At 40.2% G+C, this 288,358-nt stretch overlaps 3 protein-coding genes across 5 annotated transcripts; all 3 read left to right on the top strand.

Moving 5' to 3' along the window:
• The first annotated feature begins 387 nt into the window (after positions 1 to 387).
• cfap251 (cilia and flagella associated protein 251) lies at positions 388 to 84,161 on the top strand. Its single transcript, XM_060844143.1, has 22 exons — positions 388 to 549; positions 10,095 to 10,652; positions 16,348 to 16,572; positions 17,171 to 17,311; positions 20,457 to 20,566; positions 22,294 to 22,402; positions 26,331 to 26,411; positions 29,880 to 29,961; positions 34,101 to 34,141; positions 35,013 to 35,227; positions 38,791 to 38,985; positions 45,241 to 45,491; positions 46,074 to 46,225; positions 54,360 to 54,521; positions 55,034 to 55,218; positions 59,547 to 59,661; positions 60,450 to 60,613; positions 66,611 to 66,701; positions 76,570 to 76,713; positions 77,444 to 77,672; positions 81,000 to 81,101; positions 84,028 to 84,161. Exons 1-22 carry the CDS (start codon positions 388 to 390, stop codon positions 84,159 to 84,161), a joined length of 3,648 nt encoding a protein of 1,215 aa, XP_060700126.1.
• Positions 84,162 to 91,966: 7,805 nt separating this feature from the next.
• Positions 91,967 to 138,567, top strand: bcl7a (BAF chromatin remodeling complex subunit BCL7A). Of its 2 annotated transcripts, none has more exons than XM_060843639.1 (6): positions 91,967 to 92,124; positions 118,237 to 118,318; positions 119,795 to 119,891; positions 130,359 to 130,526; positions 137,160 to 137,284; positions 138,040 to 138,567. In XM_060843639.1, exons 1-6 carry the CDS (start codon positions 92,033 to 92,035, stop codon positions 138,112 to 138,114), a joined length of 639 nt encoding a protein of 212 aa, XP_060699622.1. In that variant the 5' UTR covers positions 91,967 to 92,032; the 3' UTR covers positions 138,115 to 138,567. The 2 variants fall into 2 exon arrangements, with proteins under 2 accessions (XP_060699622.1, XP_060699623.1); XM_060843640.1 differs by having other exon boundaries at positions 91,983 to 92,113.
• Positions 138,568 to 153,448: 14,881 nt separating this feature from the next.
• Positions 153,449 to 272,307, top strand: mlxip (MLX interacting protein). 2 transcript variants are annotated; one of them, XM_060843641.1, is made up of 17 exons: positions 153,449 to 153,847; positions 197,902 to 198,008; positions 199,528 to 199,613; positions 199,948 to 200,037; positions 200,242 to 200,283; positions 203,201 to 203,423; positions 210,205 to 210,294; positions 213,501 to 213,610; positions 224,493 to 225,150; positions 232,202 to 232,308; positions 250,652 to 250,865; positions 253,477 to 253,589; positions 256,412 to 256,528; positions 258,057 to 258,184; positions 260,643 to 260,766; positions 262,334 to 262,463; positions 270,695 to 272,307. In XM_060843641.1, the coding sequence occupies exons 1-17, from the start codon at positions 153,543 to 153,545 to the stop codon at positions 270,814 to 270,816; spliced, it is 2,766 nt and encodes a 921-aa protein (XP_060699624.1). In that variant the 5' UTR covers positions 153,449 to 153,542; the 3' UTR covers positions 270,817 to 272,307. The 2 variants fall into 2 exon arrangements, with proteins under 2 accessions (XP_060699624.1, XP_060699625.1); XM_060843642.1 differs by having other exon boundaries at positions 200,248 to 200,283.
• Positions 272,308 to 288,358: the final 16,051 nt, after the last annotated feature.

The raw sequence follows: 288,358 nt of genomic DNA on the forward strand, positions 1-288,358 counted from the left end.
GAGCAGACTTTTAAAACTCCAAGCCCCAGAGGAAAGGCATCTAACCGATTAACCAAATAATCAATTATCCAAACGAAATAATGCTAGCCCATGCATTAGTCAGGGGAAATGGGTCTGGGTGGGTTACTCTAAGAAGGGTCAGTGTGGACTAATTGGGTCGAAGGGCCTGTTTCCACACTGTAGGGAATCTAATCTAATCTAATCTCGATCGGATAATTGTGGTCCCCCTGTAATGTGGTGAAGGACAGTGGGAAACCAGGAGGTTGGAAAGCGTACAAAGATCAACAGAGGACAATTTAAAAAGAAATAAGGGAGAAGATTTAAGTATGAGGGTAAGCTAGCCAGTAATATAAAAGAAATTCTTGCAATATATATGCAGATATATAAATGTCAAAAGTGGATATTGGACAGCTGAAAAATGATGCTGGGGAAATAGTAATGGGGAACAGAGAAATGGAGGAGGAATTGGACAGGTACTTTGAGTCAGTCTTCACAGTAAAAGACACAAGTAACATCCCAAAAATTCAAAAGCATTGGGATGGGGCAGAGGTGAGTATGGTGGCCATCACCTAGGAGAAGGTGCTGGAAAAACGGAAAGGTCTGAAGATTAATAAATCACCTGCATCAGATGGACTACACCCCAAAGTGCTGAAGGAGATGGCTGAAGGAGATGACGGAGGTATTAGTGATGATGTTTCAGGAATCACTGGAGTCAGGGGGGGTCCCAGAGGACTGGAAAATCGCTAATGTAACTCGCCTGTTTCAGAAAGGAGTAAGGCAAAAGATGGGAAATTGCAGGCCGATTAACCTGACCTCGGCCGTTGGTAAGTTTTTGGAATCCATTGCGAAAGATGAGATTTCTGAATCTATGCAAGTGCACAGGAAAATAGAGCATGGTTTCATCAAGGGGAGGTCATGCCTGACAAATCTGTTCAAATTCTTTTAAGAGGTAACTAGCAGGTCAGCCCAGGGAGAGCCAATGGCTGTTACCTACCTGGACTTTAGAAGGTGCCGCATAGGAGGCTGCTGAATAAGATGAGGGCCCATGGTGTTCGAGGCAAGGTGCAAGCATGGATAGAAGATTGGCTGTCTGGCAGAAAGCAGTGAGTGGGGATAAAAAGAAGGGTCTTTCTCAGGGTGGCAGTCAGTGACTAGTAGTGTTCCACACGGGTCATTGTTGGGACCACAACTTTTCACTTTTTATGCATTAATGATCTGGATGAAAGAACTGAGAACTTCTGGCAAAGTTTGCAGATGATACAAAGATAGGTGGAGGGACAGCTAGCACTGAGGCAGCAGGAGGCTGCAAAAAAGATTTGGACAGGTAAGAGAGTAGGCAAAGAAGTGACAGATTGGGAAAGTGTGAAGTTCATGCACTTCGGTAAGAAGAATACAGACATGGAATATTTTCTAAATGGGGAGAAAATTCAGAAATCTGGAGTACAAAGGGATTTGGGAGTCCTAGTCCAGGTTTCTCTGCAGGTTAAATTGCAGGTTGAATTGGTGGTTAGGAAGGCAAATACGATGTTGTCATTCATCTTGAGAGGACTAGAATGTAAAAGCAGGGATGTACTTCTGAGACTTTAATCTCTGGAGAGGCAGACTGCAAATTGAATATAAAAATAAGTATATTCCAATGATATTTTAATTGATATTCAAATTTAACAGCTAGTTTCTTATGGTTAGGATTTGTTGAGTGCAGTTGTCGGAGAGGTTGTTGCGAATATGGAAAATGTTAGAAACACTTAATCCAAGCAGCTGGAAACCCAACTTGTGGTTGTCGATCTTTTCTCATCAACCTGTTCAGAGATGTTATTACACGCCGCTGGAGTGGGGTGAGGGCTGGGGGGGGAGCTTAAAACTGGTCCTCCAGTGCCAGAATTAGGGACACTACCATGGCCCCACAAAAGGGCCCTGTGACTGCCGTTAATGAGGATGAGGGCATTAAGTGGGCATTAATAGGCTCACTTCAGGCCTCAATTGGCAACAGGGTGAGATGGCTGTCCTCGAGAAGACATTATAGATGGGGTGAAGAGTGACAAATGGAATTTAATCCTGAAAATAATGAGATGATGCGTTTCAGGATTAACAAGGACCTGAGAAGTAAATTGGTTCACAGAGACCCATGTGCCTGTGCATGTTCAAGGCAGCAGGGTAGGTAGATAAGGTGCTTAAGAAGTATATATCTTTATTTGTCAAGGCATTCAATACAAGAGTAAGGAGGTTGTGTTGAAATTATATTGAATGTTAGATCACTGCTGGAGTACAGTATGCAGTTCTGGTTGCCAAACTATAGGAAGGAATGTGATTGCAGGAGAGAAGGAAGAGATTCACCAGGATGTTGCCTGGGCTGGAGCAATTCAGCTATGCAGAGAGAATTGCTAACGGTTATTTTCCTTAGAGCAGAGAAGACTGAGGGGGAACTAATTAAGGAAGAGGCCGTAGGCAGAGGAGATAGGGATAAACCTTTACCCTTAGTAGAGGGGTCACTAACCGGGGACACAGTTTTAGTGTAAGGCACAGAAGTTTTTGAGGGAATTTAAGAAGCATAATTTTCACCCAGAAGGTTGTGCGTGTCTGAAAATTACTGCCTAAAAGATTCAGGAGGTCTCAGGACATTTAAGATGTATTTAAACTAGCACTTGAAACACCACAGCGTACAGGTCAAGTGCTGGAAATGGCATTATCATAGATCCTGGATGACCAGGGTTTTAAAGTATCCTTGCCATTATTCAGAGTGGAATGGACTACAAACTGAAGACAAAAAACCAAACGAACTGCGGATGCTGGAAATCTGAAACAAAAACAAAAATTACTGAAAAATCTCAGCATGTCTGACAGCATCTGGGGAGGGAGATCAGAGTTAACATTTCAGCTGCAGTGACCCTTCTTTAGAACTAACTGAAGACATTACGTTAAACCATTAGTTTGTAAAAGCATAGAAAGTAGGAGCAGAAGTGTGTTATTCAGCCCATTGCATCAGTTCTACGATTCAATGAGATCATAGCAGATCTGATAATCCTCAAATGCACTTTCCTGCCTTGACCTTTGCTTAAAATTAATTAAAAATCTGTCCGTCTCAGTCTCTATTATACCTAACAACCCAGCTTCTATAGCCCTTTGTGGTAAAGACTTCCAGAGATTCACTGCCCTTTGAGAGAGGAAATTCCTCCCCATCTTTGTTTTGACTGAGTGACCCCATATTTTGAGATTATGATTTGTGGTTCTGTACCCTCCCACAAGGGGAAACAACCTCTCAGGGTCAACGCTGTCAAACCTCTTAAGAATCATATTGGTGAAATCTTACCAGGCTCCGAATGAACTGGATTGTGCTGAGATGAATGGTGGAATTGGGCAAGATGTTTGATGAGCCTCATCTTGATGTTGAGATCATTTCACTGCATCTTGAATGTTTTTCTCAAGTGGTTTTGGATGTTTCTTGCCAGGCAGCAGTGAGTTACAACTGACATTCATTATTGTTAGTCAAATGCCTTGTTAACGGTCCAACATACCCCAGGTTGCGATATTACCAAAGTTGCTATAAAAACTAGCCGTAGGGAAAATTCAACACAGAATCCAGAGTAAGTTCTTGGCATATTCATCTCACCACTTGCTTCAAAGAACCTTGATTTTGGATACTTCACACCAGCATCAGGCATTCTCACAGGCAGGAGTTATATGTACCTCATACCCACCCCGGACCTAGGCATTCGACATGTGCCAGCCTTTAAACCCACATGGCACATGTCTGATCCATTTACAGGATATTTCTGCATTACCATGATGCACCTCAGGCTGCACTAGTAACTATCCCTGGAATGCTGCAGTAAGACACTGTCTGCTCAGGGACATGGACTCAGCTCATGAACGGGATTAGGCTGTCAAGGCTTTCCACTTGCTCTCATTGTGCTCACTCTCTCTGAACCTCCCTGAACATTATCAACCCCAGGTAAAAACAATGACTACAGATGCTAGAAATCAGATTCTGGATTAGTGATGCTGGAAGAGCACAGCAGTTCAGGCAGCATCCGAGGAGCAGTAAAATCGACGTTTCGGGCAAAAGCCCTTCATGAGGAATATCAACCCTAGCCTTGCCTTGCCTTTTTGCGCATTTCCCCCTTATTCAGAGATACCAGGGTCATATTACAACTCTCTTGTATAATTTAGTGCAGACACAAAGCCAAGAAGCTGTCTGAGGTTGTCAGCGGGCCTCAGTCCAGACAAGGGGGAATAGTCCTCATTTTTCCACTTTATATTCAGTTTGCCAAGTTCTTGACCATTCATTTGACCTGCCTATATCCCTCTGTAAACTCTTTTAAATATCCTCTTGCCTTCCCACCTTTTTTTGTGTTATTCACAAACTTGACTACAGTACATTCACTTCCATCATCCAAGTTATTAATACATATAACTAATTGTGGCCCCAGCTCTGATTCCTCTACTTACAGGTTGCCATCCCATTTGTTAGCCAGTATTCTATCCATGCTAATATACTGCACACAACATCCTGGGCTCTTAACTTATTAAGTTGCCAAAAGTGCAGTACATTATCGAACACCTAGAAATTCAAATATATTCCAATGGCTGGTTCCCCTTTATCTATCCTACCTGGTGCCTCCTCAAAGAATTTTAATAGATTTGTCAGACATGATATCCCTTTCATGAAACCATGCTGAATCTACTTGAGTATTTTATCTATTTCTAAATGCTCTGCTATGACATCCTTTCTAGCCAACTCTTAAGATTTTCCCAGGTGGCTGTGTAGCCAATTGGTGTTCAGTAATGTCTCTTTCCCTACTTGACATTGACAATTTTGTAATCTTCTGGAACTTTTCCAGAATCTAATGATTCTTGGGAAACTACTACCAGTGCCCCCACTATCTTTATAGCAACTTCTTTTATTATCCTAACATGCAACCCCTCAGACCCAAAACTTAATTATACCATTATGAATGATCAGCTGAAACCCCAACTGACTTAGTGTGGCCATTTCTGGACACCATACTTTCAAAAAGCTGTCAAAATCTTAGAGAGGGTTCAGAGGAGATGCACAAATAGTAGCACAGATGGAAAGCCTTAACTATGGATCAAAACTGAAGAAACTAGTGTTTTAGAGCAATGGAGCCGAAGAGGAGATTTGGCAGAGTTGATCTGTAATAACTCAGGAAGCCTGACTGAAAAGGAAAGTTATTTATTGTTGAACACCAAAGTAGAGCCTTTACTTGTGGCCGACATAAGCTAGTCGTAGTGCAGGACAAGCTGTTCTGTAGACTTATCCCTGAGTCTGCTTTATTTTTAAATTTGACCTATTTTCCTTAATCACGCTGTTCAGAGATTTTATTGCACACCTTTGGAGCAGGTGGGGCTTGAACCCAGCTCTTGTAGTCTAGGGGTAGGGACTCTACCACTTCACCACAAGGCAGCCTGTTGGTCCACTTTATTTTTTAAAAGGTTTCTTTATTTCATCAATTTTTCTAATCAAGCTGTTCATAGAGTCAGAAATTGAAAACAAAAGTTGAGACAACATCAGAACAAAATAATTTATGGAGCAACACATTATGATCCAGACTGTACTCTTTACAAAAGATGTTTGAAGCAGATACAATGAACATCTTTAAAAGGGAATTGGATAAATAGTTAAAGAGGAAAAATTTGTAGGGCAGTGAGGAAAAGGTCGCGAAAAGATACAAATTCTAAAAGACCTCATCTCTGCTTTGTCATTTCAGAATTCATAAAACCTGTTCAGGTTCATTGGTTCCTTGAAAGTGGAGTTGTAGGTAGACAGGGTGGTGAAGAAGGCATTTGGTAAGCTTGCCTTTATTGGTCAGTGCATTGAGTGTAGGAGTTGGGAGGTCATGCTGCGGTTGTACACAACATTGGTTAGGCTACTTTTGGAATAAGGCGTGCAATTCTGGTTTCCCTTCTATTGGAAGAATGTTGTGGAACTTAAAAGGGAGAAAAGATTTCCAAGGATGTTGCCAGGGTTGGAGGGTTTTAGCTACTGGGAGAAACTGAATCGGCTGGGGCTATTTTCCCCAGAAGTCAAAGGCTGAGGAATGATGTTATAGAGGTTTATAAGATCATGAGGTGCATGGATAGGGTGAATAGTTAAGGTCTTTTCCCTGGGGGGGGGTGAGGTGGGTGTCCAAAACTAGAGGGCATAGGTTTAAGACGAGAAGGGAAAGATTTAAAAGGGACCTAAGAAGCAACTTTTTCACCCAGAGGGTGATGAGTGCATGGAATGAGCTGCCAGAGGAAGTGATGGAGATTGGTACAATTACAACATTTAAAAGGCATGTGAAGGGTTTGGAGGGATATGGGCTGGGTGCTAGCAAATGGGACTAGATCAATTTAGGATATCTGGTCGGCCTGGACAAGTCAGACTAAAGTATCTGTTTCCATGCTGTACAGTTCTATGACTTTATGACTCTATGTTCTTAGATGCCTTGATCTCCTAATGGTGCTGGCCTGTAGCACCCCCTTCCCAATAACCCTATGTCTCTCTCCCTCTATAATTCTTCTTAATTGACTATTTCAGACTTATAGTAAAAAGTGAGGTCTGCAGATGCTGGAGATCAGAGCTGAAAATGTGTTGCTGGTTAAAGCACAGCAGGTTAGGCAGCATCCAAGGAACAGGAAATTCAACGTTTCGGGCCAGAGCCCTTCATCAGGAATGAGGTGCTGTGTTGAGGGAACCAACTGAGACAAGGTGGGGTGAGGGGAAATGAGAAAACTGGAGAAATCTGAGTTCATTCCTTGTGGTTGGAGGGTTCCCAGGCATAAGATGAGGCGCTCGTCCTCCAGCCGTCGTGTTGTTATGTTCTGCCGATGGACGAGTCCAAGGACCTGCATGTCCTCGGTGGAGTGGGAGGGAGAGTTAAAGTGTTGAGCCACGGGGTGGTTGGGTTGGTTGGTCCGGGCGTCCCAGAGGTGTTCTCTGAAGCGTTCCGCAAGTAGGCGGCCCGTCTCCCCAATGTAGAGGAGGCCACATCGGGTGCAGCGGATGCAATAGATGATGTGTGTGGAGGTGCAGGTGAACTTGTGGCAGAAAAGGAAGGATCCCTTGGGGCCTTGGAGGGAAGTGAGGGAGGAGGTGTGGGCGCAAGTTTTGCATTTCCTGCGGTTGCAGGGGAAGGTGCCGGGAGTGGATGTTGGGTTGGTGGGGGGTGTGGACCTGACGAGGGAGTCACGAAGGGAGTGGTCTTTGCGGAACGCTGATAGGGGAGGGGAGGGAAATATATCCCTGGTGTACATTTCCTGCGGTTGCAGGGGAAGGTGCCGGGTACATTTCTTGCGGTTGCAGGGGAAGGTGCCCCCACCCCCACCCCCAGCTCCAGTCCCACACCAGGTCCTAGCTCCCAACCTTGCCGGATCTTCACCATCCCTCCAGATCTCCCCCTCTCTGAGGATGAAAGATCAGTCCTCAGCAGAGGCCTCACCTTCATTCCCCTACGCCCTCGGATTAATGAGTTCAACACACGGCGAGATATTGAACAATTCTTCTGCCGCCTTCGCCTCCGTGCCTACTTTTACATCCAAGACTCCCGCCCACCCTCTGATGACCCCTTCCCCCGCCTCCAACACACCCCATCCACCTGGACACCCCGTGCTGGCCTCTTACCCGCCCTCGATCTATTTATAGCCAACTGCCGCCGCGACATCAACCGACTCAACCTGTCCACCCCTCTCACCCACTCCAACCTCTCACCCTCCGAACGTGCAGCCCTCCACTCCCTCCGCTCCAACCCCAACCTCACCATCAAACCGGCAGACAAGGGAGGCGCGGTAGTAGTTTGGCGCACCGACCTTTATACCGCTGAGGCCAAACGCCAGCTCGCGGACGCCTCCTCCTATTGCCCCCTTGACCATGACCCCACCTCCCACCACCAAACTATCATCTCCCAGACCATCCATAACCTCATCACCTCAGGGGATCTCCCATCCACCGCCTCCAACCTCATAGTCCCACAACCCCGCACCGCCCGTTTCTACCTCCTGCCCAAAATCCACAAACCTGAATGCCCCGGCCGATCCATTGTCTCAGCCTGCTCCTGCCCCACCGAACTTATCTCCGCGTACCTCGACACGGTTCTGTCCCCTTTAGTCCAAGAACTCCCCACCTACGTTTGGGACACCACCCACGCCCTCCACCTCCTCCATGATTTTCGCTTCCCCGGTCCCCAATGCCTCATCTTCACGATGGACATCCAGTCCCTGTACACCTCCATCCCCCATCACGAAGGACTCAAAGCCCTCCGCTTCTTCCTTTCCTGCCGCACCAACCAGTACCCTTCCACTGACACCCTCCTTCGACTGACTGAACTGGTCCTCACGCTGAATAACTTCTCTTTTCAATCCTCCCACTTCCTCCAAACTAAAGGAGTTGCCATGGGCACCCGCATGGGCCCCAGCTATGCCTGTCTCTTCGTAGGATATGTGGAACAGTCCATCTTCCGCAACTACACTGGCACCACCCCCACCTTTTCCTCAGCTACATCGATGACTGTATCGGCGCTGCCTCGTTCTCCCACGAGGAGGTTGAACAGTTCATCAACTTTACCAACACCTTCCATCCCGACCTCAAATTCACCTGGACTGTCTCAGACTCCTCTCTCCCCTTCCTAGACCTTTCCATTTCTATCTCGGGCAACTGACTCAACACAGACATCTACTATAAACCGACTGACTCCCACAGCTACCTGGACTACACCTCCTCCCACCCTGCCCCCTGTAAAAACTCCATCCCATATTCCCAATTCCTTCGTCTCCGCCGCATCTGCTCCCAGGAGGACCAGTTCCAACACCACACAGCCCAGATGGCCTCCTTCTTCAAGGACCGCAGATTCCCCCCAGACGTGATCGACGATGCCCTCCACCGCATCTCCTCCACTTCCCGCCTCCTCTGCCCTTGAGCCCCGCTCCTCCAACCGCCACCAAGACAGAACCCCACTGGTTCTCACCTACCACCCCACCAACCTCTGCATACAGTGTATCATCCGCCGTCATTTCCGCCACCTCCAAACGGACCCCACCACCAGGGATATATTTCCCTCCCCTCCCCTATCAGCGTTCCGCAAAGACCACTCCCTTCGTGACTCCCTCGTCAGGTCCACACCCCCCACCAACCCAACCTCCACTCCCGGCAACTTCCCCTGCAACCGCAGGAAATGTAAAACTTGTGCCCACACCTCCTCCCTCACTTCCCTCCAAGGTTCCAAGGTATCCTTCCATATCCGCCACAAGTTCACCTGCACCTCCACACACATCATCTATTGCATCCGCTGCCCACCCTCTGATGACCCCTTCCCCCGCCTCCAACACACCCCATCCACCTGGACACCCCGTGCTGGCCTCTTACCATTGGGGAGACGGGCCGCTTACTTGCGGAACGCTTCAGAGAACACCTCTGGGACGCCCGGACCAACCAACCCAACCACCCCGTGGCTCAACACTTTAACTCTCCCTCCCACTCCACCGAGGACATGCAGGTCCTTGGACTCGTCCATCGGCAGAACATAACAACACGACGGCTGGAGGACGAGCGCCTCATCTTCCGCCTGGGAACCCTCCAACCACAAGGAATGAACTCAGATTTCTCCAGTTTCCTCATTTCCCCTCCCCCCACCTTGTCTGAGTCGGTTCCCTCAACACAGGACCGCCCTCCTAACCTGCAATCTTCATCCTGACCACTCTGCCCCACCCCACTCCAGCCTATCACCCTCACCTTGACCTCCTTCCACCTATCACATCTCCATCGCCCCTCCCCCAAGTCCCTCCTCCCTATCTTTTATCTTAGCCTGCCTGGCACCCTCTCCTCATTCCTGATGAAGGGCTCTGGCCCGAAACGTCGAATTTCCTGTTCCTTGGATGCTGCCTAACCTGCTGTGCTTTAACCAGCAACACATTTTCAGCTATTTCAGACTTATTTCTCATTCATGATATTTTCACTGATGCATCTCCACACCTGGGCTGCAGTTTTGGTCTTTTTCTCATCCTCTTGAATTTCATTGTCTTTGATGACAGAGTTAAGATAGAAGGCTTATTATTTAGGAACTGTGGACTATTTAATGAAGCTTTTTTTTTTGCAAATTTAGTGCTTGAACATGACTGAAAGTGAGCAAGATCTGACTGAAGATGTGTCAGGTAGAGATGCAGAGAAACATTCTGAAGCTCCACAAGAATTACTGGAGAATGTTGGAGACCAGTTTGATCAGAATGAAGGAAATAGATCATTGAGTTCAAGTTCACGTAAAATTAATTTTTTTTCTGAAACTGAAAATGCTGAAGAGAAAGACAGTACTTCAATTCCTGAAGACACAGGACAACCAGCTACAAATGAGGTGACCATAAGTGAAAGTCCGGTAAACCAAGCCAGTCAGAGTACTGACCTGCAGGGTGAAGTGGTTCCTGAAGGTCGAGAAACAGTCAGTGCAGCAGATCAGTCATTATTTCCATCAGCTGACAGTGAAACCCATCCAGCTGAAGAGAAGAAACATGACAGTGATATCGAAGAACAAATGAAAGTCGAAAAACAAATGGTTCCGGTGGATGTAAAACCTTCAGTTGCAAGCTCAACCAGCGCTCAGAGACCATCTGCTCCTGGAAGCCGTTCAAAAATGGATAGCACCTCAACTTCTCAAGATATTGAACAGGTAGATACTCTTAATTTATTTCAAGTTTGCATAGTTTTCTTTAAGTTTTAAAACTGTTTAGAGCTTCTACCCCACCAACAGAAAGATATGCATGTCAATAATTCATGTTATGTTTGACTGTGCATTTCTGGAGCTGTGATTTTGCTGATTTGTGTAACTTCAAAGTGTATAATCATTTAGATGGTTTTCTGAAATTTGGAATTAATACTGTTAGCCTGTTTATTGGAGGTTTCAGATTCAAAGTCACCCTAAATTATTTATATTTACAGCATTGAAGTACTTCCATTCTTTGCATTAATGCCATCTCTTTGCCAAAGCAAACCAAAGCTGTTTCCATTGTTCTATACTCTCCCTATACTGTTATTTGCTGATTTGTTTGAAATCATAATTAAGCATTTTTCAGCAGAAAGAAGTTGCATTAGTATGCATGAATTTGTAACAATCAGGAAAATATTGCAGTATAGTTACAGTAACTAGACAAAGCACTGCTATACTCTATGTACTTCTGTTCCCATGGATGCAGATAAATGTATTGCCATAACCACTCGTTTATGTTCAGATCTATTGTTGTATTAATGCAAAAACAAAGATAGCTATTTAAAGACTGACGTAAGTTGCAATGAAAACACAAGATGTTTTTCTGCAATGTAGCTGTTGGATGTTCTGTTTTATATTTTTCATTAGATGCATGAAATGTGGAAAATCAAGCAAGCATCTCATTCTGTATCAGTATAGTATTTAACCTAACTTGTGATAACCTATTTGTGCAATAGAATAGAAATTTCCAGGTTAATCGTAAATTAAATGTGTTTAATTTGATGGACTAAGTAAATTTATATTGAAATCACTAGAAGTATTATATATTTCTCATTTTCAATCAGTTTAACAACTCATCATAGCATGCTGACTTCTCAGCACAGGACTGGGGCTAGTACAAGGTAACAGGTTCTGCAGATTAGAGCTTGAACAACAAGGCAAATGTATGTTCCAGATGGATTTCTGGACAGGATGGAAGGTGTAGTTTGCACATGGTAGTGACACATACACACTACAATGCAAACCAAGCATGTATATAATTAACATCAATGTGATGGTACAATTTTAAAGTGATTCATGCATCATTTATAAATAACACTATTCAGAAATGTCTGTTTTTACCGACTGTCACATGAGGATACTCTCCATGAATGAAGAGTGCAGGAGAGCATGTGAAATGCAGCACCACACAGCTCTTAAAAAGAGATGTCAGCTTAGTCAAGTTGTCATTCAGACTGTTCGCACACTAAAGATTGTAAGCAGCATGCAATAGACAGAGCTAAGCAATTCCACAGCCACTGGATCAGGTCCTGCTACATCCAGTTGTGACAGGTGATGGACAATTGGTTATCTCACTGGAGGGGGAGGCTTCTTTTTTGGTAGTAGGGGATCCCAGGACACCAGTGCTTAACATGAATCAGAGGCAGTTGTTCAGCCAGAGTGTTGAGTGGATAATTTATCTCGGCCTCCTCCAGAGGTCCATGCCATCACTGATGCCAGTCTTCAGCCATTTCGATACACTCCACAAGATGTCAAGAAGTGGCTGAAGGCACAGGATACTGCAAAGGCTCTGGGCCCTGACAACATTCTGGTAAAGCAACAGAAAATTTGTTCTGCAGACTAGACTAGACATGCCTAGCCAACCTGTTCCAGAGCACTTACAACAATTAGATCTATCTGGCAATATGAAAATTACGCAGGTTTGTCCTGTCCACAAAAACCAACAAATCTAACTGAGTTGGGCCTGACTTCCTGAATTCCTGATGAAGGGCTTTTGCCCAAATAGTCGATTTTCCTGCTCCTCGGATACTGCCTGACCTGCTATGCTTTTCTAGCACCACTCTAATCTAGACCCTGACTTATAAATACTGTGGCTTTAACATTATCTCCTCCATCCCCATTGGTAATAGTGCGTACCACTGACTATTCAAGTTGCACTACAGCAACGCACCACAGTTCCTTAGACAGCACCTTCCAAATCTGTGACCTCTACCACCAGAAGGACAAAGCATCAGATACATGGGAATGCCACAATCTGCATGTTCCCCTCCACAAACCTGACTTGGAATTATTCTGCCATACTTTCACTTTTAGAACATAGAACATGGAACAATACAGCACAGAACAGGCCCTTCGGCCCTCAATGTTGCGCCGACCAGTGAACTATTCTCAGCTCGTTCCCCCTACACTATCCCATCATCATCCATGTGCTTATCCAAGGATTGTTTGATTCTCCCTAATGTGCCTCAGTTGACTACATTAGCAGGTAGGGCATTCCACGCCCTTACCACTCTCTGAGTAAAAAAACCTGCCTCTGACATCTGTATAAATCTATCACCCCTCAATTTGTAGTTATGCCCCCTCGTACAAGCTAACATCATCATCCTAGAAAAAAGACTTCCACTGTCTACCCTATCTAATCCTCTGATCATCTTGCATGTCTCTGTCAAATCCCCTCTTAGCCTTCTTCTTTCCAATGAGAACAGACCTAAGATCTCAGCCTTTCCTCTTAAGACCTTCCCTCCAGATCAGGCAACGTCCTGGTAAATCTCCTCTGCACCTTTTCCAATGCTTCCACATCCTTCCTGAAATATGGCAACCAGAACTGTTCACAAAATTTCCAAGTGTGGCTGCACTAGCATTTTGTATAATTGCAGCATGATATTGTGGCTCCAGAACTCAATCCCTCTACCAATGAAACCTAAGACACCGTATGCCTTCTTGAAAGCACTATCAATGTGGGTGACAACTTTCAGGGATCTATGTACATGGACCCCAAGATTCCTCTGTACATCCACATTACCAGGAATCTTTCCATTGACCCAGTACTCTGCTTTCCTGTTATTCTTCCCAAAGTGCATCTCCTCACATTTAGCTGCATTAAACTCCATTTGCCACCTCTCAGCCCAATTCTACAGTCTACAGCCCAAGTCCTCCTGTAACATTCTTGCAAATTGTCCACTACTCCACTGACTTTAATGTCATCTGCAAATTTACTAATCTATCCACGTATGCCTTCGTCTAAGTCATTTATAAAAATGGCAAACAGCAGTTGTCCCAAAACAGATCCTTGTGGCACACCATTAGTAACCGGACTCCAGGCTGAATATTTTCCATCAACCACCACTCGATACCTTCTTTCCGAAAGCCAGTTTCTAATCCAAACTGCTAAATCACCCTCAATCCCATGCCTCTGCATTTTCTCCAACAGCCTACCATGTGGAACCTTATCAAAAGCTTTACTGAAGTCCATGTATACCATGTCAACGGTCCTACCCTCATCCACATGCTTGGTCACCTTCTCAAAAAACTCAGTGAGGTTTGTGAGACACAACCTGCCCTTGACGAAACCATGTTGACTACCTGAAATCAAATTGTTGCTTGCTAGATGATTATAAATCTCGTCTCTTATAATCCTTTCCAAAACCTTTCCTACAACAGAAGTAAGGCTCACTGGTATATAATTCCCTGGGTCATCTCTACTGTCCTTCTTGAACAAGGGCACAACATTTGCAATCCTGATACTAAACCTGTAAACAATGATGACTCAAATGTCAAAGCCAAAGGCTCTGCTATCTCCTCCCTAGCTTCCCAGAGAATCCTCAGATAAATCCCATCCAGCCCAGGGGACTTGTCTACTTTCACTCCTCCTAGAATTGATAACACCTGTTTGTAACTAACCTCGATCCTTTCTAGTCTAATATCTCATACCTCATTCTTCTCCTCTACAATATTTTCCTTTTCCTGAGTGAAAACCAATGAGAAATGTTCGTTTAGCATCTCTCTGATCTCTACAAGGTCCACACTCAACTACCCACTTCTGTCTTTGACTGCCCCTATTCCTACCCTAGTTATCCTTTTATTCCTCACATACCTATAGAAAGCTTTAGGGTTCTCCTTTATTCTATTTGCTAAAGACTGCTCGTGTCCTCTCTTTGCTCTTATTAATCCTCTCTTTAAATCCTTCCTAGCTGATCTGTAACTCTCCATCGCCTCATCTGAACCATCTTGCCTCATCAAAACATAAGCATCATTCTTCTGCTTAACAAGAGATGCAATTTCTGTCGTAAACCATGGTTCCCTTACCGTATCATTTCCTCCCTGCCTGACAGGGACATACCTATCAAGGATATGCAATATCTGTTCCTTAAACCAGCTCTACATTTCCATTGTCTGCATCCCCTGCATTTTGCTATCCCATTCTGTGCATCCTAATGCTTGTTTAATCGCATTATAATTGCCCTTGCCCCATCGATAACTCTTGACCTGTGGCACGTACCTATCCCTTTCCATTGCTAAACTAAACGTAACTGAATTATGGTCACTCTGTCCAAAGTGCTCCCCTACAACTAAATCAAACACCTGGCCTAGTTGATTACCAAGCACCAGATCCAATGTGGCCTCCCCTCTTGTTGGCCCTTCGACATACTGTGTCAGGAAACCCTCTTGTACACATTGGACAAAAACTGATCCAACTGTTGCTGGATCAAAATCCTTATACAGTCTTTTGAATAGCATCAGCACACAGACCAAAAAAAGCAGCTCACTATCACCTTTTCAAAAGTAACTATGGATGGGCAATGAGTGAAGGCTTAGCCAACAATGCCTATGCCCCTCAATCATTTTAAGCAAGAAGCAAACTTGATCCAAGAGTGGGTCTGAATATTAAATTTCTGTGAAAAGTGGAGTGAGAGTGGCGAAAACCGAAACTATAAGTGGAAGTGGCAGCAAGTTTAAATTAGGAGAAAAGGTGAGTTGCATGTCAACAGGGATAAAATAAGTGTGTGTAAGGTCGGGGAGATTGGTATTGTAAAAGAAAAGGTTGAATTAGATTAGTGAGAACAGTATGAACAGAGGCAGATTGGGATGTATAAGAGAAGATTTACTCCCAAGGCCAGTCAGAGGAGCAGTGCAACGTGACAGGTGACACTGGGGGAGAACGGAAACTGTGAAAAAAGGAGACAATTTGGAATGTGTGAAATTAGAAGTATAATGTGACTTACTAGAGGAAAGGTGGATTGATACCTGTAAGGTTTGGACAGTGGAACGAACCAGCAAGTGGAGAACAATATTTCCTCTAAGGGCCATGCAGCCACCTGGAAAATAGTATTAAAATAAAATGAACAGAACTTGCAGAACTTCGTGTCGCTTCAGTGACATTAAAATATAAGCTACCTGTGGCAAATTGTAATGTTCAGAGGAGTTTTAACAGGCCCAAAACAATGAAAATGCAGAGGAAACATTGTTCAGGGATGGATTTTGTGTAGTTGCATTGTTCTGGGAACAGTATCTCATCCAGGTACTCTCGAAAATAGACAACTTTGATCACTCTGTTGAACAGGCATTTGGATTAATTCAGAGCAACAATTAATGTTGTCAGTAGGCAACATTGAATATTTAATCTAATCATAATATGGAATGTTTTATTCGATGGTTTGTTTGCAATGATAAATTAATTTGAGTTATGATTTACTATTGTGATCTGGTCAATAATAATCTCCGATTTTGTTTTGACTAATATTGATGATATCAGGAGGTAGAGTCTGGCTTGTAATTATTTTCAAACATTTATTACCAGCTATATAAAGGTGTTTAACAGCTGGTCACCTGTTTAGAATACCAGAACTTGGATGTTTAATTTTGTCTTGTCCTAATGAAGGATGGCCAAGGAACTGTTAGTCATGAAGCAGCAGAGGAAACCCGAACTTTCTCAGCTCCACCGAGGTTACGCCCTGATCTGGCATTTTGTGTACCTAATGTATTGGCAAGTGATTTATGCAGCTGTGTGGCGGATGATTCCAGAGAAACAGATGCATCGTTGGTTGAGACTGCTGTCTGTGACACTGTGTTTGAAGAAAAATCCTACATTAAACAAAATTCTTTGGTAAGAAATGATTTTGTTATTGCCATGCTCTGAAATTAATACATTCTAATAGCAAGAAATATTGCCGATTTTCTCTTTCACAAATTGAATGCCTTTCTCTCCTCTTTTACGTTTTCCCTTCATGCCGTGCACTAAGACAAGTGACAATTCTTTCCAAAACGTTGTCAGTACTGTTCTTTAAGAAGCTATTGGGAGGCATGTGAACTCGTTTTTGGATATTGCCCATCAGAGTTGGTGACCTTGTCAGATGAGAGATGCTGGTTGTAATCTCACGCTAGCATTCCGGTGCACTGTGCTAACCACAATCTCAGTTTCCTAACATCTGTACCTCGTTACTTAAGCATTGATAAACAAATAAATTAGATTGAAAAATAGTTCAAATTCACTTACTTTGGTACGCATTTTTACTTGAGGTAATTTTGAAAATGTGCAACTGAGAATATATGTTTGCGTTGAATATTTAGATATCTGAATTTCTAATAGATATTTACATATTGTGATTTCAGCATTATTTTAACTGCCGTGACTACACAATTGTTTAATTCTTAACAGTATACATCATTCACATACATAGAAGAGATTTGTATTCTTTTCCCAGAACTTAGTGTGGTCTTTTGGAATAAATCGAGACACTCCAGTGCATGCTCTACATATTGATAACCGGAGGTTGATCCTTTATGCTTCTTCACACACTGCAGTCATAAATAACTTCTCAATTACTCGTCAGCACCTCTTACAGGTATGTAATATTTGATGTAGGTTTTGTTTTTGGTCAAGTGTTTTGATGGGGTTGGACGAAGGTGGGAAGAGGTTCATGGAGAATATAAAACCAGTATAGCTCTCTCAGGTCTACTGGATTATTATTGAGCTGTAAATGTGTGTTTCACTGTAATTCTCCAAAAGCTTTTGAAACTTGGCAAAAGTGAGTCAGCTGTAACAAATTCTGCTAACTGGCCTTGATTAATGTTCCAATACTATGACTTTAAAAGGTATTTTTTTTAATGAATAAAGGTTAAGACCAAACAGCAGTTAACAGCTTGTGAGACATTGGGTGTTTTTTTAAAAGTTGGGACAATAGAAGCATCCTGAATGGGTGGCGACAAGTTCCCACAGAACCAGGATTTTTAGTTTTAGTTTTCTGCAGTAGCGGGAGTTTTGAAGTTGGATGAGGAAGCTCTTATCCCTCTCTCCATTACAGCTAAAAGCTGTGTATTTCTTCCTGCTTCTAGAATTGTATGTGAGACAATCTATTTTACTGGCTTTGCCTTTGCCAAGGGTGTGTTTATGGAATGTTTCTATATTTGACCAGTTGCTTAGCAGTAGTTACCATACATATTATTTTGTTAAGCATTTTGATTGAGTTACAGTTAAGCCAATTCTTTTATTTTTATTTTCTCTATATTTTAACTGTAGTGTAAAAAATAGTGTGTTTTGCTTGAAGTTAACTAGCTTGATCAGTCGAATTGCATCTGGAATGCAACACTTTACACTTACCTTTAAAATGCGAAAGAATGAGGGTCGAGGTTATCTGCTTCATATATTTTGAGGGGGTTTGCTCTGGTCCATAACACCAAGCTATACTTGTCCAAATGTTCATTCTTCATTCTACCAGTTTGTTTCCAACTGCTTCTGGGTTTAGTACGACCATTGTGGTGCTTACTGGGATGGGCCCAAGGTGGCAAACTAATAAAGGTGCATGAATGAATGGGAAAAAAAAGATCATTGGAAGCAGTGCAGTGAAGGTCCCATAGGCTGGGTGTGGAGGGACTGTCTTATGAGGAGAGGTTGAGTAGCTTGAGGCTGTAATCATTTGAGTTTAGAAGAATGAGAGACAACCTTATTGAAATATACTAGATTCTAATGGCATTTAACAGGTTTGATGTGGAAAGGTCATTTCTCCTGGTGGGAAAGTCCAGGACCAGAGGGCATTATTTCAGAATCAGGGTTGCCCGTTTAAAATAGAAATTTCTTCTCTTGGAGCTGCAGAGGCTGGGCTGTTAAATATATTCAAGGCTGAGATAGGGACTTCAGTCAATGAAGTCATTCTAAGTATGGCCCCTCTGGACCTCAGTTTTCCAGAGAAAATATCCTATCTGGATGCATCACAGCTCACTATGGCAACTGCACTGCCCAAGAAATTGCAAGAAAATTGTGATCACATCACAGTCCATCACAGAAACCAGCTTCCCATCCGTTGACTCCATCTACATTTTCCACTGCCTTAGGAAAGCAGCCACCATTATCAAAGACCCCTCCCACCCCAGTCAAGCACAAGATACAGAAGTTTGACAACATGTATCAACAGATTTACAAACAGCTTCTTCCCCACTGTTATCAGACTTATGATTGGACCTCTTAGAATAGAATTGATCTTTCTCTGCAACTTCTCTTTAGCTGTAGCACTATATTCTACATTCTGTTCTATTACCCTGATGTGCTTATGTAAGGTATAACTTATCTGGTCAACATCCAAAACAACACTTTCATTGTATCTTGGTACCTGTGACAATAATAAATCAAACCAAGTCAAATCATTGGAAGTTTGAACTTTGAACCCACTCCTGCTGGGTTCTGAATTTCCTGCTGGAGGCTTCATCCCATTAGAGGGTCAGCTGAACAAGATATTACGCTCAGAAGTTTCCAAAATCAATCAAGGGCCCACAGTAAACCACATATAAGACACCAGCTTTCACTGGACAGGTTACAAAGGCATGGAACAAACTGGGAAAGTCAAGCTAAATTGTTTTGAATTAAATGTAAAATGATGTGCAAGTGGGCAATAAAGCATACCAATTATCTCCTTGCAGTTTACAGTCAAGTTTTCCATTTTGTTACCTTCTTGTCACTGAGAGAATTGCTTACAGTCTTCAGGAGTCTAACCCACGGGCTCTGTTCAAATTTTTGTGTTCCCCCCTCCCCCGTGCGAGCTCTGTAATGTCTGGCATTGTTTAGACCTGTTGGTCTGTAGTAACCCAGTTTGTCCTTCTTTTCCTTCTGCTACAAATTTATAATCTAGAATATTTGCCAACATTGCAGGATTATTTACATGTTTAAAGGATTTAAATAAAATGCAGCCTGAAGCTCTGCTGTGTCTTCTTTACCTTCTTTCAATAGCCTGGGCTAATTTCTAATTTCATACACTGACTTAACCAACATCAATCTTGCGAAAATATTCAAACGATCCTTTGCTGTAGCTAGTTGTTTCTTCTCCAGTACACTCAATTTTCATTAAGCTGTAATGTTTTTAAAAATCCACAGTAATATTTGTTTATTATCTCTCCCTTGACTTTGTGCCTCACAACTAAACATTTTTAATTTACCCTCTCAACTTCATATCATAAAAGTATCTTAAAAATAATTGATGTGGCAATAGTTTAGATAAATAGTTTAATGCTTAGATACGTATTGATAATGGGTGCCACATTTTGATATGTATTACTAAACATTAATAATAATTGATACAGTAGTTATCTTAATGGGCTATGAATCCAGATAACTGGATTAATGATCTGGAGACAAGTTCAAACACACTATGACAGCCAAGGGATTTCAATTTCAATTATTAAGTAATTCTGGAATGAAAATGATTGTTATAAGACCCCTTTGTTTGCTAATGTCCTGTAATGGGTAGAAAATCTGCCATCTTTACTCACTGTATGCAATTCCTGGCCGATGGAAATGTGATTGACTCCTAACTGCCCACTGAAATTGGTTCTCAGATGGTTAGGGATGGATTATCGAATCTGGCCCTGCTGGAGACACCCGCATCTCATAAAGGAACGAAAAAGATCAGATGTCCGAGTAGCTTAGAAACGCTAAAACTTTTATTTTATATGCATGTTCTTTTTTATTTCTTGTATAACAAAATGAAATTTGCTCTTTAGGGTCACTGTAGTCCACTATCATGTATAGCTGTGAGTGGGAATAGGAGATGGGTGGCAACAGCAGACCAAGGTCCAGAGAGTCTAGTTATTGTTTGGGACACTTTCTCAGGGTAAGTTCGAATGAATGATGGTCAGTATTCTTGAATTGATTCTATCTGTCCCTGTGATATGGAAACTTCTTTGTTGTTTAAAATTACTCATTTAAAATATTTTATTTTGTTCCCTTTTCATTACTTTAAGTGTACAGGAAACATATGCTCAAGCCTCTGATAATTCTGTACTTAATCAGATTGTTAAAAGATGTCTGAGAATATTTCAGGACGATTCTCTTTCCACATTTCCTTCCTGCATTTGGGAAGTTGATGGTCCTCAACAGGTAGTGCAGTGGGATTGCTGGCATTACATTAAAGTGTATTTAACCTCTTTGTAGTACCATGGATGACTCTGGGAATACAGAAGTTTGTATTCAAGACAATATTTTAAAAAAAATTGTGCTGCAAACATTAGGTTTTTGTTAGGTACAGAAATGATCATGAGTAGTTAAGTGAACTGCTAATATTAGATAGCAGTACCACGCAACTTCTGTCCATATGTATCATTTTGTGATCCATTGTAACTTCCAAAAGCTGCTTGTCAGTTTAGCAGAAAATTTATCACTGTCATTGATAGCATGATGAATGACTTGACTGTTTTGTACTACACATATCCAAAGCCTGATTTTCCTCAATCCACATAAAAAATATGGTAGTTTATCAGTCAAAATGCTTAATTAGTGTTGAAAATAAATTTTGTGTTGGGGCAGGCATTACAAAGTCGTGATCAGAATTAAAGTCTGTCACAGACAACTATTCTCTTTCTCCTGGGTTATCATAAGGACCAATGAGAAATTAATTTAGATAATGGCAGTTTAGTTCCTTGTCAGCACGTTTCTATAGCCCAGGACTAATTAGATTGAAAATAGTACTCCTCATACCTTAGCAGTTTCAGTCAGGCCACAAATAGCTGATGTAACAAGTGGAAAAATATCTCATGGAGGCATGTCTCTTTTGCGTTTGTGCAAGTGTGATTGGAAGAATGTTGTCAAACTTGAAAGGGTTCAGAAAAGATTTATAAGGATGTTGCCAGGGTTGGGGGGTTTGAAATATAGGGAGAAGCTGAATAGGCTGGGGCTATCTTCCCTGGAGCTTTGGAGACTGAAGGGTCACCTTATAAAAGCTTAAAATCTTGAGGGGCAGGATAAGGTAAATAGACAAGATATTTCTTTTCCCTAGGATTGGGGAATCCAGAACTAGATGACATAGGTTTAGGGTGAGAAGGGAAAGATTTAAAAGGGGCATAAGGGGCAATTCTTTCACACAGAGGGTGGTGTGCTAATGGAATGAGCTGCCAGAGAAAGTGGTGGAGGCTGATACAATTACAGCATTTAAAAGTCAGGTGAATGGGTATATGAATAGGAAGGGCTGAGAGGGATATGGAGCAAGAGCTGGCAAAGGGGACTAGATTAGGAAAGGATATCTAGTCAGCATGGACGAGTTAGACTGAAGGGTTTGTTTCCATGCTGTACGTCTCTATGATTCGAAGTGCCTTTGAAAGCTGCAAAGCAAAAGCCTTGTATCTAATTATGGGACGGAGGGCTGCCTGATAATAATGCTGGGTACACCAAAGGTTCCATTTCTAGTATTAATGTACTTCATGTTACTGAGCTAATATTTGTTTCTAAAAATGTGTTTTTTGCATAATCATAAAGGGAGATGATCTGTTGTACATAATTATGTAAATTGTAATGTTGAACATATCTATTTTGTAATCACTATCTATTTGCTCTTTTGCGTTCCAGTATACCTGTGCAAACACTATTTGATTGTCACCCAGAGGGTGGAGTTGGTGCCATGGCTATGACTCAGGATGCGAAGTACCTAGCAACAGTTGGCAGGGGAACAGTACAGGTGCACAAAGGGTTATGGTTTTCCATCTACCTCTTTGAATATCTTTTTATTAATTAGCTCTATGATAACATATGCATAAATAGTTTGTCCCAGAAAATAAGAATATTGTTTATTGGCAAATAATTGTGCATTACATGAGAACACAAGCCATTGGCCCATCAAGTCCACATTGACCCTGTAAAGAATATCCTACCCAATTTATAGATTTCCAATGGTTAATCCATCTAACCTGCACATCTATGGACTGTGGGAGAAAACCCACGCAGACACAAGTAAAATGTACTAACTCCACACCACATAGATAAACATCTATTGGTGGAATTGAACCCAGGTCCCTGCTGCTGTGAGGCAGCAGTGCTATCCACTGAGCCACTGTCTGAAAGCAGATGAATAGTTGATATTGCAGTTTTGAGGCAGGTGATGGAGAATGGAGAGATCTGCAAATTGAAATGAGTGGATAGCAGCAGTCTCCTATTGTTTTACAAAGAAAGCGACAAGTTCTAAGAAACTGATGGATATTCTAGTAAAAGAAATCTCTGAGCTGCAATCTGCAAAGAAAGATTTGGGAACATAATCTGTCGTTGTTTTGTTTGCTTTATTTTAACTATAGATTGATTTATCTGAAAAGAAAAAGGGGAATCTGTTATCATCTAATATGACCTGAAGGAATGCTGAGACCGAAAGAAATGTGAAAATTATGGATATATTAATTAAGAGTAAATTAGATTTAAATTGATTGTATAAGTATATGGGGAGTCAGTGAACAGTGGAATTTAATAGATTAAAAATATTAAGTTATATGTAAGATCAGTTCTGAGAAAAAAAAGGTGAATAGTGGGGTATGGGTTTTATGGAGTTTGACTGAATGAAATAAAACTCTCCCACAAAAGTGTGGACTCCAACTGAATGTTTCTTAATGAGGAACTTTACCAAATATCTCTGGAAAGCCATACAAATAACAATAATTGACATTCTTTTTGTTGCCTCTTCAAAACAACTGATCAAGTTTTTAGGCATGTCTTCCCTTCAGAGATCCGAGCTTTCCCTGATCAGCTGACTGTTTTCAAGATATTCAATCATTCTGTCCTTTGTTAAACATTTGCAACAGCCATTAGTCTAACTGATCTATAATCCCTTGGCTTCCCTATTTCACTTTCTTTGAACTGTAAAACAATGTATGCAATTAATTTGAAAGATTGGTTCCTGAAACAAGAGAATTTTACAAGGACATAGTTTAGCCATCTGCAGTGATCTCACCGCCTTTCTTCCTGGAGTTTGTCACTCTTCACTGCCCGTAGGTGAATCCTGTTCTTGTGAATATGGAGGTGGGAAGGACATTTAATTAGGTGGGCTAGTATTATACCTGAACCCTGCCGCTCACCCAACTCCAACACAATTAAGTCACAGGGAAGATGGGAGCGGTCCATTGTCAAATGCAACCCATTGTTCCTCCAGACCACCGTAGTAGAGACAACAGGTCTTCTGAAGATGAGATTCCGATGCTTGAGTTGGTCTGGAAGTGCCTTGGGTTATAGTCCAGACAAAGTGTGCGGTAAATTCTAGCAGGCTGAGCTTTGCACAATTGGAGCAGACAGAAAGGGGATGTAATGGACTCTGGGGAGCTGGGAGAGTGGCAGCAGTCTTTGAGGAGGCAGAGGAGGATATTGAGCAGGAGACTCATTACCTTCAGCATGGTCAAGCAGTGCAGCCAGACGCAACAAGCCAGACAGGACTCAATTGACTCCCAGTGCCTGTAGATGTGAGCTGGGCATAATCTTTCATTGTCTTTTTGCAAAGCAAATGCAGCTTTTTCTTTGTATGTTTCCTCTTTGCTTTTGCTGTTGAATGAAAGTGAACATTTTCAACCATTTCCACTTGATGATGCTTTCACATTGAACAATGTTATGCTGGGCATTAGGAAAATAGTAGTACTCCCTTAAGCACAGTTCTAAGAGAGCATTGCTAAGGATGAGTAATCTGTGTAGCTTTGACTCCTGTAAATGACATTCAGTTAGACAGGTGATAATGAAAATATGAGGCTGCATTTGTAATGGAGCATTACCTGTGCTACCCATGTGCCCTCAGAAACTTCTCTTTATTTCATAGCCCTTCAACTCCGGGTGCTCCGGTTTCCTCCCACAGTTCAAAAATGTGCAGGTTAGGTGAATTGGCCATGCTAAATTGCCTGTAGTGTTAGGTAAAGGGGTAAATGTAGGGGAATGGGTCTGGGTGGGTTGCGCTTCGGCGGGTTGGTGTGGACTTGTTGGGCCGAAAGGCCTGTTTCCACACTGTAAGTAATCTAAAACTGCGAAGGGCAGCTCCAGACTGGTAGCTCATAATCTGGTGTACAGCTGGGTTTTAAATATGGTACTGGCGCTGGGAGACCATGCAGAGGCAGATTCTTCTGCCATTGCTAAATACACCATAACACAAGTGGGGCATCATAGAGTCGTGCGATATAACTAATGAGGAGAGGCATGGAATATTGCATGAGAGGACTCACTGGAACAAATGGAGGGAAACCCTCGATGATAATCCTAAAATTGACACTTATCCAGTTTTTGGTCAAATATTTAGTAGGATAGAACATCGGCAGGAGAGGTTTCTCTGATGACAATTTGATGGAAGATGAAATATTACAGTTTTAGCAGAATTGCATCGGAATCATTGCATCCACCAGTGTCTGAGGCATGGATTAAATTTTCAGTGGCAAGTGGGCTGACGTAAGCATGGAGGTGGGTGATGTTACATGGGGCAAAGTGACCAATATTTGTGATTGATGAGTAATGAGTTGGAAAGTCAGCTCAAGGTTAAGAAGGATGTCAGAACCTGAATCACTGGTTGGTGAAGAGGATGGGAGCTGTTCCTGGGATATTGAATTAATAACAGTGGGTTTGGTCTCTCAATGATTCATTGAAGGAAATTATAACTCATCTAAGGTGCTGGTGAGCATTCTCATAATCCAGTTATTGCGGGAAGAGAAGTAATGGCTTATTTTGGAAATTAACTCCAGCGGCTTGATTTTTAATTTGGTCAACCAGTTAAATTCTGTGTCCCAACCATTCAACTCTTCTGAATTCCTCAGGTAATTTCCTCCTCAAAGCCTAAATTGGGCTGGAGGCATGTTCAGCAACCAATTAGAGCACAAAGGGCAAAGACAGATGGCAGCCATGATGGGCCTGCTGCTGCCATGTGGAAGAAGTGTCCAAGATGACCAAATGGTCAATGAAACAACTGGAACTTGATTTCCCAGTTTTCAAAGTTTCTCTGTGTAGAAACATTTTTTTCCCCGAAGTAAACCCAACAGCTATTCACCAATGTGCACCACAGTCAGGTTTGATTGTTTAGAAATTGAAAATTACATCCTTTCCCCCCTGAGTTTGTTAGCAAGATCCTCAAAGTAGGATGTTAATTTAGGTGAGAAGGTTCTTGACTCTCCCTCTTCACTCTCAATTTGAATATTCTAGCATGTTCTGGACGGGTTGGGGGATCCATAATCTTTCTGGGTCAATTCGTTTAAAGGTACCTCTGCTCCTGTTCCAGTCCCAATCCCAGCCCATGATTCAAAATGAAGTTGAAAGAGCATGAGTATAATAAAGAGGAGGAGGCAGAAATAAATTCTTGTGAGACAATAGAGTGCAGGGTGGGAGTAGTGGCGATGATAGGATAGTTATGAACGCAAACGAGGGAGGACTATCCCTCTGAGCTGGATAATGAGGGTGAGGTGAAATGATCCACCACAAACACATTGAATTCAATCTGAGATCTTGGTTAGATTCATTTCAATGCTTTGGGAGAATGCATGTTTGAGTGGAGAGATTCAAACAAAGATATAAAATTTTATTGCAGCAAAGGAAATTGAATTTTGTCTTCATTAATTATCCACTGTCATTGTGCCTGAAATTGTACATTTTGAACTTTTTTTTAGTGCGTGTCCATCTGGGACTGGACTTCAGAAACAAAAGGACCACTTTGTTCTGTGGACCTCAGTCCAGCCTTTAGCTTTCAGGTACGTTTTGAAAACATTATCATAAATTACAATTTTTGTGTCAGTTAAGGTACATAAAAATTAAGTCGAAGACCATACTCATTGTAGATGAAATTCTCATGTTGTGTATGGCTGCCATTTCAAAGTCTTACATTGTTTCTCAAATAATGGAGCAGAATAAAGGGGCCAAATGGCTCAACTCTGTTCCTTATCTTACAGTATTATGGAACATTTCTTGGAGGCTTGTTTTCCTACACAGAGAATCTCTGGTTCTGAGGTGACAGAGCAGAAGTTCAGCCATATGCTGTCAATATTCTTGCCTCCATTTACATACAGTGAAACAAGGAACATATATTAGTAGTTGTTTTGTGTGATGTTGGCCAAATCTGGTGGGAACTCCCTGTAGTTCCTCAAAATACTGCCATAGATCTTTCACATCCTACACGACAGAAAGGACCTTGGTTTAACATCTGATCGGAAAGATGGCACCTCTGATATTACATACAGCTCCACTGAAGTATCGCACGGAGGTGTTGGTCTGGATTTTTTTAAGTAGAAGAATCTGAAGTGGTGCCTTGAAATTTTCTGACAAGGTGAGCGTGTTACCAACTCAAACAGCCGATAACTTAAACATGTTTGCTTTCTCTCACTGAACTATTTCAAAGCAATTCATATTGCAATGAGTAGCTTTGAGGTGCTGTGACCTTTTTTCTGATGTTGATAAACGTGGCTGCCATTCTGCATACAGTGAGACCTAACAACAATGAAAATGAATGATCACTTAATGTTTAGCAGTATTGTTTTAGAAGGAGAAATGTTAACTATGGCAGCAGGAGAACTTCCTATCTTTCTACAGTTTGTGACATGAAATTGTTACTTGCACTTAAGCAGGTGGAAGATGGTTTGAGTATTCATCTGAAAGGCACCGAAGCTGATAATACACCATTTCCTCAGTAGTGTACTGTCATCTTAGATTACATGCTTACATCCTGGAGTGAGATACAAACCCATAACCTTCAGACACAACTATGAAGAAACAACTGATTCCAGGTCTGGAATTTAGTGACTTCAGGGGTAATTAGCTCCCCCACCCCCAGCCAGGCAAACATTTACTGGATCAAACACCAATGTGTGCTTCAACAACTGACCCAGTCAGCTTCTCATCCAGTCAGAAGCCTCACTACCGAAACTGCTGCTGCCCACTGCTAGAAGCTGTTCTCTAATGAGAAGCCAGCAGCTTCATGGTCCTATACATCATCAGTTTTGAGCGATAAGTGGTTGAAATGGTGCAAATGTCAATCTTCTTCTCAAACAGAGGGGCTCAGGGAGGTTGGAGGCAAGGGTAGTAGATGGTTTTCAATGGCTATCCCCTTTACCCCAAACTTTGCTCCTTATTTTCCTCACATCAGGCAAATGGAGGCCCCTCACCAAACTCAGATGGCAGCTTGACCTGGTTCCCTATTAAGACAGAAGTTACTTTTATCACATGCTAGGAAGGCAGGTAATCATACCAGTGGTGAGTTGGGCCTCTTAACTTGACCACTTAAGGGCCTTAATTGGTGCAAATTGAGCAGATTACTCATGGATCTTCCTGCTTAGCACTTCATGGGTGCGAAAGGAGCAAGTATCTCTCCAGGTAGTGCAGAGGAAACCTGGAACTGAATTTGGCATCCCACAGTTGGGCGTATTTTCAGCAGCAGGGGCATTTTGAATGCAAGGCCACAATCCTTTCAGCCAGCCCCCGAATTGTCATTCATAACGCATAAGATGAATTGGCACTGAAATCATCAGGGCTCCCACTACATTTAAATAAATAATTGAAGGTCAGCTTCTGAGGCCAATTTGAAAAAGGAATGAGGTGGAAGGAAACACAAGTTTCATTGTGTGCCTCAGAGCCACCTGTCACCAAGATACCATCCTCTCTTGATTCCTGTCTTTCAAAATACAATCTCCCCTACATTTCTCTTCCCTCTCCATGGGTTCACACATTCCTCCCCATCCTAAAGCTCTATCGCATTCCAGTGGCCATTGATCTTCTTCCTGCTCCTGCTTGCAATCCCAACAGCACTCACTACTGAGCCGCATCCCCGCTGCTGAGCTGCAATGTTGCAGGGCTGCCCCCCCCCCACACACACACACACACACACTTCTGGGCTGCACTGCTGCTGGGCTACTCTGCTGCTGGCTATATTACTGTTGAATGCACCACTGCTGGGCAGCACCCCCTGCTGCTGGGATGCACCAGTAATGGGTTGCACCCTCTGATGCTGAGCTGCACCACTGTTGGGCTGCACCGCTTTCCCTCCAAAATTCAGCCCTGAATGTCTGGATTTTCCATATATTCTGTGACATCGACAGCATCCATCATTGGTTTTGCTTGGAAATCGGCCTTATTAACAGAATGCCTTCTAGTCGGGCCAGAGCAACCCTGAAGGTCAGCTAGGGTGAAAGATACAATGTATTGTCCTCCATCCTGGGAAGAGGCTTTTTTTTAAAGAGGGTGATCTGATGAGAGATCAATTTGAAACAGGCTTAGGAGAATTGACTGGTTAAACCTGTGAAATGGATTGTCGTTGAGATTTGTAACTGTTTTATTAATGCAACCAAAATATCTCCCACAACCACACCCAACTGCACCCATGTACTCTTGTTAAAACTCTTGTATTTGGTGAACAGCAAATGTTGCTGGCACACAAAGTGAATTAAGGTGATTTGGAATAATTGGGACAGTTGTGCAAATATAGCTCCGTTCTGACTTTGGTCCATATATTCTACATTGCCTTTATAATGTTCTGTGCCCACATTTATAGCAGAACAGTGTACTGAAGATATATTTGTCACGATTTAATTAGGTTTCCCCTGCTGTGCTTTATTTTGGAGCAGTTGTAATTACTGTATTGCATGTTTACATAAGCTGTTTCCATTATAAATGTGGAATTTTATAATGGAAAAGTGCTAACCGGAAGCTAATGCAGAAATAATATTTTTAACATATGATAAATATGTTTTGATCATAATTTTATATCTGGTTTCATTTGACTCTTACAAAGGCAAATTAATAGGTTTCTCTACATAAGCATATTTGTCTTATAATCAAATATTTGAAAGGTTTAGTTCAATTCAGTTGTTTTCATATTTATCTAACATCAAAACTCATTTTAATATGTTGCTATTATGCACTTAATTTGTTTTGAGAATGTGACCAGTTCATCATAAATTTACCAAATTTACCTTCTAATGTCAATACTTTATGGTTTCTAAAGCTAATTATTGTGCTCCAGTATTAGCATTGGATCTGCCATTTGTGTAATTTAGTTTTGCTTCACTATAATTTGCAGTAATCAGAAATTAATCTAATTGATTGGGTTGGAAATGGTTTTTGATTTTTATTTATTTTGATCTAAGGTAATTTTTCACACAATTATTTGGAGTTGACTTATAAGCAACTTGATTGTTTTTCATAAGTTTCCCTGTTGCATTTTTTTCCAGACATTTGTACTTTTTAATCCTGAAGATAATACTGAACTGCTCAGCAACAGTAAAACTGAAGTCGTGTTCTATACTTGGGTGAGTTTAATTGCATATTAACAGAATGTGACCCAGTTATTTACTTTAAGCAACCTGTTTTTATTTTGTTTGGCATACATTAGAAGATGGGTACAAATAAGAGCTGACATTTACAGAAAAGCTTCTGATCAAGGTTTGTAGTTTACAGTTCTGTCTAAACGTCAAAACTTGGATAACTGTATAATTTATTAACATATAATGTTAAATAATTAACATACATCACTGTCACTTAATTTTTATTTTTAAAAGGGACTTTCATTTATAAAGGATTTATCGAGGTTTTAAAATATATATAACTAACTTGGTGATCATCCCTGGGCTATTTCCTTATTATTTTATACATCCAAATTGATCTTATGCTGTTTGCAGGAAATCTGATGTATCAAGCAACTGGGATGTTTAGCTGCAAGTATTGCCAGTCTCTTCAAGACCATTACTCAAGCGCCTCTTGTGGATGGCACTAGCTAGAAAATTCAAATAATTGTAGCTACTTATTAATTCCTAAGATCAGTTAAGGACATTCATTACGTTTTGTCTGTTCCAACTCAACTGCAGAAAATGTTGCATAAAATTAATGATTTTTTTTTGTTTTAGTGCACTATTTGATGTCCATTACATATGAAGAGTTAACATCAATTGTGATCTTCAGTTGAAACACAATGAGACAACAGCAAATAATTGGGATAGACCCTGCAGGGTGCTTTAGCACTCTTTGAATGTCATATATTTGTTTCTGAATATTAAGGCTCCAGCATATAAATTCCTCTGCAATCATTTAAAATGGAAGCTACCTATGCCAGCTTATCACATTATAGTAATAACTCATCATTAGGAATGGAAAATATATAAGGAGAAGTTGTTACTGAATGATCTGTCTTGCTTGCTGACCAATGTTTCTGACTGTACAGTTCTCCACTGATATTCCTTATAACTAGCAATCAGAAACATAATTGGCATTTAATTTTAAGAAAAATTGAGAAATTACATGTAAAAGGAACATAAAAACAGGAATGTACCATTCAGCCCTCCAGCCATGAGATTGTGGCTGATTTATAACCTAACTCCATTTACCTGCTGGCTGGTCGGGCCATGTTGGAGAAGTTAGCCCAATAAAGCTGAGATCACAAAACATAGATCGAAGTGAAATTAACAAACAGTTTATTAACACAGCGATATCGCGGAAGAGAAATTGACCAAGCTGAAACAGCACAGACAACCTGTCCAGGCAGCCGGAACTCTCTTTCCTGAAGAAGGGCTCATGCCCAAAACGTCGATTCTCCTGCTCCTTGGATGCTGCCTGACCTGCTGCGCTTTTCCAGCAACACATTTTCAGCTCTGATCTCCAGCATCTGCAGTCCTCACTTTTTCCCTGAGCTGAAAGTCAAGCCAGGTTTTATAGGAATCTTGTACAAAGATGTTCATTAAAAATAGGGAAAATACAATGTATTTGATAATTAAGTAAAAGTAATCCAGTTACAATGGTGATAATCGCAAAGCAGTTGTCAGAAGAATGTCCTGATTGATGCTGCCAGGATGCAATATTATATCTACAATCAGTTTTTAATGGGATCAGGAGATTTCAGCTCTTTTCGAGGGTAGGTGAGAATGTCCCTTTTAAAGCAGTAAGGTATTTCCATTGTTGCTGTCCTGTGAATGAGGTATTCTGGTGTCTCTCCGTCTGACCTGTCCTTTGTGCATCTTTGGTATCACTGGGGTACGAGACTGCCCTAACGGCTTTGGGACAGCTGTGTTGATCGGGTCCCGGAAGCTTATTGTTAGTTTGTCTTGGGAAGTGTATTCCCTGGTCTGCGAGTGACTATGGTCATGTCTGGTTTCCCTTGTCAGCTTGTCTGGTCAATGCTGAGGCATTCTGGGTGTTTCTTGTATGGTTTAGACAGGCTTGATTTTCTGTGGCCTTGCTGTGGGTAGGCAGGGTGGCAAATCTTTGCCCACGAAGCATGTTCAAACAATCCGCAGGTACCTAGGACGAGTATACCAGCACCATTTATCAGCATACCGAGGAAGTCAATCTGGTGTTCCCCAACAGGAAATCCTGGATGAATCAGGACATACACAACCTGCTAAAAACAGGCGTGAGGCCTTCAGATCAGGAGACCCACTCAAATATAAGGAATCCAAGTATGACCTTTGCAGAGCCATTAAGACAGCCAAGGACCAATACTGATCCAAACTAGAGACCCAGACAGACACCCGGCCGGCGAATATGACAAGAAATGAATGACATCACAGATTCTATAAAGAGATAGTGCAAGATAGCAGATGATGACACATCCCTTCTAGGTCATCTCAATGCCTTCTATGCTCGCTTTGAGCAGAATTTCGGTGGAGAGGTAACACCTATTCCGACAAGTCCTGACGAACCTACCCCAACAGTCACTGCATCAGAGGGCAGATCAGTTTTCCTTCATGTGAATCCAAGGAAAGTGATGGGACCAGATGGAGTACCAGGCCGTACACTCAGGGCATGCACAAATCAACTGGCAGAGGTCTTCTCGAATATCTCCAACCTCTCCCTACAGCAGGCCACTCTCCCTGCCTGTTTCAAGAAGCCAACATCATCCCTGTGCCTAAGAAAGCTCATGCAGCAAGTCTCAATGACTACAGCCCAGTGGTCATGAAATACTTTGAAAGGCTGAACATGGCATTAATCAACTCCAGCTTCCCCACTATTCTTGACCCGTCCAATTTGCCTATTGAATCAACATCAGATGCCATATCAATTGCCCTTCACTCCTCCCGAGAACATCTTGACACTAAGAACAGCTAATTAAGAATCCTACTCATTGACTACAGTTCAGCTTTTAACACTATTATCCCTTTGAGTCTGATTACTAAATTTAGTAATGAGATTAGATTAGATTAGATTCCCTACAGTGTGGAAACAAGCCCTTTAGCCCAACAAGTCTGCACCGACCCTCCAAAGAGTAACCCGCCCAGACCCATTCCCTTACTAATGCGATCTCAGACTAAGCCCCACTCTCTACAATTTGATACTTAGTTTCCCTATCCACAGGCCACAATCAGTGAAGATTGGGGACAATATTTCATCCTCATTAATATTCAACACTGGAGCCCCCCCAGGTTGCGTACTCAGCCCCCTACTGTACTCATTGTATACCCAGGACTGTGTCTCCAAATACCAGACTAATGCCATTTACAAGTTCACTGATGACACCACCATAGTTGATCAAATCTCAGATGGCGATGAAAACAGACGACAGATGAAAGGTGGAAGACCTGGAAAAATGATGCACTGAGAACAACCTAGTTCTCAATGCTGGCAAAACCAAGGAACTCATCATTGACTTTCAGCAGGATATTACTCATGTCCCCCCTACACATTAACAGCAGAGTGGTGGAACAAGTGGAGTTGTCATCCCCAACAAGCTTTCTTGGACTCTTCATGTAGATGCACTGATTACAAAAGCCCAGCAACATCTCGCCTTCCTCAGGCAGCTGAGGAAATTTGTCATGACAGTGAATATCCTTGCCAAGGTTTATAGGTGCACCATCAAGAGCATTCTATCTGGATGTATCACTACCTGGTATGGCAACTGTACATTCAAGGTTGGAGACGGTTACAGAGAGTGGTGAACTCGGCCCGAACAATCACAAAGGCCAACCTCCCAGCGATAGAATCCATCTACCAGGCTCGCTGTCAAGGAAAGGCTGCCAGTATTCTCAAAGATCCATCCCACCCTGGCAATGTTTTTCCACAACCTCTACCATCAGGGAGAAGGTACAGAAGCCTGAACACACACACCAGCCAGTTTCAAAACAGTTTCTACCCTACTGTTGTTAGAATACTGAATGGACTCACAAACTCCTCACATTCGCCTGTACCTGTGTTTTTGTTTTTGCTACTGTTTACCTATTATTTACTTATCTATACTACTTAACTTTGTGATCTGCCTGTATTGCTCGCAAGACAAAGCTTTTCACTGTGCCTCGATACACGTGACAATAAATTCAATTCAATTCAATTTCTTAATACTTTTGCTGAACAAAAACAGTCCATTTCAGTTTCAAAATGCAATGCAAATTCAAATAAATATGAAATTATGTACACTACTGTTGATAGAAACCTCTGCATTAATAAAATCTGTTTTGCATTATAGAAAGACAATCAGTTGGAATTTGCATCACCAATCCTTACAGATGAAGTAAGTATTAATATTTAATTATTCAATTTCTATATGATAACTGATTCAAGCTATATGCATATTATAAGTGAAAGGCAAAATTAATTTGAGTTTCTAAAGACAAGCTATTCCGTATTTTTCACAATCCATGCAGTGTTTTGAAAATTATTCACAATTTTAAATTAACAAGCCTGCATTGAAACTAGAGATTAGGCATTTTCTTTTTCCTATAGAGTAGCCAGTATGTGGAACAGAATCAAAACAAAATGATTCAATTAATTGCCACGTAATAACTTTTTCCACAATAGAGCTATAAACACCTTAAAAGTACTGTTCATGTCTATCGTTGTGTGGTTTCTGATTTCAGGTGTACCACAAAAAGCTCTGCGCTTTTCTGGCAGTGGGAAGAAAACTCAGGGAAGAGCTACTGGTGGGCAATCTCTAATAACAACTTAGAAAATAGGAGTTGGAGTTGGCCACTCAAGTCTGCTCTGCCGTTCATTTTGATCATGTCTGATCATTCAACTTAGTAACCTGTTCATTTTTCCCCCAAGAATCAGAATTATTTTCCAATCTGCTCAGAAATGTTATTATACACTTGTGAAGCATGTGAAACTTAAACCCAGCTCACTAAGAAAGCTCTCTGCATGCTGCTAAGAGCTGAGAGGCTAATACTTTAGAACAGGTATTCAGCTTAAAGATTGAAGAGGTTTAAAGACTAAGAAATAAATCACATAGATCATGTACAGTAAATAACTTTTCAGCAGTGGTTCTCAATATTTTTAACTAGCTACTCATTGATAATGAATGTTGTAGGAAGATTGGCATTTATCTATTTATGGTCAGCTGGTTTACTGCTTAAATTTTACCACCAATATCTTTTCTTCCACAGACATTTAACAAGATTGTCGGACTCTACAGTCAATCAGTTTTTCATCTGACTCCTTCACAAGTACTTACTGCTACCTCCGCAGGGAATTTGGTTATCTGGGACACAGTGAGCGCACCACAAATTCAACTTGATGCAGTAAAATCATACAAAAAAAAAGCTCTAAAGCTGATGAATCTACAAAGTGATAGCATTACAGTGGTCACTGTGTCTGACAGGTGAGGGAAAGGCAGACTATCAGCAGTGAATTCTTTGCAGAATTCAGATGTGTAATCATTCAAAATTGTTCTTCAGCATGAGAAAATGCATATTTTTATTTAATTTCTGGTCCCTTAACAAAACTGGTTTCTTGTATAGTACATATTTCAAAGATGCACATTCCAAAAATAAAAATGTGTGTATTGTTAATGCTGAAAAAAGTTCCCATTATTTGCTGGAGGAATTTATTTCCTACTGGACTCCAAAAATACTCCTGTTTCAGGGGGACCTTGTGATTCAATTAATAATTTTCAAAGATTAATTCTTAATATAAGAATGCTTATACATCATTTCATTATTGGAATTATAAGCACAGGGAAGGAGTATGTTTATAAACTTTGTTCCAAGTAGTGATAAAGAACTGGGAGAGGATGGCCACCCACTCCTTCATGTGGTGGATACAACACTGGCAGTTGGCGTAGTTCAGTTACAGAGCCCCAGAGCATACTCAGTCTGTGGTGACATTGTGCCTCACTCATCTGGAGGAAACGGCATTGAGGATGATAGACTCTGGCCTCCTGTACTTCCTGTGAATCCTGAGAGGATGTTCAACTGAGACTGTTTGGTGCCTCCTGGAGGTTGGTGCTGGTTCTCGGCTTCTTGGTGCATCTGATACTCCTCAAACTCCCTGTTCCTCTACACCACAATAACAGTGACAATAATCCTGTCTGTGGCTAGATCCATTGGTCATGCTTCCAGTGAACCTGTATGGGAATATAAGAAACAAGACAGGTCCTTCGTAATGTGGGCAGTCATTCGTATCACATGCAGATGACAGTTTGATAATCTTTGATTTGCCAAGGAGGTTCATAAAAGGTATTCATGTGGACCTTTTACTTAGTGGATTTTATTCCAATGAATGCAGTAGAATAGAATCCTGAGAGTGTGGAAATAGGCCATTCAGCCCATTGAATCCACATTGACCCACTGAAGAGCATCCCACCCAGACCCACCTCTCCCTGTAAGCCTGCATTCCCCATGGCTATTCTACCTAGCCACTCAACCACCGTGACATCCGGAGTACAAGCCATATCACACAAATACAGCCGGAGATTGTAAGTGCTGTTTGATCATTGCTACTTTTCCTGCCACCTCACTGGACCCAAGAAAGGGCAAATAGTACACAAGAGCATAATAACAATAGGGGAGAGGAAGTCAGTTCTGTGCCATTGTGCAGCCTATGAGACCTTAGAATGTCTTTATGAATTGTTGCCCACAGGTTCCACTCTTCAGGTCACCTGTGATTACTTTGGCTTCACAGAGGTGATAGAGATGTCTTCCCACCCGCCCCATATGTTCAGCTCTGGTTTTCAACTCAGACTCACTTCCCCAAATTCCCTGTCATTTCAGTGCCACCTGATAACCCACTTGATTTTCACTGAGATGACTCCAGGACTGACGTGGCCCACACCTCTGACACCCAACTGGATGGACAGCCCCAACTGATACTGACCAATCTCTGACAGACCTCACTCACTTTAGTGTGACTGTCCAAATAATTGCCTGGATCTGCATCAGTGACCATAGCCACTCCCTGGACTGTAGTGATGCAGCTCCCTTAGTAATGACTATTCCAAGCAGCTGACTGACCATGTCCAATCCCCTAGACTGATAACTGATGCTGCTCTTTAGTTACTGTGGTGGGACCCTCTGACTGAAGGCCTTTCCCTTTGCTTGACTGAAGAGTATACCCCTTAGACTTTGAGACATGGCCAATTGGTTGAAATATATTCTGTGTGTTTGCCATGTAAGTTGCTGGCATGTGGCGTAGGTGTGAGATTGATATAGCCCAATGCTGTACAGCAACATATCCACTAACATGACTCATCACTCTGACAACCATGACAAACTACTTTTATCATGGCTTGCCTTTTAGCACAGACACAGAGTACTATGAGCCTTTAAACTTTGTTGGAGTTTGCAAAATGGAAAAAGGTCAAGTAAGGCAGAGATACAAATAGATGCAGAGTGAGTGTGCATTAAGAAGTAAACAAGGAGCTCTGAGATGCATCCTTGTTAAATCCATGAAATGGCAGTAATGTAGCATTAGTGCGCTCCAAAGCTCAGCATTATTGTGCAGAACCACATTGTGAGTGCTTTGGAGATATACCAAGGTGTAGAGAGGTTGATATGGGTCCAAAGCCAATCTCTGTGAAGGGGACAATGGGTGGTTACGTGGAGAGTGCCACAAGATGTTGGGGATTGCTGTCCAAGATGGAGGCCTGGAAAAGCAAGTGGATTTGCTGGCTAAGTTTCCCCTAATTTTTCTTTTGTGGCTGTGACTTCCAGAATTGGATATCACTACATCAGCATGGCACTCAGAGTGCGTGCTGTGTGCTTGGAACTTCAGAGCAGTTGCACAGCCATGCAGCTTACAGGGGATACTTGTCACCAGTCGAGAGTGTGGTGCTGGAAAAGCACAGCAGGTCAGGCAGCATCCCAGAAGCAGGAGAATCAACTTTTTGGGCAAAAGCCCTTCATCAGGAATACTTGTCACTAGGTCTGAGTTTTATATTGGGAATTGTCACCATCTAGTTTCCCTCTGACTCAGAACACAAACTGCATATCAATGAGATGAGGTTAGGTAGTAATGGCAAGCTAATGTGTGCAAATAGTGCAGTCAACTGCTCACTGCTCCCTAGGGAGACTTCTGTCTTATTATTCAAAGTCTGTTTGAAGAATCAGACCTTCTTCTCTGGACATCAAGAATCTAATTTCTCTGGTCTCACCCTATTTTCCTAACTGGTTCATGAATTCCCACGTCACTCAGAGTGAGTGCTGTGCGCTTGGAACTTCAAAACAATTGCACAGCCATGCAGCTTACAGGGCTGTGAAGATTCTGCCTGATGTTCTTCTGTGGTGTTAAAAAAACACACTTCTCTATATTTCTATAAGTTGGTCATTTATGGTGATCTCTGCTCTGATCTCAAGTGCTAGGAGTCCCTCTACATCTTGACTCTGATAAGGGAGTAGTGTCATTGGCATCTTCCACCAATGTCTTTTTAAAAGTGCTGCAGCTTTTGGAAGGAGCTGAGTGGTGGCTTTAATAACTAGGAAGGTATTTGTAATTTTCATTTTAGAATGGGAAATTAAAGACATGAAGTTTGCATCTACATGTCCATCTTATTATTTTTGTGATAGCAATGATGCTTAAATGAGGCTCAGTGGCAGCATCTTTGTCTCTGAGACAAAGAAACTCAGGATTCAAGCCACATTTCATGAAGACCATTTATGATTTGGCCTCATAGAACCTGCAAATGGGTGTTGAGAACAGCTGGAAAGATTCCTCGTCAGTTAAACACTTGCACCTCAAGCTGTAGGACATGCTTCAGGCTAACAACCTGTTCTAGGTTAAGGTAATTAATTGTGTACAGATGTAAGCATGTGTTTTTTCTGTCTGTTTTTGGGGAAATTATTTTAATCCAATAGTGTTAAAATATTATTTAAGTCAAATCTATCAGCAAAAACATTAAATTGTTTATATTTGTATGATGCTGACTGCATTTTTTGCTGTTCATTACAGGTATATAGTGACTTGTGATGTCAAAGGTTGCATCAAGTTCTATGATGAACAGCTTTGCTTACTTAACTGGTATAGTAACTTCAACCTGGGAGCCATCAGTTCCATTTCCTTCTCCAGCCAATCAGCTACCAAAGCCAATGAGAAAACCTCTTACCCATCACAGTCGACCATCAGTGCTGAGCAATTTATTGTCAGGTTAATGATGTTCTTATTTTATCTAAATATTGCTATTCATTTCATATGGTCAAGCAGTAATACTTGAAATATCCTGGTTGTGTTAAAAATGTAGCAAATCCTTAAGTATATGCACTATCTCTTTTGTACAAAACATATTAATTCAACGTGAGGCTTTATAGGTATTTGGGATGAACCTTTCACATTTTCTTGCCTTTGGAGAGCTCAATTTTTTTTTGCTTCTTTTTCCAGCAATATCACCCCTAACCTCCTCTCTTGAAGGTGGTTTCACTTTTATCAGAAGTAGTCACTTTCTGGAATCTTATCCAAATGGCAATTCTTATTTTTCATCTCTGAGCTCAGACAGTTGCTCCTCTATCACTGTTTCTGTCAGTGGTGGTCTTAAACAAGAACTGGTAAGGCATACTGACAATAAATCATATGTTACAAATGTACATAGATTTTAAATCAACCTGTTCAGATATGTTGCACATCTCTAGAGCAGGTGGGATCTGAACCCAGGTCTCCTGGCTCAGAAGGAGGGACAGTACCACTGTACCCCAGGAGCCTTAATGGGCCTGAATCTGCCCGTGCTTCCACGATTAGATGTGATTGTATGTTTTCAGATAGTATTGATATGGACATGCCCGGAGTGGACAAGGTCAGAACTTACACAACACCAAGTTATAGTCCAACACCAGGTTTATTTGAAATCACAAGCTTTCAGACTGTTGCCCCCTCACCTGTTGTATACAGGTGACCATGTTGTGTCATGGGACTTCTGACCCTCTTTGGGTAGTACAGCCATAGGCACAAGATGGAGAAAGTGAGAACTGCAGATGCTGGAGATCAGAGTCGAAGAGAGTGGTGCTGGAAAAGCACAGCAGGTCAGGCAGCATCCGAGGAGCAGGAGAGTTGATGTTTCGAACATAAGCTCTTCAATCAGGCCAGTGAACCCAATAGGTCATACCTGTGTTAATGCTGCTCAGGCATCTGCCACCCTACTTCAGCTAGCGTCATCTTTCATATTCATGCCGCTACCTGGCGGCACGGTGGCACAGTGGTTAGCACTGCTGCCTCACAGCGCCAGAGACCCGGGTTCATTTCCCGCCTCAGGCAACTGACTGTGTGGAGTTTGCACGTTCTCCCCGTGTCTGCGTGGGTTTCCTCCGGGTGCTCCGGTTTCCTCCCACAGTCCAAAGATGTGCGGGTCAGGTGAACTGGCCACGCTAAATTGCCCGTAGTGTTAGGTAAGGGGTAAATATAGGGGTATGGGTGGGTTGCGCTTCGGCGGGTCGGTGTGGACTTGTTGGGCCTGTTTCCACACTGTATGTAATCTAATCTAATCTAATCTAATCTACCTCTTAAATGTAGCAATGCTATTTGCCTCGACTAATCTTAATCATAGAATCACAGCATGATTACAGCACAAAAGGAGGCCATTTGATTTGTCATCTCTGTGATGATTCTCTGCAAGAGCTTATAGAGGCATAGTCATAGAGATGTACAGCATGGAAACAGACCTTTCGGTCCAATCCGTCCATGCCGACCAGATATCCCAACCCAATCTAGTCCCACCTGCCAGCACCCAGCCCACATTCCTCCAAACCCTTCTTATTCATATACCCATCCAAATGCCTCCTTAAATGTTGCAATTGTACCAGCCTCCACCACTTCCTCTGGCAGCTCATTCCATACCCATACCACCCTCTGTGTGAAAAAAATTGCCCCTTAGGTCTCTTTTATATCTTTCACCTCTCACCCTAAACCCCTCTTGTTCTGGACTCCCCGACCCTCGGGAAAAGACTTTGTGTCTTTATCCTATCCATGCCCTCATAATTTTGTAAACCTCTATAAGGTTATCCCTCAGCCTCAGACACTCCAGGGAAAACAGCCTGTTCAGGCTATAGCTATAGCTCCCGATAACTCAAATCCTCCAACACTGGCCACATCCTTGTAAATCTTTTCTGAACCCTTTCAAGTTTCACAAAATTTTTCCAATAGGAAGGAGATCAGAATTGCACGCAATATTCCAACAGTGGCCTAACCAATGTCCTGTACAGCCGCAACATGACCTCCCAACTCCTGTACTCAATACTCTGACCAATAAAGGAAAGCATGCCAAATGCCTTCTTCACTATTCTATCTATCTGCGACTCCACTTTCAAGGAGCTATGAACCTGCATTCCAAGGTCTCTTTGTTCAGCAACACTCCTAGGACCTTACCATTAAGTGTATAAATCCTGCTAAAATTTGCTTTCCCAAAATGCAGCACCTCTCATTTATCTGAATTATACTCCATCTGCCACTTCTCAGCCTATTGGCCCATCTGATCAAGATCCTGTTGTAATCTGAGGTAACCTTCTTCACTGTTCACTACACCTCCAATTTTGGTGTAATCTGCAAACTTACTAACTATACCTCTTATGCTCGCATCCAAATCATTTATATTTCTGCATTCTAATCAATTACTGGCTAGGGAAGTTTCTTCTGAATTTCCTACTGGATTTATGAGGCCTATTTATTGTTTATCAATAGCTTGAGTTCCACTATTACTTGAAAATAGAAATATCAGGCCAGATTTTAATCGAGGAGCTCACAGCTGCACAGAAGTAACAATGGCATACTGATTTTTCTGAGACTTTCCTTGACTCAGGAATTACATAGGACTATCCAACTACTCTAATCATTTTACTGAGCCTCAGTTACACTATCATTTATGCATCTGCTGACTCCTCGAACTTCTTCCTGCTCTCTGACTGCATTCGACAATTAACTGAGCCATCTCGGCTTAGCCATTTTCCTTCTGCATAGAGTGTGCCTCTATATCTATCTATCTTCAAACTCCACTGACTGACTCTGGAACAATTTTTCAATGACTCTGGAACTGTTTTGAGTGACATATTGAAACCTTGCAACAAGCCCTGCCCTATTGGTTAGCTCATTTGGCTGGATGGCTAGTTTGTGATGCACCAACAATCACTGAGGTTAAATTACTGAGGTTGTCATTGAAGGACTGTCCTTCTCAATCTCTCCCCTAACCTGAGGTCTGGTGATCCTCAGGCTAAACCACTGCTGGTCTACCTAATGAGAGAGACCAACTATATGGTCCAGTCGGACTATGACAACTTTACTAATGTCATGCCTGTCTTATCAGTCTCCCTAACAAATACTAATAATTGTGGAAATAATTCAAACCAAAGGCCTTACACATACTTGGTCTATCTTGCATTTGTTCCTTTGACTTATTTCATAAATCATTTTTATAAAACAAAATAATTGTTTCATTAAGGAAATGAAATTGTGTGGGCAGAGTACGGGAAACCAGGATTAGATTAGTTAGGATTAGATACAAAGGTAAACTTTTGCAGCACCTTTGATAGAGGGACTGTCTTTCAGATAAGATATTAAACCAATGCCTTATCTACCCTCTTAGGTGGACATCAGAAATGCTTTGGCACACTTTAAAAAAATGCCTGGCATCCCAACCAAAAAGCTATTCCTCAAAGAAAATCACAAAAATAGTGATGATTATTTCACTGCTATTTGTGGGCACTTGCACTATACAAATTGACTGCTGCTTTTTAAACTTTGAGTAAAAAATGAGGTCTGCAGATGCTGGAGATCACAGCTGCAAATGTGTTGCTGGTTAAAGCACAGCAGGCCAGGCAGCATCTCAGGAATAGAGAATTCGACGTTTCGAGCATAAGCCCTTCATCAGGAATAAGAGAGAGAGAGCCAAGGAGGCTAAGATAAAAGGTAGGGAGGAGGGACTAGGGGGAGGGGCGATGGAGGTGGGATAGGTGGAAGGAGGTCAAGGTGAGGGTGATAGGCCGGAGTGGGGTGGGGGCGGAGAGGTCAGGAAGAGGATTGCAGATTAGGAGGGCGGTGCTGAGTTAGAGGAAACCGACTGAGACAAGGTGGGGGGAGGGGAGATGAGGAAACTGGAGAAATCTGAATTCATACCTTGTGGTTGGAGGGTTCCCAGGCGGAAGATGAGGCGCTCCTCCTCCAGCCGTCGTGTAGTTGTGTTCTGCCGGTGGAGGAATCCAAGGACCTGCATGTCCTCGGTGGAGTGGGAGGGAGAGTTAAAGTGTTGAGCCACGGGGTGATTGGGTTGGTTGGTTCGGGCGGCCCGGAGGTGTTCTCTGAAGCGTTCCGCAAGTAAGCGGCCCGTCTCCCCAATATAGAGGAGGCCACATCGGGTGCAGCGGATGCAATAGATAATGTGTGTGGAGGTACAGATGAACTTGTGGCGGATATGGAAGGATCCCTTGGGGCCTTGGAGGGAAGTGAGTGTGGAGGTGTGGGCGCAAGTTTTACATTTCCTGCGGTTGCAGGGGAAGGTGCCGGGGGTGGAGGTTGGGTTGGTGGGGGGTGTGGATCTGACGAGGGAGTCACGAAGGGAGTGGTCCTTGCGGAACGCTGATAGGGGAGGGGAGGGAAATATATCCTTGGTGGTGGGGTCCGTTTGGAGGTGGCGGAAATGACGGCGGATGATACGTTGTATGCGGAGGTTGGTGGGGTGGTAGGTGAGAACCAGTGGGGTTCTGTCTTGGTGGTGGTTGGAGGAGCGGGGCTCAAGGGCGGAGGAGTGGGAAGTGGAGGAGATGCGGTGGAGGGCATCGTCGATCACGTCTGGGGGGAATCTGCGGTCCTTGAAGAAGGAGGCCATCTGGGCTGTGCGGTGTTGGAATTGGTCCTCCTGGGAGCAGATGCGGCGGAGACGAAGGAATTGGGAATATGGGATGGCGTTTTTACAGGGGGCAGGGTGGGAGGAGGTGTAGTCCAGGTAGCTGTGGGAGTCAGTCGGTTTATAATAGATGTCTGTGTTGAGTCGGTCGCCCGAGATAGAAATGGAAAGGTCTAGGAAGGGGAGGGAGGACCCCACTGGTTCTCACCTACCACCCCACCAACCTCCGCATACAACGTATCATCCGCCGCCCTCCCCCCACCTTGTCTCAGTCGGTTTCCTCTAACTCAGCACCGCCCTCCTAATCTGCAATCCTCTTCCTGACCTCTCCGCCCCCACCCCACTCCGGCCTATCACCCTCACCTTGACCTCCTTCCACCTATCCCACCTCCATCGCCCCTCCCCCTAGTCCCTCCTCCCTACCTTTTATCTTAGCCTCCTTGGCTCTCTCTCTCTTATTCCTGATGAAGGGCTTATGCTCAAAACGTCGAATTCTCTATTCCTGAGATGCTGCCTGGCCTGCTGTGCTTTAACCAGCGACACATTTGCAGCTGCTGCTTTTTAAACGTTCACTAGATTTCAAAAGTGCCTAATTGGCTGTTAACTCCTTTGGAATGTTTGTGAAAAGCATTGTAAATGTGGGTCTTTTCTTCTGTAAATCAGTGATAGTTTCAAGATGTTCTCAAGCTGTAATAGTTTATTATAAATTATTTTTCCTTATTTTCATACAGAAATAAACATCATTTTAATACAAGTTAGTATCAATTAAAAATATTTGCATCATGTGCTGAGGATAGATGAATAATTATTTTTAAATGTATAAGAAACCTAATAAAAAAACATAATATGAAACTTACAAGGGTAGGGAAACTGCTTTAAGATGTAATAATGTATTGTTTAAATATAATAAAATGACTTAATTTAATCAAGTTAACACAAATAGTTGAATTACACATCTTTTAAAGTAGGACTTTTACTGTTTTACTTATAACATTAAACCACGATGTATGAATTAATATTAAAAATGAGCAGAAAGGAAGCTGTTCAATTTTTAATGCCTTACCTCATTCTGTCTAGCTCTTGCTGAAAATAAAAGATAGCTAATAAGCAAAAGAAAAGGACTTTGAATGTTGCAACATTTTGGGAATAGATATGTAGAAAGAGGAATGAGATCCTGCAGGCAGATTCTGGGAAGCTAGGCAGGAGACTATTTCATGTGCTAGGTGGGTATAGGAACAGAATAGAGAAGATGATTGTGTGGCTGAAGAAAATATATATTGCTCCATCTTTAACCCAACAACTTAATTTGAAATGATATATTTGGCAGCTCCACTGTTGCTGCTACTTTATCCTCATGATGTAGGATTAGTCACATAAAATATGTGATAGATATATTGTTTCTGACTATTACAAATAATTCTAAACATGTCCTTATTAAAATTTACTGATGTTTCTAACCTATTTGTCTCTTTTCAAGGTATCACAACTAATTAGTATTTGAAAAGCAGAATAGAACTGATTGCCAAAGTTATAAAAATGTTTTCTTAATCTTATCTGCTTTTTGTGTGTTGATTTCAATGTAGAAACTTTGTTGTAGCGACAGTTGATGCAACAGTGGCTCACGTAACTGGAGATGGGTGCAAGCTTGAAATGTTATTGCAGGAGCATGGTGCAGCATTACACGCTATAGCATGTAGTCCTGCTCAACCTTTCATCTGCATGGGAAGCTATTGTGGACTCCTAAAGGTGTGGAACTATGAGAAGAAGGAACCCATCTGCAGCAGGCTTTTTGAAACAGGAAATTATATTCAATGTGTGACTTATAACAAAGCAGGTATTGCATTAACAATTTTAAAATATGTAAATATTATTTTATGCATATTAAAACATGTAATGTTTTTGATGATGATTTATGTACTGTCCATTTCAGACACCCATAGGCATCAGTGCTGTGAGCTTAGGTATCAAGTGGAAGGGTAAAGCTGCCTCCACTGTGCTCCATCAACAAGCCTCAGAACTGTAACTCTGAATGCAGCAGTGTGATATTTTTCTATTTTACACACTAACTATCTGCTTGCCTCTCTTTGAGGCTTCTAATTAGTGATGACTTGACTGCAGTTTGATGTTGAGTTTCATGTTCATTCAGAACTGCCATTTTTTTCAGATTGCCATCTTTTTAATGGGGTTATCATTAGTATTAATAAGATATCACTTAGAGAATCTTGATTTGAAATTCATCCACATTAGGAATGTGACAAGGACTTGTAGTGAATTAACATCCTGTTTTAAACTGCACCCCATTTGTTTTTATGTATGCCTTGGAACTACATCAAGATTTGATGGAAAAAATAATTTTGTTCATTATTTTCATTATTGTCTTTTTCATTGGCAAAGTCCCACTTTCTTATTCCTGTAGGTTCACTGTTGGGAGTTGGATTTACTGATGGATGTGTACACATCCTTGATGCACTTTCTCTGACTGATGAGTTGCCAGAACCATTCCAATATGCCAGAGATGCTATTACTGAGATTACATTCTCACATGATTCCAGATTCTTAGCAACAGTAGTAAGTTTTTCAAATATTTATTAATTGTTTAGACTAATCGATAGAAGAACTTGATGCAAACAAATGTATACTTGTATTTTGCTATCAGCAGCCAACATCTTTTGGCGTTCATTTTTTAGGAACTTGAAGGTATAGATCTCCAGTCTTCCATTGGTAGTTTGAATTTGACACTCTCTGCAGGGCATCTGAGAGCAGGGAACATGTAAGCAACCTTCTCAGCCAATTAGATTACAGAATCTTCACAGATGACAAAGAAGGAAGTAAAGGATAAGAAATATAATTTATATTTAAAGAATTGTACTGGAAAATGAGGTGAAGACACAAAAGACAAAAACGAACAAAGATGTTAATTTTTAAAAACAAATCGGCAAGACCTTTCTTTTTTCTAAACACATTCCTCTTCAAACTTATTAAAATTACTTTTCATGGATGGAGAAGGTGTTCAAAAGAAATTATGACTTACTAGACCATTAGAGTATTACAAAAGTTGTCAGAGCTGAGCATTTAGAAATACATTATCAGAGTCAGCATTGCTTCATGTCAGACAGACACATTTAATAGGCCTTTTTGAGGATGTAACAAGCAAGATAGATAAAAAGGAAGGAACAGATATATTTGAATTTCCGATAGGTGTTCATTAAGGTACCGCACAAGAGGCAGTTTAGTAAGATAAGAGCCCAGCATTTTTTTAGAACTAGAATAACTACAGTGTGGAAACAGGCCCTTTGGCCCAACAAGTTGACACCAAACCTCCAAACAGTAATCCACCCAAACCCATTACCCTTCATTTTCCTTTTACCTAAACTACATATCCCTGAACACTATTAAGCATGGCCAATTCACCTAAGCTGCATAACTTTAGTCTGTGGGAGGAAACCCACATAGACACTGGGAGAATGTGCAAATTCCACACAGACAGTCACCTGAGGCTGGAACTAAATCCAAGTCCCTGGCGCGGTGAGGCAGTAGTGCTAACCAACAAGCCACTGTGCCACTGGGTTCTGGAAGTAGTATTTAACATGAATAAATTGTCTAATTGATAGAAGACAGAATGTTGAGATAAAGAGGGCATTTTCAGGATGGAAAACTGTATCTAGTGGAATGCCACAGGGATCAGTCATAGGCCACAATTGCTTACAATGTAAATTAATGATAGAAGTGAACATGCTGTTGGCAAATTCACATATGACACAGAAATAGGTACGAAGGCAGGTAGTGTGAAGTGACACAGGGAGTCTATAGAGGGATAGAGACAGATTAAGGGAGTGGGCAAAAACTTGAAGTTGGAATGTAGTATGGAGAAATGTGAGGTTATGCATTTTGGAAGGAAGAATAGAAAAGCTGAGAGACAGACTACAGAAAACTACAGGGATTTATCCTTGTCCACAAATTATAAAAAAAGTTAACATCCAAGTTCAACAGGTAATTGGGAAGGCGAATGGAATGCTGGCCTTTCTTTCAGAGGGAATGGATTATAAAAATAGAGAAGTTTTGCTAAAACTAGATAAGGAATTAGTCAGACCACAGCTGGAATATGCTGAATAGTTTTGGTTTGCTTATCTATGGAACGATACCCTGCATTGCAGACAGTGCAAAGAAGGTTCACCCAGCTATTTGCAGGTATGGAGGGACTGTCTTATGAGGAAAGGTTAAGTAGATTGGGCCTGTAATAATTGGAATATAGAAGAATGAGAAGTGACCTTATTGAAATATACAAGAATTTTAGAGAAACTTCACAGGGTAGAGGTGAAAATGTTGTTTCCCCTAGTGGGAGAGTTCTAGGAACAGAAAGCATAAACTCAGAGTAAGGGGGTTCCTTATTTAAGACAGAGATGAGAATGAATTTCTTCTCTCAGATAGTTGTGAATGTGTGGAATTCTTTCCCATGTAGAGCTGTTGGGGTGGGGTCATTATATATAATCATGACTGGGTAGACAGATTTTTAATCACTAAGGGAATCAAGGGTTATGGGGGAAAAGGCATAAAAATGGAGTTGAGGATTATCAGCTGCAAATGTGTTGCTGGTCAAAGCACAGCAGGCCAGGCAGCATCTCAGGAATAGAGAATTCGACGTTTCGAGCATAAGCCCTTCATCAGGAATTATCAGGTCAGCCATGACTTCATTAAATGGCAGAGCAGACTCAATGAGCCCACTTCTGCTTCTGTGAATTATGGCCATTAACAGGTATGTGCCCATTGGTACATTAGAGTTTTTTGAAGGGTAGAGGATCCTAATTGGGAGAGGTGAATTGGGAAGGCGAAGTTAATTCTGGTGAGTAAAGTAATTAATAAGATGCATTTTGGAAAGACAAATCAGGGCAGGACTTGTACACTTAGTGGTAAGGTCCTGTAGAGTGCTGCTGAACAAGGAGACTTTGGAGTACAGGTTCATAGTTCCTTGAAAGTGGAGTCGCAGGTAGATAGGATAGTGAAGAAGGCGTTTGGTGTGTGTAGGAGCGTTTTCCCCTGACAGGGAATGAAAACTCAGGAAGCAGGCAGAACTCAGGCAAGTAGAAGTTTATTTGTGCTGAAACTGGTAAAAGCAGGGGGAGGGCTAAAGGATCTTCCCTGAATCTGACCTCGATGTACAAGCTCACTTCATCTTTGGCTCAGATCAGAAAATGGATCAATGACACACTCTAACTTGTACAGTAAAAAGCAGTATTTTTATACATTTCTGTGTTATAATGATCACACACAACGTGCTTACAGCCCATCCCTCCTCATCCATCCCGCCAATCCAGTCAAACACCTAAACAATTATGAGCATTCCTATGTCCAGCCTCATATTCTCATGGTGTTTAATAGAAGCTATAATCTTTATGCCTTGGGATCTTTCTATGCATCCTGTTCATTCACATTTCAAAGTTTATTGCTATACTCCTTTGGGCCTCTCAGGCTGCTTTTATCTGTAGAGATAGTTTGAATTCTATTATTTATTGTATCTCATGCGGTGTCTTTATCAAATTCAGTTATTAGTCTTATATTACCCACTGTGGAGAGTGTGGTGATGGAAAAGCACAACAGGTCAGGCAGCATCTGAGGAGCAAGAGAATTGATGCTTCCTGATGAAGGGCTTATGCCCGAAACGTCGATTCCCCTGCTGCTTGGATATTGCCTGACCTGCTGTGCTTTTCCAGCACCACACTCTCGACTCTGATCTCCAGCATCTGCAGTCCTCACTTTCTCCTTATAGTCCTAATTATGCATGCAAAAATATAAAGGACAGTTAGTTTTAACTAGTTGCTATAAGATTTGTAATATTGATTTTTGTTAGGAAGTTAGTTATAAAGTGTAAGGTTAAAATACAGCTTTTCCTATTCTTAGTAGTTTGTGATTAAAGGGCTGTATGTAACCTTTTTTTGTAATCGTTGGTTTTATATATACTTTTTTTTATATATGCTAAAAACTATCCTTACGATTCCCTCGAGAATTTCTAAATAAAACCTATTGCAGAGTATTTCAGTTCAAATAAATACAAAATAACTTTATCTGTTGTTCTGGTAGCGACTTAAGGAGGTGACGGGGCTTATCCTGTGTCTGGTGTTCATTCATTCACTGGGGCAATTATTTTTCTATCAGTGAGGGCTAAGGTTAGTTGCTTGTCCACTTTAGAGACATGCCCTTATCAGTACTAGGAGGAAGTGAGGACTGCAGATGCTGGAGATCAGAGTCGAGAGTGTAGTGCTGGAAAAGCGCAGCAGTTCAGGCAGCATCCGAGGAGCAGGAGAATCGACGTTTCGGGTTCCTGATGAAGGGCTTATGCCCAAAACATAGCCTCTGCTCCTCGGATGCTGCCTGAATTGCTGCGCTTTTCCAGCGCTACACTGTCTTCCCTTATCAGTATTGTTTGGAATGGGTTCTTATAACCTTGGTGTGACTTTGTTCAAAGTTGTTGTCATTTTCTTTAATTAAAGGCTGGAACAGACTGTTAGTCTTATTTATCTCCTGTCAGCCATCTTGTGTTTTAATTCTAAGGCAGACTGCCTCATTCTGTACGTTGGCCATTTTGTGTGAGCAGACATGGACATTTTGTTATAAACATGTACAGTACTCCCCTACAGTATGCTTTCCTTTATTGGTCAATGTTGAGTTGGGATATCATATTGTGGCTGTACAGGATGCTTATTAGGCCACTTTTGGAATATTGTGTGCAATTCTGATCTCCCTCCTATAAGAAGGATGTTGTGAAACTTGAAAAGATTCAGAAAAGATTTACAAGGATGTTGCCAAGGTTGGACAAAGTTAAAAGTCACACAACACCAGGTTAACACGTTTAATTGGAAGCACACTAGCTTCATCAGGTGGTAGTGGAGGGCTCAATCCTAACATAGAATTTATAGCAAAAATTTACAGTGTGATGTAATTATACATTGAAAAATTGATTGTCTGTTAAGTCTTTCATCTGTTAGAATACCACAAAAGTTTCACTTCTTTCATGTGTAAATCACAAAATCTTTTTTTAAAAAGTTGCATTCTCAGGTTAGTTGTTAACAATGGTGATAGCTAGGTTGGGGATCGTGAGTGTGAGAAAATCTATGTATGTGTGTAGTGAGTGTACAGTGTCTTAAGTCTGTGAGGGAGTGCATGTGTGAGTGTGGGAGTGTGTGTGTCTGTAATGGTGTGTGTGGGTGTCTGTGTGCGTGTCTGTGTGTATGTATGTCCATGTGTATGTGTGTAGGAGTATCTGTGTGTGTGTGTGTGTGTGTGTGTGTATAGTGCAATGGTGGTCACCTGTAGTGTGACATGAACCTAAGGTCCCGGTTGAGGCCCTCCCTATGGGTACCGAACTTAGCTATCAGCCTCTGCTCGGCCACTTTCCTCTGCTGCCTGTCCCGAAGTCCTCCTTGGAGGATGGTCACCCGTAGGTCCGAGGCTGAATGTCCTGGACCACTGAAGTGATTGTTGATTGTTGTGCGGTGCCCATTCATCCATTGTTGTAGCCTTTGTCGGTTTCCCCAATGTACCATGCCTCAGGGCCTGCAACATATAAGATAGACAATGTTGGCTGAGTCACATGAGTACCTGTCATGTACAAGGTGGGAGGTGTCCCCAAGCGTAATGGTGGTATCTGTGTCCACACTCTGACACGTCTTGCAGCACCTACCCTGACAGGGTTGTATGGAGTTGTCCTGACAGCCGGGCATCTTCCTACAAGCAACGAACTGTTTGAGGTTTGGCGGTTGTTTAAAGGCAAATAGTGGAGGTGTGGGGAAGGTCTTGGTGAGGTGCTCATCCTCATTGATAATGTGTTGCAGGTCACGAAGAACATGTGTAGTTTTTCAGCACCTGGAAAATACTGAACAACGAAGAGTTGCAGCATGTGTCTGTCTCCTGAGGAGGTCATTATGGTTCCTTGCTGTGGCACATCGGAACTGGCGGTCGATGAGTTGGGTATTGTACCCCGTTCTTGTGAGGGCATCCCTGAGTACTTCCAGGTGTCCGTCACATTCCTCCTCATCTGAGCAGATCCGGTGTATGCTTAGGGCTGGTCCATAGGGGATGGCTGTTTTAATATGTTTTGGGTGGAAGCTGGAGAAGTGTAGCATTGTGAGGTTGCCTGTGGGTTTGTGGTAGAGTGTGGTGCTGAGGTGTCCATCCTTGATGGAGATGCTTGTGTCCAAGAATGAGACAGATAGTCGAGAATAGCCCATGGTGTGTTTGATGGTGGGATGAAACTTGTTGATGTCACTGTGTAGTTTTATCAGTGACTCCTCACCATGGGTCCAGAGGAAGAAAATGTCGTCAATGTACCTGGTATATAGTGTTGGTTGGAGGTCCTGCATAGAAAAGAAGTCTTGTTCGAACATGTGCATAAAAATGTTGGCATATTGGGGTGCAAATTTGGTCCCCATGGCTGTTCCTTGTGTCTGGATGAAGAACTAGTTGTCAAAGGTGAAGACATTGTAATCAAGGATAACGTGGATGAGTTGTAGGATGGTGTTTGGAAATTGGCAGTTGTTGGTGTTGAGTACTGAGGCTGTTGCCTCGATGCCATCATTGTGGGGGATGCTGGTGTAGAGTGCGGAAACGTCCATTGTGACGAGGAATGTTCCCGGTTCGACTGGTTCTTGGGTGCTGAGTTTCTGTAAGAAATCCGTAGTGTCGCGACAGAAGCTGGGGATCCTCTGTACAGTAAGTTTCAAGATGCCTTCAACATAGCCGGAGAGATTCTCATATAGGGTCCCATTAACAGACACATGCACGCGTGCACACACACACACACACACACACACAAAGACCTACATGCACACATATATTTTGTGGGGTGAATTTGTACTTGCAGGGTTACATTATACTTTGCTCAAAAACTGCATGAATTAATGTAAAACTCTGATGTATAACTTTTTCGATTAGAATCTATCTAAACATTATGGCATAGACAGAGAACACAGGGGGCCAACACCTTCAACATATTCTCGAGCTATCAGCATTGTTAACAGCTAACCTGAGAATGCAACCTTTCAAAAAAAAGTTTTGAGATTTAGACATGAAAGAAGTGAAACTATCATGATGAAAGACTTAACAATCAATTTTTCAATGTATAATTTCAGTTTCATCACACTGTAAATTTTTGCTATAAATTCTGTGTGTTAGGATTGAGCCCCCCACTATCACCTGATGAAGGAGCAATGCTCCGAAAACTAGTGCTTCCAATTAAACCTGTTGGACTATAACCTGGTGTTGTGTGATTTTTAAGGAGAAAGTGAGGTCTGCAGATGCTGGAGATCAGAGCTGAAAATGTTAGCTCAGTAACATGAAGTACATTAATACTAGAAATGGAACCTTTGGTGTACCCAGCATTATTATCAGGCAGCCCTCTGTCCCATAATTAGATACAAGGCTTTTGCTTTGTAGCTATCAAAGACACTTTGAATCATAGAGACGAACAGCATGGAAACAAACCCTTCGGTCTGACTCGTCCACGCTGACTAGATATCCTTTCCTAATCTAGTCCCATTTGCCAGCTCTTGCTCCATATCCCTCTCAACCCTTCCTATTCATATACCCATCCACCTGACTTTTAAATGTCATAATTGTATCAGCCTCCACCACTTTCTCTGGCAGCTCATTCCATTAACACACCACCCTCTGTGTGAAAAAATTGCCCCTTATGCCCCTTTTAAAGCTTTCCCTTCTCACCCTAAACCTATGTCATCTAGTTCTGGATTCCCCAATCCTAGGGAAAAGAAACATCTTCGAGGAGAAAGTGAGGTCTGCAGATGCTGGAGATCAGAGCTGAAAATGCGTTGCTGGAAAAGCTCAGCAGGTCAGGCAGCATCCAAGGAGCAGGGGATTCGACGTTTTGGGCATAAGCCTCATGCCCGAAACATCGAATCTCCTGTTCCTTGAATTTTCCTGAAGAAGGGCTTATGCCCGAAATGTCGAATCTCCTGTTCCTTGGATGCTGCCTGACCTGCTGCGCTTTTCCAGCAACACATTTTCAGCTTGTGTGATTTTTAACTTTGTACACCCCAGTCCAACACCAGCATCTCCAAATCATGGCCAAGGTTGGAGGGTTTGAGCTATAAAGAGAGACTGAATAGGCTGGGGCTGTTTTCCCTGGAGCGTCTGAGGCTGAGGAGTGACCTTATAGAGATTTATAAAATCTTAAAGAGCATGGATGGGGTAAATAGATAAGGTCTTCTCCCTGGGATGGGCAAGTTCAGAATTAGAGTGCATAGGTTTAAGGTGAAAGGAGAAAGGTTTAAAAGGGACTAAGGAGCAATGTTTTCACGCAGACGGTGGTGCATGTATAGAATGAGCTGCCAGAGGAAGTGGTGGAAGGTTTAAAGAGATATGGGCTAAGTGCTGGCAAATGGGACTAGATTAATTTAGGATATCTGGTTGGCATGAACAAGTTGGACAGAAGGGTCTGTTTCGATGCTGTACATCTGTATGACTCTATGACTTGTATAGAGGCTTCTCACAAACAAATGGTGAGAAATTAATCTTGCCACCTAAAGAGGAATTATTTAATTGTGACAGTTGAACTCAACGGTGAGAATCTTATTTTTGTTTCATGCCTGTATACTCAACATCTCCGGGAAAGTTAACCTTTGCCCTGTGTCCCATCTGGAATCTATATGTCTTGCTTTGTATAGTAGTTCTTGTAATGATTCTTTTGTTGCAGGACAGTAAAACCACAGTAACGGTGTTCATGTTAAAGGATAAATCTTGGCAATATTTAGGAAGGCAAAATGCACACTTTAAGCAGATTCGAAGTCTCACATTTGGGACATATTTGGATAGTAATCAACCAAGGTTATTGTCTTTTGGAGAGGACAGAGTTCTGGTAAGTTACTGTGTTTATTTTTAGCTTGGACAGACTCAATTAATGCATTAAAAATCCATTCATTTGATGTAATTCATAATTCAAAATAATCCAAACCTAAAATTCATTTAAATGCCTGAGTTAGCTGAAAATAATCACCTATTAATTAGCAAGGGGTAAAGCAAACAAGCAATATTGCAATTGCACTACCAGGTCCAAAGCATGAAGGACAACATCATTCATGACAAAAGGAAGCAATGTACATTAAAACTCTGTAGCTCTTACTTCAAGTGATTAGTTATTTTCTTCTGATACTAATAGCTTTGCATAATTTATTGATTATTCTTCACTGTACAATTTAGTCTTTCCATGATTTTTTGCTGGGCTCTTGTAATTGTGCTTTACTTATTTAATTTTCTTGGCTTTATGTTTGTTACCACGGACCTTACAAAATATTTTCTCATTCAAAAAAATTAAAAAGTGGTCACCATTATCTAAATTGAATTTAATAAAATCCCACTTTTATTCCTCAGGTGGAGTACAACCTGGCTTCCAGTACTGTGGATGATCTGCGGATATTAAGTAGCGAAAGAATAGAACAAAGTGCTATCCCCACGTGCATGACCTGGTACCCACCAATCAGTAAAGAGAGCTTCATTGTCACCGCCAACAACCAGTATAAGTTAAAACTTTACAATGCCACTACCAAAATGTGCAGGTATGTGCAATCCATTTATTCACAAAAGGTATACATTTTCCTTCAAAACACTAATCTTTTAAATGCATTTAATAAAAGAATAACTACATCATTGTGTTCAGGTTTGTTTTGAACATTTTGAATTATTCTAGATCCTTTCAGCTATTTTTCAATGCACTTTCAGCTGTCCTATTCTGAATCTTTTTGATAACCATAAACTATAACATTATAAAAAAATTGCAGCTTAAAATTTTGTTGAACACCAACGTATAACAATTAAAAGAACACATGGACACAGTATCATAAATGTTTACAAAATTTTATTAATCTGTAAATTGACTTGTTTGGCAGAATTGAATTCTAGCTATTCCAAACAAAAATGTTGTAACAGAAATGTGGTTCCTTGCTGCCTCCCTCGGAAATTTGAAACATTTATAATTGATTGGGAGAAGTGCAAGTCAGCATCGATGTGAACTGGACTGACAGGAGTGTGTAGCACATCAGCATTGCTGTGAAGCAGGCTGAGAGGAGTGTGCAGCGAGTCAACATCACCATGAGGCAAGCTGAAAAGGAGAAAGGAGACGCCTGTGTTTCTGAAATAGTGCAAGAGAGGGGAGGTGATGCTGCCTGACCTGCTGTACTTTAACCAGCAACACATTTTCAGCTCTGATCTCCAGCATCTGCAGACCTCACTTTTTACTCAAGAGAGGGGAGGGCCAGAGCTTTCTAAAGACTGTATGACAGTGGATTTCATAAAGAGCAGCAAAGAGAACAGAATCAATCATTTCTCAGACAACATGAGACAGCGGGTCAGCAACTTCATAAAGAGAACAGCAGACCTGCATGAGAAGTGCGGTGATGGCAGGAGATTAAAAAGCTGGAGATTGAGCTACAAACACTGACACATCAGCAAAGGGAAGAGGTACCCGGACATGGTGCTTCAGGGCTATCACACCCTTTTGATTAATTATGTCAAATTTGGTCCATGATAAGGAGTAGGGGTTTGTAACTGAGTGAGGTAGGTACGGAAATGCCGAATTTAACTTTGGAGGAGCCTCAGCCATTGCTCTTGTCTAACAGGGTATGAACTTCTTCCTCCAGGTGCAGACGAAGGCAGGGAGGATGAGTGAACAGACAATATAGTGGAGAAAAGAGAAATATGATCATATTACAAGAAAGCATAATTAAGGGAATAGACCTTGTAATCTGCAACAAATGCAGAGAGTCCTGAAGGTTGTATTACCTACCTGGTGCCAAAGTTTCTGGGTTGGAGAGCAACTTGGGGTAGGAGGGGAAGAATCCAACTGTTGCGGTCGCATAGGTAGGGCACATATAGGATTAGGAATGATGTTCTCCTGAGGGATTACAAGCAGCTCAGACCTAAATTATAAAGCAGAACCACAATAGGGATAAACTCTGGATTACAACTTGTACCACGTACTAATTGGCATAGGGTAAATAAAACTAAAGAGGTCATTGCAAGTGGGAGAAATAGGTTCTAATCCTTGAGGCTCTGCACTAGTACTGGGAAAAGAGAGTTTTATTTGAATTATTCTAGGATCAGTGACCTGGTAAATTGTTTAAATAGAGTTGTAGGTAAGGCTTTAAATGACTTAGTGGGGTCAGGGTTCAATTGAAGACAAGTTTTTAAAAAATCAAAGAAATGAGAGAGCAAAGGTACAAGGTAGTGAAGAGGTGAAGCAATCATCAAAGTGTGACCAAAAGGGTAGAAAATGTACAAAGAGAAGTTCAATAGAAATTAGAAGCAGAGAGAGTAATAATAATAAAAGGCCAAAGCTTAAGGGTCTCTATCTGAGTGCATGCAGCTTTTTTAACAGGACTGATGAGTTGACAGCATAAATAGAAATAAATTAATGTGACATAATAACTGCTGTGGAGATGTGGTTACAGGATGACCAACACTAGGAACTCAATATTCAAGGATACTTAAAATTGTAGAAGCATAGACAAAAAAGGAGATGGGCTAGCTTTGCTAATAAAGGATAAACAGTGTAGTGATGAGTAGTGATATAGGTGCAGAAGATCAATGATGTGGAATTAGTTTGTGTGAAAATAAAGAATGGCAAAAGAAAGACGTTACAAGTGACAGTGGTCTATTGGTCTCATCAAGTTGTCTTACTGTAGGACAAGGTATAAATCATCAAATGATGGAGGTGTGTAAGAAGGGTTCTACAAATATAATGGTGATTTAAATCTGCCAATTGAATGAGCAAGGTTGACATAAAGACTAATTTCTAGAATGCATCAGGGATTGCCTCTTCGTACAGTATGTTCCACAACCTGGAAACTGTTTATTCAGTAATGTGTAATGAGGTGGGATTATTAGATTTCATAGTTAAGGATCCTCTGTGCATAGTGATCACAATGTAAGAAAATTTCAAATTCAGTCTGAAGGACAGCAATTAAAATGGCATAGCACAATGATGCTAGACTGGGTTATCAATCATGAAATGTCTTTTCTGTATTTCAATGACATCCAAAGCAATTGCAACATTTTTAGTGACTCAATGGATGACAATGCCTTTCAACCCATCTTTATTCAATCCATAAAGACCCTAAATCCTCTCATGTGGAGCCAATTGTTTCTTAAATAAGGTCAGAAGTAGGGACATTGGCTGACTTTAAGTAGTGTTCAGTATCATTATGATTTCTCAGGTACTGAAGCAGTCCATGCCTGCATGTGGACTTAGACAACATTGAGACATTGTCTGATGACATTCGTGGCACTCAAGTAGCTGGTGATGATCATATGCAACATGGGGAATAACAAAATCTCCCCATGACTGTTAACACTTCCAACATTTTTAGGAGTTATTATTGATCAGAAACTGAATTGGACCAATTACATAAATACTGTCACTACATGAACAGGCCAGAGGCTTGAAAAATCTTTCTCGGCACTAATTAGATTCCTTACAGTGTGGAAACAGGCCCTTCGGCCCAACAAGTCCACACTGACCCACCAAAGCGCAACCCACCCAGACCCGTTCCCCTACACGGACAATTTAGCATGGCCAATTCACCTAACCTGCACATTTTTGGACTGTGGGAGAAACCCACGCAGACACAAGGAGAATGTGCAAATTCCACACAGTCAGTCGCCTGAGGCAGGAATTGAACTCAGGTCTCTGGCGCTGTGAGGCAGCAATGCTAACCACTGTGCCACCGTGCCATGTCTTGTCAAAGCCTGTCCATCATCTACAATGCACAAGTCAGGAACATGGTGGAATGCTGTCCATCGTTTGTATGAATGTAGCTTCAACAATACTCAAGAATGTTGACAGCATCCAGGAGAGAGCCAGTCAGCACACCATTCACAATTATTAATTTCCACCATCACCATAATCACACAAAGTGGAAACTGTGTGGTATCTGCAAAATGCTCTACATTAACTTGCCAGTATCATTCAAAAGCAACTTTCAAACCCACAACCATTACCACCCAGAGACACAAGGGCCTCAAATGCATGGGAACCACCATCCTAACTTGGAACTATATTCATCGTTCCTTCACTGTCACTAGATCAAACTCCCTTCCCAACATCACTGTGAATGTATTTACACTTCATGGCATGCAGTGACTTGAGAAGGCAGCTCACTAAATCCTCCTCAAAAGCAACAAGCAATGGAAACAAATATTAGATAAAAGCTTTGACAAAGGGTCAGTTAGACTCGAAACGTCAGCTCTTTTCTCTCCTTACAGATGCTGCCAGACTTGCTGAGATTTTCCAGCATTTTCTCTTTTTTGGAAACAAATACTGTATTGACTTGCCACACATGCTCATACACCACCAAAGAATTAATAAAATAGGTTTGGATGTCTTTGCAGATATTGGTCCTAAATTTTCCTTAATTATTTTTAACCTGCAGCTCCTTTATTCTTCCTCAAATTTTCTAAATTGATTTTCTGACTTTCCTTTTCCAATATGATTTAACATCTTATATGATAAATTTTAAATAGCTTCTTTCTACATTACACAATCCTAGTATCTGTCAAACAAGGCATTAGCTTTTTGACTTTTCTTTGCTTGAGTTATTTTTTTTAATGCTTTCTTTTAACTCTGTGTCTGTGTTTTTATTTTTAGCTCTCTCTTCTTTGATAACCGTTTGGAAAAATGTTTATGCATATTCTTATATAAATCCTATTCAGCTAATTGCTTTGCCCTTTCAGGATCTGAAGAGGTCAACTTTTCTCTTCATTTCAAATCATTCTTGTTTAGTATGAGCTTGATTACAACACTTTAAAAAAACTTTGAGCACATTTGAACTCCTGTTTTGATTACATCCTGCAATTCCTTCTATTGTCACATTATTACCTTTCTTTCTAGGAAGACAGTATTAAGTCCAATGTATGGATCTCCTGTTAGAAAGATGGAAGTTCTCCCTTTCTCAAATGGGAAGGAAAATAAAATTGGTTATTTAGCCTACATCACGGATGATAAGGTACACACTCATCAACAAAACGTCTGTGCCAAAAAGTAATACAATGTGGTGATGTGCTTCACAGTTTTCACTAATTTGTGAGAGAAACTATTTGTAATGTTTCTTTGCTTTTAATTATCTGCTTCCAAATTAATTCTGCAAAGACTTTATAATGTGGAAGTGTGCTCTTTGGAAATGTGGTCTGTGTAATGTGGAATGTATAAGGAATTCCTTGCATGTGAGGAAGGTCCCATTCAGAGGTTTACATTTTTCTTTGTGCCGAGTCAGCCAGACTATTGAACTTAGTGTCTCTGCAGTTCACAAATAATTTCCTAAGATTCAACTCCTGGCTGTTGTACAGTTACTCCAATTGAAATTATGTGTATGTGAATGTGAAGTGGTAGTAGAGTTGTGTGTATTGGTGAAGGCTGTTTTGGTTGATTCATTTGCTAATCTCGTATGAAGAATTATCTTTCTGCGAGGTGTTCTTGTCCACTGAGATCTACATTGCCAACATTCCCAGAGAAGGAGTCTTGGGGTGGGGCATGAAGAAGGAGTGGCTAAAATGCCCATTTACATGATTTTGCAGGGATTTCCACTGATTTGCAACTAAAGTTAAGACATGAGAATTTTTGGACACCATGAATGTTCACAGGCCAATATTACTAAGTGAATAAATTACACTGTATTTATATTTGAAATGTGGGTTGGGCTCTATAGAGGATTGTTGCACAAGTGTAATGCTCTGCTGATTGTGTAATGACCATATGTAATTATAAATTCTAAAAATCTTTCTTACTATTACCTAGGTGGGTTTACAAACTCTGCCACTGGATGGAAACCCCCACAAGGCCTGCGCAGTCATCTGCCATGGAACAATGGTGTCCAATATTGCCTGTTCAAATGATGGTTCTTATATATTCACTGCAGGAGGAGATGATTGTACTGTGCATATGTGGAAAGTTGATCTTGCGTAAGTACACGACTGATTTTCTTTCAAGGAGCATTATTCTCAAGTAGTACTAAAGTGACTTGCACTTGTAATGCATGTTGTTGCAGAGAAATAATCTGGAACTTTTAAAAAAAAATTCCTCTGCAGAATGTGGACTTTGCTGACAAGGACAGAATTTGTTGCCCTTAAGGTGATTGGTTCTGTAGGCCAGTTCAGAGGGCAGTTAAATTCAGTCAGGCTGTGGGCCATGAATCACATGTGGGCCAGACCAGATAGGGATAGCAGATTTCCTTCCCTAAAGGACATTTGCGAATGACAATCGACAATGGTTGCATGGACACCATTAAACTAGCTTTTAATTCCAGATTCATTGAATTCAGATTTCATCACTTGCCAGTGTAGGATTTGAGCCTAGGTCCCCAGAACATTAACCTGGGTCTCTGGATTGCTAGTCCAGTGACATTGCTACCACCACCTCCCTGATTTTGCTACTTGAACATCTTTGTGAAGCATATACATCCAGGAAAACTATTAAAACGTTATCAATAGCTCTCAAAATTATATAGCTATTTACATAACTGCCAGACTCCTCAAAATATTTTATAGCCAATGAAGCACTTTCTTCTTTGAAGTGTAGCTACTGTAGTAATGTAGGAAACAATGCAGCCAATATTAGAAAATTCTCATGATCACAATTGTGATAATGGCCAGATGATTTTCTAAAAATCTTTTTTGAGTGATAACTATTGGCCAAGCCAATGGATAATACCTCCCCTGTTCTTTGAAATAGTGCCATGTGATCTTTTACACTCACTTAAGCAAGCGCTTGGGGCCTTTTATAAATCCCTCATTTGAAAGACAGCACCTTTGACAGAGCAGCTGTCCCTCGGTACTGCAATGGTGGGACAGCTTGATATTATATTCAAACCCTGAGCTATGGCTTGAACCTTGTGACTCAGAGGTAAAAGTAGTATTATCTGAACAACTCTAAATTCAATCCCAAATCTATGCTCTGAATTCTGCCCAACAACAAGCCTGGTGGCTTTGCTGCTGTGGGGCCAATCCAAAGGAGACCTATTGGAAAGGTACAAGATGCTCACATATCTAGAGAATTGCAAGACTTTACAAATAGTTACACTTTAACTGTTTATTTAATAGTATGATGGAATCAAGTTGGGAATTATAGAATCTAATTAGCATTACTTTCTGAACTCAAAGCCCATGTAATACATATTGTCTTGCAGTTAGTTGCGTTTGGGGGGTAGCCAACAGTAGAAAGCAAGAGCAGAAGCAGGCAGCTTGGGGCAGCTGTGGGAACAGGAACAGGCTGCAAGGCAGTGAGAACAGGCAGCGCGGGGGATGGCAGTGGGAGCAGGAACAGGCTGCAAGGCAGTGAGATCAGGCAGCACGGGAGATGGCAGTGGGAGTGGGAACAGGCTGCAAGGCAGTGAGAACAGGCAGCACGGGGGAATGGCAGTGGGAGCAGGAACAGACTGCAAGACAGTGAGAACAGGCAGCATGGGGGTGGCAGTGGGAGTGGGAACAGGCAGCCCGGGGTGTGGAAGTGGGAGCAGGTACAGACTGCAAGGCAGTGAGAACAGGCAGCGCGGGGGATGGGCAGTGGGAGCAGGAACAGGCTGCAAGGCAGTGAGAACAGGCAGCACGGGGGAGTGGCAGTGGGAGCAGGAACAGGCTGCAAGGCAGTGAGAACAGGCAGCACAGGGGGTGGCAGTGGGAGCAGGAACAGACTACAAGACAGTGAGAACAGGCAGCATGGGGTGTGGAAGTGGGAGCAGGTACAGACTGCAAGGCAGTGAGAACAGGCAGCACGGGGGTGGCAGTGGGAGTGGGAACAGACTACAAGACAGTGAGAACAGGCAGCATGGGGTGTGGAAGTGGGAGCAGGTACAGACTGCAAGGCAGTGAGAACAGGCAGCATGGGGGTGGCAGTGGGAGTGAGAACAGGCAGCATGGGGTGTGGAAGTGGGAGCAGGTACAGACTGCAAGGCAGTGAGAACAGGCAGCACGGGGGTGGCAGTGGGAGTGGGAACAGACTACAAGACAGTGAGAACAGGCAGCATGGGGTGTGGAAGTAGGAGCAGGTACAGACTGCAAGGCAGTGAGAACAGGCAGCATGGGGGTGGCAGTGGGAGTGGGAACAGGCAGCCCGGGGTGTGGAAGTGGGAGCAGGTACAGACTGCAAGGCAGTGAGAACAGGCAGCGCGGGGGATGGGCAGTGGGAGCAGGAACAGGCTGCAAGGCAGTGAGAACAGGCAGCACGGGGGAGTGGCAGTGGGAGCAGGAACAGGCTGCAAGGCAGTGAGAACAGGCAGCACAGGGGGTGGCAGTGGGAGCAGGAACAGACTACAAGACAGTGAGAACAGGCAGCATGGGGTGTGGAAGTGGGAGCAGGTACAGACTGCAAGGCAGTGAGAACAGGCAGCACGGGGGTGGCAGTGGGAGTGGGAACAGGCAGCCCCAGGTGTGGAAGTGGGAGCAGGTACAGACTGCAAGGCAGTGAGAACACGCAGCATGGGGTGTGGAAGTGGGAGCAGGTACAGACTGCAAGGCAGTGAGAACACGCAGCACAGGGGGGTGGCAGTGGGAGCAGGAACAGGTTGCAAGGCAGTGAGAACAGACAGCAAGAGATGGTGACGGAAGTAGGAATAGGCTGCAAGGTGACGAGAGCAAGCAGTTTAGGGCAGTGATGGGGCTGAGGTTGAGGCTGGAGCAGGGGAGGTTGAACCCTTGTGAGGAGTGTCACCCAAGGAGCAGGAAAATTGACGTTTCGGGCAGGAGCTCTTCATCAGGAATGAGGCCAGGAGCCTCCGAGGTGGAGAAATAAATGGGACGTGGGGGGGTTGGGCTGAGGTGAAGGTAGCTAAGAGTGCAGTAGGTGAATGGAGGTGTGGTGAAGGTGCTAGGTCGGAGAGGAGGGTGGAGCAGATAGGTGGGAAGGAAGATTAGCAGGTAGGTCAGGTCATGAGGATGGTGCTGAACTGGCAGATTGGAACTGGGTAAGGTGGGGGGGAGTGGAAATGAGGAAACTGGTGAAGTCTATGTTGATGCCCTGGGGTTGAAGTGTGCTAAGGTGGAAGATGAGGTGTTCTTCCTCCAGGCGTTGGGTAGTGAGGGAGCGGCATTGGAGGAGACCCAGTACCTGCATGCCCTTGGCAGAATGGGAGGGGGAGGTGAAATGTTTGGCCATGGGTGGTGCAGTTGCTTGGCACGGGTGTCACGGAGGTGTTCCCTGAAGCGCTCTGCGAGAAGGCGTCAAGTCTCCCCAATGAAAGGAGACCGCATCGGGAGCAATGGATGCAATAAATGATATTTGTGGAAGTGCAGGTGAAACTTTGATGGATGTGGAAGGCTCCTTTAGGGCCTTGGATGGAGGTGAGGGAGGAGGTGTGGGCGCAGGTTTTGCAATTCCTGTGGTGGCAGGAGAAGGTGCCGGGAGGGGAGGGTGAGGTGTTGGGGGACGCGGACCTGGCCAGCTAGTCACGGAGGGAATGGTATTTGTGGAAAGTGGTAGGGGTGGGGAGGGAAATATATCCTGGTGGTGGGGTCCATTTGCAGGTGGTGGAAATGTTGGCGGATGATGCGGTTTATGTGAAGGTTGGTGGGATGGAAAGTGAGGACCCGGGGTGGTTCTGTCCTTGTTGTGTTTGAGGGCGGAGGTACGGGAAGTGGATGAGATGCGTTGGAGGGCATCTTTAACCACGTGGGAGGGGAAATTACGGTCTCTAAAGAAGGAAGCCATCTGGTATGTTCTGTGGTGGAACTGGTCCTCCTGGGAGCAGATACGGTGGAGGCAGAGGAATTGGGAATATGGGATAGCATTTTTGCAAGAGGTAGGGTGGGATGAGGTGTAATCCAGGTAGCTGTGGGAGTCGGTGGGTTTGTACAAAATGTCAGTGTTGAGTCAGTCACTGTTGATCGACATGGAAAGGTCCAGGAAGGGGAGGGAGGTGTCAGAGATGGTCCAGGTGAATTTAAGGTCGGGGTGGAATGTGTTGGTGAAGTTGATGAACTGTTCAACTTCCTTGTGGGAGCACGAGGTGGGACCGATTCAGTCATTCTCTCCTGGCATCTTCCCCTGCCACCGCAGGAATTGTAAAACCTGCGCCCACACCTCCTCCCTCACCTCCATCCAAGGACCCAATGGAGCCTTCCACATCCATCACCTGCACTTCCACCAATGTCTTTATTGTATCCGTTGCTCCCAATGCGGTCTCCTTTACACTGGGGAGACTGACGCCTTCTTTAGAGAACATCACCAGGACACCCTCACCAATCAACCTCACCGCTCCGTGGCTGAACATTTCAACTCCCCCTCCTACTCTGCTGAAGATATGCAGGTCCTAGGCCTCCTCTGACGCCTCTCCCTCACCACCCTATACCTGGAGAAAGAATGCCTCATCTTCCGCCTCGGAACAATTCAACCCCAGGGCAGCAATGTGGACTCCCCCAGTTTCCTCATTTCCTCTCCCCTCACCTTACCCCGGTTCCAAACTGAAAGTTCAGCATCATCCTCATGACATGTCCTACCTGCTAATCTTCCTTCCCACCTATCCTCTCCACCCTCACCTTTATCCCCACCTCCATCCACCTATTGCATTCTGAGCTACCTTCTCCCCAGCCCCACCCCCCTCCCATTTATCTCTCCACCCATGAGGCTCCCAGCTTCATTCCTGATGAAGGGCTCCTGCCTGAAACGTTGATTTTCCTGCTTCTCGGATGCTGCCTGACCTACTGTGCTTCTTCAGCACCATTCTAATCTTGACTCTCATCTCCAGCATCTGCAGTAGCCACTTTTCCCTCGGAGTCACCCAGCATGGCCAGGCACCTACAGACTGTTCTGTTGAATTGTTAACTGTATTTGCTTTGCTTTTAGTTTTTAGTAAGTTTTTAGTAAGAAGGACTGTAATGTTTCACATTTTACATTGTTTTCTTTATTTTTTTGCTTTATACCAAGACCCTGTATCTAGGTGTCTTTGTACCTAAGATTGTGCCTTAATTGGTGACTTGTAAACTTTTCACTGTACTCATGGGTATACATACAACAATAAATTAATCCAATTCAATTCAATTCAGTTGTGGTATCAAGTTGCCGGGTAAGATATCCTTGAGGTTCATAGATACAAATCAGTCAGCAGTCATCTATCTGAGAGACAGAAAGCAGGAGATAGAGCTAGCCAGAAGTAGAGAAAATACTGACCTTATTGTTAACCACTCAGAATGAGGATGAGAACTTGTGCTCAGATTGAAGAGACAAGTTTGTTCCCTCATTTTGGTGGAGAAAGTGAGGACTGCAGATGCTGGAGATCAGAGCTGAAAATGTGTTGCTGGAAAAGCGCAGCAGGTCAGGCAGCATCCAAGGAACAGGAGAATCGACATTTCGGGCATGAGTCCTTCTTCAGGAATTCCTGAAGAAGGGCTCATGCCTGAAACTTCGATTCTCCTGCTCCTTGGATGCTGCCTGACCTGCTGCGTTTTTCCAGCAACACATTTTCGGCTCCCTCATTTTGGTGTTTAGGTGCTTTTAGTTTGTGTATTACAATAAATGTCTTAAAGCGTGAAATCATACTGTACTTTCCTTTCAGTCAGTTTCTGAAGCTCAGATTGTTTTTGAAGTCACCAGCCTAGGTGGAGACCATTGGTAACATTATTTAGTGTAATAATGAGAGCACTACCACTGACCTTAATGTTCACTCACAATTTCCATTCTATATTATTTGAAAGTGCACAAAAATTGGGGAACAATTGTAAGTTTATTAATCTTCTTTGATGAAATTGCTAACCTCCACAAAACTTGGAATCCTTCCTGGTCTACATGACTGAGCAAGATAGCATAAAGTTCTTTAATAGAGCAAGAACTAACAAAAATTTTGATTTTGGGGCCATTAACTATCTTTGCAATAATTGAACATTCAATGCTCTTGTTTCATTATACACTGTGTCATTAGAATGTTAAATGTAGAGGTAAGGAAATAAATGATCTATTTTCTGATATTGAAGAGCCCATGAAGCAGTAACTGCACTAGGAGGAGAGGAATTGATTCCATTCTATGGCTTATTGGAAGGTGGAAGAGATGGAGAATTATTTATGGTAATGATATTTCTGGATTTCTCTTGATTTGCAAAAAAAATCAGATTCTAAAAAAACCAAATATATTTTTGTTAGGGCATGGCATTTGAAGCATGTATAGCTTTATAGTGTCTGGGCAATTATTAGGAGTAAGAATAGCAACCCCAGAGGTAGTGATGAGGTTGCCACGTGTGGAGATGAGGTAAAAACAATGACTGCAGATGCTGGAAACCTGATTCTGGATTAGTGGTGCTGGAAAAACACAGCAGTTCAGGCAGCGTCCGAGGAGCAGTAAAATCGACGTTTCGGGCAAAAGCCTTTCATCAGGAATACAGGCAGAGTGCCTGAAGGGTGGAGAGATAAATGAGAGGAGGGTGGGAGTGGGGAGAAAGTAGCATAGAGTACAATAGGTGAGTGGGGGTGAGGATCAAGGTGATAGGTCAGAGGAGGGTGGGGGAAGGTAACAAAGAGTACAATGGGTGGATGGGGGTGGGATGAAGGTGAGGACATGAGGTACAATGGATGAGTTGGGGGAGTTCCAAACGTCCAGCTCAGCACTGTCCCAATGACTTGTCTTACCTGCCTATCTTCTTTTCCTCCTATCCACTCCACCCTCCTCCCTGACCTATCACCTTCATCCCCACCCCAACTCACCTATTGTACTCTATGCTATTTTCTCCCCACCCCCACCCTCCTCTCATTTATCTCTCCACCCTTCAGGCTCTCTGCCTGTATACCTGATGAAAGGCTTTTGCCCGAAACGTCGATTTTACTGCTCCTCGGACGCTGCCTGAACTGCTGTGCTTTTCCAGCACCACTAATCCAGAATGTGTGGAGATGAGCAGGGTGGAAGCATGCCTTGAGACCTGGTTACTGTTCAAAGTTTCTTTCTCTAAAGAATTAAACAGAAAACATCCCTCCAGCCCTCATCCTCCACATACTCCCCCAACTCATTGTACCTCATGTCCTGTAACCAATACCGTAACCTCTCATTCCCTGTCAAAGTATGACCCTGCATCCATCCCATAACTCCTAATGGTCTCCATGCCAGTCTATACCCTTGTACCCATCCACATAATTGTTCATATCCTTCATGTGAGTCTATGCTCCCTGTCCATGACTCTTTATAGTCCCTATGACAACGTGGTTGCAAGTCATGCCAGCCCATGTTCTTATCATCCTTCGGCCTAAACCTGCCATATTGTCTCAATAGAAGTCCTCAAGCTGCATACATCAAAGAAATAGAAAATAGAAGTTCTATAAATTCAAATTGTATCTATTGAAGACTTCACTGTATTAAAAAAAAGTGTTCCCTTTCATAAAAACCCATTTGCTCCATATATATTCCTTCAACTTCATCAGCCTACAATGACTACTATTGGTCTATCACCATCCTGAGATGTCAATCATATTATGCACTTTACTATGCTAATGGATGGTTGCAATATCATTCATGCAGCAGTAATACAGTAACAGAATTCATAGAATCCCTATAAGTGTGGAAGCAGGCCATTCAGCCCATCGAGTTCACCCCGACCCTTTGAACAGCATCCTACCTGCATCTACTTCCCAACTCTATCCTTGTAACCCTGCATTCCCCATCACTAATCCACCTAACCTGCACATTTCTGGACTATGGGAGGAAACTGGAGCATCCAAAGGAAACCCATGCAGATATGGGAAGAAAGTGCAAACTCAACAGTCGCCCAAGGGTGGAATTGAACCCGGGTCCCTCTTGCTGTGAAGCAACAGTGCTAACCATTGAGGCACCATGTCGCCCCTCAGGCTTACCATCAGCAGACAGGATGAAAGAGCAAGTACTGATTTCTTCAGACATTTTGTTTTCAAAGATTTAAAGGGTAGGACATTTAAATGCCCTTGAGAGTAGCCTTTGACTGTCCCCATTCACACAATTGAAGGTCATCTTGATAGGTTTGACAGGTTTGTTGAACAGTTCCCAGAAGCTTGACAGTGAATGGGGTTGGTCACAATTTAAAAACAGTCATACCTACTTTTAGCAATTCCAAAGAGCATGTCAACTCCCATAAAGGGTATGTGACTAATCCCAAAGGTGCCCCAGGCTGATATCTAAAGGGACACATCTTCAAAGGGGTACTCTGTCTATCCAAAGAAATGTACAAAGCTCAGACCTGGTCTTACCAGGTCAATTCTGCATAATTAAGGTTGGGTTTTACACTGTGGTGGAGGCAGATGGTGATTTAAATGACCAACGTCCTTTGTGAACTGCATCTGCACAAAATGCAAACTGCTCAATTCTCAAAAATGGGAAGTACTATCTTTTGGGATGGGATTTGAGATTTCTGGGTTTGTCTGCAGTTTCTGTTACGCAATGGAATAGAACCTGGAATGCACTGCCTGAAAATGTGGTGGAGGTGAGTTCAATTGAGGTTTCAAGAGGACACTGGATGATTATGTAGATAGAAATGTTGTGCAGGAATGTGGGGCCAAAGCAGGAGATTTGCACTAGGTAATGATATTTGCTTGAAGCGGTGGTGTAGGCATGATGAGATTAATGACTTCCTTTGCGCTGTAGCAATTCTGAGACTGTGTCTTCTGAAATTGGACCCCTTTCGTAGTTCTTTTTATTATACTGATATTTAAAATAGGAACTTTAGTTTCCCTTCATATTCTAATCATTTGTAAGTGTTGTATTCTGTAAACATAAATTTGTGGTTCTCATCTTTTTTAAAATCTCCATACATAATGGGTCAAATATAAAAAAAAGTATCTCAAGCCCGAGTGTAAGTAGCAATCACAGAATTGCCAGCAGAAGCTGCTGCTGTCACAATGGGGGAGCCTAATATCTGATAAAAGATAGGAAAGGTATGAGATATAAGGACACTCTATAGTCAATTGACATAAGAATCAATGAAAGGACATTGATTTTCTTTATCTATATTGATGGTTTAAAGTTGGGCATTAAAGTTTTAAAATTTACATCCTTTGTTTTTCAATTTCCATTTTTGCCCCACTTATCATTTAATCATTCCTGCCTTCCATCTTATCACAGATTTGCTGGCTGATTCTATCGGCCTATGCCACCCCTCCCTCTGGTGCTGAGAAATGTTACATTACAAAGCATTCCACATTTTTATGAAAGTTCCTTGAATTTAAAGCAATACTCTTCTCACCCCCATCTCTCAGCTGACAGTGGGCTGGAATCTGATGGGAAAATGAAGACCTTCAAGATACCCACCGATTAAATCTAGAGCAGGAAAGGTGGAAGACAGTCCATAGAGCAGAGATTAATGGCCAATTAAAGACCTCAGCCAGTCAGCTAACATTGGGTTTTGATTTCTGGGCTGCTAATTTCTTTCACCACTGCTTACATTGCCATGTGTTCAGAATTGAGAACTATAGTCACAGTGGGTTTGAAATGCCTTATGTAGGCTTGATAAACTACATTGCTTTTGGACTGTATGTATATGTTGATAAAGCTCATTAGAAGCTCAGGTTTCAGTATGATATATTTTACAATCATTGCTTTGTCAGTCCATTACGCAAAACTTTGTCATTCATACTGTGTACCATTTCTTTGAACATATCTGAACATATATGCAATATCTGAACAGGAACATCAAAAGACTTTTTGATAGAAAAATAACACTTTATATTGAATTAGAAGTATTTTCTCAGTGTAAATTGAAACTTACAAGTGACAAGCTGGAAAATACTACAGTACAACAAAGTACTGGAGGTATAGAAGTATACAGCAGGCCATTCAACATCCATGAAGAGAGAAACAGAATCAACACTTCAACCCCATGGTCGGTGCTAGTTCCAATGGCTTCTGCCTCTCTCTGCACAGAAGCTACCAGATTTTTTGAACATTTCTGACACTTATTTTTCTGTTGGAGAAAAATAACCCCTTTCACCAACCCTCCTAAAAACCAAACAGATTTCTTTTGACCCTCTCATACCTCTCCACCAAATAACTGAGAAGCAACTACCTGAGATTTGGTTTAACACAACATTAAACATGAATTTTAAAACAAGTTAAGGTATGAAGAAAATATAACAACTTGCTGAACAAATGAAAATTAATGGTAAAACAATAATTTAATCATTTTAAACACAAGGAATTCATAAAAAATATCATTTAAAAATGCCAAATGGCGTAGCTAATATAATAATATTTTTGCCTTTTCACTTAAGAAGCTAAACTAGAGAGAGAGAGACAAACTACAGGTAGTCCACCAGGAAGGGAGACCGAGACCATGCAAAGGAGTTGGGTTAAAATTGTGTTCACCTATGATAGCACACATTCCGAGGTGGCCTATGAAATACATAAAAAAGTGAGGTGTTCCCTCTTTTCTGACCCAAAGTGTGTCCAGATTTTGGGGAGAAGGAAGGGAGGAGGATTTGTCTTCGATCAGCATATGTGCATGTCTGTGTGTTTATTTGTCTGGACTGAACCAAGCAGTTTCTGATCAATCTGGTATGACCTCCTTGACCAATGATTGCCGTTTTTCTGAACAACAGCAATTCTTGACCAATTTGCTTGTCATGTGGATTGATATATACCTGGGATAGAGTACCTTGCAGACTCACAATCCTGACTGACGGTCTAAACAGCCAATCAGCTTGAGCCTCCTTAGCCTCCTAGAAGTAATGATTCACTCCATCTGTGGTTTTATGATGGACTAACTTTTAAAAAACAGTTTTCATTCAAGATCCCAAGAAACGATTTAAGCCTGGGGGGTTGATGTGGAAGATCCATTGTCGACTGTCAAGTAAGGTCTTTAATAGGAAATTGAGAACTACTTAGGAACATTATCCTATTACTGCTGGGATTAATTCTGCAGACAACTTTCCCCCTCAGTGTACTGGGTAGCAGGGATCCTTCAATCAGTGCCTGATTGAGAGACTGGACATAGGGTAGGTTGTTCTTACAGGGGCCTATCTTTATAAATAGGAACAGGGATGGCACATTCAAGCCCTCTATCCTGCTCCTCATTCAACTAAATCATGGTTGATTTTCCTACTGCAATGCTATTTTCTTATGTTTTCTGATATCCTTGATTTCATCAATATCTAGAAGTCTATTGATCACCATCTTGATGAGGTTCAGTGACAGCACAATGACTTATTAAGAGCTTATTTGTCTCTGTTATTCTTTATAGGCTTCCATGGCTGGATATATGTTCCTCTACTTTTCTGGGCAAGAAATTGGGAGACTAAGCTCTGAGTCCCTGCCTACCTCAGGGTTGACCACTGGTATTGCCAGTAAAATCAACTCATGTCAATTTAGGATTGAATTTCTCCAAGAGAAGATCTGCTGTGCTTGCACATAATTAGCTTAACATATCAGTTATCCCAGCATGCTGAAATCATCTGTTTGTGTTTGCCTCAATCTTATCAGCATAATGGTTTTGATGACTGAACTATTTGAATCAAGGGAACCTATTGAGATAGTTAGTTCCCCATTGTCTAAATGACAGCAGTCTTTCCCTCTGTACAAAAAAAAGTGCTAATACTTTGTGAGTTAATCCTCACACACCACAATCTGACTGCATATCATAAACGTAGTTTAAATCAAAAATCTCTCTTGCCTAAAAAGAAAGATCTTGCGTTTATATCGCAAATTCACTTCTTCAGTAGATCACAAAATACTTCATAGCCATTGAACTATTATTAAACTATAAAGTTGAATTTTATAGGGAGCTGAGCAACATGGCTATGGTGAGATATGTGGCAAAATCAGATAAAGAGTTTGCCAGGGCCATCGAAACATTAGAAGGATCTTGTTCTGTCTTTTATGTTTTTCACAAGCAGCATGGTAACTTTCCCACAAGGAAGTTGCCAGTTAAAGGAGATGATTGTTTGGTAAATGTCTTGCTGACAGCCCAACTCAGCTCTTTAATACCAAGTTCTCTATCTTTCTCAAATTCACTGAGTGAATCAGAGTTTGCCAGGTACCATGGAAACGTGAAATGTGGCAAATTCAACTCAATGCTTGCTCCAAACAATCTCCAAATTGGACACTGGGACACATTGTATGGGCACCAGACACATCCGTGGACATTGACACCTGACATGTGCCACTTTCTAAGAATCTTCAAGGCACATTACTGATCCTACTTGTGGTAGGCTTCTTCAATTCAGCGCTGCACCAGAAATGACCATCTTATGCTGCAGCAAGGAAACTGCACTTAGGGATACTCAGCTGAAAATGTGTTGCTGGTTAAAGCACAGCAGGTTAGGCAGCATCCAAGGAACAGGAAATTCGACGTTTCGGGCCAGAGCCCTTCATCAGGAATGAGGAGAGTGTGCCAGGCAGGCTAAGATAAAAGGTAGGGAGGAGGGACTTGGGGCAGGGGCGATGGAGATGTGATAGGTGGAAGGAGGTCAAGGTGAGGGTGATAGGCCAGAGTGGGGTGGGGGCGGAGAGGTCAGGAAGAAGATTGCAGGTTAGGAGGGCGGTGCTGAGTTGAGGGAACCGACTGAGACAAGGTGGGGGGAGGGGAAATGAGGAAACTGGAGAAATCAGAATTCATTCCTTGTGGTTGGAGGGTTCCCAGGCGGAAGATGAGGCGCTCTTCCTCCAACCGTCGTTTGTTATGTTCTGCCGATGGAGGAGTCCAAGGACCTGCATGTCCTCGGTGGAGTGGGAGGGAGAGTTAAAGTGTTGAGCCACGGTGTGGTTGGGTTGGTTGGTCCGGGCGTCCCAGAGGTGTTCTCTGAAGCGTTCCGCAAGTAGGCGGCCCGTCTCCCCAATATAGAGGAGGTCACATCGGGTGCAGCGGATGCAATAGATGATGTGTGTGGAGGTGCAGGTGAATTTGTGACGGATATGGAAGGATCCCTTGGGGCCTTGGAGGGAAGTGAGGGAGGAGGTGTGGGCGCAAATTTTACATTTCCTGCGGTTGCAGGGGAAGGTGCCGGGGGTGGAGGTTGGGTTGGTGGGGGGTGTGGACCTGACGAGGGATCTACTTGCGGAACGCTTCAGAGAACACCCCTGGGATGCCCGGATCAACCAACCCAACCACCCCGTGGCTCAACACTTTAACTCTCCCTCCCACTCCACCGAGGACATGCAGGTCCTTGGACTCCTCCATCGGCAGAACATAACAACACGATGGTTGGAGGAAGAGCGCCTCATCTTCCGCCTGGGAACCCTTCAACCACAAGGAATGCACTCTGATTTCTCCAGTTTCCTCATTTCCCCTCCCCCCACCTTGTCTCAGTCGGTTCCCTCAACTCAGCACCGCCCTCCTAACCTGCAATCTTCTTCCTGACCTCTCCACCCCCACCCCACTCCGGCCTATCACCCTCACCTTGACCTCCTTCCACCTATCACATCTCCATCGCCCCTCCCCCAAGTCCCTCCTTCCTACCTTTTATCTTAGCCTGCCTGGCACATTCTCCTCATTCCTGATGAAGGGCTCTGGCCCGAAACGTCGAATTTCCTGTTCCTTGGATGCTGCCTAACCTGCTGTGCTTTAACCAGCAACACATTTTCAGCTCTGATCTCCAGCATCTGCAGACCTCACTTTTTACTTAGGGATACTCACCCAACTCATAGACTGGAGCAGGCTGCATCTCTGGGCCGCATCACTGTCATAGCACTCACTCACTTTGAATTTATCTCTGGATGCTTACAACAGTCCTATCTTGCATTGCATTGCAATACCTTGCCTTTTTTGACGTTTACCCCTCAGCTGGAGGTGATGAGGCTTATAATTCTTCTGGGTTGCTTTGTCCTTTAGTACAGACACAGGGAAGGAAGCTTGTTATGGTTGTCAGCAGTTTTCAATCAAACCTTTGCTCAGGGGTCTCAGTATAGTAAATCAACGGCAGCCTACGATACCAGTGCAGGGACTTGAAAATGGTCAGTCAACCACTCAGGATGGTCAGACGAAGGATACTTTCCACATAAGGAGTGAGGAGCTGAGTGTTGGGTGTCTTGAGATGCTTTGATCCATTGAAGCCTGCTTTCCTCAAAATGAGAATGAAGCAGGTATTATGGGAAATGTAAGTGGGTGGCACAACTGTTACTTTTGGTGCAAGTGAGGAGGTGTTTCAAATGAGTAATGAGACAGCACAGAGGACTGGCTAGTGGTGTCGGAGGTTTGGTGGGTGACTGCTGTTATGAACCAGGCCAAACCCCCTCAAAACATTTCAAGAAAGTAGCCCCCAGACCCTAACTTTTTAAGCAGGTTTCACAGTGTCTAGGTTTGAAGGGTTTTAGGGCCAATTTGATTGTAGCTAACAGATATTGCCTCAGACAAAAGGCTTTCAAGTTTCAAAAATAAACTTCCAGGATATTCCAGGAGTGATGCAGCTGGCCAACCACTTAGTTTTAAACAAAACAGAATTTATTTGCAAAATTACTGAATGAACATAAACAAAAAGAGAACATAATATAGAATAATTAGCCTATCCAAAAACCCAACAGATTATCCCAATTTAATGATGCTGTTCCAAATACTTGTAACAATCCCCAAAAACACCCCTTGGCAAAAAAAGGAAAAATCCAACACAGGTTCTTCCAGGAGAGACAGCAGAGAAATTCAGCTTGGAATACCTTCTTCCATGTAGCAGTTTCTTTGACCAGCAGCCTCAAAACTGACTGCTTGCTAAAACCAAACCAAACCAGAGAAAAGCTGATCTGGGAGAACTAGCCACTTCCCTTTCATTGTACAAGTTCTTTTTGAAACCTGAAAGACTTTTTCCCGAGGCAGTATCTGTTAGGTATAATCAAATTGGTCCTAAAACCCTTCAAACCTAGACACCGTGAAATCTGAGTCTTTACAACAGTGCTATAAGAAATTAAGGACAACATAACCTTGTTAAGGAAGCAGCATCTTCACAGAGCTTGTGATGGAGGACATTGCAGTCATTAGTGAGTGCAGTAGAAAAGCTTAATAAAAGAATTGTGTATGCTGTAAATCAGAGACAAAAACTAAAATTCCTGGAAAAAGCTCAGCCTGTCTGCCAGCATCTGTGGAGAGAAAGCAGAGTTAATGTTTTGGGTTGAGTAATCCTACCTCAGAAAATGAGCTTTGGTGATAAATACAGTAGCTGAGGAGTGAGCATGAGCCATTGTAGAGAAGATGATGGCATTTACACTGGTAGAGTGGAGAAGGAAAACATAGGAACAATTACAATTATTGATTCCATCGTTAGTGTTGCAAAAGACTGTCTTTCACTGGTGAAGTTAATTCCATTTTCTCAACCATAGTATTGTATTTCCATCATTTTAAGGATAATGCTTCTATCATCAGGATAAAAAATGAAACGTGGAGTATTGGTAAAAGGCTTAGGTTTCCCCTGGTTGAAATTATAGAAGTTGCTTAAATGTAAAAGTTGCTTAAAATCTAACATGAGTTCTAGAATAGCCCCATATTCCATATCAGTCCCTCAACTCTTCAATAAGCCTATGCCCATCCAGAGTAAAAGGGATATAATTAGTTAACTGCTTATCTTTAAGTTAACAGGGTTTGGTGTTAGAGACAACCTCAGCTTACTGACCATGAAGCAAAACAAATGGTCCTGGAGAGTGGGGAACAATGATCAATTTCCTTGGTTACTAGACTAATAAAGCAAATAGCACAGCAGAATTATGACACCTTCTGTTGACAAACGAATAGAAAGTGCCATAGATTAATGCATATCTATCTATTTTTATCATGATATTGCCATTATAATTTCCATCACTGCCACGTCATCATGGTATTCTTCATAATCTCATTTAAGCAAGAAATATAGAAAATTCTTATTCCACATTAGTGCCATCTGGAATTAGTGGACATGCAGAACAAAAAAAAAATGAAGAAAATGTATTTGCATATATATGTTTTATAATTCAGTCAGTTTTTCATTTGGTTCCAATAATTAATATTTTGTTTTTTGATGTGCTCTGAAGGAGATGGAGAACTATTTCTACTATTCACAGCTGCGTTACCAGCATGTCAGTACAATGCAGCCCAGAGAAATATCAACTCATATTCCACTGCAGGAAGTACCATTTATGATGAGAGCGCTGGGATTCTACCCTACAGAGAAAGAGGTACATTGTATATGTTTACATCCACAAAAATAACTTGCATGCCTTCTACCATGTGCTGTTGTACAATTTCTTAATAAACATGTCAATGAAAGTGCTCATATGGCAACCTTTCATTGCATGAAATGATAGTTTGCACCATGGTGGTAAACCGCATGATAAGCAATGTTACTATGGCTAAGCAGACCCACTAAAGCATAAACACTATATACAGTCGTCTACCTTTCATAATGCTGTAAAACTAAATGAAATCCTCCATTCAATCAGGGTCTGAAAGGGTAGAATATAAGTGATTGTGGCTTCAAGCTAAGGAAAGGAAGCAGATTGTTACAAAGCCGGAAGTTAGAATGTGATTTAAAAAAGCAAAAAAATTGTTAAGATGTAAAGGGAAAGGCAGAGAATAATTAGAAGTTCAGAATGCAGGAACAGTTAAAGCAAGATAAGAGTGTTGGGGGGTCTAGAAGTTGGGGCAGACAGAGATCAGGATGAAGAAGTGATAAAGAACCTCAACCTATCTTGATGATATAAAATACTGATAAGCTTATGCCTCACCTTGGGTGCTTAAGTAATGCAACATAGTATTTTTGAAACCAAAGATCTAACTTCACTAATGACTGGAACAGATCCTGCCCACCGCAACGGCACCTGCAGGTAAAATCAGGAAAAGAAACAAGAGAGCTGTAAGTTTCTGTTAGATTGTATAATTTGCTAATTTTGATGGCTTTCATTACAGATTGAGGACATGTTGAATGAGGTGAAGTTCAGTAAATATGTGGACACAGGAACGTATGTGACAGACATTGATTTAGGCGAATTCATTAAACTATATATAAACCATCGACCTGTTTTTGGCATAACTGCTTCTGAGTTGCATCATGCATTTGATGCTCTTGGCTACAACAATGAGAATGGAGAAAAAATAATTAAGTTAGGAGAATTATTGCAAATATTGCAAAGTGGAGGTGAGTCAAATGGCAACAATTACATTGTAAAGCAGATTATCTAATTATTACAACAGTACTATTTGTGGGAGGCTCACTACACTCAGATTGTCTGTTTACTACATTACAATATTGATTCCATTTAAAAAGTACTTAATAGTAACTATAAAGTCCATCAGATGTCCTATGGTACTGAAAGACTACATATAAATGCAACTTTTCCTTAAAAATGAACATGTTAATATTAATACAGACAATCATTGAGAGAGTAACATAGCAATAAATCTGTTTACCATGTATACTCAATACTTAGTACCATGTAAAACTGTACAGTACTGACATTTTCTTCAGTGTTTCTCCTTCAAATCTATTCCTTGATTCTCTTAAAGATGACTTCTTAAGGTGAAATGCAGTTCCATAGTTGTGCGATCCATATGACAACTCACTCAAATAGACATTGTTTACAAATAAATCTAATACATGACTATAGTTTGGTTCTCAAGGTTTTATGATTCACTCCTTCTTGGGATGTGAGCATCCCTGCCAAGACTTGCATTTATGGTCTATCCCTAATTTGCTTAATTGTCCTTCAGAAAATGATGGTGAGCTGCCTTTTTGAACCACAGCAGTCCAAATGAAGTAGATACAACCACAGTGTTGTTCAGGATAGGATCTTCAGGATTTTGAACCAGTGACACTGAAGGAACAGTGATCTATTTCCAAGTTAAAATGGTGTGTGAAATTTCCTGTAGATGTTGTGAAGTAATTATGAACACCAGCTTTGAATCTTGTCCTGTCCACAAAGCATGTCAGAAGTGAAAGGGCAAACCTAGTTATTTTCTTACCTGATGTATCTTGGGAAATCGCAAAAGCATTGCTAGATAATGAACAGGAGCAGGCCTTAACGATGTTCCCATTTCCCCTCATCCAAATACTGGGCCATTTGTGGCAATATATCTGCATGAACCTCAGTGTGCACTTCAAATAAATGAATTGCATGTGAAGCAGTTTGAGATTTTTCTGAGTGAATTGAAAAGGTGCTTTCTAAATATCAATCTACCTTTCTCCCTTAATTGTATAACTGATTATTAAACTGGACTGAGCACTTGCCAACACAACTATCAGAGGAACTTTCATCTCTGTTTTAATTCTACATTGTATTTTTGTGCATAATCAGTGAAAACAACTGAGCACAATACGACTTTATTTTCAAATAATTTCAAGAGATGTGGGTGCTTCTGGCAAGACCAACATTTATTGCCTATTGCTAATTGCCTTTGAGTTGAAAAATTGAATAACTTTAGAGGGCAGTTAATAGTCAATGACATTGATGTGGACCTGGAGTCAAATATAACTAGACCAGGTAAGGATGGCAGATTTCCTTCACTAAAGAGCACCAGCGAATCAAGTGCAGTTTTTAAAACAATCAATGATAGTTGTATGGTCACCATTCCTGTGACTAGCTTTATTGTCCATATTTATTAAGTGAATCTAAGTTCCACCTGATGCCAGGGTGGGATTTGAATTAATGTCCCCTGAGAATAAACCTGGGTCTCATTAACTTGTGATGTCACTAGTGCCATGCCTCTCTCATCAGGCCACAAAAGAGGCTTTAAGTGACTTGTTCAACAATTTTTGTTCACTGTGGAGAAGTATCTAGATTTGTCTGCTCACAATCTACCCAGACCTCTCTGCATAATATGACAAAGATATGAATCAAGGATATGAATTTGCATATAATTCTGTTTTGGACTTCTGTAAACACTTTGAAGCGAACATTGTTTATATGTAGGAGCATCCACATGGTAGTACAAAAATGGAGTAGTAGAAGAAGCCTATATTTCCTGAAGATATTCCTGGTATTGCAGATGGTTTGATATTGAAGTATTAAATGATTCCAGTATGTTTTTTTTTCATGTTTTTGCACACGGTGACTCAGTGGTTAGCACTGCTGCCTCACAGCTCCGGAGACCTGGGTTCAATTCCAACCTCGGGCGTCTGTCTATGTGGAGTTTGCACCTTCTCCCTATGTCTACATGGGTTTCCTCCAGGTGCTCCAGTTTCTTCCCACAATCCAAAGATGTGCAGGTCAGGTGAATTTGCCTTGCTAAATTGCCCGTAGTGTCAGGCGCATTACGCAGGGGTAAATGTAAGGGGATGGGTCTGGGTGGGCTACTCTGCAGAGGGTCGATGTGGACTTGTTGGGCCTAAGGGCATGTTTCCACATTGTAAGGAATCTAATCTAAATTTAGTTTGATATGTTAATGATAATCCATATGAAATTTATATAGTAAGCCATTAGATGGAGCTGTGAGTACACAGACCCTTTAGGTTGAAAATGTAGCCAAGTATCTGCTTCTGTTTTTGTTGTGGAAGAAGGATGAGTTTAGACACAGCTGAAACTTTTGGTTTTATGCAAGAGAATTAAAAGCTAAAAATAGACACACAAAACAGAAAACAAAGAAAAAAACTTTCCATTAATTGGGCTCCATTAAGGTCATCCAGAAACAGCAAAAGTGTAAACTCATAATGTGCCCATTGTATAAACTAAGACTATAGATACAAACATTTACATAAACATATATGTTTGAACGACACATGTATCATGTAAAGGATAGCTCTTGCTTAAAGCTAACAATATAAGTAAAGCTCAGCACAGCTCCAAAAACAGACATATGGCAGATTTAGGTAGATTACCAGATTCAGCATGAAATGGTGTAAGAATTCATGACATGTTTCTCTTTCTCAACCTTACAATTTCTTTTTTTCCCACTCTAATGTCTTCCTTGATTTACAAATTGCTGCAGAGCTGTTGTAAGGTGTCTAGAACAAAGAGTAAGGACATCATGTAGCAATTCAGTCCAAAATTAGTGAAACTCAATTGTTATTCATTGTAATAATTCCTCACTTTTTCCAGGTAGCAAAGTCAGCCAGTCATGGTCAAAGAAATATAAATATCATACTGAACATCGAATGGTTATTACTTTTATCTTAGGGATATAATGTATCCATTTTCAAATAAGTTATGCTAGTGCATCCAACTCAGTTATTACTGCTTACCTCTTATTATGAAAGCAATTGGTAGGAGTAGTTTTAGCCATATAACATTGGTCAATTATTTTGATTTTTAAAAACATAGACCTAATTATATAATTATTAAATGTGTTGAAAATACAGAGATGAAAGTTCCATTCTGAAAACTCCCAGAATAATTACATGGAATTATGGTTGAAGAATTAATATGTTCAGTATATGTTGCTCTTACCATGCTTGTGACACAAAATATATGCATTTTGAAATGTAGATGCTGTATAAAATCCTTCTCTTGCTTTTTGTTTTGCTTTCTAGGTGAATGTATGGCTGAGGAAGAGGTAGCAGAATGCCTTTCCACACTACTGGGCTTGAATCCAGAGGGAGGAAGTTCTGAATTGATCTCTTTTGATGCAAAAAGTAAATATGCATTGAAATAATTTACATTACTATTTGTTCTTAAATTAATTTGAGTTATTCCATTCAAAGTTTTTATTTACTTTCAGTAGTCTCATACTATTTTATAGATATTCTGTTCCGACGTAATGTTGACAATGATCTTTTGAAACTATACTGTGGAATCTAATGCTGCTCTTGAGAGCATGAAATGAGGCAGTTGGAGGCAACAAATTTTGTGGAAATGAAATGTCAGCTTCCTAACAGTGGGATGAAAGTTGGGAATTAAGTTCACAATGAATTAAAGGCAGATCAGCAAGTGGCAGGAGCCTATTAATAATCCAGTCCCATCAATACCTGGAATTTATTTAACTGTGTTCCAGATCAGTTTTGTGATGCCCAAAGCAAATCTGAAGTGTTATTTTAGTTTATTCTAATCTCATCACTAAATGCAAAATACACAAGAATGCCCATTCTTTCAGATGTTATGTTTAGTTCTGCAGAAAGTTCAGGTTCTTGGGTAAGAGCTGCACTTAAATGACAAAGCCTTTCAGAACAGGTAGGCTATTAAGCTTATTGATCTGCCAAGTGCTGAGGATGACACAGTCTCAAGAGATTAAAAATCACACAACACCAGGTTATAGTCCAATAGGTTTATTTGATAGTACTAGCTTTCAGAGAGCTGCTCCTTTGTTAGGTAGCTTGTGAACCAGGATCATAAGACAGAATTTATAGCACAAGATCATAGTGTCATGCAACTAATACAATATATTGAACAAAGCTAGATTGCTGTTAAGTCTACCATCTTTTAGAATGGGGTGCATGTTTAGATTCATTAGTATGTGAGTTCCAGAACTACTTTCAAATCACATTCCCGAGAATGTGACCGTGCCCACATTCCGTGGGCGGCTCGGTGGCACAGTGGTTAGCACTGCTGCCTCACAGCGCCAGAGACCCGGGTTCAATTCCCCCCTCAGGCGACTCTCTGTGTGGAGTTTGCACATTCTCCCCGTGTCTGCGTGGGTTTCCTCCGGGTGCTCTGGTTTCCTCCCACAATCCAAAAATGTGCAGGTTAGATGAACTGGCCATGCTAAATTGCCCATAGTGTTGGGTGAAGGGGTAAATGTAGGGGAATGGGTCTGGGTAGGTTGCGCTTCGGCGGGTCAATATGGACTTGTTGGGCCGAAGGGTAAGTAATCTAATCTAATCATAACTTAAGGTTTTATTAAAGAAAAAGTGACATCTCAGCTCAGACAATGCATTAAAGGTGTGAGGTGAGTCTGTATTCCAGTCTTGAGTCAGACTGGTTCTATTTCCAAAGTAGGAATCTATAAAATGTCACATGGATTGACTGCCTTTATTGACTGCCCACAGATTGTGTGTTTTTTAAGCAAAATAGAATGTTTCTGCAATTACAATTCTGCAAATGCAAATTCACCCCATAGATTTATATTTGTATTTAGCAAACTGTCTCTTCAATTTCTACAAAGGGTATACTATTCATCTTTCATCCTTACTTACAACAATTTCAACCTTTATTAGAATTTCTGACAATGTTATTGACTTTCAACACTGACTACATTTTTTTTATATTGAGTATTCATTGAATTTTTTTATTCCTGGTTGGGATGTTGGGCAGTGGTGGAAAGGGCAATATTTATTGCCTTTCCCTAATTGCACTTGTGAAACACTTTAATACATCCTAAGAACATGGAAGATCCCATCATCATGGAAGCTAACTTCTTTTCCTTGTTATTATGTCCATTGTCAAAAATATGACTACGTCACATTTAATGTAAATTTAGCACCTAGTGTGATAGTACCATTTATCTCATTCATAGAACATAGAACATAGAAAGGTACAGCACAGAACAGGTCCTGCGGTCCACAATGTTGTGCTGAGGATTAATCCTAATGTAAGATAAAATAACTTAACCTATGCACCCCTCAATTCACTGCTATTCATGTGCATTTACAGCAGTCACTTAAATGTCACCCAATTAATGGGCAAACCTAAATTTAATCTACAATGCTCATCATCTTCATATTTTTGGTAATGCTATCCTGAATATTATAATCATAATTGGCATATTTGAATCTTTTGAATGGTGTACAATTTACAAACTCATAATTTATGAAAAGAGTCATCATTAAATTTATGTATTTCAATTGGTCCAAAGCAACAACAATCTGAATTTACAAAGTATCTTCATGTAGTAAAATGTTCCCAAGGTGCTTTGTCAAACAAAACTACTTTGCGCCAAATTGGGACATATTAGGGCATGTGATCATGAAGATAGATTTTAAGGAACATCAAAAAGGAAGGGAGATAGAGAGTTATTAAAGTTTAGGAAGGAAATTCCAAAGTTAAGGGTCATTGGAATTGAAGACATGGCTGCCAATGGTGTAGGAAAGTAAAACTGGGATCTCAGAAGGCCAGAATTCGATGAATGTATCAGAGAGTTGTAGGACTGGAGGAAATTTTAAGATTAGAGAGGAATAAAGTCAAGGCAGGTTTTGCAACCTCTCTAAAGCTTCCACATAGTTCCTATAATGAGGTGACCAGAACTGAACACAATATTCCAGAAGTGATCTAACCAAAGCTTTATACAACTGTTTATGTTTGAAACCATCCTGGGAATAGAAATCTGGGCAGCTTTACTGGGGATATAGTGAATGTTCATTGTTAGCTTAGCATTTTTTTTATTGATTCTGTTACTTGGAAGGAGAGATGCAAGGATTTTAGACGTTTTTGGCTTATTTATGTTTTATGATGTTACATATTTATATGATATTGTATGCTTATTACTGCCATTTGTAAATGAATCTTTTTAATCAGAAAATCCACAAAGTAAAACTAAAAGCTTAAAGAAAGAGAAGGTATTTTGAAAAAAAAGTACCTGTTTAATTGTAAAATTCATCTTATTTTTGTCTTATTTTGATTTGACAGATGCATCAGCATTACTTGAAGAGCAACTTCCCCAAGAGATTACAAGTGAACTGTTCATAAATGAAATATTAGGATTTCCTCAGATTTCAACTTGTGGTGAAGAGGCAGCTGTTCCCACAGCTGGACCAACATAAATGCAAGCTAAAATGTACTTTGCCGAACAAATAATTTGTATTCCCTGAATCATTTTAGTTTTCATAATCTCATTGTTAAACGACCAATGTTTACTGTTTGATACTTACTTTTAAATTAAACATATGAATAATTATTCTATTTGTGACAGCTATTCTTAAAAATAGGGGGATGTTTGCTGATAATTGTACAATATTCACCACAATTTGCGACTCCTCGGGTACTCAAGCATTCCATATCCAAATGTAGCAAGACCTAGATGATATCGAAATTTGGGGTTGACAAGTGACAAATAATGTTCATGTCACACACCAGCTCCAGGAAGAGAGAATCTAACCACATTGGCATTCAATGCATTACTATTACTGTGTCTCCCCTGAACAATATCCCAGATGATATTACCGTTGACTAGAAACTGAACTGAACTAGCCATATAAATACTATGGCTACAAGAGCAGGTCAGAGTTTTGGAATTCTGGAAAGAATAACTAACCATGTGATTCCCAAAGCCACCCATTAACAAGGCACAAGACAGGCGTGTGATGAAATACTCCCACTTGTCTGGATGATTGCAGCATCAACACCACTCAAGAAGCTTGACACCATCTAAAACAGAGCAGATCATTTGATTTGGCACCATATTCACAAGTATTCAGTCCCTCCACCACAAGCATTCCATAGTAATATTTACCATTTGCAAGATACACTGCAGAAACACATCAAAGCTTCCTTATGTTGCAACTTTCTAACCCATGATCACTACCATATAGAAGAACAAGATACATGGCAACAATCACTCCTATCGATTTGAAGTCCACAATAACTGAACTGTTGTGATGTAGATAATATTACGGCTGTACTTAGGGAGGATATTCCTGGGAATACATCCAAGGGAAGTTATTTGGGTGTAATGGAGAAATAAGAAAGGGATGATTACCTTATTGGGATTGTGCTATAGACTGAGTTGAAAAGTATGGCACTGGAAAAGCACAGCAGGTCAGGTAGTATCTGAGGGACAGGAGAGTCAACTGTTCGGGCGTAAGCCCTTCATCAGGAAGGGTTGATGACGAGTTTATGCCTGAAACGTTGACTCTCCTGCTCTTCGGATGCTGCTTGACCTGCTGTGCTTTTCCAGTGCCACATTTTTTGACACTGATCTCCAGCATCTGCAAGTCTTCATTTTTCCTTGCACTATAGACCCTCCATTAGTCAGCAGGAAATTGAGAAACAAATTTGTAAGGAGATCTCTGTTATCTGCAAGAATAATCAGGTGATTATGGCAGGGGATTTTAACTTTCCAAACAGAGATTAGGACTGCCATAGTGTTCGGTGTTTAGGTGGTGAAGAATTTGTTAGGTCTGTACAAGAAGATTTTCTGATTCAGTAAGTTGATGTACCTACCAGAAAAGGTGCTAAACTTGACCTACTCTTGAGAAATAAGGTAGCGCATGTTATAGAATGTGGGGAAATAGATGGTGACATCTTGAAAAATGTCCATATTACAGAGGAGGAGGTGTGGGAAGCTGTAAAACTCATGAAGTTGGATAATACCCCAGGACCTGATCAGGTGCACCCTGTAACTCTTTGGGAAGCTAGACAGGTGATTGCTGGGCCCCTTGCTGAGATATTTGTATCATCGATAGTCACAGGTGAGATGCCAGAAGACTGGAGGTTGGCTAATGTGGCACCACTATTTAAGAAAGGTAGTTAAAAAAAAAGCCAGGGAACTATAGACCGGTGAGCTTGACAATGGTGGAGGCCAAGTTGTGGAGGAAATCCTGAGGGACAGGCTGTTCATGTATTTGGAAAGGCAGGGACGGATTAGAGATAGTCAACATGGCTTTGTGCCTGGGAAATCATGTCTCACAAACTTGATTCAGGTTTTTTTTAAGAAATAACAAAGAGGATTCATTAATTCAGAGAGGACCTGATCTGTATGAACTTCAGTAAGGCATTCGACAAGGTTCCTCATGTTAGATTGGTTAGCAAGGTTAGATCTCATGGAATACAGGGAGAACTAGCCATAGAGTCTAGAGTCATAGAGATGTACAGCACGGAAACAGACCCTCCAGTCCAACCTGTCCATGCCAACCAGATATCCCAACTCAATCTAGTCCCACCTGCCAGCACCGGCCCATATCCCTCCAAACCCTTCCTATTCATATCCAAATGCCTCTTAAATGTTGCAGTTGTATGAGCCTTTACCACTTCTTCTGGCAGCTCATTCCATACATGTACCACCCTCAGCGTGAAAAAAGTTGCCCCTTATGTCTCTTTTATATCTTTCCCCTCTCACCCTAAACCTATGCCCTCTAGTTCTGGACTCCCCCACCTCAGGGAAAATTTGTCTATTTACCCTTTCCATGCCTCTCATAATTTTGTAAACCTCTATAAGATGACCCCTCAGCCTCCGATGCTTCAGGGAAAACAGCCCCAGTCTGTTCAGCCTCTCCCTATAACTCCAGTCCTCCACCCTGGCAACATCCTTGTAAATCTTTTCTGAACCCTTTCAAGTTTCACAACATTTTTTCGATAGGAAGGAGACCAGAATTGCATGCAATATTCCAACAGCGGCCTAACCAATGTCCTGTACATCCACAACATGATCTCCCAACTCCTGTACTCAATACTCTGACCAATAAAAGAAAGCATACCAAATGCATTCTTCACTCTCCTATTTACCTGCAACTCCACTTTCAAGGAACAATGAACCTGCACTCCAAAGTCTCTTCATTTAGCAACACTCCCTAGGATCTTACCATTAAGTGTATAAGTCCTGCTAAGATTTGTTTTCCCAAAATGCAGCACCTCGTATTTACCTGAATTAAACTCCATCTGCCACTTCTCAGCCCATTGGCCCATCTGGTCCAGATCCTGTTGTAATCTGAGGTAATCTGCTGTCCACTAAACCTCCAACTTGGGTGTCATCTGCAAACTTATTAAATATACCTCTTATGCTCGCATCCAAATCATTTATGTAAATGATGAAAAGTAGAGGAGCCAGCACCGATCCTTGTGGCACTCCACTGGTCACAGGCCTCCAGTCTGAAAAACAACCCTCCACCACCACCCTCTGTCTTCTACCTTTGAGCCAGTTCTGTATCCAAATAGCTAATTCTCCCTGTATTCCGTGAGATCTAACCTTGCTAATCAGTTTCCCATGGGGAACCTTGTCGAACGCCTTACTGATGTCCATATAGATCACAATTACCATTCTGCCCTCATCAATCCACTTTGTTACTTCTTCAAAAAACTCAATCAAGTTTGTGAGACATGATTTCCCATGCACAAAACCATGTTGACTATCCCGAATCAGTCCTTGCCTTTCCAAATACATGCACATCCTGTCCCTCAGGATTCACTCCAACAACTTGCTCACCACTGACATCAGGCTCACTGGTCTAGAGTTCCCTGGCTTGTCCTTACCACCCTTCTTAAATAGTGGCACCACATTAGCCAACCTCCAGTCTTCCGCCACCTCACCTGTGATTATCGATGATACAAATATTTCAGCAAGGGGCCCAGCAGTCACTTCCCTAGCTTCCCACAGCCATTTGGATACAGAACTGGCTCAAAGGTAGAAGACAGAGGGTGGTGGTGGTGGGTTGCCTTTCAGACTGGAGACCTGTGATCAGTGGTGTGCCACAAGGATCAGTGCTGAGTCCATTGTTTTTTGTCATTTATATAAATGATTTGGCTGTGAACATAGGAGATATACTTAGTAAGTTTGCAGATGGCACCAAAATTGGAGGCGTAATGGACAGCAAAAAAGTTTACCTCAGATTATAACGAGATCTTGATCTGATGGGCCAACAGGCTGAGGACTGGCAGATGGTGTCTAATTTAGATAAATGTGAGGTGCTGAATTTTGGAAAGGCAAATCGGGCAGGACTTATCCACTTAATGGTAAGGTCCTAGGGAGTGTTCCTGAACAAAGAAACCTTGGAGTGCAGGTTTATAGTTCCTTGAAAATGGAGTTGCAGGTAGCTAGGATAGTGAAGAAGGTGTTTGGTATGGTTTCCTTTATTGGTCAGAGTATTGAGTCCAGGAGTTGGGAGGTCATGTTGCAGCTGTACCGGACATTGTTTACGCCACTTTTAGTTTATTATGTGGAATTCTGGTCTCAGTCCTACAGGAAGGATGCTGTGAAACTTGAAAGGGTTCAGAAAAGATTTATAAGGATGTTGCCAGGGTTTGAGGGCTGAGCTATAGGGAAAGGCTGAATAGGCTAGGGCTGTTTTCCCTCAGTGTCTGAGGCTGAGGGGTGACCTTATAGAAGTTTATAAAATCATAGGAGGCATGGAAAGGGTAAATAGACAAGGTGTTTTTCCTGCGATGGGGTTTAGGGTGAGAGGGGAAAAATTTACAGGCAGCCTAAGGGGCAACATTTTCATGCAGAGGGTGGTATGTAATGAGCTGCCAGAGGAAGTGCTGGAGACTGGTACAATTACGACATTTAAAAGACATCTGGATGGGTATATGAAAGGAAAGGATATACACCAAGCACTGGTAACTGGAACTAGATTAGTTTAGGAAATCTGGTCGGCATGGACGAGTTGGACTGAAGAGTATGTTTCGGTACTGTACGTCTCTATGACTGTTGAATTTTTACCTTTATCAGCAACAGCACAAACTTATACTTTTATGTCTCACATGTTCCACCCAATGACAGTGGAGATGATGAGTGCACCAGCTTGAGACTACAGTGTTACATGACTCCTGTGTTCCCTCCACCAGTCCAGAAAGACACACCTTAGTGGTGCTAAATTAGAGATAGTTAGGATATTCTGAGATGTGGAGCACATCAAGTGTGAGCAGAAACTTATGCTGAAGCTAGGTCAGCACTGGCAAGTCACAAAGGATGATAAAGGACACTCCAAGCACGGCCTGGCTTGGTCTAAATGCTGAACTTCAAGGCCATTCTCAAAAAAGGGAATTTTTGAACTGAAATAGAAATGTTTCTGCCTCTATCAGCAGTTCCCTTTTGAGATGACTGTACTTTACTTCTGGCCTCAAGCTTGTGGGGCTGGATTTTCCCATTTGTAGTTAGAGTGGAGTGGCAATTGAATCCAGTCCATCATGACGATGGACAAATTTTCACATGTGATCTTCTGCTTTTCACCTAATTATGCAAATTAGAACATTGGTATGTTTCTTGGGAATTTTTGACAGTATTAAAGTTTCCTAGCTTCCATGCCTCTCATGCCATTTTTAAGGCTCAGCCGCTCAGAGGCTGCAAACCAGGATTGACTTGACCATGTTGCTCAATCCTAATCACACAGAAGTAGCCCAACAGAAAGGCAAGTTTGCATTGCACTTCATGAACAGAGGCCCAGAGGTGTTGATGTCTGGGTTGGTGGAGAGGTGAGCTGGTCTTTTCTTTGCTGTTTACCCCGGTAGGCAACATGACGAAGACAGTGTGGACCCAAACAGCAGCAGCAGAGATTAATGCAGGATCCTGAGTGAGTGGGATGCCCAGCAGTGCTGTAAGAAGGTCAATGATTTTCTCCACTCCCTAAGCATAGGTGTCATCATAGTACTTCACACTCAAAGGGCAAGTACTAGTTCTAACTCTGCCACTGCACATATATCTCACCAAGGCTGATGGAGTATAGCTCTCAGTATCACATGCATCATATTCCCTTATTGAGCTCTCATCCACTTCATTTTCCTAAACTACCATCCTGTCCTGCTCTCTGCTTTTCTTACTCACTGGGGACAGCTCATCATCTTTCATGCTCATACATCACCACTAACTAATCTTGCACCAACTTACATCAAATTAAATTCTTCTCTTTGACTCATTGCAGGAAAAACTAAAAACACCCCTGGACTTGATGTCTCAATAGCATCCCTAATGACATACTTGCCATCCCTAAACTACTTGAATGTCAGAACTCACTTTGGCCAACCCTCGAATTGGAATCGGATCACTGTGGCAGTAAACCCCAAACAACCGTAATCTCTCTTTGTCCTACTAAGCACGCTTCCCCATTGAATTTCACACTGCCATTTGTTCAAAGCACATGCAATATATTTGTCCCATAAGCTGCTGATGTGTGTTGGTCTGACATTGGATGGTACCATCATTATATGTCCACTTCTTATTTACTGTCCATTGACTGTTTAGTGATCCTCAAGATGAAAAGCTGCTGGCAGCCTATAACTCAGGAGTCAAGACCTTACACTGTAAGAAAGCAATTCAGTCTGAAGCAGCAGGATGCCACTAGGTAAGTGCAAAAAACAATAAACACTAGTAATGCAAGCTAAGAGTCATAAGTTGCATGTGTCCATGTCAGCATAAAAGCATCCATGTAAATACATGCAAAGCAACCTATCAGAAGCATATAAGTCCTCATAATCCAAAGTAGAATGTTGAAAGCATGAACTGGCTACTGAATTGATCTGAGATGGGCCAAATAATGTGCTAAGGCTAGTGGTTTTCCAATATTAATTTGCATGGAAATAGCATCAAAAAGGAAATTGGCTGTGGAGCATATAGGGACATCACGCAGAAGAAGCAATGGCAAGGTGTCCAGGCCAGACATTGGACAAGGCGCAGCCTCCAGAGTGGGAGAAAGTGAAGACTGCAGATGAAGAGTGTAGTATTGGAGAAGCACAGCAGGTCAGGCACCACTCCAGGAGAATCAACATTTTGGGTATCAACCCTTCATCAGGAATTTCATTCAGGACGCTGCCTGACCTGCTATGCTTTTTCAACACTGTGAGAGTTGGAGTAATGATTCAAGATGTGCATAAGCATAAGGGGCAAGAAGGTGACCAAAAGAAAATGGCCGACATATGAATTTGACTAACTTAGCTATAGCAGCAGAAGTGGTAAACAAGTTGCAGCTGGACCACAAGGTCAGACAGATAACAAACCAGACAATGGGCGACCTTACACATAGCAAAAACAAGTCCAGACAGCAAAACCACAAGGCCGAAAACGAACCTCGTGACTGATAACGAGGGAGAAACAACTTGAGGTGGACAATGGGTGGTTGTCAGCTGCCTGGGAAGATTGTAAACACTTGAGGGGGAAATGTGTCCAGCTGCACTTGCAAGATTGGGGTAAACAAGTAATGGAAAAGTACCGGTTGCTCGAGATTGAGAATCACCTGACTCAACAGTGGGTGGAGTTTAAGGGTATATCAGGGGATGCTTTGTAACGATCAGGGTCCCTTTCTTTGAGGGGTACCCAACTCTGCAGACTTGCTAATTGCTAATAAACTTTGTTTTCCTGAATTTGTCTTGAGCTGACTTTTTTACGTCTAACAAACACCACACTCCCTATACAGTCTCCAGACACCTGCTTTGTTTAGTCAAGATTTTGCACCAACTGGTTTCTCATCAGAGACCAACAGAATTGGGAGTGTGATGTAAAGTGCGGGTACTATTCACTTGTTACAGATGCGAACACGCAAGGGAATAAGCTGGCTGCTATTCAAGGCTGAGGATCTGAAATCGCCATTTAAGACTTGAGTGGAAAAAAAACCGCCAATTTTTCTCGGTGTAAAAGATCTGATCTTTGTTTTCATTCTTGCCTCATTTACTCAACGTGCTGGCAATGACATTTGCCAACATGCTGGCAGAAACAAGTGCTGGGCGCAGTCATGTGGCAGGGAGCACATGGTGGATGGGAGGGGGCGGGAAAAGTGGGAATGAGATCTCGCGATGGGTGCTGCCTTTGTTCACGCGGCTCTCCTTCCAATGCGCGCGCGGGGGTCGTTTGCGCAGGCGCAGTTAGCGCGGCTCGAGCAGTCGCGGTAGCGGCGGCTCTGCCTGGGTTTTTGAGGGGAGGGGGGCGGGGAGACAGAGAGAGGTTGTTTCGCTCGCTTTGTGCTGGCGGCGCTCGGCCTTTCCACAATTCACCATGTCCGGCAGGTCGGTGCGGGCCGAGACCAGGAGCAGGGCCAAGGATGACATCAAACGGGTTATGGCAGCTATCGAAAAAGTACGGAAATGGTAAGGGGTTATTTTTGAAAAGCAAGACCAACAAGATAGCTGGATAAATTTTAAAAGGTCGTTGTTTCTTTCTCGGTCGCTGAAGAGGGAGAAGAGGAGGTGGTGGATGTGGGGGGGAAAAGGAGATGACTTGGGTCGGAGCGGCATCCAGGTTTGGTAGGAGGTGAGTTGTGCCGCCGTGAGCGGGCAGCCGGTTCGGGGTTGCCTTTTCAGGTTTATTTGAAATATTTTCTAAAAACAAAATCACTTCAAAGCCGACCCACATCGATAGGAATGAGGGCTGAACCCAGAATCCATTTCGCTGCAGTCACATGAAGCCTGTGCCATTGCTTTGTGTCGGTGCCGGCTGCAGGCTGTGGGAAGAGCGCGTCCTTTGTCGGGGCTGACACGGATCTGTTCGACGCGGCGCTTTCTTGTGCGCTCCGCAGCCCTCCTTTCATTTTTATTGTTGATGTGGGTTTTTAAATTTAGCGCTTTGGATCGCACTTTAGTACAGGGCGAGGTCAGGAAGGGAAGAGGAAGCAGTCAACCTCAACGGGGTCACTATCAAACGAATGTAAAATTAAATATCTTAAAGTGCGCGTATTTTCTCAATACTACACTTATCAAGTATTTTCTGACGGCATATTTTCTATTGCATGATCGGGGCAATGCGTATGTTTGCGCTAATTGGAAAATATATTTTTAGCCACAAATAAAATGTTTTTCGTGAATGACTTTTTTTCGTCTTGCTATTCTTTTTCTACTTCACTTTGAGTGAAGTTAAATTTTGGCAGAGGTAACCAGTTTGTTATATCCACTTCACAATCAGCTGTTGATTACACACAATAACACCGTGTCCTGTTGTTTTCAGTTACTTGTAAACATTGTAGCCAGAATCCACGTGTTCTATTCATATTGCTGCTATCTTGGTGTCCTAACGTGACCTCTTACCCAGATTTAATTTGCGCTGCTGCTTAGAATCACAATTTGTAAATCCGCCTTTTGACGTCTTGATATTACGTAGAATGCGTTGTGGAATATTAGGATTATATTAACTTTTTTTTATTGCAAGTGTGTTTGGCATTCCTTGAGAAAATGAACAGTAAAGGAAAACCTTGTAATTTATATTACAACTTTAACAAACTTGGGCTGTTTCAACATAATTTGAGGCAAAGATGTGGTTTTAAGTATAGTCATTGTTGTGCACCAAAACCCCTCTCTGAGAGGATAGGAGAAAGTGAGGACTGCAGATGCTGGAGATCAGAGCTGAAAATGTGTTGCTGGAAAAGTGCAGCAGGTCAGGCAGCATCCAAGGAACAGGAGAGTCGACGTTTCGGGCATGAGCTCTCCTGCTCCTTGGATGCTGCCTGAACTCTGAGAGGATAGGTGGTCTTCTCATGGGTAACAATGTAGATTCTGCTATGTAACTCATCAATATAAGGTGAAAGATTGTGATCAGACGAGTCAAAAAAATGCTCCTAGGCCAACCTTGCAAGTATGTGGATCTGTGGGTAGAGAATCAATGGTTAATGAAGTCTGGTTAATGAAAGCTGGTAGCAAATTGGATAGAAAGCCTCTATAATATAATGTTTTAAGAACATTTGAGGCATAAACTTTACCCATTACTCCCTGAATAATTCTGTTTTTCAGAATGCAGGCTGGGTTGTTGAGTTTAAGGTGAGTTGGATAGATTTATTTTTGTTTTGGTAGGAGCCACGGAAAAGTATAGTTGAGATCATAATTGTCTTACTGAATGCCGGAGCAGGCTTTCTTTAAAAAAAGCCAAAGTCCTATGCTCTGGTGAAAGTGTTCTGAAAATAGATGTGTCAATTTGGTATAATTTTGAAAGAACACTTCTAAAATGGGGTACACTTTCAGTGCTGCACAAGAAATTAATGTCTAATTTCTACACCTAAGTCTTTGGGAGTGGATTTTTAGCCTTCTGACAGACAGGAGTACTATCACTTGAACCAAGTTCTATGATGGCTTTAAAGAAACAAAACTTCTTTTTAAATAAAGGATCTTAGTTATAATAAAAACATCCACAGTTGCTTCAGAAGGATATTATAGAATACAATTTTACTGAAACCATTGAAGGACATTGATGTAATTGGAGAGTGATTTGGGAGATTGCCATAATGTAGTTTATTAATTTGTCATTAATTTAAACTGAATTCTGTTTCCTTCCAGATTTCTTCCCCTCAAGATTTTACTTGAGCTACTCAGCATTAATTTGTAATTATTCTTGTGAAACAGAAGTGTGTTAATAGGCTGATCATAGATGAAAGGAGTCATTGCCAAGCTTGATCCTATCCCGCGTAACATCTTTACATCCTGCTTTCAACATTGCTGATTGTTATTTAGCAATCCAATGGGAACATTTTTCGTCCTGTCTGGGTTGGGGCAGGGGAACCAGGAATGTGCTTTCTGCTGCTGTCGTGATTTGTGGAATCGATGTTGGTCAGTGTTTTAAACGTTACATTGATTCACTAAGTGAGGATCAATGCAAGGTTAAGGAATGCAAAAATATTGTACTTTAGGTTTGGTGATTACATTTAACGTCACAGAAGAGTCATGCTCTTGTGTAGAAAGAATGACTGACTGAAGTAAGCCTTTTCGTAAATTGTGATGTGTCTAGTTCAATAGTTAGTTGTTTAGTAAACCTTAAGGCACTGATGAAATTTGACTTGGAGAATAACGAGGCAAATATTTTTAGAAAGTCAGTTGAACTGCTATTTTTCTCTTAACTGCTGTTTCTTATGTTAGGCACTATTAATGGTATCATGATTGTGTAGACACTTTTCTGTTCCTACTTAAATTTCAAAAACAAAATGCTGGAGAAGGAGTTAACGTTTTGAGTCCAGTGACATTTTCTTCTGACAAAGTCACTGGACTTGGTGTTAATGAGCTTGCAGTAAACAGATATGCAATCACGGAGAAATGAATGGGAATCACTTAGTGCTGCAGTGACATTTCTGCCTGATAAAGGAACTTGTAAATGTTAAGTTCATGTTCGAAAACATGAATATCATGGTTATGATTTCCTAATTGAAAATCCTTTCAAGAATTGTCTCTGAAAAGAAACTAGAGTAACTTATAAAATGTAGGCTTATCAAACAAAAAAGTTGGCAACTGCCTTGGTATGTATCCTGATGAAGGGCTCTGGCCCGAAACGTCGAATTTCCTGTTCCTTGGATGCTGCTTAACCTGCTGTGCTTTAACCAGCAACACATTTTCAGCAACTGCCTTGATATGGACAATTCATGTCAAGGTGCACTCTGAGCAGTTAGGGGCTATAGTTGCTATCATTAGTCAGGTTGAAGTTCTAAATTGCTTCCTGTACTATGATATTCTGCTTTTGAAGACAAGCTTTTTTGTGTACTTGAATGCTTTAAAGTCAACGAGAGGAAAGTGAGAACTACAGATGCTGAAGAGTCAGTTAAAGGGTGGCACTGGAAAAGGACAGTAGGTCAGGCAGCATCCATGGAGCAGGAGAGTCAACATTTCAAGCACAAGCCCTACAGTCTTGATGAAGGGCTTATGCCAGAACTGGATGCTGCCTGACCTGTGCTTTTCCAGCACTGTACTTTTCAAATCTGTTTTAGTGGCATATGGTTTTTAAAGCTGTGGTGTCAAAAGTTGGGGACAAAATGAGCTCATCCAAGAAAATTAGGAGATTTGGTGTATCATAGACAGTAGAGAATGGAATGATATTAATGTGGTCTGGTATTAAATGTAGCCAACAGTTAAAATTCATTCCTTATTAGTTGGGACTAATTATAAAGTATTAAAATGCTTGTGTTCTGTGGCTAAGATCCTGAGGAACAGAATATGGTAGGAATTGGCTGTTAATCAAATGTGAATGATGATGGCACACAGCTATCGCATTCCACAGAGCATTTGCTGAGTGTGGGTGAATAGTTGACACAGGTTCTAGTAAATAAAGGGTAAGTTCAAATATTAATTGAAGGTTCAGCACAGTTATCAAGAACCATGGTTATCCATGGACTGGCAGAATGGGATGCAAAAATGGATAGCAAATGCAGTTGCTGGTGTCTAGAAGTGAGCTGTGTCAGCAAACACATACTGTATCGATGAAAGAACCTTCATATCTGATCTTGCATTAGTTTTTTGAAAGGACATATTATAATTGAAGACTGTTGTTTAAATAAATTTCAGTGAAATAAAGCTATGGATCAATGTTGGAGTGAGATAGGATACTCACCACTTATTTGGATAAGTACAACTGCAACAATACTCAAGACTATCAACACCATTCAGGATAAACCAGTCTACTTGATCAGCATTCCATCTGCCTTAAACATTCATTCCCTTTGCTATTGAGACCTAGTGCATACTATAGTCACTATCTACAAAATGCAGTGCAGTAAATCCATTTTGCCAACATTCCACGTATGGATGGAAAACAAGAATCTTTATTCAAAGTTTCAATTTTAATCTTAAATTTCAATATGAGACAAATCAATGTGTGAGCTTTTAATGCTGATGCAATTAAATTTAACTCTGTCCTGAAATTGATTGTGGAATAGAAAACAGTGTGGATTTAAATTGGTCTACTAACTGACACATGTTAGTAGTATGTTAACTGTGAGCTGAGCTGGCTTATGTAATCATAAATTTGAATTCTCAAATGTAGGTTATTTGAAATTGTATTGAAATTAATGCTGATTAAGTAGGTGATTATAGCATATCTTTTGACCTTAAGACTTGCAGGGAAAAATGTCATTGAATGCAGCGAATGGTAGGACCCTTTTTGAAAACCGATTGGAATTGAATCAAACAAAGATAAAAGTTGCTGGAAAAGCTCAACAGGTCTGGCAGTATCTGAAGAGAAATCAAGGTTGATGTTCTGGTTCCAGTGACCCTTTACTTTAACTTTGATTTCTCTTCGCAGATACTGAGACCTGAGCTTTTCAGGCAACTTTTGTTTTTGTTTCTGATTTACAGCATTTGCAGTTCTTAAAATTCAATTCCAAATAAAAATCAAATCTATTTGAAGATCAAATCAATCTTGGCTGTTGGAAATAGTGGAAAAAGTCTGACACAAGTGGACTTCCAGTGGCGACACTGGCTTAATTGAGATGAGTGCAGAATCATTGAAAGTAAACTAGAGGGACTAGAATATTTTCACCATGGAAGGGGAAAATGGCATTTCAAAAGTTGTGTTGGAAATTAGAGCAAATACAAAAGATGGCAAAGCAGAGCAAACTGGAAACTTGAGAGGCAGTAGTGTCTGCAGCATTATCCTTAGATAATATGACTGTGAATCTGCTTATTCAAATATGATGTAGAAAAGTCTGATAAAGGAATGTGTTATGTGCAATGTATTGAAAACTGCATTATACACACTTCCACCTACTATACTTTTATTCCTGTAGAGGGGAAATAAAGTTATCAATGTTTTCACAGCATGTGGAGCTATAATTTTGAATGCTGTTTCCAGTATTATACTGTGATGGCGGGGACAAGGCTGTGGAAATTCTGGAAATTTGTGTACTTCCTCCAAACAGCATAATATCTCAAGTTAGGAACGTACGAACCAAGTTAGGCCATTCAACCTGTCAAGGCTGCTCTGCCATTTAATAAGATTGGGCAGTTGAACATTCAATAACTTTTATCCACATTATCCCTTGCGCTAATGGTAATTTAAAAATGTTAACAACCCCTAAACATATTCCAAGACTGAACTTCTCAGCCACTTTGGGATCCTTCGGAATTGGAATCTTTTCACAAATTTCTGAGTAAACAAAATTCTCATCTTTTTTCTAAAAGACGCACACTCATTTTTAAATTGTGTCCCCAGTTCTGAACACTCCAAACAGGAGCAGCATTTTGCTTGTACCTACCCTGTTTATCCCTTTTTAGGTGTTTGTAGACTTCAATGAAATCATCTCTCATTCTTTGAAACTTGATTATTGAATAGAATCACTATAGTGTGAAAACAAGTCATTTGGCCCATCAAGTTCGCACCAACACTCTAAAGAGCATCCCACCCAGATCCACCACATCCCTGTAACTCTACTTGCATCAGGAAATGAAAAGATCTTGTAAATTACAATGTAAGAGAAAAGTTGAATGACATTTTTGAGACTTGTGGCACCTGTATGATTTATTTTGTAACCCCCAAAAAAAGCTGCCACCTTTTGACACACGGAGAAGAAAATGACATAACTGGTCAATATTGTACATGAATGAAGCAACTAACAATTAGATTAGATTCCCTACAGTGTGGAAACAGGCCCTTCGGCCAAACCAGTCCACATCGACCCTCCAAAGAGTAACCCGCCCAGACCCATTTCCCTCTGACTGATGCACCTAACATTACGGGCAATTTAGCATGGCCAATTCACCTGACATCACATCTTTGGACTGTGGGAGGAAATCGGAGCACCCGGAGGAAACCCACGCAGACACAGAATGTGCAAACTCCACGCAGACAGTTGCCCAAGGCTGGAATCGAACCTGGGACCCTGGTGCTGAGGCACTGAACCATCATGCTGCCCACTGTGACTTTAATCAAATGGAATATGTTGAATGAGGAATCAAAACACAATTGAACATGTTCTAAAGTGGGATACATAACACATTTGAGAAAGACAAAGCTGTAAAAGCTTGTGAAGGTAACAAGATCACCATTATGGAGTTAGGAGTTATTAAAGTTGGCACTGTCCACAATAACCAGCTTAAATTCAACACCTGTGGATACTTTGACACCCTCCATTAGGAGAGTCTATGAAATGTTCTCAGACAGGTGTTACTTAGAGATTTCTGTTGCTCTCTACTCTTGGATTTGTCTTTCAGTGAAGATTGTCTACTATCTATTTTAATAGATTGTGTTGTGATCTCTCAAGGAGTTCTTTGGCTGCTGGGAGAAGAACTGAGGAGGATTTTGTAATGACCTTATTCCTATGCAAACAGCAGAGATGTTGCTGAGGTCACCAAGGATTAATGGAGAAGTCGAGCTTTATGCATTATCTAGAAAAAGGTGCAATGTATCCGACAGCTAAGAGCAAATCTTGGAAGCAAGAGTTGTATTTCTTTCACTGCGATTATCATAGAATCCTACAGTATGGAAACAGGCCATTTGGCCCAACAAAACCACTCTGATCCTCTAAGGACTCATCCATCCAGACCCATTCCTCTATGTTTACGCCTGATTAATGCACCTAACTTGCACATCCCTGAACACTATAGGCAATTTAGCATAGCCAATTCACCTAACAGTAATTCAGTAATTTGCTTTTCTAAATGATTGCATATAACTGAAATTTAAAATACTAGGCAATGACTCATTTGGTTTTCTTGCCAGGCTCTATCTCATTGTTCCTTTTTCAAATTACTGACTTCAACTCAATTAACCTGATGTTTGCATTGTTGAGTTGTATTGATTTATGTGGAGAATGCTTTGATCATAATAGTAAAATAGAAAATACTGGAAGTGCTATGTTTCTTCATAGATGCTACCTACTCGATCAGCATGTGTTATTCAGGCAGAACTGGGAAATGTAAGGGACCTACCAGGTTTTAAGAGTACAGCGACAGAGGAAAGGAAGAAAGAACAAACAAAATTAAGATGAGGGCGAAGTTGGGAAAGATTTTGATAGAAAGCAGTCATTACGACAGAAATTCATGAAAATGATGTGTTAAGTGTGAAGACTAGTGGGATAAAATCTTACAACAAAGAGAACTCTTGTTAGTGGGGGGGAAGGAAAGAACTGTGAAAAATTCAACGGACACTGACAAGCCCTCCCAGCCATGATAGGCGGCTGTTCATGGATAAGGAAGTGTACAGACCTTTCTAAACAAAGATGGCACTGTCATAACAAATGACTAAGAAACTAGGAAAATCCTTTTTACATGCGATGGTGTGGGGACGAGCAGTCAGTTTAGAATTGATGAGCTTGAGTTGATTGCTTGAATCAGTGACTACTCATTTTTGATCCATTGGTGAAAGATCTTTTCATTAGTGCAATGTCCCAGCAGAAAGTTGATGAAAATGATCTCTAAAGCAGGTACATCTATTTATTTTTAGTTGGTATTGATGTGATGTCACATCTACAGAGTGAGCCCAAATCTAAAGAAAGGGCAAGTTTCATACTTGCCAGTGCTAACTTGTTTTGAAATCAGGTTGGTTTGTGTAGTTACATGATGACCAATGAGGGTGACAATGACCTAGTGGTATTATCTCTGGGCTGTTAACCCAGAGATGCAGATAATGTTCTGGGAATCGGGTTTCAAATCCTGCTATGGAAAATGGTGGAATTTCAACTCAATAAAAGTCTGGAATTAAGAGACTAATGATTACCATGAATCCATAGTCGATTGAGGAGGAAAAACCCATCTGATTCACTAATATCTTTTAGGGAAGGAAACTGCCGTCCTTACCTGGTCTGGTCTACATGTGACTCCAGGCCCATAGCAATGTGGTTGACTCTTTACTGTCCCCTCAGCATTTAGGGATGTGCGATAAATGCTGCCTGTCCAGCAATGCCTTCATTACGTGAATGAATAAGAAAACTTGATGTGCAGCAATCATTTTTGCGCTAATCCTAAAGAAGTAACTGAAGTACCTTTGCTCTGGTAATAATGAACAAGTTCAATGTTGCCAATTCCTAGTTTAACTTGAATTTCTTAATTTGAAAAGAGAATGTTTGTTTATTGTAAAGCAAGAAAGAAATTTTGTTTGGAAGCATGAGCTCTAAAGTAGAGGTAAATGTGTTTCTTGGCTTTTGACTGTGGAGTCAATTTGAGGTCTTTTCAAATCGATTAATGTGAACTTTTGCAGAAATGAGAGCCTGGATTTTCTCTGTTCTAATAACCTGCAGATTCCTAATTTCAAACTTTCTGGATTTGGAAGCTTTAAAATGTAGACTTTTCTGCTGGAATAACTAGTTCCTGAACTGCCCTAAACTTTTTAAGGACAAAATCGAAAGTTTGTTCTAAACCCAACATTGGTATATTCTGAATACAACTGAAAAACTTGCTCCTGAAGTTAATTTAAAAAAAACCTTGCTCAGTGTGGACGCTTCTGAACTGGAAATAAAGCTAATGCCCTTGTTTACCCATCTGTCATAAGGCCATGGAATATAAGGCGTAGGAGCAAAAGTTGGTGATGTTGCTCATTAGTTGCTCTGTCATTCAGTGAGATCATAGTTGATCTGGTAATCTCCATTCCACTTACCTGCCATTATCCCCCATAACCTTTTTTGTGTAAATATATTTATTAGCAAATTTTTTTTAACTGTACAAACATATAAAATTATTGAAAAATACAGTCATTAACAAATATCTCTATAATAAAAAGAAAAAACACATTACAATACTGTCTCCTAACTATTAACCCACTCTCTAATACAAAAACACTCGAACACTGTGCAAAGCAATACACAAAAAAGAAAGAAAAGCAAAAAAAAACCCCACAAAATACAGAATAGCTATGCTTGGCACAAAGCTCCCAAATAAAGGAATGTCAGCATTGTGTATATATATCTGCATTAACTCAGGAGACCCTCTCCAGGGCCCAGGGCTTGACAAATTTAACCATCCTGGTTAAATAAATCTTCTAGTTAAGACAACTGACAAATCTGTTTCCAAATAACGTAAGGCTGCCATGTCTTATAAAAATGGTCTGTTGTGTGGTGCACCATGTTTGTAAACAAAAAAGTCAAAGGGAATGTGCTCCAAAATTAATTTCTATCATCCCAGCAAGCCTGGTGGGTTCTCAGACACCCAATTCATCACACAGATGCAAGAATATTAAATAGTTTCTTCCCATGCCTGTCTAAATATCCCCCATAAATATAGTTAATGACTCAACATCTAAAGCTCTTTGCTGTAAGGAATTCAGATTTATTCCCCTCAGAAGAACTTCCTCATCCTTTTTACCCTAAATGCGTGAGACCTTACTATGAAATTATAGCTTGGCCCAGGGCATACACCAAGAGAACCTCTTAGCATCCATCCAAAATCCTTCTCTGCTACAGGTTTCTGCACTTTCTTGAATTTAAATAATATTCAACTCTTCTTCCTGTCAAAGTGCATATCCTCCCATTTTCCCACATTACATTCCATCTGCTACATTGTTGCTGTATCACTTAGACATTATTTTTACCACCTGTTTTGCTTGTGGTGCTATTACTTCCATCTTTTAAGTCATTAATATATATTGTAAATGATCGATTGTAGCCCTGGTACTGATTCCTGTGGCACTCACTTTTTACAGGTTTCCATCCTGAAAAAGAATCCCTTTATAACTGTTTTCTATTAATAAGCCATTTCCCTAACCATGCAAATATAATACTCCCTACACTGTGGGCAGTTATCTTAAGTAGCCTTCAATTATTATTGTCTTCTGGAAATCTAAATTTATTACATTTGCTCGATCCCCTTTATCCTGCTTGATATCTCTTCAACAACTTCTGGTAAACTTATCAGGCATGATTTCCCTTCATGAGGCCAAACTGAATCTGCTTAAATACATTAGGGATTGCTAAATGCGCTGCTATTGCATTCTTCACGATAGACTACTAACATTTGTTTTTGGAAAAATGTTAATCAGCTGGTCTGTTGTAACTCTTTTTTTTGTCTTTTCCTCTTTTTGAATAAATGTGTTTTCCAATCCTTTTCTAGAATCTAAGGAATCTTGGAAGATTACTACCAGTGCATCCGCTATCTCTGCAGCTCTATCCTCTAATATCCTAGGGTGTAGTGCTTAAGGTCCAAGGGACCTATCAGCCATTAGCCCATTTTCTTCTCCTGATTGTATTTATTTCCTCTCTCCTTTCTCGGCACTTGATTAATTCATATTTTTGGAATGCTATAAAAGAATGCTCCTATGAAGATTGGTGAAAAGTATTTAATCAACATCCCTGCCATTTTCTGGTTTCCCATCATTGCTTTCCTGGCCTCATTGTTTAAGGGGCCTATCTATACTTTGGCCTTTTTCCCCTTTTATACATTTAAACAAGTTAAAGAAGTGCTTAATGTCTGCTTTGATACTATTTCTTAGTTTAGCCCAAAAGATTTTTTTGCCCCTTCAGTTACTTTTTGGTAGTTTAGTTTTCAGAACTTTCGATAATATCATAAACCACTGTCTGAACATCCCTCCAATAACACCACAAGTGTCTGCGTTCACCTGCTCACTGACAAACGGCTATATTTTAATCTCCATTCTGGAAGGTGTATTCTCGAATATAGCTTTACATTTTTTTTTGTCGTAAACTTACATTCTTCCTTTAAAAGTACATTGGCAGTCTTGAGTGAATATGTTCAGTGACTGTTTGTCAGTCTCCAGTCTTTTCCCATAGTCTTATAATTATGCAGAAAGGTAAAAATTATACAATTAAATTTTGAAGGCCTCACTTGAATATACAGTTAGTTCTTTTATAACGTGATGGTTGTGTTCTTGTGCAACCCCATATTATAGAAAAATCGTGCTTTAGAAACAGTGCTTAATGTGTTGGTGTTGTAATCACATTACAACCGACACAGTTTTAAGTTTGTGCTTTAGAAACAGTGTCCCCAATTTGTCAATTGTGTTACAGTAAATTAATGTTAATAAAACACTGACTATAGCAGAACAAGTTTCTCCTTGTTTACTTTGTCCAGATCCATTGTCCTTTTGATTAATTATGTCAAATCTCCCCTTTAATTTTTTATTTTCCAAATAACATCTTATCCCAACTATGCATTCCATCTATTCATTACTGTGAATCCTTTCTGCACTTTATCTTAAGACATTAAAGTCTCCAAATGCCCATTAGAACAGATGAGTTTTGGTCTGCCAACAAATTAGTTGTTTGAATCTGACCAACCAGTGGTAGGTGGTGGTTGACCAGTTGAACATAATGGCCCCTTCTTTGAAAAAGTCAGTCGGGCAGCATCCGAGGAGCAGGAGAGTCAACGCTTCAAATGTAAGGCCTTTGTCAGGAATGAAGGTGTGGCTCAAGGGACTGAGATAAATGGGAGGGGTGTGGGACTGGGGGAAAGGTAGCTGGGAATATGCTATGTAGATGAAGGTGGGGGTGAAGATGATAGGCTGGAGCAGATAGGTGGGAAGGAAGGAAGACGGACAAGTAGAACAGTTCAAGAGGACAGTGCTGAGTTGGAAGGTTGGATCTGGAATAAGGTGTGGGGAGGGGAAATGAGAAAATTAGTGAAATCGACGTTGATCCTGTGTGATTGGAGGGTCCCAAGGTGGAAGATGAGGTGTTCTTCCTGAAGGTACCTGGTGGCTAGAGTTTGGTGGTGATCGTGGAGGTCCAGAACTTGCAAGTCCTTGGAGTAGCGGGGGGAGTTGAAGTGGTTGGCTACAGGGCAGTGGGGTTGCTTAGTGCATGTGTCCTGACAATTTTCTCTGAAACATTCCACAAGTTGGCATCCTATCTCCCCAATGTAGGGGAGACCACATCAAGAGCAATTGACACAGCAGATAATGCATGTAGGAGTACAGGTAAATCTCTGTGGTAGGATCCTTTTGAGGCTTTGGCGGTGAGGGGGTGGGGAGTTGTGGGTGCAGGTTCTGTGCTTTTTGCGGTGGTAGAGGAAGATGCTGGGAGTGGAAGGTGCTGGTGTAGCTGCAGAAGCTGGACTGTTTCATGTACCCAAAGAAGAGGTAGGCATAGCTGGTGCTCATGCTCAGTGCCCGCACTGAGGTTGCAGGCTGTTGGTGGGCGATCCCCTGAGTTGATAGGCTGTGGATGGTCTGAGAGATAATGGCTTGGTGTTGGGAGGAGAGGTCATGTTTGAGGGGGCAGTACTATTCTTAATGCTATAGTGATAGTATTTTTGAGTGTAGTTGTGAGAGAACAGTGATGCTATTCTTGATCCAGTCCTCCCATGTCCTAATTGGTTCTCAATTTATCTGGAGGGATTATTTTCACATGTCTCATTTGTTGAAAGGACTCAGCATACATGTATTGCATTTGCTATGTTAATACATACAGTATCAGTCCAGAATGTCCTTCAGCAACTGAAATATATTTGGGGTTCAGTACCAGGAAGGGTATTTGTGAGCATCCTATCTTGATTCTGAAAATGCTGTATTGCTCGTGTTAAACTCAACTCTCAACTTCAGTTTTACTGCAGCTCCTTTGCAGCCACAGTTTGGCAAATAGTGTTGCTAGTAATGGCAACCCAACCCTCAAACCTTTTAAGCATTTAAGCTCTAGTCTGCAGCTTACTGAAACCCATACTGAGCATCTGTGAGTGGGTTATTGCTGAGTAAATGCAGCTTGATAATGCTATTGGTTCCATGTTTTTTGGTTTGAGAATGGGCTGGAGCTATAGTCAATTAGATTGAATTTGCCTTGCTTTTGGTGAATGGGCACTTTTTCTTTTCTCTGTCAGGTGGATGTCAGGTTATAGCTAGATTTAGCTAGGAGCACAGCTGTTTCTGGGACTCCAGTCTTGATCATTACAGATGGGATGTAATCAGGGCTCATAACCTTTCCTTTGTCCACTGTCTACTATTTCTTTTCCTGGATTGAATCGATTGTGCTGCAGACTTGCCCCTCTCGAGTTGGGGACTTTGGGAGGAGGCCTAGAAGAGTCTCCATTTCATGCTTCTGGCTGAAAATAGCTTAGAATACAGTGTCGTTTGCATTGACATTTTGGACTTGATGATCCAGGTCCTGAATAATTGGGAGTCTGAGCTTTTTCCTTGTTCTGCTACTTGCTTTAGTTATCCTTTATCATGACTGGATGTGGCAGAACTACAGAACTCTTATCTGATCATTGGTGTATGGGTAGCTTGTGAACAGGTTTTTAGTTCTGTTATAGTTTCACTAGGTTTGCACCTCGTCTTTGTGGAGGTGCCAGTATTAGACTGGGGTGGACAAAGTTAACAATCTCACAACACCAGGTTATAGTCCAACAGGTTTATAAAGTTGTAGAAATGTACAGCACAGAAGCCGACCCTTTGGTCTAACTCGCCCAGACTGACCAGATCTCCCAACCCAATCTAGTCCCACCTGCCGGCACCTGGTCCATATCCCTGCAAACCCTCCCTATTCATATACCCGTTCAAATGCCTTTTAAATGTTGCAATTATACTAGCCTCCACCACTTCCTCTGGCAGCACATTCCACACCTGTACCACCCTCTGTGAAAAAGTTGCCCTTTGAGTGTCTCTTATATTTTCCCCCCTCACCCTAAACCTATGCCCATTAGTTATGGACTCTCCCACCTTGCTTGAAATGCATAAAAGTGGATAAATCCCCAGGACCTGATCAGGGGTACCCTAGAACTCTGCGGGAAGCTAGAGAAGTGATTGCAGGGCCTCTTGCTGAGATATTTGTATCATTGATAGTCACAGGTGAGGTGCTGGAAGACTGGAGGTTAGCTAATGTGCTGCCACTATTTAAGAAGGGTGGTAAAGACAAGCCATGGAACTATAGACGTCGGTGGTGGGCAAGTTGTTGGAGGGAATCCTGAGGGTCAGGATGTACATGTATTTGGAAAGGCAAGGACTGATTAGGGATAGTCAACATGGCTTTGTGCGTGGGAAATCATGTCTCTCAAACTTGATTGAGTTTTTTGAAAAAGTAACAGAGGAATGATGAGGACAGAGCAGTAGATGTGATCTATATGAACTTCAGTAAGGTGTTCGACTGGGTTCCCCATGGGAGACTGGTGAGCAAGGTTAGATCTCATGGAATACAGGGAGAACCAGCCATTTGGATACAGAACTGGCTGAAAAGTAGAAGACAGAGGGTGGTGTTGGAGGGTTGTTTTTTCAGACTAGAGGCCTGTGACCAGTGGTGTGCCACAAGGATTGGTGCTGGATCCTCTACTTTTTGTCATTTACATAAATGATTCTTATGCAAGCATAAGAAGCACAGTTAGTAAGTTTGCAGGTGACCCCAAAATTGGAGGTGTAGTGGACAGCAAAGAGGGTTACTTCAGGTTACAATGGGATCTTGACCAGGTGGGCCAATGGGCTGAGAATTGGCAGGTGGAGTTTAATTCAGATAAATGCAAGGTCTGCATTTTGGGAAAGCAAATCTTAGCAGGACTTGTACACTTAATGGTAAGGTCCTAGGGAGTGGTGTTGAACAAAGAGACCTTGGAGTGCAGGTTCATAGCTCCTTGAAAGTGGAGTCGCAGGTAGATAGGATAGTGACGAAGGTGTTTGGTATGCTTTCCTTTTATTGGTCAGAGTATTGAGTACAGGTCATGTTGCAACTGTACAGGACATTGGTTAGGCCACTGTTGGAATATTGCATGCAATTCTGGTCTCCTTCCTATCGGAAAGATGTTGTGAAACTTGAAAGGGTTCAGAAAAGATTTACAAGGATATTGCCAGGGTTGGAGGATTTGAGCTATAGGGAGAGGCTGAACAGGCTGGGGTTGTTTTCCCTAGAGTGTCAGAGACTGAGGGGTGACCTTATAGAGCTTTACAAAATTGAGGGGCATGGAGAGGGTAAATAGGCAAAGTATTTTCCCTGGGGTCGGGGAGTCCAGAACTAGACTGCTGAGGGGGAAAGATATAAAAGAGACCTACGGAGCAACTTTTTCATACAGAGGGTGGTATGTGTATGAAATGAGCTGCTAGAGGAAGTGGTGGGGGCTAGTACAATTGTAACATTTTAAGAGGCATTTTGGATGAGTATTTGAATAGGAAGGGTTTGAAGGGATATGGGCTGGGTGCTGGCAGGTGGGACTAGATTGGGTTGGCATGTCTGGCCGGCATGGACGGGTTGGAACGAAGGGTCTGTTTCCATGCTGTACGTTTCTAGACTCTGACTGCCATCCATCGATTTAGATTAGATTACTTCGGCCCAACAAGTCCACACCGACCCGCCGAAGCGCAACCCACCCACACCCCTACATTACCCCTTACCTAACACTACGGGCAATTTAGCACGGCCAATTCACCTGGCCCACACATCTTTGGACTGTGGGAGGAAACCAGAGCACCCGGAGGAAACCCACGCAGACACGGGGAGAACGTGCAAACTCCGCACAGTCAGTCGCCTGAGTTGGGAATTGAACCCGGGTCTCAGGCGCTGTGAGGCAGCAGTGCTAACCACTCTGCCACCATGCCGCCCACTTGGAAGTACAAGCTTTCAGAGCACTACTCCATCAGGTAATTAGTGGGGCAGGATCATAAGCCAGGAATATATAGCAAAACGTCAGTGCCATGAAATTAAAACTATATATATTGAACAACTATAAATTATTGTTAAGTGTTTCATCTTTTAGAATGGGTTGCAGGTTTTGGTACACTAATATGCAAATCCCAGAACTACTTTTAAGTCACAAATTAGTTCTGGGGTTTATGTATTAATGAACAGAAACCTACAACCTATTCTAAAGATGAAAGACTTAACCTCTATCTCGGTTTGTTCAATACATTGTTTTAATTGCATGACACTGAACATTTGCTATAAATTCTGTCTTCTGATCCTACCCCACTAGTTACCTGATGAAGGAGTAGTGCTCTCAAAGCTAGTACTTCCAAATAAACCTGTTGGACTATCACCTTATGTTGTGATTTTTAATTTTTTTTGGGGTTGGCCTAATGGTGTTCTAAGCATGCTATTCGACGTTTTTTGAATCATGATTGTAGCCTTAGGTTAATGGTAAAGTGAAAGATATGCTTGACATTAGGTTACCGGTTGTTGTTGCCTGTGGTACTACATGTGACTTAGTGCCATGATGCTTAGTTTTAAGATGTTTTGAATCTGCTCCATTAACTTGAGCGAACACAATGTGTCTTCATTGGCAAGACACAAATTAGGCTTGGCCAGGACTGATTAGTGGCCACTGCAGCCTCTGACAAGGAGAATAGTTAGATAAGTAGCTATTTTCCTTGTGTTGGTTCTGTTACCACCAACCATAAGCCAACTCTGGCAGAAATGTCCTTCAGAGCTTGGTCAGCAGTGGTGCTACTGAATCCTCATCACACTGAGTAATGAAGTACATTCATGACCTTGGTAACGTCAGTGAGTGCCTCTTCCAAGTGGTGTCCAATATGCAGACAAATGCATCAGGCTTGGGAATGATAGATCCTAATCAGGGCATTTACTTGCATAAAGTTTGAGGTGACAAAATTGAATATAAAAATGGACTGAGAATTTGCCTTGGCAAGGTCAAAGTTTCTTTAGTTGTGAGGGCAGGCTATAAAAGTGTTTTGAAAAATTGTCCTGAATCTGACACTGTGACAAATAGCTAATTTTCTTTTAAAAATGTATAATTTTGGTGTTTATATTGCTGGGAGCGTAGAAATGGCATTATTAGGAGGTGGACTTGTTGTGGTGCAAGAAGTTTGATATTCTGATCTCTTGGGTTATCCAGGGACATATGTACATGATGTGTAAAGAAATTGTGTTGTTTGTGCAGAGTTCTGACTTTGAGGGTGAGCTTGCCATACTCTTTATCAGGTGCACAGAAGAATTATTTCTAACCACAGGAGATAAAAACAATTTAAGGCCAGATCTTTGTAATGGAGATGGTTTTATAACTGATGGTATGAGCAAGTGAAGAAATAGACTCTTGATGTATAAAAAGTTGGTTGTAGAAAATTTGTAAATTTTGAGATGAACATATTTTAAACCATCATAGATGTCCTGACTTGTATTGCCTTCCTACTATCAGGATAAAGAACTTGACAGAATGGCCGTGATGTAGGATGGATGTACTGCAGAAGGAATGAGTGAGACTTGGCACCAAGACAGGCAGACCGCATTACCTGGAAGAACAGGCAAGAAAAGGACCACGAAAGACAACTTGATTTATTGGAGCTGATTTAAATAATTACTTTTTGCTTTCTCAACTCTAGTTTAAAGTAAACTTTTTAAAAGTAGGCTTAAAGAGTAGGTCAGCTTGGCTGCATGGGGTGGGGATGTTGTGGCTAAGACAATTGTGTTTAGGAAATGTCTCTAACCGAAAAATATTAATTTCTGCGTTTTGGAAATTGAGTTGTAAAGTGGTTGTGTCCCTACCTCTGGACCCAGAGACTTGTGAAAGGCATAGTAGTGTTCTTGTTTTTGGACCAGAAGACTTGGGTTCAAGTCCCACCTGTTTCCACGTAGGTCATAATATCTGAACGGGTTGATCAGAAAATATCTGGAATTAGAGTTACAGCTAGTATCTTGGTGTATTCACGAAGTTAAGAACTATGGATAGCACATTTAATGAAGTGTTCACAATGTAGATCAAGTCCAGGCAGGTGGAGAAGGCATGGGTGATTTGCAGTGCAGTCTAGAAAGGCGGGGAGCTTGTGCAGAGTGCCTTGAGTGTCTCATACACTAATTGGTTTTGCATTTTGGATTCTGTTGAGGGCAGTGGTTTTTCAGAAGAAAGCGATAGATAACCTTTATGGCAACGGAAGTGACTCAGCTGAAGTTTTTTTTGGGGCAAGGTGGAATAGGGTTGTGATGATGGGGAAAGGATGTTAGAAGGGCAGTAGTGGTAGATTATTTGTAATGGAAACGGGCATTTCTGACATAGACGTTAATCCAGGATGGTACATTGCCTTTCCAGTACCATCTCAAGGATGTTACAGTAAAGTTGTAGGACCATATTTTGGGAAGGACTGAAGAGCCAGAGATTATGATCCACGTTGGCACCAATGACATTGGTAGAATGAAATCCTGAAAGTAGAGTTTAGGGTGCTTGGCAAGTGACTGAAAAGCAGGACCTGTAAAGCAGTAATTTGAGTTACAAATCAGTATGGAAAAGAGATTGATGTAATTAATGTGTCTGAAAATAATGGTGTCAAAGGGAGGGCTTTGGATTAACATTGATTATGTAAGAATCTCAAGAAAAATAATTCAATGTAACTGCAATACGCCAACTTCTGTAAACAGACAAAATTTATTAAGCTGCGGAGGATCCATTAACACTCTTCATGATGCTTGCGAAGCCATTGTTAAGGGATCTCTGAACAAAGGGACATCCTTCCTTTTGTATGAGTTTCACATTACAGTCAGTCACACCCACAGGACAATCCCCTGCCATTTCCCCACAGTCACATGTCACTCAAGACACAATGTAGTGATCACATCATTTCCAGAAACAGTGTATTGTAAATCATCACTTAACGGCCAGATCTGTTGTGAATCGTTTTATTAACTGCAGGGAGTAGTCAGAATTTTAATTGTAATGTTCTTATTGATTTCTGAATACAGGATGATAGTTCTTTTACTTGAAATAACTAGGAAATGACCATGCAAATGGCTCTGAATGGCAAGGGATGGGAATGTAAATTCCTTAAATTCTACCTGTAAGATCGAGACATATCACCTTAAGACAGGGGCATACCACTCTAGCCTTGGGACATCCAGTTTCCTGCAGGTCAACAGAGCAAAGTAATCCTTTAATATCTCAATTAATAGGGCACTGGGGTTGGTTCAGGGACAAGTGTGGCCTGTACGAGGAAAAGTGGGTTATACTTTGGCATGACTCAAACTAATGTTTTTATAGTATGATTTGTGTATACTGTTGGGAATGGTTTAAACTGGCTTGTCAGGACATTGTAAATAAGAAGAAATTTGAAATAAACCCAAACTGGTTATAGGAAGCAGAAAAGATGTAAATAAGTGGAAAGCAGCAGAAACACATTTTAGAATCAACAAGGGTCAAATTACAGAATAGTATTAAAAAGGGAAACTTGTAAGAATTCTGAGTGCTTTTGCCATTTGCAATAAGACAGGTGAAATTGATGACACTACTAAGAAGTAACTTGATATAATTTAGTTGCCATTATGGAGGCATGGGTGAATATTAAAGGATGTTTTGGCATTTTGGAGGGACAAACAGAAAGGGAAAGTTTGTTGTATAGCGCTGACAGTTAGGGACAAGAAACATCAGTGTATTTGAGATAGAGAGGGGCTATTCATTCATAGAATGTAAGAGTGGCTAGCTGGACCAGTCTTTGTTGCTATCTGTCTAGTTGCTTATGAGAATATGAGCTCCCTTCTGGAACCATTGCCGTCCATTTGGTGTAGGTGACCCACAACGTTGTTGGGGAGTTTCAGGATTCTCCAGCGACACTGATGAAACTAATTTATTAGCGAATGAGGATTTTGAGTGGCTTGGAGGGGAGCCTAGTGCTCCAGGGTATCTATTGCCCTTGTTCTTCTAGATGGTAGTGGTCATAGGTTTGGGAAATGTTGTGGTGGTGGTTTAGACAAAGACATTAAAATGTTTGGTTGATAGACAGTTGATAATATTTTTAAGTTTAAAAACCACACAGCAACAGGTTACACTCCACAACCACCTGAAGGAGCGGTGCTCCGAAAGCTAGTGCTTCCAATTAAACCTGTTGGACTATAACCTGGTGATGTGATGTTTTAACTTTGCAGACCCCAGTCCAACTCCAGCATCTTCAAATCATGGCTAATATTTAAAGAATTGATGTTTGGTTTTCAAAACAAAAAATCATTTAAGAGAAAAAGATCCAAAAGGAAAGCACGACAGCCGTGGCTAACATAGAAAGTTAAAGATATGTTCCATTACATAAGGAGGCTTATCAAGATGCCAAAAATATTTGTAGCCTGAAAATGAGCAAAGGAGGACTAAGCAATTGAGAGAATGTAATGTTAATGTAAAGTGACAAGAAATAGAAAAACAGCTTCCATAGCTTTAAAGCTTCTATTGGTATTCCAAAGAGACTAGCAAAGAGCAAATAAGAGTCCATTGTAGGCAGGGCAATGTTTTGTTTTCATAGAAAATGGAGAAATGGCAATGAAGCAAAAAAGCTGTTTCCCTAGAGAAAGACACAAATCTTCTGAAATAATTAAGATTCAAAAGTTTAATGAGTATGTGGAATTGAAAGCAAGTAATACTTGTAAAATTGTTTTTGGTCCCTTTTAATTTCTCCAATAAAATTTAGGGAAATTTTGGACCTGATGACCTTAACCTTTAGTGCTGAAAGAGATGGCCACAAACATATAGTGGATATATTGATGAAAATCTAAAGAAATTCTATCAATTTTGCAATGGTGCCTGCAGATTGGAAGTCTGAAAATCTTAACTCCATTGTTTGAGAGGGGAGAGGAGAATATGGGAAAACTACAGACCTGTTAGCTCGACATCAATAATATTTACTTATGTTTCAAGAAAGACCTGGAGGCCAAAATGTTTAACAGCAGAAGCTTTGTAAAGAATTGTTCTGCAGGCAAGTCCTCCTTTTCAGTTTCTCACCTCGCACCCTAAACTCTGCTTTCAGGACCTCATTCTGCCAAAGACATTGATGCCAATATCGACAACAGCCTCTGACTCTGCAACCTTTTGTCTCCAGAATGACTGGTGACAATGATTGGAGTTTTAAAGTGACAGTATGCCATATTTAGCAAATACGCAACGTCCCTCTCTCTACTCGAGGTTCCTGCAATTAAACCATTTACAATATTTGCAATCGTATATGCAATAGTCAGTAAGAAAGATGTTCTGGGGTATGTGGCTGTCATTGCAGCTTGGGTGTCAGTTTATTTTTCTTATTTGCTTTAACCTCTTGTGTTTTAGGTGCAATAGTGCTAATGGAGGTAGGTTGTGAAACTTGTGCAAGTACGTCTTCTCAATTTCAGAGTTGAGCCCTGGCCACAAAAAATAGCATATGGCTATCTTGTTCATTCTGGCAATGCCACAGTGCCTGTCATGTAGTTGATTAACGAAGGGTTCCTTTGATGTGGTGTTATGAAGACCCTCATTCTCCATAGAAGACATCCTGCTTGTACAGTTATTGCTAGCTTCCATGTGACACACTACTTCAGTTCTGGTGTTCTTTCTGTGATCTTGACACAAAAGTACAACATCCATCACTTTTGATAGTAGCGGATCATTTCTAGTGTGCTGCTTGATGTGCTGTAACTGAGTGTTGTCTGCTGCTTCAAAGTGGAAAATGTCTACATAAGTTGACCAGAAACAATCCTTATTTGGCAAAAGTTATCTAGAGAGTCCGTCAGCATTCCCATGTAAGTTGGATTGCTGATACTTAATTGCATAAGTATGAGTTGATAGTAACAACGTCCATTTCTGCATATGGTTTACTAAAAGAGAAGGTATCCCTGCAGGAGACTTAAAAATTGAGATTGGTGCTCTGTTAGTATCGTAAATTCCTGCCATGTACATGTATTGGTTAAATAGTGTAATGCCAAAAAATGATTGAGTGTTTCTTTCTCTATCTGTGCAGGGTTCATTTCTACTTTAATGATTTTGATGCCAAGACTATTGGTTACTCTTCAGTACTGGGTAAAATGTGAGAAATGATACCTCCTACTTCATGTGGTGATGCTTGATGTTTGCTTCAACAGTAGCTAGGTCAAAATGGGTCAGGACCTCTGACCCAATCCTCCTTTGACTTGTGTAAATTTTCTTTCATGTTGATCTTCTCACTTTTTAAAAATTCTTTTCAGAATAAAAAATTGTGCAACGGCTTGATAATTCTTTTAGGTGCTGATGCCTCAGGTATGGCTTTTACTTTTGAAGGTGATTATTGTAGCCCTTGGTATCAGTGGCATGACCTAAATATTCGAAGAGTTTTAAAAATCATTTATCTCTCTTCCCTCTCTGGCCATAATCTTCACGCCTCTGCAGAGTAACTCTAAATTGTGGAAATGCTCCTCATTTCTCCATGACCTCCAATATCTTTTAGCTAATACTAGACTCCTTTGAATCCGCTTAAAAGTTGGTCAGTGGCAAGTTGGAAAGACAGGTGCAGACATGATTCCAAATGGAGGTGTCTTGTATATGAATAGTCCTTTTGTGTTACAATTAGCAAGTATTTTGTGACACATTCAAGCCTATTTCCAGATGAGTGTAGATCCTAACGTCAATTTTACTGAAAAGCTGACCTCCACCTTATCCAGCAAAAACGTCAAAGAGCATTGCTCATCACATAGATTAATAGTCACCTGAAAATTCAGCAGATGCATACTGATCCATTTTTTTTCATCACTGATTAGTGCGGCCTAGACCCTCACTCAAAGATTCCTATCTTGACAAACCTCACTAATTCTGTCTCTTGACTTTTAGTCTGATTTGAATAAAGCGCTGATTAGCTTTGTAGTATTTAAATTTAATATCTCCTGCTTAATAATCAGTGTGACTGAGAGATTTTCCATGCATCCCAGATCCCCATTGAAAACAGTGGCATGTTTCTTTAGAATTTGAGAGAGATCAATCTCAGAATCTGACAAGCAATTTACTTCAGCTCAATTGTTTGTTTTTCTCCATGTTCTTCTGAATAAAGTTGGAACATTTCATTTTGGTTAAGTGTAAGAGCAAATCTTCAGACTGACCATATAACTCAACTCAGCATTCATATTAATACAATGCTTGTGTATGTCCTGTTAGTACAGTTTTAAATGTTCCAGTGCTGTGTGTCTGCAGCTTCTGATACCAGCTTTCAGGTAACAATAAACTGTTGCCTGGTGTCTGTCTCCATTCTCACCCAGGATAACCTAGTATCAGTTGGTGTTGCCAGCATTAGCCAATGTGTTTAATAACAGTTCCTCTTCAAACTGAAAGTCTGGCTTTCCTTCTATTTCTGCACCATGTAGATTTTTTTCCAATTCTTTGATTTTCTGCACTTTTACTGTATTTTCATGTTTCTTCCTCAACGCACCCATTCAGTATGTTCTTTTGCCCCACTGTTTCTGTGTGCAGTTTTTTAATACCAACAGTTTGCAACTGTGCCATCTGTTGATCTACACCGGCCAGTTTTGGATGTTTGTCGTCCCTGTGTCTCAGCTGCCATTTTGGAATTGGACAAATATAGGTTACTAAGGCTAAGATTGGTATGGGTGACTTGGGTCTAGCTTATTTGTAGTTTGACCTTAAATTTATGCATGGTGATGACTGGGTCATTAGTAAAGAGAGCATTAGTATCATGTAGCATGGAAACCAGCCCTTCGGTCCAACTAATCCATTCCGACCATGTTCCCAAACTATACTAGTCCCACCTGCCTGCATTTGGCTCATATCCCTCCAAACATTTCCTATACATGTACATATCCAATTGTGTTTTAACATTGTAATTGTACCTCCATCCACCACTTGTGGCAGTTCATTCCACATATTAGGGCAGCAGGGTGGCTCAGTGATTAGCACTATGCCTCACAGCACCAGGGTCCCATGTATGATTCCAGCTTTGGGTGACTGTCTGTCTGTGTGGAGTTTGCGCATTCTCCTTGTGTCTGCGTGGGTTTCCTCCCACAGCCCAAAGTAATGCAGGTCAGATGAATTGGCCATGCTAAATTGCCCAGAGTGTTAGCTGCACTAGTCAGAGGGCCATGGGCCTGGGTGGGTTACTCTTCAGAGGGTCGGTGTGGACTTGTTGGGCTGAAGGGCCTGTTTCCACACTGTAGGTAATCTAATCCAATCTCATACTAACACTTTTTTTTTAATAAACAAGTTGCCTTCATCTCCCTTTTTAAATGTTTGACCTCTCACCTTAAAAAAAAAATGCCCCTAGTTTTGAGCACTCTCTCCTTTTAGGAAAAGACCTTGGCTATTCTTGGGAGATCTTTGGAATGAGGACAATCCCTGAGACCTCTGTTTATATCTGTCAGCCAGGATTCCCTTATTAGCCCAGGCCAACAGCCCCAATCCGGCAGCTCTTACTCAAGATCTACTAGGTTAACCTCATTCCAATCTCTACATGCCCTTGTTTAGTTTACCAAAATGTAATACTCCACATTTGTCCAAATTAAGCTCCATCTGCATTCCTTAGCTCATTGACCAAATTGATCAAGATCTCTTTGTATTTCACTGCTCAGTATACCACCAATTTTGGTGTAATCTGCAAATTTACTAACAGTGCCTTCTCTATTCTTATCCAAATTCATTATATGAATGACAGACAAAAGTGGACCCAGTACTAATCCCTGTGGAGCACTGCTGGTCACAGGCCTCCAGTCCACAAAAAAAAACAGGTCTCCATCACTGTCCTGTAAAGCCAGTTTTGCATCCCAATTGGCACCCTGAATCCCATATGATTTAACTTTGGAATCTCACAATCTGGTTGTGATAAAGGCACACAATTTCAGTAAAAGATGATTGCTGCTATGGAGGATGAAGACAATGTGGAGTCAGTGCTCTGCTCAGGTTTGAATCGATGCAAAGATTGCATACTTTCAACCTGAGAGGTGTTCTGAAAGTAACGGGTAATAAAAACATTTTTTGATAGAATCTGGAGAAAATGTGGTTTATTTAAAACTGGATGACAAACAGTGACTGTTGAGCAGTTGATAGAGAGTTGGAGCTAAGTGCTATTAGTGGAGATGTGGAAGTTGAACACATGATCATGTGATATTTATGAATACTATAGGTACATAAGTGTCTGGGTCCTCTTTTATTTTTAGTTTTCCCCCCTCCAATCCTTCTGTCCATAAGTAACTTGCCTCTGAAACATCTTTTTTTTGGTAAGGTTCCTTATATTTCATCATTCAATTTAGGTAAATATACTTGTGTGTCTATATGTTTTCAATAATCTAGTAAAAAGCGCTAATGGGCATTTTATCAATGAATCTGCATAGCGATCTAAATATGCTGTTAAATGCATTCCTCTGAGTGAGCCAAGTTTGATTTTTCCCAATTGCAGGCAAGGCAGTGATTGCAAATCAATAAGTGAGAAGCGTATGATATTTTAATGCATATCCTTAATAGGAGCAAAGGAACAAAAACTATTTTTATAAAGGACCTTGCACATCTCTGAGCACTTCAGAGTTAATACACTTTGTTGCTGGAGAGATGTGAAAGCCACATTGTAGACAGCATAGTTCCACATACAGCACTTAGATAACTGACATTACTAGAAACAGATTTGATCATGTTGAAAATTGTTGAACTGGGCATTAGAAGCTCCCTGATGCTGTTTTCGTAGAGTTATTTTTAACTTTTACTTCCACCTGACAGGAAATTGGGATCTTGGTTTATTAACTTCTCCAAAGGACTTTGTATGTTTGTCATCTTCTGAATTTCCTTGAACTCCATTTCATGTTCTTTGTCAGCACTTGTATACGATATCTCCACAATGCCATCTTAGATTTTAATTAATAGCAAAAATGGTAAATTGTAATCACTTTTACATGAGCATGAAAATATAAAAACACTGAAGTACTCTTATTTGAGTTTTAAATCTGTTCCTTTCCTGAAACACAGGGAGAAGAAATGGGTAACTGTTGGTGATACATCACTAAGAATCTACAAGTGGGTGCCTGTAACAGAACCTAAAGTTGATGATGTAAGTTGTTCTGCAGTCAAGTGCATTGAAATGTAAGGGGAGCATAAATTAGCTACTACTGAAGTGAATTGCCCAGGGAGTATTGGATGTTTGTTTTCAAATTTGCAGCCTATGTATGGATCTAATAGTAGAATAGTTTTGGTAATGATAAGTTGCTCATTCAGGTTTGGAGAAATGATGGATGACTAAGAGCCAGCCATTCTGTATTGATCTTGTTCCTGCTCTCCACTCACTTGGAAGAAGCTGATGCTTCTAAGTATAAACTTTCAACCAAGACATTAAAAAATAATAGTTCAAGGTAATTGCGTTACTGTCAAATATATTTTTAATTTTGTTTAGACTTGAGATTTCAAGTATTGAAGGAGAAGAGACCTGAGGGGCAACTTTTCATGCTGAGGGTGGTATGTGTATGGAATGAGCTGCCAGAGGAAGTGGTGGAGGCTGGTACAATTGCAACATTTAAAAGGCGTTTGGGTATATGAATAGGAAAGGTTTGGAGGGATATGGGCTGGATGAAACTAGATTGGGTTGGGGAGATATCTGGTCGGGTTGGACCGAAGGGTCTGTTTCCATGCTATACATATCAATGACTGTCATAAGTGAGGTAAGAATAATTCAGCATATGTTTTGAGCAATTTGTGGGAATGCAACAAGCGTAGTATGCCATTAGCCACGATGAAAGGTTATGTGGAGGAAAAGCTACCAAAGAGTAGGAGAAATAGAAGTAACTTTTTTTAGTTAGGGTGGTGGCTGTTTGGGTTAGTGGTTACTCTGAGGAATTTGAGACCAGCCACTGGATTAGTGTCAACAGACAGGAAAGGCAGTGTATAAATTTTGGTCTCAAGTGGGTAGATGTGGAAAACATGATTTGTCTTCTGGAACTGGGATCACTGTTCATTTAAGCTGGAGATAAGATCAGTTTTTTTTGAGAGTTGTCTCTTTTTGGAACTACTTTCCTTCAATATATTGATACATTTTTGTTGAGCAAGGAGGTGAAAGTTATTGGGCATAAGTGCAAATGTGCAGTAGTTTGATCAGCCCTGATACTATTGACTGGCAGAGCAAGCTTAATTGGTGGTGGTCTCCTTCCTATTCTCTTTATTCATGTGTTTGGTTGCTTGTAGGTGAGACCTGCAAATGCCAGATCCTCTTTTGAATAAATGTAACAATGTTTTCATCCATAAAAGTTTTAAAACTGAATTATCTGGATAATGTGCTCCATGATATCTTCAGTGAAGTGAGGCCTCCAGTTGTAGCATGTCAAACAAGTAAAGTTTGTGTATTAAATTAATGCCATATCTTTCTTAGCTTTTTAACATTATAAATATTTATGGATGGAATTGTAATCATAAATGTTGATGTATTACACAAAAATCTTGATAGTATTAAGATCAGAAGTGTACACCCTAAAACCAGATTTAACTTACGGAAGTTATATGAATTGTAGATCAAATCTCAACATTTTGTTTTGTACAGAAGAACAAGAATAAAAAAAAGGGGAAAGATGATAAATGTGGCTCTGAAGTGACAACTCCAGAAAACAGTTCCTCGCCAGGCATGATGGATATTCAAGGTATATATATTGTGTTTCTGGTGGATTGTGGATCTTTTAATCATGGCTTAATAGCTGAATTTTACAAGAATTTTAATCAGCTGGTCTTATTGCTAATGTGTACTATCTAGCTATTGTGACCCATTGGGGTGTTAAATATAGAACTGAATTACTCAAGTAAAGTTTGGTAATCATATAGTTAAAGTAATCTCTTCCCTTTTTAAATTTCAAGCTAAATAATATAGTGCTCACTACTCTTTTTAAAAATAAAACTTAAAAAAAATTTCTAGCTTTATATTTAAGAAAATGTTTGCTTCCCGGTTTGACATTGGCTAAAACTTTTTTTATTATAAATAGTGCAGTATAAGTGGTTTGCTATGAAAACGTTGAGCTTTTTAAAGATCCAAAGGAAAAGCTTCATGTAAAAACAGAAAACCTGGTGCAGGATTAATGAGTATTTTTGTGCATCTGCCTTCGTAAAATAAATAATGTGAAGGTTAAATTGAAAAAGGAAAGTTTTATGTACAGGATAAAAAGTAGTAATATAAGACTTTCTGGTAAATCCATCAATAACTTGAGGTCATGCATTCAAAATTATTGGCCAAAGATTTAGAGGGGAGTTGAAGCTAATTTTTATTGAAGTTGTTGGCATTTGGAACACTTTTTATTTGAAATGGTAGCAGTGTATCAAAAATTTTAATATGATTATAGCATTGGTACTGGAGAATGAGAATGCACGTTGTTTTGTTATGATGCATTGTTCGTCAATGTGAATTCGCTGCAGCATGATTGATGAATTGGGGGCGTGTGAATTTTGAAACTTGTTAGCTGTAACACGGTTATAACACCTTTTTAAGTGTTGTTTCTAAAGTGATTTTTTTTTACTGTAACACAGTTGCTTAAAAATGTAACCATTGCATTATAGAAGAACTGACTGTATGACAAAAATGTGAATGTGTTCTGTTCCTTCAGAGAGCCAGCATAAACTTGAGTGATTTAAACATCCTCTTTTTAATGTTGTATGTTTCTGTAACTTCATGGGTGGCATCTAGTGCAGCTTGTCCCTGCTGATAAAGATTCTACCTTACTGGGCAAAAAAGTGCGATAAATAAATTTGAAATCCCCAAAATTTACAATTATATTTAGTGAGAGAACTCATCATCTATAAGAATTTAAGCATGTCACAAAAATCTTTTTCATTTAGAATCATAGAATCCCCTACAGTGTGGAAACAGGCCATTTTGCCCCAACAAGTCCACACTGAGACTGTGAGGAGTAACCCACCCAGACCCATTCCCCTACCCTATTACTCTACATTTACCCCTGACTAACACACTTAACCTACATGTCCCTGAATGCTATGGACAATTTAGCATGGCCAATTCACCTAACTTGAACATATTTGGATTATGGGAGGAAACTGGACCACCTAGAGGAATCCCACGCAGACACAGGGAGAATGTGCAAACTCTACACAGACAATTACCCGAGGCTGGAAGCAAACCCATATACCTGGTGCTGTGAGGCAGCAGTGCTAACCAGTGTGATTGCTTGGCAGAGATGGATATGTTTTATTTCTCTTGCATGTGTTCCTGAACTTTTTCACTCGTAATTATTCTCTTGCTTATTGTTTCTTGTCACTCTTACAGCGCTCATGCTATGTATTAGTCTGTCCGCTACTCTCACTTGGCCATGTTTTCCTCTGTTCTGTTGCATTAGTCCAAAAGTAGCAAGATACAGTTATTTAAATGGAGAATTTTGAGTGTAGGCCATAGATGACTGAGTGTGGTGCTGGAAAAGCACAGCAGGTCAGGCAGCATCCGAGGTGCAGGAAAATTCATGTTTTGGGCATAGTCTTCATCAGACAAGTGTTCTCTGATATCCAGCATCTGCAGTCTTCATTTTCTCGTAGATGGCTGAGACTCTGGTATAGAAGATGGTGCAGGGAAGGACGTAATTTTAACATGGGTGATGTTCAGAGTTTTTAAAACAAAGTTTGAGAATTTTTAAATTCAGTGGTTTGGGGAAAGGGAAGCAGTTGACAAGAAAAATGATGCTGGGGAAGCATAACTTGATACTGAACACTGTTTAAGGTTGAGAGATTTATGGAAGGTTAATCTCTGGAGAAGTGAATTTACTAATTGTGGTATTTTGGGCTTTGAGACTGCAGAGTGAGGCATTATTGTAAAAGGTAATGTTATGGACCGGATCAGACCCCTTCAAAATACATTAAGAGGATAGCTATTATGCTGCCTTATTTTAAAGGCAAGTGCCCAGCATTTCACTCCGGATACAATTAGATTGTTCAAACTATTGCACTTAAAGCAAAACACGCTTTATTCATACACAATAGTTAGAAGGCAACAACCGAAAGAAGTTGTTGGAGTAACTTTATTATTCTATTAGGTTTTTCAGTAGATTATTTAACTACTGAACATCAACTGTTCCAATTTAGTAGCATCCCATAAACACGCCCTTGGCAAAATCAATAAAATAGATTGTCTCATGTGCAATTCTAGGAGCCTGGGAGGAAAAACATTGAGAAAACTCAGAGGATGTAGCAGGGAGAGATGCACGGTGGCTTCTAAACCTGCTGAGACTCCAGCAACTGCTAGTAAAAAAAAACCTAAAAATTTTGGTTCTGTGGGAGCTGGCCCTATCTATTAAGGCTGCTTCTATTGTTCCAACTTTTTAAAACAAAACCCCAAGGCCTCACTCTGTTTACTTTGAGTTTTTAGTAGACAGCTGATGCTGCCTGGCCTGCTGTGCTTTGACCAGCAACACATTTGCAGCTCAATGCCTCTCTTTATCTAAAAAACAAGCAGGACTAAATACACGTCTTAAAGCCATAGTTTCATTACAGTACAAATATCTGACCTGAGTTATAGGTGCAGCATTGTGCAGGATCAAATAAGTTATGCGAGATTGGCTCAGCTGAAGAAATTTCTCAGAAGTTGACCTTGCATGTGGATATACCCATTTAGATAACTTGGCTCATAAGGAGTATCTGAACTTGAGAGTTCAGATTAAAATTCAAATTATCAAGTACGTGCTGGGTTCTAGCTTGGCAATTAAATGTTGCAACTGTTTCAGATCCCTGAATGACTGTCAGCAATGTTGATGGAGATTGTCTGTTAAAGTTTATTAAGTCTTGCATATAGAGCTTTTTGTCATTATATTAAGCATGAGAAGAAAAATGTTTTTTCCATTGGTTAAAGTTTTTCAAGAACCACTCAATTTATGTTTTATCCAAACTTCTACCATATTCTCTAGCTTCGTACTGAGGAAAGGTATAGTAAATGTACATGACAGAAATATTTAAATGTAACAGCTTCTTATATTTCCCTTCTGATTTTGCCCATTTTGTTGCCACAATCAAAAGCTTCCTGTTTTTGATCCAAGTACAGGTAGTTCTGGGGTAATGTGCATTTTGGCAGCCTGATTTGGCTATAATGTCACTGAAAAATTAGGGAATGGTATTTTTAAAAATGCTTACCTCTGTTTGGAGTAGTGCGATTCCAGCAGGGATCGGTTCGTGCATTTTGTTCTGTGCGTGCGCTGATGTTTGTCAAAACATTTGTCAGTCTGCACACACAAGCTAGTGAGGACAGGAATAGGAGGATAGAGCAGATGAATACATGGCTGAGGAGCTGGTGTATGGGAGAAGTATTCACATTTTTGGATCATTGGAATCTCTCTTGGGGTAGAAGTGAGCTGAAAAAGAAGGATGGATTGCACCTAAATTGGAAGGGGACTAATGTACTGGCAGGGAAATTTGCTAGAACTGCTTGGGAGAATTTAAACTAGTAATGTGGGGGGGAGGGGGGGGGGGAGGGGGGTTGGACCCAGGGAGATAGTGAGGAAAGAGATCGATCTGAGACAGGTACAGCTGAGAACAGAAGTGAGTCGAACAGTCAGGGACAAGGTAAGACTAATAAATTAAACAGCATTTATTTCAATGCAAGGGTTTTAACAGGGAAGGCAGATGAACTCAGGGCATGGTAAGGAATATGGGACTGGGATATTATAGCAATTACTGAAACATGGCTCAGAGATGGGTAGGATTGGCAGCTTAATGTTCCAGGATATAAATGCTACAGGAAGGATAGAAAGGGAGGCAAGAGAGGAGGGGGAGTGGCCTTTTTGATGAGGGATAGCATTACAGCTGTGCTGAGGGAGGATATTCCCGGAAATACATCCAGGGAAGTTATTTGGGTGGAATGGAGAAATAAGAAAGGGATTAGATTAGATTACTTAGTGTGGAAATAGGCCCTTCAGCCCAACAAGTCCACACCAACCCGTATACCACCCAGACCCATACTCCTACATTTACCGCTTCACCAAACACTACAGGCAATTTAGCATGGCCAATTCACCTAGCCTGCACATTTTTGGATTGTGGGAGGAAACCGGAGCACCCGGAGGAAACCCACGCGGACATGGGGAGAATGTGCAAACTCCACACAGAGTTGATTCGGGCAGGAATTGAACCTGATCACCTTATTGGGATTGTATAACAAGACCCCCCAATAGTCAGAGGGAAATTGAGAAACAAACTTATAAGGAGGTCTCTGCTAACTGTAAGAATAATAGGGTAGTTATGGTAGGGGATTTTAACTCTCCAAACATTTGACTGGGACTGCCATAGTGTTAAAGGTTTAGATAGTGTGGAATTTAAGTGTGTACAAGACAATTTTCTGATTCCGTATGCGGATGTACCTGCTAGAGAAGGTGCAAAACTTGACCTACTCTTGGGAAATAAGGCAGGGCAAGTGACTGAGGTGTCAGTGGGGGAGCACTTTGGGGCCAGCAACCATAATTCTATTAGTTTTAAAATAGTGATGGAAAAGGATAGACCAGATCTAAAAGTTGGAGTTCTAAATTGGAGAAAGGCCAATTTTGGCGGTATTAGGTAAGGACTTTCAAAAGCTGATTGGGGGCAGATGTTTGCAGGTAAATGAATGACTAACTGGTAAAGGAACAGCTGGAAAATGGGAAACCTTCAGAAATGAGATAACAAGAATCCAGAGAGAGTATGTTCTTGTCAGGGTGAAAGGGAAGGCGGGTAGGTTTGGGAATGCTGGATGACTAAAGAAATTGAGGTTTGGTTAAGAAAAAGAAGGAAGCATATGTCAAGTATACACAGGATAGATCGAGTGAATTCTTAGAGTATAAAGGAAGTAGGAGTATACTTGAGGGAAATCAGAAGGACAAAACAGGGACATGAGATAGCTTTGGCAAATAGAATTAAGGAGAATCCAAAGGGTTTTTACAAATATATTAAGGACAGAAGGGTAACTAGGGAGAGAATAGGGCCCCCTCAAAGACCAGCAAGGTGGCCTTTGTGGAGCCGCAGAAAATGGGGGAGAATGAATATTTTGCATTAGAATTTATTGTGGAAAAGGATATGGAAGATATAGCCTGTAGGGAAATAGATGGTGACATCTTGCAAAATGTCCAGATTACAGAGGAGGAAGTGCTGGATGTCTTGAAACGGTTAAAAGTGGATAACCCCAGGACCTGATCAGGTGTACCCGAGAACCCTGTGGGAAGCTAGAGAAGTGATTGCTGGGCCTCTTGCTGAGATATTTGTATCATCGATAGTCGCAGGTGAGGTGCTGGAAGACTTGAGGTTGGCAAACATGGTGCCACTGTTGAAGAAGGGACTGTGGACCGGTGAGCCTGACCTTAGACAAGTTGTTGGAGGGAATCCTGAGGGACAAGACGTAAATGTATTTGGAAAGGCAAGGACGGATTAGGGATAGTCAACATGGCTTTGTGCGTGGGAAAGCATGTCTCGCAAACTTGATTGAGTTTTTTAAGAAGTAACAAAGAAGATTGATGAGGGCAGAGCAGTAGATGTGATCTGTATGGACTTCAGAGGAGAAAGTGAGGACTGCAGATGCTGGAGATCAGAGCTTAAAAATGTGTTGCTGGAAAGGCGCAGCAGGTCAGGCAGCATCAAAGGAACAGGAGAATCGACGTTTCGGGCATAAGCCCTTCAGGAATGAGGAGGGTGTGCCAAGCAGGCTAAGATAAAAGGTCGCCTTTTATCTTAGCCTGCTTGGCACACCCTCCTCATTCCTGAAGAAGGGCTTATGCCCAAAATGTCGATTTTCCTGTTCCTTTGATGCTGCCTGACCTGCGCTTTTCCAGCACCACATTTTTGAGCTCTATATAGACTTCAGTAAGGCGTTTGACAAGGTTCCCCATGGGAGATTGATTAGCAAGGTTAGATCTCATGGAATACAGGGTGAACTAGCCATTTGGATACAGAACTGGCTCAATGGTAGAAGACAGAGGGTGGTGGTGGAGTGTTGTTTTTCAGACTGGAGGCCTGTGACCAGTGAAGTGCCACAAGGATCAGTGCTGGGTCCTCTATTTTTTTGTCATTTACATAAATGATTTGGATGCAAGCATAAGAGATACAGTTAGTAAGTTTGCAGATGACCCCAGAATTGGAGGTGTAGTGGACAGTGAAGAAGGTTACCTCCGATTGATCTTGACCAGATGGGCCAATGGGCTGAGAAGTGGCAGAAGGAGTTTAATTCCGATAAATGCGAGGTGCTGCGTTTTGGGAAAGCAAATCTTAGCAGGACTTGTACACTTAATGGTAAGGTCCTAGGGAGTGTTGCTGAACAAAGAGACCTTGGAGTGCAGGTTCATAGCTCCTTGAAAGTGGAGTCACAGGTAGATAGGATAGTGAAGGCAGCATTTGGTATACTTTCCCTTATTGGTCAGAATACGGAGTACAAGAGTTGGGAAGTCATGTTGTGGCTGTACAAGACATTGGTTAGGCCACTGTTGGAATATTGCGTGCAATTCTGGTCTCCTTTCTGTCGGAAAGGTGTTGTGAAACTTGAAAGGGTTCAGAAAAGATTTACAAGGATGTTGCCAGGGTTGGAGGATCTGAGCTACAGGGAGAGCTGAACAGGCTGGGGCTGTTTTCCCTGGAGCGTCGGAGGCTGAGGGGTGACCTTGTAGAGGTTTACAAAATTGAGGGACATGGATAGGATAAATAGGCAAAGTACTTTCCCTGGGGTTGGGGAGTCCAGAACTAGAGGGCATAGGTTTAGGGTGAGAGGGGAAAGATATAAAGGAGACCCAAGGGGCAGTTTTTTCACGCAGAGGGTGGTACGTGTAAGGAAAGAGCTGCCAGAGGAAGTGGTGGCGGCTGGTACAATTGCAACATTTAAGAGGCATTTGGATGGGTATATGAATAGGAAGGGTTTGGTGGGATGTGGGCCGAGTGCTGGTAGGTGGGACTAGATTGGGTTGGGATATCTGGTCAACATGGACAGATTGGACCGAAGGGTCTGTTTCCATGCTGTACATCTGTGATTCTATGCACCAATGTCTGTACTGTTCTGCATATGTGCTGGTGTCTGTGCCATGTAAGGCATCAGTTCTGATCTTTGTGTCATTCTGCGCACTCACTGATGTCTGCGCCTGAAGTCTCCCTACAGTTCTGTACATGCACGATATCAGCGCTGGTCTTCGTGGTGTTCTATGCATGTATGGATCTCAGCTGCTGACAGCAGCTTTCTTTGAGAGATACGTTCTGAAACTTTGGACCAAATAGAAGCTTCATGTGCTAACTATTTTGAAATTCTGTGCAGCTAAGATTCTGGAATGAGTTTCATATCTTACCAGGATATGTACGGAGAGCAGCTTTCTTACATTTTTAAATGTATTGTTAAATGTACTTTTTTAATTTCATTAATAAATATGATTTCAACCTTCATTCCAGCTGTGCTGTACCTTTGGGTGATTTTTGAGTGATTGTGAGCAATTTCTTTTTTGCTGGTCTGCCCTGAACCCCACTTTTCCTGTAATCCCCTTATTTATATCAAGCAATTTTCTATTGAGCGAGGTTTTGCTGGAACACAATAGTGTTATAGGAGAACTACCTATAAGTATTTTATTCAACTTTTTTCATCCTGTCTGTATTTTTAAATTTATGTTGGGAATCATATTCCTTTGCACATTCTTTTCTTGCTCAAATATAACTGTCTTTTTATTTAATTTTTTTTTAAAGCAATTCTTTTTTGGTTAGTGAGCGTGGTTCTTCATGCCCTTCAGTTTTTTTTTGAGAAGCAGTTGTTGGAAGAGGATGCTAATCAGCAAAAATATGGTAGATTCCATGAATGGAATTCCTATGCTTGAACTGTAATGGTGAAAGGATAATTTTAAACTAGAGGAAGATTTGTAGTGGACTACCCCAGAACCTTTGTTTTATTACACCCCTGTTTCTCTTGATTTACAATTATGATTCAGATTTTGATGTGCAGGGGCTAATTTAAAAGTTTAGGTACGATACAAAACTTGATAGCTTTGTAAACCATAATGATGACTGTAGAACTTCAAAAGAACACTACAAGTTGGTCAAGTGGGCAGATTGGTAACAGATGAAGTTCAATATGGAAAAGTGAAGTGATGCATTTTAGAACATGGAGAGATGTTATAAAATAAAGGGTACAATTGAAGGATGTGAGGTGCGGAGACCAGGGTTTAAGTGTGGATAAAGCATTAAAGATGGAAGGACAGGTAGATAAAGCATATAGTATTCCAGGTATTAGGAGCATAAATTATAAGTGGGAGGTTACAGTTCTCCTGTATAAGACACTAGGTTAGACCTCCGCTGGGGTGTTCTGAGTGCCATACAACAGGAAGGATATGAACACATTGAAGAAATTGGAGATGATGTTTTCAATAATGATTCTATTGATGAGAAGCCTCAATTATAGAGGTAAATTGGAGAAGCTGGGACTGTTTATTTTGGATAAGAGAAGGCTAAGAGGAGATTTGATAGAGGTTTGCAAACTTCTAGACATATGAAAAAAGTAGACGGTTAGATGTTCTCATTCATGAAAGATTGAGAATGAAAGGGCACAGCTTTGAAGTGATTTGCAGAAGCAGTAAATGTGATGAGAAAAAGACACACTTGGAAAGTATTTTATGTATAGAAAACACTTCAGAATTGTGGTCAAGCCATTAAAGAGGGCATTGTTTATTTAAATAATCATAATATACAGGGTTCTGACGAAATGACAGAAGAATGCCACAGTGATGATGCTCATTCAGAGATTTTGGACCAAATAGATGTTTCATGTGCTAATGATTCTGAAATGAGTTTCGTACCTTATCAGGATATGTTTCATATATCTTTTTTAAACCAACTATTGGAAATGCATTCTGAATATGATATTGCACGGTTCCTTATTTGCTCCTCAACTTGCTGCTACCGTGTATAATTTCTTTTAATGGCATTGGGGAAAATAGCTATTGTATCACAATAATATAGTGCTAATAATATTTAGTTAACAATATGCTCACAGATAAAGATTGGTAAAGGATTATTGAACTTTGAAACAGACAATATAATTGAAGAGTGTTTAATGACAAAGGACCCCTAGGTGTGGTGGAAGAAAATAATTGACACAATCATCTTATTCATTTCGTTACAACCTACATCATTGCTACAAATATACTAACTTGGAGCCTTATACCAGGTTGCCAATTGTGGGAGAGCTTTTAATGAATGAATTTATAGTGGGATGAATTTGTTTGCACTATTCGCTTAAATGCTTGGCTTGGCCAAAGAAACTGTAAATTGGAATACCAAGCAATGTTTACTACTGTCACAGAAATAGGCTAAAATTTTAAGTCCATTATGACACCACCCTAGTTTTCCTGAGGGAGGCCCCCGTGCAAATTATGGTACTGAAAAATGTGAAGTTCCTAATTCTTGCATTTTTTTAAAAAAAAAAGCAATATCAGCATTACATTCATTTCATTGATCATTTGACCTCCGTTCAGCCTGTTGATGAGCCTGGTTTATGACACAAAATTGGACATGTAGCTTGGAGTTCTTACAAGAACCTATTCACTTCATCAATTCTATACCAGCTCTTTGGAAAATAGATATCTATCTCCCACTTTTTTCCTCCTCCTCATTCATTTTTAGATGATTTAATAATTTCCTTTTGAGTGCTTTGAATGAACTTGCCTCACTGTGACAGTTCAGCATCTTATTGTTGTGCAGTATTCAAAACTAACTTAAGAGGAGAGATGCTATGTCCTTGGAAGACTGACTTTAAAGCTGACTTTCTGCAAAGTGGGAAATATGAAACTATAAATGTCGGAGCACATCAAAATTTTTCATGTTGACCTTGCACTACAAAACTCAATGTAAAACTTCCTATGCGTTCAAATGTAGCTGTATTAATATAAGATGATATTGGGAATAAATCCTGTCTGTGTATTCAAAAATTGTATATTTGATGAACTTGAAGAATTCACATTCCAACGGCGTTCTGAAAAACTATGTTCCTTTGTGAAGGCGAAGAAGAGCAAAATCCAAAGTTGTGCTTGTCTGCAAGTGTTCCTTTCTCTGTGCTTTCACCTTTCACTTTCCATTTTATTGCTGCAGCATTTTGTCAAATGTGTAAAATTTTATCTAATTCAATTTTTTTGATTGTAAATTAGATGAGAACAGTAATCAGAGTTCCATAGCAGATGCTTCTCCAATGAAGCAGGAGAACAGCAGCAATCCAAGTCCTGCGCCAGAGCAGAATTTAATAATCCAACCAGAGGGTGCTGAAACTGGGACTGAGGAGGTTCAGCCCCCTATCAAAGAACGGCCCAGCTCTGACGGTAAGGCTTAAAACAGATTGAGGAATAGAAATCAGGACTTTGGTCAGGAGTCCTCGGGTCAAAATCCAATTCATGGTAGTATTTTCTGAGTGGAGAAACTCTCACCTAACTTTGCTGAATACATTTATTGATCCTTGAATGAAAATCAAAACCTTATTCATGAAAATGTAAACATTGGGTGTGATTGTTTCTTAAATTGTAAATAAAGAATGAATTGCATTATAATTGAGATTTTGAAGATTTTATCATCATGGAAGGATCACAGTACATTTAACAGAAAGTTGGTCTATTTGCGAGGTTATGCCAAATTAAGATAAGGGAGTACTCTTGGGTAAATAAAACAATTTGGATAATCCTCAGAGCAAATACTCATAAACAATGTCTGTGTATGAATACAGGAGGTAAATAAGAAATTGTGAAACAAATGCTCAGTGGAGTACCTATTAGAATTTTAGGTGCTTTTTACCAGAATTGGGGGCATCTCTGATAGTTACTTTGGTTTTACTTTAAGTTTTGTTGTTTTGGGATCCATGTTAGATGGTTAACAGTATTCAATCTTCCAAATGCAGAATTTTAGTAAAAAATGTCCATGCTGAACAATTTTAAGATCATATTTCAAAAATCATACATCCAGAGTATTCCAGTCATTAATTGTTTGACTCAGTGTGATGCTATTATTGATACCTATAACATACAATGCTCATACATAAATACAGTATTTTAAAGTTTGATTTGAAAAAAAAATTAGAATTATAATTTTTTAAACTTGTGCTCTTGCAGTTCTGACTGTTTCCTTTCTTCACTGAAAACGCTGACAGTTATTTCTGTAGTTCATGATTATACTGGAATCAGGAACTCTTCAGTACCTGTTTAAGTGATTATTGGGGAAATCTGGGTAGTGAACAGAATATAGATGTTACCACCAGGTAAACCTTTAGATGCCTGCATTCGCAAGCAGGAGTTACCACATAGGAAGAGGAGATAACCTGCCTGATATTTCTTTTTACATTTTCTTGCTCCCTATGACATGGAGTCTGTAGCCAGTGGTTCGTTGTTACCCAGGCTGAGATGAGTTAACTTAGAATGAATGGGGCATTGAATTCTTATAGTCTGACTTATTAGAAAATATACAATATGTGACACCCATGACCAAGTGAATAAAAAATGATTTGAAAGAACTTCTGCCTTGATTTCAAATTGTCAAAAGTATATAGAGAATATTGGATTTCTGAGAAATTGCCAGTTAATTGTTTCATCTGCGATACAGATCTGAGATCTGTAAGATTGCTGGATATTGATTATTTTCTGTTATGTTCTAATAGAATTCACAGATGTATTTTTTTTAAGCACAGGTAGTGTTAGGGCATGTGCTTGTTGCTGATGTGTGGTTTCCATATTGGAAGATTGATGATTTTGAAGCAAGTTCTTCAAGTCACAATTCAGCATCTTACAGGGAACTTAACTAGCAATAAGTAAAATGCAGAAACTGTTGAGATCAAAGGCCTTGGTAAAGAAAACCTTTCCTCTGTTTATCCTCTTCAGAAGCTTTTATTATTGTTGCTGCTGGAGATCTTTTTATGTCCCTTATGTACAGTTCATTTCCTGTCTTGTCAGTGGAGTGATCTCTAGGAGACGATCAGGATGGATTTTGAATTGATAATGCACAAAGGAATCCATGTGTCCTGTTCTCTGGGGAGGTCAACAGTCTACTCTCTAATTGGCAGTACATGGAGTTTGCAAAGTGACCTCTCTGGAAAGGTCCAAACCTCACTCTCAGAATATCACGTGGCCTTGCAGGTGATCATTCTTCTTTTCAACTATTCAACCTTGCATTAGACTTTTATGCTGCTCTCTGATATAGTAGTTGGAGTCCCACTGTTTAATTGTAAAAATAAGTAAAATGGGGCCCTTTATGCCCTTTCATGACTGCTCATTGGCTACCACGGAATTTGGCATTTTGATATCTAACACTTGAGCTACACTGCTACCTGGTCACGTGGAAGGGAATAAAAGGGCAATGATTCCATTTATACCTTTTTATGCAATCGTGAGCTTATGTACTACATAAATACTTTGGGCTTAAATTTGGCAATTTCTGTCTAATCCAGAATATGCTACGCTTAATTTTCTGTCTTGATGAATTGAGAATACCTCTTGGAAGTATGGAAATGAGACCAGAAGATAAAAATTTTGCTTGCCAAATGAAATTTGTGCTATCTGAGCTTGTTTACTTAAAATCAGTAGAAACACTGAAGTAGACTTGGCCAGTTACTGCAATTTTTTTTTTGAAAAGCAGTTGGAAAGCCCCTCTGGTCATGGGTCATGAACAGTTTGACTGCTTTTGCCTCTTCATTGGCATAATATTTGTGACGTGAGGGAGGAGGTGGTGAAAGCTGCATAGCTTTTTAAAAGACTTCTGTTTTCATTTTTCTAAATGAGATTTTGAATTGAATTTTTCAAGCCAAGTAACCGAAAAACACGTATTAATTTAAACTAGATAGCTAGACAAATAACTTTTCCTGTAATTGTTTTAATTTGAAATCTCCTTTTCTATGCCTTCCTGCCTCCAAGCTGTCCTTCATCTGGGAGGACGGGACCGTCTGGGTAGCAGACTTCTTCAGAGGCACCATGGAAGCTCCTCCATGTCTACCAATAAGAGGTGTGCTTTGTGGGACGGGATAGGTTTCTGTGTATGTGTATACATGTATGTGTACTTGTGTTTTTTTTTTCTTTACCACAAGGCTATTAAACTGCTCAGCTGAGAATTGGAAAAACTCAATTTTAGCAGTGACAAATAATTAATTTGAATTTGATTTTAAACTTGCTCCCTTTCAACGTGAGTCCCACATTAAAGCTACAAGCCTCCTTATTATAAGGTTAGCATAAAAAGCTTAAAGATTGATAGTGTTTCAAGAGTTATTTATGGGAATAATCACTATATTTTGTTTGTCTTTCCAACAATTTTGTGATGTGTTCAATTTCAATCTACCCGTAAATGATTATTTCTTAATAAATGTCAAAATTCACTCCTCTAAGATCAGGTGATAGTAATTTGATTTCTTTTTCACGTTCTTTTGAATGTTCCAACATTTAAGGTTTATTTTTCCATGGCAGTTTTATTCCTTTCATGCCTTGAGGCATTGTCTTTCATGTGTTACAGTTAGTGATAAAATTCACTTTGCTATTTCATGCAAGTGTTCATTATTCATATGAATATGGTCAATAAGTGTATGTAGGCTATGTGTCTTTGCAGCTTCAGTCCATCCTGTTCTTATCTGTTGTTGGCATGATTATTTTTAACCATGGCTAAGCGGTAATGATCAAAAGTGGAAAATAAGAGTGAATGTACCTCTTTACCTCTGGATGAGGCAGTGATTGTGTGGTTTGGGTGGGTGGGGGGAGTTTGGTGGAACTCAACTGCAGCTCTTTTGAAGCTTGCTAATACAGTATTGTTCAGTGATCAGACCATGCCCATCCATCCATCTGGTTCAACTATTTGCTCAGTAAATTAATTGACTTTCAAGGGAACAGCTTAGGTTTAAATAACTTTTCCCAACAAGTGCCTTGTTAACCCATCTGATTTTCCTAAATTGATGTATTAACTATTTGGCCCATTAATGTTGTAATTCACATTTTATACTTGGATCAATACTCATTTTTGGGTTTGACTTTTACATAAGTTTGGTTTTTCTTTGTGTTTAGTGTCTGGGATATTATAAGCAGATCCATGAATCAAGTTCAAATAGTGCACCATTTTATAAGTATTTTAAAGCATCTCCCCATTTTGTCTAAGACTATTTTCACTTCACCCTGTATATTACGTGTTGCGCTTTTATAACTGTGTCATGTTGGCTAAATTTATTCATGCAGTATTCCCCTCCCAACAAATGCTCTATGGTGGCAACTGTGGCAAGAATTCTATTTCTGATTAAACATTTATATAAAAGTCCCATTCAATTGCTGCAAAAATGAGACTGACCAACTCCGTAGCCTTCTAAAATCTAATAAATTCAAGTAGTACCAACTTTTATTATGCAATAAAATTTATTTTCCAATATTAAGTATTAATTGCATTAGGAACCAAGTAGGGAAATAGCATTTTGAGCAAACCCTTATACATCTTTAAACATTGTATACTTGAAGCATATCCACATGATCCTTCATAATGCTGGTCATTCAGAATACAGTAATCCTACAAGTGGTACTTATTTCTAAAGTATTAAATGCATTGTTGACTGACTTAGAATGTAGAAAAGCAGCCATGTGTACTTAACAGCAATACAATAACACATTCTCAATTAATTGGACTTTAAAATTTGAAATGGCACTTTGAAGCTATATTTAATTTTGATTCATAGTTAATAATGGATCTTAAAATTTAATTTTCTCTGAATTTAAAAGGGCATGGCTAGATCTCGAGATTTCACATTTCCATTTCTCTAGCAGTGCTTATGTTGTGGGTTTGAGAGAAATGTTCAGTGAATTTGTGTATAGATGAATTTTTGGTTTAAAACACTTTTTGGTTGTTTTTGGGGTGGTATGGCCAATTCTCTACTTACTCCTCCCCAGTTGCATATTTTTGTCAAATGCTTAGCTAATTATTAAAGAAGCATCTGAAAAATGCTTCACCTTTTGAAGTGTTTTAACTTCGGTGGACAAACTCTCATCTGAGATATTTGGCTGACTAACGCATTTGTTTTGCAGCCTTTTAATCAATAATGACATTACCTATAAAAACTGCTTGAAGCTTTCTAGTTTATGCAGAAAGTCTTGACCATGCATTAAATGCTTCCTCTAAAGAATTACATTTCTATTCATGATTTTTAATTTAAACTATGGTGCCTAAGGTGGTTATTTAATATTTATCTAAAAATAATAGTGCACACAGGCCATTTGACCCACACCCCTGCGCCAACACTTTTAGTATGATCCAACTTGTCATAATTGATATTTGAAATGCTGTTTCATTAATGATTAATACTATACCTGTGATGAAGATATATTTCGAAGGTACTGAACTACAAGGTGCTCAGTGTCAGAAGATGTTTGTTTATAAAGTGATTTTAAAATATTTCCCTCATGCTAACTGTTGTGGATTTATGTTTTAGCATAGTCAATCTGGAATATTAATTTGTGACTGGCTTAATTTTAGAATTATCACAAACTTGGACTGAGGTTCCTTTCAGCAGCATATGGGTTTGGGGTCATTTTTTTTTGAGGGGAAAAAAAATACTGGCTTAACTCTAAAACTTTAAAAGTTGTGCAGTCACAATATTTCTTGATGTATTAAACTTAATTTTCAATACTATCAAAATGATATCAGTATTATATCTATTTGATATTGTCCCTCTAATTGTCAGGCCATTGAAATGGTTATGCTGCAAAAGCAAAATGTAAATTTTTGTGCATTCGTTCATATATTCCACTTTTCTATTGGATGTGATGGTGGAGAAAGAAAGAGCATACTTAGATATTGAAAGTACAATTATTGAATTTCTATACTGAATTTTAAAAAATATGCTTTAAAGGTATTCACTTTGTTCTCACAGTTATGCCTCAGATTTTCTTTCTCTGCCTTCCATAGGGGAAAAGTGACTTTCTTTATCAAATCTGATTCTGAATTATATTGAAAATTACCATGATAGAAACCATTATTGTATTCAGAAATACTGTCTCTTTGGAAATAAGTAGGAATGGTTTGATCGTTTTTGATGAGGTGTTCCTGTTACAACTTCTATTATATACGAATGGATACATGTTGAATTGGAAGGCTTTTTAAATTAAATGGTGTTAGCTTTTATTGATTGATGGGAGAGAATGTGCATCCATTTCTCAGTTTTATTCAGTATGAAAATTTAGGAATTTTGATTTTTACACTGCGTTTAAGAATGAATCTGCAATAGTTTTCCATGCTGAAACAGCTTTGCAAAAATATTCCACACGTGTAGAGAATTTTTTCAGGTTTTATAAATCTCATTTTCCTTTTTAGGTCATCTATTTACCACTTAACTTCTGAGGGACAGTCAGTCAACTTGTTAGCTCCCATCTTTCTTGCTCGTATTGCTTTGTAACTCCTTGCTAAACAGTGCACGAATGAGGCCTTCATAATATGCATTGATGTGCTTTAAATGGCTAGGAATGAAAACTTCAGTGAAATCCTGGATATGACCATGTAACTTTCAAACTCAGTCAGTGCACTGATTTTGGAGGTCTTGTGTGGCAATAATCTGTTTGCAGAATGATAGAATTAAAATTTGGAATGTATTTTGAAAAGCTTTTAAACTGTTTCTATATAAAATTATCAACCTGAAAATCTCCAACATTTGTGCCCATTATTGTAATCCATGCTGCATAATCCACGATCGTTTTGGTATTGTTGAAAGTTTGGCTGAAAGACAAAGATTCCTTGGTCATATTGAGGTTTTTTCAATGGAGCATTCTTTTCTATTATATTTCTCGCAAACTTAAGACCTAGCAGCTTGCCTTTTGTCAGATTGGTTACCACTTTTTTCAGAATATCTGTCTATAACTAGTTTGTCGTAATGAGGGACACCAATCTTTGTGAAACTGTGATAAGTTTAAAAAGGTGAAAAATGAAATCTAATATATATACACTTGCTGTTTTTGTTATAGACACATCACCACCAGCAGAGCCAAATTCCCAAACTCCCCCAGAATTATCTCCAACTGATTTAGAGAAATCAGATATGCAGCCATTGGGAGTGAAAGAGAACACAGAGACTACCAAAGATACTCAGGTATAAGTGATAGAGTTTTTACAATACTGCAAATGCTAGTCCTATTTGGAGCAATAAATTATCTGAAACATTGAATGATAAGAGCGTACTTTTTAAAAATATACATTTGATCTATTATTTGGATATGAGTTTAAGAATACTCTTCTAATATAACGAATCCAAAAAATCAACAGCATTTCCGAACAATTGACTAATTCAAATGCACATTAATTCTCATGTTCTTTGAAGTAAACTGATTTTGATACATAAAATAAAGCACCTTTGTGTTCATGGGCAAGCAATCTTATTAAAATGTCAAGTATATGTCCAATGAAGTCTGTTCTGGTTAGAATCATTAAATAATGCTTGCCCAGAATCATTTCATACTTAGGCTAAAGTTTATTATCAGTGACAATGTTGTAAATATAGTTTAATGTTCTTTGTAATCTCTCTCTCTGGTCAAATTAAACACAGAATAGCATTGACTGGAATATGTGCTGCTTTGCCTGAACTTCACTGCACATTTGCATTTTCTCTTACAGTTGAAGCATTGGATAGATAAATCATTCCATTTAAACTCACATGCACAAAAACAGTGTTGTATTAGTACTACTTTAGAATTAAAATGTGTCCTTGTCTATTGTGCAAAATTGTTTGGTTTGTTTGTGATTGAACTTTGTACAATTTTTGCTAAAACTTTTATTGTGATCTTTTAAAAGTAACATCTGAGGGAGATTAATGCTGGTTTGGTAGTCAAACTTGATCTTTTTTCCTAGGAATCTGAAGATGGGGAACCACTTCCAAAAAAGATCAGAACAGAAACCTCTCAGCAGAGTGCTGAGGAGAGTTAGGCTGTCCAGAAACTCTGGGGTCACTTTCCATGAAAAGGTACATCAACAGGCCTCAATTCAGACCGACCTTCTAGAAACTTTCACACATTATTGAACATGGAGGAACCACTGACCACAAACGATTGTTGGGTCATAATCCAAGAAAATTTGGGAAGACTGGACAGACATGATGCTGACTAATTTCTCCTGTGAATACACATTCTAGTGATTTATATATTTAAATTACTTTCACTGTTAAAGTTGGGTGGGGTGGGTAGAAGAAATGGACTCAGGAGGGTTTACGCACTGGTAGTTTATAAAACTTGTCAAGATCACATGTTTTTTGCTGCTGTATTTCATTTCTTTTATTTATGTTGTAAAATATTTAATGATGGTACAGGTCAGAATTAGTATACATGTGAAATCCATTATTCATGCCATTTTAATTCCATTTTTTGTGCCTGTTTTTTTAAAAAAAAACAATGACCACTATCTTACAGAAAGTGCCCTTTGTTTGTCTAGAAAGTAGTAAGATTCTGTTGTGATCATGTTTAATCAGTGTAACGAAGTCTGAGCTATTGGTCCTTTTCGTGTTTGGCTTTGTAACTAAAACACTCTACAAGTATCTGAAATAGAAATCTGTTTCCTTGAATACAGCCATGTACAATAGGTTATTCCATTCATTTACTAATGGGAGAAAATATGGATTTCTGGATATGTTAGACTTGTTTAGTTGAAAATAAGTTTCTACACAAATGGTATCTATAGTGGATGTGTGATTGTATTCAACTTATAGGCTAACCAGGAATCTGGATGTAAAATGAAACTTTCAAATAGTGAATAGGATACATCCAGGATACTGTTCAGAATTTTAAAATAATTGATGAGCTGTCCTAATGCTTTGGTGAACTAATCTGATGAGTTGTTTCCTGGAGGTCCAAGATTGTATGTCTCTTCCAAAAGTGTCTAACTGAATCTGTGCTGCTGTGAAGGACAATTGAGATTGTTCTTAGTCTACAGCAGATTTTAATGGTGCTTATGCAAGCCTGAGAGTAAAAGTGTCTTTGGATGATGCATGTTGTGGGATGTAAAGAAAGTATTAGTACTCTACCTTAGTTTGCATCTTCTGGAAAAAAAAAGTATTGAAATTCTTCTGTAGGCCATGCTTTGTTTGATCAGCTAATGCAAACAAACCTACTGAGTTTCTTCAGTAGTGAAAAAACTTGAATGAAGGTGATGAGGGTATTAAATTTATTTTGTCGATTGTTACATTTTGAAGTAAAAAATAATTTGCAAGTGGGTCAGTTTCTCATATCACTTTGTGTAGTAAAGTGCAAATGAAACCCCAAAGTTTAATTTGATTAAATCCTTGAAACATCTAAAAGCTGAGGCACTAAAGATGTGGAGGCAGATATGAACTTTGGGAACTCTATCTGAGATTGCTTACAAAATTCAACAAGCTCAATGTTTTAAATTTCCAATCTGAAAAGTTGATAGACTTCATACTGCATTCATTCTCATTTGAATGATAAGAGTAGTATTAGTAATTTAAAATGTTGATGATTGCATTTCCCTGTGGCAAGATATGTGTTACATCTTTGCATTAAATACTGTAACTGTTAAAACTACTTAAAGCCATTAGTGTTTATATTTATTTGAGGCTTTATTGATTTATTTTTGAAACGCAGGGTTCCAACATTAATATATGGAACTGAGCTCAAAGTTATGGTTGTATTCAAGGAAATAAAATTAATGTGTAAACCTCCACTTCATTGCAGTTACCTTTTGCATAGTTGTTAGGTGCTTATGTGCTGAGAATGAGAACACATATATGGTTTTAACAAATTGATTTGCTCAAGATTATCACTCACTCGCACTGACATGCCTGAGTTTTTCCATCTAAAATATTTCAAATAAAATTTTTGTTTAAAGTGATTTGAATACTTGGTAATAAAATCAAACTCCGACAATATATATTCCCATTATAAGTGTTTGAAATTCTGTAACCTAGGCCACTTAGAAAATTCAAATTCTGGATCTGAAGTAATTTAGTTGGATAGGTTCAATTCATAGTAAATTGTTTATAATGTCAATTTGAAAATCTCAATTTTGCATCATTTTCTCCGGTGCCAGAGCAGCCCTGAGTGTCAACATTTGGTTCAGGCAGTGCAGCTACCCATATGGGCTTTGGGTTTAAATTTGCAAATCCAAGTTCAGTGCTGGTTGAGGCCCCAAGTGTAGAATTAAAGTATAAATGAGTAGAGACTGTAAACTGCATGATCTGTCCAGTTGTATTAGTTTTGAGCAGCCTATCTTTAAGGGGACAGCTAAGATTGCACTGAACAATGACCCAAGAAGTAGAGTTTTTTTCCATTGGAAAAGCAAGAATGGACCTCATTGCTCTGAAAACTACAGCTTGCTGGTACGTTTCAGGATCTATTTTCCTTCCCCACTCTTCCAGGCTCAGTCTATGAGCAGGGGAGCTCTAATTTCCTAAACTTCCCAAAGAGATAAACCACAGAGTACCCATTTGCTGCTTTGAGCTCATGGCAGCATTTAAACAAAGCCTGAAGCTGAATTTAGTTTAGGTTTTGGATCAGGACAGTGTAGCATTGCTTGACTGACTTTGCTGCAATTTTGGGTGCACATTTAATTGCTTCATTTTTGTTCTTTACCAGTTGGTTAGCAGATGTCTGGTGTTCTGATTTGTATTTTTAATTTCTGTATTTTGGGTGGGGAATGAGTGAAAGTTGGTGTTGAATTTATTACTTGGTTGTTTTCATGTTACAGAAACTGTGGAGGTGAAATGTCAGCATTGTTGCACATGAAGAGTATTTCTCATGGTTGTGGGACTACTTTGTGCATTACACTAGATTGGAGTAACTCAGGAACTGATTAGTACGTCTGGTTGTTTCATTTATGATCTCGTGCTCCAATTCAAATGAATAAAAGTTGAAAATGGTGCTTGCAAAATGTACCTAGTGAGTCTAGAGACCCAATTCACTGTATAAAGTGGCCCCAAAACCTGCCCAAATGTATAATTTGCATTTTTCATCAAAGTTTTAGTAAAATGCACAATGTGCCAATACTCGGCCATATTTTTAACTTGCATAGTTTTTCTTAAGATTATAATACTTTATGATGGGGACCTACTGCAGCTGAGTTGTCTCCTCAATTGAACCTGTTCTACTTTTGCATATAGAAATAAAGCTGTAATTTGGAAACAAGCTGAGTAGAATTGGATCAATTTGCTGTTGTCCAACTGAACCAAATATCAAATGATATACAAATTCCTAAACAGAATTATATTGAATAATGACAGGAGAAATAGAATGGGTTTTTAGTATTGAAGGTGTATACTGTTTGAAAATTTCTATATAATACTTTGTCACGTGTGCATTAATTCAGTGCTTTTTGGACCTTTTGACAGTACTACTTTATATGGTAGGTCCATGGGGAAGATTTATTGGAAAATGCAAAGAAACATTTTTTAATTTACTCTTGCAGGACTTTCAAAAGTAATCCAAAAAAGAATGTTAACATCCCATTTTCCTTCAGGTAACTAGTTTAAAGAATTCTGGTTTAGTTATGATTTACTTTGGAACCTTGTTATAAACTACTGGGGACCGGCAACACACTTTTAACTAGGTTTCAAAGTACTGGTCCTGTTTAACTTTACATGTTTTAGTTCTGTTTGCTATGAATGCATAAACCAAAAGCAGCTCAAGTTTTAGTGGCAAATTTACTAAAAGTGGTGAGGTGTGTAGCAATCCCCAATGTTGAGTGTGATCTTTATGTAGGTATTTCTTAGTTTCAAGCCGGCTGCAGTGAAAGTTAGTTGTATACCTCGCGTCATGAAGGGGCTCAACGGTGTAATTTTTTTAAGCTATGAGCAACACTAATGAACTTTGTACATGTGGTATGAATTTTTATACAATTGGGTGTAGTCTTGCCTTCCATAACTAAGTTTGGGTTTTGCTATTAGAATTTCTGTACAGTGTAGATTGGGTATTGTCTTATTCCGTTTGAAACTAGTGCAGTTTAATGTTCAAGAAAGCTTCTGGCTGTGTTTAAAAAAAAGATAAAATAGTTTTCATTCATTTAAAAATGAAATGCAGTGCCACAGTTAAAGCAGGAGAAGTTTACCTTTATTGAAAACAAAAACTTGGGGGTCGTGCGAGTTTTTCTCTTACGCTTAAAAAAGTTGGAGCTTCTGTTACATTTTAGTTACCCCCGCAGCTTCTTCTATCTGAGGAATACTTTAAAACAAATCCCATCTTGTATCTGTGAAGTTGTTGTTTTGCAAGACTGAGATATTGCCAGGGCCAGAATGAGTGTTTTAACTTTATCTAGAATTTTGATTTTCAATTTTCGCCTTTCAAGCTTGTACGTTAATAGAAATTGAAGCACCACATTCCAAATGTTTGTAGAAGTGCAGGCACTTACTAATATATCAAAATAGCAGCAAACACTCTTGTTGTGATTTTAGGTCTTGAAATCCATGCCACTACTACATTCTAACTACAGCAAACTATATGAATACTGTCCGATTGTCAAAATAAAATAAATTTGTGATCAGATTGCCCATCTTTTAACAACAAGATTTTTAGAGACCGAAGCTATCATGAAAATACTTAACAATTTCCAACTGAAATGCAATGTGTTGTACAGCAGTATGTTTTCTTTATTTATTCTTGAGTATGGTTTGTACCATGTACAATGGCTTTGTTTTCATGAATAAAAAAAATTGTATAACACATTGTGTTTTTATTCAGTTATGTATTGTATTTTTATTTCCTATAAAATGACAAAAGGTTACAGATGATATGGAACCTGACCAAAATTAAACTCTTTACAGGAACATATTGTGCTCATGTTGAAATTTTTTAATGATTACTAATGGGTTTTGAAGTAATAAAATCCTATGTATTTTTATCTGCCAACATTTTTCTTCCAGTGCATCTGAAGTTAGTTCAGAAGTAGTTGCAAATTTTCAGTCAGATCCTTCTGTCAGAAGTGACACTTGATTGTCAAAAAACATCTTAAAATTTGGAGAGAACTTAATAATATTGTGAAGCAAGTTAGATTACTAGAGTCTTAGTTAAGGCAAAGTGCACTTTAATGTTGCTACATCTCTTGACTTTGCTTCCAGGTTTTCTTTTTCATGGTTTTGATGAGGGAGGAGGGTGGTGGTGGTGTTGGATATTGCTGGGGTAAGCATTGTGTTAGGAACTTATTACCAATTCATTTTTTTATTCTTGAATATTCATGATAGTTTTCAGCATTCATATGCAGAGTAATAAAAATTGGAAGAAAATGAAGGCTGGTTTAGTTTTTGCCTTTTGGATGTACTAGCCCTCATCAAGTAGGTGTTTTCGTTTACATAGTATTTTTTGCTATTATCTTGTATTTTTTTCCTCCAACCCATTATAGTTTGATTTTTAACTTTTTTTATATTTAATATATTTTAATTGTATACTTTTCTGTTTTTAAGTGAAACTTGCCATTTAAGTATCAGTCAACTGTAGATGTTTTCATATAACTCTTTTTGGAAATATTTCATGTACTTATGATGTGTCAACCTATTTCAGTCCCAATGTATATATTTTCATTTGAGAAGCTTGAATCTTATTTTTTTCTGAATGATTAATTGCTTTGTTGGATTTTCCTTTGATTTCCTTAAAATATACTAGACCCAGTTAGGACATCAGGTAGGATTTCTATTCACCTTGTATCAATGTACTTTAATTGCATGTTTTGTTGGGATAATCTCAATGTAACAGTATTCAATCTATTTCTAAAATTTCAGTGCAAGCTGAAGAGGCTGGTATGATTTCCCACTTCTGTTCCAACTTTGTTCTATTGTTCAATGAAGTAGGTGTATACTTCTAATTATTTAATTCATGGAGAGCATACTTGATGCCAGGAGTACATAAACCCATTTCCAGCAAGGTTTACTTAATGCAAAACAGCAAACTCTGGATAATCGGCTTGCTCACATTGATATCAATTAACTTTGCATAGTCCAGTAATCGAGCCTAGAACCTAAATTTGTATAGCTTGGATCTGTTCTTGGTACTGTGTATTTACAAATTGAGCTAAGAGGGGCGAGGCAGGAAATGCAAAACCTAATGGCCTCTGCTTGATGAAGAACATAGCATTGGATTAAGCCGTTTAGCTCTTTGTGTCTATTCTGCCACGAGTTAAAGGTTTATGGCCTATCTGGACCCTAATTATATTTAACTCATTTTTCCCATTTCTCTTGCCTCCTTTGGGTAATGAGCAATTTCAGATTTAAATTTAACAATTGATCTAGAATCAATTGCTCTTCACAGAAGACCATTTTAATTTTGTTGAATTTATTGTAGAAATACTTCTGTATTTCACTTCTGAAGCGCTTCGCTGTAACTGTTAAACATGCCCCTTGTCATAGTTCCTCACATGCACACACAGCAGAAAGTTTCACTCACTGTAGCTAGTTTGTTCCCTGATCTTAAACTATCAAATATTTCGTTAATTTCCAATTCCAACAGATGCAAATTTAGAGTATTTGTTCTTTAACCGTTGAACTCCAGTTATAATTCTGGTACATCTGCATTGCGATCCTTCAAGGGCAATACATCCATCCTAAGGTGAGTTCTGCAAAATGGTACCTAGGTGTGTTGAACCAGAGCTTTCTTTAATTGAATATTCTAGTCTTTTAAAGCACAGCAGCCCATTTGCTGTTCTGATTATTTTCCAATTACCATAATCTGAACCTGGACCAATATTCTGTCTTAAGCTACATGGCCTTGAAACCTATCGGAAGGACCATGCAGTGGCTGGAGAAATGAGAGAGAACACAGACCTGGACCCATATCTTGCACATCTTTGCCCCCTCCTGTTTCACAATTTAGCACGTACTCCAGGCTCAAATTGGATCATCCCCCAATTGCCTGTTTTGCAATCTAGGATGAATATGTACAATGCAATATAAAAATGTGCTAACCAGTTTGTGGATGAAGCAGGATGAAATTGGGCAGACTGTTTTGATCAATTTTACATTTACAATATAATTCGATCATATCCCACATTCTCATCTCTATCTCAGAGTCACAGATGTACAGCACGGAGATAGACCCTTCGGTCCAACCAGATATCCCAACCCAATCTAGTCCCACCTGCCAGCACCCGGCCCATATCCCTGCAACCCTTCCTATTCATATACCCATCCAGACGTCTTTTATATGTTGCAATTGTACTAGCCTCCACCACTTCCTCTGGCAGCTCATTCCATACACGTACCACCCTCTGTGTGAAAAAGTTGCCCCTTAGGTCCCTTGATATCTTGTCCCTCTCACCCTAAACCTATGCCCTCTAGTTCTGGACTCCCCGACCCTAGGGAAAGGACTTTGTCTATTTATCCTATTCATGCCCCTCATGATTTTATAAACTTCTAAGATCATCCCTCAGCCTCTGATGCTCCAGGGAAAACAGCCCCAGCCTATTCAACCTCTCCCTATAGGTCAAACCCTCCAATCCCGGCAACATCCTTGTAAATTGTTTTTGAACCCTTTCAAGTCTCTCAGCATCCTTCTGATTGGAAGGAGACCAGAATTGCACACAATATTCCAAAAGTAGCCTAACCAATGTGCTGTACGGCTGCAACATGACTTCCCAACTCCTGACCAATAAAGGAAAGCATACCAAACGCCGCCTTCACTATTCTATCTATCTGCGACTCTACTTTCAAGGACCTGTGAACCTGCACTTCCAGGTCTCTGTTCAGCAACACTCCCTAGGATCTTACCATTAAGTGTATAAGTCCTGCTAAGATTTGCTTTCCCAAAATGTAGCACCTCACATTTATCTAAATTAAACTCCATCTGCCACTCCTCAGCCCATTGGCCCATCTGATCGAGATCCCATTTTAATTTGAGATAACCACCTTTGTTGTCTGCTAGACCTCCAACTTTAGTGTCATCTGCAACCTTAACGATACCATTTGCGCTCACGTCCAAATCATTAATGTAAATGATAAAGTAGTGAACCCTGCACTGATCCTTGTGGCACTCCACTGATCACAGGCCTCCAGTCTGAAAAGCAACACCACCCTCTGTCTTCTACCTTCGAGCTAGTTCTGTATCCAAATGGCTAGTTCTCCCTGTTTTCCATGAGATCTCACCTTGCTAACCAGCCTCCCATGGGGAATCTTGTTTGAATGCCTTATAGAAGTCCATATAGATCACCCTGGGAGGCTCCCTGCCTCCAATCCTGATGAAGGACTTTTGCCTGAAACATTGATTTTCCTGCTCCTCGAATGCTGCCTGACCTGTTGTGCTTTTCCAGCACCACTCTAATCTAAACTCAATATAGATGATGTCTACTGCTCTGCCCTCATCAATCCTCTTTGTTACTTCAAAAAAACTCAAGTTTGTGAGACATGATTTCCTACGCACAAAGCCATGTTGACTATCCCTAATCAGTCCTTGCCTTTCCATATACATCCTGTCCCTCAGGATTCCCTCCAACAACTTGCCCATCACTGACGGCAGGATCACCGGTCCATAGTTCCCTGGCCTGTCCTTAACACCTTTCTTAAATAGTGTTACCACGTTTGCCAACCTCCAGTCTTCTGGCACCTCACCTGTGACTATTAATGATACAAATATCTCAGTAAGAGGCCCTAGCTTCCCACAGAATTCTTATTAAAACTCACCAGGAGAGTGCTGCTCCTCATGTATATTGCATATTCATTATGATACTGGGGCTGAAGGAGTTAAATTGGGGACCAATGTATAATTCTTCTTAGGATTAAAAAGATTAAGGAGTGATACAGTTGAGGTGTTTATGAAGATTAAAGGATTTGATAGGATAAGTGGGAGTTTTCTTTAGGTGGAAGTACCAGAAACAGTACTTGTCATTTAAAATTGGATATTCGTCACAAAAAAAATGGATGTTTGCTTAGAAATCTGTTGTGGTTAGGTCAGTGATGAAATTCAAAACTAGTTCATTTTCTTTTTTGTTAACAAAGAATGTTGAGGATTCTGAATTAAGGCAGGTAGACAGAGAGCCAAGCTATAGCTTAAACATGATCTAATTGGACAGCAGAATTGACCTGTTTCTGTAGTTTGATACTCAAGGTAGACAGTAGTGAAGAACTAGGAGAAAGTGAGAACTGCAGATGCTGGAGATCAGATCAAAAAGTGTGATGCTCAAAAAGCACAGCTGGTCAGGCAGCATCCGAGGACCAGGAGAGTCGACATTTCCACTTTTCCCCCCTCCCCATATTAGCCCAGATCCAACCTTCCAACTCAGCACCGCCCCCTTGAGCGGTCCTACCTGTTCATCTTCCTTTGTACCTATCTGCTCCACCCTCTTATCACCTTCACCCCCTACCTTCATCTACCTATTGTATTCCCAACTATCTTCCCCCAACTCCACCCCCATTTAGCTCTCAGGTGCCTTGGGCCCCACCCCCTGCTCATTCCTGATGAAGAGCTCATGCTTGAAACATGACTTTCCTGCTTGGGTGCTGCCTGCCTGGCTGGCTGTACTTTTCCAGCACCACTTTTTGACCCTGAATAGTGAAGAATTGCATCTGTTCATAAGCACTTTGTGCACTTTTTGAATATACATATTGCATAATTTCTGTTCTTACAGAATCCAATCTAAGCTGTGCAGTCCTGCCACATTCAGTCGAGTGGCGATGGGCAATTGCCCAATCATATTTAGAGGAGGAAGCTGCACAAATCTTCCCATCCTCAGTGATGGGGGAACCTAGCATTTTGGTGGAAGAGAGATTTCTGAAGCGTTTGCAATAATCTTCAGCCTGAAGTGTCAAGAGGATGATCACCTTGGTCAACTCCTGAGATCCCCAGCATACCAGATGCTAGTCTTCAGCCACTTAATTCATTTCAACTGATATCAAGATACCACTGAAGATGCAGAATACCTCAGAAGACATGGCCTTTACCTATATGTTGGCAATTGTGTGAAGACATACTGTAGATCTTTTGAACCCTGAGCCAAATAGTGTAACTGTAAAATTGCTCCCTACCTAGCAGTGTGGAAAATTGCTCCAGTATATCCACTCAAAAAGCTGTTCAAATCTAACACAGCCAATTACCACTCCATCAGTCTACTCTTAATCAAGGAAAGTGCTTGAAGATGTCATCAACAGTGATATCAGGCAGCACTTATCATTAACATTTGGGTCTCTTGGCTTGGTTTTTACTGCCTCGGTTCAAGCATGGTCAACTTGTTCAGCCATTTTATGAAACACTTCAGGTATAAGTGAGATTTGATCACATGGTTTCTAGACCAGAGGTGAGGATTTTCCCACTGACCCATAAGAGCACTTTTTTTTATTTTTAATCAACTTGTTGGACATGTTATGACCCATCTAGGGCAGTTGTGACTTGAACCATGTCTTCTGGTTTAGATGTATGGACACTAGCATTGCAACAGAAGAATTCCCAAAATGTTTTCAGCGAATTCCTCAGGAGATACTTTCTAATCAACTTGTTCAGAGATGTTGTTATATACCCCTGGAGAAGGCGTGACTTGAACCAAGACCTTGTTCAGAAGTAGGGAGACTATACTGTGTTCTCAAAACCATACCAAAAGAATCTCACATTACAGAAGAGACCCTTTGGTTTATCCAAGTCTCCACAAATAGCTACTTTAAATCCAACAAGTCCCATTTTCCAGCTATCTCCAGCTGCTTTATCAATTGACCTTCATTGTAAAGTCGAAAGTGGGGATGTTCACTGTACCATGCTCAATGCTGTTTGCAACTCAGACACTGATACAATCTATGTCTGAATACAGTGATCTATGGATAATATCCTAGCTTGGGCTAACGAATAGCAAGTAACATTTGTGCCACACAAATGCCAGGCAGTAACCATCTCCAATAAGAGTTCATCTAACCACTGCTCCTTGATATTCAATAGTGTTATCAGTAAATCCCCCACTAACAATATCCTAAAAGTTACTATTGACCAGAACCTCAATTGGACTCAGCATGCAACTGCAGTGGGTATAAGAGCAGGTCAGAGTTTAGGGATACTATGTCGAGTAACTTGCCCCAGACTCTCCAAAGCCTGTCCACCATCTATAAGGTATAATTTTCGAGTGTGGTAGAATACACTCCACTTGCCTGCTCTGTGCAGTTCCAACAACATTCAAGAAGCTTGATGCCATCCAGAACAAATCAGCCCACTTGAATGGTGTTCAAACACCCTGCAAACATTCAATCCCTCCATGACCAGCATCACCAACGAACTGCACTGTGGCAATTCATCAATCCTTGCCACAGCTACCAACTAGAAGGATAGCAGCTCCATAGGCACGCCATGATATGCAGACAGTACACAAAGCTAGTCTCTATTCTGACTTGAAAATAGCTGTATTCTTCAGTATTGCTGGAACCCTGAACAGTGTGTTTTGGATGTCTATACACCAGATGGATTGCAATGGTGCAAGAAAGCAACTCACTTCCATTTGCTCAAGAGCAATATATGATGGCCTAACTAGTAAGCCCACATCCATGAATAAATGGAATAAAAATGATAGTTAATGACCTAACTTATCGCAATAAAAGCGGACTGTCACCTGGTGAGCCATTACAGTGATACCCTGTGCAATTTGTGATGTGCTTATAATGTTAATCACTATCTGTTTCAACACTACCGCCATAAAACAGTTAACATTTAAATGTAACAGCTTTTAAGACAATTTTACAATCTAGCTAGTTACTTGCTTGATGTGTTATAATTGCTGGGACATTCGTCTTGTAATCTAAAGGTATAAAGGGATTTATGGATTTTAGAAAAAAAAGCAAAGTATTGCAGCTTGCAGAAATATGAAATAAAACTAGTGCGGGAAATAAAGGTCCGTCAGCATCTATGGAAAGAGAAATCCTGTTAAAGTTTCCGGTTATAGTTTTTAAATAGTGGTATCCGGTATTCATACTCTCATTAGTCATCACATCATCAATGAATTAAAGGATTAAATGTCATCCTTTCACTCCATTTGTACATTTTAAATAAATTTATAGTATGAATACTTTTATACTAAATAGCTTTATCAACTATTTGGGTTAGTAACTTGTGGAGAAGGCATACATTTATGCATATATTGTATTGATGTCCTTGATGTGAAGTTCAAACAAGTGAATTATTATTAGCTAAGTACTTTGAGTAGTAATGACTGGTACAGATGTACAGTTTGACGTGTTTTTTTTGCATGCTGTTGAAAAATAAATCTGGACGTCCTGCTACATAAACTAAAGGTCAAGCTTCAAACCAACAAAGCCTAGTTGATTAATAGACTGTTTAAGTAAGTGCTACTGTTAATTCCTTATGATCTGTTAAGTCTACACAAATATTTTTAATTCCCAGTTTTTAAAAAAACTATTCCTTTCAATCCTGTTCATTGAGGATTATCTAAAGATGTTGCATTTACAATATCTTTGCTCTCTGGTTTTATTTGCTGTCTTCTCAAGGATGTTGGGAAAGATAGTATGATTTACCATCAGAATCACTGGAGAAACTCAGCAGGTCTGGCAGCATCCACAGAGAGAAAGCAGAATTAACCTTTCAAGTCCAGTGACTCCGGTTTAATACTGATAATAGTAGCTAGGAAAAGATTATTTAGCTTGATGATTGGGAAGGTGTGGTGAAGAAGTGAGTGGATAGGTGGAGATGCAGCCAAGAGAGGAGGAAAGAAAGCCAGGTAGACAAATGTAAGCTGGTGACAAGCTAATAATGGATAAAGTGCACAGGTGAAATAGGTTGGGCTGATTTCAGCACAGCCATGTCATGATACAACTGGGGTGTAGGGTTGTGTAAAGGACACGGAAAGAGGGGATCGGGCTCTTTACCTCCTCCCACACCCACACCCTGAGATGACATGGGCTGCTTTCAACATAGCAACTGAAAATGGGTTGGCTACTAATCCTTGTTACCAGTTTTTGTTTTTCCATGATTTTGAGATGCTGGTGTTGGTTTGGGGTGTACAGAGTTAAAATTCACAACACCAGGTTATAGTCAAGCTGGTTTAATTGGAAGCACTAACTTTTGGAGCGCTGTTCCTTCATCAGGTGGTTGTCCTTCATCAAAACATTTATTTTGCAAGATAGTTATGGGAGCATAGAAATGGCGGAGGAGCTGAACAGGCATTTTGTATCAGTCTTTATGGTGGAAGATTAGTTTGAACATTAATAGTAAAGAATAAGAGTGGTGGAATTAAGTACCATCATAGCTGTATTAGAAAAACTAATGAGGCTGAAGGAAGATTGGTCCGTTGGCCCTGATTCCTTGCATCCTAGGATCCTAAAAGAGGTGGTTACAGAGAGTGGATGCAATGTTTGTAATTTTCCAAAAATTTTTGGATAAAATAGAAAATGGGAAAAGTGAGCTATGTCACCAATGCTTCATCCAGAGGCACCCTGATGTTAGGTTAAAACAAGGACTGCAGATGCTGGAAACCAGAGTCTAGATTAGAGTGGTGCCGGAAAAACACAGCAGGTCAGGCAGAATAGCTCTATTCCTGATGAAGGGCTTTTGCCCAAAGCGTCGATTTTTTTCCTGCTCCTTGGACGCTGCCTGACCTGCTGTGCTTTTCCAGCGCCACTCTAATCTAATCACTGATGATGTTACCTTGTATGGTGACGAAATGTCTGAAAATGAACCTTCTAGCTCAGTGAGCAAAGGTTCATCTTGGATTCTGGAGTAGTACTGAAAGATTGGAAAACTGCCAATATGATGTCCCTGTTCAAAAAAGAGGCAGGCAAAAAGTAGGTAACTGTAGGCCAATTAACCTAATCTATTATTGGAAAATTGTTGGAATCAAGTATTAAGTAAAAATAGCAGCACATTTGGAAAACTGTAATCTAATCATGGAGTCAGCATGGCTTCATGAAAGAGAAATTGTGTCTAACTAAGTAAGAGATTTTCAAGAAAGTCTTAACCAGAGTGGAGAGAAGGTGTTATATTTAGACTTAGAAGGCGTTCAAGATACTTCAGAGAAGGTTAAGTTACAAGATAAGACCCTGTGGTGTTGGAGGTAGTGTTAGCATGGCTGGAGAATTGACTAATGGGCAGGAAACCCATTTTTTTTAAGCTGGCAACCTGTAACTGGATGAGGTTTGACAGTGATCTGTGCTAGGACCGTAACTATACAATATACATTAATGATTTGGAGGAAGGAAACAAATTTATTGTAGCCAAGTTTGCAGATGACTCAAAAATAGGTGGAAAGGCAAGTTTGTAAAAGGGATATACACTTCAGAGATACAGAAAGGATTAAATCAGTGGCAAACTGTCAGTAAATAGTATATAATGTGGGAAAATGTGAAGGTGAGTGTGGAAGGGAGAACAAAACGTTTTTAAATGGACAATAAAATGCAGAAAGCTGCAACACAAAATAATTTGGGATACTTGCGCACAAAACAGGAGGCTAGCACACAGATGCAGCAGGTAATCAGGAATGCTAATTAAATGTTGGCCCCTATACCCCAAATCCCTTGAAATAAGAATAGTAAAGCCTCACTGCAGCTTTACAAACTGCTGGTGAGACCACATCTAGAGTTTAGAAGGTTTGCTAAGATGATATGGATGACTCTTAAGGGGCTTGACTGGGTCAATGCTGAGAGGACGTTTCCTCTAATACCAAAGGGTGCCACTTTAACAGAGCTGTCGGTTCTTGTGTATATTTAAGAATCTCTCTATGTCAGCCTTAATCAGGGACATTGAGCGTTACACGGAAAATGCAGGTTGGGAGGAATATCAAAGCAGATCTTATTAACGGTGGAACGGGCCCCAGGGCCTGTATGACTTAGTCTTGTTTCTACTTCTGATTCTTTGCCTGATTTCCTATCTATCTTTTCTCTGCCTATCCAGTCACTCCTTTCCCTCCTTGATTCCTATTATCAGCACAAATATCACTTTTTCCGAGCTACTCCTAGTTCTAAAGACGGGTCGTGGATACGAAAGGTTAACTGTGCTGTCTCTGCACAGATACTGCCAGACCTGCTGAGTTTCTATAGCAATTTCTGTTTTTAGTTTGAGAAGGCTCAGGGCCAAATTGGATTATAGCAATTGCGTGATTGTTGTTGACCTGCGCAGCCTAGATGGGGTGAAGGGCCCTTTGTAGACCTTTCTGACTATCTGTAGCAACTGCAGTTCTTTGTTTTATGATCAATTTGCTTGTTGTGCTTCTCGCTGCTGTGGCCGCCGCGAGTGGGCGTTGTCACTGAACCGACCAATTGGAAGCGGCCGCTCGCCAGTTGCCATGCGCCTTTAAGAGACGGCAAGCTGTGATTGGCGAGTTGTTCCCACACCCTCCTCCCCCCCTCGTCAGGGGCGAAGCTGCCGAATGAAGGGAAGGCAGGGGAATGAGGCTCTGGAGAGAAAGTGGCTGATGTTTGCTTGCTTCACCTTACAGCTGCTCGATCGTTTAAGATGGCCAAGGACGTGTTCTTGCTGCGCTCGTCCCGGACCCCGGTGATCATCAAGCAGGAGCCCGACGACGACTCGGACGCCGACGAGCCCAATTTGAAGAAGTCGGACGACCCGCAGATCATCCACAGCGGGCATTTCATGGTGTCGTCCCCGCACCGCGAGCACCCTCCCAAGAAAGGCTACGATTTCGACACCGTCAATAAACAGACATGTCAGACCTACTGCTTCGGAAAGTACAGCACGTCCCATCTCTCCATCGACGCCTCCCTGACCAAGCTGTTCGAGTGCATGACTCTGGCGTACAGGTGAGAGAGCCAGGAGGAGGCCGCAAGGTGCAAGTGCCGCCTGTAATCTTAGAGCCTGGCTTTGTTTTTCTCAGCGGCTTGTTCGGGGCAGAGTGGGGGAAGGGGCAGCCAGAAACTCGACACTCATCTTTGTTTTTCCTTTTCAGCACCCACAGAGATTTGGGCGTCATAAGCTATTTTTAGACGCTTTGGCAAGATCCTGTTCCTTGCTGCCCTAGGCCCCAAACAAGTTGAATTTAAAAGAAACAAAATCGGCGGCGTGGCCTTTCGCTGCCCAGCCTCCCTCCCCTCGACGCTTGAAATCGCATTTATTTCAAATTTGATGAGTGGGTACGAGAGAGAAAGCATATTTTGAAACGATCGTTATAGTAATGTGGTTGAACTTGTAGTTGTGTAGCTGTTGTCACATGAACTCTACCTCTATGTTCACGCAGGGGCCACAGAAGCTGCTGGACTTGCCCATGAGTTCATTTCCCCTAAATTTAGAACATTAGACGGAAGTTGTAATCTGTCACTTGAAGTTGCAGTGCAAACTTCTCCCTGCGATATAATTTTTTTTATATATAGACTTATAAAAATGTTTGAATGGAGTTTATTTGTTTTATCCGTTATGCCCCAGTCCCCTCCCCATACTCCGACATTTTTTTCTGCTCCACAACCACTTGGTGAAGAAGCAGCGCTTCGAAAGCTAGTGCCTCCAAATAAACCTGTTTGTCTATAGCCTGGCTTTGTGATTTTTTTAAACTTTGTCCACCCAAGTCGAACACCAGCGTCTCCTAATCATGCATACATTTTTTTTCTATTTCTCACTTTATAGAATTCTTTATGAATAATTATAATTACATCTTAACCCAATTTATTCAGGCAATGCATGCCAGGTCATCATAACTGCTCTGTTTTTGAAAAACGTATGTTTTTGTTCTTTTACACAAAACATTTTAATTTTGAATCGGCTAGTGAATCTGCAGGACTTCTATTTTTAAAAAAAACGAAGACTGATATCTTATGCTAGAAAGTTATCACAATTTTTGGACTACAAAATATTTAAATTTGTAAGTACCCCATTTTCAAAGATTGAAGGAGTGAAGCTATTTTGATTAATATATAAGGAGCAGATTGATGCAAAGTATATATAGGGAAAAGTTAAGGAAATAATTGAAAATGATCATGTTAACATGCAGTAGTGAGGATGTTAAGTTTCTTTGAGTTTGTCTGATTTAAGACATTTTTTTGTACTCTGCCTTGAACTAAAAACCTGAGCAAAAGGAGTTTGTTGACCTTGAATACCTAAATTACGTGGTTTTGAAACTGACCATTGCTATATTGGTCTGTAGAAAATATTCTAGCAATGAACATAAATAAATGCTACTTTTTAAAATTAACTGCTTTACATTTTAAAGGGATTTACAAACGTTGGACACATTAAGGGTGAATGTTTGCTGGGAGTAGTTAGAATCAATTTGGGCAAGTGTTAGATCAGCTAACTTGCATTGGTGGGAAGGAAAGAACTAGGAGAGTAAAGAGACATAAAAGTTCATGTTTGCAAATCAAATAGAAAAAAATAAGCAAATTGTAGTGGAATCTCAAAGTTGACTGAACAAAAAAAAATGAGAAAGTTATGTTTTTGTTGCACGGAATTCCTTCAGTTGTATCCACCTATGGCTTCAAGAAAGACACAATTAGTTTTGGAGTGGTACAATGCAGGTTCGCTAGTATATCGCCAGGTCTGAAAAGGTCAAATTTGAGGGTAAGTGCTGAAAGGTAGTGGAAGAACAGAGAACAGCATAAAGTTAGAGCAAGATTAGAAGTGAAAATTAGGGAGCATTATTTTAAAACAGGTTGGTGGAAATCTGGAATTCTGTCCTCCAAAAGGCTACCAATCCTGGATGAACTGGAAATTTTCAAAAGATAGTATAAATTGTGGCATACAAGTCAGTCTTTTTAACTTGAAAATCTACCCAAGAACAGAGTTCTTTTAGGATGTTTTTAATAAACCCATTCAGACACATTATGACACCGCTGTACATGTTGCCTGTTTGATCCCACACACCGATTTCTAAGATAGGCAAAACATGTGTTTTTGCGAGAGAAAATTGATGTTGACTCCTAACGAGTATAGCATCTCTTGGCAGAAAATAGTTTGTTTGATACTACCAAGTATGAGCCAAAGCATGATTTGTTTTATTTTTGAAGCCAAAAAAAGGGCAATCTTAAACACCAAGTTGATTTACTTGCCTAGTAATATGATATCTGTAAAGTTGGGTAGATGGAGATGAGGTGTAGATCAATCATGATGTGTGGAGTTAAACAGGCTTTAGGAGTAGAATGCCTTTATTCTGTTTCAGCTATTTCTATATAATCTGGGTTTTGCATCATATTGTTAACGTTTAAGATTTTTTTCTGGCTTATGACTTTGTATGAAAGTATGCTGCAAATGTTTGTGCATTGCTGTGTGGAAGAACAGTCCTGACTGTATCTCCCTTTTGCACTGTTCCTACAGTTCTCACTTTAGTTTGTGGTATTTTCAATTTCCTGTTTGTTTTGTTTGCTACTATGTAACTTGAATGAACGAACCTGCATTTATGAAGCTCCTAATCATGAAAGTATTTCCAGCAATTTCTGTTTTTGTTTCTAATTTCCAGCATCCACAGTTCTTTGGGCTTTTTGTTTAACATTGAGAGTGTGCTGTACTATTTCTCAGGCAGCTGCTATGTGATCTATAAGATTTATCCTTCTACAAGAGCAAAGTATTGTTGTTGCTGGAAACATGAAATAAAGTCAAGAAATGCCGAAGATGTTCAGCAAGTTGTGCGGCGCTCATGGAGTCCGAAAACCTGTTCCCAGTCCACGTCTACAAATTTCTCCAGGCAAGAGTATGGGTCTAGAACTGATCATGAACTCATGAATGCTCCTTCCCAATATTTTCAAATGACTTTAGGAAGCTTTTATTCGGTTGCCTTTCATCCATACTTTGAGAATTTTACTGTATATGTTTGCAACTTGAATTTAAATTTTATTTCAGATATGTTGTTGAAGCATTATACTAAATAATCTCTGAATTTCTATTTTCTACTTTTCATTTGAGAAGCCAAAGATTCAAAATGCCTGACACTTTTCTAAAATCTAAGAATTAAAAAATTGGGCAAATTGGACAAAGTGATAACTAAGCAGTCCTAACCTTTGCTTTAAAAGCCTGAGGAGATTTTAGGAGGAGTAAAATGGGGATGATAAGGAATGCCATAGATTTTTCAACTGTACAAATATCAGTAAGTTAGATATAAAGGTTGTATCTGAGGAAGATATCTGTATTGGCACATCTCCAACTGATCTTTGGAATATTGCAAGGACGTTTGAAGGAGCATTTTCAACTCTCTCAGGAAATAAAAGTTACCCATTTTAATGTAGTGATAGCAATTGAAAACTGAGTTTCTTTTTATTGAGCCCAATTCAGATTTCAGTTCAAGCTGTCATCCAACTTTAAATAAATTTCACCTGAGATACCCTTATTCTTCAAAGGCTCTGCGAGACTGTGAACAGACTAATGTCGTAACTTCACTTACTCATGAATGTTGTATTGAATGCCAATCTAACACTTCTTAAAAATTCTAAGTACAGATTATGATAAAATGAAAAAAAGAAAGAAACCAGAATAGATCATTCCAGCCTTTGAGTTTGCTCCATTATTCAATAAGATCATAGCTAATCTGCATATACCACCTTCCCACACTATCTCTTGCTCACTTGATTTCTTTGGTATCTTCCACGGTCTTGAGGTTGATTCAGCAGTCTCAGCCTTTTGGAGTAGTGAATTGCAAAGATTAACTATCTTTTGAATGTAATCTTTTTGTGTTAGCTTGATCCCTTATTCTGACACTGACAGCAGGCTACAGACTCACTTGTTAAAGAGCATATTCTCTTAGAGGGTTTAGTAATGCAGATACTCGAACTTCGTTTAAATGCAATCACGTATTGCAGAGAATATAGATCCAGTCTACTCAAACTCTCCTTGTTTGGCAGTCCCCATTTCTCAGGAATCATTTCAGTGAACCTCATCAATATTTTCTTCAAGCCAAGTTGATTTTTCCTTGGGTGATAGAACTAAAACTGTATGCAGTATTCTATTCTGTAACAAAAAGTTTGTTATCAATAGTGAGTGGGATATATTTAGTATTCTTGGAATAAAAATAACTTCTCATCTCTGCATGTTAAGTAATTCACTCCTGGATGATTTAAAAATGCACTTTTTATGCAAAGAAAAATTCAAAAGACCTTTAGTCAAATAGTTCACTGAACTAAATTATTACTGTACTGGGTATAAGCTATAAAAACTGACATTTTGACAGTAAATCACTGCAGTTGCTTAGGCCAAATATATTTCATGTGTAGATAGAATACATTTTTTGTTTAATGGGTGTATCAGATGGGAGTATTGTTTTCAAAGATTTGATGTTTGTGCTGTGTGAATAAAATGCATCATGCTAAAATGTTAAAAATGTCCATAGTAATAGATTTGTGTTAGTAGTTTTATATCATTTGGAAAATAAAACCTCACCTTCCTGGTTCTGTTTTGTGTTCAGTATTTTTTTTCCTCTGCTCAGCCTTTAGGATTGTGAAGGTTAAAACTGACATCACTTCAGTGCTTCATGCTTTTATACTTAATGGTGTCATATAGTATAGCACCTGAGCTTTCACTTGGATGAATCAATAAACAAAGGCAACCTTGAGAAAATAATATAGATCACAGTGGTGCTGACTTCTAGAAAGCAACTGATTGCAGGTGATCCCATATTCTTTCTCATCCGGTAACCAATAGTTACCGCCGTAGTAATTCAAGCTGACCTTGTAGATTGCGTTATCTTTTAACTGCACAGTCATAGATATCCATAATTCTGTATAATAACCAATCTATAAAACTCTGCCCTTTTGAACCATTGCATGAAGACATTTGTAATGTGACCTGTGTGTAAACATCAACCCACATAGCTAAAAAGAAAAGTGTAAACATTTAACAAGAATAACATGATAGTTCAGGGAATATTAGAAATAAAATCAGTAGGTTTACATTGTGTATTATTAACTCAGAAATTAGACCAGTGTGTACACAAAGTATCAAATAGTTGTTCATGTTACTATAAATGACAGGTATAGTATCTTCACAGAATCCATACCCTGTGGAAACAGACCATTTGCCCCAACATGTCCACACAGACCCTCGAAAGATTATGCCAGCCACACCCACTCCCCTACCCCTCTACATTTCCCCTGACGAATGCATCTAACCTACATGTCCCTGAACACTACGGGCAATTTAGCATAGCCAATTCACCTAATCTGCACATCCATGGACTGTGGGAGGAAACCAGTGCACCCAGAGGAAACCAATACAGACATGTGGAGAATGTGCAAACTCCACGCAGACAGTCGCCCAAGACTGGAATCAAACTTGGGTCTCTGGCACTGTGAGGCAGCAGTGTTAACCACTGAGCCATCGTGCTGCCCAAATGGCTATTCTTGGTAGCCATTAAAATGAATATTCCAAGATGAGCTGGATCCTGCTCTCACCCAACATGCAAGCATTACTGAAGTGAGATCAGAAGTAGAGAAGATAATTTGAATTTTCCTAACCCAGGGACTGAGGCCAATTTTAATACCCCATTTTTTCTCACTAACATCAACTAGATCAAAGTCCTCCAAACTCTATCTGGATTTTCTTGTTGAGAGATATTTTAATTTAAAAAGTTGAGCTATTAAACTTTCTCAAATTAAACTAGATTTTTACCCATGATTGAGTTGGTTCCACTGTCATCTGCTTCTAAGTTTCTGGATTCAAATTCTACCGCAGAATTTGAGTGTCGAAGTCAAACATGACATTCAAGTGTAGTATTGTGGGCGTATTACGTTGTCAGAGCTGATTTGGGATGAGACATTGAACCAAAGTGTTATCTGCCTGTTCACATAACTATCCTATGACAGTATTTCAAAGAAGAATTTTTTTTAGTATACTCATGGGGTGTGGACATCGCTGATGAAGGCAGCATTAAATATCTGCCCCTAATCACCCTTGTGAAGTCGGTGAATTCCTGTCTTGAACCACTCCAGTCCATGTGCTCTAGAAATATCCACAGTGCTGTTAAGGAGGAAGTTTGGGAATTGCACCTAGTGAAAGACTACTTGTATGATTCTAAGTCAGGCTGGTGTGGCTTTGCGAGGAACCTGCAGGAAGAGGTGTTCCCATGTATCTAGTGCACTTGTCCTTCTGCTTGGAGTTGTAGTTTCAAATGGCACTATTTAAGAAGACATGTTGAGTTGCTGCAGCATATCCTGTAAATGGCATCTACCAGTATTATCAGGTATCGGTTGTAGATGATAAATGGTGTATCAGTTATGTGGACTGCTTATCGTCCCTGGTGTTAAATTCCTTGAGCTGCACTCATCCGCATATTCTGTCACGCACCTGATTTATGCCTTGCAGATGATGAACAGGCTTTGGGCAGGGAAGAGATGATTTATTACTGTGGGTTTCTCAGCCTCTGATCTGCTCTTGTAGCCACAGTCTTCACATGGCTAATCCAGTTCAGTTTCTGATCAACAGTAACTCTCCAAAAGGTTTACAATACAGCATTCAGTGGCTTAGCATCTCAAGTCTGAATGTTGTCAAGATTTGGAGATGCCGGTGTTGGACTGGGGTGTACAACGTTAAAAATCACAACATCAGGTTATAGTCCAACCGGTTTATTTGGAAGCACACTAGCTTTTGGAGCGATGCTCCTTCATCAGGTGATAGTGGAGGGCTCAATCCTAACACAGAATTTATAGCAAAATTTTACAGTGTGATGTAACTGAAATTATACATTGAAAAATTGATAAGCCTTTCATCCGTTAGAATACAGTAATAGTTTCACTTTCATGTGTAAATCACAAAACCTTTTTTAAAAAAAGTTGCATTCTCTGGTTAGCTATTAACAATGGTGAAAGCTATACAATATGTTGAAGGTGTTGGCCCCCTGTATTCTCCGTCTATGCCATGATGTTTAGATTGATTCTAATCTAAAAAGTGAGATAACAGAGTTTTACATAAACTCATGCAGTTTTTGAGCTCAGTTCTACATGAATGCATGCAGTTTTTGAGCAAAGTACAATGTACAAACCGAATGTTGTCAAGGTCTTGTTGCACTTGGTTACAGGCTGTTTAACTAGCTGAGGAGTTATGAATGTGCAATATTTAGCACCAATCATCAGCAAAAATCCCCATTTCTGATCTTATGCAGGGAAGCTTATTCATGAGGCAGTTGAAGATGCTTGGACCTAGGACATCAAGGAAATTATTCTGATGTCCTAGCCTCCCTCACTCAACATCATAAAAACAGATTATTTAGTCATGATCACATTGTTTTGGGGATTTTACAGTGCACAAATTGGCTGCTGTGTTTCATGCATTGTTATAGTGAATCCACTTTTAAAAATACTTAATTGGCTGTACAGCATTTTGCAACAGTGGATGGTCATCAAAAGTGCAAGATAAATGAAATTTGCTTTATTTGACACTGAAGGGTTTGTTTGCTCACCGTTTACACCAAAGTTTTATTTACCCCTTTCCATTCATCTCTTTCTTTTTAATAAGCATGCCTACACTCAGTTCAGTTGAAATAGAGACAGAACAAAGCTCCTTTTGGAATAAATTTGTTAAAAATGATTCAGCTTCGATGTTTGGTAATGGAAGTAAACTTCAAAATAAAATTGCTTCCTTATCTGGCAGATTAGTAAGTGTATTTTTGTCAGTTCTATTTCAGTTAGCAAGAGATGATTTTGAATGTTTTGATTTGTAGTTTATGATTTTAGCTCAGGATGCATAGTTTCAAAGCATGTAAATATAGGACATTTGGATTCTGTTATATCATAAATACAAACAGGAATTTTGTTACATAAACTAGTGGAATTAAGAAAAGTAAAGTGTAGATAACATATGAAAAAACAGAAATGGCGAATCAAAGTAGTTGAAAAATATAAATTAAAGCCAGCTGAAGTACCATAAAGAAACTTTGATGGCATTAAATCCTTTCCCCTATGAAGGGTATGTTTTTTGTCTCAACTCGTAGTGCTCAAAAGAAAATTAAAGGGCGAGTCACTGAAAATCCTTCTTGCATATTGTCTGTTGGCTAACCCAGGGTTGTATTGGGGGAGGGGAGTTGCAAGCAAGCCTCTTTGTTAGTTAAGAAATTAACATGAAAGGAGTCTTCAATGGTGAGGGAAAATTTACAAAGCAAGAAATAAACATTTGAACCAAGTATTGGAAACTTCTTTTACAAGTAGTAGACAAATCTTCCTTGGTTGTGTTCTGATGTTTGATGTGAATAGCTTCAATTTACTTATTGTTTTATAATAAACATTCTTACATGTTGGCTGACCTGCTTTTTTAAATCTAATGATAGGCTTCTTCTGCCTTAGTTATCTTTGAGATCACTGTGTACATTGGCATAAACATTTTGTTTTCAAAAACTTGGCTTTAAAAGTATTTGGTGTAAAGTGCTGTTTTGCAAAACTACTAGCTTTGAAGACTGATGTTAGAAATTCATATGCTTTGTGTTTTCACCAGAAAGTTGAAAACAAATTGGCCACTCATAACTTTTTTTTTCCGTGTTTAATTATACTTTTCTGTTCAGACTACATTTAATTGGAAATAACTATGGCATTTAACTGTCATGAGATTTCAAACTATACATGATCCTTTTTTATTAAAAGGCAAGAATGTTAATTTTATGACTTTCACTAGGTGAATTGAGATACAAGAATATGAAAAAAGTAATCCCTAATAGTGGATTAGCCTGAATTGTGAGGAGTAAAACAGAATTGGAAAATGTTCCATGTTTTACTGGAGTATAAAGACATTACTGCATGTTTGTTAACTTGTGCCACCGTATTCTTAGCAGACCATAGGTAAGAGAGGCTGCTCACTTCTTAGAGAGAAGCGACTGGTGGTGATTTTAACCTGAGGGCTAGCATATATGTCAGATGAGGGAGGGAGAGTCCTTCATGGTAACCTCAAGCCGGTGATGGGAATTGAACCCACACTGTTGGCATCACACTGCTCTGTAAACCAACAATCCAGCCAACTGAGCTAAACCATTTGTTATTAGGCAGCTTATTTATAAAAAAAATGTACTTGCAGAGGATCTTTCATGTGTTGCCCAAAAAAGTAACCTTTTTAATGTTTATTTCATGTTATCCAGCCTAACATAACAGCTAACTTCCATTAAAGTACTAAATGACTTTTACACAAATACCAACAAGAAAAATGAACGTGGTTTCGTGGTGGTTTTGGTTTGACTAGAACAAGGTGCAAATACTTCTACTTTTCATCTTTGTAGAATCACAAGATGTTTTTTGTTCACTTACACAAGTCGGTGAAGCACTAAGTTGGGTGCTAGTGTTGTGGGTGGACTTAAGTGTGTGTGTTTTTTTGGGTTTTGTATCAGCCGGAATGATCAGCAATCTTGTTTTCCCGTAACAGTGATTTTAGTTTTGACCCAGGGCACAATTTGATGCTAAAGTGGCATTCTTGCATGGAAACGTTTGGAATAGGATTTGGAATTTGTGATGACATTAAAAGAGTAAAGCCAAGCTAATGCACAATAGCAATTAAGGTTCTATGCTTTCACAGCTGTTTTCATTGTTGGTGTTATGTCTAGTATTTTGTTCAGATGATTTCTCATAAATATCAGTAAGCTCAAATAAGCTATGTAGAATTGTTCCAAACTTATTGCTCAAGAGCTGAAGCTTGAAAAACTTTAGTACTAGCTGCTTTTAAATTGTGTTAACAATGGATTAGAAGTGGTGTTGTAATTCTTAAGTTATGTAAGTTACTCCAACAAGAAACAGAAATCAAGTCTTTAAGGTTGTAGTTCTGAAAAATAAATGTGGCCATGACCTTTACCTCACATCTCCATATCCTAAGTGGTTGAAGTTCTGTTCGCTTTTATAATTGTACTGGTTGGTAAAACTTTTACTGATCAGAATTTGTTTAGTCTGGGAATTTCTTTGTGATTTTCATAAAGGTGAAGTTATCCTGGACTAAAAATACATGTGGGTTTTATAATTGTCTGTTTTAAATGTAACTCATATCTGCCTTAAATATCTTGTTAATTGTGTATGTATGTGCATATAAATATGAATAAGGAACAGACATAGATAATTCAGTCCTATATGCCTGCTCTATCATTCAGTAATAAAATTACCCTTGATTTATTTGTTTCAAGTTCTACAATCCCACCTACTCCCGTTACCCTTAGATGTTGTCAAGGAAGGGAATCAATCTACTCAAAGTTGCATGTTTGTGTGAGAGAAAAATCTCCTGTTCGTTCTAAATGATGACCTGTCAGCTTTAAACCATATCCCTATTCTGGACTTGCCCTCGATGGGAAATATTCAATGTTTTCTAAACTCTGGTGAAAACCAGATCAGCTAGACAATCCACTCGTTTCAGATACCAATTTAGTAAAACTACTGGCCTTTACATCCTTCCTTAAATGAAGAGATCAAAACCACACACTAACTGTAATGCTCATCACTGCTCTGAAAACTGAAGCATAAATCGTTTTATTTTCAATTCCTGTTTTAAAAAATGATCGCATTCCATGAGCCATCTTAATTACTTGCTGTACCGACATATTAATCTTTTGTGAACACATTAGCACACACCAGTCTCTCTGCATCTCTGAATCATGCAGCCATTCTCAATTTTGAATCATGCATTAGCACACACAGATTTCTCTGCATCTCTGAATTGTGAAGCCATTCTCAATTAAGTTATACTCTTTTTTTTAGTATTCTTGCCAAAGTAAACAGCTTCATATTTTCTCACATTATAGTCATCTGCCAAATCTTTGCCTACTCACTTAGCCCACTCACACATCTGAAATCTCTCCTCATATTTCTTAGCTAACTTTCTGTCATCTGCAAATTTAGCTGCTATGCCATTGCTCCCCTCTTGCAAGCTATTGATATAGAACATAGAATAATACAGTGCAGGAATAGGCCCTTTGGCCCAGATTTTGTGGCCAATGTGATGCCAAATTAAACTAATCCCTTCTGTCTGCCCTTGGTCCATATCCTTTCCTTTCCTTGCATGTTCATGTGCTTATCTGAAGGTCCCTTAAACACCCCATTGTACCTGCTTCCACCAGCACAGCTGGCAGCAGGTTTGAGACACCTACCACTCTGTGTTTGTAGAAAACTTGCTCCTCTCATCTCCTTTGAATTATCCCCTCTCACCCTAAATTAATGCCCCCTATTGTTAGACGTTTCAACTCTGGGGGAAAAAGATTGACTGTCATCCCTATATGCATCTCATAATTTTATAGACTCTATCAAATCTTCCCTCAGCCTCTGTCGCTCCAGAGAAAACAATCCCCAGATTTTCTAGCCTCTCATACTGATACCCTCTAATCCAGGCAGCATCCTGATAAATGTCTTCTGCACCCTCTCCAAAGCATCCATATCCTTCCTGTAATGTGGCGACCAGAATTGAACTCAATACTCAAGTGCAGCCTAACCAAAGTCTTATGAAGCTGCAAGTGACATCCTGACTCTTGTACCTAATGTCCCAATCGATAAAGGCAAGCATGTTGTATGTCTTCTTTACCACCTTTTGTGTGTATGTATTTTCAGGGAGCATGAATTGTAAAAAGCTAGGGCTGAGTATAGAACCCTGCAGTGCTCCATTTATCATGTCTTGCCAATATGAAAAAGACCCATTTTATGTGTACTGTTTTCTGCCAGCTAGAGAATCTTCTATCCTCATTAAAATAAAACGAGTAAATGCTGGAGAACCTAAGTTCTGACAGCATTGTAGAGAGAGAAAAACGGAGTCTATTATATCTTTGGTCAAATTACACTCCTCCTGTTTGGTTCCGAACAAGAGTCATTGAGCTTGAAATGTTAACTCTGTTTTTCTCTCACCACAGATGCTGCTAGACCTGCTGAGTTTCTCCAGCACTTTGTTTTGATTTGAAGTCCCCAGCATTCACAGTATTTTGTTTCTATTTTCACTTCTACTCTTTTCTAATAACCATCACCCTCACCAAATGCTCCTGCGTTGCACAACATTGCTCAAGTGGCATATTGTCAATAACTTAGGAAATCCAAGTGCAGAATGTCTACAGGCTCTCCTTAATCCATAGCACATGTTGGTATTTCAAAGGACTCTAGTAAGTTGGTTAAGGATAATTTCTCTTCTGTTAAATCATATTGACTCTTCCCATTATCTTGAGGTTTTCTTGGATGTCCCTCCCCAGCAATAACCTCCTCAGGAGAATTCTAACACTTTCTCCATGATAGAGGCCAAGTTAACTGGTCTGTAGGTTCCTATTTTCTGCTCTCTCCCTTCAATAGAGGAAAAATATTTACTACTTCCAGTCTGATGTGACTTTGATCAAAGTTAATGAATTTTAGAAAGTTGGCCCTAAGGTGAGACCCTAGGATCAAGCCCATTAGAACTGGGGCCTTTTCACCCTGCAACTCGGTCAGTTTCCTTAATGACTGTAACATCACCAAATTTCTCTCCAAGCCACATGTTTTCCTGACTTGGAATCGTATTGATGTTCCTTCAGAGTAACTTAAGTCAAAAGCCTGGAATTCCAATCCTAGCAGCACTGTGGGTGTTCCACCACACCAACGATTGCAGCAGTTCAGGAAAGCAGCTTACCACAACCTCTTCAGAGCACTTCAGGCACGACAGTAAATGCTAACCTAGACAGAAGCACCCTACATATCATGATTTTTATTTTAAACAGAGGGAGAGGACTAACTCTTCCTGATTTACAAATATTCATCAGTTGGTTTATATGGCCTAGAAGTTCAGAGGGTTTAGAAAAGGAATTCCAGAATACGAGCGTGTGATGGCTGACGGCTGAAAGCCTCTGGGGACAATGAATGCAGTTGATCAGAGTATGAAAGTTACCAGCTGAAATTATGTAACAGTAGAGGTTGCTGGGTGCTGTGCTATTGAATGCATGTTTTTATTAAAAAGTACAAGATTTTGATACCATACAGTAGGGGAAAGGGTAATGGTTGGGATTTAAAAGTTACTGGGCAAGACCTAGCCCAGAAAATGATGTGAGTGGTAGAATTTAGTTTGTGCAGATTCTAACTGGGGACTATAACACAATTTTTGTTAGGGAAGTCAACCTGGCTTATCATTGAGGATTCTAATGTTAGCTGTCTGACTAAGGAGCAGCACTCTGAAAGCTTGTATTTTCAAGTAAACCTATTGGACTATAATCTGGTCCTGTGTGATTTTTAACTTATTTCACAGTAGTAATAGGCTGTCATCACAATGTGTTGTTCTGTTTGAAACTTAAGAAGTAAATAATGCAGAGGCTGTGGACCATTGGCTTCTGTGTGAACAAATTGCCAAAACATAGAATGGAATCCTGAGTAAAGGTGCAGTTACTGTCAAGAGCTGAATTGTGTGGTTTGGTCTTGGCAGCATTGTGCTGGAGAAACATTTGGCTTTTGTACAAATCCATGTTAGATTGGCATCTTGGAAATACTAGCAGTCAAGCAAAACATGATGACCTTGGCATGACTGAGGAAGGTGGTCTCATTTGCTGAGAGCAGCAGGTATGTGGAAGAATAGGATTATTTGTTTCAGATTGGCCTTTTTCCTCTTTGTCCTGTGGGACACCGCATTCTCTAAATTAAAATGTTGTCAGCTGCTTATGTCCAGTCCTTTATCAATGATGTTTGAGCTGGCTACTTGGACGATCTAGCAATATTTGATTTGAATATACTTGCAGAGTATTAAATGCATGTTTTATTGTGGTTGGTATGTGTTCACTGATAATTGGTGGAGTATTATTTTCACAAGAAATTGTCTTGACGATTGCTTTCCCATATAGATTTTATTATACTCTAAGATTGGTACAGATTTTACACCTCTTTACATATGATCTTGTCTAGCTGATGGCCCTATAGTTTAAAAATGAGGTGAAAATGACAAAAGTTGCTGTTTGATAGCTCAAAACAATTGAATTGTTAAATGTTCATTAATAGTCAAATTTCCTTTTGCTAAATGCTGCCACACTGTTTGGGTTTCTCCACTTTTTAGAAGTTTTGTTTTTGGTTTTCTGACTGTGTGAAAATTCTTCTGGCTGCCAACTCTGCTTGATTTTATCATTGTTCCTGGACCTGTGGTGATATTGGCTTGATGCCAAATTCAGACTTCTATTGAAAAGAGGAAATTAACATGATAAAGATGAGCAGAGCTTTGTGGTTTGCTTTCTTCAAGGTTGGTGGCACGTGTCATCGCTTTGCTACTACCTGCAAATCCTAGTCTAAATCTTTGCTCCACTTTGATATCAGTTTGATTATATTGTGAAAAATGCAGTTGACCATAAAACATGTGGTTATACTTTTGAGTGAGAGAAATGCATGTGTTTGAAAAAAAATCAATGCTAAGCTACTGAGTATGGAAAAATAATTACTCACTGATCTTTGCACTTGTATATGAGTAGGTTTTTATTTTAAAAGGCTCACAAGGTATTGATGGGCATTTAGGACTACTGTTGACACCTGCCAATTTATACTTTGAATCCTGTACAGTTAAACCTGGCTTGTTAGACGCTCCCGATCCTTTGCCAGCCTTTATAATATTTCATACCTCTCTAAACTTCACACTGAACATCTGCTGGGGGAAGCTTCTTTTCTTCTACCTTTAGCGCTTATTCTTTTGATTGTAATCTCTATCTCAGCTTTTAATGGTGACTTTTCTATCCTCTTTTAATTTCTCCTTCCATATAAAGTATTTGTGTTAATGACCCTTTTCATTCTTACTGTTTTGATGATTGAGGCATTTGTGACCACTTCTTTGCATTCTTCCCAACCTACATCTCCTTACCTACCTTACTTGCAACTTTCCTTACTACCATGTAACTCAAAGCTACACTGTTGAATTCCTACCTGTATAGTCTTTGACCCTATATTTAAAATTTACATTGCTGAACAAAAGCTTTACTCAATCAATCCTTCACTACCTTCTGATGGCTGTGTCAAGTGTATGTAGGAAAATGCACATTTTCAGCTCTGATCTCCAGCATCTGCAGTCCTCACTTTCTCCTATGTAGGAAAATAGCCATGTAAGACTTATTTTTGCATAGCATTGATTTGAGGAATCACTGAAAAATGTGTTTAGGTGCAGAGATTAGCTTAAATGTTTTCTTAAACACTGAATGTTGAGGTACGTATTGCAGTTAATAAAGTTGACCAAATGGTTTACATAAAGTCAATTAAAGTTTTTAATTCCCTGATCCTGAAAAGATTCAGTTTGCATTATACATTCTGATTTGTAAAAAGGCAGTCAAAGGCAAGTGATGTGAAGATTAACACTGTGTTTGTGATGAAAGGAACATTCTTCTGATTATTTGATATTGACTCAACATATTTTCTTTAATGCCGTAAACAGTATTTAAAGCAACAATGCTAACACATCTATATGGTTCAGTTAGTCACAAGGTAAACTGGAGTGAGCTATTGGAAAAATCCTGTGAAATTGTCATGAAAATTGTAGCTGATTTTCGGAAATATAAATTCTACAGTGGCAATTAAAATGAGGTGAAAAATCTTCAAAAGAGAAAAATGATGTGAAAACTCATAAATATTGTGCTAATAGTTCTTAACATATAACAGTACATTGGAGTACATTTGGTTTATTTCGAATCATACAGTGTAGAAAAAGATCATTTGGCTTATTGAGTCCACACGGACCTTCCAAAGAGTATCCCATCCAGACCCCACCGTATCCCCATAGTCCCATATTTACTATGACTAATTCACCTAGACTGCACATCCCTGGCTGCTATGGGGCAATTTAGCATAGCTAATCCACCTAACCTGTGCATCCTTTGGACTGTGGGAGAAAGCACCCAGCAGAAGCGCAGCACAGCACAGACACTGGGAGAATGTGCAAATGCCACACTGTCACTCGAGACTGGAATCAAACCCGGTCCCTGATGCTGTGAAGCAGCTGCATTAACCACTGAGTCATATTGCTGCCCTATTTATTTGCTGAATAAATTTAAAAACAAAACTTGTTTCTAAAAAATGCATACAAAACATTTTTTAAATAATTAAACCCTAATTAGTATTTTATCTGTTCCTGCTTGAAGCTTAAAATTTGCTGAAGAAAGTAAATGTGCATTCTTTTTAGAAGCAAAATTAGTAGGATTTACATTTCATCTTATTAAAATTCCTTACGTATTCCTCTGCTTTCATAGCCGAATGGTATGCACATTTTAAACCAGTAAACCAGTGGGCGGCACGGTGGCACAGTGGTTAGCACTGCTGCCTCACAGCGCCTGAGACCCGGGTTCAATTCCCGACTCAGGCGACTGACTGTGTGGAGTTTGCACGTTCTCCCCATGTCTGCGTGGGTTTCCTCCGGGTGCTCCGGTTTCCTCCCACAGTCCAAAGATGTGCGGGTTAGGTGAATTGGTCATGCTAAATTGCCCTTAGGTAAGGGGTAAATGTAGGGTTATGGGTGGGTTGCGCTTCGGTGGGTTGGTGTGGACTTGTTGGGCCGAAGGGCCTGTTTCCACACTGTAAGTAATCTAATCTAATCTAAAAAATCAGTGGCAGGGACATGCAACTAACTAAAGCACAAAACGTGACTACTAAGAGCATCATACAGAACAGTACAATACAGGATCACGTTCCTCAGTCAACCATATCTGTGACAGCAATGATGCCATTCTAAACTAATCACATTTGCCTGCCTCTGGTTCATATCCCTGTATTCCCTGTAACATCACATCACCTTTAAATGTTCCCTCTCTCACCTTAAACCTATGCCCCAAGTATTTGACATTTCTACTCTGGCATAATGACTCTTGAATATCCACTCTATTCCTATTCCTTTATAATTTTATATATAGTACTTCCATCAGTTTGCCCCTCCTTCTCTGTATTATGATCTCCATAGAGATTGATGATTTTTGAGAGCTTAGTTTCTTAGTGACTGAATTATGTTATTAATGGACTAGATCACATTTTAGGTGTGTTACTATAACTAAGATAAATGTCGTTTAAACAGTGCATCAAGCTAAAGAAATGAAAACATACACATTAATTATTTAACTCAATCAAGCTTTTTTTTTAACCCCATTCCATTCTCTGTGCCCAACTTTGGTCAGACATTTTAGTCTTGCAATATTAAGTTATAAATATTCACATTCACATTCCCTGCCTGCATGCCAGATTGAATGTTGCAATTTCTTTCAAAAATTGTTTGTCTCAGTCTGATATTCTGGTCCTAAATTCTGTCAGCATGGCCCAGTTATAAACTGCAAAGTTGGATCTGCTCCTTTTGTTTCCCAACAGAAAAGCAACTTTTACAAGCATTTGGCTTCATTGTTAACATGCAAACAGTTCATCCTTTCTTCACAGCAGTAGCTGCCCTTGCCTTGTGTGCCCTGTCTTTCCATTACCACCAACCCCCACCCTGCATGCCCCAAACCATCTTCTCGGTTTCTCTGCCTGTCACGTTGTGAAAATTATTAGTTGATTTTCAATATGTCTCAGTTTCTTTCTGCACAACACTCACCCATTGGTTTTTCATTGAGAACATTCTGTTTTCTTCTCAAAGGTGAGATCTTAAAATGTAATCATCTTATAAGTTAAACATATAGAGTCATAGAGATGTACAGCACGGAAACGGACCCTTCGGTCCAACTTGTCCCAACCCAATCTAGTCCCACCTGCCATCAACCAGCCCATACCCTTCAAACCCTTCCTATTCATATACCCATCAGATGCCTTTTAAATGTTGCAACTGCACTAGCCTTCACCACTTCCTCTGGCAGCTCATTCCATACACGTACCACCCTCTGCGTGAAAAAGTTGCCCCTTGGGTCTCTTTTGTATCTTTTTCCCTCTCACCCTAAACCTATGCCCTCTAGTTATGGACTCCCCCACCACAGGGAAAAAACCTTGTCTATTTATTCTATCCATGCCTCTCGTGATTTTATAAACCTCTATAAGGTTTATAAGGTCACCCCTCAGCCTCCGACACTCCAAGGAAAACGGCCCTAACCTATTCAACCTCTCTCTATAGCTCAAATCCTTCAACCTTGGCAATATCCTTGTAAATCTTTTCTGAACCCTTTCACGTTTCACACCATCCTTCCGATAGGAAGGAGACCAGAACTGCAAGCAATATTCCAACAGTGACACAACCAATGTCCTGTACAGCCGCAACATCCCAACTGCTGTATTCAATACTCTGACCAAGGAAAGCATGCTAAACGCCTTCCTCACTATCCTATCTACCTGCGACTCCACTTTCAAGGAGCTGTGAACCTGCACTCCAAGGTCTTTTTGTTGAGCAGCGTTCCCTAGGACCTTGCCATTAAGTGTTTAAGTCCTGCGAAGATTGCTTTCCCAAAATGTAGCACCTCGCATTTATCCAGATTAAACTCCATGTGCTACTGCTCAGCTCATTGGCACTTCTGATCAAGATCCTGTTGTAACCTGAGGTAGCCTTCTTTGCTGTCCACTACACCTCCAATTTTGGTGTCATCTGCAAACTTGCTAGCTATACCTCTTATGCTCACATTTATATAAATGATGAAAAGTAGTGGACCCAGCACTGATCCTTGTGGCACTCCACTGGTCACAGGCTTCCAGTCTGAAAAACACCCCTCCACCACCACCCTCTGTCTTCTACCTTTGAACCAGTTCTGTATCCAAATGACAAGTTCTCCCTGTATTCCATGAGATCTAACCTTGCTAACCAGTCTGCCATGGGGAACCTTGTCGAACGCTTACTGAAGTCCCTATAGATCACACCTACTGGTCTGCCCTCATCAATTCTCTTTGTTACTTCTTCAAAAAACTCAATCAAGTTTGTGAGACATGATTTTCCACATACAAAGCCATGTTTACTATCCCTAATCAGTCCTTGCCCACCACCGATGTCAGGCTCACTGGTCTGTAGTTCTCTGACTTGTCCTTACCACCCTTCTTAAATGGTCGCACCTCCAGTCTTCTGGCACCTCACCTGTGACTATCGATGATACAAATATCTCAGCAAGAGGCCCAGCAATCACTTCCCTAGCTTCCCACAGAGTTCTAGGCAACACCTGATAAGATCCTGGGGATTTATCCACTTTTATGTGTTTCACTTCCTTCTCTGTAATATGAACATTTTTTAAGATATCACCATCTATTTCCCGACATTCTATATCTTCTGTGTCCTTTTCCACTGTAAATACTGATGCAAAATACTCGTTTAGTATCTGCCCCATCTTCTGCGGCTCCACACAATCTAACAAGTGACTTAGTTTATTGTGGGAGAAAACCAAAATCATGAACTTGGACCCCCCTCCCCCCATTTAATTTTGTATCCTTTGCTGTGAAAGCTATTGAATAACTTATTAGTAACATGAGCAGGTTTCTTTTGTAAGTCAGTTAATGTGTTATACAAAACATGTACAGTAGAATAGTGGTTATCTTGCCTGCTCAATTTTTCAGCTGTTTATTAATGGCAAAAGTGGAACTCTGAATTTCTAAATTTTGTTTCCACTATTGTATTCAATGCTAATTCATCTCAGGAGACTAATGTCTAGTTGGATGCACTGATAATGGTAAGCGTTATGTCGCATAGAGTCATAGAGATGTACAGCACAGAAACAGACCCTTCGGTCCAACTCCTCCATGGCGACCAGGTATCCTAACCTAATCTAGTCCCATTTACCAGAGCTTAGCCCATATCCCTCTAAACCCTTCTTATTCATTTGCCCATCCAGATGTCTTTTAAATGCTGTAATTGTACCAGCCTCTACTACTTATCTGGCAGCTCATTCCATATATGCACCACCTCTGCATGCAAAAGTTGCCCCTTAGGTCTCTTTTAAATTTTTCCCTTCTCACTCTAAACCTATGCCCTCTAGTGCTTGACTCTCCCACCTCAGCGTAAACTTTTTTCGTATGTTTTTCAATATAAATTAGGGTTTCTAGTTTTTAATCACCAGTAACTGATGGGTGATTAATAACCATTATGATTAATAACGAACTCGGAAGTATTTCTGCAGCATTGGTCATTTCTTGTAAAATGATTTTGAGGCCTGGCTTTAAAGTAAATGGCTTTTGTGAACCGCAAATGAATTACTGTTTGTTTTAGATTGCTCGTGAGTTGCCTTCTTGACCCACAGCTGTCCTTAGTTTGACTGTTGAAAATGATGTTGCCTGACTTGCTATGTTTTTCTAGCCTCCAGCTTATCTACTCTCTATTCCAACATCTGCAGTTTTTTGTCTCTTACTAATTTAGTACAGTGAAGGACTAGTGATGTGTTCCAAGTCAATGATATGTGACCTGAAGTCACTTGTAGTTGGTGTTCCCATGCACCTGCAACCCTTATCCTTCTAGGTGGTAGAGGTTAGGGGTTGATTTGCCCTTGATGGTGTTCAGCTTAGTGAGTGTTGTCATACAGCTCTGTTTGAAATGCTATCTCTTGAATGAGCTATTAACCTAAGGTCCCATAACTCCAAATGTACTGGCACTTTGAACAGCTCAGTTTCTAACTTCACCAAAGCTGCTAAATGTCTACTTCTCTCCAGTACAGTCAGCGGCTGTTAGTGCAGCCAGCCAAGCTCCAGCACGCATGCATAATCATGTAATTTACACTGTCAGTTCTGAGAGGATAAACTGTCACTTCAAAGGATGCAGAGTAATCAAGGACCCTCAGTTTGGGACATCATGTCTGGTTAACTTGATTTAAATATTTTCTTGAGGCAGTAAAAAGGATGATTGATAAGGGTAAGGTAGTTGATGTGGTCTGTGTTATTTTAGCAAAGCTTTTGAAAAGGTTCCAAAAGGCAGACTTTTTTTTATTTGAAAAAAAGGCTATAAGTCCAGAGATATATAGTAAGCTGGTTACAAAATGGGCACATTGGTAGAAAAGAACGGGCAACAGTTGACAGGTATTTTTGCAACTGGAAGACCTTTCTTGTAGTGAGCCCTGTGAAACTCCATCAGGTCTTCTACATTTTAAAACTGCATGAATTTATGTAAAACACTGTTATCTCACTTTTTAGATGAGAATCAATCTAAACATCACGTCATAGACAGAGAACACAGGGGGCTAACACCTTCAACATATTGTCTAGCTATCACCATTGTTAACAGCTAACCTGAGAATGCAACTTTTTAAAAAAAAGTTAAAAATCACACAACACCAGGTTATATTCCAACAGGTTTAATTGGAAGCACACTAGCTTTCGGAGCGACGCTCCTTCATCAGGTGATTGTCGCTCCGAAAGCTAGTGTGCTTCCAATTAAACCTGTTGGACTATAACCTGGTGTTGTGTGATTTTTAATTTTGTCCACCCCAGTCCAACACCGGCATCTCCAAATTATGTTTTTTAAAAAAGGGTTTTGTGATTTACACATGAAAGAAGTGAAACTATCACTGTATTCTAACAGATGAAAGGCTTAACAGGCAATCAATTTTTCAATTATAGTTTCAGTTACATCACACTGTAAATTTTTGCTGTAAATTCTGTGTTACGATCGAACCCTCCACAATCACCTGATGAAGGAGCGTCGCTCCGAAAGCTAGTGTGCTTCCAATTAAACCTGTTGGACTTACCTGGTGTTGTGTGATTTTTTAACTTTGTACACCCCAGTCCAACACCGGCATCTCCAAATCATGACTACATTTTGTGGTGTATGGTAGTGGTTGACTTTGAATGTAACAGGCATAACTGTGAATTTTTCAGACAGCACAAAAATTGGCCATGTATTTGCCAGTGAGGAGGGAAGGTGTGAACTGCAGAGGAAGTGATAGACTTACACACATCCCTGAAAAGAAGCAAAAAAGGTTGATAAGATAGCTAGGGAGATATATGGAGTGCATTGCTTTCTTAGCTGGGACATAGAATTTAAGAGCAAAGAGGCTGTGGTGGAGCAACATAAAGCAGTAGTCCCCTTTCCATATCCCTGTATCAGTTGAAGCAAATACTCAGACACGGTATGGCTCTACCTTCTTTACCTTTATTCCAGGCCCCGGAGAGAGAAATCGACCGCCCATGTACACACAGACCTGAGTTCTCAGTCTTCTCTTGAACAGCAGATTGTTAAGGAATTATATAGTCACTTACAGGGAGCAGCATCCAAATAAAGCAACATCTATATTGATTGGATGATGTTACAATCAGCCAGCGTCAACAGTAAAGATTAAGTCATCTGGCATTACAGGATGGATGTTCCTCAACTCATTAAACCACTACCCTTGCCTCCAGCATCTCATTGTTTACTGCACATTCTTATCTGGTCAAAATCACGCTAGCTGAGCCTTTGTTAAGCAACCCTAAGCTTATCTCTTTCTCTGTATTGGCTCATACCTTATACACTTTCTCAGATCCACAGCTTGAGTACAGCATGCAGTTCTGGTCCTACATTACAGAGGGGATGGGGTTGCACTAATAATTGAGGAGACTGAAAAGGATTTTGCTAGAACTAGAGAACTACAGCTATGATGAAAGATTGGATAGGCTTGAGTTGGTTTCCTTGGCACAGAAGAGAGTCTGTGGGGAGATTTGATTGTGATGGGCCTGTATATAGTAGGTGGGAATGACCACATTTTTTGAGAGGGGCTAATGGCTAGAAGGTATAGATTTAAAGTGGTTGGTAGAAGGGTTTAAAAGTGGAAAAAGAAGTTAATGGTATTGAGCAGGAGATCAAGAGCTGTTCTCAATCAGAAAGCAACATAAACAACGCATACAAGCTTTTATTTTAAAAAAAGTTGTTCTTATGATGTGAATATCACTGGCAAGGTCAGCATTTGTAATCTACCTTGATTTTAGATTAGATTAGATTACTTACAGTGTGGATTGGAATGAGCCACTTCTTCAGCCACAGCATGTTCTGATGTCTAGGTGTATGCACAATGTTGTTTAGCAGAAATTTCCAGAATTTGAACCTAGTCACAGTGAAGGAGGGAAGCAATTATACTTCCAAGTCAGAACATTTTGTGTTTTGGAGGGGATCTTGTCTTTCTAGGTAGTAAAGATTGCAGGTTTGGTAGGCGCTCTCAAAGTAGTGTATCTGAGTTGAAGATAAAATTCCAGTGTTGACAATGGAAGTGAAAATGAGAAACTTTGAACTTGTTTTGCTGTTATTACAGCCATGTCTGTATCTCAAAATAAAACCACATTAAGTCCCTCAGCCATATTTCCTGTACAAAATTAGTGTGAAACTGACTAGATTTTCCAGTAAGTGTATTCCAATGTTAAGTGAAATTCATTAGTGTTAAAGTGGAATCTGACAATACATTTAATTACTAGCCATTTATAGTTGTAGGAGAGACCACAGCACCTCTGGGAAGAAATTGACATAATTGTAAGGTAGTTAAATTGGGCACAGTTAATTACAGTAAGTATCTGAAAATGTACCTAGTGTTGTAGAAGTGCTAAGAGAAGGCAAAGTGGCCTTTGAGCAAGGAAGACCAATGTTAGAACTAAACTTCACAACAATGGGTAAAGGAAAATGTACAGCTGATATTTTTGTGGGATTAAACCAGTGTCTTTTGTGCAGTTAATAATGATTAAAGAGCTGGATAGATAAAAAAGATAGAGGCAATTTAGAAAGCTAAACCATTGTAAAATGTGTCTCGAGATAAGAAATAATCCATTCCAGGTTCCTTTCATACAATGGTCAAGTATAAGAAAACAGTTCAGAATGTCATTTATGTTTATAGTGAAAGGGAATGAATGCTTTGTTTTGGGAGATGGCTAAAGCAAGAAGTTAAATAATGAATGCATGTTTCTACACCACTAGTGGTAAAAGAATTGCTTTGTGAAGTTAGTTTGCAGTTTATGGGCTGCCAGAGGTATTGGTGTCAGATAATAGTTTACGCTAAATGTTGGAAGTTTGAAATATTTGAATGAAAATGGAATCAAACACACACTGAGAAACCATGCATCACTCGGCATTGAATGATGCTGCAGGAAGAAGCCCTAATGTTGTGATGAGCTCTTTGTAAGTAGCAAGCTAAGTAATGATTTCCATGCTGCTTTTTGACACAGATTAGATGTATTTTCTGTTCCTTTTAGACCAATCCAACAGTCTACAAGATTGTCCACAAGTAAGGTTGCTCACCTTCAATTTAGTATTTAAAAACATTGCTGGAATGCTGTTTAGTTTACTTAAGCTTTGCTTCAATAGCTAAATGAGAGCAAAGCAAGATGAATTGTGATTCACCAAGCACGAAGCTTTAGAAAGTTTAGTGCTGACCAGAAGGCCGCAATGTAAAATAATTGAGGTGATGAGGAGATGAATGTGATTGGAGTTGTTGAGATACTGAGTCCATTCATACGTATAATGAAGATAGGGGAAAGATTCCTTCAGTGTCATGTAATTTGTTTGTTTAAAAGTGGAAATCTGACAAAAGGGCAAACATGATCAGTCACTATCACCCAAACACAGAGAGCTAAAAACAAGAGAGGTTAATTGAAGGTGTGTAGCAAGGAAGAAGTGAAAAGTTATTTTCAGTCTTGTTAAATGATAATTTTGTTTGGTGATGCTGAAAGAAAAACTGTTTTTACATTTTGATCGTATTGGGAACAAATATTTTGGTTATGATTATAGAAGAAGCTATTGAGTAACCCAGTCTGCAAATTTCATGTATCTGTGTGCATATACCAGTTTGCAATTTAATGTACAATTTGCTTCTTTAATTGAGGCAGGAGATGCAAAATGTTGTCATAATCGAGCTGCTCTCTATTAGGGGCATGTAAACAAATCATGGTTGCCAGCAGTTGAACATGTTAGACTTACTGACTGCCATATACAACAATGGTAAATTTCTTTCACTCAGAAGCTGGGCATGAGCCTGTTGCCATATCCAAGCTGTTCCAGAAAATGTCAAAAGGAGGTGTCTATTTTTACCAAGGGTGGTGTGAGAAGTAATTTGATATGCAACTGGGTGTAACTCTCACAGAGAAAGTATGAAACTTAATACAAGAAAATACTATAAATTTTGCAGACTAGACATTTTATGTCGTAAATGTACTTTAGCATATGTGAAGTGATGCACTTTGACAGGAGACACAGAAATATTTCCTAAGCTTCAGAAAATAAGAAGTTAAATGGGATAGATGCACAAGTTGGTAAAAACAGCATTGCAAGTCAGCAAAGCAATGAACGATGCTAGCTAAGCATTGGAATTATTTCTTGACATAGCAGCAGAATTAGGCCCATTACATCTGCTCCACTATTTGATCATGGCTGATGTGTTTCTCAAACCAGTTCTCCTGCCTTCTCTCCTTAACCCGTGATTCTTTTTACTACTCAAGAACGTAACTATATCTCTCTCTTAAAATACCCTCAATAACTTAGCCTCCACAGCATTCTGGCACTTGCTTTTTAAATTAAAAAAAAGTTAGGGTCTAGGCTATCTTTTACTATATTTTGACGGGTTTGGTCTGGTCCATGACAATTTTATTTAAGATCCTACCTTATCCTTCTCAATTCCATTGCGTACAGACCCATTTCACATCACCAAATCTGTCAGCTGCACCTCATACGACAAAGCCTTCATTCCTAGGATGATCTTGTAAATGTCCCTGGATCTGCTCCAACAACAGTATATCCTTCTTTGGATAACAAACCCAAAACTCTGTCAGTATTCCAAATGAGGTCTGACCAGAGCCTTATACAGCCTCAGCAGTACATGCTAGCATTGCATTTGCCTTCCTAATCACCATATGAACTTGCATATTACCTGAAAGTGAATCTTGAATTAGGACTCCCAAGTCTCTCTGTACTTCATATTCCTGAGGTTTTTCTCTGTTTTGAAAGTATACTACTCTATTCTTCCAACTTAAGTGCATAACATCACACTTTCCTACATCTGCCACTCTCTTAGCCTGTCCGTGTCCTTTTGCAACCTCCCTACTTCCTCAACACTACCTATCCCTCCATCTGTCTTTTTGTCATCTGCAAATGTAGCAACAATGCTCTCACATCCTTCATCCAGATTGTCAGTGTTCAATGTGAATAGTTGTCCCAACACTGATCTCTGTGAAACTCCACTTGTCACTGTCTGCCATCTTGAAAAAGGTCCTTTTATCCTGACTGCTTTCTGCCAGTCTGCCAATTCTCAATCAATTGACAGTACACTTCCTTAACACCATGGGCTCTTATTTACCAGCCTCCTGTGCAGCACACTGTCAAATGTCTACTGGAAATCCAAATAGATTATGTCCACTGACTCTGTCTAACTTGCTCATTACCACCCAAAGAATTCAAACAGATTTGTCAGGCATGACCTTCCCTTGATGAAGCCATGCTGACTCAGCGCTATTTTACAATGCAGTTCCAGTACTCTGCAACCTATCCTAAATAATACTCTATAATCTTACCAATGAGCAAGGTCAGGCAAACCAGCCTATAGTTTCCTGTCTTCTGTCTCCCTCCTTTCTTAAAAAGGGGTATTACATTAGCCATTTTCCAGATCTCTGGGACTCTTCCTGACTCCAATGATTCCTGAAAGATCACCACCAATGCCTCTACAATCTCCTTCAGGACTCTGGGGTATAGTCCATTTGGTCCAGTTGATTTATCCACCTTTGGGCCTTTCAGCTTCCTCAGCAGCTGCTCCTTTGTGATGGTTTCTACACTCACCCCTCAAGTTCTGGTATGCTGTTGTGTCTTCTACTGTGAAAACTGGTGCAAAGTACCTATCCAGTTTCTCCATTATATTTTTGTTCCCCATTACCTCTACTCCAGCCTAATTTCCAGCAGTCCTATGTCATTGGGTGACATGCTGGCTCAGTGATTAGCACTGCTGCCTCACACCATCAGGGATCTGTGTTCAATTCCCGCCTCAGGCGATTGACTGTGTGGAGTTTGCACGTTCTCCCCGTGACTGCGTGGGTTTCCTCCGGGTGTTCCGGTTTCCTCCCACAATCCAAAGGTGTGCAGGTCAGGTGAATTGGCCATGCTAAATTGCCCGTAGGTAAGGGATAAATGTAAGGTTATGGGTGGGTTGCGCTTCGGCGGGTTGGTGTGGACTTGTTGGGCCGAAGGGCCTGTTTCCACACTGTAAGTAATCTAAAGTGGTTCAGGTATTTGCACTATTGAATAGGAAAGCCACACATATCAGCAATATTTCAACTTTGGCCTAAGCAGGAGGTAATGAATTTAACCTCATTCTTTCAACTGAAATTATCTCCTGGTTGGCACAGTGGCTAGCACTGCTCCCTCTCAACGTTAGGGACCCAGGCTCAATCCCACCCTCAGGTGACTGTGTGGAGTTTGCACATTCACCCCCGTTTCTGCGTGAATTTCCTCCCACAGTCCAAGGATGTGCAGATTAGGTGGATTGGCCATGTTAAATTGCCCATATTATCCAAGGGTGTATAAGATATGGGATTATCCACGGGAAATGCAGGGTTACAGAAATAGGGCACAGGGAGCATCTGGTTGGGATGCTGTTCAGAGAGTTGGTGTGGACTTTTTGGGCTGAATGTTTCCATACTGTAAGGATTCTATCAATGTCCACTCTTGTCCCTCTGTTACCTTTCAGATATCTAAAATAACTCTTGCAGTCGTCTTTTGTATTGCTACCTAGTTTACCCTCCGTTTCATCTTCTCTCCAACCCCCACTGCTCTCTTTTTAAGTTATTCTTTTTTTTTAAGACTTCTGATCCTCTGGTTCTCAGTAATTTTCACCACATCGCATGCTGCTTCTTTTGCTTTGAAGTTGTCCTTGACGTTCCTTGTCAGCCCTGGTTGCCTCATCCTGCCCTTACTATGTTTCTTCTTCCTTGTGATAAGTTTCTACTATGCCTCCTGAATTACTCCCAGAAACCTCTGCTTTCCTGCTCGGCTTCCAATCAACTCTGGCCAGTTCCTCTTTCATGTCTATACTCAGTTGTAATACTCTTACATCTGATTCCAGCTTCTCCCTCTCAAACTGCAGGGTGAATTCTATCATAGTTACTACTCCCAAGGGGTTTCTTCACCTGAAGCACCTTAATTAAGTCTGCCTCACCTCACATCACCAAATTCAAAATTGTTTGACCCCTAGTGGGCCCTAACTTCACCTTTCCAAAAAAAATCTCGTAGATATTCCTTGAACTCCGTTTTTCTTGAGATCCACAATCCAGTCCACCTGCATATTCAAATAGTGCCTTTCTTACATGTCTTCTCTCTCCTGATTTCATTTCTTCTCTACATCCTGACGACAGTTAGGAGGCCTGTACACAATTCCAATCAGGGTTTTTTTTCCCTTTGTGGTTTCTCATCTCTACCCATACAGATTCTATACCTTCCAACCGGACATCACTCCTTGCTATTGATTTTGATTTCATTTCTTCCTAAAAGGCAAACTCAACCTCTCTGCCCATCTCCCTTTCCTTTGGAAATTTTTGTCTTTGGATATTTAGTTCCCATCCTTGATCCCTTCGCAACCATGTCTCTGTGATACCCATAACATTATATCCACCCATTTCAATCTTGCTACAAGCTTATTTATCTTGTTTAATATATTGCATGCATTTAAGTACAGCACCCTCAGTCCGTACTTGTTTTGGAAAACTTAATAACGACTAATGTTAAGCTCTGCTTTGACCTCACTTGTAATTTTTTTCCGTAATGTTCCATGGAACTGAACACTCCCCCTTCTCACTATTTAGATTTAAGTTCTGGCCACAGCTCTAGTTAGGCAATCTGCCGAGACTCTGGTCCCAGCATGATTCCTTCTCCATTACTACAGACGAGCTGGACTGAAGGGTCTGTTTCCGTGCGGTACATCTCTATAACTGTGACTCTATACTAGTGCAAGTGTCCCATAAATTCTCCCACACCCCAAACTTAGAGCCAAATAATCTTGTTGACCCTGTGTCAAATAACTCATAGTTCAGGTGGTAATCCAGAAATTATCTTAATGCTTTCTAATTGAGCCCCGGCTCCTCATGTTCCCTGAGCAGAATCTCTTTCTGCCTATATCATTGGTGCCTAAATGGACCACGGTAATTGAATCTTTTTCCTCCCACTCCAGGTTTCTCTGCAGCCCAGATGAAATATCCTGAACCTGGGCACCATACAGGCAAAGCAGCTTTCAGGGCTCTTGATCTTGGCCACAGTGCCCATTCTCTCAACTATGTTATCACCAATTACACCTATATTTCTCTTTTCTCCCCCTGTTGAATGGCTCCCTGTACCATGATGTTATATCGGTTTGCTCATCCTCGCTGTCATCCACATTGGGGCAAGAATCTTGAGCCTGTTAGATGAGCTCTAGAGCTGAGGCTCCTTCAGCACTATGCCCTGGATTCCACTACTTGCCTTGCTTGTTGTTGTTGTACCCTCCTGTCCCTGATCACTGGCAGAATTTGTGGAAGCCACTGTGTGGGCTGTGACTGCCTCCTGAAACACAGCATCCAGGTAACGCTCTTCCTCCTTCCTGATGTGTTGCAATAATCAAAGCTTTGATTCCAGCTCATCAAATCCGAGCTGGCGTTCCTCAAGCAACCAATACTTGCTATGGATGTGGTCACTACAAACCGTAATGGGGTCTACCAGTTCCCCATCATGCAGTTGCAGTACATTGCCTGGTCCTGCATGACTATTTTGTTTACTTAGTTCTTAATTTGATTTTTACAAACTAGACTAGAAAGAATTTTTAAATTTGTAAATATTTACCTTCAATCTGAGTAACATGTGATTGTCAAATTAATAGCTGTCACCAGCTGATGAACTGATGGGCTTTCTTGTGAATGTCACTTGTACTGGGTCCCTGATCCTGGGCTTCAATTTATCCTGCTTAAAAAAAACCTACAAACTATGAGCTAAAAAAAAGGAAGCATAAAGCGCCTCTTTCCCTATACACCAAATTTCCGTGCTGCCTCCAAATTCCCTGAACCATATCCTCGCTCAGGCTGTCTCTCATTCTGGATGTGATCTCTTCTTCATGACTCTGTGCAGATATAGCTGCTCTGCTATGGAAAAGGTATTAAAGCACCTTAGAATTTCTTTCAAAAAGAGGTTTACAGTGAAGGTACTGGAACTGAGATTACAATTTCTGTGAAAAATTGAACAGTTTTGCACTTTTTCTTAGAAAATTAGAAGACGTGGATGATGGTTTTAAAGTTATAAATAGGTTGGACAGTGTAAATGTGGCGAGAGTAATTTGAGTTGTGAGAAAATCCAAACCTAAGTGTCTTAAGTAAAGATAGTGTACTTATGATACTTAGTTAAATTATCTCTTTAGCACAGAATGCTTGGAACCAAGTGATTTCTGGATTTCGGAGTGTTATTAGAACACCTAATTATAAAGTATGAACCCAAAAACTTAGATATAAATATTTACCTGAATCACAAAATGGTGATAAAATATAAAGCAGTAATAAAAATTGTTTTACTTTTCAATAACTAATGTATCTAACCCTGCCAAAGTGGTGTACTGAAATAACACCCGTGGATTCACGTGTTGCTTGTTCCGTCTGCTCAATAAAATTCTGTTGATGTTTCTAAACAATAGATTTCCGGACTAGAGAAGTTACAGTGTACGTTAAGTTCAATAGGGAATTAAAGAGCAATTTATTTACTCAATGTGGAACATATTGCCACAGGAAATAGTTGAGTTAACTAGCTTGGATGCTTTCTTAAGCAATCTAAATGAGTGTATGAGATAAATGGGAATAGAAAGATGCATTTAAAGGGTTGAGTTGAAATAGATGAATGGAATTGGAGGATACCATTGAGGACAAGCCAGGCCTAATGGACTGCTGGCTTCTGTTTGATTTATGAACATGAAATTGTAATGACCAAAATCTGGATAACCTAAAACTCTGCTTGTGGCAAATTGTTAACCGTTCCTGCTAGCTAGATTTGGAACTCCATTAGAAGGATGTCAGTGACAGTCGAAGTTCCAGATTGGTACTCTAAGTTGGTTAAATGCATGCCAGCATTTTGTGTGGTAATGCCAACCAATTGGAATGGAATTAGGCTACCCTGCAGTGAAAAATTGCAGACTTGCATCATTTGACAATGGGATCTCTCTGTCAAATCTGTGTGAGTATCGCTCATAAAGCTGATGAGCCTGAAGGGTCTGATTAATGTCCTCCCACCTGTTTTGCTTGCTGAAGCTGTAAAGGCTGTACAGAAGCTTTGGAGTTTTGCAATATAGCATGAAAATATGGAAAAGACGTTTAACTGCAATGTCAACAAGACAGATTGTTTTGCACCCACCCAAAGCACACGAAGCAGGAAAATATTACTTTTGCCAAAGGTAGCTCCCAACGTTTTTGAATGCCTCTTTACTATAGAAGGTAAAGTTTGAACAATTGTGAAAAATTAAAAAAATACACTTCTTGTGACTGTGTCACTATTTTCGTACTTTTCACTTGGACTTGTAGTTTAGAGTAACAGCATATATTTCTGTTGTGTACTGTCTATTGTTTATTGTTATTTTTTCAGGTTTTCTTCTAATGGAACAATTTTTGCTAGTTTTAAACTAGACAAGGTTAGAGATTATTTAAGGGTTGGAAGAATTTGATGAATTGAAAAAAAACCAATCACTATATTATTTTATCCCTGCACAATGGTCTTTCTCAGATTTTCAATATGGGATCTTCAAGGCCAAAGAAGTCGAAATGACAACACTAGAAAGTCTGCAAAAGTGTAATATTTATTGTTGGAAGAGTCATACTGTTGAAGCTTTTGTTTTGCATTGTACAGAATTGCAAGATTATCACGTTTCAAAGAAAGTGCAGATCTATACTCTGAGAAGAGGTGGCTAATTTTTAGTTTAGATTACAATGGGGCACATTATATTTGCTAAGAGTTTAATAAATTCATTTTAGGGTCATGTCCTTTCCAAGGAAAGAGAAAAAAGTTGCGTTGTGATGAAATACTTAGCATTTGCTAGAAAGAGTGCAGTTCCAATAATAATCAAGAAGCTTGATGTCATCCAAGAGGAAGTAACCTACTAAATCTAATCTAGTGCCTTAAACATTCATTGATGCAAAATGAAAACAGTGTGTACCATTTACAAGATGCACTGCAGCAGTTCATCAAGGTGCTATTGAAAGCTCTATTAACCTGCAAGCTCTCCTCAGCAGCATATCATTCTGATGAATTTAAACCTCTGTTCTTTCACTATTGCGAGGCCACTGTTAGTGGGTCACAATCCAAGAAATCCTTTTCTTAGTACTGTGGGTAAAGACAGTGGACTGCAACAGTCCGTTAAGGTGGCTCACCATTGTCTAGTTGATGAGAAATAGGGATTAGCAATAAGTGTTTCCCTAGACAGCAATGCCAATATCTCTTAAGAAAAGAATAATAAAGGACAGCTCACTACTTGGCATTGTACCCTGGCACATTCCCTATAGCAGTATCTCAACCAATCAAGAGTCCATTTGCCAACCATTATCTCATGCAGTATAAATTTGGTATTCTTGTGATTCTTTCATAATATGTGCAGAACATGACGTTTTGACAACATTTTTTTCAGCAATACTCAAGTTATGTAGTGCCTAGCAACTCATTAAATTTCTCTGTTTATTGGGTAACTAGTTTCTGTTGTTGAATACTACTAGTAGAATAATTTGAATTGGAACAGCAACTGAAGTATGAAAGTATTCCCAAAAAACAAAATGTGAGTCAAACACTGATAGATTCCTGGCATTAATTGTGAATAGATTTTCAGGAAGAAACACTTTCGGAATAGATATCAGAATTTTTAAAAGTATTACTGGGAAGCATTCATTCCTAGTGGCTTTCTCGATTAAGTGAGACATTCAACAGTAACACAAAGAATGGAGTGCTCAGTAGTAACATGAGACAAATTGAGACTGATCAGATATTGGCTACAAATATTTATATGAAAGGACAGATATAATTAAAGACATGAGGATAGAGATACATTTGATAATTGTAACAACCGATGATGTGAACTGGGGATTTTAAACAGAAGAATGAATCCCAGAACTGCCCAGGAAATATTCATGATATTTTCTGCATGAGTTAAAATACTATTATATAATGAATTAATGGAATGATCTGGTTTGAAATTTAGAGTATTGGACAAGACATGGAAGATTCAGAAGGCAGAAATAGTGACACTAATTAAGCAGACAAATTTGGATGAGTAATAAGGAGTTTCTAACCAGTAACGAGTCTTTTAGTCATGGATTTATTCAGTTGTGAAGTTTTGGACAGTGGATGCATATCCTGGATTACTTGGATTTCTTAAATAATAAAGACCAAAGTAAGGTTAAAGAATTTGAGAGTTCTTCCTGCTTCAGGTTGGGGAATGGCAACAACCTGAAATCATTCAGAATAGTGGTTATTCTTTGTAATACCGCTGGGGTAAATCATTTCATCAGCGCGGAGTTAACATGAGGTGAAATACTCTTATTTCTGAACAAATGAATAAAAAGGGGTTGAATTAGAAAATTGACGTGTAACGTGATGAGGTAATTATTTTTGGGAAGTCAATGGATTTACGTTTTACATAATCCTAAATATTGTTGTATTCTGTTAACAAGGCCTAACGTGCTTAATCAAAATATTAATCAGATGCTGCTGCCATCAGGGGATAGGAATTAAGGGAAAAAGGCTACTTATAAACAATTATTTCATGTCAATTTTTACCATGGAGAAAGAAATGGAAGCTAGACAACTCGGTAAAATAAATATTGGTGTCTTAATAACAGTCCACATTATAGAAGAGGAAGTTCTAGAGGTCTTAAAAGAAACATAAAGGTGGATAAATCTCCTGGACATGATCAAGTGTATCCCAGGATATTGTGGAAAGTTAGGGAAGAAATTTCGGGGCCCTTAGCAGAGATATTTGCATAAACTATGACTATGGATGAGGTGCCGGAGAACTGGAGAGTGGCTAATGTTGTGCCTTTATTTAAGAAAGCTGTAAGGAGAAGCCTAGGAACTATTGACTGGTGAATCTGACATCAGTGTTGGGTACGTTGTTGGTGGGGGTTTCTAAGAGAATTTGGAGAGGCATGGACATTAGTGAAACTTTTGACAATGGTCAGCATGCTGGTCTGATTAATAAAGTTAGATCATATGGGATCCAGGGAGAGTTTGTCAATTGGATACAAAATTGGCTTGATATTAGGAGACAAGTATTGCAGGGTTGTTTTTTGGATTTGAGGACTCTGATCGGTGGTGTTCCGCAGGGATTGGTGCTGGATCCAGGGTTGTTTGTCATGTGATATAAACAATTTGGATTAGAATTTAGGAGGCATAGTTAGTAAGTAAGTTTGCAGATGACACCAAATTTGGTGTCCCGGGGAGTGTTGCCAAATAAAGAAACCTCGGGGGTCAGGTACATAATTCATTGAAAGTTGCATCACGGATAGGTGGGTTGGTTAAGAAGGTGTTTCGTATGCCTGCCTTCATTGCTCAGACCATTGAGTGTAGGAGTTGGGATGCCCTGTTGAGATTGTGCAGTTCTGGTTGCTCTGCTATAGTAAGGGTATTATTAAATTGGAGAGGGTTCAGAAAAGATTTAACAGGATGTTGCCAGGACTGGAGGGTTTGAACTATAAGGAGAGGCTATATGGCTGGGACTTTTTCCGTGGAGTCTGGGAGCTTGAAGGGTGACACTATAGAGGCTCATAAAATCATGAGGGGTATAGATAAGGTGAATAGCAAAGATCTTTTCCCAGGATGGGGATGTTCAAAACTCGGGGGCATAATTTTAGGATGAGATGAGGAAGATTAAAAAGGGACCTGAGGGGCAGGCAACATTTTCACACGTAGGGTGGTTCATATGTGGAATGATGAACTGCCTGAGGAAGTGGTAGATGCAGGTACAGTTACGGCATTTAAAAGACATTTGATCAGTACATGAATAGGAAGGGTTGAGAGGAAAATAGGACAAATGCAGCAAGTGGGAATAATTTAGTTTGGGAAACTTGGTCAGCATGTATGAGTTAACTGAAGGGTCTATTTCTGTGCTGAATAATTCTATAACTCTGAATGAATGGGAACCATTACCAGAAGTTTATGTACACTTTGAACTCAGATCCTTTAACTAAATACATCAACAGACAGGTGTAGAAAGGTGATGCCAGCATGTTAGGCCAGTATAAATTTACCATGTTTATTATTAGTTGGGTCATGTTATATATGGCTGGAGCAATTTGAGCACAAGGATAACAATTATACATTTACATAAAGCAGTGGGAAGCTAAAACCAATAAATATCGGGAAGGAAAATGGATGAACCATTCTTGGAGCAGGATAGGATATTTTAGTGTTAACTAAGCTGAAGTATTGGAGGGTGAAGAATAGACAGCAGACTAGGACAGCTGATTGCACACATGAAAATTCACCACCAAACCGTCACCACTTGACAGCTGAAGGAAGGACGCCTCATATTCTGCCTTGGGACCCTACAACCACTGCTTCCTCATTTGCCCTCCCCCTACACTATCCCAGTCCCAAGCCTCCAACTTGGACCGCCCTCCTGATCTGTCCATCAGTCCCCCCCGACCAACACCTTCTCCCTCACTTTCATCCGCCTATTGCTTTCTCAGCTACCCACCCCAACCCCCTCCCATTTATCTCCCAGCCCCCTGCCCACAAGCCTCATTCCTGATGAAGGGCTTATGCCTGAAATGTTGATTCTCCTGCTCCTGCTCTTCAGATGCTGCCTGACCTGCTGTGCTTTCCCAGCAACACACTCTCGACTCTGGTTTTCGACACCTACAGTCCTCACTTTCTCCTAGCTGATTTCAACCTGACTGTGAAGCCTCTTCCAAGGATGCCTACCTTGAAGAAGTTCTCCTCTCTCTACAAAGATCTCAGTGAGTCCCTCTCTCATTGTACCACCTCCCCCCCCCCCCCCCGCCCTGAAGTTCTTCAGCCACATCCTCAAGCAGACTCGCTGCCACAGCCACATCTTCTTCCTCAGTGCCTGCCGACACAGTCACCTACAGTCTGATTCCACATGGACTGCGAACCTCATTCAGACCAACATGGTTTGGACCTGAACAGGATACCCAGTACACACTACAAATCTGAAACCTTCAGCAACAATTCTCTTCCTGGATTTTCTGCTCCATGCGCTGCCATCTACTCTACCTGCAGTCAGTCCTGCCCCAGCTCAGAGCCACACTCTCGCAGTCCTGCAATGGACCTCTACATTCCTACATCCTCAGAAGGATTCATGCACTCAACAAGCTGTTTTTCTCCGCCACATTAGGTATAAAAGAACGCAAGTTAAACATACTTTCATGTACTTCCCTCAATGCACGGGTTTCCTCAAACTTTCCAGAACCTGCTCTTGGCCTCTGTAACCACCCAGACACCATTAGTCATGCAGCCACTCCTTCTACAATCGCTGGGGTAGCCATGGGCACCCGCATGGGACCCAGCTATGCCTGCCTGTTTGTTGGGTACGTGGAACGGTCCATCTTCCGTAGTTACACCAGCACCATCCCTCGCCTGTTCCTCCACTACGTAGATGACTGTATCGACGCCACCTCGTGCTCCCACAAGAAGGTAGAACAGTTCATCAACTTTACCAACACTTTCCACCTCGACCTTAAAGTCACCTGGACCATCTCGGCAACCTCCCTTCCCTTCCTGGACCTCTCCATCATCGTCTCTCGCGACCGACTAACCACAGGCATCTACTACAAGCCCACTGACTCCCACATCTACCTAGACTACATGTCCTCCCACCCTACCTCCTGTAAAACTGTCACCTCTTATTCCCAATTCCTCCGCCTCCGCCGCATCTATTCCCAGGATGACCAATTCCACCTCAAAGTCCCAGGTGGCCTCCTTCCAAGATCGCATCTTCCCTTCCCATGCGGTTGACACTGCCCTCCAGCGCATCTCCTCCACTTCACGCACCACCGCCCTTGAACCTCACTTCTCCCAAAGCAACAAGGACAGAACCCCCCCCCCAGTCCTCACCTTCCATCTCACCAACCTCTGCATACAATGCATCATTTTCCACCACCATCTATATTTCCCTCCCCACCCCTATCAGTGTTCCGGAGAGATCATTCCCTCAGTGACTGCCTTATTAGGTCCACACCCCACTCCTGGCACCTTTTCCCTGCCACCACAAGAAATGCAAAACCTGCGCTCAGACCACTCCCCTCACCTCTGTCCAAGGCCTCAAGAGATCCTTCCACATCCGTCAGAAATTTACTTGTACCTCTACCAATGTCATTTATTGCATCCGTTGCATCCATTGAAGTGGTCTCTACATTGGGGAGACAGGACGTCTGTTTGCAGATCGTTTCAGAGAACATCTCTGACTCACTCATACCCACCAACCCCACCGCCCCATGGCTGAACACTTCAACTCCCCCTCCCACTCCATCAAGGACATGCAAGCCCTGGATGACTTCCACCGCCAAGCCATTACCATCTGACACCTGGAGGAAGAATGCCTCATATTCTGCCATGGGACCCTACAGACGGGGTAAATGTGGACTTCAACATCTTCCTCATTTCCCTTCCCCCCACGTTATCCCAGTCCCAAGCCTCCTGACCTGTCCACCGTTCCCCCCTGTGACCTTCTTCCTCACCTTCATCCACCTATCGCTTTCTCAGCTACCTTCCCCAGCCCCCCACCCCCAAACCCCTCCCCCTCCCATTTAACTCTCAGCTCCCGACCCACAAGCCTTATTCCTGATGAAGGGCTTATGCCCAAAACATCGATTCTCCTGCTCCTCAGATGCTGTCTGACCTGCTGTGCTTTCCCAGCAACACACACTCGACTATGATCTCCAGCATCTGCTGTCCTGATTTTCTCCACATGAAAATTCAGGCAGACAGACACCAGAATGTTAAGGCTTCTGTTATTAGCTATGTAAAATATTCTGCAGTTAGTTTAAGCACACCTTTGATTGCTTGAAAATATATCTTCAATACACTTGCTGTAGATTATAGTAAACCCTAGTTTACAGAATCAGAGTTGTTCCGGCACTGAAGAAGGCAATTTGCACCATCATGTCTGCACTGGCTCTCCAGAAAGCATCATGATGTGTTGCCATTCACCTAATTTACCCAGTATCCTTGCACATTATTTGTGTTCGAATGTTCATCTAATGTCTGAGGTGAATGTTTGAAATGACTCTGCTTCCAGCATGCTTCCAAGCTGTGCAATTCAGGCCCAAACAACTCATTGTTTGAAACTTCTTTTCCATGTCAAATTTGCTACATTTGCAAATTGTTTAAACCTGTTCCGTTTCATTCTTGATTCTTTACACTTTCTCACGATCTGTTGTATCCATAATGAACTTGAAAATTTATATCAGATCTTCTCTTAACCTTCTTTCCAAGGAGAACAGACCCAAACGCTTGAATCTGTTCTCCTAAATGATTGGTTCTTAATCTTCAAATTCAATGAACAGTAAGAACTAACTAACTGATGAAAAAGTTTACATTTTCTGAACACATCAGTGTATTAGGCATAGGAGAAGATGCAATGTTTGTCATAGTGGCTGTAGCATAAACTCTTTATTTGTTTTCCAGTGTGGCTTAGTGGCAAGTTTTGGGGAAAAACTTGTTTCACTGGTGAATTCAATTCTCATTTGATGCAACAATAAAATGTCCTCTTTAACCTTCGCCTGCACTAAAAAGATATGGGAGGCATGTTTAGAGATAAATGTTTTGCAGGATATCAATGAGATTCATGTAGCTTGTTTTGAATTAAGTTTGGCAAGGTAGGTTTGGCATGGATTTTAAATATATTTATTGTCAATCTCTAGTTCACATGATGTTATCTGACTAAGTATCCAGTTTAACCATTAACTTATGCCTGCATTTAGTACTGCTATTCCTGCTTCTCTGAAGGAGAAGTGATGTACTTTGGAAGAAGGAACAAGACGAGGGAATAGTCAATGAATGGCTACAGAGCAACAGAGGGATTTTGGGGAGCTTTAAGGTGGTAGGTCATAAGGTGTTAAGATTAGTGTGGTGCTGGAAAAGCACAACAAGTCAGGCATCATCCGAGAAGCAGGAAAAATCAAGGGCTTTTGCCTGAAACATCGATTTTTCCTGCTGCCTGACTTGCTGTGCTTTTCCAGCACCACTCTAATCTTGACTCTGATCTCCAGCGTCTGTAGTATCCATTTCTGCCTACAGTAATAGGGTGGTTAAGGCAAACGGGATGCATATCTTTATTGCTTATGGGATAGATTATAAGAGCTAGAAAGTCAACTGTGGCTGTGTAGAACTTTGGTTAGGTCACAGTTAGAGTATTGTGTGAGGTTCTGGTCACCACAGTATAGGAAGGATGTGATTGCATTGAAGGAGGTGTAAAAGAGATTTACTAGGATGTTGCCTGGGATGAAGCATTTCAGCTATGAAGAGAGGCTGGGTAAGCTCTGGTTGCTTTCTTTGGAGCCGGGAAGTTTGAGGGTGACCTAGAAGAGGTGTACAAGATTGAGGGGCACGAACCAGGTGAATAGAAAACAGCTGATCCCCCTCAGTTGAAGGGTATAGTGTGGGAAAGTGTGACTAGTAGGTAGAATATTTTTGGCATTATAGGATTGATGGGCGAAGGCCTCTCCAAGAAGAACTTGGAGAGGGAAGGGAGGGATCCAATGGTCATCATTCACATTGGTACCAGTGACATTGGGAGGGGTAGAAAGGAGATTTTGCTGTAAGAGCTAAATTTTAAATGCAAGACTTCCAAGGTAATAATCTCTAGTAATCTCTAGATTACTACCTAATCTATGGGCAAGCTAGCAGTGAGAGTTTCAACTACATTACCCAACGTTTCACATGATAAACAGGAAGTAAAATCCATGCACCAATACAGGCTCTGCTTCTTAACTTGCCAACAAGTTTGCAAAAGGTTGAAGTAAATATGTGGATCCTGTATAAATTAGTTTTGAGATCATAGGCCCAACAACTCTGTGTATCAGTCAATTTTAATGTACTTATCAAAAATCCAGATTCCTAGTTACCCACACTTCGTTTGTGGCACTGAATTTTGTGGGGGAAAGGTCGTTGATAAAGCATAATTTTGTATTCCCAATTAATATTCCATACAATTTGTCTAAATTGTCATTTTCACTTTATGTACTCTTACATTTGACACCGTGTCTGTCAGCTTGGTGTCATCAAGTTTATTGGTAATATAAGTAAATACTGCCTTGCAAATTGTTTGAGTTCTGTGAATAACAGTATTTGCAACAGAATTGGAGTTGTCATTGCCCAAAGGCACACCCTTTCCTATTTGTTAGTGCCATCCGCTTCTCAGCCTTAAGCTAATTTATAATCCCATTAGCCAATTTCCATTAATTTGATTAAAGCAATTTCTCGTATTGCAATCACTTAATCATCCCTAAGCTTCCACTCACAAGGGTAGAGATAAAGAATTATGTGAGCAAAATGTATATGCATGTGTAGGTGAGGGGCCAATGCATGCAAACAGCCCCATTGCTGGAACCCATTGGTATTGAGGTAATGAAGTAGCAGCAAGATTAATCCCTGGATATGCATGTTATATAATGTAGTTTTGTCATTGGAACTTTTGGTAAGATTGTAGTAGATATGCAGAATTATTAGACTGAGTTGCAAAATGTGAACTAGCTGGCAGTACAGGTTAAAATATAAATTTCATACTTCCCAAGGCAGATGAACTTAGGGCTTGGATTGGTGCCTGGGAGTATGACATTTTTGTCATCACAGAGACTTGGTTGAAGGAAGGGCATGATGATTGGCAACTGAATATTCCAGGATATAGATGTTTCAGACAGGACAGGGAGGGAAGTAAAAGAGGGGGTGGAGTTGCATTGCTGGTCAGGGACGATATCACGGCTGTGCTAAAGGAGGACTCTATGGAGGTCTTGGATAGTGAGGCATTATGGGTGGAGCTGAGAAATCAGAAGGGTGCAGTTACATTGTTGGGGCTGTATTACAGACCTCCCAACAGTGAATGTGAGATAGAAGAACAAATAGGTAAACAGATTATGAATAGGCAATAGGGTAGTGGTGATGGGAGATTTTAATTTTCCTAACATTGACTGGGATACACTTAGCGTCAGAGATCTGGATGGGGTAGAATTTGTATGAAGCGTCCAGGAGCGTTTTCTCGAGCAGTATGTCAATAGTCCGACAAGGGAAGGATCCATATTGGACCTGGTACTGGGGAACGAGCCAGAGCAAGTAGTAGAAGTTGCAGTGGGGAATTTCTTTGGGAACAGTGACTACAATTCTGTAAGTTTTACAATACTCGAAGAGAGTAGTCCTAAGGGAAGATTGCCAAACTGGGCCAAAGCCAATTGTATCAAAATTAGGCAGGAGCTCAGAAATGTGGATTGGACACAGCTATTTGAAGGGAAGTCCACATTTGAGATGTGGGAGGCTTTCAAAGATAGTGCAGGATTGGCATGTTCTGTGAAGGCAAAGGATAGGAAGGGCAAGATTCGTGGATGACAGGAGAAATTGTACGACTAGCCAAGAGGAAAAGGGAAGTGTACATAAGGTCTAGGCAGCTGAGGACAGAACGGGCCCTGGAGGAATATCTGAAGAGTAGGACAAGTCTTAAACAAGGAATCAAGCGGGCTAAAAGGGGTCATGAAATAGCGAGCAGAATTAAGGAAAATCCCAAAGCATTTTATTCTTCTATAAGAAGCAAGCGGGTAACTAGAGAACGGATTGGTCCACTAAAAGATAATGAAGGAAAGCTGTGTGCCGAACCTGAAAGAATGGGTGAGATTCTGAATGATTACTTTGCATCAGTGTTTTCTGAGGAGAGGAACATGATGAATGTTGAGATTAGAGAGAGAAGTTTGATTAGTCTGGATCACGTTGGCATAAGTAGGAAAGATGTGTTGGGTGTGCTAGAGGCTATTAAGGTGGACAAATCCCCAGAACCGGATGGGATCTATCCCAGGTTGCTGAGGGAGGGAAGAGAGGAAATAGCTGGGGCCCTCACAGATATCTTTGTGGCATCCTTAAATACAGATGAGGTGCCGGAGGACTAGAGGGTTGCTCATGTTGTCTCCCTGAACAAGAAGGATAGTAGGGATATTCCAGGTAACTACAGACCAGTCAGCCTGACGTCAGTGATGGGGAAGTTGCTGGAGCAGGTACTGAGAGATAGGATCTATTTATATTTGGAAAGGAATGAGCTTATCGGTGATGGGCAACATGGTTTTGTGCAGGGGAGATCGTGCCTTACCAACTTAATACAGTTCTTCGAGGAAGTGACCAAGTTGTTAGATGAAGGAAGGGCTATTGATGTCATATACATGGACTTTAGTAAGGTGTTTGATAAGGTTCCCCATGGTAGACGAATGGAGAAAGTGAAGTCACATGGTGTGCAGCATGTTCTAGCTCGATGAATAAAGAACTGGTTGAGTAACAGGAGACAGAGACTAGTAGTTGAAGGGAGTTTCTTGAAACAGAGAAAGATGACCAGTGGTTTTCTACAGGGGTCAGTGTTGGGGCCACTGTTGTTTGTAATACACATAAATGATCTAGAAATGGGCACTGTTGGTATGATCAGCAGGTTTGCAGATGACACAAAGATTGGTGGAGTGGTAGAAAGCATAAGGGCGGAAAACTGGCAGATGGCTTTCAATCCAGACAAATGAGAGGTGATGCATTTAGGCAAGTCTAATTCTAGAGCGAATTATACAGTGAATGGAAGAGCCTTGGAAAAAGTTGATGGGCAGAGAGATCTGGGAGTGCAGGTCCATTGTACCCTGAAGGTTGCTGCACAGGTGGATAGTGTGGTCAAGAAGGCATATAGTATGCTTGCCTTCATTGGACAGGGTATTGAGTATAAGAACTGGCAAGTCATTGATTCAGCTGCATTTAGAATACTGTGTACAGTTCTGGTCACCACATTACCAAAAGGATGTGGAAGCTTTGGAGAGGGTGCAGAGAAGGTTTACGAGGATGTTGCCTGATATGGAAGGTGCTAGCTATGAAGAGAGGTTGAGTTGGTTAGGTTTATTTTCACTAGAAAAAAGGAGATTGAGAGGGGAACCTGATTAAGGTTTACAAAATCATGAAGGGTATAGACAGGGTGGATAGAAGCAAGCTTTTTCCCAGGGTGAAGGATTCAATAATGAGCAGTCATGCTTTCAAAGTGAGGTGTGGAAAGTTTAAGGGGGATACACGCGGTAAGTACTTCACACAGAGGGTGGTGGGCATTCAACATTCTGTATGAGGGTGAGGAAAGAGTTGTGGGCTTCCTCATTATGGTAGAAGGTGCCTGCTGAGAAGTCTGGCAGTGTTGAGGGGGCAGGGGGTATTTCTGATAGTGGTTTGGGAACATTTGGGTACTTACCTCATGGATTCAGCCTTTTTTTTCCATTTTAGCTGCCAAATTTCTCTGATCATTTCTGATTAAAAATAGAATGATTGTTAAAATGGAGGCATTAGGCATTACTACAGCATTTAAATGATAAACCCACTTCTTGTGACTGGGTTAAACACCAGCCTCTTGACTCCCCTCTTAAAATTTAAAGTGGACCGTTTGATTCCTGTTTTTCTTTTGCATTTTCAACCCTGACAAAATTGTACCTCTTTTTTGATAGTTGAGATTCATCTTATGTGTTCATTGTAAGAATACACCACTTCCCAATAGTCAACCTTTAAATGTTGTTGTGAATATGACTTTGAGGTATGTCTTCAATGTTGCACTTTACTCCACATGTACCACCTTTCTGATTACATCCTTCATACTTGCTTCTTGTTGCTCCAACATACCCAAACAGATGTGTCCTCCACACTTCGGCCAGCAGACCTTGCATAATAATGTGCCATCGTACCATCTGCACTTCACAGTTTTGGTTAGCTGTTGCTTTTGAATAGATCCTTTCATTTGTGTGTTCCGTAATGGAATCAGCATTTTGTGAATGTTAAAGATGAGCAAAGGTAACATGAGCCCAAATTAATGCACACATGTCCATTCAACTAGTCACAGATTTGTTGTCAGACTACTTGCTGTTTCACAAATGAATCATTTTAGTTGCATTCTTTCAACTAACCTTGTATCTTATTTAATTTTTTGAAACTCCTGTTGATATCCATTTGTTTGTAGCGGAAAGTTGGTTTCGCCTAAATGGAAAAATTTCAAAGGATTAAAACTTCTATGGAGAGACAAAATTCGACTAAACAATGCTATCTGGAGGGCATGGTACATGCAATGTGAGTAAAATCTCATGTGGCTCTATTTTCTCAGCTAATAATTTGTTCTTATAGTTTTTGATGAAGTGCGCTTATACAAGTGTTTCCTGTACTAGTTCATTTCCCTACCTTGTGTTTGTTGTGTATTCGAGCCCGGTGTTCCCATTCTTACATTTCAAATCTCCTTCTGTACAATGTCAATATATGTGCCCTATCAGGTAAGTGTTTTTTTTTTGCTAAGTAAGATTTTAAACTCAACTTTATCTTTATTCACCAGAATGATAGAGTGCATAAGTAAGTTTTCATTGTTCAATATCGCCAAGATGAGATGAACTTGACCTTTTTTTAAAATGGGAGTATTCTGATCTATACAGGCTTGGCTTTTTAAATCTCTTTCCTTTGCTCTTCCCCCTCTCAATTTTTTTAATGATAGATGATGGTCCTCAAGCTGTTGTTCATTGACTCTCAGAAGCAAAAAATGGCAGATATTTGTTAGTTAACAGAATACTTTTGGAAAGTAGTACTGGAAGCAAGCTAATTTTTGAAATATTTTCACAAGAATAACCATATTGCTGATGGAAAATTCTTCAGAGAGAAATGGTTACCTATAGCAGCCTTCTGTTACCATACCAAATTGCAATGGAGGATTCTGTTGTTATTGTTTGCATGTCTTTTTAGACCAAGCATATCAGGACAATGCAGGTTATTACATTTTTCAAAGTTTCAAAGTGATCAGATGACTTAATCCTCCTGTATAAATGGCCATGTTGACTGTTATTTACTTGTTGAAGCTGGTATTCTCCCTGTCAAAATGATATAGCTTCGACCGTATATTTCTGAATTGTAGATTTATTTTTATCATTATAAGAGTAAATGGTTCCTAATCTTGAAGTTCCATAACTTCTCCTTCCAATTTGCTTCCAAAGTTTCTAATCTCTAAAGACTTTGGCTTAAGCTCGTAACCCAATACCATATGCAGTAGAAGCTCTCTGATATTTTACCTGTGCGACCATTCTTTTCACAACCTGGATCGTCAGTCTGCATGCTGGAATCCTTAGATCCTTGGGAAGAGTGAGAAGTTATAAGCGATCCCAACAGAAAACTGCAAGCTAACGTAAAACTTCATGTACCTTTTGACTGAAATTGCAACCAGGTGGCCATTTTGCATGTTGATCCACAGGTTGCTTTTAGACTATCTTCTAAACTTGATTAGAGTCATAGAGATGTACAGTATGGAAACAGACCCTTTGGTTCATACCGTCCATGCCGACCAGGTATCCCAACCCAATCTAGGCCCTCCTATCATTATCAATAATGTATTTCTTTTCATCTCTGATTATTTTGTGTGATCCCCTCATCATCATTCCACCTCACTGCAGACCACATAGCGTTGCTGAGCTCTGGTTTATTCCTTCTGCTTTCCTCCCCGCCCACTTCCAAAAGGAGCAACTAAGGTCTGTGACTGCAGCAAGACTGGCTTTGAAAAAGTATTGCCGGTATTATAATATTGTCAATGTAACGATCTTTTGTTTTCATTTAGATGTAGAAAAACGTGACAATCCAGTTTGTCACTTTGTTACTCCCCTGGATGGAACTATCGAGTTTGATGAACCTCGACGACCAGAAGTATGTACATTTGAAAGTTCTGTATAACAAAGATAATTGAGACCCTAATAATTTAATGGAAAAATTCAGTTATCCTTTGAAACGCTGATTGTTATAGCTCTTGCATATGATTTGTTTGTTCTGTATGCTTTTGTTTATTGCTTAACTTTTCAAGTTTCTTTGTGTGTTAATATCACAAGAATTTTTCACTTGCCTGTGACTGCCAAGCAAAACATCTCCTTAATTTCCAAGTTTTCGTTTTTTAGTTAGCAGGATGCATAATTTTGGATATGTCATACAATCTATCAAATTCTGTCTGAAGGTGAGGTTTTAACAAATCTCATTATTTTCTTAGGCAGCTGTAACGGAAGGAAAATTCTGGAAAAGAAGAATTGAGATTGTAATAAGAGAATATCACAAATGGCGCACATACTTCAAGAAAAGGGTATGCTGTTTGTTGTTTGCTATGAGATAATTTTGCAAATTTTCTTACTTTAGCAGTGTGTCTTGAAAATGTGTTTGTTCTTCAGGGAGTTTAAAAATCCATTACAAATAGAATGAAAGGATAACTTCTCAGAGTTTCTGCAAACAACATTTCACAGTGATCTATTTTTCTTTGATATGTTTTTCGCTTCTTTTTCTTTTCCAGTTACAGAAGCACAAAGATGAAGATCTTTCAAGTTTGATTAAAGTAAGTTTAAAATGAAGATTGCTATATTCCATTAAAGGTGAGCTATTTTTAAATATGTCACCTGGTTAAGCTTGACATGTCAATGGTATGATCTGATACCAAGATTGGACTTTGTTCTGCTGGTAGTGTATAACAATTCTGCTCACTGTCTATAAGTAAATGATGTATTTTATAGCTAAAGGTTCTTGTAAAATTTAATGGGATCTAAAGATTGCCATTGAACATATAAATTAAGAGTGATTTTGACCACTTTCATATTTGCACTTATGATGATACTATGATCTTAAGAGGTGCAGTTTGTTCTGGCTTTCTTTAGGAAGAAAAATTGAGATAGAGATGCAGTGCAGTCTGCTCAAAGCCAATAAAGTAAAATGTTTGTGAGGTCTTGTTTGTTTTAAAAGTTGGAACAATAGAAGCTTCCTGAATGGGTGGGGTCAAGCTCCCACAGTACCAGGATTTTTAGTTCTAGCTTTCTGCAGTAGCAGGGGTCTTGAAGCTGCATGAGGAAGCTCTTATTCCCCTCTCCGTTACAGCTAAAAGCTGGGGATTTCTTCCTGCTGCTAGAATTACATGTGAGACAACCTATTTTATTGAATTTACCTTTGTCAAGGTTGTATTTATGGGATGTTACTATGTAGGACCAATTAATTATTAGTAGTTAATACATTTATGCTATTTCATTAAGCATTTTGATAGAATTGCTGTTCAGTCAATTCTTTTTTACTTTTATTTTGTCTATATTTTAACTGTAGTGTAAAAATACTATGTTTTGCTTAAAGTCGAGTAGTTTGATTAATCAAATTGCATTTGGAATGCAACGCCTTACACTTGGCCTAGATTCTAACCTTTTCTTATTTTAAAGGTTATCTACTTAATATATTTTGAGGAGGTTTGATCTGGTCCATAACACATTTAAAATTTGATTATTGTTAATACTTTCAGACTCGCCCAAATATATTTTTAATGAATCTTCTAGAAAGCAACTATTAAATATACGATTTGTATGTTTGCATAAATCTGTGCATTAGCATACAATGTTCAGGTGCTGCAGCAAGGGTTACTTGAAGGCTCATAACTTCTCACTTGGCGAGCTCTTTGAACATGGACTGGCTGTAAGGACAAGCACTCTTCTTGCCAAATGGATAAATTTGGCCACCATTTAAAGCCCATTTTTAGCTTCTGATCTTGCAACAAGTTCATTTTATAGCCTTTACCGGAAGTCTCAGTCTCTCTCTCTCTGGGAACCTTGCACCCTATGTCTTCATGTCGTTGTTATCCTGAACTTCTGATGAAAACTGTGTTTATGTCCTCAACAGCTCCTTGTTCCTCCTTTGTTCCTTGTTCCCCATCACGGTCCTGTGCTTTTGAATTCTTTCATTCTAATCCCCTGAGCTTTGTTCAAATGTTACTTGCCTTCAGAAGCTTTCTTAAGATCGCCTGTTTTGCAGTCAACAAAGTTCACTCACTGCTCTTCCATTTCCTGCTTTGTGTCTCAGTTTTATCTTTCGTTATCCTTGCCCACCTCCAACTCCGCAGTACTCTTGTTACAAAGCTTGACGAACTTACAAATGTTAAAGTAAAAACTATTTTGACCATTTCTTGAAAACAGAAATGTTAGATTGTGGCATAAAAGTACTGCCATCTGCTGGATATAAAATTGAATCACTTTCCAAACTTCATTTTGAGTGTCTTAAACCATTATGGTGCTTTTTTTGATTGTAAACATCTACTTATTTTTGACTTGTAAAATTCCTATGTTCAGGTGTGGTCTTCCATTAAATATAATTTAATAAGTTGCAATATATTTGCTCCTCGCTATTTTAGAACATAATGGGAGGAAAGATTTGAATCTTGGGATTTAATTTGCTTTGAGGTTAAAACTAAATTAATTTCCACTCCATTCTCCAATGGTTTGATTGCCCCTTTCATCCACCTGTTTCTTTTAAAAGTAATACATCAGAAACAATACTAGGGTATTTCTCCCTGCAGAAATAACAATGACAGTTGTACATTGGGTCTGGGCATTCTATCCTGCTACTTAGGTATTGAAGCATTCTCGTGTGATGCTCCAACTCTTAAGCCAGTCAAGAACTAAGAGTTCAGTTCTCAAATGAAACGGAGCATGAATGATTAATCTTGGGATTTAATTCTATGTTTACTTCAGAGACGTTACTCTTTTTGAGTCCTTTTACGTTTTTAAAAGTGTACCAAAAATGTAATGGCTGCATTAGAATGTTTCTGATTTTTTAAATCAGTATTTTAAAAAAAAACACATGCAAGACTGCATAATTTGTTCAAAACCAGAAAACCATTCGATTTTTTGTTGACCTTTCCGTAGAAGGCAACGTGCTAGTGATCAGAGGGCATGTTTAATTTAGTCAATTCTCAGTAGTCTAGCCAAGGATAGCCTTCGTGGTGTCTGGGAATCTCAGCTGAGCTTTTTTTCCTCTTTTCGGGTGAAAGCTGTTTTTTTGTTTGAGTTGGTAATGAGAATTTTTTAACCTATCAAGTTCAGAATTTCAGTTACTGCTGGCAATGCTGTCTGTTTCTTAATATTTTCGGGTAAAAAATGAGGTCTGCAGATGCTGGAGATCACAGTTGAAAATGTGTTGCTGGTTAAAGCACAGCAGGTCAGGCAGCATCCAAGGAATAGGAAATTCGACGTTTCGGGCATAAGCCCTTCATCAGGAATGGATGAAGGGCTTATGCCCGAAACGTCGAATTTCCTATTCCTTGGATGCTGCCTGACCTGCTGTGCTTTAACCAGCAACACATTTTCAACTGTTTCTTAATATTTGTTGAGTGAAAAGTATTTGATTGATAGACCTATTGAAAGAATATTCCCATCAATGTTGAAGCATTTTTGTTTTAAGTTACACTAACTATTCTTTCTGTAATATTGGATAATGGTATACAGCTTTCTGGATTTGACGATGGCTGCCCCGAAGCCTGTTATATTCCGTTTCAAGATGATGACTTGGCAGCATGGCGTGCAAAACGGAAAGGAAATGATACACCTGTCCCCATGGAGGAGGACCAGCTCTTGGATATGGACATGTTAATGTCTGAATTCTCTGACACACTTTTTTCAACTTTGTCCTCACACCATCCAGTTGCCTGGCCCAACCCAAGAGAGATTGGTTAGTGACACTTACTAGGCATGTTTTGATACATTATAAACCTTTTTCAAAAGTGTTACGCTTTACAAGTGTTGCTAATTTTCTTTAGATGTTTTCCTTCTTGAAAAAAAATCCTGTGATACATATATCTGTTTGCAATCAGCAGGGAATTTTATTTGTTTTAGATTAACTAAACTTTATTTTAAAAAAATTACTTGAGATTGTGCTATCTTACCTGCTTTAATTGACTGCAGGTAAATTTCTCGCTTTTTCATGTGCATGGTGACAACGTTCACAGGTAATGCATAGAGACATTACTTGGTTTTGGCACATTTAGGTAAAACAAGCACAAGCTGAAAGAAAATCTAATTGAAACATCAGATTCTTTATCAGGATCTTGCTACTACAATAGTGGAGGCAATAGCTTAGTGGTATTATGGCTAGTCTATTAATCCAGAAACGCAGCTAATGTTCTAGGGACCCGTGCTCAAATCCCACCATGGCAGATTGTCAAATGTGAATTCATGTTAAGAATCACTGATGACCATGAAACCATTTTCGATTGTCGGAAAAACCCATTTTGTTCACGGATGTGCTTCAGGGAAGGAAATCTGGCATACATGTGACTCCAGAGTCACAGCAATGTGGTTGACTCTCAACTGCCCTCTGAAATAGTCTATCGAGTCAATTAGTTGTATCAATCACTATGATGTCTTAACAAAGAAATGAATCTGGACGGATCAACGGATCTGGATGGTATCGACTTCAGCTAGGCACTGACCTCAGCTAGGCACTGGAAAAGACAATGGAGAAATAGCCCTGTTAACTCTGCAATGTCTTCCTAACTAGCATCCAGGTGCTAGTGCCAAAATTGTGAGAGCTGTCTCACAGACAAATCAAGCAACAGGCTGACATAGTCATACTCTCAGAATCAACACCTTGCAGACCATTTCCCAGACACCACCATCACCATCCCTGGATATGTTCTGTCCTATCAGCAGGACAGACTCAACAGAGCTGGCATACAGTTGTATACATTCAGGAAGAGGTTGCCCTGGGAGTTGTCAATGTTGACATTGTGATGACATGGTAGCTTCGTAGTTAGCACTGATGCCTCATAGCACCAGGACCTGGGTTTCATTTCCAGCCTTGAACACATTCTTCACATGTTTATGTGGGTTTCCTTTGTCTGCTCCAGTTTCCTCCCACAGTCCAAAGATGTGCTGATTAGATGGATTTACAATGCTAAATTGTCCATAGTGTCCAGGGATGTGCAGGCTAGGTGGATTAATCATGAGGTAGATCTAGCAACTCGAATGGGCTACCCACAACAGCAGAATTGTACTTCAGTACAATCTGCAACCTCCTAGCACAGCACAGCACAGACCCCATTCAACCATTTCCATCAAGCAAGGGTTCAAATCCTGGTTCAGTGGAGAGTGCAGGTTGGCATGTTGGGCATATCTAAAAATAAAGTTTGACCTGGTGAAGCTGCCAAACAGTATAAGCAGTAAGTGGTAGAGTTCTATGATCTCACAACCAACACTTTAGATCTAAACTCTGCAGTCCTATAACATCCAGCCATGAATAGTGGGGAACAATTAAACAACTCATTGGAGGAGCAGATTCCACAAATATCCCCATCCTCAATGATGGAAGAAACCAACACATCAGTCCATTTATACCAGTCTTCAGCCAGAAGTCCTAAATTGATGTTACATCTCTGACTCCTCTAGTGGTCTCCAATGTCAGAAATACCAGTCTTCAGCCAATTTCATTCACTCCACATGTTATCAAGAAATAGTTGGAGGCACTGAATTCTACAAGGGCTATGAGCCCTGACAGCATTCCGGCAATAATGCTAAAGACATGTGCTCCAAAGCTTGCTACTTCACGAGTCAAGCTGTTCCTGTAATAGTTACAACACTGGAATCTACCCAACACTGTCGAAGGTGTCCTGGTGTGTTCTGTATGTTAAAAAGCAGGAAATTCCAACCCAGCTAATTACTGTCCCATCAGTCTACTCTTGATCATCAACAAAGTGATGGAAGGTGTCATCAAAGTGCTATGCTCAGCAATGATCTGCTCAGTGATGCCCAGTTTGGCTTCTGCCAAGGCCACTGAGCTCCTAACCTCATTACATCCTTGGTTCAAATTAGGACAAAAGTGCTGAGTTGCAGAGGTGAGATGAGAATGACGGCCCTTAACATCAAGGCCTCATTTGACCGAGTGTGGCATTAAGGAACCCAAGCAAAACTGATATCAATGGGAAGCAGGTGGGCAAGCTCTCCAATGGTTGGAGTCATACCTGGCACATAAGAGAGTGGTGATGATTGTTGGAGGTGAGGCATCTCAGCACCAGGACATTACTGCAGGAATTCCTCAGGTGCTGTCCCAGGTCTTCAGCTGCTTCATTAATGACCTCCCTCCATAGTAAGGTCAGAAGTGGGGATGTTCGCCAATGATTGCACAATGTTCAACACCATTTGCGATGACTAAGATACTAAAGCTGTCAATGTTTGAATGCAAGAGATCTGGACATTATCCAGGCTTAGGCTGACAAGTGGCAAGAAACATTTGTCCCCTACAAATGCAAGGTTGTAACCATCACCAATAAGAGACAATCTAATCACCAGCCCTTGACATTAAATGGTGTTACCATCAGTGAATCCCCCATTGTCAACCTCCTGTGGTTTACCAACTGGACTCGCCACAGAAATGCAGTGGCAACAAGAGGCTAGGAGTATTGTGGTGAGTAACTCACCTCCCGACTCTCCAAAACCTGTCAACTGTCTACCAGGCACAAATCAAGAGTTTGATGGAATGCTATCTACTTGCCTACATAGGTGGAGTTCCAAAAGCACTTGAAGCTTGACACCACCCAGGGAAATGCAGTCTGCTTGCTTGGTACCACATCCACAAATATAAACTCCTCCATCACTGATACTCAGTAGCAGCAGTATGAGCAATTTACAAGATGTACTTAAAAAATTCACCAAAGATCCTGGACAGAACCTTCCAAACCCATGACCACTTCCATCTGGAATGACAAGGGGAGCAGGTACATGAGAATACCATCACCTACAAATTTCCCTTCATGCCTCTCCCTATCCTGACTTGGAAATATATCACCAATTCTTCATTGGGTCAAATCCTGGAATCCTCTCCCTAAGGGCATTGTGGGTCAGCCTACAGCAGTTCAAAAGGCAGCTCATCATCATCTTATCAAGGACAGCTAGGTATGATCAATAAATGTTGGCCAACCAGCAATGACCGTGTCCCATAAGTGAAGTTTTTAATAAAAATCTGAATCAGCAGTTCATAGTATTTTGAAACAAAATATGGCATTGACTTTGGTAGACAGGTAGGAGGCTGAAAGAACACAGCAAGCCAGGCAACATCAGGAGGTGCAGATGTCAACGTTTAGGGTGTAACCCTTCTTCAGGAATGGGGCTGACTGTTGAGAGAAGCTGCAGTTAAAGGGGGAGATGGAGGCAGGGTGGTGAAGTGGGAATAGGTGAAGACAGGTAGAGGGTAGAAGCTAGTTGATCAGTGGGAGGATGGAATCCGGTAGGTGACAGGCAGCGATGGCAGGGAGGAGGAGGGACTGGGAAGGGAGCTGGGGGTTGGGGAGGGAAGTTATTTTAAATTGGACAACCCAGTGTTGAGTCCTCCAGGCTGTAGGGTTCCCTGGTGGAAGATTAGGTGTTCGTCCAGTAGGTGCTCTGGTTTGTTTTGGTAATAGGTCAGGTCAGCAACAGGTCAGATGCCCAAATGTTCGACTCACAAACAGTTTACCCACAAAAGAATGCCAAGAGTAAGATTAGGGCCAACCAAGGACAATAGTGGGAAGTTGTGTGTGGAGTCCGAAGAGATAGGGGAAGTGCTAAATGAATATTTTTCGTCTGTGTTCACACTGGAAAAAAAATCAATGTTGTCGAGGAGAATACTGAGATACGGGCTACCAGATTAGACAGGATTGAAGTTCACAAGGAGGAGGTGTTAGCAATTAGGATTCTCTTGGAAGCCAGGGAGGACATTGCAGAGCCTTTGGCTTAGATCTTTATGTCATTATTGTCTGCAGGAATAGTGCCTGAAGACTGGACATTAGCAAATGTTGTCCCCTTCTTCAAGAAGGAGAGTAGAGACAACCCTGATAATTATAGGTCAGTGAGCCTTACTTCGGTTGTGGGTCAAGTGTTGGAAAAGATTATAAGAGATAGGATTAATAATAATCTATAAAGCAATAAGTTGATTAGGGATAGTCAACATGGTTTAGAGAAGGGTAGGTCATGCCTCACAAATCTTATTGAATTCTTTGAGAAGGTGACCAAACAGGTGGATGAGGGCAAAGTGGTTGATGTGGTGTATATGGATTTCCGCACGGTGTTTGATAAGGTTCCCCACAGTAGGCATGGGATTGAGGGTAATTTAGCGGTTTGGATCAGAAATTGACTACCTGAAAGAAGACAGAAGGTAGTTGTTGATGGGAAATGTTCATCCTGGAGTTCAGTTACAGGTGATGTAGTGCAAGGATCTGTTTTGGGTCCACTGCTGTTAGTCATTTTTATAAATGACCTGGATAAGGGTGTAGAAGGATGTAAATTTGCAGATGACACTAAGGTCAGTGGAGTTGTGGACAGTGCGGAAGGATGTTACACGTTACAGAGGGACGTAGGTAAGCTGCAGAGCTGGGCTGAGAGATGGCAAATAGAGTTTAATGCGGAAAAGTGTGAGATGCTTCACTTTGGAAGGAACAATAGGAATGCGGAATACTGGACTAATGGTAAAATTCTTGGCAGTGTAAATGAGCAGAGAGATCTTGGTGTTCATATACATAGATCCTTGAAAGTTGCCACCCAGGTTGATACAGTTGTTAAAAAGGCGTACGTTGTGTTAGCTTTTATTGGTAGAGGGACTATGTTTCGGAGCCACAATGTCATGTTACTGCTGTACAACCTCTGCTGCGGCCAAACTTGGAGGATTGCGTACGGTTTTGGTCACCACATTATAGGAAGGATGTGGAAGCTTTGGACAGGGTTCAGAGGAGATTTACCAGGACATTGCCTGGTATGGAGGGAAGGTGTTTTGAGGAAAGGCTGACGAACTTGAGGCTTTTTTCATTAGAGAGAAGAAGGTTGAGAGTTGCCTTAATTGAGACACATAAGATAACCAGAGAGTTAGATGGGATGGACAGTGAGAGCCTTTTTCTTTGGATGGTCATGGCTAGCATGAGTGGACATAGCTTTAAATTGAGGGGTGATAGATTAGGTCCGATGTCAGAGGTGGTTTCTTTACTCAGAATAGTAGGGGTGTGGAATGCCCTCCCTGCGACAGTAGTAGACTCACCAACTTTAAGGGTATTTATGTAGTCATGTAAGCATATGATGAAAATGGAATAGTGTAGAATGGTTCCACAGATTGATGCAATATTGAGGGCCGAAGGGCTATACTGCGCTGCAATGTTCTATGTTCTAAATGTTTGGTCAAAGAGGTAGGTTTTATGTTGTGTCTTAAATGAGGAAAGTGTAGAAAAGGAGCAAGATCTGTAGGAAGGGTCCTCTGAAGCCGGGGCCGAGATAATGAAGGCACAGCCGTCATTCATAGAGCAATTAAAATCCATTACAAAACATGTCAGATTTAGAAGAGCACACATATCACAAAGATTTGTGGGGCTGGAGGAGATTACAGAAATGAAGAGGGATAAGACCATATTGGATTTGAAAACCAGGAAAAGAATTTTAAAATTGGGATCTTATTGGACTAAGATGATGTATGTCATCATTGATAGGGAACACAAGTGGAAGTGCAGGTATTGTTGATCAAATCATTAACTGCAAAAATGTTATGAGCAGAGAAGCAAGAGTTCAGCCAGGATGCTGGACATGGAGTTGTATGTGAATTGGGGGTTTATTTCTTTCTGAGGAAAATATAGATGGATTGGGATGGAAGAGGAATGTGCGTAGTGAGGGATACAAGAAAATATCAGAGTTTACATAACAGGGTTGATATGGGATAAGCAGGACTGTGAAGTGGTTTGAATTTGGATTGGAGAGTTTACACGATAGAACAGATTCAGGAAGGATAAGAAGGCAGTGAGCTCAGGAGAGAGAACTTATGATGCCACTAAAGATGAGAAATCATTTGGAGCATGTAAAAAAAAAAGGAGTAAAGGATTATCATCTCCTAACTTCAATGTCTTGTATGTTGGTTCATTTTTGAATGTACTGAGGCCATGAAGGAAGAAATATAAATGCAAGTTTTTCTTTTAATTCTTCCATTTCAATGAATAATGAAGGACACCTGTAGACTTGCAAGTGCGCGGCACGGTGGCACAGTGGTTAGCACTGCTGTCTCACAGCGCCTGAGACCCGAGTTCAATTCCCGACTCAGGCGACTGTGTGGAGTTTGCACGTTCTCCCCGTGTCTGCGTGGGTTTCCTCCGGGTGCTCCGGTTTCCTCCCACAGTCCAAAGATGTGCGGGTCAGGTGAATTGGCCATGCTAAATTGCCCGTAGTGTTAGGTAAGGGGTAAATGTAGGGGTATGGGTGGGTTGCGCTTCGGCGGTCGGTGTGGACTTGTTGGGCCGAAGGGCCTGTTTCCACACTGTAAGTAATCTAGAACAGTTATCTTACATGATGAACTTGTAAAGGGTGAGTCTTTGTCTTTTTGTCGTGTCTCCTCTCACAAGTTGTACAATACAAAGCATATTGCTCCTAACGTAAAGTATTCAATGATGAAATTGTTAGTTAGCAAAATGTGTTATCCAGGTATTACTTAATCCTCCTGATACTTTCAACAGCACATGCAGGAAATGCTGATATGATTCAGCCTGGATTGATTCCACTACAGCCCAATCTGGACTTCATGGACACTTTTGAACCTTTCCAAGGTAAGATTCGCACAAACACCTTGAATCTTAAAAAGTGGGAGGTTACGTACTCAACTAAGTAAGGGAATTTCTACTTACCTGACGCTGTTTTATTGAATTTTTGCTGAATACATTCATGGTAGAAAATTGATGTTATAGAGAAACATCAGAAGGTATGTGATGCCTTGTTGATCATTTTTATAGTTCTATAAAACAGACTAACATTTTGGGATATGCTTTGACTTTAGTAGTTAGACCTACATCAATTACAATTATTGGCTGAGTTTGAAATAGCATCTAATATTTATTGATCCTGATCAGCTATACGATCCACTCTAGGTTCAGGAATGTTTTCTCAGGTTTAGCAGAATTCATTATGTTTATCAAAGCTTGCACAAAGCAGGTGATACTTAATAAGATAGTAGTTTGCAGCCTATTGATGTTAGAATGCCAGTTCCTGACATTGTTTGACCAGGCACCAGTCTCTTGCCTGTCTTTGATATTCCTTTTTGTGCATTGATTGACTAAAATACAGCCCTTATTGACCCTTGCTCGCCAATATCCCTGGTCAGACTTGGATTGCCTAGGAAGTCAATGTCTAATTGCTTTCTTTAAAAGTACTGGTCATCTTACTAATATCACTTTCTGCAATTTCCTCATTCAATTTTTGGAATGCCAATAATTTTATAAGATCAGCCCTTTATACTTTTACCAAAATAAATTGGCACCAGTGAAGAATTAATGTACTTGCTTAGAGTATGTAATGTCACCTCCTAATGATTAACTATCATGAATTGATACATCTGATTGATTTTGGAGAACAATGTGCCTCCTTCACTGTGACAGCCATGTGTAATGCCACAATAACTGTTAATGTCTAAAATGAAAGTTCAAAATGACCATACAATGTATTATAGATACATCTATAACAAATGGTTAGCCCAGTTGCCTGTACAGTTGGTTTGCAATGCAGTGTGATGCCAGCAGTGTAGGTTCACTTTCTGTACTAGCATGAAGGTCCTGCTTTCTCAACCTTGCCCTTTGCCTGAGACGTGATGATCCTTCAGTTAATCGTGTCACCTGCACTCTGTAATGAGAGAGTAACCTGATGGTTCTCAAACGACTTTATTCTAAGTTACCATTTTGAAACATCACCATGTCTTTGTGTTATAGTTGTGTCTGCTTCTGAGCCTTTACAGATCTATCAAGCTAGGTTTACATTGGCTTGAATTATAAAATAGCAATAAAACAATAAATCTTAACTTTTGTCTGGCCTTATGGTTTGTTGTGTACAGAAAATATTTAACAACTAACCGTAATTAAACAGAATATAGTTTATTCCTGTCATACTTAATCAAATTAGTGATTAATTATTCAGAGATAACTCAGTCCTGCACCAAAGCTGGTTTTGTGATGATGATACATTCCACGTTAAGTTTACTTGGTTGTGCAAGTTCCCACTTTGACTACCAATTTAAGTTTGCCTTACTGACTTTGCTTCAGTGGGGGCAGAGGTTACAAAATGTTCAGATACTTTGGAAAAGTTACAAAGTCCTTCCTGCTGTTGGCTTCATGAAGGGGGAATCATACCTGACAAAGTTATTAGAATTATTTGAGGAGGTTACAAACAGGATAGACAAAGGGGAAGCCAGTAGATGCAATCTACTTGGATTTCTAAAGGACGTTCGGTGTTTGGGGTATTTTAAGCATGGACAGCAGATTGGCAAACTAATAGTTAAGAGAATTGAGATAAAGGGGGGCATTTTCAGACAGCAGTCTGTAACTATTAGAGAGCCACAGGGTTCAGTACTGAGGCCACAGTTATTTGCAGTATATAGTGTATGACTTGGATAGGGGAACCAAAGTTTCTATTTCCATATTTAAGGATCACTCAAAAATAGGTGGGAATGACACACAATGACTGCAGAGGGATATAGATGTGAGTAGCAAAAGTCTGGATCAATAAATATGAATTGGTAAAATGTGAGATAATGCATTTTGTTTGGAAGAATAGAGGAGATGAATATAATTTTAAATAGGGAAAGACTGCAGAGGCTGCAGCAGAGAGGGATTTTGAATCCTTTTTGCATGAATCGCAAAAAATTAGCATATAATAGGAAGAAAGGAGTATAAAAATAGGAAACTCCTGTTAAAATTATGCAAGTTAGCTAGTCAGACCATAGTTAGAGCTGAAAATGTGTTGCTGGAAAAGCGCAGCAGGTCAGGCAGCATCCAAGGAGCAGGAGAATCGACGTTTCGGGCATGAATTCTTCTTCACAAGAAGGCTCATGCCCGAAACGTCGACTCTCTTGCTCCTTGGATGCTGCCTGACCTGCTGCACTTTTCCAGCAACACATTTTCAGCTCTGATCTCCAGCATCTGCAGTCCTCACTTTCTCCTAGAAGACCATAGTTAGAATACTGCGAACAATTCTGGTCCCCTTATCTCAGGAAAGATATACTAGCATTGGAGGCAGTTCAAAGAAGATTAATTAGATTGACCTCTGATATGGAGGGATTTTCTAATGAAGGGAGGTTTAGAATGTTGGGCTGGTGCTCATTGGAATTTAGAAGAATCAGAAGCGACCTTATTGAAACAGACATGACTCTTAGAGACTTGTAGATATGGAGAGGTTGCTCCTGCTTGTAGGAGAGTCTAGAAGCAGAAGGCATAATCTCGGAATAAATGAGTACTCATTGAAGGGGAATGATGAAATTATTTTCTCAGATTCTGTGGAATTCTTTACTGCAGAGAGATGCAAGAGGCTGGGTTGTTAAGAATATTCGAGGGTGAGGTGGACAATTTTTTTAATCAGTAAGGAAATCAAAGCTTGTTGGGAAAAAGGCAGGAAAGTGAATCTGAGGATTATCAGTTCTGATTTCATTGAATGGTGAAGCTGACTTCATGGGCCAAATGGCCCACTTTTTTTTTCTTACTCCTCCTGTGGCTTTTTGTCAGTTGTGTTACAGGAATAAAATTTTCTCTTCTTCATGGCTGATTCTGTAAGTTGCATGTTCATGTGGAAGAGTTTGGTTTTGCAACATTCTTTTTTCTCTTTTCAATGTTGCAAAGTATGACATTTACATGGGACTTTCCCCCCCCAAAGTAATACAGGTATAACTGTTATCCAAGGTCACATTGCATCGAAACTACTTCTGTAGAAATATGTGAGTGCATGGGATATTGCAGGTTGTGAATGATACTAAAACTGAACTACTTAATTATAGATTTGTTTCCCTCGACCCGTTTCCCGTCTTTGGTTGGCAGCCAGTTCTCACCACCCACGCCATCTGTACCTTCTGTCACTTCTCTAGGTGCCAGCAGTTCACCACCACAGGTAAGATTTTTGTTTCTGTATGTACCGTACGCGTAATGCGATAGCTGGTCTTTCTTTTTGTCTCCCCTGTGTGCATTTTGCAAACTACAAGAGCTGCGTTTCAAAATGAAAGTAGTGAACTAAGTTTTATTAGTAGGGTCACACAGTCCATTTTCAAAGTAATTATTTCTACACTATTGAAAAGGGAATTTAAGCATGGAAAATAGGTCTGCATAATAGGTGGTAAACTTTCTGACTCTCTGTCTTGCACATACTGTTCAAAGTTATTTGCTGAAGCTAGTGCCTTAGCACTGCTTCTCATGCAAGCAGTTTGATTTTCACAACAGGCGGAATCATTTAGACACAAAATAGTACTTTTACTTTCCTTGCTATAGCCTGAGTATATCAATTACCTAACATTAATTTATCATTAAATGGCTTCAGTCAGCTGTTCTGTTGGGTGGGTTCTCCTGATTCTGCAACTAAGGGTGACATTTGTATTTTACAACAATTCATATAGCTGGAAATATTGCCTAGCTGGACCATTCAGTTAAAATTATTTTTCTGGATTTATTTACTAACAACCTGATGCATACAGGCTTAGACAAGATGTACTATAGGAACATCAGCAGCATGCTCAATTAGTTTAACTGTTCAGGAGACGTTCCCAGCAGTTTTAGGAGATATGTTGAGTATAAACTACATAAGGTTTGTGTGTCAAGTTGAAATTAATAGCTCAATGATCTGGCATTTATACTGTCTTAAAGGAAACAGTCTCTTTATGATTGATGTTTGTTTTTGCCAAATTTGGAACAGTTTCTGGCTTTCAGTGATCAGCCCAGTTTTATTTAGTACTGCACATTTGGAAAGTTGATTGTTACTCACAGATAGAGTTGATGGTGGTAGAGAAGAGAATTCCAGTCGACCAATTAATTCACATTGAAATGAACAGAAATGAAGCAAATGAGTTTTGCTTCTGTGCATTTTGTATTGGTTTTAGTTTGTGAAGTGTGGTCTGTAAAAAGAGAAAAGTGAATTCCTGTTATGGCCCAATGAGATTTTTTGAAGAGGAAGATGCATTCGGTAGTGGTTATGACATTATTATTGTAAAGAATAGCAATCTAATGGATGTGTATTTGTTAGGAGTAAGAAGTTGGTTTGAAGCCTTAACATTTTTAACAAGTTGGGCTTTACATGTTACTCTGTCTAAGCTTTTTTTAAATTCTATTCCTATTTCTCAACTGTCTTCCTTAATTTATTTAAAATAATTTTTTGTCACAAAGATATGTTCCTGGTTAAGTTTCCTAAGTGGAAATGACATACAGATAGGATTTATTGATAGACAAATCCTGTCTATTTTTCATTGTTATTTTTAATTGGAAATAGTTTCCTTCATCAGCTGCTCCTGGAAGCTTTCAAACTGCATTTGGAATTATTAAGATTGACATTTATATGCAGGCGAATTGCTAAAGTCCATTCTGTGTAACGCAAACTGAATGAAGATAGTGAAGGAAGGAACAGGGAGAGAGAGGAGTTGAACACGTGGCTACAGGGATGGTGCAGGAGGGAGGGTTTTGGATTCTTGGATAATTGGGGCTCTTTCTGGGGTAGGTGGGACCTCGACAAGCAGGATTGTCTTCATCTGAACCAAAAAAGTACCAATATCCTGGGGGGGAAATTTACTAAGGCTATTGGGGTGGGTTTAAAGTAATCCAGCAGGGGGATGGGAACCAAAATTGTAGTTCAAGTTTCGAAAAGGTTGAGAGTAGGGAGGTCCAAAATCAAATTTCAGAGACGCAAGATGGCACCGGCAAACAAGACGTTGGTTTGGAGTGTGTCTACTTCAATGCCAGGAGCATCCAGAATAAAGTGGGTGAACTTGCAGCATGGGTTGGTACCTGGGACTTCGATGTTGTGGCCATTTCGGAGACATGGTTAGAGCAGGGACAGGAATGGTTGTTGCAGGTTCCAGGATTTAGAGTTTCAGTAAGAACAGAGAAGATGGTAAAAGAGGGGGAGGTGTGGCATTGTTGGTCAAGGACAGTATTACAGTTGCAGAAAGGATATTTGGGGACTCGTCAACTGAGGTAGTATGGGCTGAAGTTAGAAACAGGAAAGGAGAGGTCACCCTGTTGGGAGTTTTGTATAGGTCTCTGAATAGTTCCAGAGATGTAGAGGAAAGGAAAGCAAAGATGATTCTCGATAGGAGTGAGAGAAACAGGGTAGTTGTCATGGGGGAACTTCAACTTTCCAAATATTGACTGGGAACGCTATAGTATGAGTACTATTGATGGGTCAGTTTTTGTCCAGTGTGTGCAGGAGGGCTTCCTGACATAGTATGTAGACAGGCCAACAAGGGGCGAAGCCACATTAGATTGGGTACTGGGTAATGAGCCCGGCTAGGTGTTACACTTGGAAGCAGGTGAGCACTTTGGTGATAGCGATCGCAATTCTGTTATGTTTACTTTAGTGATAGAAAGGGATAGGTGTATACCACTGGGTAGGAGTTACAGCTGGGGGAAAGGCAATTACGATGTGATTAGGCAAGATTTAGGAAGCATAGCATGGAGAAGGAAGCTGGAGAGGATAGGCACATTAGAAATGTGGAGCTTATTCAAGGAAAAGCTACTGTGTGTCCGAGAGAAGTATGTACCTGTCAGGCAGGGAGGAAGCTGTAGAGCAAGCACGGGAGCTGTGGTTTACGAAGGAAGTGGAATCTCTGGTCAAGAAGAAGAAGGCAGCTTATGTTAAGATGAGACGTGAAGGCTCAGTTAGGGTGCTTGAGGGTTACAAGGTAGCTAGGAAAGACCTAAAGACAGATCTCAGAAGAGCCAGGCGGAGACATGAGAAGTTGTTGGCGGATAGGATCAGGGTAAACCCTAAGGCTTTCTATAGGTATTTAAGGAATAAAATACAAGAATAAGATTAGGGCCATTCAAGGATAGTAGTGGGAAGTTGTGTGTGGAGTCAGAGGAGATAGGGGAAGCACTAAATGAATATTTTTCAGCAGTATTCACTCTAGAAAATGACAGTGTTGTCGAGGAGATTACTGAGATACAGGCTACTAAACTAGGTGTGATTGAGGTTCACAAGTATGACGTATTGGAAATCCTGCAGAGTGTGAAAATAGATAAGTCCCCTGGTCCGAATGGGATTTATCCTAGGATCTTCTGGGAAGCCAGGGAGGAGATTGCCAAGCTATTGGCATTGATCTTTAAATCGTCATTGTCTACAGGAATAGTGCCAGAAGACTGGAGGATAATAAATGTGGTTCCGCTGTTCAAGAAGAGGAGTAGAGACAATCCTGATAGTTATAGACCAGTGAGCCTTACTTCACTTGTTGGTAAAGTGTTGGAAAAGGTTGTAAGAGTTAGGATTTATAATCATCTAGAAAAAAATAATTTGATTAGGGATAGTCAGCACGGTTTTGTGAAGGGTAGATCATGCCTCACAAACCTTGTTGTGTTCTTTGAGAAGGTGACCAAACAGGTAAATGAGAGTAAACCGGTTGATATGGTGTATATGGATTTCAGCAAGGCGTTCGATAAGGTTCCCCAGAGTAGGCTATTGTACAAAATGCGGAGGAATGGGATTGTGGGAGATATAGCAGTTTGGATCAGTAATTGGCTTGCTGAAAGAAGACAGAGGGTGGTGGTTGATGGGAAATGTTCATTCTGGAGTCAGTTACCAGTGGTGTACTGCAAGGGTCGGTGTTGAGTCCACTGCTGTTCGTCATTTTCATAAACGACCCGGACAAGGGTGTGGAAGGGTGGGTTAGTAAATTTGCAGACGACACTAAGATCGGTGGAGTTGTGGATAGTGACGAGGGATGTTGTAGGTTACAGAGAGACATAGATAAGGTGCAGAGCTGGGCTGAGGGGTGTCAAATGGAGTTTAATGCGGACAATTGTGAGGTGATTGCATTCAGGTTACTCCAATCAAATTGAAAGTACTGGGCTAATGGTAAGATTCTTGGTAGTGTAGATGAGCAGAAAGACCTCGGTGTCCGTACACAGATCCTTGAAAGTTGCCACCCAGGTTGACAGGGTTGTTAAGAAGGCATACAGTGTTTTAGCTTTTTATAATCGAGGGATCGAGTTCCGGAACCATGAGGTTATGCTACAGCTGTACAAAATTCTAGCGCGGCCGCACTTGGAATATTGTGTACGGTTCTGGTCACCGCATTATAAGAAGGATGTGGAAGCTTTGGAAAGGGTGCAGAGGAGATTTGCTAGGATGTTGCCTGGTATGGAGGGAAGGTCTTACGAGGAAAGGCTGAGGGACTTGAGGCTGTTTTCGTTAGAAAGAAGAAGGTTGAGAGGTGACTTAATAGAGACATATAAGATAATCAGAGAGTTAGATAGGGTGGACAGGGAGAGCCTTTTTCCAAGAATGGTGATGGCGAACACGAGGGAGCATAGCTTTAAATTGAGGGGTGATAGATATATCTTTACTCAGAGAGTGGTAAGGGTATGGAATGCTTTGCCTGCAACGGTAATAGATTCGCCAACTTTAAGTACATTTAAGTCGTCATTGGACAATCATATGGATGTACATGGAATAGTGTATGTTAGATAGGCTTCAGATTGGTATGATAGGTCGGTGCAACATTGAGGGCCGAAGGGCCTGTACTGTGCTGTAATATTCTATGTTCTATAGATGAAGGACAAGTATTATTTAAGCAAGCAGTTTTCAACCAGGAAACCTAGTTGACAAGACTTTGTATCTTAAAAGGATATAGATCCCTTCAGGATGAGGAAGGGGAATTAATTTTGGGTAGTGCTGAAACGGCCGAGGCCTTGAATAACTATTTGTGTCAGGCTTCAAAGTGAAAGATGTGTCTAACAGGTGAAAAAAATAATGTGAACGATATGATGGGAGGGAAGGACCTGAATTCAGATGTTATCAGTAAAGGGGTAGTGTTGAGCAAACTTGAGGGTCTAAAGGTAAATAAGTCCCCTGGTCCTGATGGAATGCACCTCAGGGTGCTGAAAGAAATGGTGCAAGTTATAGTAGATGACTTAGTGTTAATTAAGTTAACTAGACTCCGTGCAGGACCTTGTAGACTGAAAGACAGCAAATGTCACGCCACTGTTTAAAGAAGGGTGTAGGCAAAAGGCAGGTAACTATAGGCCAGTTAGCTTTAACCTGCAGTCAGGAAAATGCTGGAGGTTATCACTAAAGATGAAATAGTAAGATGTCTGGATGGAAAGGGTTCCATCAGGCAGACACAGCATGGATTCAGAAAGGGGAGGTCATGTTTGACAAACTTACTGGAGTTCTTTGAGGATGTAACAAGCGTGTTGGATGGAGGGGAACAGGTGGATGTTGTAAACTTGGATTTCCAGAAGGTGTTTGATAAGGTCCTGCATAAAAGACTCATCCGTAAAATAAGAACGCATGGAGTTGAGGGAATGCACTAGCATGGGTAGAGGATTGGTTAACCAATAGAAAGCAGAGAGTTGGAATAAATGCGTGTTCTTCTGGTTGGAGATCAATGGTGAGCAGGGTGTCGCAGGAGTTGCTGTTGGGCCCGCAACTGTTCATAATATATGTAAATGATCTGGAAGAGGAGACCAAGTGTAACGTATCTGAGTTTGCTGATGACACCTGAATTGAGTGGAAAGGCAAACTGTGCAGAGGATGTGGGTCTGCAGAGAGATATAGATCAGTTAACTGAATGGGCAAGGGTCTGCCAGATGGAGTTCCATGTTGGTAAATGTGAGGTTATCCATTTTGGAAGTAAAAATAGTAGGTCAGAGTATTGGACAATAGACAATAGATGCAGGAGTAGGCCATTCTGCCCTTCGAGCCTGCACCACCATTCAATATGATCATGGCTGATCATCCTTAATCAGTATCCTGTTCCTGCCTTATTTCCATAACCCTTTATTCCACTATCCTTGAGAGCTCTATCCAACTCTTTCTTAAAAAATACAGAGACTGGGTCTCCATTGCCTTCTGGGGCAGCGTATTCCATACACCCACCACTCTCTGGGTGAAGATGTTTCTCCTCATCTCTGTCCTAAATGGCCTACCCTTTATTTTTAAAGCTGTGTCCTCTGGTTCGGGACTCGCCCATCAGCGGAAACATGTTTCCTGCCTCCAGAGTGTCCAATCCTTTAATAATCTTATACATATCAATCGATCCCCTCTGTCTTCTAAACTCCAGGGTACACAAGCCCAGTCGCTCCAGTCTTTCAACATAAGATAGTCCCGCCATTCCAGGAATTGACCTCGTGAATCTACGCTGTACTCCCTCAATAGCCAAAATGTCTTTCCTCAAATTTGGAGACAAGAATTGCACACAATATTCCAGGTGCGGTCTCACCAGGGCCCTGTACAGCTGCAGAAGAACTTCTTTGCTTCTATACTCAATCCCTCTTGTTATAAAGTTCAGCATGCTATTAGCTTTCTTCACCACCTACTGTACCTGCATGCTTGCCTTCATTGACTGGTGTACAAGAACACCCAGATCTCTTTGTACTGCCCCTTTACCTAACTTAACTCCATTTAGGTAGTAATCTGCCTTCCTGTTCTTGCCACCAAAGTGAATAACCATACAGTTATCCACATTAAACTGCATCTGCCATGCATCTGTCCACTCACCTAACCTGCCCAGGCCACCCTGTAATCTCCTAACATCCTCCTCACCTTTCACCCTGCCACCCAGCTTTGTACCATCAGCAAATTTGCTAATGTTACTATTAATACCATCTCCTATATCATTAATATATATTGTAAAAAGCTGCTGTCCCAGCACTGATCCCTGCGGTACCCCACTGGCCACCAACTGCTATTCCAAAAGGGAGCCGTTTATCACTACTCTTTGTTTCTTGTCAGCCAACCAATTTTCAGTCCAAGTTAGTACTTTGCCCCCAATACCATGCACCCTAATTTTGCTCACCTCCTATGTGGGACTTTATCAAAGGCTTTCTGAAAGTCCAGGTACACTACATCCACTGGGTCCCCCTTGTCCATCTTCAGAGTTACATCCTCAAAAAATTCCAGAAGATTAGTCAAGCATGACTTCTCCTTCATAAATCCATGCTGACTCTGACCTATCCTGTTACTGCTATCCAGATGTGTCATAATTTCATCCTTTATAATTGACTTCACATCTTTCCCACCAGAGGTCAGACTAACTGGTCTATAATTTCCTGCTTTCTCTCTCGCTCCTTTCTTGAAAAGTGGTACATTAGGCACCCTCCAATCTGCAGGAACTGATGCTGAATCTATCGAACTCTGGAAAATAATAACCAACGCATCCACGATTTCTAGAGCCACCTCCTTTAGTACCCTGGGATGTAGACCATCAGGCCCTGGGGACTTATCAGCCTTCAGACCTAACAGTCTCTCCAACACCAATTCCTGGCAAATATAAATTCCCTTCAGTTCAGGTCCTTCAGCCACTGTTACCTCTGGGAGATTGCTTGTGTCTTCCCCAGTGAACACAGATCTGAAGTACCAATTCAACTCTTCTGCCATTTTTTTGTTCCCCGTTATATAATTCCCCTGTTTCTGTCTTCAAGGACCCAATTTTAGTCTTAACCATTTTTTTCCCTTTCACATACCTAAAAAGGCTTTTACTATCCTCCTTTATAATTTTGGCCAGTTTACCTTCATACCTCATTTTTTCTGTGCGTATTTCCTTCTTAGTAATCCTCTGTTGTCCTTTAAAAGCTTCCCAGTCCTCCGTTTTCCCACTTATCTTTGCTATGATATACTTTTTCTCTTTTAACTTTATATGTTTCTTAACTTCCCTCGTCAGCCACGGCCAGCCCTGCCTCCTCATAGGATCTTTCTTCCTTTTTGGAATGAACTGATCCTGCACCTTCTGCATTATACCCAGAAATATCTGCCATTTTTCCTCCACTGCCATCCCTGCTAGGGTATTGCACCATTGAAATTTGGCTAGCTCCTCCCTCATAGCTCCATAGTTCCCTTTATTCAACTGAAATGTTGTCACTACAGATTGTACCCTCTCCCTTTCAAATTGCAGATTGAAGCTTATTATATTATGGTCACTACCTCCTAATGGCTCCTTCACTTCGAGGTCCCTGATAAATTATTTAAATGGTGAATGATTTCAAAATGCTGTTGTGCAGAGGAACTTAGGAGTGCTCATACATGAATCACTGAAAGTTGATTTGCAGGTGCAATAGGTAATCAGGAAGGCAAACAGAATATTGACTTTCATTGCTAGAGGGATTGAATTTAAGTCAAGATTAGAATGGTGCTGGAAAAACACAGCAGGTCAGGCAACATCCAAGGAACAGGAAAATCGACGTTTTGGGCAAAAGTCCTTCATCAGGGCTTTTGCCCAAAACATCCATTTTCCTGCTCAGATGTTGGCTGACCTGCTGTGCTTTTCCAGCACCACTCTAATCTTTACTCTAATGTCCAGCATCTGCAGTACTCACTTCTGCTGCCAGATTGAATTCAAGTGCAGGGGGATTCTGCTGCAATTGTACAAGATGTTGTGCGCAGTTCTGGTCTCCTCACCTGAGGAAGGATATACTGGCTTTAGAGGAGGTTCACCTGATTCTGGAGATGAGTGGTTGAGCCACCTGGGACTACACTCACTAGAATTTAGAAGAATGAGAGGGGATTTTATAGAGACATATAACATTCTGCAAGGGTTAGATAAGATGGAAACAGTTTGCCTGCCTCTATTGGTGGGTGAAGCTTCAACTAGGGGACATGGCCTAAAGATTAGGGAGAGTAGGTTTAGGACAGATGAGGAGAAACTGCCTTTCCTAAAGAGTAGTGAATCTATGGAATTCTCTGCCCAAGGAAGCAATCGAAGCAGCTTCATTAAATCTATTGAAGACACAGTTGGATGGGTTTTTGCATGGTGGGGGAATTAAGGGTTATGGGGATAATGCAGGTAGGAGGAGCTGAGACGATGGGTAGATCAGCCACAATCTTGATGAATGGCAAAGCAGGCTTGACGGGCCAAATGGCCTACTCCTGCTTCTATTACTATGAAACTATGTATCACCCAAACATTTGGAACTTCTGGACAAGGGCAAAGGAATCCATTATTTAAACTTAATAAAAGTATATTTGATATAAATCCCTTCTGTAGTGTTCATTTTCCTTAATTTTTTAACTTGCCTCTATCATCTGGTCAGCATCTCTTTGTTGGAAAGTTAATTCTTTTCTGGCAAAGAGGAAGTATAAGGAAGTATAAAGTCAGGCACAACAACACTGAATTACAGAAAACTGTAATATGGAATTTTAACCTGGCTCAGAATGAGATTAGGGGTTAAAATCTAATCCTCAATAAGTTAGGGAACGTGTGGGAATATTCATTATTTTGTATTAGTAGTCAAGTTGAATTAAATAAATTTGAACTTAGCTATGTATGTTCATTTGCTGTGACATGAAAATACTTAATAATTTGTGTGATTTTAACTCACAAAGTTCCCACTTTCAGAAGTACAACAGGTGTGTCCATTTGTAAAAGATGTAGATATCCAATTCAGATCACCAGTACTACTATTATTTGATAACAGGTTGTCCTTTTACATTACCATATGCAGATATTAGTAGGGCTGCACTTAAATAAGAATACTTGGAGGAATAATCAATACTTTGTGCCTCAGACAATACCTAAGGCATGAAACCTATGGCAGCAATACTATTTTTAGAATTGACCAACATTAAACCAATTTGTTTTGCAATGGAGAGATACTGTCTTGAAGTCCCTGCCTTTTAAAGTTGTTTTGTGCAACCACATATGTATTGTAACTTTGGTCTGCTACATAGTGACTCACCTCCAGGTAATATTGATCTTTGAACAGCGAAGGAAATTCATAAACAGCAGTGATAACCTTTTAAAAAAAATCTGATTTCAGGTGTTGCTATTAGTTAGAGATTTAATTAAGTATCTTGCTTACATTGTTTAGTACCTGATTCCCTCATTTGGTGACACTACAGAGAGAGCTAATATGCACTTGTTGACAGTGCAGTGGCTGGGATTCAGCTAGTACTGTAATGTTTTGTAGTTAATTATAGCACCACCCAGTGGTAAAATATGTTGTGACAGTTTAAAGCTTCGAATTGCATCTGAGCATGCCCCACCTCTTAGTTTACTGCAGATTCATGTGTTTTAGAAAGTAATGAAGGGGTCAGCTGGGGAGCGGAAAGAAAGGATCATCAAAGTATTCGATCAGCAAGGTTTTGAACTCAGCTGTTTTAGTTTTATAATCAAAATAATTATCTTGTACCTTTTAAAACAAAATCTAAAATGTTTTTAGAGGTTATATAGGACATTCCAATAATATTCTTGATAGGTTGGTTTGGGATATATGACTACAAGATTCTATTAAATATAACAAAATGGTTGTTGACACTTGAGTAATATGCTAGAAAATATTCAAACATTATTGAGATATTAAAGCAAAAACAGAGCAGCAGTGCTGTTTATAGACAAAGTATAATCCTGATTTAGGAGTAATAAACTGGTGGATTTTATTTTGACCTCTACAGACTATTTTTAAATTTCTCTGGCAGACTTCCCCACCTTGACTGTAATACTCCCTCTTTACAGCCCTGTTATCTGATAGCGTGCAAATGGTGTTGTATTAGCAATAGAAAATAAAATCTTTTCTAAATATTGTTTTAGTTATAAATCAGGTTGTTGTCCCTGCTTAAAATGCAGATATGAATGCAAACATATTAAATATTCATTTGCCAATGCTAATAATTTCTACTATGTTCTCTAATCAGTGAATAAGAACTATATTCTTTATCAATTTTACTTCTGCTATTATTTTGGAGTGGCAGAAGATTTATATTTGATTTATGTAGTTGGAATAATTTAATCCATCTTCAGCTAAGCACTCATTCTCAATCAGTTTTTTTGTCATTTACTATATAATTATGTTTTTTCAAGGAAGCTATCTTGCCGGCTAGCAATCTAACTGGCACGATGTCATCAGTTAACATTGAGGAGGAACTAATTCCATCTCCTGGTCCTCCTTCAGTGATGGATCATGTTAATACCAGCAATGGCAATAGTAGTTCAAATTTCACGGCTTTTCCTCAGAATCAAGAGTTTCGTCCACAGACAGCACTAAACAACCAGCAGACGTTTTTGCTACTGTTTCCATCTGATGCACCAACACCTCAGACTCCCCAAACCCAGCAACCAGAAACAGTCAAGTCTGAAGTGCCTTCCGACATGTCTCTGAATACCCAGTTGTTTGTAAGACCAGAGGATCAGAAGTTTACTTTGCCTGCTTCACCACCACCACCAGCGATTACTCATACTGCCTCATCTATGTTTACACAAATTCCTGCTGCTACTACATTCACCCAAAATCAGAATCTTCATCTTGCCACAAAACAACAAGGAGTGCCTTGTAATGTTACTATGCAGCCACCAAGTGTTTCTACACCTTTTGCTGTACCAAAAGCTGGCTCTTCTCCAGGGCTTGGAAATAGGCCTCCTAAACAGCTCCAGAAATTTGGTCCTACATTGAAGTCAGACCCAGTTCCCATAGCACCTGCTCCTTCACCAAATGCCTTCTTAGCACAATTTTTGGCATCAGGTAAGAAAACTTTGACCTTTAATTTGATGTCTGTTTATTGCAATTTGTACTTTTATATAGGATAATGGAGACTCAATTTGTTCATCAAGGTGGTTAATCTCAGGCTGCTTACCTTCTGAAATTAAAAGAATCTGTGCTAGTGATGGAAGTTTTGAAGGAAATGAAGAAATTACAAGGACACTGTCCACAATCTTTCAGTCTTCACTTGCTTTGAGGGAGGCTAAAATGCTGGAAAGTTGCAAACATTATTGCTTTGTTCAAGAAACATAAGTATATGCCCAGCAGTCACAGAGTAGTCAGTTTACCTGTCATGTGTGGGGAAGCTTCTAGAAACAATTATTTAGGATGGAATTAATAGTTACGTTGAAAAAACATGGTTGATTAGGAAGAGTCAGCATGGATTTCTAAAGGGGAAATCATGTTTAAATAATGCTAGAGGTTTTTGAAGAGTTAACAAAAAGGCATAAGAAAGGTAGCTCCTTGGATGCTGCCGGCCCTGCTGCGCTTTTCCAGCAACACATTTTCAGCTCTGATCTCCAGCATCTGCAGTCCTCACTTTCTCCTAGAAGAAGGGAACAGCTTAACAAGGTACCTGATCTCTGCCATCACTGGCAAAAAGTAAAGCTTCTATCTCAAGCAACATTTGTTAACCTTTAAGTTGACCAATGCTGAGGACTCAATGTTTGAGCATTCTGCATTGTGTGTCACACAACCTTTAATTAATGCTTCTTAAAAAGCTCTCAGCTAATTTGAAACTGTTAACTTTCTCCACTTACCTGGGTTCTGTTAAGTGAAGCCTTCTCTGGATTTAACATGACAATGCTGAAATACTTCAGGAAGCCAATTATTAACTCTATACTGTTTGTTCTCAGCAGTCATTTCTGGTGACAGATAGTTTTGTGCTCTATTGCTGTTACAGAATGAAATAGCGCAGAAGGAAGCCTTTTACCCTATCGTGCCTGTGCTAACTCTTTGAGGAGATTGAACTTGTCCCAACTTGCTCTTTCCAAATCATTTGTTTCCAGTTGTTTTTCTGATTTACTTTTGAAATGTGGTACTGCTGCTTGCACCACCCTTGTAAGCAGTGCATTCCGATGAACAACTTCCTGGGCTCACTTTTTAAAACTTTCACATCGTCTCTGGTAAATTTGCCTATTCGCTATCTGCGTCTTTTGATTACTGACTTTTCTGCCATTGGCAGTTCTTCTTTACTTCGTCAAAATCCTTGATGATTTTGAGCACTCTTGTCAAATCAATCTTCTCTGCTGAATGGAGAGCAGCCCAGTTTCTTTCTCTCTCTTTGATATCAAAAATATACCTGATTCATAAAAAGTACATAGTCATGAAAGCAGTTCAGTTCTGTACTGTAGCATATGAAGAAACACAACAAACATTGGAGTTTGACTCTATCCAGCAAACAAACCAAAGGCATTTCTTTCTTAGAAGACTATATTTATATATATTTGAAGCATTGGAAGGTTCTGATAATTGAATGGACCCCCATTTAACTTCAGCACAAAGACCTGAGATGGTGGTCTTCCCCACTGTGCTTAGATGGCAGCTGCTCCAAGCTTTATTGCATCCCTCAGCATGTAGTTCTGGACCTTGGAATGTGCCAGTCTGCGACACTCAGTCAATGCCAACTCCTTGCTCTGGAAGATGAGCAACTTTTGGGCAGACCAAAGAGCGACTTTCACTGAGTTGATGATCCTCCAGGCATAGTCGATGTTTATCTTGGTGCATCTTGGGGAACAGCCTGTATAGCACAGAGACTTGTGTCATGGAGCTGCTCGGGGCAAACCTTGACAAAAACCACTGCATCTTTCTCCAGACTTCTTTGCCAAGATACATTCCAGCAGGAGATGTGTGACAGTCTCTACACCCCGCAGCCACTTTGAGGGCAGTGTGCAGCAGCACATGGAGTTCAGGCATACATGAACGATCTCACAAGAAGTGCCCTTCTCACCACCTGCTAAGTGATGGAAAGTTCTGCTGATAAGGCGTTCTGGCAAATGACTTTGGTAGCCTGCTCGGGGAGCAACCTGACAGGATCCACCCCCTCTTTTTCCAGCAGAGTCTCAAGGATGCTACATGCTGACCACTTTCTGAGGCACTTGTGGTCAAAGGTGTTTGCAAATTCCTTCACGAAGGACGGGTGATACAGAATGAAATACTTGGAGCATTCTGCTGCAATGAGGCCAGTCCTGTCCTTCGCAACACTCAGTGACACTTGGTGTTTGTGTACTGAGGTCTAACCACAGCTTGATGTAGCCACGCGCAAAGGTATGTTATCTAGAGCTTTGTACGTGGTGTCCGTGTGAATAAGGTCTCAGACCTCCAGATGAAGTGGAAGGTGGCTCAGCAATAGCACAGGTTCTGTGAGCCAGACCTGTGCTATGTAAAACAGCAGTGAGTGCCTTACACCCTGATGACAAGGTTTTTACCCACAATAAAGAGGGAGTGATGCTCCCAAAAATCCAGTTTCAGCCTAACCTCAGCAATACGCTCCTCCTGAGGTTTTGCACGCATCCCGGCACCTCGGAACCATATTCCCAGCATCTTCAGGTAATCTGCCCCAACAGTGAAGGGGGTAAAGGTTGGCCAAGTTCCTAAAGAAACAGCTCAGCTTCTGTACTCCCATGACATAACTGAAGTCCCTTGTACCATTCTGCTAAATCTATTCTGTGTCCTCTCCAGTACCTTGGCATCCTTTCTCGAGATTGGTTTCTAGGATTTATTTTTCTGCAGTGGAGGTTTAACTGGTGTTAAATTCCATTGTATGAATTGCTGGTTGAATTTGTGCAATAATTAGAGTCTTCTGTTTCAATTACAGACTTCTCATTTATGGATTTCTTATTTATTAGCCATTTATTTCAAGTTATGTCTATTGTACAATGGGTTCTAATTGGAAGCTGTTTTAAAAAAAAGTGGGGGAACTGCAGTATAGCTATCAAATGATGACAGAGAGGTTTGGTCCATAAGGTTTAGTTCCTGGATTTTTTTCCCCCACCAACTTCTTTTTTTAAAATTTCTATCATCATGAATTGCCAAGAGTTTAGACCTAGCAGGACGAGGGGAGGAGTTTGAGTAGTCACTGCTTAGTTTCTGCTTAGCAAACAGCTCAAGTGTAGTCATGATGGAGTGCTGAAAACAGATCCCAGTTGCTGGTTTGCACATAGTTTGGAAAGGCCAAAAAAGTGAGGGATAAAGCAGATAAGTATTTATCTTTGCATAAACTGTCGCAATAAAATTCTGACTTGAGCCATGTTTTATGTGGTAGATATAATAGTTTGGAAATATGTCAAAAGCAAGTTGATGCGTGAGTGGGAAGATTTTAAGTAATAGGAGCAGGAGTAGGCCATGTGGCCCATTGAGCCAACTCCACTATTCAGTCGAATCAGGGTTGAGCTGATTTATGGCTGTAACTTCATTTTCTTGCTGCACACCCTATCCTTGCCCATGACACTCGACTCCCTTGAGCAAAAATATTTCCAGTACAGTTGTGAATATGCGTCCCAGTCTCCACTTTTATCTGGGAAGAAAATTTTAAAATCTAATAACCCTTTGAGAGAGAATCCTTTCTTGTCTTTTCATAAATGGGGATCATAGAATCCCTACAGTGTGAAAACAGGCCATTTGACCCAGTAGGTCCACACCGATCCTCTGAAGAGTATCCCACACAGACCCATTACTCTACATTTCCCATGAGTAATGCACCTAACCTACACATCCCTGAACATTATGGACAATTTAGCATGGCCAATTCACCTAAACTGCACACCTTTGGACTGTGGGAGAAAACTGGAGCATCCGGAGGAAACCCACACAGACTCGGGGAGAATGTACAAACACAGCACAGTCACCCAAGGCTGGCATTGGACCCTGATCCCTGGTGCTGTGAGGCAGCAGTGCTAACCACTGAGCTGCTGTGCCACCCCATGCTGTTTATTTCTGAAGCACAAATTGACTGTAGTATCCAGAGCCTCCAGCCATTTCTAGATATCACATGGAGTGAATCAAATTGGCTGAAGACTGACAAGAGTGATGCTGGGGACATCTGGGAGAGGCTGAGATGGATCATCTACTGAGCACTTCTGGCTGAAGATTGTTACAGCTGCTTTGACCTTATCTTTTGTGCATGTTGAGCTTCCCCATTATTGAGGAAGGAGTTATTTGTGGAGCTTCCTTTTCCTGTAAGTTGTTGAATTGTCCATTACCATTCATGACTGGATGTGGCAGAACTACTGAGCTTAGGCCTGCTCTGTGCTTGTGGAATTGCTCAGTTCTGCCTATCAGATGCTCCTTCTGCAAATTGGCATGCAAGTAGTCCTGTTGGGTAGCTGCACCAGATTGACACCTCCATTTCTGGTATGCCTGTTGCTGCTGCTGGAGTGCTTTCCTGCACTTATGTTGAACCAGGATTGACTGTCAGGCTTGATGGTATTGGTAGAGTGGGGGATAACTGAGCCACGAGTACAGTTCTGTTGCTGCTAATGCCCTCAACATCTTATAGATGCTCAGTTTTGAGCTGGTGGATTGGTTTGAAGTCAATTCCATTTGACATGGTGATAGCACAATGGCTGATATTCTGAATGTGAAGATGGAACTTTATCTCCATCAGGACTGTGCGATGGTCAGTCTTAACTGTATTGTCATACACAGCAGACAAATTGGTGAGGATGAGATGAATTATGTTTTTCCCCCACCACATGTTGCAGAACCAGTCTAGCACCTGTACCTGTTAAGACTTGACCAGCTCAGTCAGTAATGGTGCTGCCAAGCCACTCTTCGTGTGGATATTGAAGACCACTACCCAGAGTACACTTTCTATCCTTGCTCAGTGACTTGCTCGACTCTGATTTCAATGCTGTTCACCTGGTCCTAGACTCCCCATATCATCAATACTTCCTTTACAAAAGGATCTATTATTTTTAGACGGTACTTCCTAGTTTTAGACTTCCACACAGTTCTCTCTCAAGAACTGCTCTATTCAACTCTTCTAAACTCCAGTGAGTATAGATCCAATCTGCTCAACCTTGTATGACAAGAGAACCGCCTTGACTCCAGGAGTCAGTCAGTTGAACCTTCTCTCAAGTGCTTCTGATGCAATTATATCCCTTGTTATGCAAGGACACTGAACTGATAGACAGCCCTCCAGTTGCAGTCTCATTTCCCCTTGTAGGGCTAGAGCAATATTCACCTATTTTCTACTTCATTTCCCTTGCATTGCAGACTAACATTTCCCAAGCTTTCCTAATCATTTGCTGTGCCTGTATGTGATTCTTATGATTGTAAACATCTTTGTGGTTCTTTTATAAGGGGACCCAAACCTCTATGTACTTTAGCATCTGTAATCTCCCTCATGATAAATAGTATTCAGCTTCTCTTCTTTCTGTCAAATTGGACAAGCTCAGATTTTCCCACATTATACACCACCTACCAAATTACTTTATCTATTTATAGCCCTTCAGAGTCTATATATCCATTTTGTATCAGTTGTATTTTTTCTTTGCAGAAGTGCCAGGCAGCAATTACAAGGGTCTACCTAGATTCTAGACTTCAGTCCTTGTATTGAATATGCTTCTTAAACAGCCTGCTTCTACATACAAGCATATAAGTTAGGAACTGAAGTAAGCCATTCGACCCCTTTAGCTTTCTGTGCCATTCAATAAGATCATGGCTGAACTGAGTACATTTGGATTGCATGTTTCCACCCTGGTCACCTTGGATTCCCTTGCCTAACAACAAACTGTCTGCCTCTATCTAAAAAATATTCGACAATCGCATCTCAAATGCCTTCAGAGGCAGGGGATTCCGAAGTTTGAAAATTCTCTGAGAGAAAAAAACACTCTCATCTGCTCAAAAGGGCAACACCTAATTTTTAAACAGTGCCCTTGGTTGTGAATTCACTCTCAAGAGGAAACATTCTTTCCAAAATCAATCTTGTTAAGACCTTTAGAATGTTTTACACTTTGATCAAATCAATGTTCATGCTTCTAACTCCAGCGGAATAAGCCCAATCTGTCCAAACTTCAAGCATAACATCCTTCCCTTTATGTTCAATTCCTACTGTAATAAAGGATAGCATTCCTTTCACCCTCTTAAGCATGATGTTTTAAAGTGAAAAGGAGGAACTGATTTTCTTTTAAATATTCCGTGGATTCTGTGCCAAATATGTTTGTAAAATTGAATAGAGTGCAAGCTTTAGGGTAAATGGCAATATGGGCAGTTTCATTGCAAACCACAAATATTTGTCATTCCTGACCTACCTAATCTATTCACTTCATCCGAACACGGAATGCCTTCTTCCTTTTAATGCAGAGGTTATTTATAATGTAGAAAATGTATATGGGATGTCTCAAAAATCATATTTTTATTGTAGTCTTCAATTCATTTAAAATGCAAGTTACTCAATCTGATTGTGCTGTTTATTTTTCTTTTTAATACAAGTTCTAACAACAGTATGTTTTTTTACATTTAATTGATGAGCAACACAAGGAAAATATTAGTTTAGAAAAGTTTGAAGCTTTGGTACCTTTGGGCGGCACGGTGGCTCAGTGATTAGCACTGATGCCTCACAGGGCCAGGAACCTGGGTTCAATTCCTGCCTCAGGCAACTGTCTATGTGGAGTTTGCACGTTTTCCCCGTGTCTGCATGGGTTTCCTCAGGGTGCTCTGGATTCCTCCCACAATCCAAAGATGTGCAGGTTAGGTGAATTGGCCATGCGAAATTGTCCCATAATGTTCAGTGATATGTCGATTAGGTGCATTAGTCAGGGGCTAACATAGGGAAATGGTTCTGAGTGGGTTACTTTTCGGCGGGTCGGTGTGGACTTGTTGGCTGAAAGACCTGATTCCACACTAGAGATTCTATGATGCTCGCGATCTGATCATCTTACAGAGTTAAACTAAAACAAACATCGTACTTTGTCTCGATTTACCTGTGGAACTTTTAAAATTTTTGAATAAAAAGCAATAATTGAAAATAGTGTTGAACTGAAGCCTTTCCAGATGTTGCATAAAATAGGAAAAAAATTATTTTCTTTTGCAGGTTCCAGTGCTGTTCTTGTGACTTCTAGCCCATTAAAACATGAAAGAGTACTGGCTTGTGCAGGTAGCCAGCCTAGTGTTGTTATCACACCAGCTGCTATTGCCACGGTAAGATGTCTTTTGCTCAGATCAAGATTTGTATCGTTTGAGGTGAACCACTTGATAAATTTAAGGTGGTGCTCTTCAACATGGTCTATTTCTATGAACTGATTAAGCATTAATGTAATTTGCTTCATTTTTTATAAAAGCTAATAAGTTTACCATCATTTAAAAAAATTGTGCCTCTGAAGTTTAAGAGAAGAATGGATTTCATGTTGTCAATCAGGCAACTTCAAATCAGTAGAGGGCGCTTCATTCTTTATCAACCCATTCTGGTGTTAGGTTCAGTTGCTTCTAATGAATTCAGTCATATAGAGCAGCCCAGATACAATTGTTAGAGTAATGCTGAGGCCTTTGTGAGAGCTTATTAATGGCACATTAGGTAAAGTTTCCTTCAGTTTTTTTTAATCCCTTTTTTTTTTCCAATTACTTTATCCTCTGTTCTTTAACCTTATACCTATGGGAATAGTTTTGCCTTGTTTACAAAGATTTGTATTTGTGTCCAAAGGTGCTTCAGGCGCGTTGTAAATAAAATATGATACAGGGAGTCACATTAAAAAATATTAGAGACGATGACTCAGAGCTTGATTGACATGAGAGTTTTTAAGGAGCTTGTTTTTTAAAAAAAACAAAGGAAGCTAGAAAAGCAGAGATCAGGTTTTATTATGAGTAAATAGAATTGAGTGACAAGCACATTTTATGGTATTTGTGTCTATTTTAATTTTAGAGTCTTAGAGATGGACAGCATGGAAACAGACCCTTCGGTCCAGCCAACCAGATATCCCAACCCAATCTAGTCCCAACTGCCAGTGTCCGGCCCATATCCCTCCAAACCCTTCCTATTCATATACCCATCCAAATGCCTCTTAAATGTTGCAATTGTACCAGCCTCCACCACTTCCTCTGGCAGCTCATTCCATACACATACCACACACTTTGCGTGAAAATGTTGCCCCTTAGGTCTCTTTTATATCTTTTTCCTCTCACCCTAAACCTATGCCCTCTAGATCTGGACTCCCTGACCCCAGGGAAAAGACTTTGTCTATTTATCCTATCCATGCCCCTCATAATTTTGTAAACCTCTACAAGGTCACCTTTCGACTCTGACACTCCAGGGAAAACAGCCCCAGCCTGTTCAGCCTCTCCCTATAGCTCAAATCCTCTAATCCTGGCAACATCCTTGTAAATCCTTTATGAATCCTTTCAAGTTTCACAACATCTTTCCGATAGGAAGGAGACCAAATTGCATGCAATATTCCAACATTGGCATAGCTATGAAGGAGCTATGAACCTGTACTCCAAGGTCTCTTTGTTCAGCAACACTCCTTAGGACCTTACCATTAAGTGTATAAGTCCTGCTAAGATTTGCAATCCCAAAATGCAGCACCTCGTATTTATCTGAATTAAACTCCCACTGCCACTTCTCAGTTCATTGGCCCATCTGATCAAGATCCTGTTGTAATCTGAGGTAACCTCCTTCGTTGTCCACTACACCTCCAATTTTGGTGTCATCTGCAAACTTACTAACTGTACCTCTTATGCTCTCATCCAAATCACTTATGTAAATGACAAAAAGTAGAGGACCCAGCACCGATCTTTGTGGCACTCCACTGGTCACAGGCCCCCAGTCTGAAAAATGCCACTCCACCACCACTCTGTCTTCTACTTTTCAGCCAGTTCTGTATCCAAATGGCTAGTTCTCCCTGTATCCCGTGAGATCTAACCTTGCTAACCAGTCTCTCATGGGGAACCTTGTTGAATGTCTTCCTGAAGTCCATATAGATCACATCTACTGCTCTGCCCTCATCAATCCTCTTTGTTACTTCAAAAAACTCAATCAAGTTTATGTCCCATAAACTTGATTTCCCACTCTCAAAGCCATGTTGACTATCCCTAATCAGTCCTTGCCTTTCCTGTCCCTCAAGATTCTCTCCAACAACTTGCCCACCACTGACGTCGGGCTTACTAGCCTATAGTTTCCTGGCTTGTCCTTGCCACCCTTCTTATACAGTGGCAGCACCTTAGCCAACCTGCAGTCTTCCGGCACCTCACCTGTGACTATCAATGATACAAATATCTCAGCAAGAGGCCCAGCAATCGCTTCTCTAGCTTCCCGCAGAATTCTAACGTACACCTGATTAGGTCCTGGGGATTTATCCACCTTTATGCATTTCACATCCTCCAGTACTTCCTCCTCTGTAATATGGACATTTTGCAAGGTGTCACCATCTATTTCCATACATTCTATATCTTCCATACTCTGTTATGGAATTCCATAATTTCTGTTATGTTAGTTTCTCGATCTGGGTGAGTTTAAGAGTTGATGCATGGCTTGCTGAGTGACTTCCTCATATCCTTTTGAGATGGTTAACCATGCTATCCTTCTCCAAAACTCTCTGCTATTGTCCAGCTGAGGGTGGGATTGTCCATGCCTGGTTCCATTCTTATCAATGTAATTGTGACCAGAGGGTCACCTACAGGGATTTCTTTGCCATTCCCAAGATAACTTTCCAAGGTGGCCTTCAATGTTCCATCCTTTCTTCAAAAGCCCTGTTGGGATCTTTCAAGAATTCACATATTTTGGAAGATTACAACCACTATATCTACAGCTGTTTATATCAGTCTGTAGGGTGCAGGCCACCAGGTCAAGGGAGCATTTCAATTCTAGTCTGAGTAATTTTCACAGTACCATTGCCCTTGCGATTGTGATTGTTATAAAGTTCTTTTTCATCCCCTCTTTTTTTAATTATTGTTAGAATGCTTTTTGTGTCTTCATCTGTAAAGACTAATGAAAAATACCTGTTCAACACTCCAGTCATTTTACTCTTGCCTATTAATTGCCTGTTTCTTCCTCCAACTCTCACTTAAGCAAATCTTTTCCTTTCTGTGGTCTGTTTTCACAGTCTTTGTCTACATACCCTTGTAATTGCCTTTATTTAAGCTTGAGGCAACACTGTTAAGGCATGTTTTGTTGCTGGTATTGATTATGAAATTCTATCATGTTCTGATCCCTGTCGTCTTGAGGCTTCTTTATTATTTGGTCATTAGTTGATGTTGTCTCATTAAACACTGCCAGATCTGAAATAGTTTAATTCTTGTTTGGTTTTATGTTGTTCTGCACTACCATTGTCCTGACCAAATTCTAGGGACTCAAGTTACCTTTGCAAAGTTTCCTGTAATCTATGTGAAGATTAAAATGACTTATGCAGTAGCTAAGTTATAAGCCAATAGTTTCTCTTCATGCATACTTTGTCCCCCTATGAAGTTACTGTGAGAGGGTCTTTTAAACCACTACAGAAATAGCTTTTATTCTTTGCTTTCTTTCATCTCCACCCAAAATTGATTCGATGTCTTACTGTTCTAAGCCAAAGCCATCTGTCTCGGGCACACTAATCTCACGTTTTAATAACCGAGCTCCTCCACCATTTTTAAAATTTACTTCCTATTCCCTTTGCTGTGCTTCAGATATTTAGGTGTCAGTGATATCTGTGTAATGTCTATCAGACCACACTTATGCCTTGATTGGAAAAATTAGAACTTGTTTTGTTTTGCTATGAATACTGGGTCCCATTTGGATACAGAGACTTTAATTCTGTCTTTTTTACCATTCTTCCACACTCTGACTTTATCTGTTGCTGCACTCTTAAACTTATACACTCTGTCTTTCCCTGTAGCACACTTATTATCATTCTCTGTATTGTTATCCTTTTCTATTATCTTACTCTTTCTATTTAACTTCTCCCCTCATCTGTTTTCTCCCTTCCTCCTCCTCTTTTCCCCCACTCCCCAGTTATTTATTTTAAAGTACTTCAAAGTTCCTAATTTCTGGGTATCATTCTAGGAAATATATCCGTATCCAGTCTAAGGCCTTGGTTTCCTTCTGAAATTGAGCACTGTAAACCTCAGGTCTCATTGTGTTTTAGCATAACTTGTTTTGAACTCCATGTCTATGTTTATAACCAGCGATCCAAATGTGTTTTTAAGCAGCCTTCTCAACTAGCAGCCTCCAAAGTCTTGCGCACGCGCGTGTGTGTGTACCTGAAGTTTCACTGTTCTTGCACTTTCTTTAACAAATGTACAATTTAGTTTACATTGCCTGTTATTTTTCAGTAATTTAGATTGATTAGGGTCTCACTTTCTTAGGTTTTCTGATTCTCTGTGACTTGCCTCAAATTGGTGGAGTTCATACATTCTTGGGAAAAATATACAAAGAATCATATTATGCTATGACACAATGGATATGACATTTGATTTCATCATATTTCCCTAGGATTTTGATGCTTGGATTTTAAAATATTATTTTGAATAGAATGGATGGACCTTCAAGAAAATTTTTTTTAAAATAAGATTTAACGGATGCTAAACTTAGTTGGTGAAATATTAACAACATACTGGAAGTATCTTGAGGTAATGCCCCTTGAGAACCAATAAATGTTTCCATTGTTTTAAATCTGTTATTTACAAAATGAACATTCTTCAGTTTCCTGAAATATGGTTACCTTAAATTGAACCTTGCCAACAGTGCAACCACATTAGCTCATTATCTTTTACCGCATAGGTGGGATTATTGTAATTGCGTATGCATATAAAACAAAAGCTATTGTGTAACAGTTGGCAATTTTATGTACTTTGAAATGGCAAGATTTAAAGTAAGTTTAGGGGAGATTTCCCAAAACACCTTGAGGAGGATGTGAACATTGTTTTCCCTGAAATCCAAAGCTAATATACCGTAAAAATTGACCCTTTGATAATTATTGTTTCTCTGTACATGTAGGTGGGGGAATTTGCAGACTTTCAGTTTCTAATAAAACCAAACATGCACACGATTTTGTAAAAAAAATATATAGTAATGAATGTCCCTTACCCTTGCTGAGAGGAAATGGTAAAGGAAATGGTTCGACTTTTCAGTATATTCGTGGTATCTCAGAATAACAATTTTCCAAAGAACTATTGTAAGAGTTGACAGGTTACAGCATGATCTCTGCAGCAGCTGAAGCAAATTGGTGATTTGGGGAGCATGGTGAAATGATGGTGGAGACGATAGAATGTGGGTGCTATTTTTGAGGAAAGGTGAAAAAAATTTAGTTCTGATTTTCTCATGCCACGTCCTAAATGTTGATTGCCATAGTTTAGATTGCCTGGAAGTATTAGGTCAATGCGAAATGGACTGAATTTTATTGAAACCGTCCATCAGGAATGAATGTACCCAATCCCAGTGAAGGGCTGGGTGGCACATCAGGTTGCAGGGCTACTCAAAGACGGAGAGTGAGCGTGTTTCTAAAAAAAAAATCATTCATAGGATGAGAGCCTTCTGGCTAGGTCAGCAGTTATTGCCTGTCCCTAACTGCATGAAGGTCAGCGCAGGTAAGAATGCAGTTTCCTTCCCTTAAGGACATTGGCTGGCTGCTGGGTACTCAACTTGTCCAGGATCCTCCAAGCATCATGGCTTCAAGAGAAGTCATCACATTAGTGGACACTGATAACGTGCTGAAGTTTTATTTTGGTGAGAAGCTAATTGCTCTTAATGAAGATTTTCAAGGAAATGAAATATGGCTAAAAGAAATCCAGGAGGAAGCTAAGAAGATGTTTATCAGTGACTTTGGTGCAGAGTTACAGTTGATGCCAAAAATCCCTTCAGAAAGAAAACAGTGCAGGAACTATCCATCTTAGTCCAGGATCCAAATCAGAGGTTTTACTAGAATGTCAAAGACATTCTTCAGTTTGGCAGCCAGAACCCATAAACAGAATCTTCACAGAAGGTAACAGTGGCTGCGTGAGCAGAGCTGAGAGGCCTGTCTTGTTTGTCTAACTTGATCAGCAGCATTGATTGCCAGTATAAAAACTGAAAACAATATTGTACCAGTTAATAATAGAGTTCTGTTGGTTGAACTTTCGCTGAATGACAGCACAGTTGTGGAATTACAAAACAGTCATGTGGCCAACTGAGCTCAAACTGTTTTGACTTCTGGACATAGAGTCGAAAGTCATATAGCATGGGAACAGACTCTTTGGTTTAACTTATTCACGCTGAGCAGGTTCTCCATGCTAAACTAGTCCCAATTGCCATTATTTGTCCGATATCCACCAAACCTTAACTATTCATGTATTGTCAAAACATCTTTTAAATGTATTTGTATGTGCATCTACCATTTCTTGTGGCAGTTCATTCCAATTATACACCACTCTGAGTGTGAAAATGTTGCTCCTTGGGTCTCTTTCAAATGTTTTTCCTTTAAATCTATGCCCTCTAGTTTTGAACTTCCCTACCTGAGGGAAAAGATGTTTGCTATTCACTTTAACCATGTCCCTCATGGTTTTATAAACCTCTACAAGGTCACCCCTCAACCTCATTCATTTCAGGGAGAAAGGTTCCCACCTCTCATAGAGTCATATAGCATGGAAGCAGACCCTTCGGTCCAACCAGTGTCAAGCATAATCTCAAACCACACTATCCCACCTGTCTGCTCCTGGCCCACTTCCCTCCAAACCTTTCCTATTCATGTATCTATCCAAAAGTGGCATGCACCACTTCCTCAAGAAGTTAATTCCAAATGCATACCAGCCTCTGTGTAAAAACATTTGCCCCTCATGTCGTTTTTCAAATCTCTCTCCTCTCACCTTAAAAATGTACCCCCTAATCTTGAAATCCCTCATCCCAGGGAAAAACAGCTACCATTAATTCTAACTTTCTCTTTCATTATTTTATAAATTTCTATCAGGTTGCCACTCAATCTCCTACACTCCAGTGAGAAAAGTCCCAGCTTATCCAGCCATTCTTTATAACTCAAACCTTCCACACCTAGCAACATCCTGGTGAATCTCTTCTGAACTTTCTCTAGCTCAGCAATATCCTTCCTGTAACTGAGTGACCAGAACTGAACACAATATTCCAGAAGAGGCCTCACCACTATCCTATATAACCTCAACATGACTTCCCAACTCCAAACTCGAAGGACTGAGCAATGAAGGCAAGCGTACCAAATGCCTTTTTAACCACCCTGTCTATATGTGATGCAAACTTCAAAGTCCCTCTGTTTTACAACACTACCCATGGCCCTACAATTAATTGAATAAGCCTTACCCCTTTTTGTTGTACCAAAATGCAATACCTCTCATTTATTCAGATTGAACTCCATCTGTCAAATTTTAGCCCATTGACCCATTTGATCAAAATCCCTTTGTAATCTTATAAAACCTTCTTCACTGTCTGTATGCCACCAATTTTGGTGTTGTCCGCCAACTTATTAACCATGCCTTCTATATTCTCATTCAAATCATTAATATAAATGACAAATAAAAGAGGACACAGAACCAATCCCTGTGGAACACCACTGGTTGCGGGCCCCCAATCTGAAAAGCAAACCTCCAGTATTACTGTCTGTCTCCTATCATTATCCCATGTGACCTAACTTTTTATTAATTAGTCTATCATGCGGAACCTTGTCAAAAGCCTTACTAAAATCCAAATAAACGCTCCTCACTTTCGCCTCCAGATAAACAATATCTACTGCACTGCCATCATCAATCTTTATGGTAACTTTCTCAAAAAAGCTCAATCAAGTTTTGTGAGACACCATTTTCCTTGCAGAAATCCATGCTGGCGATCCCTAATCTATTTTTGCCTCTCTAGATGTCCATAAATCCTATCTTTTATAATCACCTCCAACAATTTACCCACAACCGAAGTCAGACTTAACAGATCTATAATTCCCTGGGTTTCTCCGTACAATCTTTCTTAAACAAAGGTACAATGTTAGCCACATTCTAGTCACGAGACACCTCACCAGTAATTATAGATTGTGAGATCCCTTACAGAAATTTTTGCACTATTCCCTCCCTTAGTTCCCACAATGTTCTGGGATGCAATGCGTAAGGTCCTGGAGATTTATCCACCTTTTATATTCTTTAGATTAGATTGCTTATGGTGTGGAAACAGGCCCTTCGGCCCAACAAATCCACACCCACTCTCTGAAGAGCAACACGCCCATGACCCATTCCCCTCTTCCCCTAACATTACGGGCAATTTAGCATGGCCAATTCACCTAACCCGCACATCTTTGGACTCTGGGAGGAAACCGGAGCACCCAGAGGAAACCCACACCAACATGGGGAGAACGTGCAATCTCCACACAGACAGTTGCCTGAGGCGGGAATTGAACCTGGGTCTCTGGCGCTGAGGCAGTACTAACCACTGTGCCTCCCAAACAGCTGTGTAATGTGAGCTATTTTTAAAACATCAAAGTTTATTTGTCTGCATTCTCTAGACTCCATTTCTTTCTCCACAGTGCAAGCCAGCAAGAAATATCTATCTCTCCCATATCCTGGGATTCAACACAAACATGATCTCTTTAATCTTTAAGAGACCTTATCCTCTCTTTACCCTGTTGCCCTTAATGTATTTCCTTATAACTCAAACCCTCCAGTCCTGGTAACATCCTTCTAAATCTTTTCTGTAACCATTCCAATTTAATAATATCCTTCCTTTTGCAGGGCAGCCAGAATTGTAAACAGTGCTGCAAACGTGGCCTCAACAGTGTCCTGTACATGACATTCCAATTCCTGTACTCAGTGCTGTGACCAATGAAGGCAAGAATGCAAAGTGCCTCCTTCACCATTTTGATGCCATTTTCAAGGAACTATATACCTGAACCCTTCAGTCTCTGTTCACTATCATTCCCCAGGCCCTATTAGGTGTGGAATTCTGAGATTTATAGAGATATACAGCATGGAAGTAGACTCTTCAGTCCAACTTGTCCGTGCCAACCAGATATCCTAAATTAGACTAATCCCATTTGCCTCATATCCTGCTAAACCCTTCCCATTCATATACCCATCCAGATGCCTTTTAAAAGTTGCAATTGTACCAGCGTCCACCACTTCCTCTGGCAGCTTACTCTGTACACGCATCACCTACTGCATGAAAACATTACCCTTAGGTCCCTTTTATATTTTTCCCCTCTCACCCTAAACCAGGTTTTGGACTTGCCCACTCTGGGAAAAGACCTTGTATATTTACCCTATCCATGCCCATCATGATTTTATAAACCTCTATAAGGTTACCCCTCAACCTCTGACACTTCAGGGAAAACAGCCCTAGCCTATTCAACCTCTCCCTGTAGCTTAAAACTTCCAACCCTGGCAACATCCTCATAAATCTTTTCTGAACCCTTTCAAGTTTCATAACATCCTTCCAATAAGAGGGAGACCAGAATTGCATGCAATATTCCAAAAGTGGCCGAATCAATGTCCTGTACAGCCACAAAATGACTTCCCAACTCTTTTACTCAATGCACTGATCAGTGAAGACAAGCACACCAAATGTCGCCTTCACTATTCTGTGTGCAGGTACCTGTGACTCCAGTAGGAACTATGAACCTGCACTGCAAGGTCATTTTGTTCAGCAACACTCCCCAGGAGCTTACCATTAAAAGTCTTGCCATGATTTACCTTTCCAACTTCAGCACCTCACATTTACTTAAGTTAAACGTTGATTTTCCTGTTCCTCGGATGCTGCCTGACCTGCTGTGCTTTTCCAGCATTTGCAGTCCACACGTTTGCCTAATCCATCTGCCACTTCTCAGCCCATTGGCCCAACTGATCAATATCCTGTTGTAGTCTGAGGTAACCTTCTTCGCTGTTCACTACATCTCCCATTTTGGTGTCAACTGTAAATTTACTAACCATATCTACAATATTCACATCCAAATCACTTATATAAATGTCAAAAAGTAGTGTGGACCCAGCACCAATCGTTGTGGTACGTCATAGATCACGGGCCTCCAGTCTGAAAAGCAACCACCACCCTCTATCAAGCCAGTTCTATATCCAAGTAGCTACTTCTCCCTGGATTTCATGTGGTTTAACCTTGTGATCTAACCATGAGGAACTTGATTGAATGCCTTACTGAAGTCCGTATACGTCCATATGGTGCTCTCATCAATCCTCTTTGTTACTTCTTCAAAAAGCTCAATCAAGTTAGTGAAATATGATGTCTCATGCACAAAGCCCGGCCTTGGTTTGTCTTACCAAGATGCAACACCTTGCATTTATCTCAATCAAACTTCATCTGCCACTGAACAGGGATACTGCCACTGTGCCATAAGAGCCTCTTTACCCAGTTTCTTTTATCTTTTCTCCCCTTAAAATAATTATCTTGTCATATCTTATCCTTCCCAAGTGTTTGCATCAGTAACCATTCAGGAACAGATGAAGGGAAATGTATTTGTTTGAAAGATTGCCTCCGCTTACACAATTTGGTTATATATGAAGCAACATAAATTTCGGGAAACAAGGAAGAGGACAGAATCATACGTGAGGAACCAGTATAGAAACCAATAAATGACCACATTTAAAAGTAATCAGAAGTGGATTTTAACATTACATTTACGTATTTAACAATTCAACAGAATTTGGGATTGTTCCCAGATGCTGGTGGAGCTGAATATTGTACCAAAAAAAAAACAAGTCAGAGGCAGGAAATTAGGTTGACTTTGTTTTCGGCCTAATGCCAGGAGGGATAAATATAAATACTCTGTATTTATTGAAGCAAATTCAATTGAACCAATTGAAGCAAAACCACCTCTGAGTGAACCTGTTTGAAAACAATGACTCCTGCTACAGTGAACCCTAGCAGTCCAAATCATGAAGCAACAAAGCTGAAAATGGAAGCCATTAACTGCTAAAGAAAATGCAGGTACCGAAGAGACTGGTTCAGCTAACTAGGAGTTGAGCAATATCCCAGTGCAGACAGCGGTTCCAACTCTGAGAAGATGAAAACAAGCTTGTTCCTAACCATACAAATTGGTATGGAAAAGCATTAGTAGTCACCGGTCCAGCTGGCTGGATAAATGGTCATTGGTTGCTCAATGATCTGGCATGGTACAGGCATCCAGCAGAAAATCCTTGTGTAAATCAATTACCTGGTGAAAAAAAAATGTTTCTATGATTCTAAGAGGGCCCTGAGAATTATGTCGATGATGAAGGGTTTGAATGAAATAGATCCATGTAGCATTTGTCTTTTAAGGTGATGTCCTCAATAAAATAAAATGAATGATACTAAGTGTCTGATAACGGCCTTGGAAAAATCACATGATGTGTTTCAGAAACTATAGAAACCCTACAGTGTGAAAGCAGGCCATATGGCCTATGGAGTCCACACCGACTCCCCTAATAACCCATCCAGGTGCACACCCCTACTCTACCTCCCTGCATTTACCATGACTAATGCACCTAGCCTGCACATCTCTGAATACTATGGGCAATTTTATATTGCCAGTCTATCTAACCTGCACAGCTTTGGACTGTGGAAATAAACTGGAGCACCTGGAGGAAACCCATGCAGATATGGGGAAAATGTGCAAACTCCAGAGATAGTCAGCATGGCTTTGTGAGGGGCTGGTCATGCCTCACAAGCCTTATTGAATTCTTTAAGAATGTGACAAAACAAATTGATGAAGGTTGATGTGGTGTATATAGATTTTAGCAAGGCATTTGATAAGGTTCCCCATGGTAGGTTCATTCAGCAAGTAAGGAGACATGGGATACAGGGAAATCTGTCTGTCTGAATACAGAATTGGCTGGCCCAGAGAAGACTGGAGGTGGTGGTAGATGGAAAGTATTCAGCCGAGAGCTGGGTGACCAGTGGTGTTCCATAGGGATCTGTTCTGGGATCTCTGCTCTTTGTGATTTTTATAAATGACTTGGATGAGGAAGTGCAAGGGTAGGTGAGTAAACTTGCCGATGACACAAAGGTTGGTGGATAGTGTGGAGGGCTGTTGTAGGTTGCAACGAGGATGCAAAACTGAGTTGATAAGTGGCAGATGGAGTTCAACTGGAAAAGTGTGAAATCATTCACTTTGGATGGTTGAATTTGAATGCAGAATAGAAGGTGAAAAACAGGATTCTTGGCAGTGTGGAAGAACAGAGGGATCTTGGAGTCCATGTCCATAGAACCCTCAAAAGTTGCCACCGAAGTTGGTAGCATTATAAATAATGCGTATGGTGTATTGGCTTTCATTAGTGGGGGATTGAATTTTAGCGCTGCACAAGGTTATGCTGCAGCTCTTCAGACTCCTGGTTAGACCACGCTTGGAATATTATGTTCAGTTCTGGTTGCCTCATTATAGGAAGGATGTGGAAGCTTTAGAGAGGGAGATTTACCAAGGTGATGCCTGGACTGGACGGCATGTCTTATGAAGAAAGGTTGAAGGAGCTCGGGCTTTTCTCATTTGGAGCGAAGTAGGTTGAGAGGTGACTCGATAGAGGTATACAAAATGATGAGAGGCATAGAGCAGATAGCCAGCGACTGTTTCCCATGACGGAAAGGTCTGTCACATGGGGACGTAATTTTAAGGTATTTGGAGGAAGGTTTAGGAGAGATGTCAGAGGTAGGTTCTTTTATTCAGAGAGTGGTGAGTGCGTGGACTACACGGCCAGCAGTGGTAATACAGTCAGATACATTTGAGTTTTGGATAGCCACATGGAAATCAGTATAATGAAGAGTAAGTAGGTTAGTCTGATCTTAGAGTAAGATAAAAGGCTGGCACAACATCCAGGGCCAAAAGGCCTGTACTGTGCTGTACTATGTTCCATACAGACAGTTGCCTGAGGATGGAAACCTCCAATATCAAGTGAACAGTAAAAGGAAACATGGCTTTAAGTAGTGTACAGAATCCTCAGCAATGATCTATGTACTCCTATTCAGTTGGCCACTGTTAGGCGAGGTCATTAAATAAAACATCGGGTAAACCATTGAGAGCTCTCAGGCAAGTGAAGGCAAGTACCTTACTCCTTCACAACCCCAGCACTGGAGACTCAGGTTGCCGGAGGTAGCCGAGCGATCAAAGGCTGATCGTTTTTGGGTCTGAAAATCTGTTGGTCGTGTCCTACACCTCGGGATCCAGGTTGTGAAGGCAATTTTTTTTTCCTCTTGAGAGGTGGGAATGTCAGAGAGAGAAGACTATTAAAAGTTGGAGACAAGGGCAGAAGGGTGACTATAAGAGGCTGCTCCATGCCTGCCATCCATGCCATCAGTTACACCCAGTCAGATGTTTCCCAGTTGGGAATTCCACCTGGTGAGGTAGAGGGGTTCAGGCAAAAGGGGAGTGCTGAGTTGATGCTCTTGAGTGGCCTTTAAGTGATCCCATAAGGACTTTAATTGATGGCAAGTTGAGAATATTGCCCATGCACCATCTTATCCAGTATTTAATCGCTCAGTGATGCAAAGAGGGCAGGTTTCTCTTGTGGGCCAGCTCCCCCAATTATTTCCACTTTCTGCCACTTCTAGGGAGGAGAAAGATCACATCACTGTTCTCTAAATGTTGTACAATCTCCTGAACTTAGTTGTCAGTCAGCCCCTTAACCATTCTTTAGAAGCTTGTTACTAACATTGGCCTCAACATCTGTTTCATGATAGAAACATAGAAAATAGGAGCAGGAGTCGTCCATTTGGCCCATCAAGCCTCCTGAACTTTTCAATCTGATTATTTGGTCCAACTAATCTATGCCAAACATAATCCCAAACGAAACTAATATGCTATTCTTCTTTGATCCCATTTTATTTGATCCCATTGGCCCTTAGAACTATATCTAACTCCTTCCTGAAAATATTCATTTGTTTTTGTGGTGGAAAATTCCATAAGCACACCGCCTGGGTGAAGAAATTTTTCCTTATCTGAGTCCTAAATGGCCTATCCTGTGACTTCCCTGCTTCTGGACTCCACAGACATTGAGCTGAAAATGTGTTGCTGGAAAAGCACAGCAGGTCAGGCAGCATCCAAGGAACAGGAGAATCGACGTTTCAGGCATAAGCCCTTCTTCAGGAATGAGGAAAGTGTGCCAGGCAGGCTAAGATAAAAGGTAGGGAGGAGGGACTTTGGGGAGGGGCATTGGAGATGCAATAGGTGGAAGGAGGTCAAGATGAGGGCGATAGGCCGGAGTGGGGTGGGGCGGAGAGGTCAGGAAGAAGATTGCAGGTAAGGAAGGCAGTGCTGAGTTCGAGGGTTGGGACTGAGACAAGGTGGGGGGAGGGGAAATGAGGAAACTGGAGAAATCTGAGTTCAGACAAGGTGGGGGGAGGGGAAATGAGGAAACTGACTTTCTCCACAGACATTGAGAACATTTTTCCTGCATTTATCTTGTCTAGTCCTGTTAGAAACCTATAAAAATTCTGTGAGCAGCCCTCATCACACTACCACATCATTCTTATAAACTCCAGTGATTTATAGTCTCAACCGATCCAACCGCTTTTCATACTTCAGTCCTGCCAATCTGGTAAAGCTTTGTCTCACTCCTTTCATAACTAGAATATCCTTCCTCAGATAACAAAGCCAAAATTACACACAGTGCTCTCGACATAGCCTCAACAAGGCCTTGCACATCTGCAGCAAAGCATCCATGTTCTTATCCCCAAACCACTCACTAGGAAGCTAACATGCCATTTAACACTTTGTTCACAATGTTATCATATGCTGAATAGGAGCATCAGTGATACTGCAGCAAAAGACTCATGGTAGGCCACCTGTTTATTTGAGCAGTTATAGTATATGATCAAAATCACGCCATGATTTTGTTATTTTTTTCTAAAAGTTATCCCTATGTTTGATAATATGTTCTTAATGCCAGGGTTAGTTGCTGCAGATTATTCCATTCAGATGAAATGCCTGAAACACTGTCCTGGAAGCCCACTATTGGCATTGTGGGTTTGCCCACTACAAGCAGACTGCAGCAGTTGAAGAAGGTAGCTTACCGCTGCCACCTTGAGGATGGGAAAGAAATCCTGGCATAGCCAGTGACACTTGTGTCACCCATGAATACGCTGGAAAAAATGGTTCCTGTAACAGCACTATTCACTTGAACAGAAATGCAATTGTCAAATTAGATAAATGGTCTGTGATCTGAATGGGGTAAGACAAGTTGAGAGCTGGAGTTTGTCACATCACCAAGTGCTCTTAAAAAGGTGAGAAAGGGATTAATATAATAACTAAAATGGACAAACAGTTGTATTCATGAACATATTGTGAAGTAATGATGGGATTAAACAAAACCTTTTGTAATTTCTATATCTTCACCTTACCATGAAATGAAACGGGTTGCAGGTTTTTTTATTTGTCCAGCTCCACTTTACCATCTGGTAACTCAGACCTTCATTGGTTGATTGAAAAGCTGCATGCCATGCTGTGTAAATCACGATTTTTTTTAATAAGCTGGGATATTATAGTGTTTTCTCCTATTATAATATGAAAAACACAACTTTAATACTCAAGTGCATAAAAATGTGATTTAATGTTAGACAAGTATCTCTGATATTGCACATGTAAATTTGAAAGATATAGTTTTTTAGTTTGCGTCTGCTATCCTTTTTCCTTACAACATAGAACAATACAGTGCAGAATAGGCCTTTCGGCTCTCAATGTTGCGCCGACCTGTGAACTATTCTTAGCTTGTTCCCCCTACATTATCCCAAAAGCATCCATGTGCTTATCTGAGGATAGTTTAAACCTCCCCTTCCTTGCTTGTTTCTCAGCTTTGTCCTTCCTTCTCCATGCTGCCCTCAAAACACAAGTTTAAAACATTTTCTGATTTATAAAGAATGCTCAAAGCTACAAACATAGAAACATAGAAAATAGGAGCAGGAGGCGGCCAGTCAGCCCTTTGAGCGTACTCTGCCATTCGGCACTATCATGGCCAATTATCTAACTCAATAGCCTAATCCTGCTTTGATCCCATTCGCCCCAACTGCTATATCTAGCTGCTGCTTAAATACATTCAATGTTTTGGCATCAACTACTTCCTGTGCTAATGAATTCACTCGTTGGGTGAAGAAATGTGTCATTGTCTCTGTCTTAAATGGTCAACCCTGAATACTCAGACTATGACCTCTGCTTATAGACGCACCCACCATGGGGAACATTCTCCCTGCATCTACATTGTCTAGTCCTGTTAGAATTTTATAAGTCTCTGAGATCACCACTCACTTGTCTGAACTCCAGCGTAAACACTCCTAACCTAGTCAATCCCTCCTCATATGTAAGGCCTGGAATCAGCCGTGTAAACCTTCGCTGCTCTCCCTTGAGAGCAAGAGCAACCTTCTCAGAAAAGGAGAACCAAAACTGCATGCAGTATGGTGTGGCCTTACCAAGGCCCTGTATAACTGCACCAACACATCCCTGTTCCTTTTATCAAAACATCTCACAGTGAAGGCCAATGTACCATTCGCCTTCTTTACTGCTTGCTCCACCTGCATGCTTATGTTCAGCAACTGATGCACAAGAACATCCAGGTCCTGCTGCACACTCCCCTCTCCCAAGTTGCACCCATCCAGGTAGTAATCTGCCTTGTTTTTGTTTCCAAAGTGAATAACTTCACATTTATTCAAATTATGCTGCATCTGCCATTGATTTATCCACTCACCCAACCTGACCAGATCATGCTGAATGCCCTCTGCATCCTGGTCACAGTTCACCCTCCCACCCAACTTAGTATCATTTGCAAACTTAGATTTTACATTTTGTTCCTTCATCCCACTCACATATATTGGTATGAACAGAGAGTGATAAAGCTTTTGGATGTGTGCACTTGTTCTTGATTATTAGTTGAAGAAAACCTGCCAAACAGAAAAGCTTTAGAACATTGTGAGAAATATTGAGTGTATGTGATCATAAATTATTAGAGGTGACAGGACAGGTAGAAAGCAATTAGCAAATCATGCAGTATTCTAGGCTTCATAAATAGGGAAGTAGAATACATTTTGATCTTGTGTATGACAATGGTTAGATCTCAATTGGAGTATTGTGTATCATTCTGAGCGGCATACTGAAGGAGCAGTGTGAATGTATTGGAAAGAGTGGTTCCATTGATGAGGTAATTCAGTTATGAGAAAAGATTGGACTTGATTCCCTGGAGGGAAGAAGGCTAAATGGAAATTTGATAGAAGTTTTCAAATTCAGGAATTGTCTACACAGAGTGAAAAGGGAGAAACTGTCCCCACTTGAAAACAAATTAAGAATCAAAGGGCACAGCTGTAAAGTGCCTGCAGTGCAGTAGAGACAGGTTCAATTGAGGCATTTAACAGGGTATTGGATGAATTATATGAATAGAAAAAATGTGAATGGTTATGTGACTGGTCTCCATCTTTTATCCTCTTTCCTCAAATTTGCTATCATTTCTAAACTTCTACCTCAAAGAAAAAATTTCCTGCCAATGGTCACAGTCTTCCTTTAAAATTTGCCATATAACCTTATATAACCTTTCATGATATTACCACAAACTTGCCTATCTCCAGCCATGTCCTTATATTATTTGACATTCACATCTCTATTCCCTTTTAATGTTACTTCCTTATGTGTTTCTTTGGGGATAAAACTCTTTTCCAGTAACCATGGTTCCGTGCTCCTAATTGCAGAGTGTTTGGCTCTCCCTTTATCACTTATTTCTGCAGTCGTCATTTTGTTCAATAATTTCTTCACTTCCATATCCACCATTTGATACTCTGTTGACAGAAGACCATGTCTCATTTGATTCATGATTCTGTAAGTTGTCAACTACTCACATCTAGAATCATCATTAAGATGATTGTAATAAAATTGTTGAAATTCTAGTGCTTTAAATATTGAAATATTCCAAATTTCAAAATTTAGCATTTTAGATTTTGTTTTAATAAATATGTTTGAACCCCAATTCTGTTGTTCCTTCCCTCTTTTCTTCTCCCACTTTCTCCCATTTTCTCTTTTGCATCTTTGTTTTCTACAAAATCTTTTTTATCTATGGTTTGTATTTTCGGTTAAAAAAAAACTCAAAGTTGTTTAAACAACATAACTGTGCATGGTGAAAATCTAAAGCCAACCTTAGACAAATTCAGGGTCGTATGCATCTAGGAAGCAGATAACTGGGTTGAACTTTTGCATAAGATTCACAAGCTCATCTATTCACTTAACAGTTGGGACTGTTATGATCCATTTTCTCTCATTTCTGTCCCATACCTAATGACAACAGATGCACCTTTTTAAGAATGTTTTTTTTATTTGTTAAAAAAACACACATCATATAAGGACAGAGAAGTGCTAATTGATATTGACCCATGTCTGTCTCTCCTTTTACACATGAAGACAGAAAAATGTCTGCACAAAATTAGTAGTGAATGATGCACTACATAATCCAGGAGAACCAATAATTTTATTGTGAATGTAGAAGTACTTGCACTGTGAATGTATCTTTTGAATGTCTGTGGACGATTTCAAAAATTGCAATACGATATTTTTAACAGTTGGCTGGAGGTTTGAGTTCACACCTGCCAGCTGGATGTTATTGAGCGTCAATGTATGTTAAAAATTCCGCATCCTTTTACTTCTTGTAGGCCACGGGTGATTTCCATGGCAATATTCTAGTTGGCCCAGCACAACAACCAGGAGTAATGAGTACATCGCAGCAAACTTCAAAATCTACGAAGTCAAACATTTCGCAATTGTTTGCATCAAATACAGTTCCGAGTGCAGTCCGGTTACAGTCCAAAGCTGAACAGGTCACTCCTACCACCTCTAAAAAACAAGCACCTTCACCCACGCCAACAGGTAAATACCCATCTAAACTTAAATGGGATTTTGAAGTTCTTCATTATGTATCTGATTTATTTTAAAGGAGCATAAGTAGTGTACGGATGATATTTTAATGAATATTTAATCCACTGTTTATCTACTGGATATTAGAGGGAATTTTAGTCTTCGTGTACAACCATAGAATGCCTACAGTGTGGAAACAGGCCATTCAACTCAGCAAGTTCACACTGACCCTCCGAAGAGTAAGCCATCCAGACCCCTTCCCCCACTACACTACTCTACATTTCCCCCTGAGTAATGCATCTAACCTACTCATCCCTGACACTGAGCAATTTAGCATGACCAGTTCACCTAATATGCACACCTTTGGATTGTGGGAAGAATCCAGAGCACCTAGAGAAAATCCACACAGACGCTGGGAGAATGTTCAAACGTGAGGCTGGAATCGAATTCAGGTCCCTTGCGCTGTGAGGCAGCAGTGCTAAACACCGAGTTTGTGTACTTTACCCTTCTCAATTTTCAGGGTTAGAGACCTGTGTTTGGTACCTTTCTACAAGTGGCAAATGGACCATAGTGCTTTCTTGTATTTTGTTTCCTTCTGGATGTGTCTTAGAACATTCTTTTATGATCTATGTGAAACCAAGCTGATTGTGATAATACACTGACTACATCAGTTGCCTATGTAATAATAATCAATGTAGACCGAGAAGTTCTGAATCTTGGGCAAGTTGAATTTGCAGATCTCAGTGTGGAGGTGCTCCAGTTAGTCTCAATGTTTTGTTAGGGTTGGAGAGATGGATGGGAGGACAAAGTTACTCACTTGGTATATTGCCAGGGTTCCTCTTCCAACTTATCTGGTGCACATGTGAATTTGGAAGGAGTACAAGTTCAGGCAGGGCTGAAGTCCATTTTTGTTTTGCCATCTCTACATTGAGGCATCTTTAGATTAAACACCTTGTACAAGAGAGGCCATTATACAATGTAAGTGGCACCAGCTTAAATTGCCATAAGATTTGATGGTTCTGGGTTTGTTGGGAAAGATGATTTTATAGCAAATTGTTAATGTGGCTGCTGAAACTAAAAGCTTATTATCCCCAAATTGGAACGGTTGTTGATGTTCATATGAAATGTTACCATCCAAGTTGATAGAGTTGTCAAGAAGGCACATGGCGTGTTGGCTTTCATTATCAGGGGATTGAGTTTAAAAGCTGCGAGGTTATGCTGTAGCTCTATAGAGCCCTGGTTAGACCACACCTGGAATATTGTGTTCAGTTCTGGTCACCTCATTACAGGAAAGATGTGGAAGCTTTAGAGAGAATGCAGAGGAGATATACCAGGATACTCAAAGTTTGGGAGAAGATTTGTAGCTCGGGTGCTTGTTGTTGTGGTCCTGTTCGCCGAGCTGGGAGTTTGTGTTGCAAACGTTTCGTCCCCTTTCTAACAAACACATCGACCTGGACCCGATATACCGGCCACTGCAGCAGACAGCAAGAACTGGCAACCGGAAGCGGCAGAGACAAACCACTATAAATGCCGGAGGAAACATCACAGAAGCGCTTCACAGGAGGCTCCCAAGCACTGAAGATGTCACCTAGAAAGGGGACGAAACGTTTGCAACACAAACTCCCAGCTTGGCGAACAGAACCACAACATACCAGGATACTGCCTGGACTGGAAGGCTTGTCTAAGGAAGGAAGGTTGAGGAAGCTGGTTTTTCTCACTTGAGCGAAGAAGGATGAGCGGTGACATGATAGAGGTGTACAAGATGATGAGGCATAGAGTGGATAGTCAGAGACTTTTCCCAGGGCAGAAATGGCTATCACGAGGGGACATAATTTTAAGGTGATTGGTGGAAAGTGTAGGGGAGATGTCAGAGATAGGTTCTTTACACAGAGAGTGGTAGGTGTGTGAAATGCATTGCCAGCAGTGGTAGTAGATTCAAGTACATTCGGGACATTTAAATGACTCTTGGATAGGTACATGGATGTTAGCTTAGTCTGATCTTACGTTGGATAAAAGATCAGCACAACATTGAGGGCCGAAGGGTCTGTACAGTGCAGAACTGTTCTATGTTTTCCTTACTGTTTACTTCAACTCAGTGGTGGCACATTCTTATGTGAGTTGGTTAATCATTGATGCAATTCCCACTCTCGTGGTTCAAGAATTAATCTAAGGAGCACTTGTGTCGAGTTTTGAGGGAGAACTGTTGTGAGGGAATGCCATTATCATGAAAATGAGTTCATTTCATCTCTTGTTTGATATTTATCCCTCAACAAGCATCAGCAAAGGAGATTATTAAATTATTTCACATGTTTATGGGAACTTGCTGTGTGTGGAAAGGCTGCTGAGTTTCTCTACTATAGTGATGAAATTGCATTAGATATTTTGACTGATAATGGTTTTAAAATGTCCTATGGTCACCAAGTGTATATAAATGCAAGTTCTTTTACTTCCTTCCTTTCCAGGAGTTTGCAAAAGATTACCAGAAATAAAACTAGCACACTCTTCCAATAGGTCTGAGTATCTTATATTTAAATGGCATAGTGCTGAATATATTAAAATGCATAATTTGTCAAAAGAATTTTGAAGAACATACGTGCAATTAGTTTAATTTATTGTCCTTCAGGCCGGGACCGACAGAATTCAGGCCAAGGATCTCCAGCGACTTCTGAGAGAATCCCAAGCCCACAGTCCCCCATAAACAATTCCACAAAAGCTAAACAAGACCAACCATTTAAGGTAACAGGTTTATGAAGTAATTTTTTTTATTTTATTTTATCTCTTAGCAAAAAGTATCTTTCCTATAAATGTATGTTGATCTCAATTTGGGGATGGTTACAGAACCAGCTCTAACCCTTTATGAAGCTGCTGCACAGTTAGGTTTGCAGTTTTGTTTTGGAAATCACACATTCAGGAAATCACCTGCAGACTTGTACTGGAATGTAGTTGTTACTTCAATCAAATAGAGTTGTTTGTACTAATGGAAGGCTTTATATAAACTACTTTCTGTCAAATAGGTAAATTATTAGAAGTAAAAATGCACTACATTTCTGATCTTCACTGATTTTTTGTTTAGCCCTCTCCCACTCCTTTCCTGTCTCCCTCAATGATCTGTGCTGCGTATTGTTAATTTTCTTAGCTTCGCTCAATAGCATAGCTTGATCTTGATTCTAATAGGCAACGTTGGAAGAAAGTTGTGCACAACTGAAATTTAAATAGTGGAACTATGAAGCTTTAAAGGATATTTTAACACATTGTCGGTCTTTGCTAATATAAAGGGACAAGAAATTTGTTAAAATAGGCAAACATGAAGGGTAAGGAAACCCAAGATAAAGCTGTGCATTTTCAGGCAACTGGCATCCAGTTTGGCTATTAAAACTGAAGTAATGCTTCCGGAGATTACTGATTAGATCTCTGTGTTACTCCATACCACTAACAGTATAGACCATTATCCCTCCTAGAGGGAGATGAAAAGATGTTTTAGCCACAATGAGCCATTACTATTACTGGACATGTTTAACCATGCTGCATAATGGTTTCAAATACCCTTGCATAAAAGAGTCAGATCAATATAAACTACTCTACTAATCGATGCTCTGGAGACTTTTCTTCTTTGTCATTAGAATCATAGAGCTGTACAGCATAGAAACAGACCCTTCAGTCCAACTTGTCCATGCCAACCAGTTAGCCTAAATTAATCTACTCCCGTTTACCAGCTTTTGGCATATAGCCCTCTAAACCCTTCCTATTCATATACCTATCCAGATGGCTTTTCAATGTTGTAATTGTACCAACCTCCTCCACTTCCTTTGGCAGCTCATTGCATACACACATCACCATCTGCCTGAAGAAGTTGCCCCTTAGGTCTCTTTTAAATCTTTCCCCTACCATGGAAAACCTTTGCCCTCTAGTTTTAGACTTCACTCTGTTGGGGAAAAGACCTTGTCTAATCACTTTTTCCATGCACCTCATGATTTTATGATCTTCTATAAGGTCACCCCTCAGCCGCTGATGCTCGAGGGAAAATAACTCCAGCCTATTCAGTTCCTCCCTATAGCTCAAACCCTCTGACCCAGGCAATATCCTTGTAAATATTTCAGAACCCTTTCAAGTTTTACAACATCCTTTCTATAGCAGGGAGACGAGAATTGAATGCAGTACTCAAATAGTGGCCTAACCAATATCCCGTACAGCTGTAACATACCCCCCCACTCCTATACTCAATGCTCTGACCAGTAACCCTTTTTCACTATCCTGTCTTTACTTGCAAGAACACTCCCTAGGACCTTAGGATTAACTGTATAAGTCCTGCTAAGATTTGATTTCCCAAAATCAGCACCTCACATTTATCTAAATTAAACTCCATCTTCAACCGTTCAGCTCACCGGACCATCTGATCACGATCCCAATGTACTCTGAGGTAACCTTCTTGGCTGTCCACTGCACCACCAATTTAGGTGTCATCTGCCAAATGACTGACTATACCTCCTAAGTTCATATCCAAATCATTTATGGAAATGGCTAAAAGGAGTGGATGCAGTGCTATTCCTTGTGGCACGCCACTGGTCACATACCTGTTACTTCTTTGGGAGAACTGGCCCTTTTTAATGGATAAAATAACTACGATACACCAGCTTTTGGTTACCTGGTGATGCCTTCTATGCAATATTATTGAAAGAATTCTGTGTTTTTTGGGATGCTTTTAAAGGAGCTATTAGGGTATTTATGTGCTGTATGGACAGTATTGGATGTGTTGCCCAGCATTTGTTTGCATGAGGGGTCTTTACTTTCAGCAGTTGCTTGCACATTATAGTTTGTTATCTGAGCCTCCACTAGTATGTGAGAACAGCACAATTGTTATAATTTTGGCCTATTTGTTATCCCAACGCAGGTTCTCTTCTGTTTGGGTATTTACATAGAGAAATCCATATATATTTAACCAGTATGTGCAAAAAATACTATAGTTGTTGCTTTGACAAATGACAGGCTTGAGTAACAGCAAGACAAAGAGGAAGCAATGCAGAAATGGTTAAGAAAATGCAAAAAATTGCTTGCTTTAAATATTGCTATATTCTTTCCATGAACTACCAAATACTTATGTTGCCTTAAAACCATGGACACCCATTTCAAAACGGTGTATGTTACATAGGATGTTTTGTATGCCTGAACACTGAGAAATGATAGTTAAAACTGAGACTCCCATATAGAGAAAATAGAGTTTGTCAATTTATATTATGATACTAATGCAAGGAGCATACTTATGGTTAAGTTCAGAACATATTTCCCTGGATGGGTTTCTTTTGAAAGCAAAAGATTTGGAATGATTCACAAAAACTAAAATCTGAAAGAATAAAGACTACATCTTATAATGCCCATAATACTGTCTTCTCAAGTTCATGATTATTTTGTTATTTTACTCTTCATATCGAATTAGGGTATTATAGGTGAGTCCAATCTTGTCCTACATTTGAGTGCAGTATATACTTCTGGTGATGTACCGTAGAAAGCCTTTTATTGTCTAAGGGCTATTAAGTTTAAAATATAATTTTCTTTGTTGACAGAGTCTGAGAATGAACCACATTTCAGCAGAACAGAAGAGGCGATTTAACATCAGAATGGGTTTTGACACTCTTCACAGTTTAGTGACCACTTTAAAATCCCAGTCTAATATAAAACCGGTAGGTTGGTTGATTAGATTCATGGCACCTTTTGCTTGATGTATTGCTTGTTGAAAAGGAATGACTGTTTGAAACCCAATTTATCTTGTTATAAGTACATGTTTCAGAAATTCCCTGTTGTTATGAAGTTGAAGGGGTGTATTGTACCTTTAAGAGTGAGTGAATGCTGTTCTGAACTGAGAGCTTATAAGCACCTGTGTATATGACTAGATGGCAGTCCCAGAATGTACAGGAAAATTGAAAATATGTAACATTTTTGTGATGTGGATACCTGAGTTTTGGTTGCTGTTTCGACAGCGATTCGAATTTAACCAATCAGTTAAATAGTACTAAAACCCAATCAAGTTTGAATTTATTGTTTTGCCAACATCAAACCAATGAGACAATGTGAATTTGGGGATCTAAAAATGCAGACATTTTGAAAATGGGAGAGCAAGTAACTGCCTTTGAGAGAGATCCAAGAAATTAGGAAACACCCTCTATCAAAAGTAGCTTTTCATATGAAACCTATTCCCAGTAAAACTAAAGAAGACGACCCAGGGGATTCAGCAGCTGGAGAGTGATGTCACAGAAGATGACAACAGCTGTGTGGTTTCGAAATTAAGTTGATGTAATTTTATAAGTGTCTTATTGGTACAGTGCATTGTTATAGAGTTGGAGACACGTAATAAGCAGTTAACAGAAAGAGGGGCTTAGAGTTGTGAATATTTGTTTAATGTTCACTTTTTAGAGTTTAAAATAAGTTGATGTTATTTTCTTAAAATAGTGAAACTTGGAAGTTCTCTGTCACTCATGTTTTAATAGATTAATAGGGGAGCTTTTCCTGGTGTTTGGGTTTAAGTAACAGAGGAGTTCACCTCTGTGTTGTAACAATTAATTTTGATTTTCCAGTACACTCGGGACTACCACCTAGTCAAATATACAGGGTTTCTAAGCTCTCAGTTCAGGACAGCTTCAATCTCTCTGAAAGGTACAGTACATGCCTTCAACTTCATAACACCTATGATTGTACATGGATTGTAACTATTAGAATACAGAACATAGAATTTTTTTGTCAGTTTGAGATTTGTGGATAAAGTGGAGAGGTTTACGAGTTGTACACCTTTCTTTAGAGAAGGAGGTCAGATCCACATGGTGCAATCATTGTGTTGCCAGATAGAATTTTCCAGGCAGTTTCCCTCCATCCCTTCCTTTCTCCTTCCCTCTCCCTCTCTCTCTCTTCTTCCCCACTATTGCTCGGGTTTAAAGTAGAAACATGCTCACAACCCAATACTCTGTTCAGTTTTCCACCTTTTCTTACCTGATCTAGTCAGCCAATAAGCATCAACTCGTAAATAAAAATGGAAAATGGTGGGAATACTCAGCAGATCTGGCAAGATTTGAATTGAGAGAAAGAAGGAATGGTGTAACTGAAACATCACAATCTGAAGCATTTACTCTTTCTTAGAAAAAAATATTCTCAGTTTTTAGCAGAAAGGTATTAACCCTGCTTGTATTTTAACCAAACATTTTAATATGATTCCTGCAGATGAGCAATGCAGCAACACTACAGAAAACTGTGGAATACATAGCAAAACTACAACAGGAGAGGTCACAGATGCAGGATGAAGCAAAACGTCTCAGGGAAGAAATTGAGGAGCTTAATGCATCAATCAAGTGGGTATAAATACAGTACGTTTTTAAAATGTATAGAGTTAGAGAGTTATACAGCACAGTAACACTCTTCAGTCCAACCAGTCCATGCTGACCGTAATCCCAACCTAAACTAATCTCCCCTGCCTACGCTTGGACCATACCCCTCTAAGCTTTTATTTTTCATGTAATTATCTAAATGTCTTTTAAACATTGTAACTGTACTTGCATCCACCACTTTCTCTGGAAGTTCATTCCACCTACAAACCACTTTGAATTAAAAATAAATGACCCTCAAGTCTTTTTTAAATCTTTCCCCTCTCGCCTTGAAAATATATCCCCTAGTCTTGGAATCCCCCACCCTAAGGAAAAGACATCTACCCTTGACCTCGTTTATGCCCCTCATTATTTTATAAAACTCATTAAGGTCACCTCCCAATCTCCTGTGCTCCAGTGAAAAGAATCCCAGCCTGTCCAGCCCCTCCTTATAACTCAAACCCTCCATTCCCGGCAACATCCTGGTAAATCTCTTCTGAACCATCCAAAGATTTATCTATTCTGACTGATGAAGGGCTCTTGCCCGAAATGTCGATTTTGCTGCTCCTCAGATGCTGCCTGACCTGCTGAGCTTTTCCAGCACCACTGTAATCTAAACTCTGGTTTCCAGCATCTGCAGTCCTCACTTTTGCCTGGCCTGACAGATGTCATCCTCAATTCAAATGAACCGCTGCTGAACATCATCTACCTCAATGTCATTTCCCTGCACTATCCCTATCCTTTGATGTTATTGGTATGTAGAAATGGATTGATCTCTGGTCTTGAACTAGCTCAAAGATTGAACTTCCTCAGCCCCGATGAGGTAGAGAATTCCAAAGATTTGCCACCTCTGGTTGAAAACTTTCCTCCTCATCAGTCCCAAATGGTCTGCCTCCAATGCTGAAGGTGTGTCCCCCGGGTCTAGACTCCGTCCTTCTCCTGCATCTACCCTGTCACAACCTGTAAGACAGTTTTTCCTGAATTTTAATGAGATCATCTCTCATCCTTCCAAATTCCAAATAATAGAGGTCCAGTCTCATCGACCTCTCCATGGAGGACAGATCTGGTATCTCAGGAATCCACTCTATGTCCACCCTTAGGTAAGGGGTCCAATGGTGCCCACACGCCTCCAGGTATGATATCAGCAACATTTCAAATTTTCGAAAGGGAACAAGGTAAACCCTTACAAAGAGAAATTTGCAGGAATGGCAGGGGTAAAAAATGTCACTCAGACTTAGTGATTACTGTTTCAAAGTCAGTACATACTTGATAGGCCAAATGGCCTTCTTTCTCTGAGCCATGATTCTCTGAGTTAACTATAAAGTAATAGAGCAAGCTCAGGACCTTCTGGCTTGCATGGCTCTCCTGTTTCTTTTGAGCCATTGGCAGTAGCAACCTTTGACTTGGGGGTGGTGAGTTTGCACTCTGCACACCAGAGCAAGCAGACTGTTGTCTCCTCCTCTCCAAAGGGATTGCATTGCTGATCTGACTTCCATCTTTGACTGGCCAAGAGACACACAAGGTTGTGTTATCTAGACTAGGATCTTTGTCAACCTTCTCCAAAGAATTCTAAATCATAGCTTCAAACACAGTATTTTTTTTCAATTATAAACCCCAAAAATTGTTGTTTATGTTATGTATCCTCCATATTATATATTTTAAAAACTTTTTCCCGACTGCCTATTTCAAACAGGGTAAAATGTAACAGAGATGATGGATTGCAAGATTTTTAAATTGCAGTTGTTCTTCACATGTTTACATTGCACAATTTAACACTTTATTGTGTATAGTAACAGTTATAAATCTATAATTGTATTTATTCTGGTTAACTGTTGACATCACCAAAAAGTTTACATTGTCAAGTTTGTCTTTAATTTTGCTGTTGATTTTAAGATTTTTTTTGGCTAAACTCCTGAGATATATTTGACCTTACTGGCCAAATTATTCTGTCTCTATACATTAAAGACTTCAGCTTTCTTTTGTTCTATCATGGAGGATGCAGCAGCTTCAACTGTATACACTAGTGCACGTTCCATGGGTCAGTGGTTCTTAGTTTTTTTGTCCTCTTTTTGAATGTGCCGACTCTTGGTGCAACACTAACAGGACTGTTGACAATGAAACCTGTGTACAGGTGCAATTCTGAACAGAGGTGCAGGTAATAATTAGGAAGCACAATTCGGCTTCATTTTTCTTCTTCTTAACTCGGAGATAAATACCAATTTTTCATTCTCGTACCCTTTCCCATAATACTGCATCGAGTGGAGATCGTGCACAGGACTTTTCCTGACTTTGTAAGTTCACCTACTCAATGGAAAACTTAGGAAATCTTTATCATTGAGTGGTTAAATCACATTGTACTTTGTGCTATATAGAGGTTGATTTGGGTCTTTGAATTACCTGACCTAACAATTGGTAGTAACTTGGAACTACGCATTCCTAATTTCAGTATCTGCCATAAGCAGCTTCCCGCAACTGGTGTCCCAATGACACAGCAACGATTTGATCATATGCAGGAATTATTTGATGAGTACGTCAAATCAAGAACACTTCAGAACTGGAAGTTCTGGATTGTATCCTTTTAATGTTGAAATGTGGTAAACTGTGTGGTGGTGCATTTTGTCTAAAAACACCCAAACAGCATAAAGCATCAAGGAATTTGTAATACAGGCTATATCCAGAACAAAGAGAATTTCCACAAGCTGTTTGAGCACATACACAAATCCATATATCTACTCTCTCCATTTCAGATGCAGGTGAAGAGGAACATCTTCTGTCAGAAGGTTGTTAAGCTTCGGAATTCTGTTCCACAGGTAGCAGTGGAAGCTGGGCCATTGAATGTATTCAAGGCTGAGTTAGACAGAATTTTGATTAACATAGAATCATAGAAGCTGAAAATGTGTTGCTGGTTAAAGCGCAGCAGGTCAGGCAGCATCCAAAGAACAGGAAATTCGACGTTTCGGGCATAAGCCCTTCATCAGGATCATAGAAGACAAGCAGGGAATTGTAGTTGAAGGCACAATCAAATCAATAATGACCTAGTTGAATGAAATTGGTTTAATGGGCCAAATGTCTTACCTTTGCTTCTATATCTTATCATCTTATTATGATCCTAATATTTTCAGCATTCGGTGTTTGAACAAAAACTAAACAACATTTTTAAAACTGTGGACCACGTGACTCTTTTTTTAAAAAAAAAGCTATTTCTTGTTAGTTTTAATTGTGACACATTTGGAGGTCAATTAGTTCAGGTGGGTGGTTTACGATGCAGAGTGATGCTAACGGCATAGGTTTGATTCCTGCACCAGTTGAGGTTACCGTGAAGGACTCTTGTTCTCAACCTCTATCCTCACCTGAGGCATGCTGACCCTCAGGTTAAAGCACTGCCAGTTGGTTCTCTTTTTCTCGCTCTCTCTGTGCCTGTCTGTCTCTCTCTCTCTCTCTCTCTGTGTCTCCTCTCTCCCCCCCTTTCTCTGTTTCTGTCTCTGTCTCTCTCTCTCTCTCTCTCTCTGTGTCTCCTCTCTATATCTCCCCTGTTTGTGTGTGTCTCTCTCTCTCTCTCTCTCTCTCCCCCCTCTCTCATTCTCTCTCTGTCTGTCTATCTCTCTGTCTCCTCTCTGTGTGTGTACCTCTCTCTCCCTCCCTCCCCCTCTCTCTATTCCCCCCCCATCCCCCCCTCTCTCTCTATCCCCCCCTCTATCCCCCTCTCTCTCTCTATCCCCCTCTCTCTATCCCCTTCCTCTCTATCCCCCCCTCTCTCTATCCCCCCTCTCTCTATCCCCCTCTATCCCCCTCTCTCTCTCTCTATCCCCCCCCCTCTATCCCTCTCTCTGTCTCTATTCCACACCCCCCTCTATTCTCCCCTCTCCCCCCCCCCCCCCTCCTCTCTCTATCCCCCCTCTCTCTCTCCCCCCACCTCTCTCTCTGTAATGAGAGAGCTGCGCTATGGTCCACGAGGACTATGATGACTTTCATATATGACTAATTTGCTATCAAGTATGATCAAATACAAATATCTTCAGAATAATACCTAAATAATATTGAATTTGTTGAGCCTAGCAATGATGTTTGCTGTTTAATGATGAAATATTATAACATGGTTAATGACAAAAAGTTTGTGATCCTTGACACTCTATTCAGTTCAGCATAATTATAAAGCCTTTATTTGATTCCTTCAATGATACAGTTGTGACTACAAGTTTAGATGATTTATGCAAGACAACACTTTCATGGTTGGATCAGTACTGTTCCCTACCAGTTCTTCGACCAAGTAAGTCAATTATAATAAGGTTGAAGTAAATCATCTCTTAATTTCAGAGTTTCAAATTTTCCTTCTTTAAATACAAAAGCAGATAAAAATCATATAAATATTTCATTCACGGAAACAAAAGTTATATAAAGTAGCGCTAAAATGTGTGCTAAAAATTTAATCTGGAATGATAAAAAATAAAATAATTAAATTGATTGGACATAATTTACAGAGCATTAACAAGTAGAAGTTTTTTAAGTCCAAAAACACAGGAAGAACACCATCAAGACATGTAGTCAAGATGGGGTTGACTATTCAAATAAGAAAGATGGTAATACAGAATCTTTGGAAAGAATAGGGCGGTAATGTAAGGATGAATTGTAGGAATATTTGTAGGCAGATTTCCCACGACATTAATAGAACAGAATATCAGTCAGTGAAAAGAGCAAGGATAAAACTCAGGGACCACAAAGGATGCAAGAATTTTGTGTCAGCTCTCTACTGATCGCCTGACAGGAGTAGTGTACTTATATCAATATGAAAATCAGCAAAGCAAGTTGCTGAAACAGCATGGTGATACAGTGATGGGAGACATTGTCTTATTTCCATATAAACTGAAAGAGTAGTTCAAAAAGAAGAGGTTCAGAATTTCTGGAATGTATTCAGGAGTTTCCTGCAACAATCGGTTTTAGAATTGTCAAAAAGATGAGGCTGTATTAAATTTAGTAATCAGTAGCAAACTGGGCTATTTAATAATCTGGCAGTGATGTAAATTTTGTGTTGGTCACATAGTTTGAATTCGATGTTTTGTTTACTGCACTCTTTGATGTCTTATGATAAAAGCACACCCTTGCAAAAGCCACAATCCTTACATTACCTTGTGTGTTTGAATATTGTTGATCAACGGACAGGTAAAATATTGTATTAAATTGAAAGATACACTTTCTCAAATGCATGAAAGGTAAAAATCCACCAGGTGGGAAAACTTTAAAAAAACCAAATAAAGGAATATGTTATACTAAAAGGGAACAAGCATCAATGTTTGCAAAAGGTATAAAACTAACCGTCGAGGATTTTTGAAGTATGTTGAGAAAAAGAGAGGGGTGGAGGGCAATTTGGGCTAAATAAGGATTTAATGTTGGGTATAACCCGCATGCTGTAATGGATAATAAATGTTTCTTTTTTTTCACGGTAGGAAAAGAGCATTGAGAAAATTAATAAAATATATACCCAGATCAGATGATTTATATCCTAGGATAATAATAAAATGTGGAAATTTGCAGATGTTTTCTTAAACTTCTTAGATTTGAGATTTTTGAATTATGGAATTGGAAGTACAACACAGGTACAAGAGAGAAACAAGGTAACTTGAGATAGTTTAACATCCAGCTTGGGGAAAGCACTGGAGTATGTCATCAGCCACTGAGCAAATGAGCTGTTGAATGAGTATAAAATTTTTCCTGAGGCTCAAAACATGACTTTGTGACTCATCAGTCATGACTAGTAATCTTGTGGAATTGTTTTGAAGAGATGATGGCTTTGAATTTCTGTCATAGTTACTCCTAGGTTTACTCCTGCTGCACCCAAAGTTAATTATATTGCCTCAAACTTCATGGAATTTTCAGCATATGTTATGAGCTAAAGTACAGTGTTTCCAGATTTCTTTTGGTCATCGATTGCTCCTTCTGTCTGAATGCATCTCCAATCGTATAACACGCATTTTACACAGAGTCATCTGCTTCAATACGGTTTCATAGACAAATATACTTTTTCTGGTGGTTTATTGCAATAGAGGCATAGGGTCCCTACAGTGTGGAAGCTGGTTATTGGCCTATCAAGTCCACACCAAGCCTGTGAAGAACATCCCATCCAGACTCACCACCTTACCCTATCCCTATAACCTGCCATTCCCATGGCTACTCCACCTAGCCTGCACATCCCTGGACACTATGGGGCAATTTAGCATGGCCAATCCACCTAACTTGCACGCCTTTGGACTGTGGAAGGAAACCAGAGCACGCAGACGAAACCCACACAGACATGGGGAGAACAAGCAAACTTACACAGATAGTCATCTGAGGCTGGTGTCAAACATGGGTCCCTGGTGCTGTGAGACAGCAGTGCTAATCACTGAGCCACTGTGCTGGCCCAATAACTTAAGTGATCTTTACTGTGTTCACAAGTGGAGATGCAGTTTGAAATACAGGGACGAATAAATTCTGGAAGAAGATCAACAGCAGTGCTTAACTTATTTACAATTTCCATGGAATGAGGGAACATGTCCATATTCACACGTTCAGAAAAGTATTTTGTAATCTAGCTTGACTCCATTAGTAATATCATTATGGCAACAAAATAATTGTTTTCTCCCAGATCAGGCAGCTTGACAGAAGTCAGACAAATGTTGTAAACTAGCTTTGGCTCTTTTTCTAATTCACCAAGGAGCTGTGTTTACGGCTGTGCAGATAAGAAACTCTTGAAAACCTTTTCCATGATGTATTTGATTCCACTCCAGTGCTATTTTTAATCCAAATGGTTTTTATCCCAATGGATTGTCTGGTCAGGTTCTGTTGGTTCAGCCAAGCTGGTTCACCCTCAAACTGAGCAAGCTGAGTGCACTCTCACCGAAAATGACTTTCTATTTGTGGTCTTGATCCACTCATTAAAGCCCCTATAATCTGAGTAGCAACAGAACTGTCAAATCTGGAGTTGGAAGAGTCGGGATCAAAATACTTGGTGAATTGAACTATATTTTCTATATTTTTGAATGAAAAGTAGGCTCTATAATTGAAAATCTCCATCAATTGCAGGTTCTTAGAGTTGATGTGCCCAGTATACTGCCTAATTGTTGAATGAGTTAAAGTTTAAATTTTCAAACTTGAAGGAGATAAATATTTGGTGTAGAGTTTTGGACTTCTGTTGTAACCTCAGTTGTATTTTGTGATTTAGACTAATTTAACATTTGGACATCTTTCCTAAAGATCTCATTAAAAATTCAGCTTATTTTGAGTCAGCAGAATAGATATTAGAGAGGACATATGTTTGAGTTTAACTTCTAGGTTGCATCCATAGCGAAATGAATGAAATTTTTGTGACTTTGTGACATGATCAATTGTTTGGTAAGTAAGAGAAAGAATATCAAGATAAGTGAATGTTGTCTGATAGGTTACATAGGGTGCATGCAGAGATCTATGCTGAGCTTTAGCTTTTCATTATATATTGACTTGGATGGGAGTAACCAAGTTAGAAAATGCATAAATCATGGACTTGGGAGTAAAAGGTTACAAAGGGACATGAGTTAAGTGATTCTATGAAGCTGGTAGATGGAGATTAGTATGGAGTCATCTGCTTCAAATCCAAGAAAGAAAAAATGAAATTCAGAACTTAAAACATTGGTTAAAAAGGGACGCTGAGTCAAAGCTTTTTGTTTTGCACTCATCAGGACTAAAACACAAAGTTTTAAAAGGGAACCTAATTTAGTCAGCACAAGACCAGAGTTCCACTTGGTTGGATCTTGGTTGACATGAAGATGCAGTGGGAATTGATGATTGTCCATCTTAGCTGATTAAACTCAGATCAGGCAAGTAGACCATAATAGTTTAGAATGTTGCCATGGAAATACAGCAGGGATTGACAGTTTCCATAATCCTTTCCTCAAAGTAAATGGACAAATTAACTTTTGTCTCCAAAGAACAGTGTCCTGTGTGCGAATATATGTAACTTGTTACACACCCTAATGAATCACACTGTGATTCTGACTGATGATCTTAAATTGATTTCCACTATAATTCTTAGCATCAACTGGATTATTTAGAATCTAATAGCAGAACCATATGTGATTATAATAGATTACTTACAGTGTGGAAACAGGCCCTTCGGCCCAACAAGTCCACACCGACCCGCTGAAGTACAACCCACCCATACCCCTACATTTACCCCTTACCTAACACTACGGGCAATTTAGCATGGCCAATTCACCTGACTCTCACATCTTTGGACTGTGGCAGGAAACTGGAGTATCGGAGGAAACCCACACAGACACAGGGAGAATGTGCAAACTCCACACAGTCAGTCGCCTGAGGCAGGAATTGAACCCGGGTCTCTGGCGCTGTGAGGCAGCAATGCTAAGCACTATGTTAGACAGTATTCTGGAATCTGCTATCACAGGCTGATTGAGAATGATTGACATGCTGCCTGCAGCCAATGATCTCACAAATGCATAATATGCTTGTATGTTTCAGTGCTAGTGTGATGTCAATTACTGTTGGACCAAATCAAAAGGATCCTTTTGTCCGCAGGAAGTAGGAACAGGAGAGATTTCTGGCTAGGAATGTGATGGGAAAAATTGGAGCCTCTATCATTACTTTTCATTAAGTCCAGGCTCCAATATTAATATAAAGGTGTATGTCACCACAGCAACTCAGACTCCTTGGGGCGGGTCAGTTGATTAAGGCCAGGTGTGAATCAGATTATTTTGAACATCATGGAGTTAAATATATTTGCTGGCTGATGTGTGTTCAGGATCTCTCTCTTTGTCCTGTTTGTGGTGAAGATCATGTCACAGAGTTATAGAGTTATGCAGCATGGAAACAGATCTTTCGGTCCAACTATTCCATGCAGACCATGTTCCCAAACTAAATTAGTCCCACCTATCTGCATTTGGCCCATATCTTTCCAAACCATTCCTATTCATGTACTTCTCCAAATGGTTTTTAAACATTGTAACTATATCTGCATCCACAACTTTCTCTGTCAGTTCATTGCACACACGAATCACTCTCTGCATAAAAAAGTTTTCCGTCTTGTCCTTTTTAAATCCTTCTCCACTCGCCTTAAACATTTGCCCCCTGGTTTTGTACTCCTTCACCTTAGGGGAAAGATCTTTGCTATTCACCTGATCTATACCCCTCATGATCTTATAAACATCTGTAAGGTCACTCATCAACCTCCTACACTCCAGTGAAAAAAGTTCCCAGAGTATCAGCCTTTTTTTAATAACTTAAACCCACCATCCCTGGCAAGACCCTGGTGAGTCTTTTCTGAACCCTCTCCGATTTGATAATATCCTTCCTATAACAAGTCAACCAGAACTGCACAGTACTCCAGAAGACACCTCAGCAATGTCCTGTATGACCTCAACATGATGTCCTAACCCCTATACTCAATGGTCTGAGCAATGAAGGCAAGCATGCTAAATGCATTCTTAACTACCCTGTCTACCTATGATGCAAATTTTAAATGTCGCTGTGGGTCAGACTTGCCTCAAGGCAGACAACTCCAGAAGAAAGGGGAATTTTATGAAAAGGTTACAGAAAGCCTATTGTATTGTAAGGCTTGTATACGTGGGACACAGACTTCACATTTGAGCAATGCTCTTCAGAAATGAAATCAAGGAATACATTTTTAATATAAAGGTTAGAGAAAATTGGAATTCATCTTGCACATCAGCTGAAGTTGTGGAATTTTCAAGACTTTGAGATTAGCAGATCTTTATTAGGTAAGGATATTCAGGATGTGGAACAAAAGAAAACAAACAGAGTTGTCTCACAAATAAACTGTGATGTATTTGAATGTTCAAACAGCCTCTAAGGCCTGATGGCCTACTTCTGTTTTGATGCAGGGAGTGCTCCTTAATCATGCGCATGAGAGTTGAAAGATTATTTCATGCTGAACCAGTGATCTTAGTGCAGGTCGTGGAGAGAGATTATTTCAGGAGCCAGGAGGCCTTCCAGGCAAATTTTGAAAAGGCATAGATAGCTGTGGCAAACAATGCCAGCAGGCTAACCCTCAGCATAGGAAATTTTAAGACAATACACTAGCGGTCAAAGTTAGTGAACATACCTTAATCCCATCAACTAATCTATTAAGCTTAAACTCTGTTGATATATGAGTATGCTGTACACGAAACAATGTCCTTCAGTCATGATTTGTAACTTCACCGCACCCTCAACATTTGACACTGCTGTACAGGCCCATAGCTTCACTTCACTCTAAATTGGTATTTTCTTCAAACTTGGTAACCACATCATTCTTATATATTACACAACCTTCGCAGCCAGATCTCCCTTCCTCTTTCAGGACAAGGTGGTGCACAGCTGCATGTTCTTATCTTGTGCAGGAGATCTTGGGGGCCATGATTGGAATATTGATGACCGAGCCTTTGGCTACTAGCACTGTTAAAATAGTTGAAAATGATGGTAATAGTAACTTGCTTTCCTGTTATCCCGCTATCTCTTCTAATTGAAACACCCCAGTTGATATAAGCATACACACTTCTTCCCATACCTCCACCCTCCTGGCAATGCTACCCTCGTGCTTTTCCCCTTTCAGATTCCCATGAACTACTACTTGGCCACACAGTAATAGCAAGAAATGGAAGAGCAGGAAGATAATGAGGAAGCAGAAACACCATTGCTCACTTTTCTCATTCATAGCCACCAGCTCAGATACTGACAGGATCTGCATATGAAGGGACACCAGGCTTCAGAGGCCTGAACCAGGCAGCGAATAAGGATAATACAGGTGCTAGTTTGCCCGAGAGACACATTCCACTGAAGCATAATCAGATGAGGCTATAAGTGGAGTTCCAACAAATGAAAGCCTGATAAGCATGCATAATGACATGCTTGTTAAATTGGCTCATCTCTGTCAGGTTTCTGTCAAGGGATGGTGACATAGTGCTAATATCACTAGGCTAGCAACCCAGTCGCCCAGGGTAATGCTCTGGAGAGAGGGCTATTCTGTTGGAATTATCCCAAATTAACTTGTGCAGGGATCAGTGACTTGGTGAATTTAGTAAGTCATGCTGTAGATAGGACTGAAATCTCAAAAAAGGGATGATGGGGAAACATATAAACCTAAAGAGAGATGTCAAAGATATAGATCAGTACAATGATTAGTGTGTGATAAATGACAGAGAACTTAAAAGTAGTAATGCATTATTGAATAAGGTAAAAATTGAAATTTAAAATTAAAATTATTTTTTGTGTTTCAAATAAAGATTAATAGCGTTGATGTCATAATCATTATGAAGATGAGGTTATATCATAAGGGGTTAGAAACTAAATATTCCAGGGTTCTTGATAGTTTGAAAAGTTAAACAAAATGGAAGAGAGGCTCAGTATCCTTAATGAGCAGCAGTAGCGAGGAAGGATCTTAGTACAGCAAATCACAAAATAGAACCTGCGGAGATGATAAATAACAAAGGGATATAACACAGGTCAGAGTAGTTTATAGGCTCACTAATACATCATTATTCAAGACATAAGAATCTAAAAGTAACAAAGCTGATGCACACAGTTGTTGTAGGGTTTTATTCTTAATATAGCTTGCAAACATCAAGTTGGAATAGTGTAAGTTAATGTAATGCATCAAAGACAATTCCCTAGAATGATAGGTCATCAAACCAACTATGCAACATGCTATTCACTCTTCTTTAATGAGAAGGTTTAATCAGTAAACTCTTAGTAGGAAATCGCCTGGGAAAGAATGATCATAGGTTTAGGGTGAAAGGGGAAAGATATAAAAGAGACCTAATGGGCAACTTTTTCATGCAGCGGGTAGTACGTTTATGGAATGAGCTGCCAGAGGAAGTGGTGGAGGCTGGTACAATTGCAACATTTAAAAAACCTTTGGATGGGTATATGAATAGGAAGGGTTGGGAGGGATTTGGGCCGGGTGCTGGCTGGTGGGACCAGATTCGGTTGGGATATCTGGTCAGCATGGACGGGTTGGACCGAAGGGTTCTTTTTCAATATAGGTTGGATTTGAAATCAAAAGAACTAACTTAAAAGAGAGGTCATCTTATCTGATTCACTCTTTATCGTATTGTGGAATATGAGCAGTACTAGAATGCTAATAACTACCCACTGCAATTAGAAAACCACAGAATTTAGATTTCAGCAGGATTGCACAAGTTTTGCTAGGGAAGATATTTCTGTTAACATCAGTGTGTTTTTGTTGAAATATGAACACATTGGTGTGATTATGAGAATGACTGTTACTTTCTGCTTCAGTAGGTTGTATGCCTCCAAAGAGGCACAGCAATTTATACAACGAGGGATGTTGTCAGAATGTGTGGTTTTTCTCTTTCTCCACTTTTTATCACTGTCAACATGCCCTTTGACAGTCAATAATCTTTTTTTCCCTGCTGCATTGGAAATCTTGAATTGAATCGATATTTTCATATCCGATTGAATGTTTTATCTTGATGAACCATCAACCTAATACCAGGTTTTTTTTGTTTGTTTCAGTGGTACTGAGCACGCTCCGTAAACTTAGTACAACTACATCTATTTTATCAGATCCATCACTGATGCCTGAACAAGCAACACAAGCAGTAAACCGGATCAGTAACATCAGTGGAGATTCATAGCATCAACTTGTGTTGCAGTGGCATTTCCGATGACGTGAGAGTCTCATGGTTGGAGATAACCGTCCTGGTGTAAAAGCATAAGTAATATGCTATTTTCCCTCTTTCTGTCTGTGACTTTTGCACTTTAAAGAAAATGGAAAGCTGTGATCTGGATATTTGAACAACCTAAACTGAATGGCTGGGTCTTAAATGTTTGTCCTTCAGTAAGCCTTCTGATTTTAAGGGTAAACCCAACAATTAACACCAAATGATTAGTTTGAAAGTTATGGCAACCTGTATCTATGAATATCAGTGTCTGGATGCCATGTCTCTAGTTTGATGCATTTCAGCTCATTTTTGGCTCAAGTAGTACTTGTTCATTTTCTGCTGTACTAGCAGCATCAATGCAGTGCACAACTCCATAATGTTAACCCAGGGATGGGAGGAGAGCAGATGATGGTATTAAGATTGTTGCTAATGTATGCACGCTCCTTTTCGCATTGCTCTTTGTGAAGCTTGAGCATTTATTATTTACTCAAGGTATTTCCTTTGCTCCAAAATTTCTGTTTGCTTCCCAAGTTTGGAGTACAATTATTTAGTTTATCTTCAAACCTGAAAGGTACATTTCCTCTCAGTTGATTTTGTTTTTTTTTAAGAAATGAGCATGTTTACCAGGACACATCTTCCAAAAGAAAAATCAGAAGGTTTATCCCTAGTAATTCAACATTCTTGATCAGTGCATTTCTTTGAACAAGAAAATAGTTAAACTCAGGTACACATAAGCTGCAAGCTCTGTGCACAGCAATAAAGCATTGTTGTTGGTGGCTTATGAAAGCCTAAGTTATACAGTCTGTATGTTTTGTAAATTGCTATTAAATCAAAATGTAATGAATTTAACACGAGTCACCTTAAAGGAAATATGTTTTTGAATATTTACGATAATCTTTCTTCAACTCTAATGCCTCAATACAACCCTTTGATTACTCCTCCAACTCCTTCCTGAGGAAACTGCAGACTTTGTTAAAAGAACCAAAGAAAATACTTAAGTGGTGTAAAAGCAAGTGTTTTTGCATTTAAGCTATGTTCTGGTTCACCAGTGAACAGGTATAAATAATGTTAAACAGATAATGTGTTACTAGTAGAAAGGTGCTCATTTTTCTCACATCAGTGCATAGAATCCCCTTCATTGTGTTATTGGAAAAAAAAGCCAAATCCATTCATTAGAAAAGTTTGAATGTTCCTTGAGGAAAATAAAATCTTCATTTTAAAGAATAATAAGTTATGTTTTTGTAATGATGTGGCAGAAACCTTAATTGTGATGTGGTTGTATTGGATTAGACATTGGAAACAAAGTGGTGGTTACATGCTCAAACTAGATTATGTATGCAATTTTGTGCAAAATCTGAAACTTGATTGGTGTACATAATTGTTTTAGGGTTTCTGATCTTATCTACACATTTTCTATTTAGAACCATGATGTATTAAAGCTTCATTTATATTTTATTAAATAAACTAGAAGCCAATTGTTATTTTTGACTTTCATTTTGGTGGTCACCTGATTAAGACCATATAAACGTACAGTAGGCAGTGTACACAAACAAATTTCTTGCTTTTAAACTCCAGATGGTTTGTTGAATAAATGTACCAAGTGCAAAATTAAAGCCATAATCAGATCAGCCATGGTCTTACTGAAAGGTGAAAGCAGACTGAAAAGACTGAATGAGCTACTCCTGCACCTATTGTTGCCTATTGTGACATTGAGTTCATAGATCAGGAAGATCTTCGAGGTTGCAGAAGTGACAGATAACTAACATAGTACATTAGCCACAGTAGGCATTAGAAATCATGGGTTAGGAACATGCCTAAATGCCATCATTATAAATGTGAGTAGGTTGAGTAAGGATCAGAATCGTGTTTGGTTCTGATGTCACCACTGGCATTCTGTGAGTAACAAAGTCTGAGGCCCATACTTGGATAAAGTGCCAAAGAGTTAACAGCACCTGAGGAACTCAATCAAGTGCGTTTTAGAGGAAATGAGAATATTAAATTTGGTCATGAAATGTGGTACAGTGCTAGCTGATGAACTGAATGTTATTTTAACTTGGTTTCCTGTGCTATTTAAAAAAATTCAATTTGGTCCATTTCATCTGTACTGGATATTGAAAGAGTTATGCAATTAGATCCACTCTCTTACTCTTTCCATTTATCCCTACACTATTTCCCTTTCAAGTCCTGTTCCGCGTTCTTTTAAAAAGTGCTGTTTAAACCTGTTTCCACCTTTCTTTAGTGCATCACCGTTTGCTCTGTAAAAAGATCAACTTCACATACAGCTGGTTCTTTTGCTAATTGCATTATATGTTTGTGTCCTAGTTACCAACGGAGCTGCTATTGTAATCTTTTTTCCTTATTTACTGTATCAAAACCCTTTATGGTTTTGAAAATGACTGTCAACTTTCCCTTAACCTTGTAGAGCAGTCAATAATTACTGCCATTTATATATACATCTTTGCAATATAGTAAAATGACTGAGGATGCCAAATGTAATGGAGCATTACCAAGCAGTAGGTTACATAAGGAACTATTTAGATATATTAAAAGGAGACAGATAGTAGAATTGAGAGAAAATTCTAGAGGGAGCCAAAATTATGGCTTCCAATTATGCAGTAACAAAAATCCATGATTTGCAAAAGACTAGAATAAGAAGAGCACTACCATATAGCCCTAATATCTGTTCTCTCCATTTAACCAAATATAGGTAGACAACCCTTCATCCGAAATCTGAAAAGCTCCAAAATCCGAAGGTTTCTTTGTGAAGTTTTTTTCTCGTGAACATGGTTGTTTGGCGAGCAAACAGTTAACCCAACTCCACACCCACTCGATGCATGTCACTCAAATGTTAAACAGATAATGTGTTACTAGTAGAAAGGTGCTCATTTTTCTCACATCAGTGCATAGAATCCCCTTCATTGTGTTATTGGGAAAAAAAGCCAAATCCATTCATTAGAAAAGTTTGAATGTTCCTTGAGGAAAATAGAATCTTCATTTTAAAGAATAAGTTATGTTTTTGTAATGATTTGGCAGAAACCTTAATTGTGATGTGGTTGTATTGGATTAGACATTGGAAACAAAGTGTTGGTTACATGCTCAAACTAGATTATGTATGCAATTTTGTGCAAAATTTGGGGGGGCATGGCCTGGCAGTAGCAGGCCTCAATTCAGTCTCAGGGCCCGTTTTACTCAGTGTGTCTGCTGTTTGGTAAGATTTTTTAAAAATTCACCATCAAACTGTCACTGTTTCTGAAATTCGAAAAATTCTGAATTCCAAAAACCAGTTGGTCCCAAGCATTTTGGATCAAGGATTGTGTACCTGTACTTTCAGCCCCTGTATAATTCTGGTAGCTTTTCTCTGCATCCTGTCTAAGACTTTGACGTCTTTCCCAATATGTGGCATTGGACATAATATCATTGTAGACCCTACCTTGTAAACATTCCGCACTTCGAAAACAAAATACTGTAGATACTGTAAATCTGACATTAAAAACAAAAAATGTTGGCAATATTCAACAGATTATGTCGAACCTGTGGTAAAGAAGAAAATTTAACCACCTGGGTCAATGTTTTTCATTTTGGGGAGAAGTCATTAAAGGTGTTGCCAGTTTTAAGCAAGTAATGACAGAGAAGATGTGGAGGAAAAAGCAAAAGGCACGGTCCTGTGATGGGAAAAAGCAAGAGAGATTAAATAACTACATGGAAGGATAAATGGAGGTGGTAATCGGATAGAGAAACAAAAGGTGGGTCTGGAGGAAGTATAAATGGGCATGACAAAATCATTACCTGTATCTGCTGTCCAAAAAATAGGCAGTGACTATAATCCAAAATTGTTCAACCAAACGTTCATGTACTTTGCACCATCATTCCTGTTGTCATTTATTCTCTCTTGCCTTCTATTCAATCACAGGCCTTCCCTTTTATTTTACCTCCCTCCCCATCTCTCTTACTTAAAACCCACATCTATTTCTACAGATTTTCTTTTCACAGATGCTGCTTGACTTACGCAATATTTCCAGCTTTTTCTTTTTATTCTTTGCTTTTGTGTTCTTTACCGCTATTTATAAAGACAGTGATTTTGCATGTCTTTCCAAATGGTCTCAACTTCTGCAGCCACCTTCAAAAATATGTGTACCTACATCCAGTCTGGCCCTTTTGCTCCTGTGCCCATTGTTCAGTTTAGTTATTGCCTCTGCGCACTTCTCCCACCCTTACATACTTCATTGCACTAAATTTAATCGGCCATATGTCTACCCATTTCATCAATCTGTCAATATCTTCTTTAAGCCCTACTAACCTCTTTGTTATCTGCATTTCCGAGTTTCATGTCCTCGTCTTGCACACCCAAGTCCAAGTTTCTACTAGTCCCAACACCAACTCCACTCCACACTTTCTTCTGGTCCAGAAAAAAACCTGCGTACCTCTGCTTTCGTGTAAGTACTGCCCTTCTAAGGATGACTCTTTCAAAAAACATTTATAGATTTATTAGTGGAGGCAAAAGCCACAAAACTGCAGCCTTTAGAAAATTCATAGAATTCTATAATATTCAACAAACAAGCTTGTCACAAGTTGAAGGTGACTATTGGTGATGTGAGCATTTGTTTCATTAGTATAAGTAAGTGACATTTCTATCAAAGCTATGTAATACTTTATGAAGAAAGCGCCTTTAAGGAAAACAAAATGTCTTGTTCTTTATGGCAGATTCCAGTCATTCTACTCTGGAAAAGAACCCATCAGAAATCATAAATACAGAAGTTGAAACATCCCACTTTTGTGGCTAAATTAGATGTTCTTATGAGTTTAAGTGCCTGCCATCTGTTTTTACATCTGTACTGCTAAAATTAAATTATGGTGTTACATAGACTGTTGTTACAGCAAAGAAACGTCAGTATTTCTATTCCAACACTCCTGACATCCACCCCTGCCCTGTATTCTCAGTAGCCAATGGAATGTAGGACTGAACAGTAGTAGGAATGGATTGCTGCTTGTTAATTAGGTTCAAATAAGTTGGTTGGGAAGGAGGTAGGGATATGTAATATTACATTTAGTAAATTAAGTTGGTATTAAATAAAAGATTAGAGTTTGATTTCCTACTTCACCATGTCTTCAGAATGGAGTAACTAGGTTTGTCAGAAACTAAGGAAATTTTGTTTTGGATAGAAAATTGTAATCTGAGTTACATTCGTTTAAAAAAAGGGCTGAAAGCAAATATGAATTGTAAGGAGGAGAAAGTGAGGTCTGCAGATGCTGGAGTATCAGCTGAAAATGTGTTGCTGGAAAAGCGCAGCAGGTCAGGCAGCATCCAAGGAACAGGAAATTCGACGTTTCGGGCATAAGCCCTTCATCCTGATGAAGGGCTTATGCCCGAAACGTCGAATTTCCTGTTCCTTGGATGCTGCCTGACCTGCTGCGCTTTTCCAGCAACACATTTTCAGCTATGAATTGTAAGGACATGATTACCCACCGATGTTCTCTGAATGACTACAAGATATGGTCAGACTTCAAAAGTCTGTCTTTCAGAATGTATTGTGGACTTTAACAGATAGTAAAACGAAATGGGCAAATTCAGTTTGGAGATTGCTGATTTAGTATTTGCATTTAAATTGTTGGATTGTGCTAAAATCTCTCACATAGGTTCCTGGTCTTAATTGTTGCTTTTAAAAAATAAAAATCAGTGGATGCAGTCATTTCTAGCAGCTTTGATGATGCAAAAGGGACTTTCTGTTGTGGTGCTTGGAGATCAGTCAGATATGAGGCATAAGTGTCAGTACATCAGAAGGACAAGTAAAAGGACTAGAGGCAAAGATTTTTTTTTAACTGACCTGTCAGACAATGGAATTGGAATAGCAATATCAGATTCATAATCTCCAGGAATACCCAGGATTCAGTTAACGGGTACTGAAGGTGTGATTCAAAATATCATTGTGGAATGGAATGCCAAAAACAGAATAGCAGAATTTTTGAAGTAAAACATGACAGACCAACTTTGGAAGTTGAGATGATGGTGATCAGTCTGAAGGAATTGCTCTTCAGAGGAAGTTTTAGTCCAGTAAATAGTGTATTAGTTGCAGAACCATTGTGCTGTGTTAGATAGTGTTAGCACGTTGTTGGATGGAACATGTTGATTAAACATGCTTAGGCTTGAAGTAAAGGCAAAGATTATGAAAGTTCTATTTGTTTCAGTTTAGGAGATGACAAAACATTGAAGTCGCTGAAAAGGATAATTATTTCAGAAAACATAGCTGAAGTTAGCCATTTGTATAAGTAGGGATGTATTCTATTGCTGAGCAAGGCTTGCCTGAAAAAAATAGGTGAAAGTGAGCATAGCAGATGCTGGAGACGGGAAGATCGATGTTTTGGGAAAAAGCCCTTCATCAGGAATGATGATGCAGGGTTTTTGCCTGAAACATTGATTTTCTTGCTCCTCGGATGCTGCCTGACCTGCTGTGCTTTTCCAGCACCAGACCCTTGCCTGAAAAAAATCTCAAGTGAAACCAAAATGTGGAACACGATAAAACAATTTTTTCGGAGAATCAGTAAATCTGGGACTTATCCAATCTGGGCTTTATTACATCTCTGAAACACAGCCTGATATTTCTAATCAGAATTTCAGATCAATGTTAATAGCGTCAGGTTATTAAAAAGTTGCAAGAAAAATCAAGTTGACTTAAAATTACATACACCATTTGTTCATCCTTGTTAGAGTCAAACTCCTGCTTAAGGGTGTGATTGTGATTGAAAGTGAGTGTTGCAAGCTTGTTGAAGAAGTTAATGAAAAATGTAACTTCTAAAGAATATCTGAAAGCACAGCAATTTTCCATTGCGAATCTTTGGTTCTCACACATATTAATGAAATAGTAGCCATGGATTTAAAGATGTTGGACAAAAACATTAATGTTTTCTGTTTTGAAGATGTCGCAGGTTGATCTGCTCTTTTCACAGTAATGCGTGGTAAATACAAAAGGAAGATATAATCCTGGTAAAATGAATTGGGACTTTACTGGAAACATTGTCTAAGTTTCTGACAGTCGAAGGGAACAATTTGTAATGGTAAGAGACATACACAAATATCAAAATTCTGATCTTTACTCTGAAAGAAATCAGATAATGGTCAGGCAGATCCACCAATGGACTTTAGCTGATGAACTAAATGGCAAGTTAAGAACTGCTTTGTTGTGGACTGTCCATGTGGAATATTTGTGTCACATGCAGACAGCTGTTGTCCTCATCAATTGATCTGTGAGAGGAGTCCCAAAATAACTTCTATATTGCTAGAAAGAAGAGATGACAATCAGTTCATCTTTCCTGTGCGCTTGAATACTTTACAAGCAGGAGGAAGGATACGCAGCAAAGTGGAAGTCTTTGAGAAGGTTTGTGAGCTGTAAAGCATCTTTATTCCTGAGATTTAGTATACTGAAGAGGGTCATAGAGAGTGGAAGGATGCAGTGAAAGTGGAAACGTGTGATTTCTGAAAGTGATTCTTCAATGTGGTAGTCAAATTATTAAGATGCACTTCATCCTGGTTAACAAGGCTGATTACAAACAGCCATAAATCTGAGCAGTTAATAGAAAGCAATGGTTAGGTAGTAATTACACATGCTTGTTTTACAGTTATGAGGAACAGTTCAGTAGACCAGGATCCAGATTACATTAGACAGAACGATGCAGATACACAAAACTGGACCGTCATGTGCAACTATCCAGACTGGATACTTGAGGAATGCTAGAGAAAGCTATTGACAAGTTCATATACTGGCGAAGTATGCTAGAAGATGGAATAAGAGGTAAGATCAATGGATTGGCAAAATGTGGTGAAACAGTACAGATTCTCATAGTGGAACCAGAATTCCTTATATAAGGAAACTATTGTGTAATGGCATTATCGAGGGAGAGAACCTCTAGTGTATGTTCAGAAAGCCATAAAAGGGTAAGTAGAGATTGTAGCTTGACTAGAATAGAACTAGAGCTACAGAATATGTGGGAATACTACTAAAACTAGAAGCTTGGACAGAGTGTTGTCAGGAGAAATGCCAGATTGGGGATCGCAAGCCTCATCCATAAATGAATATGTATGGAAAATGTCCTTCCAAATTGGACATTTGAGACTAAAACAAGATTGGTGGCTCAGGATTTTGAAAAGAGGCAGTGATCAAGATGTTCAAGTGCTCTGCACCACATCAGGAAAAGTAACCTTGAATATTTTATTAGCTATTTTTGTCATGTGTTTATGGAAAAGTATGTTGATTGACATAACAGATGCACTTCTGAAAGGACAAACATTTCATAGAGAATTGTTTTTGAAATCAACTGAAGAGGTGGGAGGTATAAAATGGAAGCTGTGGAAATCACACAAATGCATTTATGGATTGAATTTAAATTTGTCTTACTAAAGCAGATCTAGCAATGTTCTACCAGTGCCACAGATAAACTTTCAGATATGTTTCATGTCAATAAATGCCAATAATTTTCTATGCGTGGTTCTGTGGTATTTGATCAATTATTATAGCTATGTTTAAAGTCAATTTTAACATTGGAAGTCAGGCTTTGGGAAACTTTATAGGCTTAGACATTAAGCAGGATAAGTTGGAATTAACCTTGAGACAACAGCCTTAAGCTTATTTGCATCCTGATAAATTCTGCTGGGTCATCACAGAAAGGTGGTTTTGTATCTAAAGAAGAAAATTATTAGCTTGTTTGAACAGTTCAGTTGGGTGTGCAGCCAGTTTTGATGTGTTGGAACTAAGTACTATAATGAAATACGCTATAATTGAGAATGTTTAAGGGCTGTACAGAACGTTGGTTAGGCCACTGTTGGAATATTGTGTGCGATTCTGGTCTCCTTCCTATCGGAAAGATGTTGTGAAACTTGAAAGGGTTCAGAAAAGATTTACAATGATGTTGCCAGGTTTGGAGGATTTGAATATAGGGAGAGGCTGAACAGGCTGGGGCTGTTCTCCCTAGAGCGTCGGAGGCTGAGGGGTGACCTCATAGAGATTTACAAAATTGTGGGGCATGGATAGGGTAAATAGGCAAAGTCTTTTCCCTGGGTTCGGGGAGTCCAGAACTAGAGGGTATAGGTTTAGGGTGAGAGGGGAAAGATATGAGACTTATGGGGCAACTGTCTCAAACAGAGGGTGGTACATGTATGGAATGAGCTGCCAGAGGAAGTGGTGGAGGCTGGTACAATTGCAACATTTAAAGGCATCTGGATGGGTATATGAATAGGAAGGGTTTGGAGGGATATGGGCCAGTGCTGGCAGTTGGGACTAGTTTGGGTTGGGATATCTGGTCAGCAGGGACAAGTTGGACCAAAGGGTCTGTTTCCATGCTGTACATCTCTATGACTCTATGACTAAATTGAAGAGAATCTGGTAATGGTATATTCATTTTATGATTGAGTTTAAGGTTACACAGTTGAAGGGCATTAATTAAGTACCTTGAGGACGTCGAGACTTCTGAGATACTGGTGTTGATTAGAGAGGATTTAAATGTAATGTAATGTTCTATAAATAAATTTAAAATGAAGTAAAAGATTGGTGTTTGGTTTCCTACTTTAGAGTGAATTAGCATCTTGCGTTTTGAGTTCTAGTTTTGGTCACTTTTACACATGAAAGCATATTCCCCAGGCTTTACTCTGTTAAAACCTTCCATAATTTCAAAGACCCTTTATAAAGTCAACGTTTTGCCTTCTCGCTAAAAAAAGAAAGAGTTGCAAGCTGTTCAGCCTTCCCTGCTGGGTAAATTCTCTTCATTTTGGTGTAATGCTTGTTTTTTTTTTGCACCTTCTCTGGTGGCTCTACCTGTTTTAGAATATGGAGACTAGAACTGTGCGCAGTAATTTAAGTGAAGTCTATCAAATGGATGATAAAAATTGGACATGCTTCGCTGCTTTTCACTTCTATTCTTCCTAGAAATAAACTTATGATGTATCTTTTCACTTTATCTCTACTTCTAGTGATCTGCAAGCCCCAGGTCCATTTTGTTCTGTTACCCCATTTATACTCTTATTATTCAAGCAGTTCAGTACCTCTTTATTCTTCCTCCAAAATGTACTTATCCATATTCATGTCTTCATGTAAACACTGGAATGATTTTCACAAATTTTTTTTAAATTGTTTCTTCTAATGGTTTGTATTAAAATATTAGGAATCTCTTGTTTTTCTACTTGTTATTGTGCACTGATTGCTTTTGTGGCATTTCCCCATTTTTTTCCTGAGCAATAAAATGAGTACTTGCCAGATGAATTAAATGAATGTTCTATTTTCCAGGAAATATGAGGCATTTTTGGTCGTACAACTGAAAACTGTGGGGTAGGAAAGAAATTTAGACTGATAGGTGTAGCCAGATCAGAGTGGATGTTAGTCCTGGATATTGGACTCATTTATTCGATGATTGAACAGGCAAAGCAAGAAATAAAGCTGATAGATGATGGGGGACAAACAATGTGGTATAAATCCATGTGCAGAATACTTGTTATTTTATGTGCAGGTGTAAGTCTTTATGTATTTCTCCATTAGTGTATGCTGTTTAGTGTGATACATTTTCAATATCCCATGATCTTTTGCCTTACTAAGTGAGCAAAGCCTTAGAATGTATGGTTTGGTTCAGTCAGTTAAAATTATATTAAGTATTAATTATCGCCCTTACAACTTTTGAAGAATCTTGATATGATGGCTACGAGAACTCTTTGAATCCTTCAAACTGCTGTTCTCAATTGTATCTTGTGCAACATTGAATGTATTTTTTATAATAAATACTTTAAAGAACACTTAAGTTTCTTTGTGTCTGATTATCAGCTGTAGTGTGAGGTATCCATGTAAAGGCACAGAGTTTAGGTCAAATGAATGATAATTTAACTGGTAGTTTCTGGTCATTGCGTTAGCCATCCCAAATTGACTGTAGTTAATTTCCTTCATTGTTATAATAATCAGTGTCAGAAATCTAATCATATGCTAGTGAATTTTTATTTTGGTTTTGTATTGGTTACATGAATCCTGATTTCATTATCTGTTAAATTCTTCTATTTGTATTTTGTTTTATTTGTAGAAATTCAAGTGTTTGGATATCTCATAGTAGTATATTTTAATGTGCGTCTTTCCCTGACTTTTGTGTACACTATTCATGGAAGGTGACCAAAAGACTTAAATCCAACCCAAGATCATTAAATGGCCAAGTTCTTGACAGAAATGTTTGCAACTATCTTGAACTTTGAACCTATTTAAATGAGAATATTTCTTTTGACTTTTTTTGCACTTTTAGTATTATGCAAAGTAATTTCACCTGCAACATGTTTGCAAATGTGCATTGTTTTATATGATAATACAAAGGCACATTAACGTAACGTATACATCACACTGAGTCAGGTTCGCATCAGCTTGGAATATGCCTTGGTTATGCCAGTATTTAAGGTAAATTCAGGTGCACAGCAATATACGACATGCTCTGATTTAAGTGGATACCACAGAATGGCTGCAATCTGACCTGTAACCATTCAGCCTGTCATGTCTGTACAGGTTCAGATAATGATTGAGTTCTCTTTTGAAAGCCACAATTGAATCTGTCTCCAGATCCTTATTACTTGCTGCAATTAAAAAAATTGCTGTTCATCATACCAATTTCTTTTTTCATTCAACTTTATATCTGTGTCCTTTAGTTCTTGACTTCTCATTGATTGGTACAGTTTCTTTTTATTTACTTTGTTGAGCACTCAGTTCAATTTGTGTCATCCACAAATGTTAAAACTGCATCTGCATACCCAAGACTGAGTTGTTAATATACATCATGGAGAGCTATAGTCCTCATTGCAAACCCAGTATATATTTTGAGAGGAAATGTCACGGATGCTGAATAATATTACAGTTAGGATTTAAAAGGCTGAGAACTCTTAAAATAATGTTCCACAAAATAAAGGAACCTCAATATTTTGAACATGGGGATAAAGAGCAAAGATTCTGCTTGAGAAATAATTATGTTGGAAATGCAACACTTAAAAAAGATCAAGAGCAGTTTTGTTTTATGTTAATCCAGCATCCTATAAGTGCCTGTCTAAAAACCCCTGACATTAGAATGATATTCAAAGAAAGAATACATTGATGGACTATTTAGGTAAACCGAGATGTTCAGAGATTGAAATGAACAAAACATTTACAGAATTTGTTTTGTGTTTTGTATGATAATATACCTCCACAATGTTGCTGCTTTATTATAAAGAGGGAGAAAAAGGGAAAGTTTCTCTTAATTTCCTTCTGCCCCAGTCCTACTTTGGATATGACCACGTTGGTGTGAATTGCCTATCTGATCAATTATAAACGCAAGTGATTGGCTGGTGACATCTTGGGACTGTATGGAGCTTTTATCACTGACATTAGTGAATATACCTCTGTCTGCCTGCTACCACTTCCTGAGAAGTTTTGTTCGTTTGTAAGTTCTTTGACAGTTGTTCTGTTTGAGTATTAAAAAGATTGTAGGAACAGAACCTTGTGTTTCTGCACATTAGAGCAAAGTAATTTTCAACACTCCTTAATCCACTTGGTAACAAATTGCAGTATATTTGTGAATGAGGAATGATATAAAGACAATTAATTTGATTGGAATGGTAACAAAAAAGTAATTAGATCATGATATTTCTTACTGTTAATTAAATTTAATAGTTAAATGTGTTACTTTGGGGCTTTACTATTAGTTTAGTTCAAGGACACCTAACAAATGTATTTTTAGATAGGGTTTGTGTGTGGTTTCAAGTAGGTGACACAACTGAAAAGCTGCATCAGATTGGGTTTCCCCAAAAACACTTTCAGGATTATATCTACACATGCAATTGACTGGAAGCTGATGAAATCGTATGATTCCTTTTGTATACAGTTAGTTGGTGATGCAGAGCTTAAGCATTGTTGGAATAAAAAAGATGCTGTGGAAGCTTTTCCCTCGTTAGGGCAGAATTGCAAGAACACTAAATTCCAAAGGAAACGACAATTTTTTACTGCATGATGAGAGGGTGCTGATTGGATAATGGATGATCTCTAGATTGTCTTCAACAGCAAGTCCCTTTTAGAGTCAGAGATGTACAGCACGGAAACAGACTCTTCGGTCCAACTTTTCCATGCCAACCAGATATCCTAACCTAATCTAGTCCCATTTGCCAGCACTTGGTCCGTATCCTTCTAAACCCTTCCTATTCATATAAACATCCAGATACCTTTCAAATGCTGTAATTGTACCAGCTTCCACCACTTCTGCTAGCATCTCATTCCATACACGCACCACCTTATGTGTTAAAAAGCTGCCCCTCAGATCCCTTTCATATCTTTCTCCTTTTGTCCTAAACCTATGCCCTCTAGTTCTGGACTCCGCCACCCTAAGGAATGACTGTCTATTTATCCTTTCCATACCCTTCATGATTTTATAAACCTCCAAAAGGTCACCCCTCAGCCTCCGACACTCCAGGGAAAACAGCCCCAGCCTATTCAGCCTCTCTTTCTATAGCTCAAATCCTCCAACCCTGGCAACATCCTTGCAAATCTTTTCTGAACCCTTTCAAGTTTCACAACATCCTTCTGATAGGAAGGAGACCAGAATTGCATGCAATATTCCAAAAGTGGCCTAACCAATGTCCTGTACAGCTGCAACATGACCCCCAACTCCTGTACTCAGTACTCTGACCAATAAAGGAAAGCATACCTTTAGTGAACGCCACCTTCACTATCCTATCTACCTGCGACTCCACTTTCAAGGAGCTATGAACCAGCAGTCCAAGGTCTCTTTGTTCAGCAACACTCCCTAGGACCTTACCATTAAGTGTATAAGTCCTGCTCTGATTTGCTTTTCCAAAATGTAGCACCTTGCATTTATCTGGATTAAACTCCATCTGCCACTTCTCAGCCCATTGGCCCATCTGATCAAGATCCCATTGTACTCTGAGGTAACCACCTTCCTTGTCCACTACATCTCCAATTTTGTTGTCATCTGCAAACTTACTAACTATACCTTTTATGCTCACATCCAAATCATTTATGTAAATGACGAAAAGTAGTGGACCTAGCACCAATCCTTGTGGCACTCCACTGATCACAGGCCTCCAGTCTGATAAACACCCCTCCACCATCACCTCTGTCTTCTACCTTTGAGCCAGTTCTGTATCCAAATGGCTAGTTTTCCCTGTATTCTGTGAGATCTAACCTTACTAACCAGTCTCCCATGGGGAACCTCGTCGAATTCCTTACTGAAGTCCGTACAGATCTACCGCTCTGCCTCATCAATCCTCTTTGTTATTTATTCAAAAAACTCAAACAAGTTTGTGAGACATGATTTTCCACACACAAAGCCTTGCTGACTATCCCTAATCAGTCCTTGCCTTTCCAAATACATTAAATCCTGTGGACAGCACGGCAGCACAGTGGTTAGCACTGCTGCCTCACAGCGCCAGAGACCCGGGTTCAATTCCCGCCTCCGGTGACTGTGTGGAGTTTGCATATTCTCCCCGTGTCTGCATGGGTTTCCTCTGAGTGCTCCCATTTCCTCTCACGTCCAACAATGTGCAGGTTAGGTGAATTGGCCATGCTAAATTGCCCGTAGTGTTAGGTGGAGGGGAATGGGTCTGGGTAGGTTGCGCTTCGGCAGGTCAGTGTGGACTTGTTGGCCTTTAGGGCTGAGTGTAAGTGAGGTCAGGCTCACCAGTCTATAGTTTCCTGGCTTTTCGTTACTACCTTTCTTAAACAGTGGCACCATATTAGCTAGCCTTCATTCTTCCAGCACCTCACCTGTGACTATTGATGATACAAATATCTCAGCACTGGGCCCAGCAATCACTTCCCCAGCTTCCCACAGAGTCCTGGGGATTTATCCACATTTATGTGTTTCAAGACATCCAGCACCACCACCTCTGTAATATGGACTTTCTTTCAAGATGTTACCATCTATTTCCCCAAATTCAATACCTTCCATGTCCTGCTCCACAGTATACATTGATGCAAAATACTTGTTTAATATCTCCCACATCTCCTGCGGCTCCACACACAGGCTGTATTGCTGATCTTTGATGGGCCTTATTCTCTATCTCTCCACCCCTGAGGCTCCCAGCTTCATTCCTGATGAAGGGCTTTTGCCCGAATGGTCAATTTTCTTGCTCGTTGGATGCTACTTGCCTGCTGTGCTTTTCCAGCACTACGCTCTTGATTCTAATCTCCAGCATCTGCAGTCCTCATTTTTGCTGGGCCTTATTTTCTCCCTCGTTACCCTTTTGTATTTATAAAAAAACTTTTGGAATCTCCTTAACCCTATTTGCCAAAGCTATCTCATGTCCCATTTTCATCCTCCTGATTTCCCTCTTACGTATACTCCTACTGACTTTATACTCTTCTAATGATTCGATCTCTCCTGTCTATACCTGACATATGCTTTCTTCTTTTTCTTAACTGAAACCTCAATTTCTGTAATCATCCAACATTCCCTACACCTACCAGCCTTTCCTTTCATCCTAACAGAAGTATACTGTCTCTGGATTCTCATTTTCTCATTTCTGAAGGCTTCCTATTTTCCAGCGGTACCTTAACCCGCGAATATCTGTCCCCATTGTTTTGGAAATTCTTGTCTAATACCGCCAAAATTAGCCTTCTTCCAATTTAGAACTTCAGCTTTTAGAGGGCGGCACAGTGGCACAGTGGTTAGCACTGCTGCCTCACAGCGCCTGTCAGACCTGGGTTCAATTCCCGACTCAGGCGACTGACTGTGTGGAGTTTGCACGTTCTCCCCGTGTCTGCGTGGGTTTCCTCCGGGTGCTCCGGTTTCCTCCCACAGTCACAAAGATGTGCGGGTCAGGTGAATTGGCCAAGCTAAATTGCCCGTAGTGTTAGGTAAGGGGTAAATGTAGGGGTATGGGTGGGTTGCGCTTCGGCGGGTCGGTGTGGGCTTGTTGGGCCGAAGGGCCTGTTTCCACACTGTAAGTCTAAGTCTAAGTCTAAATCTGGTCTATACTTTTCCATCACTATTTTAAAACTAATAGAATTATGGTCGCTGGCCCTGAAGTGCTCTCCCACTGACTCCTCATTCACCTGCCCTGCCTTAATTCCCAAGTGTAGGCCAAGTTTTGCACCTTCTCTAGTAGGTACATCCACACACTGAATCAGAAAATTTTCTTGTGAACTCTTAACAAATTCCTCTCCATCTAAACCCTTAACACAAACTGGGACTGTCACAGTGTTTGGAAAATTAAAATCCCTACCATAACCACCCTATTAATCTTACAGATAACTGAAATTTCCTTACAAATTTGTTTCTCAATTTCCTGCTGACTATTAGGGATTCTATAATACAATCCCAATAAGGTGATCATCCCTTTCTTATTTCTCAGTTCTACCCACATAACTCCCCTGGATGTATTCCCAAGGATATCCTCCCTAAGTACAGCTGCAAAGCTATCCCTTATCAAAAATGCCACTCCCCCTCCTCTCTTGCCCTCTCCCTTTCTCTCCTTCCTGTAGCATTTGTATCCTTGAACATTAGGCTGCCAGTCCTAATCATCCCTGAGCCATGTTTCTGTAATTGCTATGACATCCCAGTCTCATGTTCCTAACCATGCCCTGAGTTCATCTGCCTTCCCTGTTAGGCCTCTTGCATTGAAATAAATGCAGTTTAATTTATTAGTCCTACCTTGTTCTCTGCTTTGTTCCTGCCTGCCCTGAATGTTTGACTCACTCCTTTTCCCAACTGTACCAGTCTCAGATTGATCTCTTTCCTCACTATCTCCCTGGGTCCCACTCTCCACTTTACTAGTTTAAATCCTCCCAAATAGCTCTAGTAAATCTCCCTGCCAGTATATTAGTTCCCTTCCAATTCAGGTACAATCCATCCTTCCAATTAACCAAAAATGTGAACCCTTCTCCCCTGCACCAGCTGCTCAGCCATGCATTCATCTGCTCTATCCTCTTAGTCCTGCCCTCACTAGCTTTAGCACTGGGAGTAATCCAGATATTTCTACCCTTGAGGACCTCCTTTTCAAATTCCTGTCTAACACTCTCTCCTCTCTTCAGAAGCTCATCCTTTTCTCTTCCTATGTCGTTGGTTCCAGTGTGCACAATGACCTCCTGATGGTCCCTCTCCCCTTTGAGAAAATTCTGCACCTTCTCTGAGATATCCTTGATCCTGACACCAGAGAGGCAACACACCATTCTGATTTTTCGCTGCTTGCTGCAGAAAAGCCTGACTGTGCCTTTGACTAGACAGACTCCTATCACAAACAATCTCTTGGAACCCGATTTACCCCTCATTAGAGCATATCTTGACACCAGAAACTTGGCTGTTTGTGTTACATTTCCCTGGGAGTCCATCACCTATGGACTATGACCCATCACCCTATGTTTTCAAAACAGCATACTTCTTTGAAATGGGGATGGCCACACAAGACTCCTGCACTTCCTGCCTACCTCTCCAGCCTTTCCTGGAGCTAACCCATCTATTTGACTGTTTCTGCAGCTTTTCTCCCTTCCTATAACTGCCATCCATCTCGTCCCCTGGCTCTTGT

This window comes from Hemiscyllium ocellatum, chromosome 24 (genome assembly GCF_020745735.1).
Source record: "Hemiscyllium ocellatum isolate sHemOce1 chromosome 24, sHemOce1.pat.X.cur, whole genome shotgun sequence".
Taxonomy (NCBI): domain Eukaryota; kingdom Metazoa; phylum Chordata; class Chondrichthyes; order Orectolobiformes; family Hemiscylliidae; genus Hemiscyllium; species Hemiscyllium ocellatum.

Coding starts and splice junctions, on each gene's coding strand:
- cfap251 (XM_060844143.1), top strand. CDS start 388: ATGTCAAAAGTGGATATTGGACAGCTGAAAAATGATGCTGGGGAAATA. Junction 10,653..16,347: donor CTTCTCAAGATATTGAACAG/GTAGATACTCTT, acceptor GTCCTAATGAAG/GATGGCCAAGGAACTGTTAG. Junction 76,714..77,443: donor TCTACCCTACAGAGAAAGAG/GTACATTGTATA, acceptor CTTTCATTACAG/ATTGAGGACATGTTGAATGA.
- bcl7a (XM_060843639.1), top strand. CDS start 92,033: ATGTCCGGCAGGTCGGTGCGGGCCGAGACCAGGAGCAGGGCCAAGGAT. Junction 92,125..118,236: donor ATCGAAAAAGTACGGAAATG/GTAAGGGGTTAT, acceptor CCTGAAACACAG/GGAGAAGAAATGGGTAACTG. Junction 130,527..137,159: donor AGAACGGCCCAGCTCTGACG/GTAAGGCTTAAA, acceptor TTTTTGTTATAG/ACACATCACCACCAGCAGAG.
- mlxip (XM_060843641.1), top strand. CDS start 153,543: ATGGCCAAGGACGTGTTCTTGCTGCGCTCGTCCCGGACCCCGGTGATC. Junction 199,614..199,947: donor ATGAACCTCGACGACCAGAA/GTATGTACATTT, acceptor TTATTTTCTTAG/GCAGCTGTAACGGAAGGAAA. Junction 200,284..203,200: donor ATCTTTCAAGTTTGATTAAA/GTAAGTTTAAAA, acceptor AATGGTATACAG/CTTTCTGGATTTGACGATGG.